At 49.8% G+C, this 288,358-nt stretch overlaps 1 protein-coding gene and 1 pseudogene across 1 annotated transcript; both read right to left on the bottom strand.

Moving 5' to 3' along the window:
* Nucleotides 1-86,943: 86,943 nt before the first annotated feature.
* On the bottom strand, nucleotides 86,944-212,614 carry LOC134430142 (olfactory receptor 14A16-like). Its single transcript, XM_063177707.1, has 3 exons — nucleotides 212,423-212,614; nucleotides 210,518-210,575; nucleotides 86,944-87,899 (listed from the first exon to the last, which is right to left on the bottom strand). Exons 1-3 carry the CDS (start codon nucleotides 212,612-212,614, stop codon nucleotides 86,944-86,946), a joined length of 1,206 nt encoding a protein of 401 aa, XP_063033777.1.
* Nucleotides 212,615-249,538: 36,924 nt separating this feature from the next.
* LOC134430141 (olfactory receptor 14C36-like) lies at nucleotides 249,539-250,413 on the bottom strand (annotated as a pseudogene).
* Between the last annotated feature and the right edge of the window lie 37,945 nt (nucleotides 250,414-288,358).

Raw genomic sequence — 288,358 nt, 5'->3', positions numbered from 1 at the left:
TCTGGAGCACAAGTTCGGTGAGGAGTGGCTGAGGGAGCTGGGGTTTATTAGCCTGGAGAAAAGGAGACTCAGTGGTGACCTTATCCCTCTACAACTCCCTGAATAGTGGTTGTAGCCTCGTGGCGGTCGGTCTCTTTCTCCAGGTAACAACTGACAGAACCAGAGGACAGAGTTTTATGTTGTGCCAAAGGAAATTTAGGTTGGATATTAGGAAAAAGTTTTCGACACAAAGGGTGATAAAGTATTAGATTGGTTTGCCTGGGGAGATGGTAGAGTCACCATTCCTGGATGTGTTGAAAAAAAGATTGGATGTGGCACTGGGTGCCATGGTCCAGTTGAGCTGGTGTTGGGGCTGGGTTGGACTCGATGATCATGAAGAATTCTTCCAACCCAGTAATTCTGTGATTCTATGACTCAATGATTGCAATGGGTCACTCCCAGCTCAGCCCCTCCTGAAATTCTCACCCTTTGGCTCAGCCTTTGTGTCCCCTTGAGGTACTGGCAGAGCTGTTGGGGACAGGGCAGGAGCAGGGCAGCCCCAGTGTTGCCCTTTGTGTGTGTGACACCCCAGCAGTGACAGCCCCATTGTTGCCCTGTGTGTGACACCCTAGCGGTGACAGCCCCAGCGTTGCCCTGTGTGTGACACCCCAGCGGTGACAGCCCCAGCGTTGCCCTGTGTGTGTATGACACCCCAGCGGTGACAGCCCCAGTGTTGCCCTGTGTGACAACCCAGTGGTGACAGGCCCAGCGTTGCCCTGTGTATGACACCCCAGCGGTGACAGCCCCAGTGTCCCCTGTGTGACAACCCAGTGATGACAGCCCCAGTGTTCCCTCCCTGCCGTGTCCAGTCCATGGAACTGAGCGGCCACTGCCCACCCCAGCCTGGGCTGATGTGGATTCTGTTATAAATGAGACTAGGCCAATATTCAAGCAGCAATCAATTTATTAATTAATATGGTAAAGTATGAGCAATACAGTGCTAGGTACAGTGAGGGGAAGTTTTCCCTCCAACTGCACACTGATAGTTGAGGCTTACAGGTATTTATAGGGGTACTCATCAGCTTTCTCAGAAGTTTCTATTCCAATTTTTTACTCATCAGCAGTTTCTATTCCCAATTTTGATGTCACAATTCTATACACTACTGTGATTTAGTTTTCTCAGGATTTATTCCAAAAGCAGTATCCCCAGATGCTGGTGGTTTGGTTACTGAAAGAAGGAACAAGTCTCCCAGATGGTGAAATCCAGCTCTCCAGATCTGGGTCCAACTATTGATTGCAAGGTCTAAAAATCTCATAACAGTGATGTCCAGCTTCCCTTGGTTGAAGCTATAAATCCTTGGGTTGATGTTCATCTTCCTTTCTCAAGCTGCTTTTCACTGTTTTGTTAAGGTGTGAGATAAGCATGTTTCCTTTATATATCTAAAGCTATAGTTTCAAAGGTCCTTACTACAAGCAATATCCTAAAATTATACTTCAAAAGGTTATTATTGCAAAACTCTTTAGGCTTAGCTACAAGCAGAAAGTTCCTGTCAAAAAGCAACATCCTTAATGCTTTAATTCAAATGCTCCTAAATCAACTTAAGACTCATAAAGGTTAATTACGAACAAAAGATAGGTTCAAAGGCCTTCTTCCATGCTTTACTTTCCTCAATAATTATTAGAATTTGTCTTTATAACTGTCCTATGGTCGGTTTCCACACATATTACAATCACAACAACAAACGTTGCCAGTATGTACCTGACACAAAACACAGCTTTGTATTTCACAGGGGGGCACAGAGATGGCTCCTGTGAGAAGCTGATGGAAGCTTCCACCGTGTCTGGCACAGCCAATTCCTGGTGGCTTCAAAGACGGACCTGCTGCTGGCAAAGGCTGGGCCAGTTACAAATGGTGGCAATGGCTCTGTGACAAATTGAAAAAGAAATCAAAAAAAGATTGTGGCGCAGTTTAAACTCCAGTCAGAGGAGAGCAGAGGGAGAACATGTGAGAAGAACAATTCTGCAGACATCAAGAAGGAGGGGTGTCGCAGACATTTCTTCACAGAAATCCTTTCTTTTGGATTTCTGCGTCTTCTGGAGGGCAGAGGTCTCCGAAGAGAAGGTAAACAATTATTATCAGCTGCTGTGGAATGCAACAGAGGTTTCTTGATTGGCTCATTTTCTATGTTTATAATTAAGGGCCAATCACCAGTGCAAGCTAGGGGACTGAGTCCCTGTAGATAACTTTGTTATAGATTCTTTCTTAGCTTAGATTATTCTTAGCTTAGCTTAGCAGCTCTGCAAACCTCTCTCTTTATTCTATTAGTATAGCTATAATGTATTATATATCTTATATCAATAAATAAGCATTCTGATCTAGAAACAAGATTCACCGTCTCACTCTCACCAGCAGCGACCCACTCAGGTGCTGTAATATCTGGTGACCCCTCGTGTCAGAGCAGAAATTAATTTCATAAGACCAGAGGAGCAAAATTGCTGCACTGGGTAAAAATCCTGTATGTGTAGCATTTCATGGTTGCTTTGAAGTGACCACAAAAGTGGATTCAAGCCAGGAGCTGAAGAACTGAAGATCCTGATTTGGACAGAGTTCACAGCCAAGGCTGACCACAAAGAGAACCTTCTTCTGGAAAACCATCAGGAAAGATGATGGAAAAGAGCAGCAGACCTGGGCAGCTGGCCAGAGCAAGCTGGACTCTTTCAAAAGGTACTGTGGGCTTTTCTATCCCTGATGAACCAGCCCTTCGTAGTCTGTGGCTGTTCGTATGGCAGACACATGCCTTGCCGGAAGAGATTCAGTTCTCCCCTTCAGAGGAGAACCTTATTGCCCTCTGGCAACATTGGTGCAGAGAAGATGGTTTTTTTCTGTCAGAAACAGATCTCTATGGGTTCTTTAGATGGGCAAAGCTTTTTGGGTTCTTTACCGATGTCCTATATGCTTTGGATGTTTTTGTCTGGGAGTGCATGGACTACATTTTCCAGTTTGTCTGGAGCCAGGGACGTGTCCTTCCTTCTATCTACCCAGCATTTATAAAGCTTTTCCCAGTTCTGAAACGCAGAGCAGCTGTCTTTCAATGGATCTCTAACTGTTATGGACAGGTCTTACTGCGCCTGAGTGGGTCGCAGCCGGTGAGAGAGAGACGGTGAATCTTGTTTCTTGAATCAGAAGGCTGTATTTATTATATATATTATATAGAATACATTATAACTATGCTAAATAGAATAAGGAGAGAGGTTTGCAGAGCAGCTAGGCTAGGCTAAGAACAGATAGAAAGAATCTATAACAAAGTTTTGTCCAAGGACTGAGTCCCTGGCTTACACTTTGTGATTGGCCCTTAATTATAAACATAGAAAATGAGCCAATCAAGGTGCGTCCCATTACATTCCACAGCAGCTGATAATAATTGTTTACCTTCCCTTCTGAGGCCTCTGGCCTCCAGAAGATGCAGAAATCCAAAAGAAAGGATTTCTGTGAAGAAATGTCTGCGACAGACAGGCCCCGTTTGCACCGTCCCTGGGAGAAGATGCGGTGGGGGAGGACATTCTGCTTCCCAGCCCCCCTTGCTTCGCGGCAGGGGGGGGGCTGAAACTTCGCGGTACGAAGAAGTTTTTTTTACTCTTTCTCCTGAGGAGCCTGTGCAGAAGGGATTTTCTCCTCCCCCCCCTTCTCTCTCTCCAGGGGGATGGGAGGCGGCACCGCTGAAGCCACAGCCGGCCTCGCAGACTCTGCCTCCTTCACACATGGGGGTGGCACCCGTCTCTGAGGCTTCCTCCACGCCCCTGCCAGAGCCGTCTCTCCAGGAGATCCCGTCTCCGCCTCTCCAGGCGGTCCCGCCCGTGGCTTCACCGGCCTCCCTGTCCCTGCCAGCGCCTGTGTCCGAGACTGAAGAAGAGACAGTACTTCTGGTCCCGCTTGAGCTGTTGCTAAGCAACAGCGATGCTCCGCTGCCGCTTCTCCCGGCTGGCTCCACTGTTGCCTGTGGCTGCTCCTTTATCCAGCGTGATTCCCTCCCCAGTTCCGGCTTCGCCCTCACTGCTCTGACTGGACGCTCCAGCGGCTCTGCCATTGTCGGAGGTTCTGCCCTCTGGGTCGGCGTCAGAGACTGCCATGGCACCGGCGGCTTGTTCGAACTCGGACCATCCCGGACCGGCTGCCCCAGCAGCGGCCCCAGCAGGGGGTCTCTCCTTCTGTGGAGCAAGGGGCCGCCCGCCAGCTGACGGTGGGGGCAGCCTGCCTGCCTGCGTTCAAGATCAGAATTCTCGGTGGATTGGGGAGTGTTTGGTCGGTTGCTGTCCCATGGGGGCTGCCATCTCTGCTGCCCCTCTTGTGCCCTAGTGGTGAGGGGCAGGTGGGTTCTGCCGAAAGTTCTGCCTTTGGTCCCCAGCCCAGTGGGGGTGGTGCCGTGAGGCAGATGGGAGACACACCTGATGCATTTGCATTGCAGAGGCAGGGGGCACAGCGGGAAGTGATCATGGCTTGCTTGCTGTGGGGAACAAACATTCCTAGATCCGAGATGAGGATTTTTGGGGCTGCTTCTATTTCCCTGCTGCTGGCATGCCTCAGTGGTTTTGGGAAAAGGAAGCATCTCACTACCCGGTTTGGCCTGGGCCGTTGGGCTCAGATAGTTCCTGGGCTGGGCCAAATGCGTGGCCTCCTGATGTTTTTGGGGATTCTGGTTTGTCCTACTGGACCTGGTCCCCCTTTGTGAGCCAGTTTTGGGGTTCCTGGTCCAGCATGGGCCAAGGCCCCCAGGGCCTTTCCTTCTCTGGCACTGCTCTGCTCGGCTGCTGCTCTTTTGCTTTTCGATCAAAAAAAAAAAAAATTTAAAATTAAGTAAAAAAGATTGAAAATAGCGGGCAGCAGCTCTGAAGCACTGAAGCATTGAAGGGCCAGAAAAAGACATTTCAAATTGTTTAAAATTGTGTTATGACTGTCAATGCTTTTTTGATATCTGTTGATGGAACTCCTTTGCAGAAGTCTGTTTCAGGACAAAAAAGACTCTCAGATATTCCAAGGGAAACAACTTCAATTCTTGGACTGTTCCTGAAACTCAGCTAAATGGCCTTCAATTTTCTTTGCATTGTTTTTTGCGTTTTCTTAGATTGTAGGATTGTATTAGTGATTTGCTAGTTATTGTATATTCTACAGGTAAAGAAATTTCCTGTTCATTCCAAATCAGCATTTTTCTTTTATTTTATACAATTTAGAAAGGTGAGATGTCGCAGACATTTCTTCACAGAAATCCTTTCTTTCGGATTTCTGCGTCTTCTGGGGGGCAGAGGCCTCCGAAGAGAAGGTAAACAATTATTATCAGCTGCTGTGGAATGCAACAGGGGTTTCTTGATTGGCTCATTTTCTATGTTTATAATTAAGGGCCAATCACCAGTGCAAGCGAGGGGACTGAGTCCCTGGAGATAACTTTGTTATAGATTCTTTCTATCTATTCTTAGATTAGCTTAGCAGCTCTGCAAACCTCTCTCTGTATTCCATTAGTATAGCGATAATGTATTATATATCTTATATCAATAAATAAGCCTTCTGATCTAGAAACAAGATTGACCGTCTCTCTCTCACCAGCAGCGACCCACTCAGGCGCTGTAATAGAGCGGCAGGAGGTGCTCCAGGCACTGGAGACCCAGGAACCCTGCAGCAGAGCCATGGAGAGAGGGGCCCTGCTCCCAGGCTGGAGCAGCCTGTCCCTGGAGGAATGCACCCCCTGGAAGAGTGACCCATGCTGCAGCAGTTTGGGATGGACTGGTGTCCCTGGCATGGACTCACACTGCAGCAATTTGCAGAGGGCTGCTGCCCCTGAAATGGACTCACATTGGAGAAGCTCCTGCAGAACTGTCTCCCTTGGGAGGGACCCACGGTGCAGCAGGGGAACCACTCCTCTCCCTGAGCAGGGGCAGAAGGCATGGGTGATGAACTGACCATAACCCCCATTCCCTGTCTCCCTGCACTGCTGGGGTGGGAGGTAGAGCTGGAAGGAGGGAGGGAAGGGGCTTATTTTATTTCCCCTTTTCCTGCTCTGACTTTGTTAGTGATAAATGAATTTCACATCTCTAAGCTAAGCCTGTATTTTCAGGACAGTATTTGTTGAGTGATCTTGCCCAGTCCTTATCTCAACCCATGAACCCTTTATTAAATTCTCTTTGTCCAGCTGCAGAGGGGAGTGAGTGAGCAGCCCACATGGATGCCTGGCATTTGGCCTGGGTCAGCCCGCGACGCCTTGGTACCACAGGGTCACAATGGACCCTTGATTCTATGGGGTCTCATTGGTTCCATCAGGCCCTGCAGGGCCACTTCATTCAACAAGGCCCCAAAGTTTCACAGTGGTCTCCAGGATTCCATGAGGCCCTGCAATGTCAAAATGGACCTTTGGATCCATGGGGGCCCACAGTGTCACAATGGGCTCTTTTGGTTCTACAGCTTCACAATGGCCCCTGGGTTCCATGTGTCCTGCACTGTTCCATGAATCCTTATTTCCATGGGGTCCTGTAGGGTCACAATGGTCTCCTTGGTTTCATGGTGCCACAGTTGCCATAATTTCCATGGTATCAGAACTGCCCTTGGATCCCAAGAGGCCCCAGAGTGTGACAATGGCCCCTTGCTTCCATGACACCCTGTAGTGTCACAATGGTGTCCATGATTCCATCAGGCCCTAGGGTGTCACCATCGGCAGTTGGTTCAATGACACTCCACAATGTCACCACGTCCCCTTGGTTCCACAGAGCCCCACTTTTTCACTGTGGTCTCTTTGGTTCCAAGGCTCAGAAGTGCCAGAATGACCCTTTGGTTCCATCAGGCCTTGAAGTTTCAAAATGGTCTCCACGGTTTCAGGAGTCTGCCCTGAGTCACAAGAGACTCTTGGTTCCATGAAGCCCTGCTGCGACACAATGCCCATGGTTCCATGAGTGTCCATGGTGTCACCACGGTCTCCTTAGATCCCCAGTATCACCATGGTCTCATTGGTACCATCCAGGCCTTGTAACGAGAGACAGTGAGCCATTTTGTGCATTAGATGAAAGGCTGCAGAACTCATGGTTTTGAGGCTGTGTCACTGACAAGAAACAAAAACCACCTGAATCTGAACGCCAAATATCATCTCAAGTACCTTCAATCCCAGCCTCGACAGAGGTAGAAAATACAAACAGAGATCCCCCAGTAAATCAAAAACCAGGGACCATATTTTGAATGCAGGCAAAATGCATTCAAGTGCATTCAAATGCACTCAATATGATGGGGAGGTGATGATCCCCTGTTCCAAGAGTGAACTTAAGAAGGGCTGACTATTGAAGGAACTACAGAGAACCACAATATAAGAAAGGCAGGTGGCACAGGTGATTCTGGGATAGGGAGACCAGAAAGCAACAGCAGATGAAGCAGTGCAGTCACCACCAAGAAGATCACATTCACATGCTGTGGGCAGCAACCCCATCAGGCCGTGTCACCATCCCCTGGTACAAGGGGGGGTCACGATGGTTCGTTTCACTGATCTCAGGGTGCAAAGACACACAGCAGGGGACTTTCAGTATTGACCAAAACAAATGCACCTTTTATTGAGTGCCCAAAGCAGATGCAACAGAAGGATTAGAAAGGAGATAAAGGATAGAGAGACAGAGAAAAGGAGGGGGGGAATAGCTGCCAACAGAGAGATGAAATCCTCCTTCTCTGGCCAATAGATCTGTCTGGTCACGTTGGGGAGAGTCTCAAAGCCTTTGGTTAACTCAGGGCTCTTTTATAACCTACCGCTGGGAGGGGAGCAGGACGGCACATGGAGGGAACAGTGGAGAATAAATCCATTGGGAACAGGTACAGACAGCCCAGTTCTGAACAGCACAAACCAGTGCCAGCAGTGAGTGGGGCCTGTTTTTTCAGGACTGATTCCTACAAGAAACATCCTGCTTCCTATGGCAGACATCCCGCTCCAGTCAGGCCAGCACCCCTGGGTTAGAATTTTAGGGGTCTCAGTCTCAGTCCTTGGGGAGGGCTTCAATCTCCGTCCTTGACGGCGGCTGTGAGGCAGATGAGGGATCTCTGGACCGTCTTTTACAGACTGACATCCCTAAACATAAAAATAAATGTGCATTTCCCTTTAAAATAAAATTTACAGAATTAGGAAAATTATAATTCTTTTTATTATATATGATAGTATTATTCTATATTTGTATTACAAAATTTTAATATTTGTATTTAAAAATCCATACCTTTTTAGCAAGCAAAAACTTTATTGGTCATTAGTTCTAAGTAACACAATTCCCAACATTAATTCATTGGCCAGTGTGGCTATTGATTTCTACTTCTTTAGGCTAATCCGTCCTATTTTAAATCCTTTTGTTATCTTTTTTATCATTTTCACAGACAGGATAAAAGGTCCCACTTTGCGGTCCGTGGAGACATTTCTGGGGCGCATTTGGGGCAGTTTTGGGTCTGGAGAGGGAATTCAGAGATAACTTGAGGGTCTGGAGGACACTTGCGGGAGCTGGGTGGGCACTTGGTGGGGCACTCAGGGATTCTGAGGGACAGATTGGGGTACCGGGCAGCACTTGGGGGTCCAGGGGGGCGCTTGGAGATCAGGGAGGAGAATCTGGGGCCCTTCGGGGTCCGGGCGGGCCCTTTGGGGTACTCTGACAGGGCTCTCTGTGGCGCGAGCGGTGATGGGAATTGTACGCGCCGGTCTAATGCAGTTTAACGGGTCCGCGGAGCATCATGGGAGTTGGAAGCGCAGCTGCAATAGTCGTCGGTGGAGGTGCGGGGCATGACGGGAGATGAAGTCCCGGCTGGAACAGCACTGGACATGCGCCGCGTAGCATGATGGAAGCCGTAGTCCCGGAAGTGGCTCCAATGCTTTGTTTGGGGGTCCGGGAAGGCTCTTGGCGGATACTTCTGCATCCGAGCCGCGACTTGAGGTCCTCAGGGGAACGTAAACGGTTCGAGAGAACTTGAGGGGAGCTCGGGGAGCTCTAACCGGGCTCTTTAGGGCGCGAGGCACGGCAGGAGTTTTAGGTGCCTGACTGTTCTGAGGGGCTCTGGGGCCGCGGGGCATGAGATGAGATGAATTCCCAGAAGTGGCTGTACCGGGCATCTGTGGGGTTGGGAGCACTCAGGGGGTCCGGGGACGCTTTTGGGGGGTCCAGAATGGGCACTGAGGGGGCACTGAGGGATCCTGGAGGGTCTGGGGGACACTTCAGGCACAGATGGGGGGGCGGATCCGGGGTTAGAGCGCGGGACATGACTGGGGTTGTAGTCCCGGCTCCAATGGGGCTCAATCCGGCCGCGGGGCATGACGGGAGTTGTGGCTACTGTAGGCACCGTCCCCTAGTCTCCGATCTCTGGCGCTGATTGGTTTCGCCCAATGGGCGGGAGTCTCGGCAAGTGGGATGCGGCAGAGGCGGGAACAGCCCATTCAACTTCTCCACTCCCTCCCAGTACAGCACAGTTCATCCCGAGTACAGCCCACGTTATCTCAAGTAGAACCCAGGACAACCCTAATGCCCCTCCAATCCCTCCCAGTACAGCCCAGACCCTCCCAATACACCTGAGTTTATACCCAGTCCCTCCAAGTTCCCTCCAGTGTAGTCCACAGGCTGCCCCAGTGTCCCCAGTCCTCCCTGCAACGGCCCCAGTGTCACTCTCAGTATGCCCCAGTGTCTCCCACAGCATTCCCAGTGTTCCCAGTATGTCCCAGTCCTCCCCAGTGTCACTCCCAGTATGTCCCAGTGTCTCCCACAGCGTTCCCAGTGTCCCCAGTATGTCCCAGTCCTCCCGAGTGTTTCCAAGGACATTTTCATTTCTCTCGGTAGCTGTGGCAGCCAAACCCAGCAGTGGGGTCAGTGCCGTGCCCATGGCCACAGCCCCTTGCAGGGGCCCAGTGCAGCTTGGGCTGATGATCCACCCTCACAGCTGGCCCAGGGCAGCTCTGCAGTGCCTTTGGTGGCACCTGGGGCTGGCACACACCTGGGCAGTGTGTCTGTTTGCAGTGGGGAAACTCAGCAGTTTGAGATGGCTGCAAAAAGTACAAAAAGGGAAAACCCCTCTGAGGCTGAGTGCAGCCAGCTCTGCAAGCACAGCAGGGCCCAGGGCAGTGAGGACAGACAGGATGGGGCTGGGCAATGTGGAGCAAGGTTGTCCACACTGGGTCAGAGCTCCAGGCACAGCTTCTGTGAGCAGGCCAGAGCTGCTGAGGAGAGACCCTGGGTCAATATCAATCACAGAATGCTGCAATCACCTCTTCTATAAAGAGAAATTTAATAAAAACACCCTCTAAAATAGGAATGTACATTTTTAATGCTCTTTGAAATCTTTCTCCATAACTGGACTAGGAAAACTTTAACGACCCTCTCAGGGCTTTGCTGTCGTTTACATCAGACTCAGTCCCTGAGAGTGTCTTGAAATAACTTCTCAAGAACTCAAAGTTAAATTTAAACTCCAAATTTTCTTGAAGTTTTAATGGCTCCCACTGAGGGACATGACTGGGAAAGTGTCCCCAGGTTCCAGTTAGAGCAAAACACTGGAGGCAGTGATGACAGCTGGGGACAAACAAGGCAAAGGTGTCTCTGGTGCTGAGCACACCTGGACGTGTTTGAGGAATGCAAAGGGCCAAGGCCTGAGCCCCAGCCCCTGGCCAGGCAGATCCTATCCCACCCTCCTTGCTCAGGGCTCTTCCCAGGATGGGCACTGGCATGTGGGGATGTCCAATGGCAAGGGCAGGAGCATGGGGCGGCCCCTGCCAGGCTGCTGAGCAGGGACAAGGAGGCAATGAGGCCCCAGCCCTGCAAGGGTCACTTGTCTCCTGCTCCTGCCTCAGGCCCAGGCCCAGCAGCCATGGCCAAAGTGCTGCCCAAGTTGGCTCTGGCAGGGCTGTCTTGCAGCTGCTGCCCATCCCTGTGCCCTGTGCAGCCCAGGCTGTCCCACGGTGTCCCTGCCCTGCGCCTCTGTTCCTGCAGGCTGTCGGCATCCCCCGGCTGCCCCACCTGGCTGGGACCTTCCTTTGCTGACAGCTCTGCCTCCTGCCTGCCTCTGCCAGCCCACACAGAGCCTGGGGCTGATACCAAAAGTGTTCATTCCATTTTTACCCTGCCTGTGAACTCTCAGCACAGGAGCAAGGCATGCAGGGGCTGCTTTCTCAGCAGGAATGGTTGGAAGAGAAGATGAAGACATCTGGCTCAAGGGTGCGGGCATTGAGAACACAAGGACTGAATCTGGGACCTTGAGGTGGGTTTTATGGAAATGGGTAAATTGTAATTCACATTTACTGACTGTATAGAAGCAACACGCTGGTAGAATTGCATGTCCATGTGAGGTTGGGAGCTATCCCTCACTAGAGCTCAGGCCTGAATAAATGACACCCTCTGAAACAGCAAATTCATGTACAGGGACAAAGCAGCTCTGTGCTCAGTGGAGACTGAGAACAGCAGAGGGGCCCTGGGAGGGGTGAAGGGAGGTTTCAGAGATGGTGGATCCTTTTGGCATAATAGAGAACAGCCAGAGGAAGAAAGAATTAATGCAAAGGGCAGATAGGGAGAGCCAGACAGGACCCAAACATAAAGGAATTTCCCTGCCAGGGCAGGACTGTGGTGCAGCATGTCCCCCAGCAGGAGCCTTTGTGTGGGCAGGCAGAGGCAGGCAGTTGTGTCTCTCAGTGGGAGCCATTAAAACTTCAAGAAAATTTGGAGTCTGAATTTAACTTTGAGTTCTTGAGAAGTTTTTTGAAGACACTCTCAAGGACTGAGTCTGATGTAAACAACAGCAAAGCCCTGAGAGGGAAATTAAAGTTTTCCTAGTCCAGTTATGGAGAAAGATTTCAAAGAGCAGTAATAAAATATACATTCCTATTTTAAAGGGTATCTTTCGTTGTATTTCTCTTTAGAGCAGAGGTGATTGCAGCATTCTGTGATTGATATGGACCCAGGGTCTCTCCTCAGCAGCTCTGGCCTGCTCACAGAAGCTGTGCCTGGAGCTCTGACCCAGTGTGGACAACCTTGCTCCACATTGCCCAGCCCCATCCTGTCTGTCCTCACTGCCCTGGGCCCTGCTGTGCTTGCAGAGCTGGCTGCACTCAGCCTCAGAGGGGTTTTCCCTTTTTGTACTTTTTGCAGCCATCTCAAACTGCTGAGTTTCCCCACTGCAAACAGACACACTGCCCAGGTGTGTGCCAGCCCCAGGTGCCACCAAAGGCACTGCAGAGCTGCCCTGGGCCAGCTGTGAGGGTGGATCATCAGCCCAAGCTGCACTGGGCCCCTGCAAGGGGCTGTGGCCATGGGCACGGCACTGCTGGGTTTGGCTGCCACGGCCACCGTGAGAAATGAAACTGTCCTTGGAAACAATGGGGAGGACTGGGACATACTGGGGACACTGGGAGCGCTGTGGGAGACACTGGGACATACTGGAAGTGACCCTGTGGGATACTGGGACATACTGGGGACAGTGAGGCCATTGCAGAGAAGACTAGGGAAACTGGGGCATCCTGTGGATGACACTGGAGGGAACTGGAAGGGACTGGGAATAAACTCAGGGTTATTGGGAGGGACGGGGCTGTACTGGGAGGGACTGGAGGGGCACTGGGGTTGCACGGGCTTCTACTTGGGATGAACTGAGTTGTACTGGGGTTGTATTGGTCTCTACTGGGGTTGTACTGGTCTGTACTCGGGATGAACTGGGCTGTAATGGGAGGGACTGGACAGGTTGAATGGGCTGTTCCAGCCTTTGCCACATCCCATTTGCCGAGACTCCCGCCCGTCATCACTCGAAGCCAATCAGCGCCAGAGATCGGAGACTCGGGGACGGTGCCTGCGGTAGCTACAACTCCCGTCATGCCCCGCGGCCGGATTGAGCTCCATTGGAGGCGGGACTACAACCCCAGTCATGCCCCGCGCTCCACAGGACATCCGGGATCCGCCCCCCCATCTGTGCCTGAAGTGTCCCCCTGACCCTCCAGGATCCCTCACTGCCCCCTCAGCGCCCATTCGGGAGCCCCTAATAGCGTCCCCGGATCCCCTGAGTGCTCCCGACCCCACAGATGCCCGGAACAGCCACTTGTGGGAATTCATCTCATCTCCTCCCCCGCGGCCCCAGAGCCCCTCAGAACACAGTCCTGCGCCTAAAACTCCTGCCGTGCCCCGCACCCTAAAGAGCCTTGTTAGAGGTCCTCGAACTCCCCACAAGTTCTCTCGAACCGCTTACGTTCCCCCGAGGATCTCATGTCGCGGCTCGGACGCAGGAGTCTCCACCAAGAGCCTTCCCGGACTCCCAAAGCGCTGCAGCCACTTCCGGGACTACGGCTTCCATCATGCTACGCGGCGCATGTCCAGTGCTGTTCCAGCCGGGACTTCATCTCCCGTCATGCCCCGCGCCCCACTGAGAGGCATTGCAGCTGCGTTTCGAACTCCCGTGATGCTCCGCGGCCCTGTTTAACCGTATTAGACTGTCGCCTACAACTCCCATCAACCCTCGCGCCCCAGAGAGTCCAGTCAGAGCCTCCCAAGGGCCCGCCCGGACCCCAAAGGGCCCCAAATTCTCCTCCCTGACCTCCAAGGGCCACCCTGGACCCCCAAGTGCTGCTCCGGACCCCGAACCGTCCCTTGGAATCCCTGAGTGCCCCTCCAAGCTCCCACCCGACTCCTGCAAGTGTCCTCCAGACCATCAAGTTCTCTCTGAATTCCCTCTCCAGACTCAAAACTGCCCCAAATGTGCCCCAGAAATGTCTCCATGGACCCCAAAGTGGCCTTTTTTACCCTGTCTTTGAAAATGATAAAAAAGATGACAAAAGGATTTAAAATGGGACTAATTAGCATAAAGGAGAAATCAAGAGCCACACTGGACAGTGAATTAATGAAGGGAACTATGTTACTTAGAACCAATGACCAATAAATTTTTTGCTTGCTAAAATGGTATGGGTTTTTTAATATAAACATTCAAATTTGGTAATACAAATATAGAATAATAATACTATAAATAAAAAAATAATTATAATTTTATTAATTCAGTTAATTTTATTTTAAGGGGAGATGAATAATTATTTTTATGTTTTGCGATGTCAGTCTGTAAGAGACGGTCCAAAGATCCCTCATCTGCCTCACAGCTGCCGTCAAGGACGGAGATAAAAGCCCTCCCCAAGGACTGAGACTGAGACCCTGCAAATTCTAACCCAGGGGTGCTGGCCTGACTGGAGCGGGATGTCTGCCATGGGAAGCAAGAGGTTTCCCATCAGAACAAGTCCTGAAACAATGGGCCCCGCTCACTGCTGGCACTGGTTTGTGCTGTTCAGTACTGGACTGTCTGTACCTGTTCCCAATGGATTTATTCTCCACTGTTCCTCCAGGAGCCGTCCTGCTCCCCTCCCGGCGATAGATTATAAAAGAGCCCTGAGTTAACCAAAGGCTTTGAGACTCTCCCCAACGTGACTAGATGGATGTATTGGCTGGACCACGAGGATTCCATCTCTCTGTTGGCAGCTATTCCCCCCCCTCCTTTTCTCTGTCTCTCTATCCTTTATCCCCATTCTAATACTGCTGCTGCATCTGCTTTGGGCACTCAATAAAAGGTGCATTTGTATTGGTTAATACTGAAAGTCCCCTGCTGTGTGTCTTTGCACCCTGAGATCAGTGAAACGAACCATCGTGACCCCCCCTTGTACCAGGGGATGGTGGCACGGCCTGATGGGGTTGCTGCCCACAGCGTGTGAACTTGATCTTCTTGTTGGAGACGGCTTCATCTGCTCTTGCTTTCTGGTCTCCTTATCCCAGAATTACCTGTGCCACCTGCTTTTCTTATATTGTGGTTCTCTGTAGTTCCTTCAATAGTCAGCCCTTCTTAAGTTCACTCTTGGAACAGGGGATCATCACCTCCCCATCATATTGAGTGCATTTGAATGCACTTGAACGCATTTTGCCTGCATTCAAAATATGATCCCTGTTTTTGACTTACTGTGGAATCTCTGTTTGTATTTTCTACCTCTGTCGAGGCTGGGATTGAAGGTACTTGAGATGATATTTGGCGTTCAGATTCAGGTGGTTTTTGTTTCTTGTCAGTGACACAGCCTCACAACCATGAGTTCTGCAGCCTTTCATCTAATGCACAAAATGGCTCACTGTCTCTTGTTACAAGGCCTGGATGGTACCAATGAGACCATGGTGATACTGGGGATCTAAGGAGACCGTGGTGACACCATGGACACTCATGGAACCATGGGCATTGTGACACAGCAGGGCTGCATGGAACCAGGGAGTCAATTGTGACTCTACCAAACCTCTTGGAACCAAGGGCCCATTGTGACACTGAAGAACTTCAGGGAACCAGGAGTCTCTTGTGACACAGGGGGGACTCATGAAGCCATGGAGACCATTTTGAAACTTCAAGGCCTGATGGAACCAAAGGGTCATTCTGGCACTTCTGAGCCTTGGAACCAAAGAGACCACAGTGACACAGTGGGGCTCTGTGGAACCAAGGGGACGTGGTGACATTGTGGAGTGTCATTGAACCACCTGTCCATGGTGACACTGCAGGACCTGATGGAATCATGGGCACCATTGTGACACTACAGGGTGTCATGGAAGCAAGGGGCCATTGTCACACTCTGGGGCCTCTTGGGATCCAAGGCAGTTCTGATACCATGGAAATTATGGCAACTGTGGCACCATGAAACCAAGGAGACCATTGTGACCCTACAGGACCCCATGGAAATAAGGATTCATGGAACAGTGCAGGACACATGGAACCCAGGGGCCATTGTGAAGCTGTAGAACCAAAAGAGCCCATTGTGACACTGTGGGCCCCCACGGATCCAAAGGTCCATTTTGACATTGCAGGGCCTCATGGAATCCTGGAGACCACTGTGAAACTTTGGGGCCTTGTTGAATGAAGTGGCCCTGCAGGGCCTGATGGAACCAATGAGACCCCAATGAGAACCAAGGGTCCATTGTGACCCTGTGGTACCAAGGTGTCGCGGGCTGACCCAGGCCAAATGCCAGGCACCCATGTGGGCTGCTCACTCACTCCCCTCTGCAGCTGAACAAAGAGAATTTAATAAAGGATTCATGGGTTGAGATAAGGTCTGGGTGAGATCACTCATCAAATACTGTCCTGGGAAAAAACGGGCTTAGCTTAGAGATGTGAAATTCATTTATTACTATCAAAGTCAGAGCAGGAAAAGGGGAAATAAAATAAGCCCCTTCCCTCCATCTTTCCAGCTCTACCTCCCACCCCAGCAGTGCAGGGAGACAGGGAATGGGGGTTATGGTCAGTTCATCACCCATGCCTTCTGCCCCTGCTCAGAGAGAGGAGTGGTTCCCTGCTGCACCGTGGGTCCCTCCCAAGGGAGACAGTTCTGCAGGAGCTTCTCCAATGTGAGTCCATTTCAGGGGCAGCAGCCCTCTGCAAATTGCTGCAGTGTGAGTCCATGCCAGGGACACCAGTCCATCCCAAACTGCTGCAGCATGGGTCACTCTTCCAGGGGGTGCATTCCTCCAGGGACAGCCTGGGAGCAGGGCCCCTCTCTCCATGGCTCTGCTGCAGGGTTCCTGGGTCTCCAGTGCCTGGAGCACCTCCTGCCCCTCCTTCTGCACCGACCTTGATGTGTGCAGAGTTGTTCTTCTCACATGTTCTCCCTCTGCTCTCCTCTGACTGGAGTTTAAACTGTGCCACAATCTCTATTTTGATTTCCTTTTCAATCTATTATCACAGAGGCATTGCCACCATTTGTAACTGGCCCAGCCTTTTCCAGCAGCAGGTCCGTCTTTGAAGCCACCAGGAATTGGCTGTGCCAGACATGATGGAGGCTTCCAGCAGCTTCTTACAGGAGCCATACCTGTGCCCCCTTGTGAAATCCAAAGCTGTGTTTCGTGTCAGGTACATACAGGCAACGTTTGTATTTGGGATTGTGGTATGTGTGGAAACTGACCATGGGACAGTTATAAAGATGAATTCTAATAATTACTCAGGAAAGTAAAGCATGGAAGAAGGCCTTTGAACCTATCTTTTGTTCGTAATTAACCTTTATGAGTCTTAAGTTGATTTAGGAGCATTTGAATTAAAGCTTTAAGGATCTTGCTTTTTGACAGGAACTTTCTGCTTGTAGCTAAGCCTTAAGGAGTTTGGCAATAATAACCTTTTGAAGTATAATTTTAGGATATTGCTTGTAGTAAGGATCTTTGAAATGATAGCTTTAGAATATATAAAAAGTAACATGCTTATCTCACACTTTAACAAAACAGTGAAAAGCAGCTTGAGAAAGGAAGATGAACATCAACTCAAGGATTAATAGTTTCAACCAAGGGAAGCTGGACATCACTGTTTTGAGATTTATAGTCTCTGCAATTAAAAGGTGGACCCACATCTGGAATCTGGACCACAGCATCTGGGAGATTTCTTCCTTCTTTCAGAAACCGAACCACCAGCATCTGGGGATACTCCTTTCTGGGATACATCCTGAGAAAAACTAAATCACAATAGGTATGGAATTAGGAATAGAAGACTTGAGAATAGAAACTTCTGAGAAAGCTGATGAGTACCCCTATAAATGCCTGTAAGCCTCAACTATCAGTGTGCAGTTGGAGGGAAAACTTCCCCCACTGTACCCATTGCTGTATTGCTCATACTTTACCATATTAATTAATGAATTGATTGCTGCTTGAATATTGGCCCAGTCAAGGTTCTCATGTATAACACCCCTGTGGTGGGAGCTGGGAGAGAAGAAGGGCACTCTGGCCTGTCCCTCAGGGGAGGCACGGCTCATTTGGTGACAGCTGGTGCCTCCCAGCTGAAAACTTTCAAACTCAGTGTTTTTCTGGGACACAACATTTTTCACAGGCTGATTCACGTTTGGTCAGGTGTTCTCGCTGGGATTTGGGGTGCCTGGCTCCCCTCACGTGCACCAGCGATGTGGGGGATTTGGTTCCCGGAGGTGCTGCCTCTGGCCACAAGCCCGGAGGGGATGGGGGTGATGTTGAGGAGCAGAAAACAGGAACACTGGAATTTGAATCGCGGGGTTGGTGGACAGCGAGCATCGCTCACTTTTTCTGGGGAAAGAAGACTCGCAGATCCGGGATGGAGATCCCTGGGGAAGCTTCTCCTTCCCAGCCACCAGCATGCACTGGTGGTTCTGGGGGAGAGGAACAAAGCGTTTGGTCGCTCCTGCTGCCCAGGCACTGGCAGCACGATGGGGGTGGGCTGTGAGAACAATGACCCTGCCCTGCAGGCCAGGTCTGGGCTGTTTGGCCTGCCCACCGCCGGGTTTGGGGGCTGTGATCCCACTACCCGGGCCCGGGGCACTGTTCTGTGGAAGGTGGACAGAGCTACCAGCTCAAAGTACTGGAAAGCCACGAGTCAGACTCAGCCCAAGTGATTCAATTAAGGACAGTGGCCAGAGCATTCCAGAAATTTTCTCAATATTGTTTGATAAATATCAAGGGATTTCTTTTAATAGTTATTAGTGATTTTTCTTCAGCAGTTCTTTGTTTCATGGTTCTGCAAGTCTGTTTCAGGACCAAAAGGGACCTTCAGGGATGTCAAAGATTAACATCTCCAATGACTGGGATTGTACTGGGACACTACAGGGATCATATGAGGAGTAGCTGGGCCCATGCTGGGGCAGACTGCAATCACACTGAGGGAGACTGGAACATACTGGGATCATACTGGGATGGAGTAGGAGCCTGCAGGTGGCAATTGAGACCATATTGGGGGAAAATGGGATATACTGGGAGTGACTGGGATCATTCTGAGGTGACCAGGAGCTGCTCTGAGAAACTGGGATCATGCAAGGAGCAACTGGGAGGAACTGGGAGTGACTGGGTGCATGATGGGCCTGATTGGAAGCCACTGGGCTTATACTGGGATGAATTGGGGTCATGCAGGAGGTGACTGGGATCATACTGGCAGTGAGTACCACTGCACTGAGGCTGACTGGGAGTGGTTGTGAGCAAATGGGATCGTGCTGGAAGGAACTGGGAGTGACTGGGAATATGCTGGTAGGAACTGGGGTACACTGGGAGTGACTGGGAGCGACAGGAACAAAAGTGAGGGTGAAAGGGACCAACTGGGACCATGTGGAGCACAACTGGTTCATACTGGCAGTGACTGGGAGCACACTGGGGTCATCTCTGGATCATACTGGGAGGGACTGGACTAATACTGGGAATATGTGAGAGCGACTGGGAACACACCCTGCACATCATCCTCCATACTGTGGGTGACTGGGAGCAACTGGGAGCACGCTGGGAGCAAATGGCATCATACTGGGACTGACTGGGTTGATCTAGCTGGAGGCAACTGGGGCCATACTGGGAGTGATTGGAAGTAACTGGTATTATACTGGGACCATACTGGGAGTGCTGGCATGTGACAAGGATCAGACTGGAACTTCCTAGCTCCTATTGGTGTTGAAAGGGAGCAACTGGGATCACACTTTGAGCTACTGGGAACAACTGAGAGAAACTGGGATCATGCTGCAAGCAAATGGCAGAACTGGGAATGACTGGATGCAGGCTGGAGGCAACTGGGGTATACTGGGCATGACTGAGAACATACTGGGATATAAATCAGCTTACTGGGATCACTGGGGTTCTGGGAATGACTTCAGGCATGCTGAGGGAAACTGGGATATACTGGGAGTGTCTGTAACCACACTGGGGATGACTGGGATCATATGGGGAGTGTGTGGGACTGTTCTGGGAGGAAATGGGATCACACTTGGAGCAACACGGAGCAACTGGAACCATCCTGGGGACAACTGGGTTCCTACTGAGATCACAGTGGAAGAGGCTGGGCCCATGCTGGGATTGACTGGGATCACACTGGGTCATTCTTGGAGCAACTGGGACAGCACTGAGGGTGACTGGGAGTGGCTGTGAGCAACTGGGATCAGGCTGGAAGCAACAGAGGGTTGACTGGGAGTGACTGGGAACATGCTGGGAGGAATTTGGACCACACTGGGAGCAGCTGGGACCATGCTGGGGGCAAGTGGGAGTGAGTGGGACTATGCTGAGAGGGACTGGGACTATTCTATGGACAAGTGGGATCATACTGGCAGGAACTGGGAACAACTGGGACTATTCTAGCAGCAACTGGGATCATACTGGGATCACAGTGGGAGCAGCTGGGTGCATGCTGGCTGAGACTGGGATCACACTGCAGGTGACTGGGATTATACTGGGATTGAGTGGGAGTGGCTGTGAACAACTGGAATAATGCTGAAAGGAACTGGGGGGAACTGGGTGTGACTGGGAGCATGCTGGGAGGAATTTGGACCACACTGGGAGCAGCTGGGACCATGCTGGGGGCAAGTGGGAGTGAGTGGGACTATGCTGAGAGGGACTGGGACTATTCTATGGACAAGTGGGATCATACTGGCAGGAACTGGGAACAACTGGGACTATTCTAGCAGCAACTGGGATCATACTGGGATCACAGTGGGAGCAGCTGGGTGCATGCTGGCTGAGACTGGGATCACACTGCAGGTGACTGGGATTATACTGGGATTGAGTGGGAGTGGCTGTGAACAACTGGAATAATGCTGAAAGGAACTGGGGGGAACTGGGTGTGACTGGGAGCATGCTGGGAGTTAGAGATATACTGGGAGAGACTGGGAGTCATGAGGCTCATACTGGAGGCTACTGGGGTCATGCTGGCATTGACAGGGAACAACTGGGATCATACTGGGATTATAGTGGGTGTCAATGGACCCTGACTGGGGGCTACTGGGAGCTACCAGGCCCATGTTGGGACCTCCCTGAACACACACTGGGAGGAACTGGGAGCAACTGGGAATGACAGGATGCATGCTGGTGACAACTGGGATGTCCTGGCAGTGACTGGGATAAAGCTGGGGCCAGCTGAACCACGCTGAGGTAACTGAGAGTGCCTGTCAATGACTACGAGAATGTTCAGGGCAACTGGGATATACTGAGAGTGCCTGAGACCATGCAGGTGGTGACTGGAACCACATTGGGAGCCACTGGGAATGTGCTGGGGGAAACTGGGACCACATGGGGGAACTGGGGGCAAGTGTGAGTGACTGGGGCCCTGCTGGGAGAGACTGGCATCATACTGGGATCATACTGGGATCATACTGGGAGTGAGTGGGAGCAGCGCAATGGCTCCAGTGCTGGGGCTGGGGGCGCTCCTGGGGGGGCCAGGGGGGAGTGGGAATCCTTGCACTGGGACCCTGAACCACCATTGCCGGCACCAGGACCCCCCTGCTCCCCTATTCTGGTCATCAGGGCTCCCTGCTCCCCTTTTCCCAGCCATCCCATGGCTCCCAGCCTCCAGACTTGCCATGGGCCTGACCCTGGGACACCCTGGAATACCTAGGACCCCCATTCCTGCCTTTTCCAGCCCCACCTTTGTGCAAAACCAGAGACCCCCTAAACTGCCTCTTCCTCAACATCCCAGGTGTCCCCACCCTGGTACCCCCTTTTTGGGAAACCCTGGACTCCCCTTTTGTGGGCTCAAGGACCCCCTGGAACTCCCTTCTACCTCTCCACATCCCTACCCCCACCTTTTCCGTGACCCTGAGGCTCCCCTGCACCCCCATTCCTGAGAACCAAGACGCCCTTTTACCCTTTTGCCCCACACTAAGACCCCCCTTGTACCTCAGCTATGCCATGTCCCTCAGGTGTGCCCTGTTCCTCAGCTGTGCCCTGTCCCTGTCCCATGTCCCTCGGCTGTCCCCTGTCCCTTGGCTCTGTGGGGCCAGGGGTGGCAGCAGGACCTGGGACAGCCCTGAGGGAGAACAACCCTGAGCCCCAGCTGGGCCAGTTCCCCCAGTTCCCCCCAGGTCACTCCCAGCATGTGCCCGGTGGCTCCCAGTCTCACCCAGGATGGTCCCAGTCACTTCCAGTTACACTCAGTGTGATCCCAGTATTATCCCAGTCACTCCCAGTATGATCCCAGTATCATCCCAGTCACTCTCAGTATGGTGCCATTTGCCCCCAGTATGGTCCCAATCACTCCAAGTCACCCAGTATGATTCCATTCACTCCCGGATACTCCCAGTGTTATTCCAGTAACTTCCTTGGTTCCTCTGTGATCCCAGTCACTCCTGGTCTCTCCCAGTATATCCCAGTTACCCACAGTGTGATTCCACTCACTCCCAGTTGCTCCCAGTAGCTTCCAGCATGATTCCATTTGCTCATCGCCACTCCCAGTCACCTTCAGCATTATTCCAGTCACTTCTGTATATCCCAATTGCCCCAACATGGTCCCAGTCACCCTCAGCCTGCTCCCAGTCACTTCCTGTACGAAGCCAGAATGACTCCAGTCACCCTCAGTGTGATGCCAGTTGTTCCCAGTATGATCCCATTTGTCCCAGCATGGTCCCATTTCCTCCCAGTGTGATCCCAGTTGCCCCTAGCACACACCCAGTCACTCCCAGTATGATCCTGCTCCAACGCCTTGATGGTCCCAGTGGCTCCCAGCATGGTTCCAGTTGCTCCCAGATGCCCCTAGCATGGACCCAGTCAATCCTAGTTGCCCCCAGTGTAGACTCAGTCACTGCCAGTTGCTCCAGGCGCCCATGGCCGAGATTGGAGTTCCACCTCCAAAATTCCCTATATCCAAAGACCGCTCCCGGACAAAATCTGCCATTCCTCACAAGTCTGGCTGGCCTTGGCCTAGTGAGGTTCTCACCTGCCTTCCAAACACAGGGGCTCTGTGTTATGGAAGAGAACTGCCCTTCTCACCCAGGTGGCCATGGTCAAATTTGGGTTCCACCTCCAACATTCCCTGTTGTGACAGAGTGAAAGAGATTGTTGGCTGAAAACATTTCATGTGTGGGGGAGGAAGGGGCAGGTCCAGCCTTGCCCCTGGAACCCCAGCCCTGCCCTGGAACCCCAATCCCTCCAGAGCCTCTATCCCAGCCCAGCAATGTCTGCCAGTCCCTGGCACAGCACAGGCAATGCTCCACAGCCACCTCTGCAGCCCCAGCCCAGCTCCTGAGGGACCAAATGAGCCCAAGTCCCGTCTGGGGTAACGGCCCAGGAGACCAAGGGGAATTGAAGGCTGACCACAAGGCAAGCACACATCTTGACCCTATCTCCTCTTGGAATTTCTATCTGAACACTTCTTAAACCCAGGAGTTGGTACCTGTGTGTGTGCTTCTCAATATCTTTTCTGTCTTTCTCTCTTTCTGTGTCTTCTTCTACTGTATATATCCCCTTGGAAATTTTGATTAACTTAAAATTCAGAAGGCTTAGAGTTGGCAAAGTTGAATGAGCCAAGTTAATGCTTTGAGAAGTGTTTTTTCTTGATTGAATATCATATTAAACCTTTTACCAAAGTTTCCCTGATTTTCTAAAGTTCCTAGCAAAGGCTGTTTTGTTCTTTTGAGCTCCTCAGAACCTCTTGTACTGGTATTTCTCTAGTGTGTCCAACTCAGAGTACACAAACAATTGTAATTCCTTTAAAATGTCTCTTTGAGTGTGCTTTTTGGGGGGAGTCAGGGCTTGTCTGTCCTGCTTGGCACAGCCCAGGCCAGGCTTTCCCAGCCACATTCCACACTCCATTTCCCAGCTGGAGCCGCTGGTGCCTCTGAGTTGTGCTGCCCCAGCCCCAGGGACGCTCTCCTTGTCTGCCCATTCCCCCACGGTCTCTGGGCAGGGATGGCCTCAGTGGGGGCTGCTGACATCCTCAGCAACTTGGAGGCTGCTGCTGAATTTTCCTGCTCCAGAGGCTTGTTCAGCCTTCAGCTCTTCAGTGCAGGAATTCAGTGTCCCAGGGCTCATTAACATTCAGAACACCTTAACAAGCCAAGCCCCTGGGGATAATGTGATGCAATTTCCAAATCATTTGTGGTTAGTTCAACACATTTCATATGTGTATTCAAAGTGAAGATATTATATTTGCAAAGATAGTGAGAAAAATTTTTTTTTAGGTCCTGTTTAGGTTTTTCTCCCCTGTTCATTCATTGACATGTACAATCTCCAATTGACACCGAATCCAAATATCAACTCATGCAGTTTGAATAGATATGAAAATCAAGACCCTTCATGGCTGACAATCAATCAGACTCTGTCCCTACCCCCACCCCACCATTTCCTGCATCCAAGTCCTGGCACTCAGAGCAGCCTTGTGCAAATCTGAGCTCCCTCCAGCCCAGGCTGCATCTGCAGCTTTCAGCTCCTTGGCTCCAACTCCCACCTGCTTGCCTTGGAGAAGGAGCTGCCTGAGACACAGAGGGATGTTCATTTCTTGTCAGCCAACAATGCCAAGGGAAGGCACAGCTCCATCAAATACAAAAGTCATTCCTCTGCTGTATATTAAATCCACTTTGCACAGCAGACATCTCAGAGCAATGGAAAACACCTTCTGTGCCCAGCACAGATCCCAAGGTCCCTCCAAACCCTCCCTGCCCCAATTCTGCCCAGATTTGCTCTTTTCATACACGAGTCACAGACTGAAGTCAGGAGCTCCCTCCATGCCCAAAGGGAGGAAAAGAGAGAAAGGGGATGAGGAGCTGTCCTGTGCAGAGCCAAGGTCCAAGTGCAGCCCCTGCAGTGGGTACCACAACTCAGCAGATTTGTGTCCTTTGGGGTCAGGGACTGGTGACACTCAGAGGCACAGAAAGGTTTCTTGCCAACAAACAGAAGTTGAACATTTGAACAGTTAAATAACCATCACAGCTCTTCCCTTAACTCTCTGTGATGTCCCAGTGCCATCTGACATGTCCCCATCCCCAGGGATTGTTGTATAGCAAGAGTTTTGGACAAAGACATAAGAAATCGTAATGCTGTGATAGATATAAACAATTAGAATGCCACCTAACGTGATATTTATTTGAACTTCAGAAAGATTTGACAACTCCCTGATATTCAAAGCATGAAACCAGTCATTTGAGAGGCACTTGAATGACCAGAGAGCAACTGGATGGGAAAATCTGAGAGCGATGGAAATGACATAGATGCAGCTGCTCTAAATGAAGAGATGTTCTTAGACAGGGCCATTTCAACAGGAGAGATGGAAACACCTGCAGGGAAGAAGTCATCAAATTTTAGAGTGAATGTTGGTGGCAAAGGCAGAGGGAAAGAGCAGTGTATCTTCTCCTGTCATCAGAAGAAGGATCCAGCACATCCAGCAAATTCCTGTTCCAGGAGAGGAAACCTTGCCATTTCTCAAAAGTTCTGAAATGACCGAGACATTTAAGATTTGCTTGTATATTATGAAACTAACAGGTATTAAAACCTGTGCCCCTTTCCAGGCAGATATCAGTTGTGTACCCATGAACAGGCAGTGCCATTTGTGCCCTGAGGGGCCAAACTGGGATTGGATCTCTCTGAGAGCACCTGAGGGAGAGCAGAGCACCTTGCAAGCTGCAGGTCCCTGACAGCCCCACAGGACTCCTTTCCCATCAACATCTGCTCTGCTCCAGTCTGAAACAGGGCCCAGCATGGTGCTGGGATCATCAGAGAGCTGAGATGTGTGCTGGAATTCAATGCCCTCCCCATCCCTCAGCAGCCCTGCATTTCCCTGCTGCAGCCTTGGTCTCCAGCACAGCCATGGAGGCTCCTTGGGCTCTGGACTGTTGCTGCAGCCCCCAAGGGCAGCTGAGCTCTGCCTTTGGCACAATCAAGCCTGGCCAGCGCAGGCCATGCTCAGCAATTGCTTGTGTGTGCCTGGCCTTGCTGTCAGCCCCGGCAGCGGCTGCGTGGCTTCTTTTGGCCCTGTGCTGGCCCAGCCATGGTGGCCCAGCCCCTGTGCAGGCCCCGCCCAAGCCAGGAGCATTGTGGAGCATTGTGGCTGGGAACGGCCCCTGTGCCATGGTACCCACAGCAGCCTTGGGGCTCTGTGCCCCACAGCCTCCCTGCTGGGCAGCCTCTGCCAGCTCCTGCAAAGCCCCTGGCACCTGTGGGGCTGCACAGACAGCCCTGCCCCAGGCTCCGCTGGCCTCTGGGCCAGCAGAGAGGCCAGCCAGGGCTGGCCATGGCCGGGAACAGGCCCTGAGCCCCGCAGGAGGATGGAGCTGGGCCACAGCCAGACTCAGCCCAGGCCAAAGCTAGGCTCAGCAGCCAGGGCTGCCAAGGGCTGGGCACAGAGGCTGGCACTGACAAATGTCCTGGGGCCCCTCCCTGCTCTGTCCATGCCACGAAGGGCACAGAGCAGCCTCCTCTCTGGACCACTTGCCTGTTTGCAATGCCTTGCACAGGTGCTGGCCCTGCCCACAAGGCCTGGCCTGAGTCCTGCCCCTGCACGCTCAGCCAGGCTGAGATGGACACTGATGGTTTCTGGGCCAGGCTCTCTGAGCCCAGCCCAGCTCCCTGCAAGCTCTGCCAGCTGCCCTGAGCTCTGGGCAGCACCAAGGGCCTCTCCCCAGCCCTGCCCAGCCGACTCTGGCCCCACAGCTCTGCTCAGGCCAGGCTGCTCTGGGCACTGCCCCACGGCCTCAGCCCCTGGCAAGGGCACAGCAGCAGCTGCAGCTGCCACAGGACTCAGCCCCAGCCATGGGGGAAGGGGCTTTGCCAAGGCCAAAGGAGGCTCCCTGGCTGCTCTGCTGTGCTCTTCCTGAGGTGCTGAGAGTTCTGCAGCCCCTGCTGCCATCCCATCTGCCCAGGGCAGCACAAGAGCCCCGGCCTTGGGGCACTCAAGAGCTGCTCCTGCTTCAGGCCCAGGGCCCATGCCAAAGCTGGGGCAATCACAAAGCTGTGCCCATTTCTGTTCATTGCTGCCCTGATGGGGATGGATCCTCAGCCACTTGGAGGTTGCTGATGATGAATTATACTACTCCAGAGGCCTTTTCTTTCCTGATCTCTTCACTTCAGGAATTCAGAAAGAAGAGTGCATAAACAGTCATTCAAAATACCTGAACAAGAAAAGTTCCTGGGAATCATTCAAGGTTTCAATTCTTAGTGTGGTTTATTAGACAGATTTCAGAAGTGTATTCAAGGTGAATATACTATAGTGAAAACATTGCAGAGAATACTATTTTTAAAGCTTTCTTTTCCTGTTTCTAGATTGATCTCAGCAATATCCAACTGATATTGACCCCCAGCACCTTCTAATGCAGTCTGAACAGATATGAAAATCAAGGCACTTCATGGCTGAAAACCTAGAACACTTTGTCCCTATCCTCTCCCCATCATTTCCCTCATTCAACCTGGCCCTCCAATGGATCAGGGATGGTGTGGCCAGGAGCACCAGGATTCTGTGATTTTGTGGTGGGGCATTGGAATGGGCTGCCCAGGGAGGTGGGTGAGTCACCATCCCTGGAAGTGTTTAAGGAAAGACTGGATGTGGCACTGAGTGCCATGGCCTGGGTGACAAGGTGGTGTTGGGTCCCAGGTTGGACTTGATGCTCTCCAAGGTCTTTTGCAGCCCGGTTGATTCTCTGATGATTGTGGCACTGCAGGACCCTGGGGAAGCAAGGGGCCATTGTGACACTGTGGGGCCTGGTGGCACTAAGAGGACCTGGTGACACTGTGTAGGACATGGCAGCACAGAGCCAAGGGGCCATTGTGACACTGTGGGGCTGAATGGAAGCAAGGAGTCCATTGTGACAGTCTGGGTCCTGGTGGAACCACAGAGGCCACTGTGACACTGCAGGGCCTTGTAGAACTGAGGGGCCCTTGTGCCACTGTGGAACCAAGGAGACCCTTGGGAGAGCTTGGGGACAATGGAATCAAGAGGCCATTGCTCCATTGCAAGAACTCTTGGAACTGAGGGAACAATTGTGACACTGTGGTGCCCCATGGAATCAAGGGTGCCTGGTGACAATGCAGAATCTTTTGTCACCAGGGCTCCATTGTGACACTGCAGCACCAAGGAATTCCTTGTGGCACTCTGAGGCCTCATGGAACCAAGAGGCCACTGTGACCTTGCAGGGCCTTGTGGAACCATGACGAGCACTGTGACAGAGCAGGACCTGGTGTCATGATGGGGCCATTGTGACACTGCAGGGCCCCATGGAACCAAGGGGCCACTGCTGCTCCTCAGGGACTCCAGGAATGAAGGAAACATGTTTGACACCTTGGCGGCCCTTGGGATGAAGAGGCTATTGTGACACTGTGGAACACCCAGCTGATGGGAACAAACTCTCTGGCTGAGTGCAGAGGCCAGGACAAAGCTGAGTGGTTTCCCTGGTGTCCCCCAGCCCTTGCTGGCCCCAGGGGCTGATGGCAGGGCCATGGCAGCAGCACTGGCAACACCAAGTGCTGCTGCTGCTGGGCACAGATGCTGGGCCAGCCCTGATCTGCCCCCAGCTCTGCACACAGACATTGCTGCACTGTGCAGAGAAGGCAACAAAGGGGATCTCCAGGGAAAATTTTTCTGGAGTGTGGCAGTGATGTGCTATGTTCTTGATAGCATCAAATGAAATAAATCGTTTATTTCATTTAAAGCTATCAAGAGCACAGCTCCTCACTGACACAGTCTGTGGGTCGCAGTGAAAGTGTGGAGAAACAAAATAAACTATGGCAAAATTGATGGCTTTCGTTAAGGGACAACATTAAAAAAAGGTAAACAACGAAAAAGAAGCTCCAAAATGAAACCAACAAGAATTATCAAAGACAACTTTTATTACAAGTTATTTTCAGAAACTGTCCATCAGTTTAATGTTTCTTACATTGTCTAGTCATCAGTCTCCAGACTGCAGCCTTGAGCTCCTGGTTCCTCAGGCTGTAGATGAGGGGGTTCAGGGTTGGAGGCACCACCGAGTACAGAACTGACAGGGCCAGATCCAGGGATGGGGAGGAGATGGAAGAGGGTTTCAGGTAGGCAAAAAAGCCAGTGCTGATGAACAGGGAGACCACGGCCAGGTGAGGGAGGCAGGTGGAAAAGGCTTTGTGCTGTCCCTGCTCAGAGGGGATCCTCAGCACGGCCCTGAAGATCAGCACATAGGAGAAAACCATGAACGCGAAACAACCAAAGGCTAAGGATGCACCAACCACAATGAGCCCGAGTTCCCTGAGGTAGGATTTGGAGCAGGAGAGCTTGAGGATCTGTGGGATTTCACAGAAGAATTGACCAGGGCATTGCCTTTACACAGGGGCTATGAAAATGTATTGGCTGTGTTCAGCAGAGCATTGAGAAAAGCACTGGCCCAGGCAGCTGCTGCCATGTGGCCACAAGCTGCCCAGGAGGGTCCCGTAGTGCAGGGGTTTGCAGATGGACACATAGTGATCGTAGCACATGACGGTCAGGAGGGAAACCTCTGCTGAGAAGAAAAACAAAACCAGAAACAGCTGTGCGGCACATCCTTTGTAGGAGACATTCCTGGTGTCCCAGAGGGAATTGTGCATGGCTTTCGGGACAGTGGTGCAGATGGAGCCCAGGACAGTGAGGGCCAGGTTGAGCAGGAAGAAGAACATGGGCATGTGCAGATGGTGACTGCAGGCTATGGTGCTGATGATGAGGCCGTTGCCCAGGAGGGCAGCCAGGGAGATGCCCAGCAAGAGGCAGAAGTGCAGGAGCTGCAGCTGCTGCGTGTCTGCCAATGGCAGCAGGAGGAAGTGCCTGATGGAGCTGCTGTTGGACATTTGCTATGTCTGCACGTTTTGACCTACAGAAAGAGAAAAGACAGGGACAACTGGGGGGAGATTTCTCACAGAAAAGGCAGAGCCCTTTCTCACAGACCCTTTGCTCCCACTAAACACCTGTCCCTTGTCAGAGTCAGGAGAGTGGGCTCATTGCCAGCCTGCCAGGCTGCCCTGCTCAGAGCTCTCCGGGCACAGGGAGCTGGGACACCCCATTGCTGTGCTCAGCCTGCACAGCAGGAGCCCAAGGGCTGGGCTTGGCCCTGCAGCTGGAGCTGCCATTGCAGAGAGTCCCTCAGCAATGCCAGCAACACCTGGGCAAGGCAAGGAGAGAGAGCCTGAGGAGAGGGCCTGAGGAAAAGCCTTTCCCTGGCCAGCCCTGCCCAGCCCCTGCCAGGCAGCAGCAGGGCAGGACATTGGCCGTCAGGCCCTGGTCAGCAGGGAATGGGCACATGGCCGCAGAGATGCCCTTCATCTCTGGGGCTGCTCTGCCGGCCCAGGAGGGACTGAGGGCCCCGAGCCCCCGGGCTGAGGGCTGTGCTGGCTGCGAGGGGACACAAGACCTGTGCTGCTCAGGGCAGTGTCTGCCCTGCAAGGCAGGCCTGGCATGTGCCACATCTGCCCTGCAGCAGGGCTTCCCTCAGCACTGCCTCCCTCCCTGCCTGCCCATGGCTCTGCTGCTGGAGCCCCAGCTGCTCCTGTGGCCCTGGGCTCCTTCCCTGCCAGAGCTGCCAGAGCCCAGCCCAGTCCCTGGGCCAGCCCTGCCCTGCAGCTGTTCGGCCCTGCAGGGATTAAAGAACAGCTCTCCCAGCCTGGGCACCATGGAAGGGTGATTCTGCATGGATCTGGAGGCTGGGCAGGTGCAGGCACTTCCTGAGGTGCCCAGGAATCCTCAGGGTGATGATTTAAGAGTCTCAGCCCCTGCTCTGCCCTGCACAGTTGAGTTTCCATTGCCACCAAGCTGAGCCAGGGAAAAGTGGGAGCACAGATTCAGGAAAGCAGAGACCCAAGCAGGAAACTCCTGCCCTGAATGAGCTCACGACAAGTTCCCTCAGAAGGGCTGCCCTGCTCTGGAGCACATCCTCCCCCTCCTCCTCTGCCACAGAGAACTCACCACGTAGAGGCCTGTGAAGATGTTTCCCCAGGTGAAGTCTCAGCTCAATGTCTTCCCAATCCTGACTGCCTTCAGCCTGTCTCTGCCAGGCTCCTGTCCCCTCAGTGCCTGCAGGCAGACCCCTCAGCCCTGCTGGCTGGGAGAGGAGCTGGTCCTGGGAAGAGCTGTTCCTTTAAAGCTCAGCAGCACAGACACAGACCAAGGACTTTAATGAGCCTCTTGGGGATTGGGTGTTGTTTATATATGACAGTCCCTGAGAGAGTGTTCAAAAAATTTCTTGGGAACTCAAACTTAAATTAAAACTCCAAAGTTTTATGAAGTTTAATGGGTCCCACTGAGGGACACGACTGGGAAAGTGTCCCCAGGTTCCAGTTGGAGCAAAACACTGGAGGCAGTGATGACAGCTGGGGACAAACAAGGCAAAGATGTCTCTGGTGCTGAGAAAGTTGGATGTGTTTGAGGAATGCAAAGGGCTAAGGCCTGAGCCCCAGCCCCTGGCCAGGCAGATCCTGTCCCTCTCTCCTTGCTCAGGGCTCTTCCCAGGATGGGCACTGGCATGTGGGGATGTGCAATGCCAAGGACAGGAGCATGGGGCAGCCCCTGCCAGGCTGCTGAGCAGGGACAAGGAGGCAATGAGGCCCCAGGCCTGCAAGGGTCACTTGTCTCCTGCTCCTGCCTCAGGCCCAGGGCCAGCAGCCATGGCCAAAGTGCTGCCCAAGTTGGCTCTGGCAGGGCTGTCTTGCAGCTGCTGCACATGCCTGTGCCCTGTGCAGCCCAGGCTGTCCCATGGTGTCCCTGCCCCTCTGTCCCTGCAGGCTCTGGGAACAGGTCTCCCTGTACCTTTTGGACACATACCTTGGCATATTGGAATGTTGTCCACATGGATGGCTACAGAACACCAAAACATAAATTCTCCTCCCTTTTTTTCTGAAAATATTGGATCATAAGTCTCTATACTATCCTTTTGTGGTTTTCATTCCAATAAAATGGACCTTTCTGAATAGAAGGGTGTCCTTCTTTGTGTGTAATATCTAATACAATGGTAAAAATAATTAGGAATCATTTTAGGCATAGGGATTCATGACCATAGCACTCCAGGAAGGGGCCAAGTTAGAATCCATGCATTTTTCAATACAACTATTTGGAAGCTTGAAACATAACTGAAGAGGACAGTTGGGAAGTGGTTTTGTCCTGCACCCTTATTGTGTTTCTTTTTTAAGAAATTAGTGTGTAAAGTTATAACTAACCTCATGTCACTTGTATTTTTAGAGGAAAAAAGGGGTGATTAAGGGTAACTAAGGCCTATCCATAAGACATTCTATAAATCTTTAGATTACTGAGCCCCAAAGGGTAAGTTATCATGGTATACCTTGATAAGGGGTACCTTTATCAACACCATATGGACCACCTGTAGCTGGCCTTTGGACACTCAACTTTTCAGCTACCTCATACAGACATGTTCATACACACAAGAGTGCAAAAATGTTTCTCATCTGACTCCACCAGATCCCACTGTCTCTGCAGAGCAGTCAGAAAATACACATAGAGTCTAATGAGGAAACGGTACTGTGGAACAATGCAGGGACCAAGTGCAAGGCAGGACCTTACAAGCCCACTGATCAGCATTTGTCAGCATCTGTCAGCATGACTGACCCCACTTATTGTATTATTAATTTATTTTCCTATGTCTATTTCTCTCCAAACCATCTTGATCCCTCCCTTTTCCTTCTTTGTTTCTTCCCCTAACATTCCATATTAAGTCTAGTGAAATTCAAAAATGCTGCTTCCTTGCAGCCCAGTATTAACCCTGTAACACTAGGCAGTAATACCAGCCATTCTGCAAAGCCATCTGGAGAGCCACTCTGCTGACTCATGGTGATAAGTTTTCTTCCCAGATCATGAGGCTGAGGCTCTCCTGGAACATCTGGGAATGTTTTTATTTATTTATTTATAAATGTATTTTTAAATTTAATGTATTTTATTTATTTATTTAGCATCTTTTACCATGGTCCACATGTTCCATATGGTTGTCATGGTTTGACGCTGGCAGAATGCCAGTGCCCCCATGAAAATACACTCTCCCTGGTGTCTGCTGTGAGATGTGACCAGAAATAAGCAAAGCAGGCCCCCACTTAGAAATAAAGAAAAAGAAAACTTTATTAACTAAACTACAACTACATGTAAAAAGAAACACAGGAAAAATGAAAACCTTCCAAAAACTTTTCCTCCTCCCTCCACCAAATTTCCAATACAACCATCCCTCAGATCACCAACTCTCAGTCTATCACCACCCTTTAGATAATCAATTCTCAGTTCATCAAGAGGAGAGGAGTGCTTCTTGTGCCATAGGCTTCCCCAAGAAACACCGTTGAAACCTCGTGTGTTTCCATGTCACTCGTGGCACCGCCCGGAGAACATCTGCCATCGTGACCTCTTCCTTCCATGTCTGGTGCTCTCACCACTGAACATGGACCAGAGCTACTTCTAGTGTTGTCCTTTAAAGGATGCTTTTTCCCGTTCCAAAAAGAGCACAGTCTCTCCTTTGGGACACATGTCCCCCGCAAATTTCACCCCCTGGGGCCGAGGGGTCTCAACACTGAACCCTCTTGGCTCTGAGCCATTGCCTGCCCCTGGATGCAGTCTCTGTGTCACAGGAAACATGGTCCTGTCCATGGCTATACAAGCAAAGTCCAGCTAAGGCAACTCCATCATCTCTTCCCACCTAAGATTCTTCTCCACTCTTCCAACACCTTTCACTTGCGTGAACTTAATTCACACTTGCCCATTTCCTCCTCCATTTCACCTCTATCTCTCTTCTAGGAAGGTTCATGTTCTGCAAAGTTTTCATTATCCAAAATAAGAGTTAAAATCTCGGGCTCTGCCCGCCCAGAACTCCCACAGCGGCCGGACACCTTCTCGCAGCACCCCCACCCCTTCTTCTCCTTCTCGGCTGTGCTGCTGGCACATGTTATCAAGTTTCAAAGTAGCATAGTCACAGACACAGGCTGGCTCTCTCTCTTGTGGAGGGTGGGCTGCCCGATTCCTCCTGGTTTTTCTCCAACCTTCCATCCTCGGGGCCAGGCCTACCTCACCTGGCTGCATGGCTTCCCCTCCCCCGCCCAGCAGCTTTTTTCCCCTGGAACCCAAGAGAGCTTCCCCTGGGAGTTCTCTGCTTTTAACCCCCTGTGTTCTCAGAGTCGTATCCGTGTCCCCAGTGGCCACACCAGGTGCCAATATCCAAATCTGAACACCCATTGGTTTGACCACACCATCCCAAAAAACTCACTTCCTCTCAAACCATGACCACGATGTATGACTTAAAGTTTGTAAAAACTATATTTTATCATTGATATATGATTCTTCTGAAAAGCTGTGTTCACACCCTTGGCTTAGAGAAGAGAAAGTTTAGTGGGACAAGAACTTACGTTTCACCTTCTTTTATCTGTTTACTTTTAGGCGACCCAAGCCTCCAGATACAAAATAAGCTCAAGTCAGAGGAAGCTGCCTCTTGTTGCTGCTGCAGTAGGAATCTGGATGCTCTTCCCTGAGCTGCATGCCTTCAGCTGGGTGCTTCCACAGACAAGCCATAACTTCTTGTCCATGGCCATGGCTGTCAGGCATTTGAAGGCATGTGTTTTTTCAACCTGCTGTCACATGGGGAGTCAGCATACCAGAGCATCCAGCTGCTAAAAGATCAAGGAAACAAGATCCAGAAGAAGGCAACAACGACTGGTTCAGTGGATTTTTCAAACACTGGGGGATGAAAGGCTGGCTTTCATCTCTAGTAAAGACTGTTTTGTGGACTTCGTATATTGTATTCATTGTGTTGGTTATTTTATCCTTTTTTTTGCTAAATTCCTGCAAACCTCTATGGCAGAAGCCTTCTTTATAGAAAACAAAAAGGAGGGAGTTGTGAAGGCCCAGAAGCCTACCATTGGAACTGTAATACCTCAGGGTAAAGTGACCAAGGTAAAAGAGAAGCATCGCTCTGAATGCAATGGTGACACCCATGGGCATTTGCAGGCTCATGGTAATGCAGCAGCAGTTGTTGTTGGCATCACCCAGTTCAACTGCTGTTTTTTCCTTGTATGTACTCCCTCTAGAATGTTCTCCCCTCTCTAGTCCCCTATTGGTCCTGGCTTACTGAAATGCTACCCTGCTTTCCCACCCCATATAAAACCCTGTGTCCCCAGCCCCATTTTGTCTCCCTCCCTGGACCCTCTTCAGCGAAAACCACAGTGTTTGGAATTCCACACAAAGATCCCTCTATCACCTTGTTGACCAACAGTTTAAGCAAGTGTGCTCCCAGCTCTGGGAGTGCAGGCCGCTCACAGAGGTTGGCTGGGGACAGGCTGCAACACCGGAACAGAGTATACCAGGGAACCTGGCCTCTAATAAAAGGCATGAATCCCAAAGCTCACCCAAACCAATGCCTTGCATGTCTCTACTTTTTCATCCTACTCTCACCTCTCATGCTGCTTTCCCCATTTTCTCTGACTGGGAACTTGACTTCTCTCTCTCCTGTCTGCAGGTTCAGCCACACATGGGACCCTGCAGGAACAGCCTGACCCACAGGAACATGGGAGAGGACTCTTTGTCAGGAACTGTAGTGACAGGACAAGGGGGAATGTGATCAAACTGCAAGAGGGGGAAGAGATTTGATGATGGGAAGAAGTTTTTTACTCTCAGGGTGCTTGTCCCTGACACAGGGACCAGTGCAGAGAGGCTGTGGATGCCACATCCCCAGCAACATCCAAGGCCAGGTGGGACAGGGGCCACAGCAACCTGGTGTGCTGGGATGTTGCTCAGCTTGAAACCTGATGATCTTTAGGGTCCCTTCCAAGCCAAACCATTCAAGGATTTGATCATTCTGCCATCCCCATCTCCCACTGCTCAGAAGCCCTGAAATTTCAGTGACATCACAGGTCCCAGAGGGTTCCAGGTGGATTGTCCAGGACCTGGAAATGAGCAGAGCAGACACTTCACAGGCTGCCAAGGGTCATTTGCCACTTGCTCTGCACTCTGCCCCTCAGTGCTGAGCTGTTACTGCTGCCTGGGCTTTTCCTGCCGCCTGCTCTGGAGCGCCAATCCCAGCAGGATGTGCTCTGCTGTGCCAATGGAGGTACAGTGCCATGCCAGGCAGGGGGCAGCTATGGGTAACAAATTATCCAAAGCTGAGAGGGCCATATATGTTCGAGTTAGGGAGGTTCTCCTTTCAGATGGGAAGACTTTTGCTAATGGAAGTTGGAAGCCTTTTGTTGATTGGCTCTTTAAGGAGTTCCCAGAAATTACTGTTGATTCAGTTCATCATGGAGCATTTTGGGACTCAGGGAAAGACTCTTTTGCAAAGAAAGGAAGTGGTAAGAGTCACAAAATTTTACCCAATTTTTCGCATGATATATAGAGTTCTCTCAAGGGTTCAAAGTTCTAATATTCAACCCAGATTTTGTGCTCTGCCTCCAGCATTCCTGAACCCACTGATACCAAGATTAGGATGAGAGACAGAAACTGCTGGAAAGCACAGACGAGCCACCTGCTGTCTGCCACCTCCCTGCCTTCTCTACCCCCTGCCCGGGTCTGTACTGATCACACAGGACTGGATTCTACCTTAACCCATTCTCCAGTATCTCTCCTCCCTGGATCCCCCTCAGATAGCTCACAAAATGGAGTCCCTCGTCTGGGGCGGTATGTCACACACGGGGAGATGAACAATCTTTGTAAGGCAGCGAAAGACCATGGGAGGGGCTCGCCGTATTTTAATAATTTGTTAAATGCCATCTTCGCTATAAATGAAATGGTGCCTCACGATCTGTGCCATTTTATGCACATCCTACTCTCTCCCACTGAATTTATTCTGTGGGAAGGAATGGGAGAAAAATTTAATACAACAACTATTAAAAGACTATGCTAGAGAAGACAGGCGGGCACACCTAACACCAGACCATCTAGCCAGGGAGGAAGATTTCACTAAAGCTGAGAATCAAGCAAGACGCCTTCCCTGAGCTTTGTTAGAAGAGATAAAAGACAATTCTCATGCAGACACCCAATGGAACAACACCTACTCTAGATTTCACAGACATTCCGCAGGGACCTAGGGAATCCATTCTAAAATTTATTGACCGCCTTTCACAGGCAATAGAGAAGCAAGTTGGACATCCAAAAATCAGGAAGGTACTGCTTCGGAAACTTGCTGAAAGAAATGCTAACAACAGCTGAAAAGACATTTTACCCTCTCTACCCCTCATCCCAAAACCTAACATTGCACAAATGGTCGAGGCATGCACCCTGAAGGCATCCTAACACCTTTATGCCAGCCTAGATAAGGCTTCAAATCGGGGTGTAGTAGAGGTGCTAGTAGCCTCCCAAGTTATTCCCTGACATACAAATGAAAAAGGACTTTGCTTTAAATGTGGGGAGATGAGACATTTTCAACAGAATTGTTGAAACAAAGACAAATACCAGGGACCATCTTGGTGTCACAACCACTGTCCTCACTGCCCCCTCTTCCACATGCTTTTCAACCCTAGCAAAACTGGTGGCCTTCAGGAAACCCCACAAAGACATGGAAAGGCCCGGCGCGATGACACCAAATGCAAGGCAATCCTGCCCTACTCTCCGCCCAACATTGTAGAGAACCAGCACAGTGACCTTCTCAGATCCATCAGGACAGCTAGATCGCTGCAGAAACTCAACAGAAGATCGCTCTGCCCTGGAACCCAAAGGCAGCTGGTAAGAGCCTTTAAAATTCCAATCCCTTATATTTATGTTCAACATATTCCAACAGGCAAATAAGGGCCTGAGGAATGGCCCAGAGACATTTTGATTTTAACCAACACCAGGGAAGAGATGGAGACACTCACTATACTATGTGATGTAGTTGCCTTGAAAACTTTGCAGGAGATAACTGTCCAAGCTCTATGCTTAGATCCTCCCCTTTTCATTCCAAAAGGAACAGTTATAGCCAGAAACTACCTCCTACTGGACATGATCACCACACCAGCTGATCCAATGGTGATGTGGTCACAGATTATGGGCCGAAATAGACCCATTCTAAAGTGTGCTTTGTCATTTAAAGGGAGAAAGAGATGTCTTTCAGGACTATTAGATACAGGAACTGATGTCACCATAATTTCCCGCTCTCATTGGCTAAAAGGATGGCCCCTGGTGCCAGTGGCTGGGGTAATTTTAGCCATTGGGAGAGCCATTACCAACTTCTGGAGTCAAGACACCATCTGCATGGAAGGTCCTGAGGGCACAGTTGTTACAGTAAGATCATACATCACCCAGGCACCAATAACACTTTGGGGAAGAGACCTCTTGTCCCAGCAAGGCTAGAGATCCTATCAACACCTCAGGATTTATAGACGGGGCCACTGAGCAGCGCGCCACCCTTCAGTTAACCAGGAAGACCAATGACCCCATATGGGTGGATCAGTGGCCCCTCCCAGGCAGAAAGTTAAAGGCCCTGCAGTCCCTTGTGCAGGAGCAGCTTTCTGTGGGCCACATTGTACCATCTACTAGCCCCTGGAATGCGCCTGTCCTTGTCATACAAAAGCCTGGCAAAGACAAGGGGCGGCTGCTGCTGCACCTCAGGAAAATCAACGAGGACATTGAGGACATGGGTCCCCTCCAGTCCGGCCTGCCCTCAGCCTTTCTGATACCCCAAGATCAGCAGATGGTTGTTATAGATCTAAATGACTGCTTTTTTGATGCCCCCTTGCATCCCAATGACAAATCTGGTTTGCCTTTTAGGTCCCTAAACCAACAAGCACCTTTACAGAGGTACCAGTGGACCGTATTGCCTCAAGGAATGAAGCAGAGCCAAGCTATTTGTCAATGGCTTGGAGCCCAAATTCCCTCGCCCATGCAGAAAAGACATCCTAATGCTATCATTTTTCATTACATGGACAAAACATTCGTTTGAGCAGAGGCTCAAAACATTTTGGATGTTGCAGTACAAGATGTCATCACGGTGGTACAGGAGAAAGGTTTTGAGATTGCAGCAGATAAATTCCAAAAGACAGCCCCCTGGAAGTACTTTGGTCTAAAAACCACAGAGAGACCCCTCTCCCCCCGAACACTGCACCTTAAGGACAGCCCAAAGACTTTGCGAGAACTCCACCAACTCTGTGGAAGCAGTTTTGGTGTCGTGGCATGGGAAGCCATGAAGGTGCCTCTGAATGTGCACTCAGTACACTTCCACTGCCATCCCAAAGGGAACACAAAGGACAGGCCTCTGCTTTCAGCACTGCTGAGCTCCTCAGCCAGCAATGAAATCTCAGGAAGAGGCAGGAATTTTGTGTACCAGGGAACCTGGCCTCTAATAAAAGGCATGAATCCCACAGCCCATATAACCCAATGCCTTGTATGTCTGTACCTTTTCCTTCTTCTCTTTTCTCTTGTGTCACTTTTCCCATTTTCTCTGTCTGGGACCTCGGCTTCTCTCTCTCCTGTCTGCAGGTTCAGCCGCATGTGTGACCCTGCAGGAACAGCCTGACCTGCAAGCAAAAGTTACGTTGTTTCAGAGCGCTGCACTGCTCCAGCTTGGGGAGGAACTGGGAGCTGGAGACACATGCTCCTCCTTGGGAGCAGCTCCTCCCCATCCCATACAGCGAGGAGTGGGATATCCACCACTGAGCCCCCTACCATCCAGCAGCACCCCTAAAGTGCTGCTTTTCCCTCCCAGAAATGCCACCCTGAGCTACCAAAGGTGTCCCTCTGCTGCCAGGCTGGCTCTGATCCACAGTGGAGGTGGAACCCTGAGCCCAGCAGACACTGACTGCTTCCTCCCTTCTCGCCCAGGTCGTAGCAGAGCACTAAAACTCCACACCAGGAGTGGATTTGGAGGCTATATAGATAAAGGGGAATTGCTGTTGATTGGGGCAGACAGAATAAAATGCACAGGTAGGTAGGTACACTGCACATAAAGGCTGTGCTGGTGTGGGAATATTGTATTAAAAGGAATTTATGATCACTACTATCTGCCAACAAAAATACATAGAATACATTAGGCTTTGGCTTTAAATGCAGAAAAGATAGGAAATTCAGAGTGGTTTTCATCAGTTCACCACAAACACATCTCAATGGCCAGCCCAGCACTGGGGTGAAGGGGAGGCAATATTTGGTTGCAACCTCTTGATGGCATTTCTTCTTCTCCTAATGCAGGAATTCTGCCTGCCCAAGACAGTGAATCTGCAGGTGAACAGCCACAGAGCTGCTCACAGATGGACAGACAGACCAAAGCTGCTCACCCTCCCCCCTTATGAGGAGGATTTCTTATCAGCCTTTTCTTTCTCTCTTCCTTTTACCTCAAAAGATACCTGGGATAGAGTAACAGCTTGCAGGAGACAGGGAGCATCTCCTACCAAAGGGAAGTGAAGGCAAGGGTAATTATTTTGTAGAGTAAATACATGTACTCACAGATAAAAACTCTGGTCTTGGGAACAAATGGATCGATCCCTCCCTGTTCAAGACCAAAGGGACATTTCCCTGATCAAAGGACCTGGTCCTTCCTGTGTAAGACTGGGATGTTTGTCACAATTCAGACAGAAACATTTCAAAGTCTGTAGTCATCCAATAGGTATAAATGCATTTAGAAAGTGCAGGAAAATCCATCTTGGAGGATTTCCTATTAAAACAAGGTTTGCATTTCTGGTAGACTCTCTTTCTCCCCATCAGTCCTGTCCATTGGAAGTTGCATTGGTTGGATATGTGAGAGGACAGGTGTGCTTATCTCCCCATTTTAGGGGAGAATAGGCTACACGTGCCTCCTACACTTGGAATGCTTTCCATGGACAGATCCCAACCTCCTACTGCTCCTTAAATTTGTGATACACAGGACCTTTAATCTCTGTCTATCTGAGGGAGCATCCTCCCCTGCTGAAAAGTCGGACTCTGCAGGAATTTGGTGCCATCACCAATCTGTGCCCCTTGCTGGTGGTGGAGTGCTGGTCAGAAAGGAGTTTGTAGGATCTCCGTGAAGAGGGCAGCATCACATCTCCTGTCCCTGGCTCGGGCAACACCAGGACAGGGCTCTGCCAGCAAGGAAAACACAGCCAATGCTAACCTGCTCTAGTGGGAGACGTCCCTGCCCACGGCAGGGAGGTGAAACAAGGTCAGCTGTGAGGTCCCTTCCAGGCCAGGCTCTGAAGGATGAAATGCCATCGCGGGCTGAACGGGAGGCGGGAGGACGATCCCCTCCTCCGCAGACACCACCAGGGCCCGGCTGGCTGCCTCCCCCCAAAGCCCAAAGCGTTCCTGACCGTGCCACCAGCACTGGGCAGGCCAGGTCACAGCCCCAGGAGTGGCTGTGGCAGCTCTGGGCTGTCACACAGCCGGGAATGGCTCCTGACAGGGAGCACAGCACAGCTCCAGCTGCATCCAGCCACAGCAGCCTGCCAGGGAGGGGAAAGAGGTGGATGGAATCCCATCGAGGGAATCACCCAAAGGGAAAGCACAGGAGAAGGCTCCAGAAGGGTGGGGGACTGGGGGGCCCAGCCCTCTATTCTCAGTGTGAGAAATGCTACTCACTTCCAAAAAATTTAAAAGGTTTATTAAAACCCTATCAAAAATAAAACAGAAGACTGAATATAGAAAATATGACAGTGCTGAGAGCAGAGGATTTTCCCTACCATGTGCTCACGCACACCGGGGAGGTTTCACCTTTTAACCCTTCAGCCCCCCCAAAGTTCTGTCCATCGACTCCTCCTTCCCTGCCCAGGGGTGGAAATCCCTTCCTGACACCTTGAGTGGGGCTCAGGTGCTGCCACAGGAACGAGTGACCCTCCCAAATGTCCCAAACCCAGGGCACCCCTGATAACAACACAAGGGGGTAAAATATAACTATAAAACTTCTCTGAACATTTTCCTTTTAATTGTGAGAGTCAACCATGGCATTACTCATCTGTCTCATCAGCATGCAGGAAACAAAACGAAATCCAGGCCTGATGCTCATGAGCTGCACCCCCAGCACAGCCAAATCCCCGAGGCTGCATCAGCCAAGGCACAAACCCTTCCTGCTCCTCCTTTGCACACTAAATGGGATTTACCCAGGAGCATTCGAACCCCAGTGCAAAACTCACAGCTCTTGGTGCTCCAGGGATTTCCCCTCCTCACCCAGCACAGTGACCCAGGTTCATGGCACAGCAGGGCAAATGTGCTGCTTTAATAAACCATGAAAAACATCTCTGTTTTCAACAAAAAGATTGTCATTGACATTGACACTTAAAAATGTTACAGCTGTTCAAGGAAGGTCTTCTGTCTTATTTAGTTTGGGGTATTTTGAAGTCAAAAGTGTGTTTGAGGGTGGGTTGGCTTGAATAATGTGATTAAAATTGCTGATTTAGATGAGTAAGTTGGAAATCTTGAATTTTAATCATGTTTCAGTATGTAGCTTCTAGACATTTCCCTTAAAAATAGTTGATTCTCTTTGATTCCTATAATTTGATACTATTCAACAACTGGGGGCACACACTGGAGCAATACATGTGTAAGCAATTACACAGCTTCACATGCTGCTAAAACAGAAACATTCTGTTAATAGCTTTTTCCCAAGAGAAATTAATTTCTTACTTATTGTTTGCATTAAGTTGCATTTGGGAAATGAAACTCAATTAAAAAAATACAAAACCACATTTTCATTTAAGGCATTTCGTAACATTTTTTCTCCTTGACACCTCAGACAAATAAAGTATGTGTATCCACAGGTAGGCACTGCATAGATGTGATACTGAATCGTCCCTCTTCCCTGAGAGCTGCAAATCCTACAGCTGCCAGACCTCCTCCCTTGCTCCTCATAAAGGGAAAGAAGAGTTTCCCTTCTAGTTAATTTCCCAGCTCTAAATCAACTACCCAGTGAGTAGAAATAGCTGTGAAATCCCCTCCACAAACCTGCCAGAAGGGTTCCAGCTGTGGAGAGGGAAGCAGCAAATTCCTGCTTCCACAATTGGTTTGGAACCCTTACCAATTAAAAAATATCCCACTCTTGGGATTTTTGAACCACAACTAAAATAAATCAAAATCAATTAAAAATAAGATCACAGAATCACAGAATGACTTGGGTAGAAAGGAACCTTAAAGCTAATCCAGTGCCACCCCCTGCCACGGCAGGGACACCTCCCACTGTCCCAATGTCCAGCCTGGCCTTGGGCACTGCCAGGGATCCAGGGGCAGCCACAGCTGCTCTGGGTACCCTGTGCCAGGGCCTGCCCACCCTCACAGGGAAGAATTCCTCCCCAATATCCAGTCTGAACCTGCTCTCAGTTGGAATAGGTGTTATTGCATTGCCTTGGGATGATGGATCAGGAGAAAGCCCCAGGGTGTGAGCAGAGCTCCCAATGCCGCTGTTGGGGACGTGCCTCCCACCTGCCCCTCAGTCACTCAGCTGCCTCACAGCCAAAAAGACAGTGTCCAACAGGAAAAGTACTCCCAAAGGATAAAACCCTTGTCACTGCACAAATGACAGGTCTTTTTCGGGAAAAAAAATGTCAAAGCAGAGTGACAGCATTTATTTTCCAAACAGGAGACACTGATCCTTTAGTGACGCTGCAGGGATGGTGTTATTCCTGTTCCTGATTTAATCCCTTTATCAGCTGCAGAAGCACCAGGACAGGCTTTGGTCTCCCATGCCAGCTCTGACTGACTGTCCCCACAAGCTGTCCCCACCCCTGGGTGCTGCCTCTGCAGCCCAAAGCACCTGGAGGTCCCTCTGAGCACTGGCACTCCTCCATTTGGATGCACTCTGTCCATAAAGATGCTTAAAGAGACGCCGAGGAAGACTTTAATTTATAGCCCCATTCTTTTAATCTTGGTCAGCCAGATTTTTTCAGACATCTCTTTATATCTCCTTATAATATATTGGCTGGAGCAGCAGCACACTGCAGCAGCTCCCTCGCTGGGGCTCTGCTGACATTTATAAACCAAAGCAATTTCTCTCGTGTGCTTTATGTTATCAGCTAAACCTGTCCACTTAAATTATTGCCTTGTAACCAAATCACAACTATCTGTTACTCTGCTCTGTGCACGTTTCCCAGGCACTATACCAATATCAAGCTTTGCAGAGGCTAAAAACAAGATGATAAATTAATAAACAAATGGAAAACAGGACATGCTTTCACCAGGCTCACAACTGAGGGAGGATCAGGCATGTTGTGCACCACATTAGTAAAAGCAGAGGGCTGCTGTGTGGAATATGCAGCACGCAGTGATAACCAAAGAACCCCATCTCTCTTCTTCTAGAGCAACCAAATGACCAGTTGTGTTCCCTCACTAAAGGAGCAAGATCTCATCCTGGGCTCCTTTCCAGCACATCATTCCACATTCCACAAGTGGGTTTGTGTTCAAGCATGGGGACAGGGCTGAGCCCCAGCTCACTGCACAGCTACAGGCTGGGAAGTTGTACATCACACACTCACCTGCAAACCTCTCACCAAGGTTGTGCAGTAACTGACTGCACTCCTGGCAGTGGCTTCCCCATCCCATCCCATCCCATCCCATCCCATCCCATCCCATCCCATCCCATCCCATCCCATCCCATCCCATCCCATCCCATCCCATCCCATCCCATCCCATCCCATCCCATCCCATCCCCACCCCTTGGACAAAGCTGCCAGCCACTGACTGCCCATCAAGAGGAGCCCAAGAGGGACAGGAGACTCTCCCCCTGCAGCACCACCCTGCCCCCTTGGCACAGGAATGTCCCCTGGGAAGGCTGGAGCAAGCAGAACAAAGGTGATCCAGCTCACTGAGGCAGATTCCTGGCTTGTCCCCAAGTGAGCATCCGTGTTTGCCATTGTAAGAGAATTCAAAAATCTATCAAGGGTTTGAAAACAAGCCCCAGTTATGAGTCAGTAAGTGGCTCTGCAACTCTCAAAAATTACCTCGGTGTGTGACCAAGCCTCAGATAACATCTACCTTCCTTTACTCTTTGTTTCTCACCACGCAGGGAGTGAGGGAAAAGGGACTTTCTTTCTAGTACAGGCAACAAAGGAATTTGGAATCAATATGTGAATGTTCCAGCAAAACACACCAGCAGTGCTGCAGTACTGAAATAATCACACTGCCAGAGCATCCATAATAAGTTCTCTGATGGCACCACACCTTCCCCCTTAATAAAATAATGATTAAAAACTACCAGGAAACAAATCCCAGCAAGCAGCAGAGCTCCCCAGCAAGCAGCTGAGCTCCCAGCAAGCAGCTGCGTCCCCAGCTCCAGGAGCCACCAGTGCCAGGGCTGGGGACCCGGCTGAGGCTGGGGCATCCTGTGCTGGTGACACATGGGGACACTGTGCCTGACTCCAGCTGTGCCTGGGTGGATGGGATGTCCCACACCAGCATGCTCAGAGGAAAACAGAGGAGCCAGACCCAGTCTGGGGGCTCAGCTCACACCCTGACCCCAGACTCTGGTTAGAGCTGCTGAGCAAGGAAGCAGCAAAGCCTGCCTCCGTTTTTCTTTCCTTTCTTTCCTACAAAGGCAAGTCTACCACTCTCCAGATTGTTTGTTACTTCAAAACAGAACATTTTTACACACAAAAGGAAGACATGTAACAGTCACAGGTAAGGATGAGATGGATTACTGGTGGGAAGAAGAGGCCCAGAACCTGAATCTCATTTTATTTCTTTCTGTCCCTTCTTCACTCAGCCTTTTGCATTAGTTCACAGTCTGACACTCACTGCTCCTCCCAATTAAGTGCCACTGGAAAATGTCAATAATATGCTCTATGTCACCTCCTCCTGATAGCTGGTGGGGAGGTTTCACAGCACCAGGCCTGGAAGCTCCCCCAGCAGCTGCCCCAGCACCCCCAGCATTCCCCACCTCAGGCAGGGAGGAAGTTCAGACACCTGTGTGCACATCCCAAGTACAAACTCCTGTGACAAACTCCTCTTCCTGGGGAAGAAATGCTTTACAAATGCAGTCCCTGGGCAGCTCTTCCTACCAGGGTACTGCTGGGGAGCCAGAGCTGCCTGCTGAGTGCAGCATCTCCTCAGAGCAGTACCAGCCTGGGCACTGCCTCTCCATTGCTCAGGTAACCAGGGACAGCAGGGGCTCTGCAGGGGATGGGATGCAGGACGAACCCCTGGGGTGATGCACCATGCCCAGTGCCATGGTGCCACCTCTCCCAGGCACTGCCCAGCTCGGGCTGGAGGAGCTGGGCTGCCTCTGCCTGCGAGTGACCAGCCCTGGTGCTGCCAGCCTGGTTTCATTGCTGTTCTGTCTGATCATTGCCCAGAGGGCTGACAAGGACAGAGATGTCCTTCTCTTCCTGGGGTTGCACAGGAAACCCTCAGAAAGGAGTTCTGTCCTTACAGCATGAGCAAACAATTGGCACTGCTGCTTCCTTCTGCCTCCCAGGCCACCCAGATGGAGCAACACAGGGGTTTAGATGGTGGGTGCTACTGCCTATTTCCCAATAAGCATCTCCTGTGGAAAAGCTGCTTGGGTAAACATTCAGGGAGAGCAGCCAAGTCCACACACCACACTCACCATGGCCAGTTCAGCCACGAGAGGCAGAAGGGCCTTTTGTATGACAAATTCCAGCAAAGGTTTATTCCAGCAGGCCAAAGGGGAATCAGAGACAAAAGAGCTGGCCATGTGGTGTGCACAGGGTTAATTAGGGGTCAGTGGCCAATGGTCCAAAGGCACTGGGGTGGCACAAAGGGCAGGGCAAAGGGCACTGCCCTACAGGGGAGACGCAGAGCCAGGCACCAGGGATACCACAACCAATGAGGGAACAGGGAAAGGAGAAACTGCCAGAATTTGAGACATATGGGGAAAGGAATTGGGGTGGTTCATAGTGTTGTGCAAGGCTCCATGGGGAAGTTTTCTCTTGCAGCCTAGGTGGAGACTCTATAGCATATTCTTCCAGGGCACAGCCCTGGGGATTGCCCTGAGGGATTCAAAGGATTCCACACCCAGACACACAGGGAGCAGGCAGGGCCTGATCCCCCAGCCACAGACCTTGCAGAGGTTGTTCCAGAAAGACCTGAATGGGATGAATTGTTGAGAGACTAAATGAAGAGTTCAAAGCACCTCAATAAAACCAAGGAAGTCTCATGTAAGAACTTCAGTTGGCTAGTTTATCTGACAAACCTTTCTGTGACATTCCAAGCTATGTTAATAAACATCCTGGAAGTCGACCTGTCAGAATGGTGATGTCTAAGTATGACATCTTCTCCAACATCTGATTTTGTTCTGTGCTGCACTGGAGCATGGACAGAAGCCATCTGAAATGCTTTCAAGCTTGCCAAGGGTGAATCTGTTCCCTGTTCAACATCCAGCACAGCTGCCGGCAACAAAGGCATTCCTGAGAAAGCCCCAAAGCCACCCTGTTCTGATACATCCCAACCGCAGGTGTGTTCCTGCCCAGGCTCCTCACAGGTCCCAAAGCAGCAGCACTGCTTTCTGCTTGAACTCCACTTAGACAGGGACAGGGAAAGAATTGTGGAACGGTTTGGTTGGAAGGGACCTTAAAGATCATCCAGTTCCAGCCCTCCTGCCACAGTGATGCCACCCCAAAAGGGCTGATCCCGTTGCAGTTTCTCATTTAGCAAGAGACAAGTGACCCACTGGTGCTTGCTGTGCTACTGCTCTCCCGTGGCTGATGCCACAGAGCTCACTGGGTGGACTCAGGCCGAGGGCTCCACGGGGCTTGGCCAGCACTGCCCGGGCCAGCCTAGAGGTGCTGCTCCCACCCCCTGGCTGCCAGACCAGCAGGATGCATGGGCAGAGTTGCCTGCCAGCCCTGCTGCCAAGGCAGAGTGAGAACAAATTTGGATAATAAAAGCTGGAATAAGGAGATGCCTTGGAGAGGGCACTGGAATAGCGCTTTGCGAAGCTTCAATTTAAAGCCTTGTTTCTACAGCTAATGCAGCCGTAAGGGACATTAGCCTAATTTCTGTCAAGAGAACTTGTCAACACTTCAGTATTTAAGATAGACACTAAAGATGTGTTTTATCTCACACATAGATCACTGGGGAAGGAAGGAGCTGTGTCACACTTGGTTCACAGGAAAATAAATTGACGTTCTCCCTGGGCCTAATTCGTGGATGCTTTTTTATAGCATCAGATGCATGAGCAGCCTCCCATTTTATCAGTGTGCAGCTGAGATTGGTGCCAAATCCACTAGATAGTGGGGTTAGATACAGGAACCCACAGGGACATGCTTCAAATGGGCAACCAAGGACACGGGGCCAGGCATTTTCCAGCCAGAGAGTATCTGAAACACTGGGCCATGTCCTGAAGGGTCAGGTCCTTCTACTGATGGTGCTCACCAGCTGAGCCACAGCTAGCGGGGTGGGATTTCAGGGTCAAGGGGAGAAAATTGGTGATAGAAGAAACCTGCAGCTTTAGGAGAGCATGCTCCTGCTCCCATCATACCCCACTTTAGGGAACTAAAATATTCCCAGGAGTCCGAGTATATTAAGGCTGGCATGGCTCCACATGTCCCACGTGCCAGCCTTGGAGCTGGGTTTGAGACATGCCCAAGAGAATGCTGGTGCCATGGCACAAAGGCTTCTCCCAGACTTGCAGCTTTTGCAGTGGAAAGTTGAAAATGCCCTTTTATTTGCAGTTGTTACACAGAAATAACAGCCATATAATCTTGTCTCAGCCTTGGAAAAGAAATCAGCTTGCAGAGGAAGCCTGAGGGAGCACGACCCTGAGCTGCAGGCTCGAGGGCAGGAGGGCGGCTCTGCTCTGCTGTGGATTCTGCACTTGCAGAAGAACTAAATCAGTACAGCAGTCAGAAATGTCCCTCGGGAAGGAAATCCTCTCAAAGACAAATCAATAACTCAGTGTAATTTTAGCATGCAGCCAGGAGAATTTACATTGCCACGAAGGCTGAGAGCTCTGCCACAGAGACAGAGGCACAGCATCATCCAACAGCCCTGCAGCAGACCCTGCACAGAGCACGGGCTCTGGATGTTCACTGCCAAGCCACGAGGCTGGGCTCTGCATTTTGGGACCCCACAGACCCAAATCACAGGGACAGCAGCAGGGATGTGGTCCAGCCAAACTCCCTTGGGACAAACCCACCTTTCTCTTTTCTCCTCTGTGGCAGCAAGGTTGCAATCATGGCAGTGTAGCAAACACTCCAGATCCTCCACTCCAGGGTGAGACACACAAAGCTCAGCTAAACCAGGCTCAGGAGCAGAGGGGGAGTGCTCCAGCCACAGCCTCCACCCCTGGCCAGGGGGTTCCCACCAGCCAAGCCACCCATGAAACAGCACATCAAGGATGTGCTGCAGCCCCCAGTGATTAATAAGACTGCAATTTACGTAATTATATTAATGCTAAGTACACTCGGAGCAGTAAGTTCAAGGGAACTGATGACACTGTAGAGGACAGTTCAAAACTGAGCAGTAACTCCAGCAAAAAGGGGGGAGAAAAAAAAGCCCCTAATTATTCAGTAGCTCTTCTCCCAGATTCTCAGGGTCAGCTTGGTGGAGAAGGTGGCCTAAATTATATTTTCATTTCCAGAATATCAACAGAATTGCTAAGTGAGTTCCAGCGGCAGTGTCAGAGCCTGCCCATTGTTATGCATGCCAGCCCTGTCCCCTCCCTGGCTCTGCAGGGCCAGGCAGGGCTGGGCTGCCGTGTCCCTGCCAGCACTGCCACCACCGAGCCCTGCTATCCCGGGGACACAGGACCAGCTCCTGTGCCAGTGCTTGTCCTGGTCCCCAGCACGGACAGACAAACTGCAACAACCAATTCCTCAGAAGCCAGGTGTAGCCTCCATGTCTGAAGGTGCAGGAGCCTGTCCAGGATAAGCCTGAGGAGCAAACAGCCCAGTCCAGCCAGCAGAGGTTTGTGCACAGCCAGCTCTCTCCCAAGTGCCTGTCGGCACAGCCACAGCCCCTGGCAGATGTGGAGCCTGTGCCAGGGCATGCAGAGCTGGGAAGGACTGTGCCCACACACAGAGCTCTTCCCCTGTACACCCACCTGGAGCTACGGAAGCATTTTGGAGCACCCATGCTGGCCACAGTCCTGTCACTCCTCACAGGTTCCTCTGGTGCCAACACGCTCTCACACAGATTGTGCCATCAGTGCTGATGTGCTCCAAGAGCGTCAGTCTGCAAATCCAGCTTTACAGCTGTTACCAATGCACACTGGGCTTCTGCATTGCTTCATTGAGACTTGGACTTTTACAGGGGCCTGGATTGCCAGGACACAGGGAATGGCTTCCACTGCCAGAGGGCAGGGATGGATGGGATATTGGGAATTAGGAATTGTTCCCTGGGAGGGTGGGCAGGCCCTGGCACAGGGTGCCCATGTTATGAACAAAAACTCGGTTAATATTTTTTTATGAGAAAAAGTTTCAAAAAGGCAGCCAGACCACTGGCCCTGCCCAAGTTCTGTGTGTTTTGTTATTGTAATCACGGGTCGTTGTCGTTAATGGTTGTTTTTGTATTAGTAAAAGCCCTGGCTGGGGCGAGGAAATGGTCCTTCTCCTGGGTGGGGACCTTGCCCGAAGCTAAGTTTTACCTTTCTCAGAATAGGGAAGACACCTGAGAAGGTGGGGGGGGGTTATGCAAAGTGACTCGCAAGACCAGAATGCTTTGTGGGACCCCCCCATCTCCAAACTCATGGAGAAACCCCAAAAACAACGAGCCACCTAAGAGTTGAGAGACTGGAGTGATGTCTGGACGTGAGGAACCGAGTGCTGAGCCTGCAGAGACGCGGAACACCTTCGGACCTTCTCGCCCTGACCATGGGAGGTGACCCCGGCGGTGAGACCAGGCCGACTGAGTGGGAGGGGCAACATCTGACGGCAACATCTTATGGGATCAAGCCCTGAAGGCTCCCAAGAGGATCTGATCCCCAGCTCTGCCCCTGGTGGACAAAGCTGTGCATATCCTCCTCCTCTGAGTCGCCCTGGGAGACGACGGACGCTGCAGACCCGTTGAGCCGCCCAATCCTGAGCTGATCACTTTTTAATAAAGGCATTACACAGGAGAAGAAGTCTCCTGGCCCTGTTTATTTCAGCTGGGGACTCGTCCGGGATAGCCACGCCGCAAGAGGACTCAGGACTGGCCATCTTGGATCTTCAGAGGACAGCTGGCTACCAGGACCAGAGGGACCGGCTCAGGACAGCGACGCAGAGGAGCACCGGAGCACCGGACTGGTGAGAAACTCGGTGACGGGAGTGGGAGACGTGCGCATGTGTATGTGAGTGAGACGAGGGCCGGCAGCCGGACCTTCGAAGCGAGAGTGGACCCCTCAGTACTGCGGTTCCAGCTTTTCGCGAGAAAAGCGGCCAGGAACAGGGGGAAGCACGTGGAATTAGTGTGAGTGAGTCGTCTCCCAAGGGGGAATAAAGGGCCCCCCCACTCCGGGTGTGCGGAGTGAATTACTGTGTATGAATGGCATGCACCCCAAAGTCCTGACAAAGGGAGGTCAGGCACTCTTGTAAGTCTCGAGAAGGATTCGAGTAAGATTTGTCAGTCCCGAGAAGGATTCGGGTGGTTCACAAGCCCTGCAGGCAAAGTAAGTCCTGACAAAGGAGTCAGGCACAAACCCCAGCGAAGGAGGCTGCGGTTTGCTTTTAAGTCCTGATACGGTGAAGCCTAAAAATTGGCAGGTTAGGCAAACTAAAAATCAGGCAGTTGTTTCTCCTGACTGAGGGTGTCAGGCACGACCCGGATTCTTGGCCGTGGCTTCGTGTGTTTAAGCCCCAATAGATGTAAGACCTGACGCTGGGAAGTTGGGCAATCAAGAGATTGGGCAGTTGTTTCAGTATAAAGTCCTGAGCATCAGGCAGTAAATTTGAAGTTCAGTGGAGGAGGCTGGAGCTCCTCAAGGAAGGTTTTTTTTGAAATTCCCGGTCAGTAGAGGCACCTTCGGGATTTTTTATTGAGACTTGAAAAATGGGATGTTGTAGTAGTAAAAAGACTGGCAAGAGACTGAGGGATATACCTCCTAGTAGTCCCTTAGGAGAACTGTTAGTAAAATGGGATTCTATAGAGGCCACGAAGGGATTAGATAAAGTGAAAATGATCCATTATTGTATGGAAGCGTGGCCAGAATTAGAGGTGCAAGGAGGATGGCCTTGGTGTGGGACAAAGGATAAGTGGATGTGCCAACAATTAAATAATTATCTGACAGCTCGAGGGGATACTGATCCTGAGCAATTATTGTATGTAGCTTGCTGGTTAAAGAGTGCTGTTGGGGATGAAGGGGTGCGAATTTGTAAGGTACAGAGTAAGAAAGAGGGGAATGAAGGAGGGGATGATAGAACTAGTAAAAGATGGGACCCCCTGGATTATTTGCCTCCTTCTGCCCCTCCACCTTATAATCCTCTTCTTCAAGCACCTCAAATGGCAGGTCCGGTTCCTCCCCCGGCTGCCATCTCATTACCACCTGCTCAAATTCCTCCTTCTACCTCTTCAGCTTCAGCTATGATAAACCCAGTATCTCCTCCAGTCCCTTCTGCATCACCACAAGGGCCTACTCCACCTGCTGTATTCTCCACCCCTTCTCCAGCTCCGCTTAATATCTACTCAGGTCCCTCTCCCCCTCCTATTGCTGTCCCTTTACCTCCTCCTAGTTGGGACACAAATGCCTCCCCGCCCAGTAAACAGCTCTCAGCAAATACACCTGCTGATGGGCAGAACATTCAGGGTAACCCAGAAAACCCACAAAGTAGTTTGGCATCTGAAGATGGGCCTTACTGTAGCACCAGATCCAAGACCTCCAAGGCAGAGAGACTCTTTCCCCTCAGAGAGGTTCCTATGGGAGGAGTGGCGGGAGGTGTTGGCTTTGTGAATGCTCCCCTAACTGCTTCTGAGGTGAGAGGATTCAAGAAAGAGTTGGGGCATTTAGTTGAGGACCCAGTGGGCATAGCCAACCAAGTGGATCAATTTCTAGGTCCAAATATCTACACTTGGGGGGAGATGAATTCCATCCTGAGTATATTATTTTCTCCAGAAGAGGTCCAGATGATAAGGGTGGCTGGCATAAAAATTTGGGAGAAAGATAACAGTCCAGGACCCCAGGTGCCAACAGGTGAACAGAAATTGCCACTAACAGAGCCCAACTGGAACCCTAATCAGGAGGAGGGGAGGAAGGCCATGAGGGAATATAGGTCTTTGATAATACGGGGGATCAAAGAGTCAGTTCCCAAAGGAACTAATACCCAATTGGCACTTGAGGGTACACAGGAGAAAGATGAAGCTCCTGCTGCCTGGCTTAATCGCCTAAGGCGGAACTTTCAGTTGTACTCCAGAATAGACCCAGACACCCCGGAAGGTCAAATGCTACTAAAAGTCCAATTTGTTACCAAATCTTGGCCTGATATATGGAGAAAACTGGAAAAGATGGAAGATTGGCAAGAGAAGGACATTAATGAGTTATTAAAAGAGGCACTGAAGGTGTATTTAAGGAGGGAGGAAGATAAAGCAAAGGCCAAGGCTAAGATCATGGTTGCTGTAGCTAGAGAAAGTGCAGGGTGGGCGGGTCCACCACCAGGAGGAGGCAAGGATAAGTCAGTACTGTCAGGTACAAGAGGGATGGAGACACCTCAAGGCCCTTTGAGAGAGCGACATTGCTCTTACTGTGGAAAGGCAGGACACGTCAGGAGGTTTTGTAAAAAGCTCAGTCTCGATGAGGCAATAGCCAAGGAACAGGACAATTTAGGAAGGATTCTTAAGGGGGAGGACTAGGGGTGTCAAGGGCTTTTTACTATAGGGGACCCGATGAAACATCTAGAAGAGCCCTTGGTAAACTTTGAAGTGGGTCCCCTAAATGAGGAATTTGAATTTTTGGTTGATACAGGGGCAGATAAGTCCTGTCTCAACAAAATACCACAAGGTATGGAAATTGGGAGACAATTTTGTGAAGTATTGGGTGCAGAGGGGAGACCATTTAGAGCATCAGTGATTGAAGAAGTGAAAATAATTGGAAACTCAAGGCAATATAAAGCTAATTTTCTTTATCTGCCTAACTTAGAAAAAAGTTTGTTAGGAAGGGATCTGCAAGTCCATTTGGGGGTTGGGATTGTTCCAAGGGAAGGGAGGATGGTAGTACAAGTGATGAAGCTGTCTCAAGGAGATGTTGCAGAAATAAATCCTGAGGTATGGGCTGAGGGGGGAAAGAGAGGCTTATTAGACATTCCACCGATAACAATAAAAATGCAGGATGATACCTCACCCATACGGGTTAAACAGTATCCGATTTCCCTAGAAGGAAAGAAGGGGCTTGCTATAGTTATCGAGCAACTGTTGCAGGAAGGAATTTTAGAACCCTGCATGTCACCACATAATACCCCTATACTGGCAGTTAAAAAGGCTGAAGGGAAATATAGGCTGGTACAAGATTTGAGGGAAGTCAACAAAAGAACCATTGCCAGACATCCAGTTGTGCCCAACCCATATAGTCTGCTAAGCAGAATTCCACGAGAACATGCTTGGTTCACTGTCATATATTTGAAGGATGCTTTCTGGGCATGTCCTCTGGCAGCAGAATGTAGGGATTGGTTTGCCTTTGAATGGGAGGACCCGAGTACAAAAAGGAGACAACAGCTAAGGTGGACCTGATTACCACAGGGGTTCACTGAATCCCCCAATCTCTTTGGACAAGCTTTAGAGAGTTTGTTGGAACAATTTGTCCCTGAACAAGAAGTGCAGATCTTGCAGTATGTTGATGACCTGATGGTATCAGGAAAGGAAAAAGATCAGGTCAGACAAACTAGTATTAAACTTTTGAATTTTCTGGGGGAGAAAGGACTAAAAGTTTCCCAAGGGAAACTACAATTTGTGCAATCAGAAGTAACATACTTGGGGCACATAATAGGGGGAGGGTATAAGAAACTAAGCCCTGACAGAATTTCAGGTATTTTAGCTCTCCCGGCCCCAAAAACGAAAAGAGATGTGAGAAAACTCCTGGGCTTGTTCGGGTATTGTAAGTTATGGTTGGATCAATATACACAGAGTGTGAAATTTCTGTATAATAAACTAGTAGACCCAGAACCCCTAATTTGGACAGCTGAAGATGATCAACAATTGGAAAACTTAAAAAACAAATTGTCTTCTGCCCCGGTCCTAAGCTTACCAGACCTCAGGAAGGGCTTTGATCTGTTTGTGAGTGCAGAAGGAGGTATAGCCTATGGAGTATTAACTCAAGAGTGGGGAGGGTGCAGGAAACCCGTGGCTTACATATCCAAATTGTTAGATCCAGTGGCTAGAGGCTGGCCAGTTTGTATACAGGCAGTAGCAGCAACTGCAATCCTGATAGAAGAGACTCAAAAATTGACCTTACAGGGAAAAATTAAAGTGCATACTCCTCATGATCTTAAGGCAGTACTGAGACAGAGAGCTCCGCAGTGGTTAACCGATGCTAGAATATTAAAATATGAGATAATACTAATGAATACAGAAGACTTAGAATTTATCACATCAAATGCCCTCAATCCAGCACAATTCCTAATGGGAGAGCCTATAGAGAATTTAGAACATGATTGTCTAGAATTGGTTTATCTCCAAACAAAAGTAAGAGAAGATTTGGAAGATCAGCCTCTAGCAACTGGAAGAAGCTTATTCATAGATGGCTCTTCGAGGGTAGTAAATGGAAAAAGAGCTTCAGGTTATGCCATTATAGATGGAGAAACATTACAAATTGCAGAAAAAGGGAAACTATCCCCAAGCTGGTCAGCCCAAAGTTGTGAAATATATGCCCTGAAAAGGGGACTGGACTTACTGGAGGGGGACCGGGGAACCATTTATACAGACTCCCAATATGCATATGGGACAGTTCATACATTTGGGAAAATATGGGAGGAACGTGGGTATTTAAGTTCAAAGGGAAAGAGCTTAGCCCATGAGAACCTAGTCCGATCAGTACTAGAGGCCCTACAAAAACCTATAGAAATAGCAGTGGTCCATATAAAGGGGCACCAAAGAGGAGACAGTTTAGAAGTTAAAGGAAACCGACTGGCTGATCAGATAGCCAAAGAAGCAGCTCTAGAACCAGGGGACCCAGTAAAAATTTTGAAGACAAAAACAACACCTGAAAAAGGGGAGGAACCTATATTTAGTAAAGAAGAATTAGAAGCAATAAAAGATTTAAAGTTACATCAAGGACAACAGGGAGAGTGGTTAACCTCAGATGGACGGGTGTTTTTGAATAAAGCACTGGCTCGGACAGTGCTAACAGAACTACATAAATTAACTCACTGGGGAGTCCAAGGACTATGTGATCATTTCCTAAGAAATAACCTATGCATCGGGGTATATAGCCTGGCTAAAGCTGTTACCAGAGGGTGTATCATTTGTCAAAAAGTGAACCAGAAAGTTATGAGAAAAGTAGCACCTGGAGGAAGGGAATTAGCCTTGAGACCCTTCCAAAGCATACAGATAGATTTCACTGAAATGCCCCCAGTGCAAGGATACAGATATTTACTGGTTATAGTTGATCATCTCACACACTGGGTAGAAGCCTTCCCGACCAGGAGGGAAACAGCTCAAGTCGTGGCAAAAGCAATCCTCGAGAATATTATCCCCAGATATGGTATTGTGAACACCATAGACTCAGACCGAGGTCCACATTTTGTGTCCCAAACATTACAAAATATAATTGAGGCTTTAGGAATGAAATGGAGGTTGCATACTCCGTGGCACCCCCAGAGTTCTGGGAGGGTGGAGCGAATGAACAAAACTCTCAAAAATGTATTAACTAAATTGATTGAGGAAACAAAGATGAATTGGCTGAAGTGTTTGCCCCTAGCGCTATTGCGCATCAGAACAAGACCTCGGGCTGACATAAGAATTTCACCTTATGAAATGATGTTTGGGCTGCCATTCTTGTTAACACCTTATAGCACAGGAGACTATCTGGAAGGGGAAGAAGCTACCAGAAAGTATTTAGAAATAATTGGAAGAACTCTGGAGGGACTTAGAAAGAAAGGATACCTTCCTCAAACTTCCCCTCTCGACACAAAAGTTCACAACATTAGTCCAGGAGATTGGGTTTTGATAAAATCATGGACTACGGGAACATTAATGCCTAAATTTGAAGGCCCCTACCAGGTGCTCCTGATCACAAATTCAGCTGTGCGGACCAAAGAAAAAGGTTGGACTCATATCACAAGAATAAAAGGGCCAGTCTCACCCCCAGGTACAGGACTGGATCCAACATCAGCTTCTCCCTCTGGCATTGGGCCAGAGTCTACACCACTCTCACCCCCCGGCGCTGGACGAGATTCATCTGCTTCACAAGCTAAATCACCTGAGTACACTGTGGTAAAAGGACCAAAGGATTTAAAGTTGACTCTCAGAAGGAAGAGTCAAAAAGACTGAACTGTGTGGGAAAAAAAAAAAAAAATTGGTATCAGAGTTCTAATATTGCTTAAAATGTTTTAAGACTGTTCTGTGTAAACTATGTTGGTAAAAAGTTTAAGACTGTAAATAAGTAATTCTGGTTAAGTTCCCCAATTTATTTCTAAAGACTCCAGGTTAATCCTCTACAGAACACTCCCCTGGGAGGGGAAACCAAAATTGGCAGGGAACAGACCAAGAGAGGTTTAACCAGAGAAACGGGTAGAAGGGACTCTAAAGAGCTTGGAAGCTTTTCCTCAGTAAAGTTCCCCAAGAGGCAAGGCCGGGTGGGCAGGCTGTGTGAGATGACCCATACCGGACTCTTGGGAAGGGTAGTGCTGATGGCTCTGATTGCTGGTGGTGCTCAGGGGAGCCCAGCTGAGCCGTGCAATGAATGCTACCAACCCCTCTGTGAGGAGGAAGTGAGCTCCTTGTCGAGAGTCCACATCAGTTCTAACCCTGATTGTGTTAACCTCTCCCAATTGGTCTTTTATCAAAAAAATAAGAGAGTGTATTGGATAGTATACAATACTGCCACTTTTAGGCAGCCACTCCTAGGAGAGTGCCCTATAGGGGAAGCCTGGTTGTGCTTTGAATGGGATGCTGCTGAAACAAGCTCAGCAGATCTAGTAAAAAGCAAAGAAATAGTGAAAATGGTAAGAAAAATTGTTTGTTACAAGTATCTATACGAGTATACTGGAAAAGAGATAAACTCCTTTTGGAACACATTTCAGGGGAGCCTTAAACCCCTAGATTTGACCTTGTCTGGCAGCTGCGCCGCTAGAGTGATAAAACCAATTTTCTTACTACCCAAAGAAATTGGATCAAGTTTGGGAGTTCCTATATATAATGATTTGGGAGAAATGAAACAGAACAAGCAAAGTGGAATAGAAATTGAGAAAATCCAAAATTGTAAAAGCCAAATTCGGATCCCAATATCTATGTTAAACAAAGTTATCCGGCTCCAGGCAGTATTAAAAATTAAGAATTCAATTATTAGGAACATTTCAAACGAAATAAAAAGGTTAGCATGTGTAAATAATGAAGATCAAACTCCTACACTTGATCCCAGTGGGTGGGAGAACCTGGAGATTTTCAAAAAGGATGTGTGGGAAAAGGTAGTTTTTCTCACTGTGTGTGCACTTGGAGGATTGCTATTTTTACTATGCTTATTTATCTGTTTCAGTAAAATAGTGTTTGCCGTGAAGACAAACCTGAAGAAACCAAGGAAAGTAACAAGGTTAAGTAACCATGACTACCAAAGTGCACAAGAGATTTATATTAGATTCAAAACAAAAATTAAGAGTTGATGCGAGCTTAGAGTTTAAGCTCGATCAAAGAAAAAGAGGGGGGACTGTTATGAACAAAAACTCGGTTAATATTTTTTTATGAGAAAAAGTTTCAAAAAGGCAGCCAGACCACTGGCCCTGCCCAAGTTCTGTGTGTTTTGTTATTGTAATCACGGGTCGTTGTCGTTAATGGTTGTTTTTGTATTAGTAAAAGCCCTGGCTGGGGCGAGGAAATGGCCCTTCTCCTGGGTGGGGACCTTGCCCGAAGCTAAGTTTTACCTTTCTCAGAATAGGGAAGACACCTGAGAAGGTGGGGGGGGTTATGCAAAGTGACTCGCAAGACCAGAATGCTTTGTGGGACCCCCCCATCTCCAAACTCATGGAGAAACCCCAAAAACAACGAGCTACCTAAGAGTTGAGAGACTGGAGTGATGTCTGGACGTGAGGAACCGAGTGCTGAGCCTGCAGAGACGCGGAACACCTTCGGACCTTCTCGCCCTGACCATGGGAGGTGACCCCGGCGGTGAGACCAGGCCGACTGAGTGGGAGGGGTAACATCTGACGGCAACATCTTATGGGATCAAGCCCTGAAGGCTCCCAAGAGGATCTGATCCCCAGCTCTGCCCCTGGTGGACAAAGCTGTGCATATCCTCCTCCTCTGAGTCGCCCTGGGAGACGACGGACGCTGCAGACCCGTTGAGCCGCCCAATCCTGAGCTGATCGCTTTTTAATAAAGGCATTACACAGGAGAAGAAGTCTCCTGGCCCTGTTTATTTCACCCAGAGCAGCTGGGGCTGCCCCTGGATCCCTGGCAGTGCCCAGGGCCAGGCTGGACACTGGGGCTTGGAGCAGCCTGGGACGGTGGGAGGTGTCCCTGCCATGGCAGGGGATTGGAATTGGATGAGCTTCAAGGTTCCCTTCCAACCCAAACCATTCTGGGATCCAATGACTCTGCACCTCTGAAATGCTGAGATCTGCCTGCAGAGCAGCCCCAAGGGCCAAGGTCAGTGCTGGAAGCTAAAGGTGCATTATGACCACCCCACACAAAGCCAGGACAATGACTTGTTTTGCTCCTACAACACACAACACGAAGCTGCCTGAAAAGCCAGGGCAGAAGAACTCTGCAAAGACTACACAAAAGAGGAGACCCCACAAGCCTCATGTGACCCCTGTGTCTGATTGAAAACCAAACCCAAATTAAATGAGGGGTCACAAGTTTGGTGTCTCAGGATTGCACTCAAAGATCTCCTGGTGCCTTCCAAGCTCAGCAGCTGCATCCAGCAACAGGGAACATGCAGAAAGCAACTCAGTGATTATTAGGAAGACACATATGAAGTTATCCATCGCAGAAAAACCTGTGTGCACCTACATGTCTTGCAGTACAATCAGAAATCAATAACAAGATGCAGAAACCCTCAACCACTCAGTAAAATTTGAAGAACAATTGTAATATTGATTTTAAAAGCACCTCTGTAAAGACAGTTGAGAAGAAGCCAGAGAAACCAAAGTAAAATGCCTGAATTGAAACCTTTTTTTTTTTTTCCCTCAGAAAGACATTAATAATGGATTTTCAGTGCAAGAAGAAAAACTGAAACCCACACCAGATTCTCCTGGTAATAACAGCTTTCTGCAAAGCCCAGCTATTAATGTAACAGGGACGTCCATCAATCAAGCACACAGAAAGTACTTTGAGAGCTAAAAAAAGAGCATGCAAACATCTGCTTTTGGCAACTTAAATTTTGCCCTTAAGCATAAGGAACATAATAAATTATCAGGAGGTTGGGCTTGAATTTGTTTTCCTCCATCCTGGACCTAAATGCTGAGGATAAGGATGAAGGTACACAAACATGCTGCTGCTGAGATTTGTCATGACAAAAAGTGGGTGAAAGGAGCACGATTTCATTTGCATTTTCATTTGAAAACACTGGCGCAAGAGGACACCAAGCAGGGGTGTAGCATCTCCCTGTGTGCAGTTCAGGGAGCTCCTGTGAACCCTTTTCTGCCTCCAGCATCCTCAGCACATCCAAGACTGCTGGGGTGGTCCCACAGTGGAGTGACAAATGTGCCAGTGTGCTCCAAGGTGCCCATGGCTCCCTCCTCGCCCAGCTCCTTCCCTGCTCCCTGTGGAGCTGTGGTGATTTTGGCAGCTCCTCAGTCCCTCAGTGTTCTCTTCAACCATCACATCACACTTGGGGTCCATCCACGCAGCCAAGCACTGCCTGGGGTGTCCCAGCAATCCCAGAAAAGCTGGATTGGCACCAGGGGAATGGCTGCAGAAAGTAGCTGGGGTGTCCTCACGCCTCCAGTGTCTCCCCCCTTGTAAAACACAGCAGGTCAGAGCAAGTGCTTGAGATAATGAACACAATTTATGGATTCCAGCACAGGAGGCTGCAGGCATGGCTGCAACCAAGTCTTAATAAATTCTGAAGAGTGACACCATAAAATGGCATTATGGAAGGCTGTATTTATTGTCTCCCCATGCTTCCCTCCCCAAGGTGCCACGTTACACTTAATAACAGTTTTCTCCCCAGCTGCCAGTGCTGCAAACCCTGACAGGCTAATGGTCAGGCCAGCCCTCCCCAAACACACACATCTCACCCAGTACACAGCTTCCATGGCAGGAACAGGCAAAAAGGATTAAACCAGTGCTGCCCAGCTTCTGCCCAGCCTGTCCCCTCCGTGCTGGCTCTGCAGGGCTCCCTGCCATGCAGCAGGACAGGAGTTCTGTCCCTGGAAGTGATGCAGAGGAGGAGCAGCTGCTGTGGGGTGGTACCTGCATGCCCAGTGTCCTGCTGGGACAGGAGCATCCCTGCCCTGCCCTGCTGGGAACACCAAGGCCCTGCCATCAGAGCAGCCCCACCTGAAACTGCTGCCTGCTGACACAGCAAGCTCCGGGCAAGGCACCAGCACAGCCCTGGGGGGAACCATGGGGAACCAGGGATCCTCATGGAGAACCAGAGATCCTCATGGAGGACCAGGGAGAACCAGAGATCCTCATGGAGAACCAGAGATCCTTATGGAGGACCATGGAGAACCAGAGATCCTCAAGAGGAACCATGGAGAACCAGAGGTCCTCATGGAGAACCAGAGATCCTCAAGGAGAACCATGAAGAACCAGAGGTCCTCATGGAGAACCATGGGGAACCAGAGATCCCCATGGAGAGCCAGAGGTCCTCATGGAAGACCATGGAGAACCAGAGGACCCCTGGTTCCTTTTGCCAAAAGGACAGGAAACCTCACCATTCAGCATGCCCAGCTCCACCACCACTGCAGTGCGCACTTCCATGGTTCCATATTTAGCTTTTGCACCATGGATACAGTTTTTCTGGAGCATAATCTCCACTGAGTTTCTTGTTCTCCCTGCTGGTGTAGTGTTCAAAGCCTGCAAGAAAATCACTTTGAGCTTCAGGCAGAGCCTTGGGTGTGGATGGAGACTTGACAAGTATAAAAATGCTGCTGTTCCATCCCTGCCTGCATCGCCTGCACTGCAGAAGGCACAAAAAAATCATGTGAACCATCTTTAGTTCTCTTCGGAATACAAAAAGGTAACAAAAATCCCCAAACTCACATATATCAGTTTATCAAGTACAGCAAACAGTACAAACAGGAGTGCAGGTGTGTTTGGCCTGAGAACACTCGCAGTGGATGGAGCTGAGTGTGAACATCTCCTCACCCAGTGTCCCCCCTCTGGCCTCCGTGTCCCTCCTCTCTTGCCAGCTGACAGCCACCAGCTCTCCTCAGCAGCCTGGCTCTGCTCCTCCTCCAGGACAAGTCCTTTCCCCTTCAAAAAGCAAACCAAAGATTTGGAGAGCATCTGAAGAGATCAGTGTGTGGAAGGATGATGAAACAGGAGTCAAGTGAAAGCCCCTTGGCTTCTCTTCCAGCAAAGGCTCTGTGCTCATGGACCCCCTTCCCTGCAGCCTCTGGCTCCTGGCTCCAGCCCTCTGGACCCACAGCTCCCCAGCAGCTCAGACATTTCCTGCTGCCTCTTTTCAGAGGAGCCCTTTCTGTGCTTGCCCTGCTCAGACTGCAGCTATGTTAGTGGGGGAGCAGTCAGCACCACCACCAGGGCTTGCAGCTCTCTGTGAAGCCACTGTGAGATTTTCTGTCTCAAAAAAGGCACTGCCAGAGAGTCCCTGATAGCTGAGCCTGGAAACACCTCTGGGATCAACCTCTGCTCCAGCAGTGTCCCCTCCAGCTCCAGGCCTGTGCTCAGGTGGGTCTGGGATGTCCCAGGACTCCAATACCTCTCTTGTGGAGCTGGCCTGCTCCAGTCACCCTGCAGTAATCAGATTTTTCTGTGTTTAAGCAGTGTTTTCTGTATGTTTTGCCGTGGAGGTGTCTTGGAATGGCAGCACAGCCAGTGGGACAGCAGCCACTCCTCCATCATTCCCTCAGACAGCCTATAAATACCTGCACTCCACCTGTAAAACCCATCACCATGTGCAACCCCCTTACAGCTCCACCTAATCCAGATACAGGCAGGGATAACAATTTTTTTGTGCATTATCTGGTGAAGAACAGACAGATAACTGTAATTAGTAGCATCCTGGTTAGATGAAATGATAGTGTAATTAATGAAGACCAGGTGGGCTTTGTTTCAGATAAGGAAAGCAGCAGATTCTATTAATGTATGGTATAAAATATTGTAAAATCCCAAAACTATGTGTCTGACCACCCCAGCCAGGAGCAGCTGTCTATTTAGATTCAGCAAGTTCCCTGACACAAGTTAAGATAACGATTGCCGCTTTAATGTAAGAATAGAACCTTCCAGGGCGATAATCACCGGTATCCCGAGTCATCGGGAGCCACCCAAGAGCGATTATTGCCTTGCCTATTGCATCTATCAAGATAGCCAGTGGCGCCAGACTGATACATCTGAATACACGGCTTCCCGGAGCCGATTGACACCAGTGGCACACCTGGACCCGGCTTTTGTCCACCTCTGCACATGGAAAGAAACAGCAATAATGTGAAGAGATACAAAGGAAATTTGGTCATCTTTGCCTCGGGCAGAATAAACTGTATAAAACGTGGCTGCAAGAAGCAACATGCGTGAACCGGGAAACTCTGACACTCGGGAGGTCAGATATCCAGGTTCACCCACCACCGAACACAGACTCGACGCTGTCGCTTTGGCTGTGGTGGTTTCAAAGACTGAAATTCGGTCACGCAGACAAATTAATAAATCTTTGCTAAATTTGCTGCGCCTGCTGCTGCCCTTGGCTTGCAGGTGCCATCAAAAGGGTGCCACGGAATCGCGTCCGGCACTGGAGCGAGCTGGTGAGTGAGCGGGGCAAGTGGCAGAAGCCGGAGCTGCCAGCCGGGGATGAGCCGAGGCCCGGCATGGTGGAAGCCGCCAGGACACCCCGAGGGAGAGCGGGCGTGGGGCCAGTGCAGGGCACAGAGCATCCCGGGCTGGCTGAGGGCTTCCCCAGGCCTGGCATGGCATCAGCCCCCACTGACGGCATCGTGCTCCTCCCACAGCCCGACGGCACCAGCGCACGCCTTGGTCACTCGTGCTGCTGGCCAAGGTGTCCACTGGCTTCCCTGTTGTGGTCCAGCTGCTGGAGTGGCTTGAGCTCCCCAACAACATCGTGATGGTGCTGGAGCACCCGGAGCGCTCTCAGGACCTGCAGCATTTCATTGGGCACGGTGGTTCCTGCCCGAGGAGGAGGCGCAGGAGCTGTTCCGCCAGGTGCTGGAGGCCGTGGGGCACTGCACCAGCTGCGGGGACCTGCACAGGGACATCAAAGCAGAGAACATCCTGGTTGACCTGGACACCGGACAGGCCAAACTGATTGACTTCGGCTGTGGCACCTACCTGCAAGAGACAGCCTATACTCACTTTGCAGGTGAGCCCATGCAGAGGTGTGCTCCCTGTCCCGGCATCTCATTACCCAACATCTCACAGCCCAAGCTGGGTGTGGCAGCAGGGATTCTCCCTTTTTTAAGTGCCCTTCATGGCACTGAGATTTCAGCTGAGTGCTTTTGAGCAGGGCTGAGTGCGGAGTCAGCTTCCAGCTGTGGTGGCAGCCTTTGGCCACCACTCTGCCCAGAACTGGGGCTGGGGCAGCCAGCTCAACACAAACACCCGTGGGTGGGGGTAGCAGAGAGGGGGGGCAGAATCTGTGCCCCAGCCAGTTTGGTTTGCAGGTGAGAAAGGGCTTGGACTGCTCTACTCGCCTGTCTTGGGTTTATAATGTTTTTTGGGGCAATGCAGGCAGGGAGGATGAAGGCATGGTTTTCCCAGCACTGAGTGGGTTCTTCCTTGTCATGGTCCGGCCTTGCCATGGTTTCCACTTCCCTCTTCCATCACTGGTGGCTTCTTTTCCAACCCCAAGCCTGTACACAAGTCCCAGGTGCTGGTGAGAGGGCAATGCTCACCCTGTGTGCCATTGGGGCAGCCCCCCATGCCCAGGGATGCTGGGACCAGGCTCTGGGAGCAGCAGCATCCCCCTGCTGAACTCCATCTGTATTCCATAGGAACACTGTCCTACAGCCCCCCAGAATGGACTCACTTTGGCTGGTACTATGGCAAGCCAGCTACCATCTGGTCCCTGGCCATCCTGTGCACCAGATGTTCTGCGGGGAGCACCCTTTCAGGAGGGGCCAGAACATCAGCTGGGACCATCAGCTCTCGCTGCCACAAAGGCTCTCTCAAGGTGGATCCTCATCTCTGGGCACGGGGGGAATCCCAGTGCTGGAAGACAGCAGTGGGCTCGTGAGCATCCTGCACTGGCAGCTGCTGAGGAGGTGACACATGTCCTGCTCTCCTCCAAAACAGGGAATTGATGGGAAAGTTCAGGCCCAGCTTTGAGCACATCCAGCAAGGCCTGGACATGGGAATAGTGGGACAAAGCCAACAGGAGCCTTCTCCAACTGCCCGGTGGTTTCTGGTTTCTCTGCCCAGAGTGTCAAGATCTGATCAGGCAGTGTTTATCCATGCTGGACTTGGAAAGGCCCTCATTAGAGGAGCTGTTCTGTCATCCTTGGATGCAGGATATTTATCTGCCGTAGAAGAAGGGAGAGAGCCAGAGGCACACTGTGATGCAGGGCCCTGGCAATTTACAGGTGCACACATGTCTTGGCGATAACGAGCAAAGGAAGCCAGACTTTTTTGTCCTGCCTGTGTAACTGCCCAGGGCTCATCAGATGGGAACACGCAGCCCTTGTGCTGGAGCTGAGCTGGTCTGCCCAGCACTGGTGGCTACCATCTGAGCTGGTTTTGCTTGTCCTGGTTCCCTGACAGCTGGGGCCCCTTGGCAGAGCCCTGAGAGCCTGGTCTCACCCCAGGGAAGGAGAAGCAGCCCTTGGACAAGCTGTACCAGGTGGGGCTGCTGCTGCTGGGGACAGTGAGGATGACATCAAGGATGACAACCTCTTCCTGGACCTGGCCACTGGCCAGCTGAAGATGATGGACTTTGATTCTGGCACCTTCTTCAAAGCCAGGCTCCACAGGGAATTTGTAGATGAGTCCACACACAGGGGGATGCTCCCAGATTTGGGCATTGCACAGCCCGGCTGGGAACCAAAGGTTCCCCCATTGCTGGGGCAGATGCAGCTGATCCTTCAGTCGGCTGCCCAGCTGCTTTTGGCAAGGCTGGGGCATGGCCTGGGGTGGGTACGAAATGGGAGTGGGCTCCTGGCCCTGCCAACAGCTCCCAGCACCCACCGTGCCCCGGGCTGGGGCTGGGGCTGGGAATGGGGCAGCGAGCCTGACACAAACAAACCCCCATGGTGGGAGCAAAGATGGGACTCCAGAACCTGTGCACAGCTGCTTTGCTGTGAAGGCAAGGAAGGGCTTGGGCTGCTCCACTGCCCGTGTTTGCTTTGGGATCACTGTTATTGTGGGGGGGGCAGTGCAGGGAGGAAGGGAGAAAGCCTGGGCTTCCCTTACCTGTGGGTGGGTTTTTCCCTGGCATGCAGGGGTTGGGCCTTCCTCAAGGCCCTGGAAGAGATAAGATTTTTTACCTTTCTTCTTGTTTCCCCTTTTTGTCTGTAATCTATTTTCAATAATTTGTTCATTTGTTTTTCTAGGGGAATCATTCTAAGTGGGCTCCAGCCTGGATCAGGAAGTGCTGGGGAGCAGCTGCAGCGTGGATGGGCTGTGCCCTTGGAGAAGGCTGAGGACATCGTTTGGGACCAGCTTTTCTTCCAGCGGGGGATGGCGTGAGGTGGGTCCCCGTCTGCTTGACATGGTGGGATCAGAGCTTTTGGGAGATGGCAGCGAGCACAGGAGCATCCTGCTCTGGGCAGCTGCTGAGGGCTGGATGTGCCATGGCTGGCTGCAGGCTGGGCACATGTCCTGCCCTCCTGGTCTGTGCCAAAGGCAGCAGGGATGGGTAGCTCTGGGCACCGCTCTGAGCACGGCCAGCACAGCCTGGGCACCGCGGGTGGCTGGGACAAGGGCACAGGAGCCTTCAGCTGACGGGCGGTTTTTGCTTTCTCTGCTTGCAGCCGGGCTCGGCAGGTGCTGAGGCTGCTCTGGGCTCTGCCAGGGCTCTGCTGGAGCTCAGCACCAGGCCAGCCAAAGAAGAAATGGTGTGACCTGCAGCACAGACTTGCTTGAGCATTTTGGCAGCACAGCTCAAGTTTGCAGAGTGTACACCTCCAAGGGAAAACATGACACCCCTCAAAAAATAAACTTGTTCAATAACTTCTGAAATGAATCTGGGATGACCCCAAATGACATTTTTCAGCTTGCTGAAGCTGTAGCTCAGCCCTTCTTTGAACAGTTCTCTACCCCCCAGCTGCCTTTTACTTCCCAACTGCTCCCTCTTTTCCCGCAGTGAGTTCCCAGCCCATTGCAGTCTCCATCACACTGTTGCCTTCCTTGATGCCCCTCACCCCAAGGAAGGCTGAGCCCCAGGCTTAGGGACTCATCCTGTCACTGGCTGAGGAGTAGCAATGTCTCAGAGGTCCAGTGGGATTTTAGTGTCATTCAGAGCCACTCTCCAGCCCTCAGCTCTCCTCACTGCTGAGCTCCCACTCCTTTTTCCTCATCCTTGCAGCAGGATGAGCTCTGTGAATCCCCTTGAGCCTCCCCACTCTTCCCAGCCCATGCACCCCCCTCAGTTAGGCTGAAGCTGAAGCTTCTCTGTCTCCTGTGGCACACCAGTCCAGTTCCCTGTGCGGGGAGCCCCAGCCCCAGAGCACAGCACACAACAGGAGCAGCTGCCCTGCAGCCCTGGCTTGGCTGTTTGCAGCAAGGGAATGCTCCCTGTTTCCAGCTGTCCCTGCAGGATGGCCCCAGGGCAGAGCCCAGACGGGGCTCCCACTGCAGCCCCTGGAGCTTGGGGCAGACAGTGCTCCCAGAGCTGAGGTTCCTGGGCAGCACCCGGAGCTGTGCCTTGCACTCTGTGGCCATGTGTCACAGGGCAGGCTGGCTCATGCTGTGTGAATGTACCAGCCCTGATTTGACTGCCAGGGGCCTCGCCCAGTCACATCTCTCCCAGGGCTGGAGCATTTTACTGGCCAGAATCTAACAAGGCATAGAGATCAGAGCAATGAAAATATCCAGACTGGGTTGTTCAAAGGCCCTTTAGAAGGAAGAGCTTGAGAATAAACGCTCTCTGTTTGCCACATAAACATAGGGGTGAGTGCTCTGTCCTTCTCCAACCCACTCCCCCCCAGCCAACATTACAGCCACCCACTCCCTCACACATTCCCCTCGTGCCTTCCCACTGCCGCGTCCTGTCAGGGTTTCCCAGCCCCTTGTCCCTTCCTGGCCCCGTCCCCTCAGGCTCTGTCCCAGCCTGGCCAAGCTGCCCGGCAGCAGCACCACAGCCCCACAGCAGCTGCAGAGAAGCCCCATCCAGAGGCACCTGGGAGCCCTCAGCAAGGCAGCCAGCAGCACACGGGCAGAAGGACACGGATGGCACTTCCTGCCTGGCACAGGGCTTGTGGCCATCTCCAGGCACCGCTCTGGCAGGGATCCCTGCCGCCCCAGCCCCTGCCTGCCCGCTCTGTCACCAGCACAAAGGCTTCAGCAGAATCACCAAAGGCCAAGGGGCTTCTGGCCATTTTCCTTGAAACACTGCACACCTGGGCAGCTTGCTGAGCACAAGCATCCTTTTCCCCCTTCAGGGCCTCATCACCCCTCAGCCTGCTGTGCTGCTGTGCACAAGGTTCCTTTTTCACCCTTTCCTGCGTCTTGCCCTGCAGACCCTGGGTAGCAAAGGAATGCTCCTGGCAGTGTATCATAACACATTCTAAAATTTATTTATTTATAATAGAGATAAAAAATGGAAAAGAAGAAAAGAAAAATCTTGAAGAAAAGGAAAACTCCCCCTTGCTCATGTGGTCCCAGCAAAGAGCGCCTCTCAGATCAGCTCTCTGCAGATCTCCTGCACAGCAGCCAACAAAGCCCTGACAGACAAGGCCGAGTCTCCCATTCCCTGCACAGCTGATCTTGCAGCCTCTGGAAGATGGAATATTGCCCACATGTTATTGGCCGGAGGACATGCAGTGTTCCAAATGCCAGCTATGACACGGCACTGCTGGTGTCCTCCCTCAGGCATTCCAGGGCTGCAAGAGAGAAGAACAGAGCCGCGGTCAGAAGCTGGAGCTGCGATGAGCTGAGGAGAGTCCCCCGCAAGGGCCATCCCAGCCAGCTCTTGCCATTGCCAGGAGGGAGCAGGGACCAAGGGGATCAGCCCTGCTATAAATGATCAATCAAAAGCCAGATTATCAAAAATGCAAAAATATTTTTTTTATCTTTATGTGACCAAAATACGATCCTCAAAACCATCACAGCCAAAGAGACAGCGTTGAGCCCGGGATCGGCGCTGGGTAAACCTCTGGATCCGACCTCTATCACATCAGATCCCCCCGTTCATGAGAGTCACTTCCAGCGATGAGATTTTACACAGTTTATTTGCCCGAGGCGAAGGAGTCCTAATTTCTTTTGCAACTCTTCACATTTATAGTTTGGGTCTTTCACTGTGCAGAGCTGGATAAAGGCCGTGTCCTGGTTGATCGCGTTTGGGGAAGTCATATATTCACATGTATGTTCTTGGCGTGGCTATCTTGATTGATGTTATCTGCAGGACAATGATCGCTCTTAGGCAGTTTCCGAGGACTCGAGATACCAGTGATCATCTCCTGGAAGCGTGTATTTTTACGCTAAAGTGTTGATCGTTTTCTTAGCCCTGTCCGGGAATCCTTAGAATCTGAATAGGCATCCTCTCTAAGGCTGTGTGTGGTCAGAGACACATTTGGATTTCACAATCTTTATAAAATACATTCTTTGATTCTCTACTTCTACCCTCCACCTTTAAGTGTCTCCTACAAAGAGAAAAACTTTGTTAGATCCTTATTCCATGTTCTCCTTGTGGGATTCCCTGATAATCAGTATTATTGTTCATACTAGTTTTGACCTGTTTTCAAATTTTGCCAAGACTTCGGCAGCGTTGCTTGCACCCCTTCTCTCTCCCAAGCTCATGATCTTGGATGTGTTGTTTCCAGAAGCCAACTCTGGGTCCATGGGTACTATTGCTATCTGCATACCCCGTACCACGGAATTAATCAGTCTAATAGAACAGAATCACAGAATTTCTAGGTTGGAAGAGACCTTTAAGATCATCGAGTCCAACCCATGTTCTAATACCTCAACTAGATCATGGCACCAAGTGCCACATCCAGTCTTTTTAAACGCATCGAGGGATGGTGACTCCACCACCTCCCTGGGTAGATGATTCCAGTATTTGACCACTCTTTCTGTAAAAAACTTCCTCCTTAATTCTAGCCTGTATCTCCCTTGGTGCAACTTGAGACTGTGTCCTCTTGTTCTGTCTGTTGTTTCCCGGAGAAAGAGAACGACCCGCAGCTCACCACAGCCACACTTCAGGAAGAGAGTGATAAGGTCACTTCTGAGTCTCCTTTTCTCCAGGCTGAACAACCCCAGCTCCCTCAGTCGCTATTCATATGGCTTGTGTTCCAAGCCCATCACCAGCCTCGTTGCTCTCCTTTGGACTTGCTCAAGCATCTCAACGTTCCTCCTAAGCTGAGGGGCCCAGAACTGGACGCGATACTCCAGGTGAGGCCTCACCAGTGCTGAGTACAGGGGAAGGATGACCTCCCTGTTCCTGCTGGCCACATCATTCCTGATACTGGCCAAGATGCCATTGGCCTTCTTGGCCACCTGGGCACACTGCTGGCTCATGTTTAGCCGACTGTCAACCAGCACCCCCAGGTCCCTTTCCACCTGAGCACTGTCCAGCCACACTGTCCCCAGCTTGGAACATTGTAGGGGGGTTATTGTGGCCAAAGTGCAGGACTCGGCACATGGACTTATTGAACTTCATCCCATTAGATTCTGCCCATCCATCCAACCGTTCCAAGTCCCTCTGCAAAGCCCTCCGTCCCTCTAATAGATCAACACACGTTCCCAGCTTAGTGTCATCTGCAAATTTGCTAATGAAAGACTCTAAAACCTCATCAATGTCATCAATAAAAATATTAAACAGAACAGGCCCCAGCACAGACCCCTGAGGGACACCACTGGTGACTGGTTGCCAGCTGGATGCAGCACCATTCACCATCACTCTCTGGGCCCGGCCATGCAGCTAGTTTCTAGCCCAGCAGAGTGTTCCTGTCCAAGCCACGGCCTGCCAGCTTGTCTAGGAGTATGCTGTGGGAGACAGTGTCAAAGGCCTTGCTGAAATCCAAATAAACAGCACCTACAGCGTTCCCTGCATCCACTAGGCGGGTTACCTGGTCATAAAAGGTGACGAGGTTGGTTAAACACGACCTACCCCACCTAAACCCGTGCTGACTGGGTCTGATACCCTGGCCATCCTGTAAATTCTATGTGATGGCACTTAATATAAACTGATCCATTATTTTGCCAGGTACTGAGGTCAGGCTGACTGGTCTATAATTACCAGGATCCTCTTTTGCACCCTTTTTGTGAATGGGTATCACATTGGCCAGCTTCCAGTCATCCAGAACCTCACCAGTGAGCCAGGATTGTTGGCAAATGATGGAGAGTGGCTATGCAAGCTCATTTGCCAGCTCTCTCATTACCCTGGGGTGGATCCCGTCTGGTCCCATACATTTATGAACATCCAACCATTTCAGTAGTTCCATGACAGCCTCCTCTTGGATAATGTGGGGACCATTCTGCTCCCTGACACCACCAACCAGCCCAGGCGGGCAGGTGTCTTGAGGGCAAGTCATCTTCCCACTAAAAACTGTGGCAAAGTAGGCATTCACAAGGCCCCACAGTGTCACAATCGTCCCTTGGTTCCATGGGCCCTGTGCTGCTGCATTCCCCCCTCCCCATCTCAGGCTGCCCTGCCAGCTGAGAACTGTTCCTTGGGCCTCGGCCTTGGCCAACAGCCCCTGGGCTCAGCTCGTCTGCAGCTCATCACAAACACTGTCTGCTCCAGACACTGCTGCTGCCCAAGCAGCTCCTGGCTTCTGTAGGACCAGCCCTGGGAACTGTTTTTGTTCCCTCAGTGGCACAACATCCCTGTTCTCACCCTGCCAAAGAAAGCTGTTGGTGCCAAGTGTGGCCAGGATGAGCCATTGCTGGGACTGAAGCCCCTCTCTTGGGGCCCTGCAAACAGTGCTCGAAAAGGAGCCCTTGGAGCTCACCTGGGCCAGCGACTCCCTCTGAGTGGGGCCTCTCCCAGCCGGGAACTCTCCCGTTTGCTGCACTCGGGGATCCTGAACAACCACAGAGCCTGGGCCGATCCCCCCACTCCACCAGGCTCAACCCTTTACCCGCCGGGGAGATGCCAAAGGATCCACAGGGAGCATTTCCTGCCCTCAGGGGAATTGCTCACAGGTGCCTTGCACTGACTCTATGTGTCTGTGTGCACACAGGAGTGCCTGTGCTGGGGAAATGTGGCAGAAATGCTGCTCTCTGAGGGGTTTGAGTGCCTTGGATTGCTGAGTCAATCATGCCTGTAAGTGAGGTTAAATCACAAGGTCTAAGTCAAATGCTTCTGAGAGTTGTTCTTTTTCTAAGTTGCTATCTTTAATATAAGTTATTACTAAGTGAAATATTAATAAATGTTATTCTTCTGTTAAATTGCAAAGTCCTATGTTATAACTTAGGGTAAGTACTGTTAAGTGCTGTTCTTCTGCTATATTGTGAAGTTTAAGGTATCAGTTAAAGTTAAGGTATAAGTTCAGTCCTATTAATTTGACCTCTGTTAAGCTTTTAGCTCGTGTTCCTTTTATCCTTGCCCTCACTGTCCTTGTGTCACACATACAGGGACAGTTCTTGGCTCACTTCTTGCTTGATTGCCTGGATTTGGTTTGGTTTTGTTGTTGCTTTGTTTCCGTGCTGTGCCTGAAGGGTCCAGTCAGGAACAGAGTGACTCTTGCAAAGGAACTTTGTGGTGCTGTCCCGTAATATTAAATCTGGTTTTATCTGATCTCTTGCTGCGGATTTTTTCAGCGCTCTCAAGGCCTCGTTGGTAGCAGGGTGAAGGAGCCCTGGCCCAGGCTCTGGCCCTGGGGACACGGGGACGCTGCCGGAGAGTGCCACCCCCAGGGCCCGGCCCCCCGTCCCTGTGTCAGCCTCTGGGGTCCATCTCATTGAACATCCTCTGGGGGAGGCTGCGGGGCCGGTGGCGGGGCGACGCGGGGGGACAGGGGACCCCGCTGTGCACGAGCAGAGTTGGACTTCTCTGGGGGGAACTGTGAGGGGGGCCGGGGCAGAGTGAACCTCCCCAGTGACCTCACACAGCCTCCTGTGATGTCACACACCCCTCTGTGATGTCACATAGCCTTCCTCTGGTGTCACACAGCCCCTGTAATGTCACACAGACTCTGCGATGTCACACAGCTATCTCTGTGATATCATACTACCCCTGTGACATCACAACGCCCGCCTTGATGTCACATGGACATCTCTGCGATGTCACACTGCCCCTGTGATGTCACAAAGCCTCCTGAGATGACGCAAAACACATGTGATATCACAGATCCAACTCTATGATGTCACCCTGTGATGTCATACAGCAGTGCTGCAATGTCATAGAAGACTGCTATGTCACAAAGTTACCCTGTGATGTCACAGTCTGTTCTGTGATGTCACAGCCTGTTCTATGATATTACACCGCCACCTGGTGATGTTACAGCCCACTCTTTGATGCCACAGAGCCACACTCTATGATGGCAGAGTCTGCTCTATGGCATTTCACCCTACTCTGTGACATCACAGCCAGCTCTGTGATCTCATAGAACACTCAAGAACTCAGTTACATTGAAACACTGAAGTTTCTTGGACTTTGAAGAGATCACTGTCAGGGACACAACTGAGAAAGTGTCCCCAGGTTCCAGTCAGAGCAGAACACTGCAGTCAGTGATGGAAGCTGGGGACAAGCAAGGCAAAGGTGTCTCTGATACTGAGCACACCTGGATGTGTTTCATGAATGCAAAGGGCCAAGGCCTGAGCCCAAGCCCCTGGCCTGGCAGATGCTGTTCCTCCCTCCTTGCTCAGGGCTCTTCCTGAGATGGGCACTGGCATGTGGGGATGTGCAATGCCAAGGGCAGGAGCATGGGGCGGCCCCTGCCAGGCTGCTGAGCAGGGACAAGGAGGCAATGAGGCCCCAGCCCTGCAAGGGTCACTTGTCCATTCGTGGCCTCAGGCCCAGGGCCAGCAGCCATGGCCAAAGTGTTGCCCAAAGTTGGCTCTGGCAGGGCTGTCTTGCAGCTGCTGCACATCCCTGTGCCCTGTGCAGCCCAGGCTGTCCCACGGTGTCCCTGCCCTGCGCCTCTGTCCCTGCAGGCTGCTGGCATCCCCCAGCTGCCCCATCTGGCTGGGCCCTTCCTTTGCTGACAGCTCTGCCTTCTTCCTGCCTCTGCCTGCCCACACAAAGCCTTAGGCTGCTCCAAGCTCCTTCTGGGGACCTGCTGCACCACAGCCCTGCCCTGGCAGGGAAATTCCTTTCTCCTAGTTTCAGTCTGGGCCTCCCCAACTTGGCAATAATTCTTCTTTTCTCCAGCTGTTCCCTACTATGTCAAAAGGATCCACCATCTCTGAAACCACTCTTCAGTCCCTCCCAGGGCTCTCCTCTGCTCTCTTCAGTCTCCACCCCACTGAGCACAGAGCTCCTGTGTTCCTATACAGTGGTCAAATGCCTGATGCCAAGAGCACCTGGAAAAGAGGGACAGTTCTTTTCTACAGGAAGGAAACCACAGAACTCCAGGATTTTGAAGGCAGATGAGAAGCAGTCACCAGAGGCCAAGGCCAGCCAGACCTGCCTGTCCTTGCAGCTTTTGTCTGAAAGCAACCTTTGGCTATATGGGGAGTTTTGAGGGTGGAATTCCATTTCAGCCATGGGTTCCTGGACTGGAATGAGAGTTCTCTATAGGAAGGAAAGGGTGGAGTCCCAGTGTTTCAAAGGCTGATTAGAGGCAGCCCCAAGGAGGCCAAGGCCAGCCAGATCTGCTGTCAGGGAAGAATCCTTGGAGAGATAGAAATTGTGAGCCCAAACCCCACTTTTGTCAATGGGCATCAGGGCGAGCAGGACAGTTCTTTTCCACAGGAAGGAAAGTACAGAGCCCCAGTGTTTCAAAGGCAGATGAGAGCTGGCCCTCAGGAAGTCAAAGGAACCTGGACAGCCCTGGCAGCTTTTGTCTGGGAGCTATCCTTGGATATAAGGAATTTTGAAGGTGGATTCTCAATTTTGGCCATGGATGCCTGGACTTTAAAGATGTTCTTTTCCATGGGAAGAAAAGCACAGGTTTCCAGTGTTTTGAAGGCAGATGAGAAGTGGCTCCCAAGAGGCCAAGGCCAGCCAGAGCTGTCTGTCCTGGCAGGTTTCATATGGGAACATAATCAAATTTGGAGGAGGAATCCCAATTTTGGCCATGAACCTCCTCCCATTTCAAAGGAGAAGGACAATTCTTTCCCACAGGAAGGAAAGCACAGAACTCCAGGGGGCAGATGAGAAGTGACCCTCAACATGCCAAGGTCATCTGGGCCAGTCAGGCAGCCCCCAGGAGGCCCAGCCAACCAGACCTGCTTCATGTTCTTGGATTCTTTGGGCCCTGCAGCATCACAATTGCCTCTTGATTCCATGAGGCCCTGTTGAATCACAACAGATCTTTGTTTCCATGAGGCCCAGTGATGTAACAATGGTCTCCTTGGCTCTGCAGTGGCACAATGACCCCTTGCTTCCATGAGGCCTTGCAGGGTCAAAATGGTTTCCTTGTTTCCATGGGACTGTGCAATGCCACAATGGCCCATTGGTTCCATGAGGCCTCAGAGTCTCAAATTGGCCCCTTGGTTCTACTGGCTTCCTCAGGGTCACAATGGCCCCTTCGGTCCACCAGGCCTGGATGTGTTACAATGGCCCCTTGCTTCCATGGGTACCCACAGTGTTACAATGGCCCCTTGCTTCCATGAGACCTTGCAGCGTCACAGCGGTTGCCTTGGTTGTATGAGACCTGTGGTGACACAATGACCCCTTGGTTCCAGTGGGTCCTGAAGTGTCATAATGGTCTCAATGGTTCAATGAGGCCTCACAATGTGACAATGGACTTTTGATTCCATGAGCTTTTATACTGCCAGCAACAGTCTCCTTGGTTCCATGGTGTCACACTGGACCCTTGGTTCCATGGGGACTCACAATGTCAGAAAGGTCTCCTTGGTTCCATGAGGCCCTGCAGAGCCTCTTGATTCCACGAGGCCTAAAAGTGTCAGAATGGCCTCCAGGATTCCATGAGGTCTCACAGTGTCACCATGGACATTTGGTTCCATGGGGTCCAGCGCTGTTCCATGAATCCTTAATTTCATGGGGCCCTGTAGTGTCACAATGGACTCCTTTGTTCCATGGTGCCACACAGTGTGACAACTGCCCATTGGCCTGCCAACACTCCATAGTGTCACAATGGTTCCTTGCTTCCATGAGGCCTTGTATGGTCACAATGCCCCCTTGTTTCAGTATTTTGGTGTCACAATGGTCTCCATGATTCCATAAGGCCTTGCAGTATCACAACAGAGCATTGGTTTCACTGAGCCCCACAGTGTCACTGTGGTCCCCTTGGCTCCACAAGGCCCTGAAGTGCAACGATGGCCATTTGGTTCTACAAGGCCTCAAGGTGTAAAAATGGCCTTCATGGTTCCATGAGGCCCTGCTGTGTCACAATGGACCTTTGGTTCCACTGGATGCTTCATTCCATGGAGGCCCACAGTGTTTACTGTAGTCCCCTTGGTTCCATGAGGCCCTCCCATGCTCTAATGGCCTCTTGGTTCCAGTGGGTCCCAAAGTGTCAGAATAGTCTCCATTGTTCCATGAGGCCACACAAAGTCACAGTGCTCCCCTTGGTTCCACAGGGCCCCACAGTGTGACAATGGACTCTTGGTTCCATGAGGTTCCTTGGTCTCAATGGTCTCCTTGGATCCACAGTGTCACAGTGGCCCCTTGGCTCCACGTGGCCATGCTGTGCCACAATGGCTCATGGTCCCATGAGGCCACACAGTTTAACAAGGGACCCTTGGTTCCATGAGGCCTTGCTGGTCAAAATGGTCACCAAGAGGTTTCTCAGTGTCACAATGTTCTCCTTGGATCTGCAATATCACAATGGACCATTGGTTCAATGTAGCTCCAATGTGCCAAAATGGATTTTGGTTCCATGGGGTTCCACTGTGTCACAATGGACCCTTTGTTCCATGAGTTTGCACAGTGTCACAGCTGACTCCTTGGTTCTGTGAGGCCTCGCCATCACCAAATATCCGAAATACCAGAATAAGTATTAACACTAATTTGCTATTTAAGTGGGTATCATTTATTCAGCCCTGAGGTCTAGTGAGGGATAACTCCTAACCTTATGTGGACATGTAATTCTACCAGCACCACTAAATGTGTATTACAATTTACCCATTACTATAAAACCCACCCCAAGTACCCAGGTTCAGTCCTTTTTTCTATCACTGCACTCTTGAGCCAGATGTCTTCTCTTCCAAACATCCCTGCTAGGAAAGTAGCTGCTGAATGCCTTGTTCCTGTGCTAAACGTTCACAGAGACAGTAAAAATTGAATTAACCCTTTCAGTATCAGCCCCAGGCTTTGTGTGGGCAGGCAGAGGCAGGCAGGAGGCAGAGCTGTCAGCAAAGGAAGGTCCCAGCCAGATGGGGCAGCCGGGGGATGCCAGCAGCCTGCAGGGACAGAGGCGCAGGGCAGGGACACCGTGGGACAGCCTGGGCTGCACAGGGCACAGGGATGTGCAGCAGCTGCAAGACAGCCCTGCCAGAGCCAACTTTGGGCAACACTTTGGCCATGGCTGCTGGCCCTGGGCCTGAGGCCACGAATGGACAAGTGACCCTTGCAGGGCTGGGGCCTCATTGCCTCCTTGTCCCTGCTCAGCAGCCTGGCAGGGGCCGCCCCATGCTCCTGCCCTTGGCATTGCACATCCCCACATGCCAGTGCCCATCTCAGGAAGAGTCCTGAGCAAGGAGGAAGGGACAGGATCTGCCAGGCCAGGGGCTGGGGTTTAGGCAGATCCTGTCCGTGAGCCCTGAGTGGTTCAGGAATGCCCTTTGCATTCCTGAACCACTTCCAGGTTTGTTCAGCACCAGAGACACCTTTGCCTTGCTTGTCCCCAGCTGTCATCACTGCCTCCAGTGTTCTGCTCTGACTGGAACCTGGGGACACTTTCTCAGTTGTGCCCCTGACAGGGATCTCTTTCAAACAAGACACTTCTCTGTTTCAGTGTAATTGAGTTCTTGAGGGTTTTTAAACATCACTGAGGGGGTTGTGACATCACAGAGCTGGCTGTAATGTCACAGAGGAGGGTGTGAGGCCATAGAGCAAACCCTGCCGTCATAGAGTGTGGATCTGTGGCACCAGAAAGTGGGTTGTGACATCACCAGGTGGCTGTGTAAAATCACAGAGCAGGCTGTGACATCACAGAACAGATTGTGACACCATAGGCTGACTTTGTGACATCACAGTCTTCTGTGACATCACAACACTGCTGTATGACATCACAGATGACATCATAGACTTGGCTCTGTGACATCACATCGGGGGGTGTGTGACATCACAGGGGGCTGTGTGACATCACAGAGCAGCTGTGTGAGGTCACTGATGAGGCCACTCTGCCCCGCCCCCCCTCACAGTTCCCCTCCCAGAGCAGTCCAACCCTGCTCATGCACAGTGGGGTCCCCTGTCCCCCCCGGTCCTCCCACCCCCAGCGCCGCAGCCTCCCCCAGAGGATAGTCCATGACATCGACACCAGAGCCTGACTTTTGGATGGGTCCAGGGCCCTGGGGGTGGCACAGAAGGACAGGGACCGCCAGGCAGCGTCCCCATGTCCCCCAGGGCCAGAGCCTGGGCCAGGGCTCCTTCACTCTGTTATGAATGAGGGCTTGTGAGCGCTGGAAACATCCCCAGTGAAGCATCAACAAAAACCAGATTTAATAGTAAGGGACAGCAGTACAAAGTTCCTTGGCAAGAGTCACTCTGCTCCTGACTGGACACTTCAGGCACACCAAGGAAAGAAAGCAACAACAAAACCAAATCAAACTTAGGCAATCAAACCAGAAATGAGCTGAGAACTGTCCCTGTGTGTGTGTGTGACACAAGGACATTGAGGGCAATGATAAAAGGAACATGAGCTAAAAGCTTAACAGAGCTCAAACTTAATGGGACTTAACTTATAACTTAACCTTAATTTCTACCTTCAACTTCTCAATTTAGCAAAAGAAAAACACTTAATAGTATTTAACCTAACTTATAACCTATGACTTTTCAATTTAACATAGGAATAACATTTAACAGCATCTAGCTCACCTTATAACTTTAATTAAACTTTGCAGCTTAGCAAAAGAACAACTGTCAGAAGCATTCAACTTAGCTTAGACCTTGTGACTTAACCTCACTTAACCTCAAACCTCACAAGGGACCATTGTGACACTGTGGGGCCCTGTGAGACCAAGGGACTATTGTGACACTGTGGGGCCTTGTGACACCAAGGGACCATTGTGACATTGTGGGGCCCTGTGAGACCAAGGGACCATTGTGTCACTGTGCGGCCCTGTGAGACCAATAGACGATTGTGACACTGTGGGGCCTCATGAAATCATGGAGAGCACTGTGACATGTCTGGACCTCATGGAACCAAGGGGACCGTACTGATGCTGTGTAGCTCCATGGAATGCAGGGATCATTGTGACACTGAGAGGCTGCATCAAACCAAGGGTCCATTGTGACACCACGGGGCCTCATGGAGCCAAAGATCTATTGTGACATTGCAAGGCCTCCTGGAGCCATAGACAGGCCATTAAGATACTTCATAGCCTCACAGAACAACCAAGAGGCCTTTGTGACACTGCAGGGCTGTGAGGAACCAAAGCTCCAGGGTGAAACAGAGGGGCCTTCTGTCATCAATGGTCCATTGTGACACTGTGGAGCCAATGGAGACCATTGGGACACTGCAAACCCCCAGGGTCCAAAGGTCCATTGTGACATTGCAGGGCTCATGGAACAGAGCAGTCACGTGACATCATGGGGCCTGGGGAACCATAGAGACCACTGTGCCACTGCAAGGCCTCATGGAATCATTTGAGACCATTGTGACACTTTGGGGCCCTATGGAACATAGGAGCTTTTGAGACACTCTGGGACCCCATTGAACCAAGGGTCCATTGTGACACTATGGGTCCCCATAAAACCAAGGGAACACAGAATAGGTCTGTCTGGTTTGGCCTCCCATGGACTGCCTGACTGGTCCAGCTTACCTTGGCATGTTAAGGGTCTCTTCTCATCTGCTCCTGAAACACTGAGGCTCCATGATTTCCCTCCTATGGAAATGAACTGTCCTTGTCCAGGTGCCCATGACCAGAACTGGGACTTCATCTCCAGCCTTCCCTATTGTGACAAACTGGAGGAGATTTTTGTCTGGAAACATTTAGTGTGTGGGGGAGGAAGGGGCAGGTCCAGCCTTGCCCTGCCCTGTAAGCCCAGCACTGCCCTGTCCTGGAGCCCCAATCCCACCAGAGCCTCTATCCCAGCCCAACAGTGTCTGCCAGTCCCTGGCATAGCACAGGCAATGCTCCACAGCCACCTCTGGAGCCCCCAGGCCAGCTCCTTAATGACCAAATGACCCACAGTCCCACATGGGGGAGGGATACAGGAAGACCAAGGGGTATTTAAAGCTGACGACAAGGCAAGCACACATCTTGACCCTACCTCCTCCTGGAATTTCCTTTTAAACACCACTGGAATCCGGGAGTTGATAGCTGTGTATGTGCTTCTCTGTATCTTTTTTGTCTTTCTCTCTTTCTGTGTCTTCTTATTCCTTCCTCTTCCAAATTTCGAGTAACTTAAATTTAAATGAGCTAAGAATTTTTGAAGTTGAATGGGCCAAGCTAATGTGAAATATATTTTTGACTGATTGAATGTTGCGTTAAACCATTAGCCAAGCTTCTCTAATTTTCTAAAATTGACAGTAAAGGCTGTTTGGTTGTTTTCAGCTCTTGAGAACCACTTGTTGGTATTTCTCCAGTGCATCCAACTCAAAGAACACAAACAATTGTATTTCTTTTTAAATGCCTCATTAAGAGAAATTTTTGGGAATGGGTGTCAGGGCTTATCTCTCCTGCCTGGCACAGCCCAGGCAGGGCTTTCCCAGACACATTCCACACTCCATTGCTCAGCTGGAGCCGCTGCTGCCTCTGAGTTGTGCTGCCCCAGCCCCAGGGACACTCTCCTTGTCTGCTCACTCCCCCACGGTCTCTGGGCAGGGATGGCCTCAGTGGGGGCTGCTGACATCCTCAGCAACTTGGAGGCTGCTGCTGAATTTTCCTGCTCCAGGGGCTTGTTCAGTCTTCAGCTCTTCAGTGCAGGAATTCAGTGTCCAGGGTTCATTAACATTCAGAACACCTTAACAAGCCAAGCTTCTGGGAATAATTTAAGTGTTCAAATATTTTGTGGTAATTAGACAGATTTCAAAACTGTATTCAAACTGAATATATTTTTTTTTTTAAAAGACAATGAGAAAAGATTTCTTAGGTCCTGTTTAGGGTTTTTTTTTCCCTGTTAAATTGATATGTGCAATCACCAATTGACACTGAATCCAAGTACCTCCTCATGCAGTTTGAATAGATATGAAAATCAAGACCCTTCATGGCTGACAATCAATCAGACTCTGTCCCTACCCCCATCCCACCATTTCCCCCATCCAAGCCCTGGCACTCAGAGCAGCCTTGTGCAAATCTGAGCTCCCTCCAGCCCAGGCTGCACCTGCAGCTTTCAGCTCCTTGGCTCCAACTCCCACCTGCTTTCCTTGGAGAAGGACCTGCCCGAGACACAGAGGGATGTTCATTTCTTAACAGCCACAAAGCCAAGGGGAGGCACAGCTCCATCAAATGCGAAAGTCATTCTTCTCCCTGGCTCTTCCCTGCCCCTGATCCCCACAGTCTGTCCTGTTTCCTTCATCCCTGCATTGCCAGGGACTTTCTGGGACAAGGGAGATCTGCTCTGGCTATGGAGGGAGGTCCAAGTGCAGCCCTGGAGTGGGAACCAGAACTCATCAGGTTTGTGTCTTTGGGAGTCAGGGACTGGTGAGACTCAGAGACACAGAAATGTTTCTCTTCATGGCACACATAAAAAATGTGAACATGATAAAATTTAAGAAACATCTAAATCCTTCCCTCTTCTCCTTGTGACATCCCAGGGACATCTGATATTTCCATTTTCCACAAGGGATTGCCATAGAGGAAAGATTTTAGACAAAGACATTTTAGATGTAGTTTTATGTCACTCATGCTCCAGTCTGAAACAGGGCCCAGCATGGTGCCAGGATCATCAGAGAGCTGAGGTGTGTGCTGGAATTCAATGCCCTCCCCATCCCTCAGCAGCCCTGCATTTCCCTGCTGCAGCCTTGGTTTCCAGCACAGCCATGGAGGCTCCTTGGGCTCTGGACTGTTGCTGCAGCCCCCAAGGGCAGCTGAGCTCTGCCTTTGGCACAGTCAGGCCTGGCCAGCGCAGGCCATGGTCAGCAATTGTTTGTGTGTGCCTGGCCTTGCTGTCTGCCCCGGCAGCGGCTGCGTGGCCCCTTTGTGGCCCTGTGCTGGCCCAGCCATGGTGGCCCAGCCCCTGTGCAGGCCCAGCCCAGGCCAGGAGCATTGCGGCTGGAAACGGCCCCTGTGCCATGGTACCCACAGCAGCCTTGGGGCTCTGTGCCCCACAGCCTCCCTGCTGGGCAGCCTCTACCAGCTCCTGCAGAGCCCCTGGCACCTGTGGGGCTGCACAGACAGCCCTGCCCCGGGCTCTGCCGGCCTCTGGGCCAGCAGAGAGGCAGCCAGGGCTGGCCATGGCCGGGAACAGGCCCTGAGCCCTGCAGGAGGATGGAGCTGGGCCACAGCCAAACTCAGCCCAGGCCAAAGCAGGGCTCAGCAGCCAGGGCTACCAAGGCATGGGAACAGAGGCTGGCACTGACAAATGTCCTGGGCCCCCTCCCTGCACTGTCCATGCCACGAAGGGCGCAGATCAGCCGCCTCTCTGAGCCACTTGCCTGTTTGCAATGCCTTGCACAGGCACTAGCCTTGCCCCACAAGGCCTGGCCTGAGTCCTGTCCCTGCACACTCAGCCAGGCTGAGATGGACACTGATGGTTTCTGGGCCAGGCTCTCGGAGCCCAGCCCAGCCCCCTGCAAACCTGTCAGCTGCCCTGAGCTCTGGGCAGAACCAAGAGCCTCTCCCCAGCCCAGCCCAGCTGGCTCTGCTCAGGCCAAGCTGCTCTGGGCACTGCCCCACGGCCTCAGCCCCTGGCAAGGGCACAGCAGCAGCTGCAGCTGCCACAGGACTCAGCCCCAGCCATGGGGGAAGGTGCTTGGCCAAGGCCAAAGGAAGCTCCCTGGCTGCCCTGCTCCCCTCGGGCTGAGGTGTTGAGAGCTCTGCAGCCCCTGCTGCCATCCCATCTGCCCAGGGCAGCACAAGAGCCTTGGCCTTGGGGCCGACAAGAGCTGCTCCTGCTCCAGGCCCAGGGCCCATGCCAAAGCTGGGGCAGTCACAAACCTGTGCCCATTGCTGTTCATTGCTGCTCTGATGGGGATGGATCCTCAGCCACTTGGAGGTTGCTCATGAATTTTATTCCTCGAGAAGCCTCATCTTTCATGAGCTCTTCAGTTCAGGAATTCAATGAGAAAAGCTCATAAATATTTGTTCAAAACACCCGAACAAAAAAAGCTTCTGGGAATCATTTAGATTCTCAATTCTTCTTTGATTAATTTGATTTCAGAAGTGTATTCAAAGTGAATATCCTATATTGAAAACAATGCAGGTAGAATTTGTCTCTCCTGTTAAGTTTTCATTTCTCGTTTATACTTTTGTATCAGCAATGTCCATTTGATCTTGCCCTCCAGCACCTTCTAATGCAGTCTGCATAGATATGAAAATCAAGACCCTTCATGGCTGACAATCAGGAACACTTTGCCTTCACCCCCTCCCCACCATTTCCCTCATCAGATACCTGGCACTCCTATGGATCAGGAATGGTGTGGCCAGCAGGACCAGGGCAGTGATTCTTCCCCTGTGCTCAGTGCTGGTTTGGTAGCACCTCGAGTGCTGTGTCTAGTTCTGGGTCTCCAAGTTTAAGAAAGGCATGGAGGGGCTGGAGGGTGTCCAGAGAAGGGCAACAAGGCTGATAAGGGGTGTGGAGCACAAGTCCAGTGAGAAGCGGCTGAGGGAGCTGGGGATGTTTATCCTGGAGAAGAGGAGGCTCAGGGGAGACCTCATCATTCTCTACAAGTCCCTGACAAGAGAGTGCAGCCAGGTCAGGGTTGGGCTTTTTTCCCAGAGAACAGGGACAGGACAAGAGGACACAGCCTTCAGCTGCCCCAGGGGATGTTTAGACTGGACATTAGGAAATATTCTTCACACAAAGGGTGATTGGGCATTGGAATGGGCTGGCCATAGAGGTGAGTGAGTCACTGTCCCTGGAAGTGTTTAAGGAAAGACTGGATGTGGCATTCAGTGCCATGGCCTGGGTGACAAGGTGGTGTTGGGTCCCTTGTTGGACTTGATGCTCTCCAAGGCCTTTTGCAGCCTGGTTTATTCTCCGATGATTGTGACAGTGCAGGACCCTGGGGAAGCAAGGGGCCATTGTGACACTGTGGGGCCTGGTGGCACTAAGAGGACCATGGTGACACTGTGTATGACATGGCAGCACAGAGCCAAGGGGCCATTGTGACACTGTGGGGCTGAATGGAAGCAAGGAGTCCATTGTGACAGTCTGGGTCCTGGTGCAACCACATAGGCCACTGTGACCCAGCAGGGCCCTGTGGAACCAAGGGGCCATTGTGCCACAGTGGAACCAAGGAGACCCTTGGGAGAGTGTGGGGAGAATGGAATCAAGAGGCCATTGCTCCATTGCAAGGACTCTGAGAACTGAGGGCACAATTGTGATACTGTGGTGCCCCATGGAATCAAGGGTGCCTGGTGACAATGCAGAATCTTTTGTCACCAGGGCTCCATTGTGACACTGCAGCACCAAGGAATTCCTTGTGGCACTCTGAGGCCTCATGGAACCAAGAGGCCACTGTGACCTTGCAGGGCCTTGTGGAACCATGACGAGCACTGTGACAGAGCAGGACCTGGTGTCATGATGGGGCCATTGTGACACTGCAGGGCCCCATGGAACCAAGGGGCCACTGCTGCTCCTCAGGGACTCCAGGAATGAAGGAAACATGTTTGACACCTTGGCGGCCCTTGGGATGAAGAGGCCATTGTGACACTGTGGAACCAAGGAGAGCATTGCTGCACGGTCAGACCACATGGATCCATTGTGACACTGCAGGGCCTGGGGGGACCATGAAACCATTGTGACACTGTGGGACACAAAGATACAAGGGGCTTTGTGACACCAAGGAGTCCCATGGAAGCAAAGGGACATTGTGACACTGGGAGGCCTCATGGAATAATGGAGATCATTGGGACACTCGGGGGCCTCATGGAACCCTGGTGACACTAAGTTGGCTGGGAATGTTGATCTGCTGGATGGTAGGAGGGCTCTGCACAGGGCCCTGGACAGGCTGGATCTAGGGCCCAAATCCAACAAGGTGAGGTTTAAAAAGTCCAACTGCCAGGTCCTGCACTGTGGTCACAACAACCCCTGCAGCTCCACAGGCTGGAGACAGAGGGGTGGGATACCAGCCTGGCAGAAAGGGATCTGCAGGGACTGATGGACAGCAGGCAGGACATGAGCCAGCAGTGTGCCCAGATGGGCAAGAGGGCCAATGGCTCCTGACCTGGATCAGGAATGGTGTAGCTAGCAGGAGCAGGGTACTGATTCTTCCCCTGTGCTGGGCACTGGTTGTGCAGCACCTCGAGTGCTGTGTCCAGTTCTGGGCCCCACAATTTGGGAAGGACATGGAGGGGGCTGGAGTGTGTCCAGAGAAGGGCAACAAAGCTGGGGAGGGGTCTGGAATAAAAGTCCTGTGATGAGTGTCTGAGGGAATTGGGGTTGTTTATCCTGGAGAAGAGGAGGCTCAGGGGAGACAAGACGGTGTCAGGGCACAGGTTGGACTTGATGATCTCCAAGGTCTTTTCCAACCTTGCTGATTCTGGGATTCTCTAAAACCACCCTTGGAGTGGTTGCAGGATGAGCCCTGGGCTTCCTCTTCAGAAGTTCCAGCAGCCCAGGTCCCTCAGCTTCTCCTGCCAGCCCCAAAGCCCATCCTGTCAGTCCTGCAGAGCCTCTGCAGCTCCTCCTCACTGCCCAGAACAGTGAGCCCCAGAGCCAGATACAGCAGCCCAGATGTGCCCCCCTGGCCTGTGGTGCCTCAGGAAGGAATCAGCACGAGGCACTGCAGGAACCATGCAGATAATTCCTGCAGCACTTGTAGGATGATCCTGCCCCAGGCGCTGAAGGCATTTGTGCTCCCTCAGGATCATGTCCCCACACAAACAGCATGGGGGTGCTCCCCCTGCTCTGTGCAATGCAAACAGGAGTTCCTGAGCCAGTGCTGCCGTGTCTGTGCCTGCAAGGATGGGGCACCTGTTTGAGCTGGTAGAGAGGCAGGGCTGCAGAGGGGGAATGTTGTTGGCAGCTCCATGAGGACGCTCTGGGACGCTGCCCTGGGCTGTCCAGCGCATTGGGGATGGATCAGCCCCTGCTCTGCTGCTCCTTCCCGTCTCCCCCAGGGCCCTTGCTGAGAACCAGACATGCTGTTTGCCCACAGCCTGCCCATGGCCAGCCTAGGGCAGCTCACAGGGCTTTTCTGCGCTGAGCATTGGCCTGGCAGTGTTCTTGAGAGAGCCTGCACAAGGAGCCTGGAGCCCCCAGGGCCTGGGCTGAGGTGTCAGTGGTGCCCCAGCAGTGCCCATGGCCTGTCCCTGCTGCAGCCCCGGCACTGCCACCCCAAGACTGTGCCTGGCCCTGAGAGCACTCAGGCCCTACAGCAACACCAGGGCCACCAGGGCAGCGGGGCAGGGCCATGGCAGCAGCACTGGCAACACCAAGTGCTGCTGCTGCTAGGCACAGCTGCTGGGCTAGCAATGATCTGCCCCCATCTCTGCACATAGACATTGCTGCTGCAGCTCCAGAGAAGGCAACAAAAGGGCATCTCTGCAGAAAACTCTGCTGGGAGATCCCTTAGTTCATTTAAAGCACAGAGGGTGCAGCCCCTCATTGACAAAGTCTGTGGCCACAGGGAATGTGGAGAGAAACAAAAGAAGAATCAGTGCAAACAGTGACAATTTTATAGACAATATTAATACTTAGAACGAAGGAAAAAATACCACCACAGCCAAACCAATCAGAAGTATTAAAGATGATTTTTATTTCAAATGATTTGCAGAAATTGGCCAGCAGTTTAATGTTTCTGAAAGTAACCAGTCATCATTCTCCAGACTGCAGTCTTGAGCTCCTGGTTCCTCAGGCTGTAGATGAGGATGTTCAGGGCTGGAGGCACCACCGAGTACAGAACTGACAGTGCCAGATCCAGGGATGGGGAGGACATGGAGGGGAGCTTCAAGTGAGCAATTGCTGCAGTGCTGACGAATAGGGAGACCACAGCCAGGTGAGGGAGGCAGGTGGAAAAGGCTTTGTGCCGTCCCTGCTCAGAGGGGATCCTCAGCACAGCCCTGAAAATCTGCACACAGGAGAAAACAATGAACAGAAAACAGCCCAATGCTAAACAGATGGATAAAACAAGTAGCCCAAATTCCCTGAGAATTGAGTTTGAACAGGTGAGCTTGAGGATCCGTGGGATTTCACAGAAGAACTGGTCCAGCACATTGCCATGGCACAGGGGCAGGGAAAATGTGTTGGCCGTGTGCAGGAAAGCATTGAGAAAGCCACTGGCCCAGGCAGCTGCTGCCATGTTGGCACAAGTTCTGCTGCCCAGGAGGGTACCGTAGTGCAGGGGTTTGCAGATGGAAACGTAGTGGTCGTAGCACATGATGGTCAGGAGATAAAAATCTGTTGCTGCACAGAAAACAAAAAAAAAGACCTGTGTAGCACATCCTGTGTAGGAGATTTTCCTGGTGTCCCAGAGGGAATTATGCATGGCTTTGGGGACAGTGGTGCAGATGGAGCCCAGGTCGCTGAGGGCCAGGTTGAGCAGGAAGAAGAACATGGGCGTGTGCAGGTGGTGGCTGCAGGCTACGGCGCTGATGATGAGGCCGTTGCCCAGGAGGGCAGCCAGGGAGATGCCCAGCAAGAGGCAGAAGTGCAGGAGCTGCAGCTGCCGCGTGTCTGCCAATGCCAGCAGGAGGAAGTGCCTGATGGAGCTGCTGTTGGACGTTTGCTCTGCTTTGGCATGGGGATCTATAAAAAAAGAAATCATAGAGAATTTGGGTTTCGAGAGGACTTTAAATATCCCAGCACAGCCTGGGGGCATGTTCCCCCCACTGCCTGCCCAGGGCCCTGGTGCCTGGAGCTGTATCTGCCAGCAGCTGCTTCCCTTTTCCCAGGGCTGGGCCCTGCCAGTGCTGCCAGAGCCCAGCCCAGCCCTGGGGGCTCAGCTCTGCCCTCCAGACCCCTCCCAGCTCAGGCCCTGCCCAGGGGCACCTCTGGCTCTGCAGGCTCTGATGGCAATGTCAGAGCAACCCTGAGGAGTCTGGAAAAATGATACTGATGCTGCCTATGAGGGAACCTGTCGTGATTTCTGTCACTACCTTGTTTTGTAAATCTCAGAAAAATTTTTTTTTTCTCATCCTGGACTGACACATGAATATCTATGTGTGATTTCCCATCCAGGAAACCCAGAGCAGGAAAATAAAAAGCAGGCTTTTCTCTTTTATGCAGCCCCTGCCTTGCTGTGCTCCCTGTATAATCTACTTAAAAATGTTTTGTTCTTAAATGTCATGCTGGGAGCAGTCCTGAATAATGCAGCACCCACATCATACAAGGAGAACACTTCCAAGCCTTACCAGCTGCCTCCTCCTACCCACATCTTTTCCCCCAGTGCTGGGAGCAGCTGCCAGGGCTGGCTGAGAGCTGTCCCTGGCAGGCAGCAGAGTCCCTGCCCCAGCACAGCGCCCTGGGCTGCAGAACCCTGCTCTGCAGGACAGCCCTGGGCACCCCTGGCTGCTCTGCATAAGAGAAAATCAGATAATGTACTCACAGAGTCTGTAGGCATTGGGATGTTCCAGCTTCAGGAGATAACTCCAGGAGCTGCAGCTGCATTGTCCTGCAGCCAGAGGTTCCTGTTCCAAGGACTGTCAGATTCTGCCCCAGGCATTTCTCAGCACCTTCCCAGCACTGACTCTGCCTCTGTGCCTCTGTGCTGTGCCCGGAGTGGCTGCAGGCAGTGCCCCAGCCCTGCTGGGCTGGCAGAAGAGCTGCTCATCAAGAGAAATGTGCTTTTGAAGGTCTTCTTGGTTTACCAGGAGCTGCCTTTGTGCCACGAGCCCAGCCCAGCTCAGCAGCACAGACACAGCACAAGGACTTTAATGAGCCTCTGGGACTTTGTGCTCAGGCCCTGAACATCAGTCCCTGAGAGGGAGCTGAAGAAACCTCTCCAGAACTCCAACTTAGAATCCAACTCCAAAGTTTCTTGGACTTTTAATGGGTCCCACTGAGGAACACGACTGAGAAAGTGTCCCCAGGCCCCAGGCAGAGCAGAGAACTGGAGGCAGTGATGACAGGTGGGGACAAAGAGAAGCCAAGTCTTAGTGACCTGGAGCACAGCAGCAGGGTCTGTGCCACCAAGGGCTGGGAGGAGACACCTTGTCCTGAGGCCCTGGGGCCTCCTGTCACAGCCCCAGCCAGGCTGGGCACTGTCAGCCCTGTGTCCTGCCCTCAGCATCCCTGCCTAGCCCACATCCCAGTGGCCTCAAGGATGTGCTGGAAGGAGTCCCTGAGGAGCCTTGGCCAGGAATGGCCCTGGGAGTTCCTTAATGCTCCCTGCAGGGGCTGCAGGTTTTTCAAAGGACTTTGGGTTTGGCTTTTGCCTTGGAGTCTCTGAGAGGTTTTTGCAATCATGGCCTCCAATTCTCTGCTGTAATTAGTCCCTGGAGAGGCTTTGTCAGTAACAACACTCAGTGGGGCTCATTAATACTTCAAGGTACTTCAATTATTTTAAGGTACTTGGTATTTCCCTTTTGATGCAGACTCTGTGAGAGGTTTGTGCATTCATGGCCCCAATTATCTTCTTTAATGTGTCCCTTGAGAGCTTTGTACTGACACTCCGTGGGGCTTATTAATGTTTTGAGATACTCAAGGTTTTAAGGTACTTTGTGGGTTTAAGTATACTTTTAGGTACTTTAAAGTTGTTTCTTACCCACACTGAGTCTCTGAGAGGTTTTTGTGCCATCCTGGCCTCCAGTTCTGTCCTCCAAGGAGTCCATGATGAGCCTCTGTTGGGTATCTTCCCCTTTTCTGTTTTACAACAAAGATGGAACTGAAAGAATTTTCTAAGACTTTCTAAGATCATTGAAACAAACATGGGACAATTAACTATACAACAACTAAGACCCTTTTTTTTGCTGGACATAATTCAACCCTTTAATCCCTAGGATTGGAAGTGTTTATTGAACCAGTCTTTGTTTTCCACGTGAAGCTTCTTGAAGCTTTCTTCCTTCAGTACCTGAGTGCTCTTGTGGATTGACTCTCTGCAGCTTGGAGAGGTTCATGCAACACTTGCCCTCAGAGTCTAAACAGCCATGCCTGTGTTCCCAGAGTAAAAACTGTATCGCTGTTCTGCAAGGTGGCAGGTCTGATGGTCTCTATGTCTCAGAGCAGGCCACTCAATGTGAGGGAGGTAGCATTGGTTTGCTTACTTAACAGGCACCCAAGATGGTCTAATTGTCCTAAAGCTTTAGCTGCAACCACCCAAGGTAATCCAAATTGAGGGTGCTATTATGCAATTCCTGGATTGAAGCTTTCAAAGCCATCTCTTTGATATCATCCAATACTTCTCTGAGGATACCTGCTGCTTGATCATCTGGTAGGCTGTGTTGTCCTTCTCCAGCTAGATGGTTGATTGTCAATTCTGCCCTTGCCTCAGTATTAGCATACTCTTCTATTAATTGATCTAGTAAACGCTTCCATCCCCCTTCCCACAGGGTGCATTCTGTAGGTGGCAACAGCATGGTCGTAATATATTTTAAATCATAGGCAGTTAAGACATGTGCTGTAAACATTGCCCTCAGTAGGCCATTAAAACTAGGTAAGTCTCTTCTATGGTCTTTAGCTGCCCTACACAGATCCTTTGATTTCCCTGTAAACCAATGGCTGATACCTGGGATTCTGCCCCGGGGGCAATGAGGAGTTTCGAGATTATATTCCAGTCTCCTTCCTTAACTGCTTCTTTCTGGATCCTTTCCCAGGGATCTTCTGTGGTTGAGGGGCGAGGTAGTTCTATGGAATCCAAACTGTCTTCTGAGGAGGAAGAATATCTTTGAGCAGAAACATTTGGGTTAGAAATAATGTGACCGTAGGGCTTAGTATCTGTGATCATGGGGTTATATTTTTGCTGGAAGGTGAGGCACAGGGCACTGCCATTTTGTCAGGTGTTGGGAAAGAATGGCCTTGATTTAGGATGGTGGACTTCTGGGCTGGATTTCTGGAGGCATGGCCCAGGATGAAGGTGGAATGATTGACAGTGAGGTGTGGCCTGCAGTTTTGGGGGTGGAGTCTGGAGGTTCGTTCAGGGTGAAAGAGAAGGTTGTGGTAGCAGGAAGTGGAGGAGGCAAGATGGAGGGCGGGTAGTCACGCTCCTGAGCCACATTCGGGCTCCTTCCATCTTAACTGTCCCAGGCATGATGCTCCAAGACAGCATGGCCATTGCCATCTTGGACTAATGCAGAAGATCTGAGAAAGGCAGGTTTGAGGGGAGGTCCCCAGTTAGGAGTGACCAATGGATTGAGTTTTTGACACGCTGCTTGCTGGTGAGGGGTCTCAAATATGGTGTGGAAGATGGGGAGCAGGGAGGGTGCAATGGGGTCCCTTTTGATCAAAAGGTTGTGCAACTTAACTCCCACTGACTCCCAAAATTCTGTGGCATGAATTTCGCCAGTAGAGACATCAGAAATATTTTTAATGATCCATCTCATTATTGATTTTATTTGGTTCTTTAAAAATATTTTGTCATGATCAGTGAGAATTAAAGCATCCATATATGCTCCTTTCTACTTTGGACATCTGGCTGCCCATTTTTGTCTTTCTCTGCCCTATGGGTAAGAGCCACTGTAGCACCCCAAAGCAATAATGGGACGTGGGTGCATATTGTAAAATCACAGTGGCAAAATGGGCAATTAATGTCTTGCATTTCCCCAAACCCATCTGCAATCCTATGCAGTTGAAACTGTCGTTTTCCCTGCAGATGCAGGGCAAGGTCCCTTGAAGCAATGATGAATCCGCCGGGCCTGGCACAATCCAAACTCCCGGGGAGCACTGGCCTATCCATCAGCTAACCCCAGTTTATGTGACTGACACAGGGAGCCCTGAATGTAATGGCCCCTCTTTGGGCACCAAATGTCACAATGAAGGTGGCTGCAACAAACCTCTCTGTTTCCCTGAATTCAGGGCGAGGGAGGCAAAAATGAAAAGGAGCGGATTTGATGGAGTTGTTAAAAAGGAACTTTAATAACAGGGTGAAAAACAATAAACAAATGGAGAAGTTGAGCACAGTACGAGGGACAGGATCCAAAGACCCGAGACAAAGGAGAAACAACAACTTGTACACTTGGGGTTAGAACACTCTAGAATAATAACGATATAGGAGAAACAAGTAACCAATCGTGGAGGAGAGCTTGGACAAGTTAGCAGAACAATGCTAAAGGCTTATGGGGAAACTCTCAAGCTCACCCTAAGTTAAACTAATTATTCCTAGGACTTGAAACTCACACCCAGTTTTCCCGGGGTAAAATCTGACTGACTCTGAGTTACAGCTGGGCTAACTCCCATACCGCTGCTATGCTCTGGTCCCTTGGGACCATGTGGCCCAACAGAGCCACAAAGCTGTCCTTGGTTCCAGGAGGCTCCACAGTGTCACGTTGGTACCTTGAAACTATGGTGCACTGCAGTGTCACAATGGCTACTTCATTTCACAAGGCTCCCAAGTGTCACATTGGTTTCCACAGGGAGGAAACCACAGAGCCCTGATACTTCAGGAGCTGATGAACAGCAACCACCAGAGGCCAAGGCAAGCCTGACCTGTCTGTCCTGTCAGGTTTGCTTGGAGCAGCCCTTAAATATTTGAAATTATGAATGCAGAGTCCTATTTTAAAGCATTTGTGCCTGGAGAAGAGGGATGTTACTTTTTCTTTCATAAAAAGAAAAGCACAGAGCCATTTCCACTGTTTGAAAAATAGGTAAATTCTGCCCCTCAGGAGTCAAAGATCAGCCAGACCAGTCTGTCGTGGCAACTTTTGTCTGGGAGCAATCCTTTAACACAGAAATTTGGAGGTGGAATCCTAATTTTGGACATGGATACCTGGAAAAAATGGACAGTTCTTTGTCATTAAAAGAAGAGCCCAGAGCCCCAGTGTTTCAGGGGCAGATGGGAGTGGCCTTCCACCTTCCAAGGTCAGCCAGACCTGTCAGATGACCCCTGGGAGGCCAAGGCAGCCACACCTATTTCATGTTCGCTTGATTACACAGGGCCGTGCAGTGTCACAATGGCTCCTTGCTTCCATGAGGCCTTGCAGTGCCACAATGGTTCTCTGACTTCCATGATGCCCTCAGGTTTCATAATGGCCCCTTGATTACACAAGTCCTTTTGGATCCTAATGGTCTCCATGGTTCCACAAGGCCCCGTAGTGCCATAATCGTCTATTGGTTCCATGAAGCCTCGCTGTGTCCAATGGGCCCCTTGGTTCCATTAGGGCCCAGAAGTGCAACATGATCCCCTTGGTTCCACAAGTTCCCATAGTGTCACAATGGCCCTCTTCCCTCCATGAGGCCCTGCAGGATCACAATGGCCCATTCGCTCCACGAGGCCCTGAAATGCAGCAATGGCCTCTTGGCTCCACAAAGCCCTGCTGCTTCACACTGGCCCCTTGGGACCATGCGGCCCAACAGACCCAGAAAGATATCCTTGGTTCCACGAGGCCCCACAGCGTCACAGTGGCCCCTTGGATCCATCGTACCCTGCAGTGTCACAGTATTCCCCTGGTTCCAAAAGTTCCTACAGTGTAACAGGTTCCACAAGGGCCTGCAGTGTCACCCTGGCCCATTGGTTCCACAATGCTCCGCAGTGTCACAATGGTCTCCATAGGAAGGAAACAAGTGAGCCCCAGTGGTGCAGGGGCAGATGAGAAGCAGCCATCAGAGGCCAAGTCTAGCCAGACTTGACTGTATGGGCAGATTTTGTCTGGGAGTAACCCTTGGATATAGAGAATTTTAGACACAGAATCCCAGTTTTGGCCATTCGCGACTAGACAAGATAGTTTTTTTCCATAGGAATAAAACACGGAGCTCCAGTGCCTCACGGTCAGATGGGAAGTGGCCCTTTACATGTCAAATTCAGCAGGACCTGTCAGACAGCCCACAGGAGTCCAAGGCAGGGAGACCTGTTCCATGTTCCCTTGACTTCATGGTTCCTAAGTCTCTCACAAGTTTCTCTTTGATTCCATGAGGTCTGGCAATGTCACAATGGCTTCTTGGTTTCATGAGCCCCAAATGAGTCACAAGGGTCCATTGGCCCCCTGCAGACCTGCTGTGAAACAATGGCTCCTTGTTTCTATTTAAATCAATCACAATCAAACCATAGTTTGATCATTGATCCTTGCTTCCATAGGGCCCATGATTTGCACAATGGTCTCTTTGATTCCATGATTCCTGGATTCCACGATTCCTGGATTCCACAGTCTCACCAGAGTTTCCTTGGATCTCCAATGTCACAACTGACCCATGGTTCCATGAGGTTCTATCGTGTCACCGTGGTCGCTGTCAGAGGCTGGATGAGATCGATGTCCCTTCCGAACATTGGGATGTTCGGAATTCCCGTGTGGGGCCAGGGCCAGGTCAGGCCTTGGTTTGTGGTGGGACACAGCCCCGCCCCCAGCCCCGGTCTGGCAGAGCTGTCAATCACACAGCAGGGGGTGATGTTAACCCAGCTCTGATTAGCCCAGCTGTTAATCAATCAATCATACACTAGCAGCTGGTGCTACCCTGACTCTGATTGGACAAACAACTGGCAGTCCCACCCCAGGGACGGGCCCATAAAGGCCCAGGGGGTTAAAGCCAGAGCACGAGGCCAGCCCAGGGACTGGATCCTGCCTTCTTCTGGGATTCCTCTGTTAGCGATTCTGGAACCCCAGCAGCTGGTACCTATGTGCGTTTCTTTCTATGCATCTTCTGTCTTTCTGTTGTTGTCTATTTCTTTTCCTTTGAGTCCTACTTACCTGGAACATGTTTTGGTGACTTCACACGTGAAGTGTTAAAGGATTTTAGGTTAAATGTATGGGAATCCAAGGCACAGGGAATATTTCTCTGTCTGCTCTGAGGGGTCCTGACCCCCAGAGAAACACTGCCTTTCACATTTGCCCACGGAGAGGACTTCCAATACTTTGAGTTAGATTACAATTTATCAAAGTGTGAAATAGATAATAAAGAATAGTATAATACTTCACTTGGGTGAGAAATTCAGGTTTTGGGATTTTTAGTATGGTGTAGATATGAAGCAAGATGGAGGAACTGCAGTGTAATCCCTGTCTTCTTCATCTACTCCATTTTCTACAGTGTTGTTGGCAGAGGGTGATTGGTCAAGGAAAGCACAGCGCAGACATTATGTGGAGAGTCAATGATGAATTATTGGTCAATAAGTAGAAATAACATAGGTTTTAAGAGTTAATTGGATGAAACAATTTTAAAAGATCTTGAAACTGTATGTTTTGGGGCCATTTTCCAGTGCTTTTCTGGCGTACTGAGCCTGGTGTGGACAGCAATGCAAAACTTTAGATCACATAACAATAAACAAGAAACTGAAGACTGAAGAAGTCCCATGCATCTCTTTTCACCTGGCACAGAACTGCTACAGGAGGGTTTCCCCCATCCAGGGAGCCCCCAGAAAGGCCCAACATGAAACAAACATCAATAAATGGTGTTATCCAAGTAGTTTTGTGAGGAAACACTTGGCTGACAATGTTTGTAATAAGTTGGCTTTTTTCCATAAAATTGTTTACTGAAGGGTGTTGTCTTAATTGGCCAATCATGTGAAATGTGTTGATTAAAGGACCAGTAAGGTCCACCTGTAGCAAACCAAGGTATAAAAGAAGAGGATTGAAAATACGGCCCTTTAGCTGTTTTTTAGCCCTTAGCCCTCTAATCTGAGTCCGTGTCATCTCTGATTCAACAGTGACATTTGGGATCTATGGGGTCTATTGGGAATCCTTTCTGCACCCTGTGACCCAACAGGAGTTTCTGTAATAGATTTTGCCTGAAGCTCCCACTGTGCCCATGACAGGAACCCCTGTGAGTGTCTGGGACATCCCAGCTCTTTGGCAGCCTGGGGACTCCTGGGATGTCACCGTGGAGCCCCTGTGAGTGCCTGTGACAGATCGGTGCCTTCGCAGTACAAGGTCTCCTGGAATGTCACCACGGAATGGCTGTGACTGCCTCTGACCACACGGCTCTTTACCATTCCCAGAAAGCCCTGGGAGGTCTCCATGGAGGCCCTGTCTCTGCCTGTGACATTCCAGCTCTTGAACAGCCTGGAGACTCTTGGAAAGTCCCCATGGAATCCCTCTGAGGGCCTGTGACAAATCTGATCCTTACCAGACAACCATCAACAGCCCCCTGTGGCTATAGTCAGTTTCCATGGCAATCATCACCAGCCCCCTGCTGCTATGCTCAGTCCCTTGGCAGCTCCATGGAGACCCGATGCCAGGGGTGGTTGCCATGGACACAAGCTCAGGCCTGCAGCCACAGCCCATTGCCATGGCAACCATTGGCAGCCCCATCCCCAGGCTCATGGGATCCCAGAACCACAGAATTGGCTGAGCTGGGAGGGACCCATCAGGATCCTCCAGTCCAACTGAAGGCCCTGCACAGGACACCCAAACAATGCCAGCCTGGGCCTGGCAGTGCTGTCCAAATGCTGCTGGAGCTCAGAGAGCCCTGGAGCTGGGACCCTTCCCTGGGGAGCCTGGGCAGGGCCCCAGCAGCCTCTGGGCAAAAACCTTTTCCTGACATCCAACCTGAGTCTGCCCCGACTCAGCTGCAGCTGTTCCCTCCTCTGCTGTCCCTGGGCACTAGAGGGAAGAGGTTCCCACAGCCCCAGCCAGGGACCCACTCCCAAGGCTGTTGCCATGGCCACCAGGGCTGGGACCAGCTGGGATGCTCGGTTTCCACGCGCTGGGGTTCAGGAATGGGATTCCCCAATTTCCTGCTCCTGCTAAAACTGTGCTGCCCTCGCTGCCCTCCTGCCTCCCATGGAAAGCACAAAAGGCAAAGATCCCCGGCTGGGATAAGAAAAATTTATTGGGAACAACAACGAGATAAGGAACAAACAAAAACAGAAATAATATTGATGACAGAAGGGATAAGAAAAACTGTTTACTGGGAAATACTACAACACAACTCACTGGGTCTGCCTGGCCACAATTTGCCCTGCCTGGAAAGGACACTCTTCTCCTCAGGGAGTGAGAGAGAGACTCCCTTTCCTGCCCCTGGCAATGACCTGAGGTGGGAGTGAATGTAATGACCTGGCCATGGCCAGACCCTCATGTTCTTCCATCCCACTAATTTCATTGGCAGGGACAGGAAAAGTACAGGTGTCTTCCCAGCATGGATCATGGGGAACATGGATCATCAGGGGTCTTCTCAACATGGATAATGCAATGATTGGAGTTGGGGCAGTGCACAAAATTCTCCTGCACTTCGGGCATTGGAGGCCTTTCCTTACTGGTTTCTCCCTTGGTGTCTGGTCAAGTGAGAGCTCTGGGTGAATCTCTTCTGACACTGGGGACACTCGTAGGGCCTCTCCCCGGTGTGGATGTGTTGGTGGGTGATGACGTTGGAGTTGCACTTGAAGCCTTTCCCACACTCAGGATAGTGGAAGGGCCTCTCCTCTGAGTGAATCCACTGGTGCTGGAGGAGATTGGACCTGGTCCGAAACCTCTTCTGACACTGGGGACACTTGTAGGGCCTTTCCTCAGTGTGGATCCTCTGGTGGCAGATCAAGAGGGACTTCTGTCTGAAGCTATTCCCACATTCCCCACATTTGTAGGGCCATGCCAGGGGTTCCTGTCATGGGCACAGTGGGAGCTTCAGGCAAAATTTATTACAGAATTTCCTGTTGGGTCACATAATACAGTAAGGATCCCCAGTAACTCCCATAGATCCCCAAATGTCACCACTGAGTCAGAGATGACACAGACTCATATCAGAAGGCTAAGGGCTAAAACTTTATTCAATCCTCTTCTTTTATGCTTTGGTTTGCTACAGATGGACCTCATTGGTCATCTAATCAACACATTCCACAAGATCGGCCAATTAACACAACACTCTTCAGTAAACAACTTATAGAAAAAAGCCAACTTATTTCAGACATTGTTGTGCCCCTGTTGTTGATATTTGTTTTATGTTGGGCCTTTCTGGGGGCTCCCTGGAGGGGGGAAACCCTCCTACAGCAGCTCTGTGCCAGATAAAAGAGATGCATGGGACTTTTTCAGTCTTCAGTTTCTTGTTTATTGTTATCTTATCTAAAGTTTTGCATGCTGTCCACACCAGGCTCAGCACGCCGGAAAAGCCCTGCAAAATGGCCCTGAAATGTATGGTTTCAAGGTCTTTCAAAGTTGTCTCATCCAATAAACTCTTAAAATGTACATTATTTCTACTTATTGACCAATAACTCATCCCTTGACTGTCCACATAACCTCTGCACTGTGCTTTCCTTGACCAATGCCCCTGTACCACCAACACTGTAGAAAATGGAGTGGATGAAGAAGAAAGTGACTACACCCCAAATCCTCCATCTGGCTTCCTATCTACACCACACTAAAAATTCCAAAACCTAAAAACTCCCCAAGGGACATACTATACCACCCTCTAATCTTTTTCACACTTTGGTAAATTGTAATCTGTCTCAAAGTATTGGAAGTCTTCTCCATGGGAAAGATGAAAGGCAGTGTTTCTCTGGGGGTCAGGACCCCTCAGAGCAGACAGAGAAATATTCTCTGTGCCTTGGATTCCCATACATTTAACCTAAAATCCGTTAACACTTCACATGTGAAGTCACCAAAACATGTTCCAGGTAAGTAGGACTCAAAGGAAAAGAAATAGACAACAACAGAAAGACAGAAGATGCATAGAAAGAAACGCACATAGGTACCAGCTGCTGGGGTTCCAGAATCGCTAACAGAGGAATCCCAGAAGAAGGCAGGATCCAGTCCCTGGGCTGGCCTCGTGCTCTGGCTTTAACCCCCTGGGCCTTTATGGGCCCGTCCCTGGGGTGGGACTGCCAGTTGTTTGTCCAATCAGAGTCAGGGTAGCACCAGCTGCTAGTGTATGATTGATTGATTAACAGCTGGGCTAATCAGAGCTGGGTTAACATCACCCCCTGCTGTGTGATTGACAGCTCTGCCAGACCGGGGCTGGGGGCGGGGCTGTGTCCCACCACAAACCAAGGCCTGACCTGGCCCTGGCCCCACATGGGAATTCCGAGCATCCCAAGGTGTCTCGGGACATCAATCTCATCCAGCCTCTGACAGCGACCATGGTGACACGATAGAACCTCATGGAACCATGGGTCAGTTGTGACAATGGAGATCCAAGGAAACTCTGGTGAGACTGTGGAATCCAGGAATCATGGAATCAAAGAGACCATTATGCAAATCATGGGCCCTATGGAAGCAAGGATCAATGATCAAACTATGGTTTGATTGTGATTGATTTAAATAGAAACAAGGAGCCATTGTTTCACAGCAGGTCTGCAGGGGGCCAATGGACCCTTGTGACTCATTTGGGGCTCATGAAACCAAGAAGCCATTGTGACATTGCCAGACCTCATGGAATCAAGGAGACCATTATGACAGTGTTAGGACCCATGAAATCAATGGAACATGGAACAGGTCTCCCTGGTTTGGCCTCCAGTGGGCTGTCTGACAGGTCCCACTTAATTTGACATGTAAAGGGCCACTTCCCATCTGACCGTGAGGCACTGGAGCTCCGTGTTTTATTCCTATGGAAAAAAACTGTCTTGTCTAGTCGCAAATGGCCAAAACTGGGATTCTGTGTCTAAAATTCTCTATATCCAAGGGTTACTCCCAGACAAAATCTGCCCATACAGTCAAGTCTGGCTAGACTTGGCCTCTGGTGGCTGCTTCTCATCTGCCCCTGCACCACTGGCGCTCACTTGTTTCCTTCCTATGGAGACCATTGTGACACTGCTGGGCCATGGTGACACTGCAGGCCCTTGTGGAACCTGTTACACTGTAGGAACTTTTGGAACCAGGGGAATACTGTGACACTGCAGGGTACGATGGATCCAAGGGGCCACTATGACACTGTGGGGCCTCGTGGAACCAAGAACATCTTTCTGTTCTCTTGGAACGAAGAACGTCTTTCTGACTCTGTTGGGCCGCATGGTCCCAAGGGGCCAGTGTGAAGCAGCAGGGCTTTGTGGAACAAAAGAGGCCATTGCTGCATATCAGGGCCTTGTGGAGCCAAAGGGCTGTTGTGATACTGCCGGTCACCGTGGATCCATGGAGAGTATTGTGGCATTGCAAGGCCCCATGGATTAATGTAGATCATTGTGACTCTGCAGGGCCTCATAGAGGGAAGGGGGACATTGTGACACTATAGCAACTTGTGGAACCAGGGAAATCATTGTTGCACTGCTAGGCCCCAATGGAACCAAGGTCTCATTGGACACAGCGAGGCTTCATGGAACCAATAGACGATTATGGCACTACGGGGCCTTGTGGAACCATGGAGACCATTAGGATCCAAAAGGACTTGTGTAATCAAGGGGCCATTATGAAACCTGAGGGCATCATGGAAGTCAGAGAACCATTGTGGCACTGCAAGGCCTCATGGAAGCAAGGAGCCATTGTGACACTGCACGGCCCTGTGTAATCAAGCGAACATGAAATAGGTGTGGCTGCCTTGGCCTCCCAGGGGTCATCTGACAGGTCTGGCTGACCTTGGAAGGTGGAAGGCCACTCCCATCTGCCCCTGAAACACTGGGGCTCTGGGCTCTTCTTTTAATGAAAAAGAACTGTCCATTTTTTCCAGGTATCCATGTCCAAAATTAGGATTCCACCTCCAAATTTCTGTGTTAAAGGATTGCTCCCAGACAAAAGTTGCCACGACAGACTGGTCTGGCTGATCTTTGACTCCTGAGGGGCAGAATTTACCTATTTTTCAAACAGTGGAAATGGCTCTGTGCTTTTCTTTTTATGAAAGAAAAAGTAACATCCCTCTTCTCCAGGCACAAATGCTTTAAAATAGGACTCTGCATTCATAATTTCAAATATTTAAGGGCTGCTCCAAGCAAACCTGACAGGACAGACAGGTCAGGCTTGCCTTGGCCTCTGGTGGTTGCTGTTCATCAGCTCCTGAAGTATCAGGGCTCTGTGGTTTCCTCCCTGTGGAAACCAATGTGACACTTGGGAGCCTTGTGAAATGAAGTAGCCATTGTGACACTGCAGTGCACCATGGATCTAAGAGACCATTGTGAAAATGTGGAGCCTTGTGGAACCAATGACATCATTGTGGCTCCGTTTGGCCACATGGTCCCAAGGGACCAGAGCAAAGCAGCGGTGTGGGAGTTAGCCCAGCTGTAACTCAGAGTCAGCCAGATTTTACCCCGGAAAAACTGGGTGTGAGTTTCAAGTCCTAGGAATCATTAGTTTAACTTAGGGTGAGAGGGTGAGCTTGAGAGTTCCCCCATAAGCCTTTAGCGTTGTTCTGCTAACTTGTCCAAGTTCTCCTCCCCTATTGGTTGCTTGTTTCCCCTATAGGGTTATTGTTCTAGAGTGTTCTACCCTCGAGGTAATATAGTGTTACTTCGCCTTTATCTCGGGTCTTTGAATCCCGCCCCTTGTACATGTTCGACTTCTCCATGTTTATTGTTACAAAAGTTCTTTTTGGGCAATGTTACCGGGCTTGCAAGGGTTTCAGGGGTGAAGAGAGAGGCGAGAATCTCGACCTCATGTTCAGAAGGCTGGATTTATTAATTTATGCTATACATTACATTATGACTGTGCTAATAGGAATAGAGAGAAAGTCTCAGAAGCTGCTAAGCTAAGAATAGAAAAAGAATGAATAAACAAAGGAGCTCTCTGATTCTGTCCCAGAGAGAGCTTGGCCTTTGATTCGCTCTTAATTGTAAACATGCAACATGGGCGAATCACAGGTGCCCCTGTTGCATTCCACAGCAGCAGACAACCATTGTTTACATTGTTTCTCCGGGGCCTCAGCTTCCCAGAGGAGGGAAAAATCCTAAAGAAATGATTTTTCACAAAAGACGTCTGTGACATTTCACCTTTCTAAATTCTAAAAAATTAAAAAGAAGAAATGCTTGTGTGGAATGGACAGGGAATCTCTTTGCCTGTAGAACATACAATTCTATCAAATCACTAAAACAATCCTACAACACAAGAAAATGCTAAAAACAATGCAAAGAAAAGTCAAGTCCAAGTAGCTGAGTTTCAGGAAAAGTCCATGGACTGAAGGTGTTCCTCTTGACATATCTGAAAGTCCTTTTTGATCCTGAAACAGGCTTGTGTCAGAAAAGTCCATCAATAGTTATCGAAAACCATTGACAGTCATCAAACAATTTCAAACAATTTTGAAAATTTCTGGAATGTCCTTTTCTGGCCCTTCAATGCTTCAGAGCTGCTGCCAGCTATTTCAATCTTTTTTTTTTTTTTGTGATCGAAAAGAGCAGCAGCAGCAGAGCAGCCAGAGAAAGGACCTGGGGGGCCCTGGCCCATGGAAGTACCAGGAACCCCAAAGCTGGCCCACAAAAGGCAGGCCAGGACCAGGGAAAACCACAACCCCCAAAGCCATCAAGAAGCCAGGCGGTGGGCCCAGCCCAGGGACCTACTGAGCCCCACAGCCCAGGCCAAACCCACCAGGCAGGCTCTGCATTCCCACAGGCCTGCACCCTGCTTCCAGTACAGTGGCAGCATGGTTGGTGATGCTGCCTTTCTCCAAAACCACTGAGGCATGCCAGCAGCAGGGAAATAGAAGCCTTCCCCAGAAATCCCGTCTCGGGTCTGGAGATGTTTGTTCCCCAGAGCAAACAAGCCATGATCTCTTCCAGCTATGCCCTCTGCCTCTGCAATGCAAATGCAACAGATGTCTCTCGATCTGCCTCACGGCACCACCCCCTCTGGGCTGGGGACCAAAGGCAGAACTCTCGGGATGCACCTGCCCCCTACCGCTAGGGCGCAAAAGGGGCAGCAGAGATGGCAACCTCCAACAGGCAGCAACTGACCAAACACCCCCCAACCCACCGAGAATGCTGATTTTGAACGCAGGCAGACGGGCTGCCCCCGCCCTATGCTGTCCGGCCACGCCGGCTCCGTGGAAGGAGTGACTGATGCCCTCTTCCCCTGTCCCAGCTCCCCCCACAGGGCCAGCCCCAGGACAACCCAAAAAACTCAAGGGGGAAAACACTCTGGGTGTAGGAGCGGCCACGGGCTGCTCCAAGGGTCCCGCAGGATTGGAGCCGTCTTCAGCACCATCCTGAACAGGGACTGTCTTGGTTTGAGGTGGTGGGGATGCACAGGAACACGCCGCTGCCGTCTCGCCTGGCTCTGGGTGCGGTAGCAGGCAGGGCACGGGGTTGGCAGTGTCTTCTGCTGCTGGCTCTGGGGTCAGCTGCGGAGATGCAGTCGCAGTCTCCAGCAGAGTGCGCACAGGGGTGGTGGATCAGCCGGGAGGGGCTGTGGAGGGGCCGCCACGGGAGAAGCCATGCAGGAAAGTGCCCGCACCTGAGGGGTGGGCTGAGGCGGCGCTCTCGGTGCTTGCGGGGCAGGCCGAAGAGCCAGAACAGCCGGGGGGGAGGCGCCGAGTCACTGTTGTTGCCAAGGGTGTCTCCTAGCAACACGGGCAGTGCAGGGAGCGGTGTTTCTGAGCTCGCAGGCGCAGGCGTGGAAGCCGAGGAAGGCGCAGGTGGGATTGCGTGGGGAGGCGGCTGCACCCGTGGGGCGGGTCTGGGAGGCGGCCACTGGGGCCTGGCAAGTGGGGGGCCTCAGGGGCCGGTACCACCCCCATCTCTGAGTGGGGCGGGGTCCAAGAGGCCAGCTGTGGAGGAGCCTGCCGGGCTTCCAGGGGCAGCATCCGCAGTGCTGGCTGGGGCGGTGCCGGCCACTCCCATCTCCCCAGAGAGACAGAAGTGGGGGGAAGAGGCCGATCCATCTGAGCATGCTCCAAAGACACAGTAAAAAAAACTTCTGCTCGTGGCGGAGTTTCACCCCCCCAGTGCGGTTCAGGGGGGCTGGGAGGCAGCAGATCATCCCCCAAAGGGTCTTGCCCCACTGGGACGAAGGGAAGGGAGCCTGTCCCTTGCAGTTAGCAATCCAGGGAAAAACAGCTGCTCTCCATTTCAAGACTGGAAGGAGCATTCTGAATGCTGGGTATATACCTGGGCAACCACACTCACAGTCCCAAACGAATCGGAAAATGGAGTCCATGCCCTCCCATATGAAAACGTCCAGTGCATATAGCACATTATTAAAGAAACCAAAAAGCTTTGCCCATTGAAAAAACTCATAGAAATCTGTCTCCGACAAGAGAATTCCATCCTCTTCAATCCATTTTTGCCAGCGGGCAATAAGTTTCTCCTCTGAAGGAAAAAAATGAACCTCATCCTCTATGGGAGTCGGTCCCCATATCAGCAGCCACAAACTACGAAAGGCTGCATCTTCAGGAAGGGAAAAGCCAACAGTAACTTTTGAAAGAGTCCAGCATGCTCTGGCCAGCTTCACAGTGCTGCTGCTATTTCCGAACATCTTCCCGGAGGTTTTCAGAAGGTTCTCTTTGTGGTCAGCCTTGGCTGTGAACTCTGTCCAAATCAGGATCTTTAGTTCTTCAGCTCCTGGCTAGAATCCACTTCTGTGGTCACTTGTGAAGCAACCATCAACGCCACACTATTCGGGGTTTACCCTGTGCAGCTCTTGCTCCTCTGGGGTCTAATCAAATTATGTTTTTTCTCCTGCTCAGTCGGGGTTCACCAGATGTTTCCGGGCTTGCAAGGGTTTGAGGGGTGAAGAGAGAGACGAGAATCTTGACCTCATGTTCAGAAGGCTGGATTTATTAATTTATGCTATACATTATATTATGACTGTGCTAATAGGAATAGAGAGAAAAGTCTCAGAAGCTGCTAAGCTAAGAATAGAAAAAGAATGAATAAACAAAGGAGCTCTCTCTGATTCTGTCCCAGAGAGAACTTGGCCTTTGATTGGCCCTTAATTGTAAACATGCAACATGGGCGAATCACAGGTGCCCCTGTTGCATTCCACAGCAGCAGATAACCATTGTTTACATTCCCTTTCTGGGGCCTCAGCTTCCCAGAAGGAAAAATCCTAAAGAAAGGATTTTGCACAAAAGACGTCTGTGACAGGGCAACTCCATTGATCCTGCTTGTAGGAGCATCGGGGCTTAGGATGGTTGGGATGGATAGAGACGAGACATCTCTGAAGCCAGGTCTTGGAACTTGTGGTTTATTGCAAAGGGTGTGGGTGCAGGAGCCTTGTTTGGAACTGCCAGCTACAGCTCAGAGCAGGTCCAGAAGAAGAGCTTGAAAGAGGTGCCCAAAATGCCTGAAAGAGGAGGATAGTTCCCATTACAATACAATAAATCTTCTTCTGTGCTGCATATTCTAGTATTCACTAACCAATCTAGTACAATATACAAATCTCATAGCATTTACATACAGCCTATAAGAATTATTACATTTCCATACTGTGTTACATTTTAAACCCTAAAAACTACTTTTGGACCCCTTCTGCCAATTTACTAGAGTCTGCTCTGATGCTTAGACCTGTCTGCAAGCAGAGGGTATTGTTTCATCAAAAGGGGATTACATTCAGCCAGATTTTTTCATTGTTTTCCAGTTGTTCAGTAACTAAGGTGTCTCAAAGATTGCTTTCATTTAAATCTCACTTATAGTTTCCATATTTTCAAAATTTTTTGCCAGGCAATCATATTTATAAGGCTTTCCTGTTTCATCTTCCCCAGCATCTTCTTCTTTCCATTTTTTGCCACCCTTGCCCTGAAGTTGGGGAACCCAAAAGGTTTGTCACAGCCACCCTCATTGCAATCTTTGGCGCCTGAACAGGGACCCTGATATTCAGTCATGTCAGCTGGGGTTAGCTGATGGATAGGCCAGCACTACACAGGATTTTGGATTGTGCTGTGCCGGCAGATGCATCATTGCTTTGAGGGACCTTGGCAAGGATTCGCAGAGACAATGACAGTTTCACCTGCGTAGGATTGCAGGTGGATTTGGGGAAACGCAGGACAATTATTGCCCATTTTGCTACTGTGTTTTTACAATACACATCCACATCTTATAACCCATTTGGGGTGTTCCTGTGGCGGTTCCACCTAAGGCAGAGAAAGAGAAAAATAAGCAGCAGGATGCCCAAAGTAGAAAGGCATGTATATGGATGCTTTAAGTTAATTCTCACTGATCATGACCAAGTATCTTGAAAGAACAAATTAAAATCAATAGTGAATTAAAAATTTTCCAGATGATCCAGAGCCTGAACGCCCTACCTCCATCTTGGTTTCTTCACTTCGTGCTGCCACAACCTTCTCTTCCACTCTGAACGAAACTCCAGACTCCACCCCAAAAACTGCAAGATATGCCCCCAATGTCAATCGTCCTCTCCACCCTGGGCCATGCCTCCAGTTAAGGGAGAACACTGGAAAATAGCCTTGAAACTCCTCGTTGCCCTCGTATGTTATGAAAGAAGGGGGAAGAATCCCAGGTATCAGCCATTGGTTTACGGGGAAATCAAGGAGCTGTGTAGGGCGGCTAAAGACCATAGGAAGGACTTACCTTGTTTTAATGGCCTAATGAGGGCCATGTTTACAGCACATGTCTTAACTGCCTATGATTTAAAATATATTATGAGCATGTTGTTGTCGCCTACAGAATGCACCCTGTGGGAAAGGGGATGGAAATGATAAATAAATCAATTAATAGCAGACAATGCTAAAAATGAGGCAAGGGCAGAATTGACAATCAACCATCTAGCTGGAGAAGGACAACACAGCCTACCAGATGTTCAAGCAGCAGGTATTCCCAGAGGAGTGTTGGATGATATCAAACAGATGACTTTAAAAGCTTTAATGCAGGTATCGGATGGTAGCACCCCCAATTTGGACTACCTTGCGTGGCTGCAGCTAAAGCTTTAGGACAATTAGACCATCTTGGGTGCTTGTTAAGTAAGCAAACCAATGCTACCTCCCTCACATTGAGTAGCCTGCTCTCAGACAGAGAGACCATCACACAGGCCACCTTGCAGAACAGTGAAAGAGTTTTTACTCTGGGCACATGGGCATGGCGGTGTGGACTCTGAGGGCAGGTGTTGCATGAACCTTTCCAGCTACAGAGAGTCAATCTACAAGAGCATTCAGGTACTGAAGGAAGGGTTCAAGAAGCTTCATGTGGAAAACAAAGAGTGGTTCAATAAACTCTTCCAATCCAAGGGACTAAAGTGTTGGATAAGGTCTAGCTGAAACAGGACTATTCATTCTCATAGTGATTGCTGAATTGTTAATTGTCCCATGTTTGCTTGGATGCTTTTAGAAAGTCTCACAAAATTCTTTCAGTTCCATCTTTGTTGTAAAACAGACGGGAGGAAGATACACAACAGAGGCTCATCATGGACTCCTTAGAGGACAGAACTGGAGGCCAGGATGGCACAAAAACCTCTCAGAGACTCAGTGTGGGAAGGAAACACCTTAAAAGTACCTAAAAGTGTTCTTAAATCCATAAAGTACCTTAAAAACCTTGAGTATCTCAAAACATTAATGAGCCCCACTGAGGGTCCGTACAAAGCTCTCAAGGGATACATTAAAGAAGATAATTGGGGCCATGAATGCACAAACCTCTCACAGAGTCTGCATCAAAAGGGAAATACCAAGTACCTTAAAATAATTGAAGTACCTTGAAGTATTAATGAGCCCCACTGAGTGTTGTTACTGACAAAGCCTCTCCAGGGACTAATTACAACAGAGAATTGGAGGCCATGATTGCACAAACCTCTCAAAGACTCCAAGGCAAAAGCCAAACCCAAAGTCCTTTGAAAAACCTGCAGCCCCTGCAGGGAGCATTAAGGAACTCCCAGGGCCATTCCTGGCCAAGGCTCCTCAGGGACTCCTTCCAGCACATCCTTGAGGCCACTGGGATGTGGGCTAGGCAGGGATGCTGAGGGCAGGACACGGGGCTGACAGTACCCAGCCTGGCTGGGGCTGTGCCAGGAGGCCCCAGGGCCTCAGGACAAGGTGTCTCCTCCCAGCCCTTGGTGGCACAGACCCTGCTGCTGTGCTCCAGGTCACCAAGACTTGGCTTCTCTTTGTCCCCACCTGTCATCACTGCCTCCAGTTCTCTGCTCTGCCTGGGGCCTGGGGACACTTTCTCAGTCGTGTTCCTCAGTGGGACCCATTAAAAGTCCAAGAAACTTTGGAGTTGGATTCTGAGTTGGAGTTCTGGAGAGGTTTCTTCAGCTCCCTCTCAGGGACTGATGTTCAGGGCCTGAGCACAAAGTCCCAGAGGCTCATTAAAGTCCTTGTGCTGTGTCTGTGCTGATGAGCTGGGCTGGGCTCCTGGCACAGAGGCAGCTCCTGGTAACCAAGAAGACCTTCAAAAGCACATTTCTCTTGATGAGCAGCTCTTCTGCCAGCCCAGCAGGGCTGGGGCACTGCCTGCAGCCACTCCGGGCACAGCACAGAGGCACAGAGAGCTTCAATCATTCAGGGCTGTGAAGGTGCTGAGAAATGCCTGGGGCAGAATCCCTGCCAGCCCTTGGCACAGGAACCTCTGGCTGCAGGACAATGCAGCTGCAGCTCCTGGAATGATCTCCTAAAACTCGAACATCCCAATGCCTACAGACTCTGTGAGTACAACTCTTGGTATTTTTGCTGCAGGGCAGGTGAAATGCTTATGAAGCTCTGACATGCTGAGGGGTTCTGATCAGTCATAGAATATTTCCAAGTCAAAGATTTTGATAAAAATGAGGAAATTTCCAAAGAGTTAAAATATTCAGTTTCCTTATATTAGAGAATGTAAGGAAGGGAATTTTTAATATTGAAGGTAGAATTAATTATTAGTTATTATTTTTTTAAGTGCCTGAGACATCTGAACTGTTACTTTTCGTGACCAATAGGTTCACTGGAGAACCCTGATGTGCTTTCAGCCACTCTGCCCATGGACAACACTACTATCGCCTTTGCTGGAGCCATAAGGCTCAGTCTGAGCTGTCCTTTCTCCAAGCTGCAAACAGAACCTGCCTCCTGCCAGTGCCCTGCAAACAGGCAGGGTTCTGTAGGGCCAAGGAGAGTGCACAGAGATTTGGGGTCTGTGAGTGCTGGCATGGAGAGATCAGGCACAGGGAAACACCTGCAGGAGGAAAATTTCCAGGAAGCAGAGAGAAGATCAGGGAATGAGAGAAAACAAAACCCAGAAATGCTGTGGCAGGGAGAGTTTATAAATGTCCATACAAGACCCTCCCTCTGAACAAGCCCCCTCCCTGCTGTGCCCCAGCCAAGCCTCTGCCCTCACGGCCGGGGCTCCAAGGCGTGCAGCTCGTCCTGTGCAGGCAGCTCTGCAGCAGAGCTGTGGGGCAGCTCTGCAGCCTGGGCCCAGTTTCCTCTGCAGAGCACAGCTGGCGCAGGGTGATGCTATCCCCAGTGCCTGGCTCTGGGCAGTGCTGTCAGTGCAGCCAGGGAAGGAGCGGCATCTCCCTTCATCCAATGCCATCATAAGGACACTTGGAAATCTCTCTGAGATTTCAGTCCAAGCTGGGAGCTTTAATCCAGGATGCAAACCTGTCTCCTAGAACAACTCTGAGTTATAAGATTGATGGGGAAAGGCAGTGGTGTTGTGATACTGAAGTGATGCTGGGTTGATGGAATGAGCAACGTGAGTCCTTGGCTACAAATGTGAAGCTGGGCTGTGGGGGATCCATCTGCTCTCACCTCTACCTGGAGGTTTGTGAGAAAAACTTGGGAGTGAGAATATTCTCCATTTCAGAAATTGAAAGCACAGAGAAACTCAAAACAGAATGAGGTGACAGATCATCTGCACCCTGTCTGCACTCACCATCTGGCTGCAGGGAACTCACTTTGTTCTACCAGAAGGCAGCAGAAATCCTGAGAGTATCTGATATTGAAGAATAACAGGACAGACATGGGGGGAGCTCAAAAAGAAAACCTCACAACTCTTCAACACAAAACAGCTTCTGTGTATGTTTCAGTGGTGGGTGTATAAGAAATGGCTTTGATTTTGGTTACAGGTATCTACTCTAATGCTTCACTGTCCTTTTATCCATCAACAGGTCCCCCTGGCAAGCCAGAGCAAATGTCCAACAGCAGCTCCATCAGGCACTTCCTCCTGCTGGCATTGGCAGACACGCAGCAGCTGCAGCTCCTGCACTTCTGCCTCTTGCTGGGCATCTCCCTGGATGCCCTCCTGGGCAACGGCCTCATCATCAGCGCTGTAGCCTGCGGCCACCACCTGCACACGCCCATGTTCTTCTTCCTGCTCAACCTGGCCCTCTCTGACCTGGGCTCCATCTGCACCACTGTCCCCAAAGCCATGCACAATTCCCTCTGGGACACCAGGAACATCTCCTACTCAGGATGTGCTGCCCAAGTATTTTTTTTTGTTTTCTGTGCTATAACGGAATATTTCCTTTTGACCGTCATGTGCTATGACCGCTACGTGTCCATCTGCAAACCTCTGCACTATGGGACCCTCCTGGCAGCAGAGCTTGTGCCAACATGGCAGCAGCTGCCTGGGCCAGTGCCTTTCTCAATGCTTTCATGCACACAGCCAATACATTTTCCCTGCCCCTGTGCCATGGCAATGCCCTGGCAGTTCTTCTGTGAAATCCCACGGATCCTCAAGCTCTCCTGCTCCAAATCATACCACAGAGAACTTGGGTTTCTTGCTGTTACTATGTGTGTACATTTCGGTTGTTTTGTGTTCATTGTTTTCTCCTATGTGCAGATTTTCAGGGCTGTGCTGAGGATCCCCTCTGAGCAGGGACGGCACAAAGCCTTTTCCACCTGCCTCCCTCACCTTGCTGTGCTCTCCCTGTTCCTCAGCACTGCATCGTTTGCCTACCTGAAGCCCCCCTCCATGTCCTCCCCATCCCTGGATCTGGCAGTGTCAGTTCTGTACTCGGTGGTGCCTCCAGCCCTGAATCCCCTCATCTACAGCCTGAGGAACCAGGAGCTCACGGCTGCAGTCTGGAGACTGATGACTGGATGATTTCAGAAACATTAAACTGCTGGCCAATTTCTGCAAATCACTTGTAATAAAAGTCATCTTTGATAATTTTTGTTGTTTTGACTGTGGGGTTTTCTCAATTTTTTTCATACTGTCAAAAAAGAAATGTAATTGTTTGTGCCATTTCTCATTTTGTTTCTCCCCCCTTCCCTCTGGCCACAGGCTGTGTCAGCGAGGGGCTGTGCTCTCAGTGCCTTTAAATGAACTAAAGGATCTCCCATCAAAGTTTTCTGCAGAGAAGCCCTCTTTTTGCCTTCTCTGGAGCTGCAGCAGCAATGTCTATGTGCAGAGCTGGGGGCAGATCATTGCTAGCCCAGCAGCTGTGCCTAGCAGCAGCAGCACTTGGTGTTGCCAGTGCTGCTGCCATGGCCCTGCCCCGCTGCCCTGGTGGCCCTGGTGTTGCTGTAGGGCCTGAGTGCTCTCAGGGCCGGGCACAGTCCTGGGGGTGGCAGTGCCGGGGCTGCAGCAGGGACAGGCCATGGGTGCTGCTGGGGCAGCGCTGACGCCTCAGGCCAGGGCCTGGAGGCTCCAGGCTCCTTGCCCAGGCTCTCTCAAGAACACTGCCAGACCAATGCTCAGCACAGAAAACCCCATGATCAGCCCCAGGCTGGCCGTGGGCAGGCTGGGGGCAAACAGCATGGCTGGGGCTCTGAAGGGGCCCTGGGGCAGACAGGAAGGAGCAGCAGAGCAGAGGCTGATCCATCCCCAATGCGCTGGACAGCCCAGGGCAGTGTCCCAGAGTGTCCTCATGGAGCTGCCAACAACATCCCCCCTCTACAGCCCCGGCCTCTCCCCCAGCTCACACAGGTGCCCCATCCTTGCAGGCATAGACACGGCAGCACTGGCTCAGCAGCCCCTGTTTGCATTGCACACAGCAGGCGGGAGCACCCTCATGCTGTTTGTGCGGGGACATGAACCTGAAGGAGCACAAATGCCATCAGCCCCTGGGGCCAGCAAGGGCTGGGGGACAGCAGAGAAACCACTCAGCTATGTCCTGGCCTCTGCAGTCAGCCAGAAAGTTTGTTCCCATCAGCTGGGTGTTTCCTATCCCACTGCAGACGCTGTTGCTCAGAGCCAGGGCTGCCTGACAGCCACCCTCAAACTGCCCTGAGCATTTCCTTGGCTTCACCTTTGCTTTCTTTACCCTTCCTGATACAAATTTCTTCCCATTGCCCACCCCTGTTCCCTCCCCTGCAAACACTCCATCCCCGTTTGCCCTTTCCTCTCTAGCCTCACTCCCCATTGCAGTTCCTGACTTAGCCCCATGGGAATGTCCCTTGGGGACCAGGATCATCCTACAAGTGCTGCAGGAATTGTCTGCAGGCTCCTGCAGTGCCTGGTGCTGCTCCCTTGCCAGAGGCTCCCCAGGCCAGCGGGGCACATCTGGGCTGCTGTGTCTGGCTCTGGGGCTCCCTGTTCTGGGCAGTGAGGAGGAGCTGCAGAGGCTCTGCAGGACTGACAGGATGGGCTTTGGGGCTGGCAGGAGAAGCTGAGGGACCTGGGCTGCTGGAGCTTCTGAAGAGGAGGCCCAGGACTCATCCTGTAACTGCTCCAAGGGTGGTTTCCAAGAATCCAGAATCAGCAAGGCTGGAAAAGACCTTGGAGATCATCAAGTCCAATCTGTGCCCTGACACCACCTTGTCTCCCTGAGCCTCCTCTTGTCCAGGATAAACAACCCCAGCTCCCTCAGCTGCTCCTCACAGGACATTTGCTCCAGACCTCTCTCCAGCCTTGTTGCCCTTCTCTGGACATGCTCCAGCCCCTCCATGTCATTTCTAAATATGGGGAACCCAGAACTGGACACAGCACTCGAGGTGCTGCCCAAGCAGTGCTGAGCACAGGGGAAGAATCACTGCCCTGCTCCTTCTGGTCACAGCATTCCTGATCCAGGCCAGGAGCCATTGGCCTTCTTGCCCATCTGGGCACACTGCTGGCTCATGTCCTGTCTGCTGGCCATCAGTCCCTGCCGATCCCTTTCTGCCTGGCTGCTCTCCAGCCACTCTGTCCCCAGCCTGTAGTGCTGCAGGGCTTGTTGTTGCCAAAGTGCAGAACCTGGCACTTGGACTTGTTAAACCTCACCTTGTTGGATCTGGGCCCTGCATCCATCCTGTCCAGGAGCCCTGCTCCCAGCATGAGCCCAGTGTCTGCCCCTGTGTGCTTCCAGTTTCCTTGTCACTCCCAGCATGATCCTGGTCAATTCCCCTCACTCCTGGCCGGATCCCTCTTCTTCCCAGTATGAGCCCAGGCACTCCCAGTCATTCCCCATTATGATGCAATTTGTCCCCAACATGGTCCCAGTTGCTCCCACTTTCATCCAGTGTTTTTCCAGTTCTACCATTTGCCCCTAGTATAGTCCCAGTATCTCCCAGTATGATCCCAGTATGATCCCAGTCTCTCCCAGCAGGGCCCCAGTCACTCACACCTGCCCCCAGTGGCTCCCAGTGTAGTTCCAGTCACTACCTGCATGGTCTCAGGCACTCCCAGTATATCTGAGACAGGGTAAAGATCCATTCTGAATTAGGTGAAGTGTCTAAGAAAGGTGAAAAGTCTGTGAGGCCAAAGCTGAAGGAAAAACTTGCATGCCGAGACAGCAAGGAGACAGAGAAAGAAAAACAGAAAAGACCACAAGGTCGATTTGCCCCCGACTTAGAAATTCTTTTGATAAAGAAGAACTGGTGCTAAATGTCACGCGGAATGAATATGTATGAACTTATTGTGGAACTGTATGCATATGCATTTGGAAGGGGGATAAAAGAAGACCCGAGGTCTTCAGAGGAATGCATGCCTTGTTGGGGGACTTGCGTCCACCGCGCGTCGTAATAAAAGCATACCGGGCTTTACAACTTTTACAAAGTTGTGAGGTTTCTTCTTTTCTCCGCAAAATATTATGGTGTACCAGCCAGGAGATCTCTGTGCCTGCAGGGGCAGGGGGATAGATGGACCTCCAAGGCGCGCCCTAGGATTTTTTTCCTGGTGGGGCTCCGCTCGTATCAACTTGCCACCTGCAAGGACAGACAAGGACCTGCTGGCCTGCGGAGGAAGATACAGTATGTACTGAGGACCCCTGGGGGAGGGAAAGGAGAGCAAGGGAGTAAACCACCCAGAGACATCTGGGTTCAGCTGATAGAGCAGCTGTATTAGAGATGGGGTTCATCGTTCTGATATAGCAGACCGCAAGCGGTTCTGAGGGTGAGCCGGGTGAACCCGTGTATGTGTGTATTGGGGGTTCATAGTTCTGATAGAGCAGAACTGCTGAGCCCGTGTGTGTTTTGTTTGTGTGTGTGTGAGATGTGCGGACACTGTGTTGCTGTATGGTCAATGCATTGTGTGGTCAGTGCACTCTGTTTCTAATCGTGTAAGTGTATAAGTGTATGGTATATAAAAGAGAGTGAATCTACAGTGCCCTGCAGTGTGGGGGGGTCAGTACTACCCGTGTTTGAAGCAGCTGAGTGAGAACTGAGGCACCGGCTGCAGTAGGCTGTGGGGGCAGGGAGAGAAGTGCCCCACGGAGAAGCGAGTGGAGGAATGTCAGTGATGGTATTTATCGTGTTTAAATGCAGTGATTTGTGTAGATTTGGTACATTTTAACCGTGAGTATGAGCTCAGAGAGTTCCTTTGCCTTGGATGTTTTGATTTGATCTCTAGACTGTGTGCTGTTATTCTGATTGTGTCCAGGAAAAATTGATATGAGTAAATGCCGAATTATGGTATGCTGTGTTGTGTTGAGAAAAGTGAGCACTTTGAGAGATATGCCCCTTCCCAGTGATTTTGTGTGGTGATTTTCTTCCGCTGCATTGTGGTAATTTGATTCTCAGATTGTATAGTAGTGTTTGTGGAGATTTTAAGATTTTGTTTGCAACAAGAGTAGTATTTTACATAGGAGAACTATAGTACGGTGATTTATGCTTAACTACGATAAAGCGATAAAGCGAGTTAAAGGAATTCCAAGAATTCCCCCCCTCACAGCAATTCAAGCCTTGGCTTTAGTGAATTTGAGATAAAGGGGGGGGGGGGTGTGCGGGTGCGTGTGTCTGTGGGCATATCAGAGTTTCAGCTGTGACTAGCACAGCCTTTTTGCAAAGCAGTAAAACAAGTGTAAGTAGACACAGTGCTTAATTAGATTGTGCAAGAAGAGAACTAGAAAAGACTGATATTTTGTAAAACAGAGTTTATATAAAAGAGATGAATGAGATGAACTAGTTAATGAGACTTATGAGATTTATGAGACTTCAGCTAGTACTGCAGTAAGTCTGGACTGGAAACAATCTGTAGGGATTTAAAGTTCTCTGTAACAAACAGAATAGCCTGCCTTTGCAGGCAATTTCGGGGAGCCTTTGGTGCATCGAGAGGCTGGAACGCTGCATGAGGTGACAGTGGCTGTCCCCTGGGCACAGGGACAGCTCTGGCTGCCCTGTCTCCCCAGGGAACACAGGAATGACCTGTGGGCAGGGAGAAAGAGGTAATGAGAACTGACCAGAGCAAAGAGGTTCCTAAATTAGCCCCTTTTTGGAGGGGCTCACTGGGAGAAGGCTGCCAGTCGGAGCAGCTCAGAAAATAAAAAGATTTATAGTACTTCATTGCTGTTAGTACTGTTTTAAAATAGGAAGATAAATGGGATAGAGTTTTTTGTATGCTGAAACGTCTTTTTGTTTTAAGAAATCACCCAGAATGGCAAAGAGACTGTAAGATCAGACTGCCCTCTGGTCTTGGCCCTTGAAAAAGGAAAACAAGGCAAAGAGAAAGCAAATCAAACATGTTGTTCACCATGCAGCATAAGATAGCAACGTATGAAATCAGGCAAAGATTATCATGCTGAAATGCAAAGCAATCACAGTTCGCAAAATGAGTACATATGATTTGCTAAAGGCTCCTCCCAAGGTAAGGGAGGAAGGGTAAAGATGACCTCCCCAAAAGGGAAGAATTTTTGTCAACACAAGGGTCATATATTCAGTTTTAAATAAAGCTTTAGTACCTGTGGAGAATGTTTATGTTGTAGTGTGGGGAATGAACAACTGGCCAGTCTGAGAAGGCATACTTGTGCAAACCTTTAAAGTAACATGTGTACTATGTGTACCTAAAATCTTTTGTACAATTCGCTCAATTTGCTAAACATTCTCAAATGAGAAAAGTTACTCTGGAGGCAAATGATATAAAGAGGTTAGGCTTAACATTAACAGACATTAGTAAGGAGATATTGGAATAAGTATATAAGTGTTTTCAAGGGTATGGGCCTCTGCTGTACCAGGGAGAGTGAAAGATGCTCCCCCATGAGCATCAAGCTGAAGGAAAGAACACAACTAGTGAGAACTGAGTAGTACCTTCAAAAGGAAGATAAGGAAGTAATCAGCCCAATAACTGATAGTACTGGATTAAGGGCTGTCAATAAGAATACTAATCAAAAGAGATGTACAACTGCAAGGGGTGGGCTACCATTGAAAGAGAGCTAGTAATCCCTTCCCATTTTCGTGGTTACTAGTGAAGGAAGGGCACTAGAAAGCACACTAGGGCCTAACTACTTAAAAGCCTTTTATAGGGTGTGGCTCCTTTTTCGAAATGACCAAGGCTGCGAGTGATACAGAGTGCATTGAAATGAAGTGTTGACTTTGAAGCAGTAATTTCCACAGGCTTTCTAGAACACACATCTGATTGAAAGAATTGTTGTATCGTTGTCAGGAATTTATATGCCACTATCACTCAGGTGAGCCGACAGTGTGATCCTTGCCTCCAGAATAACCCCAAAATACCCCCTGGCCAAAACTCGGTCAGACTTGGAGAGGCCATGGGCCTGTACAGCAGTGGCAAATTAACTTTTCAGAACTCCCAAGGAAAGGGGGGTATCAGTTTTTACTGGTATTAATAGATACATTTTCAGGGTGGCCAGAAATATTCCCCACCAGAACTGTCTAGAGGTGACCAGATTATTTTTACAAGAAATAATACCACGCTTCAGAGTTCCAGCCACAATATCCTCAGATAAAGAATCACATTTCATTTCCAAAATAGTGCAACAGATTAGTAGCCATCTGGGCATAGATTAGGAACTTCACACCCCATACCACCCCCAATCAAGCGGCCAGGTGGAGAGAATGAATCGTTTGATTAAGCAGCAAATCATAAGACTGGGGCAAGAAGTTAATCTACCCTAGCCCAAGCTCTTCCACTAGCACCATTACAAATTCAAACTAAACCTTGAGCTAAAGGAATGCTGAGTCCTTTTGTAATGCCTTATAGAAGACCATATAGAATACAAAGGGAATGTCCAGAATTTCGACCTACATGGTGGCATTAAGCAAACAGATCAGAGTAATTGAGAAACATGTGGCTGGAACTCGGAGCAGGGAGTTAGATTGCCTGGGGATGATGTGTATGTTAAGTCTCTTACAGAGAAGACTTCGGAACCACAGTGGGAGAGACCACTGCAAGTACTTCTCACCACCTTCACTGCAATCAAAATCAAGGAGCAGAATGCCTGAATTCATCACTCTTGGGTGAAGAAGGCCCAGAAACCCCTTAAGGAGTGATGCGAGGAGACAATGAACTGAGACTAAAACTTACTCGGGCAAAATGAGTACATTGTGGTTGGGAGTAGCTCATATTTTAGTTTGTAGAATTGTTTGTAGAATTGTTTTGTGTGTAATCATAACTGAAGTTTTAGAACTTGAGAGTACCTCTATTCAAAGTAATGCTGACTGGCCTTGGTCCCTGGCATTTAATCAGTATACTGGATCCATAGGAAAACCTTCTGAGATAAAAGATTTAAACATATCTACTGTAGTAATCCACGAGAATCAGGTATGTGAGGAGCAAGAATGGCAGGAACAGGAACTGTGGACTCTTCAAGGAATCAGAGGAGAAGAAATCAAAGTAGGGTGCCAGGTCATCAATAGGGTAGCTTATGAGAGACCAGATGTAATTAGTGTCTGAATCTCCCCTGGTATATAGGAACACCAGGAAGTCTGTGATAACCTAAGTGAATCAGACTGTTGGTGTAATTTCACCTTGATACAGCCTGTAGAAGTGACCTGCCTTTGAGCTCGAATTGCTATCAGACTTTCATTTGAATTCAAAGTGGACACTGCACTCTTTATCACAGCAGGGCCTTATACACCCCATACTAGTTCAGACTCTACCCAAACTCCAAACTTGAACCTAACATAGTAAAGAATGTGACTGAACAACAGCTATTATTCAATCCAGAATGGTCTCTCAAATGTGTGGAGTTGATAATGCAAATTAACATCTCAAAAATCCAACCAGCCTGCTCCTCCTTCCTAAAAACTTCCTTTGAGGGCTGGACAACATGGTTACAAAAACAGGCATATCTCAGGAGCAGAACAAGAAAGGAAGGAGCCAGCTCTCCTGGTGCCTAAAACCAGGAACACCAGGAAATCAGTTTCCTTAGGTCATTTTTTGTGGAGAGATTTATTAATAGTTGGTTAGCTGAGAAAGGCCATGCTGACATAATGCCACTGGTTAAGCTGAGAGAGGGAAGTCAGCAGTCAGTAAGCTGAAAGGAGAAGTCAGCAGTCGGTGACCAATGACAGGCAAGGCCAGAATGCCCTTGCCGCAACATGAGGATAGGGAAGAGAGATTCTTCCTGAGAATATGTAGAAAGTATCAAAAGTAGAACCATAAGAATGCAGAAGTAGACGTAGTTGCTGATATGTAACTAACCAATCCTGAGTTCAACTTTTGCAATATGTATGAAGCTCATTATGAACTGTATTTAACCTGCTGAACAGATCAATAAAATTGGGCCTGTGATGATCTAATTGATGTCCTGGTCTCCTTCCGTGGACAAATGGTGGAGAATGCAGGCAACGCTGAATCTCTGTCCTTTTTTCTCGGATTAAAAGAAAAAGGGGATTACGCCACGGTCAATGAAGTTGGGTTTGGGTCCTTGCAGCCGGGACGGTGCCGGAATTTGAAGCACCCTTGAGGATCACAACGGTGAATCAAGCCAATACGTGCCGCAGGAGCCTGGAGAGCTGCAACAGCGCGCGCTGACTAATAGGTATGGATAGGCAAGCAGCATACGATTTATTCGCCGCGTACTTAGAACGGCGAGGAAGAAAAGGGATAGATTTAAAAAAGGAGTTACCAGGGTTATTAGCCATGCTAAAGGTATCTTTGCTAACCCACATACAGTTCATGAGCTAGCAGAGTGGAAGAAGTTTGGGGAAATACTGTGGGATACAGTGTTAGACGATGATAAGTCAGCAAAGAAATTAGGGAAGTTATGGCGGGTGGTGTATAACACGTTACTTCAGCAAGTGTCTGAGAGAAAGGCAGCAGAAAGGGCTACAGAAGCTCATAAGAGGAATATAGGGTATAGTCGTGAGGATGATCCCTTAGCATCTTCTGTAACTAAGACACTTATGCCTAAGGGTCCCCAGCAAAGTGGTGTGGAGGATTTTCCTATAGGCACAGTGGAACCGTCTGCACCCTTTCTGTCAGAGGGGGAGGGCGAGTCAGATGGTGGAAGTAAGAGCAAACCAGCTTTGCCTCCGCCACCAACTTCAGGCGGGTCGGATTGTGGGGGTGGGAGCAAGCCAGCTTTGCCTCCACCGCCAGCTTTGCCTCCGTCGCTTCCCCCGAGTGAGCCGGCTCCGGTTACAGCTCCAGCGGGGGGGCCACTTTCCCCGTGTGAGCTGGCTCCGCTCGAGCCAGCTCCGGTTTCACTGTCAGCTCCAGCAGGGGGGCCGCTTCCCCCGCGGAGGCTGGCTTCTGCTCCACTGCCTTCCCCATGTGAAAACTCAGTGTCTGTACCGAAGTGCCAGCAGCATAGCACCCTTAAAGAGTCAGATCCCATCCCAGGGGCACACCGTGATCCATGGGGGGAGATGGCTAAACAGAGGAGCGAAGCTTGGGCTGCTTTGGCAAAAGAAGTAATGCAAATGGGGGATGGTGAGGCGGTGGAAATAGCTTCTAGTCTTGCATGTCCGGTCACATACACACCACAGTATGATGCACGGGGGAACCTTACGCATAATATAGCGGAATATACTCCCTTAGATTGGAAGCTATTAACTCAGCTACGTTCTACGGTTAGTCAGTTTGGAGTAAAAAGTGAACCTGTTAGGCAAATGCTAGATTATCTTTTTAATACTCAGGTTTTATGTCCTAATGATTTAAGAGGAATAGTTCAGTTGATATTCACTCAGCATCAGCAGTTATTGTTTAATGCACATTGGCAAGCTCTGGTTAATGAGTCAGTTGCTGTACAACGAGCCCAGGGAGACCCATTACATGGAGTAACAGTAGAGGAGCTGATGGGCTTAGGGGCATTTTTACGTACAGAGGCACAGATGATATTGGGAGCAGATAAACTTAGAGAGTCTATGCGGTTAGTGTGTGCTGCAATAGATACGGTTAAAGAGCCAGGAGGGTTACCGGCTTATATGGGTATTAAACAGGGTAGAGAAGAATCATTTGGAAATTTTAGCGATAGAACAGCTACTGCTATAGATCGGGCTGGTGTTGCAGGGCACTATTGAAGCAGTGTGCTTTGCAAAATAGCAATCCAGCAACACAAAAAAAGTGTTAGCTACTTTAGGGGCAAATTGGTCTATTGAGGAAGCATTAGAGCGAATGGCATTAATGCCAACAGCTTCACAGGCATTTATAGCAGAAATCTTAAAGGAATTAGGATTAGGGTTGCAAAAGCAAGCAGAGTTTACTCAGAATCAGGTGTTAGCTGCTCTTGCTCCTCTCCAAAGCGGCTCACTGGCATTCACGCAAGGAGGTTCGAAACCATTCATCAAGTGTTACCGATGCAGCAATGAAGGACACACACGCCGAACATGTCGAGCAACTGGCATATGGTGTCAACACTGCTGATCCAGCTCCCACAATTCTACGGCTTGTAGGCGCTGGTCAGGAAACCATCAGCGGAGCGCGCATCACGGGGGCCACGCCCAGACACAAGTTGCTGCCGTGACATCGGAGACACCAGCTGCTGCCGTGACATCGCTGCCACCTCCTGTCTGCAACCCGCAACAACAGGGAGCCTCGGCTTGGATTTATCAGCAGCAGTAGACATCACACTAATGACGAACCGGCCTGAGAGGATACCCACTGGAGTAAAGGGTCCTCTTATATTAAATGGTCAAACATGTGGAGCATTATTATTGGGACGTTCTTCTACAACTATGTTGGGATTATTTGTTTTGACTGGTGTTATTGATGCGGATTATACAGGGGAAATACAAATCATGGTTTAAACCCTTTATCCTCTGATTAAACTTACAAAAGGACAACGCATCGCACAATTGGTACCACTATCACAAATGACATCGGGAATACAATCATTTACTGGGCAAACACGGGATGTAAAAGGTTTTGGCTCTACTGGTGTTACACTTTTGACTGTGGATTTACAAAATAGACCAAAGCAGAAGGTTGAAATTACTTATGGGCATCAAAGCATAACCCTTTATGGATTATTGGATACAGGAGCAGATACCAGCATCATTTCTCCAGAAGCGTGGCCACAACATTGGCCCCTATTCCCATCATCAAACATGCTCACAGGAGTAGGAGGATTTACATTGGCAAGCAGATCGTCGCTTTTGTCTGTGTGCATTGAGAATCAACAAGTATTTGCTGTGTTTTCAATTGTTCAACTGCCTCCTACAGTTTCCTGCTTAATTGGAAGGGACATTTTAACACAATTGGGAGTGGTGTTAACTAATCAGCACCCTTTGGGGTAATTGCCATTGCTTGGACTTTCCCCATTCCACTCACCTGGAAAACGGATACACCAGTGATGGTTAAGCAATGGCCATTAAAAGGGGAGAGTCTTATGCATGCCCATGAATTGGTACAGGAACAATATACAAAGGGACACCTACGACTATCCACGAGCCCTTGGAATACACCTATTTTTGTAATCAAAAAGAAATCAGGGAAATATCATTTGATACATGATTTGAGGGCTGTAAATGACCAAATGGAACCAATGGGGGCCTTACAGCCTGGTCTTCTAAATACAGCTATGATTCCAGAACACTGGCCGCTTTTAATTATTGACCTAAAGGATTGTTTTTCACCATTGGGGTGCATCCTGATGATATGAAGAGATTTGCTTTTTACCAGCAATAAATCGTGGAGAACCGGATAAAAGATTTGAATGGACGTCTCTTCCGCAAGGCATGCGCAATTCCCCTACTTTATTGTCAGCTTTATGTTGATGCTGCATTACAGCCACTACGTCACAAATGGCCAGCAACTATAATATATCATTACATGGACAATATTTTGTTTGCACAGCAACAGCCATTCTCCTCTTTACAGATTAACACCATTAAAAATACTCTTGCTGCATATTCACTTGTTATTGCTACAGAGAAAATTCAGACTACAAGGCCCTGGAAATATTTGGGATGGACTTTGACGGATCAAATAGTAATACCACAAAAATTGGAATTACAATTGGACATTAAGACTCTACATGATGCACAGAAGTTGCTGGGAGACTTACAGTGGCTGAAGCCCATTGTGGGAATACCAAATCATTTATTAGAAACCCTACGGCCTTTGCTAAAGGGCGTGGACCCTACTACTCCTGTACACCTGACAAAGGAGCATCATCTTGCTTTGCAGCAAATTAGTAACTGTGTACAGCAAGGGTATGTGTCTCGTCGACAACTCGACCACCCCATTGACCTTACTATCTGGAATAGCCCTTGCCACTTGCTTGGTGCTCTCTCTCAACTACAAAAGAAAACGGGGGAGATACGGGTGTTGGAATGGTTGTCACCACCACTACAGCATAAGAAAACAATATCTTCAAAAATTGAACAATTGGCTGCATTAATCAAAAAGGAGCGTCTCAGAATTCTTGAAGTGGATGGTAGAGAACCTGCTACCATTAGATTGCCTATGGAAAAAGAAACCTTGGACTGGTACTTGATTAATTCGAAGGATTTACAGGAAGCATTATTGATGTCACCTGCTAAAGTAGAGACTAGCAAATTAGTGCCTAGAGTTTTGCAATGGATGACAGAATGGAACTGGATCACTCGACCTTTGAGGGAAGAATACCCCATAGAAGGAGCTATTACAGCTTTTACAGATGCAGGAAAGAAATCAAGGCGTGCTGCCGTTACCTGGCAAGGAAATGGATAATGGAAGCATCAGCTCCTCACAGCAGACCCTGCAGATAGCTTACAAACTCTGGAATTGTTAGCAGTAGTATGGACAGTGTCCAACTTACAGGAACCTTTAAATGTGGTCACAGACTCTATGTATGTCGCAGGAGTAGTCAGATGAATAGAGGAAGCAGCAATTAAGGAAGTGAATAATAAACGATTGTATGAGTTACTGATACAGTTAAGGAAGGCTTTACGAGAGAGAAATGCAGCGTATTCTGTGATTCATATTAGGAGTCATAAATGGTCTGAAGGTTTAGGAGAAGGGAATGAACGTGCAGATAAATTGGTTACCCTACCCATTGATAATTCTTGTCCTATTGATAAGCATACATTGGCCAGAGAAGCACATAGTAGATATCATCAAAATGCAAGAGGATTAGCAAGGCACTTTGAGCTGAGTTTGTCAGAAGCCAAGGCCATTGTTAGAGCATGTCCAACATGTAGTTATCATAATGGTGGAATAGGTCTAGGCATCGGGGTTAATCCTCAAGGTTTAGAAATAAATGAGAAATGGCAAATGGATGTTACACACATAGCTAGATTTGGTAAAGTCAAGCATGTGCACGTCACTATAGATACATATAGTCATTACATATGGGCTACGGCTCAGGCAGGAGAGAAAGCTATACACGTTATCCAACACCTGTTAAGTTGCTTTGCTGTCATGGGAGTTCCAAAGAGTATCAAAACGGATAATGGCCCAGCTTATGTAAGTGCTAGGGTCCAGAAATTTTTGAATCAGTGGTCTGTTAAGCATGTGACAGGTATTCCACACTCCCCTACTGGACAGGCAATAGTGGAAAGAGCAAACGGTACCCTTAAGCAGTATATTGAAAAACATCAAGATTTGGGAGATCCACAAGGATGTTTGGCTAAGGTTTTCTATGTGATTAACCATTTATTCATTTTTGGGGAAGACGATACCCCTCCTGCAATTAAACATCATCCGAGGTCAGGTCAGGAAAATACTAAGGAAACAGAGGTCTGGGTTAAGTATAAGAACCCGAGTACAGGATTATGGGAAAAACCTGCAAAAGTATTATATTGGGGTCGGGGGTATCTTTGTGTTTCCTCACTTACAGGGCCTTTGTGGGTGCCTGCTAAGTGGACTAAACCTGTTTTTGATGCAGCCTCTGGTGGATCGCCTTACAGAGGAGGACAAGGAGCGACTGGGGAAGAAACTGCTTCTAGTCCTACGACCACTACTGTTACAATTGAAGGGGTACTCGAAAGCGGTGGACAGAGCACTGACACATCACTACCGGACAGCCCAGGAGTTGATTGGTTTTATTGACTCATTATCAACTTTTCACTTAACAAATCCAGCGAAAGAACATTGCCTTGACTGTCACGATCCACATTGTGCTGCCTGGATAGCCCTACGTTGTGGGGGTTGTGATAGAACTTTTTGGATAGAACAATCATTATTACGGAATTTGTGGTGTCACACTTGTGAACACAAGCACAGGTGGAGTAAAAATTGGCAAGATGAATTAAGGAGACAAACAGGGCAAAATGCATATATAGCTTTAAATCTTTATGAGTCTCCTGAACAGAAAGTTCTTGCTTATTATCGATGGGAGGTACAATGTATTGTGAATAGAATTAAGGTTCAAAGTAAATCACGCATAGTTTCTATAAGGTGTAAGAAATTAGTACCTTTAACACAGCATTCTATTGTAGGACCCTTCAAGGGGAATCCTGATAGAGCACTAGATTGCTGCATTGAAAAGTTGCAAAAATTGAGTTTGCAAGTGGCAAGACCAGTAAGATTAGGAGCAGCAATATTGAAGACAGATAAGAAAAAGAAGGCAAAAAGGGAATGATCTCATTTGAGTAAGGATATCAGTGATTGCTAATTAATTTCCTATGATTAGGACAATTTTACAGTTGTGGGACCCTCGGGAGGATATAGTTGTTGAAGAAGATAATGAACAAGAACTACGATTATGAAATAAGATACACCTTGTATTAAAGAATGAGCTTGAACTATTAGCCTCATATAGTAAAAAAACTGAAGAGGCTTTGCAATCACCACCATTGAATTGGTTGCATTGGATTGAAGAAACAGACTTTCATACTGGTCCTTACTTACATTCACTTCCTTGTTATGTTTGTAAAAGAGATGTTGATAGGTGCTATGCATGGATAGCTTTGCATTGTGCAGATTGTAATAAGGTTTATTGGTATTCACAGAGGTCAATAGACTATTTATGGTGTGCACCTTGTTTTGGAAGGTGGATTCGAAATTTTATCTGGGTTAGAGCTCTTGAACAAAGTACTGGCCTGCCAGGACGGACAGGATTACAGCTTTTTGAGAGTGCAGAACAAGTGGTTATAGCATATCTTAGGTGGAAGTTGCAAAAAATACTTAGAATATTTGAAATTAATAAAGCCTCATGCATCATAGCAGCTCGCTGTAAAGCTGATTTGCCTTCAAACTTACCTCATGCTATACCTATAAGCAAGGATGCTGATTTAGAATTAGATCAGTATATTCAAAAATTGACTCAGCCTTACAATAGACAATCTAGCAAGCCAGGGAAAAGACAGGGAAGAAAGGAAAAACAAAGCAAGCAAAAAGAAAAATGAGGTTTGTTCTTATTATACTGCTCAATGCTGTAGCAAGTGAAGCAGTAGGAATAACAAACATTAGTCAACCAAGAGAAAATTTATGGGTGACACTTGCTAATCAAACTAACCAATCATTGCTTTGTCTTAGTCTTAGAGGAGTCACTAACCCATTTCGAACATGCCTGGTGGGACTTCCGGTGTGGTCTCCTGGAGAATTTTGCAGTTTGATAAATAATCAAACCTTATGTATATGTATGTCTAACATGTCAAACATCACATTGCCAGCACAACAAGGGTATACTGCAAGTCAGAGTGATGGCTATCGCCAATGTTTACTGATCCAATCACTCAACACCTCTTTGCATTCTCCTCCTGAGGAATTGGATCTTTTTGGAAGTACAAACACCAGTATGTCTAACACTACAGCTGGCAGATGGTTTAGCTTCAAATTTTCGGATGCTCAGAATTTAAACCAACCTAAAGAAACATGGGCCACCCTAGATTCATCCCTGAATGTGAGTAAATTCTCTCCGCAGCATTACAGTCAATGTAACGGCACAAATATCACAGCACCAATGAAATTACCCACAGGAATATTTTTGATTTGTGGAGACAGTGCGTGGAATGGTATACCAGCTAAACCACAGGGTGGACCCTGTTTTTTGGGAAAATTGTCATTGTTTCACCCTATTGTGTCCTTGCTAATGCAGCTGAGTCAAAATTCAAACAGGAAGAGATGTAGCGTACATGACTTAGACTGCAGCCAGATAGGAGATCCACAGTTTTGGGGCACATTCAAACAGGTGGTAGTTTCAACTATCTTGCCAGGAGGATCTGCCAATAAAGCCATGAATTTAGCAAAACAATTAGGATGCTGGGCAAAGGATGAACTGAACAAGACATCACAAATTCTAGATATGTTAACTGCAGATGTGCAGAGTGTTAACCATGCTGTTTTGCAAAATAGAGCTGCTGTAGAATTTTTGCTCTTAGCACAAGGGCATGGATGTGAAGAGTTCGAGGGAATGTGTTGCATGAATCTGTCTGATCATTTGGTGTCCATTCACACTAAGATAAAAGAACTGCAACAGGGACTTCACAAACTCAAGGAAGAAGAAGGTTTAGGAATTGACGAATGGCTTAAAGGCTTAGGACTTGGGCCATGGCTGAGGAACCTTGTGATCTATGCTATAGGGCTACTGGGTGTAATTTTACTGTTTTTGCTTATTTTGCCTTGTATTTTTAATTGTATTCAAAACATTGTCAGCCGTACAATAGCAAAAACTTGGCACACTAATCTCCTTGCTCAAGAAGAAAACGGGGGAAATGTGGAGAGATTTATTAATAGTTGATTAGCTGAGAAAGGCCATGCTGACATAATGCCACTGGTTAAGCTGAGAGAGGGAAGTCAGCAGTCAGTAAGCTGAAAGGAGAAGTCAGCAGTCGGTGACCAATGACAGGCAAGGCCAGAATGCCCTTGCCATAACATGAGGATAGGGAAGAGAGATTCTTCCTGAGAATATGTAGAAAGTATCAAAAGTAGAACCATAAGAATGCAGAAGTAGACGTAGTTGCTGATATGTAACTAACCAATCCTGAGTTCAACTTTTGCAATATGTATGAAGCTCATTATGAACTGTATTTAACCTGCTGAACCGATCAATAAAATTGGGCCTGTGATGATCTAATTGATGTCCTGGTCTCCTTCCGTGGACAATTTTCCAAGCTGGTTGGCTGAACACTCAGGCAATGGCTGGTAAAGAGTGCTGAACTGCAGGTGGTGAATTAACCCAAGCAAGGAAGGTGATTTTATTTATTAATAGCTATCCCTTTTCCTACTGAGATTTGGATCAGTGATTGTCCCAGTCTGAGGCGGTTGGATTCTGCTTAAAAGAGGTAGAGAGAGAGACCCCCCCTCAGAGCTCAGCAGCAGGCTGTAGGATTTTGAGCATCACTTTTGTGCTGAGTGTTTCAAGCAGCAGAAACCTGATCCCAGTTTCTTCTGAGGCACTGCAATGAATTTAGCCTCTTCTCTCAGATTTCCCCTTCATTATTTACTTGAGGCTTGGACCTGAAGCTAGGGGCAAGGTGGGTAAGGTTTTGTAGACCAGGGGAGACATTCCTGCTTGCCACACATCTGGGAAATCAGGTGCTTTGGAGGGGGGAGGAGAGGTTAGATTCCCCGAGGTCTCTACATTTCAGAACAAACATCTGCCTCAAGTATGGCCTAAACCTCTGTCAGATACACTTGTGAAGTGTGTCTGAATTTGCAGTGCAAGCCCAGCACATCCCTCTGGCAGGGAGGGATGGTCATGGACAGAAAGCAGTTCCTGTTCCCCATAACAAACATCTAACTGGCATATTAGGGACAAGATTAGGAGTTTTAAGTGGAATTGATTCAGAAATACTGATGAATAAACTGGCCACTGCAGCAGGTAGCCTAACAAAATTGAAGCAACCCTTACTGGCATCTCTGTTGGCATTAGGAACTAGCCAGTGGCAGATTTCAAAAGTACTGTCAAAGTGGGAAATGGCCGGGGACCAAGACCACAAGCTAATAGTAGAAGCACTTAGTACAGTTCCAGATAATGTGTCTTTAGCTTTCAGTTGTATACAAGCACAGTTATGGGTGCAGGCAACAGCAGCTCTGATCATACAGGAAGGGAGTGAAGGTAATTTTCCAGCTGAAATTCAGAAGATTGTGTGGGATAATGCAATTGATATTGAAAGGAAGTTTCAATCCTGGTGGACTATGGTGAATTTCACCTATGATCCTGTTTCTAATATGGCCACTGCCTTTGTGCTTACCATATGTAATGCCCAAGATGTGTGTTTGGACACTGAACAGAGTATTTGCCACTTTGAAATTCATCCAGTCACTGACCAGAAAACTGTGCTCGTATATACTGGAAAGGGATGTGTATGCTTGAGAACTGCTTGTGCTGCTGTACAAATTATAGCAATGATGTTATTCTGTCTAGTAGAAACCATTCCAATTTCTGTATTTGTAATTTTGTTAAGATTATTGGGTGTGATTTTTCATATTTGGTACCAGTAACATCCCACCAGCTGATTAAAGCCAATTACACAATGTATCACAGACTACCACCTACCCCTATTGGGATGAACCTTACATTAGTGAAACAATTAATTAAGCACCAAGACCTAATGGAAGTCTTGAAAGAAATCCAAGAAAGTGGAAAGAAAACCTTGATTACTGTCCAACATGATACAAAGGAGATAACCAGAGTTCTACAAAGAATAAAACAAAATATTTATCGTCACTGGTGAGATGTGATCTTTGGGTGGTCACTACCTGCGAATGGAATCTTTAATAAGTTGTGCCACCCCATTGTAGTTTTACTAATATTAGTTGGGATAAGTTTAGGATTATCTATTACATTGTTAATTTGGAACTGTAGAATGCTACAACGAATAGCTGTACTAACCTCTTTGTCAAACGTACATGGTGAAGCGTTAAAAGACACTTATTGTCGTGGAGGTTTTCCTTAAGTAAAAGAATTTACTTATTTCCTAGGAAAGGGGGGAATGAGACGGAGTGGGGATCCATTCTGAATTAGATGAAGTGTCTGGAAGAGGTGAGGGGTCTGTGGGGCCAAAGCTGAAGGAAAAGCCGCATTCCAGAGACAACAAGGAGACAGAGAAAGAAAAACAGAAATGACCACAAGGTCAATCTGCCCCGACCTAGAAATTCCTTTGATAAAGAAGAACTGGTGCTAAATGTCACGCGGAATGAATATGTATGAACTTATTGTGAAACTGTATGCATATGCATTTGGAAGGGGGATAAAAGAAGACCCGAGGTCTTCAGAGGTACGCATGCCCTTTTGGGGGGGGCTCTCGTCCGGCGTGCGTCGTAATAAAGGCATACCGGGCTTTACAACTTTTACAAAGTTGTGAGGTTTCTTCTTTTCTCCGCAAAACAGGAATGATCATCACACAACTCTCCACTTGTGGCTGCAGGCTCTGGAGATTCTTTCTCTGCATTCAGCTAGGCTTGTATTCCCTAACACTTCCTGGCACCACCTCCTGTTTTCTTAGCCTGGAAGAGTAACAATGAAAACCTCACCAATGTCACAACTCCCCAGTCCACCAGCAAAAGAAAGGACAAGTTGTCAAGTTCTCCAAACCTTTGTCCTGCTTTGCTGCAGGAGTCCTGCTGCACTCACAGTGTGGAAAGCCAAGAGAAGCTGCAGTTGGTGGCACATCTTGTGACAGGAGCTTGACCTCATTCTCCAGGAAATGTTTTTGAAAAGAGCAGACAGGATTACAAAGAAGATTCCTGGAAAACTGAACCAGCTTTCCAAAAGTGAAATGAAAATGGAAAGAAACAATTTGAAATGTTTTCCTCTATTTATTTCTAAGCTCCCCTTTTCCATCTTGCACTACTTCTCCATGCCATTAATTTCAAATGGATCTCACCTCTAATATCAATGACTTAGCGAGTTTTAGACACTCTAAAATACCATGATCTGCACACAGCTTGCCTTCCTCTGTTTTTGTTGGAAAGCAGTGCTGGAGCCATCAGTGCAGTGCTTGGGTCAGGCACGAATCCTGCAGGCAGGGAATGTGCCCCGGCAGTGTGTGACCCTCAGCAGGGACAATGCTCAGCAATCCTGCAGGCAGGGAATGTGCCCCGGCAGTGTGTGACCCTCAGCAGGGACGATGCTCAGCAGCGTTGCTGTGCTCGGTCTCCATGGAACCATGCCAGGAGCAGCTGCTGAGCTCAGAAGCCATCGCAGCCCCTGCCCTGCTCCAGAGCCCCTTGGCAGGGTGGGCTCCTGCCCTGGCTCCGTGTGCCAGGAGCCGGCAGCGCTGGGAGCAGGGAGCCCAGGGAGGGCACAGAAACGCTGGGTGAGAAATGCTGGGGCACAGCAAGATGGGTGAGTGGAGCCGGCCAGGGCAGAGGAGCAGCACGCACAGGGGGCACAGCCTGCAGGACACATGGCCAGAGGGAGAAAACAACAAACTTCTCAGGAGGGTGGAGAACAAACTTTTAGTTGCAAACTTCAGAGAATGAGGTATTTGGGAAATCTGAAACAGCATGGAATTACAGTAAATCACCTGACAAAGCACTGACTGAGCAAATTCTAATCTGTCCAACTTCAAGTTATGCAGATTTTGAGAAGAGGAAGTCAGGAGAAGAGAGAGAGGGAGACAGAGATCCACAATCAGTCTTGGATCTCAGCTGCTGTGAGCTCCCGGGCCGTGGGACGTGTCAGTGTCACACCCGTGTCAAAGCTTGACCTGCTCTGGTCCCTCTCAAGTTGGGGTTTTTGGGGTGCCAGGGCTTGGCAGCCACTTTGGGGCTGCACCAGAGGCTGCAGTGGCTGGGGTGGGACAGTGACCACCCCACCTATGCAGAACTCTCCCTGCCCCCAAACACACACTGGAGATGTCTGGGGCCGTTCATCATTTCTCTGCTCTCCAGCACCGAGGCAACGGACTCTGGCTACAGCTCTGAGCTCGTGCCCAAGACAACCACCCCTGGAAATGGGGCTCCATAGAGCCATTCCCAGGAAACCCCCAAGAGCTGGAGAGTGCCCCAAAACTGCCTCAGAAATGTAAGATACCTCAATATCTCTTCAGGAATGTGGAATACACAAACACTCACTCAATAATGGGCTCCCCCTCTCTTCATCATCCCCAAACTTTGACTGTCTCATTCCAGACCCCAGCCCACCTCCCCAGTCCTAATCTCAACCTCAACACATCTCACCCCTCCTGGACATCATGACCCCCTTCCCAAGCTGTACTTCCCCCATTTCCCACCTCCCAAACCCCATCTCACCCATCCTGCCCCACCCAATGCCCATCTCACCCCTCCTGATTTGCATCGCACTTCGCCAAATCTACTTTCAAACCCATCTCACCCTGAAGGTCTGTGGAATTGCATAATTTTGGGGTGGGATTGAGTAGTTTTCAGGGGGATTCAGCAGTTTTGAGTGAACAGATCAATCCCTCTCTTTTTTTTGGAGTGCCAAGAAAGAAAGACAACTAAACCGAATACCCCCCAACCCATCCCCATATCCTCCCAGATTTCTCCAGGAATCCAATATTTCCCTAAAACACAAGTAAAATGTGAGGCTTTAGATGCCTTTGATGAATTTGTTGATTTTTACCCCAATTTTCTGTGTTTTGAAAGAAGGAAGATAAATCAAAAGATAATGAGAGGCAAAATAAAAGGAACACCAGCCACTTCCACTGTGTATCAAAGGGAATGTGGGTCACCAGGGCTCTGACCAATGTGGGTCCTCTGATGGGGATGGAGATGGAGCAGTGCATGAAGCTCTTCCTGCAGTTGGGGCTCTCACAGGGCTTCCCTTAATGGTGCCTCCGTTGGTGTCGGGTAAAGAATGTCTGGTCTGAGAAGCTCTTCCCACACTGGGGACACTCGTAGTGCCTCTCCCCATTGTGGATGCGCCGGTGGGTGACGAGGTGCAAAATGACTCCAGGACCAGCATGCTGTGAGGGACTACTGCTCCAAAGGGACTGAGAAAACCCCAAAACAACGAGCCACCTAAGAGTTGAGAGATTGCAGTGATGTCTGGACGTGAGGAGCGGAGTGCTGAGCCTGCAGAGATACAGAACACCTTCCTAGTCCCTCTCACCCTGAGCACGGGAGTCATCCCTGGCACTGAGAGCTGGCCAAGAGAGCCAGCAGAGTAACATCGGAAGGGATCACCACGCCCTAAAGGATCCCGCGAGGCCCAGATCCCTAGCTCTGCCCCTAGTGGACAAAGCTGCGCATATCCTCCTCCTCCTCCTCATCGCCCTGGGAGACACAACGGGAGACTGCATCATGTCCGAGCTGCCCAATCCTCAGCTGATCACTTTTAATAAAGGCATTTAAAGGAGAAAAAGTCTCCTTGCCCTGTTTATTTCATTTTATGTACAACAAGTAAAAAGCTCACGTATATTCTGCAAGCTAAGCAGCCTATTGGTTATCCTACAATATCAGCTTCTTCATTCCAAAGGAGTTACATTTGCTTTTTCTCATGTCTCTAGTGTCTTATCTACAGCACTTTTTTATGGTAACACAGCTATGCTCAAGGACAGTGTCTTTGCAGGTGCAGGACTCAGACTAGCTGAGTTCGGTACTTTCCCAGCCTTTGGTCGGCTAACAAGCCAATGTCTATGTGACCTCTGTCATGTAGCCATTCCTCCACACTTCTCAAACCGGTTGGGGGAGAGGCCCTCTTTGGAGGTTTTCTCCCAGATTTGCCCTGACCAGGACAAATATTTACACCCAATGTAGGGGAGAAAGAGAGTGGAAAAATCCTAGTCTGACTGCATTTTGGTTGCCTATACTCTGTATTAATGTAAAGCAGTTAATAGCCATGCTTTTGAATTCATAATGTCTCTTGCAGTGAAGGCTTGCACGCATTTCTGGTCCCTAGGGTTTTTCTGAGATCTTAATACCTCTATGATCCCTAGGTTTATTTTCTTATCCAGAAATAGCTCTAGTATTGTCCCTAATATGTAGTTTTTACAGCAGAGAAGCAGTGATCAGAATAGCTATCCTGCTGGGCTTGGTGGTAATGATTTGTAAGAAGTTTATAAATGTGCTGGGGTCTGTTCCAGGTATAAATGGTTCATGGCTATGGTTATGCATCCAGTTTGTTAGAGGAGGAGCAGCAGGGGATCAGGCTTTTCAGCCTTTGCTTTCCTTCTTCTATGAATCAGTTGCATCACTATTGAAGGATGTTCAATTTCCCCTGAATGCTAAAGAAACCATCTTTCTGGTATTCAATCTCGTAACCTTCCTCTATACAGTCTGCAGCTTCTCTAGAATGACGGCTGAGATTTCTAGAAGGGCTGATGAGACCCCTGACCCAGGAATAGACCCAGGCATGGAAAATCCTGAGTGGTGTGGGAAATGGGAGGATATGGGCTAAATCCTGAAGGAATTCTCTGACCCTGTAGTCTGGGACTTTCCCCATGAAAAAATTCAGAACCCAGCTGAGGTGGGGAAATACCTGAAAGAGAAGTACATGTGACTCTAATGAGAAAAAGATCATTGCAGTGAGCTGGGCCTTGGCATATGCTTATCGCACACTGCTAGATACTGTAGGGCAGCAGACAGAGGCAGGGGGGCAGGGAGATAAATAGCAGCCATCCCAGACTCGAGGCTGATCACTGGGATTGTGGAGACGAAGCTATAGAGAGTCTGAGGCCAACTCTACTCCCACAGAGAAGGAAATTTTGGCAGCCTATGAAGGAGTCCAACCCACCTCAGAGGTGATTGGCACAGAAGAACAACTCCTCCTGGCACCTCGACTACCGGTGCTGGGGTGGATGTTCAAAGCAAAGGTTCAATTTATGCACCATGCCACCAGTGCTACATTGAGCAAATGGATTGCTCTTATCACTCAGCGCACCCATATTGGAAAACTGAATCGCCCTGTAATTCTGAAAATAATTTCAAACTGGCTGGAAGGTGAAAACTTTGGTCTCACTGATGAAGAGGAACAAGAAGTGACACGTGCTGAAGAAGCTCCACCATACAACCATCTGCCAGTGGAAGAAACATACTACGCTCTTTTCACTGACAGTTCCTGTTGCATTGTAGGGATGAACCGGAAGTGGAAAGCAGCCGTATGGAGTCCCACAGGACAGGCTGAAGAGTCTACCGAAGGAGAAGGTGGATCAAGCAAACTTGCAGAGCTCAAAGCTGTTCAACTAGCCCTGGACATTGCTGAGAGAGAGAAGTGGCCAAAGCTCTACCTCTGAATCATGGATGATAGCCAATGCTCTTTGGGGATGGCTGGAGAGGTGGAAAGAGGCTAACTGGCAGCATAGAGGAAAACCAATCTGGGCTGCTGCTGAATGGAAAGACATTATCATTCAGGTGGAGAAGCTACCTGTGAAGGTCTGCCATGTAGATGTCCATGTCCCCAAGAGTAAAACCAATAAGGAGCACAAAAACAATGAGCAGGTAGACCATGCTGCAAAGATAGGGGTGTCCAAGATAGACCTAGATTGGCGACATAAGGGAGATTTATTCCTAGCTCGATGGGCCCATGATGCCTCAGGCCCTCAGGGTAGAGATGCCATCTCAAAGTGGGCACGAGACCAAGGGCTGGATTTAACCATGGACAGTATTTCTCAGATTATCCACGACTGTGAGACGTGTGCTGCCATCAAGCAGGTCAAGTGAGTGAAGCCCCTGTGGTATGGTGGGCGGTGGTCCAAGTACAAGTATGGGGAGGCCTGGCAGATTGACTACATCCCACTGCCCCAGTTATGCCAAGGCAAGCTCTATGTGCTCACAGTGGTAGAAGCATCACTGGATGGTTGGAGACCTACCCGGTGTCTCATGCTACTGCCTGGAACAGCATCCTGGGCCTTGAAAAGCAAATCCTGTGGAGACGTGGTACCCCTGAAAGAACTGAGTCAGACAACAGGACCTATTTCAAGAACAGCTTTATCAACACCTGGGCTAGAGAACATGGTATTGAATGGATTTATCATATCCCCTATCATACACCAGCTGATGGGAAAGTTGAACAGTGCAATGGACTACTTAGGACTACCTTGAAGGCACTTGGCAAGGGAACTTTTAGAAACTGGGAAGTGAACTTAGCAAAAGCTACCTGGATAGTCAACACCCAAGGGTCCATCAGTCGAGCTGGTCCAGCCCAGTCTGAACCCTTGCACACAGCGGATGGAGACAAAGTCCCTGTGGTACATATGAAAGGTATTTTGGGAAAGATGGTTTGGGTTAATCCCACCTCAGGCAAAGACAAACCCATCAGTGGAAATGTGTTTGTTCAAGGACCTGGTTACACTTGGTGGGTAATGCAGAAAGTTGGAGAAAGCTGTTGTGTACCACAGGGAAACCCAGTCTTAAGTGAGAAATGTGTGTAATGTTTTATTGTGATGCAGATGGAAATAGGATAGGGGGTGGATAATGTCCTGGTTGGCAAGGCAATGTATGTGTTCTATTCCTATCTGTTAGAGGTGTGGCAGTTTTCTTCTGTTAATTGGGCAGTTTTCTTTATCTCTTCCCCAAAGCAATCCTCCCTCTGAGGAGACATCTGCTGTTAATGAGCTATTGAATATCACTGTATGACTGATGAAAATTACATTATCTCATTGTGAGATGCTCCACCCAGAGGGAGGAGCCAAGCATTCCATCCTGGATATAATGTGAGATTTTGGGACACAAGTACAGCCTTTCCACTGGACTCCCAGAGGAGCAGCCTTTTCCCCACTGGATTCCCAGAGGAAGACCAGGCCCATCTACACAACCACTGGGTCTTCCGAGTAAAACTCCACCCTTCTAGAGGATCCCTGCTTCAACAGGACCACATCTGTCACTGCAGGAGCATGGCAGCCACCATTCAGTGGGACTGCTCCCGACAGCCTGACTAACAGTTATTCTGACTCTGTCAGAATTTGGTTCTTTTTGTTTGTAATATTACATTTGTATTTTTAGTTTTCCTAGTAAAGAATTGTTATTCCTATTCCCATTTCGCTTTCCTGAGAGCCTCTTAATTTCAAAATTATAATAATTCAGAGGGAGGGTGTTTACATTTTTCATCTCAAGGGAGGCTCCTGACTTCCTTAGCAGACACCTGTCTTTTCAAACCAAAACATTACCCTTTATGGAAAAATTGAAAATATATACCCCCCACTCAGTTAGAAGTATCCTAAGCCAGAAGGCTGAGAAATGGCTCAAAGATCCCTGTATGTCAAATTATGAAGAGATCTTAATAGATAATGATTTAGAGCTAATTGTGAGTAACCACCTCAACCCTGCCCAGTTTTTGTATGGTGAACCAGGTGAGGAACTAATACATAATTGCCTAGAGGTTATAAACTATCAAACTAAAGGAAGAGAGGACCTAAGAGATCAACCACTCCACAGTGGAAGACAATTGTACATCGATGGATCTTCACAGGTAATAAAGGGGCACAGGGTATCGGGGTACTCTATAGTGCATGGAGGGTTGGTGGCCATAGAAAAGAGAAAGTTACCTTCCAACTGGTAAGGCCAAGCATGTGAGTTGTATGCCCTAAAAAAAGCTCTGGAAATATTGGCACAGAAAAGGGGAAAAATAGATACAGACTCAAAATACACTTTTGGCATAGTGAATACCATTGGAAAAATTTGGGAAGAGAGGGGCTATTAAATTCAAAGGGAAAGGGACTTATTCAAAAAAATTACTTTTAGAATATTTAGAAACCTTACAATTACCAGAGGAAGTAGTGGTGGTATGTGTTGAAGGACATAAGAAAAGGGTGACTCAGGAGGAGTGAGGGAAGAATTTAGTCAATTTAGAAGCTTAAAATGCAACTGAATCAGCAACAGAAAAACTAATAATAATATTTTTTAATAGTTAATAGTTAATTATAATAGTTAATAATAGTATTAATACCCATGAGATAAATGGAAAAAGTTCCTGTATTTAGAGGGAGAGACGAGGAAGAACTCCTTAAAATAGGAGTCAAGAAAGATAACAAAAGGAAGTGGAAATTAGCAGATGGGAGGAAAATGTTGAAAAAACACCTTGCCAAGAAAATGCTAGAAAACATACATGGAACAGCACATTGGGGTACACAAGTACTTAGTGATCAATTTCCAAGGGATTGGGCCTGCATAGGAATTTTCAGAATACCTAAGCAAATAACTGAACAGTGTGTGATATGTCAACAACTTAATAAGAAAATAATGAAAAAACACCCAGAGGAGGTTGAGAACTAGCCTTACAGTCCTTTCAAAACATCCAAGTAGACTTTACTGAGCTTCCCCAGGTATAACAGTGGAAGTTTTTGCTAGTGATAGTAGATCATGTGACCTCATTGAATAGAGGTGGTACACACTGTGAAAGCCAATGCCAGTGTTGTGATTAAAACACTTCTAGAATCAATCGTTCCATGATATGGGACGGCAAACAAGATTGATTCAGACCGGGGAGCTCATTTCACATTGAAGATATTGCAGAAAATTTTTCAGACCTTGGGAGTAAAATAGGAATTACACACTCCATGGCATTCACAAAGTTCTGGTTGGATTGAGAGAATGAATCAAACTCTTAAAAGAGCTCTAGTTAAGCTCATGATTGCAACCCAAATGTCATGGATAAAATGTCTCCCTTTGGTCTTATTAAGAATTAGAACCCAACCCCAGTCAGATCTGGGAGTGTCACTGTATGAAATGATGTTTGGGTTATCCTTCCTGACCTCACCCCAGCAGGTTGCCACCTATGAGGAAGGGGAAATCAATGCCAAGAAATAAGTTATGTCTATAGCACAAACCTTAGAAGATCTAAGACATAAAGGGGCAATTTCTCAAACTACCACCCTGGATTTCAGAATCCATAATATTAATCCTGTGAATTGCGTGTTTAAGTCATGGAGAGATGAGCCTCTAACTCCTAAGTGGGAAGGTCCTTTTCAGGTACTGCTCACCACAGAATCAGCCGTGTGAACTGCAGAGCAGGGATGCACTCATGGCAACAGAGTCAAAGGCCCAGTGGAAGAACCCAAAGAGTGGACTATAACATCCAGGCTAGGTGAAACAAGATTGACTCTCAAGCAGACACTGAAAGACAACCAGAAAGACACCAAGGTGCCCAAAAAGTAGAGTCAAGCTTCCACCAACCAGCTTGAGAACTGTCATTCTGTTTTCATGGGTGACAATTACCAGCATCTTTTAAGGGGTAGTACACAAAGGACTGTAAAAGGTAATGGGACAGCTTCTTTAAGAAAATAAGACAAAGGAATGAGGGCAAGACCGAGTTGGCCCCATTGTTTGCTACCAAGAAGGCTCCATAGCCCTGCTGTGGGTAGCAACCCCGTAGGCATGGTAAGGTAGGGACAAAAGGCCATACCAGACCTCTATCATTCCTCAGTTGTTTTATAATTCAACAGGGGCTGGAGGGCAGGACCGAGTTGGCCTCTGTGCTCACCCCTAAGATACACTGACTATGGGTAGCAGCCACATAGGCATGGTAGATGGGAGCCAAAGTCATACTGGACCTCTGTGATGCCCTTTTGTCCATTTCAAATAAGTGTGTCTAAGGAAAACCTGAGACTTTTTCTCCTGTTCCCACTGTTCTTGCCTATATTAATAGATGCTGGTATGACTCATTCAAGAGAGAGAGAGAATTTTTTACCTAATTGTTCGAGCAAAATGACTTTTAGAAAAAGAAAAGGGTTTTGTTATAGGTGAGTAATTCTATGGTTGACTATCACAATTAAGGGATGAATATTAAATATATGTTAAGAGAAGTTTTGTAGATGTATAGTTATCCTTTCCCTCCCCCTTGCATTGTTATCACAGGATGGCCTCAGTAGTCGGGGCATATGGGAGGGTTGGCTTGTTGCTATGGCAGCACCTGACCTCCAATCAAGGTGTAAGACAGTGATATCCACCACTGGACAGTGAAGGAGGAGTCGATTGACAAGACTTTGGGAGGGGCTAGAGGTGTAAAAGACAGAACATCCATTTTGTGGAAAACCGCATGACGACTGAATCCTTTGCTCCTGGTGCTGTATCCTTTTCTTTATTCAGTATTCTGCTGTATTTTGATAGTGTCTTAACAAAACATTTAAATTTTTGAAAGTAAAAATACTTTCTCACATGGGGTTGGGGAACGTGAGGCAAGGATGTTCACACTGGGTCAGCTCTCAAGGTAAAACTTCTCTGCCCTGGCCGGACCTCCTTAGGAGAGACCCTGGATCAATATAAATCACAGCATGCTGAAATCACTTCTTCTCTAAAGAGAACAGTAATAAAATACACTCTTCAAAATAGGATTACATATTTCTTAGAAGCTCTTTGAAAAATTTCTCCATAATTGTATAAGGAAAACTTCCTGCTGAACTGCACAAGAGCAGAGGAAAATCAAGGCAAAGCCATGGTTTGTCAGGATTTGCTTGATCCTAATGAGCTCCGTGGTGCATTTGGAGCTGAGCCCTAGAACCTCAGGGCCTGAGAGGAGATGCAAAAACCTTTCCGGGAGTCAGAGTCAGACAAAAACCCCAAAATGTCTCAAAGCATGAAAAGGTCCCACTGAGGTGCCATCCCCAACACAGGCTCCTCATGGACTCCTTGGAGGAGAGAATTGGAGGCCAGGATTGCACAAAAAACCTCTCAGATATTAAGTGTGGAAAAAAAAATCCAAAGTACCTTAAAAACCTTGAGTATCTCAAAGTATTAATGAGCCCCACTGAGTGTCAGTACAAAGCTCTCAAGGGATTTGTTAAAGCAGATAATTGGGGCCATGACTGCACAAACCTCTCAGAGAGTCTGTATCGAAAGGGTAGCACCAAATACCTTAAAATAACTGAAGTACCTTGAAGCATTAATGAACCCCACTAAGTGTTGTTACTTATAAAGGCTCTCAAGGGACTAATTACAGCAGATAATTCGAGGCTGTGATTGCACAATCGTTCTCATAGAGTCTGTATAAAACGGGAAACAACAAGTACCTTAAAAACTGAAGTACTCTGAAGTACTAATGAGCCCCACTGAGTGTTGTTACTGACAAAGCCTCTCCAGGGACTCATTAGGATAGATAATTGGAGGCCATGATTGCAGAAAACTCTCAGAGACTGCAAGGCAAAAGCAAAACCCAAAGTCCTTTAAAAAACCTGCAGTCTCTGGGAGCATTCAGGAGCCCCCAGGGCCATTCCTGGTCAAGGCTACCCAGGGACTCCTTCCAGCAGATCCTTGCGGCCCCTGGGCTGTGGGCTGGGGGGGATGCTGAGGACAGGACAAGGGGCTGACAGTGCCCAGCCTGGCTGGGGCTGTGCCAGGAGGCCCCAGGGCCTCAGGACAAGGTGTCTCCTCACAGCCCTTGGTGGCACAGACTCTGCGGTGCCCCAGTGCACCAAGACTTGGCTTCTCTTTGTCCTAACCTGCCATCACTTTCTCCAGTTCTCTGCTCTGCCTGGGGCCTGGGGACACTTTCTCGGTCATGTCCCTCTCTGGGACCCATTAAAAGTCCAAGAAACTTTGGAGTTGGATTCTGACTTGGAGCTCTGGAGAGATTTCTTCAGCTCCCTCTCAGGGACTGATGTTCAGGACCTGAGCACAAAGCCCCAGAGGCTCATTAAAGTCCTTGTGCTGTGTCTCTGCTGATGAGCTGGGCTGGGCTGCTGGCACAGAGGCAGCTCCTGGTAACCAAGAAAACCTTCAAAAGCACATTTCTCTTGATGAGCAGCTCTTCTGCCAGCCCAGCAGGGCTGGGGCACTGCCTGCAGCCATCCTGGGCACAGCACAGAGGCACAGAGAGCTTCAATCATTCAGGGCTGGGAATGTGCTGAGAAGTGCCTGGGGCAGAATCCCTGCCAGCCCTTGGCACAGGAACCTCTGGCTGCAGGACAATGCAGCTGCAGCTCCTGGAGCCATCTCCTGAAGCTGGAACATCCCAATGCCTACAGACCCTGTGAGTACATTCTCTGATTGTCTCTTGTGCAGAGCAGCCTGGGTGCCCAGGGCTGTCCTGCAGAGCAGGGTCCTGCAGCCCAGGGCACTGTGCTGGGGCAGGGACTCTGCTGCCTGCCAGGGACAGCTCTCAGCCAGCCCTGGGAGCTGCTGCCAGCACTGGGGGACAAGATCTGGGTGTGAGGAGACAGCAGGTAAGGCTTGGAAGTGGTGAGGATGCTTCATCATTCAGGACTGCTCCCAGCATGGCTTTTAACTGCAGAACATTTCCAAGTAGATTATTCAGGGAGAACATTGAGGAAGGAGTTGCACAAAATTGAAAGACGTGCTTTATTAATCTACTTCTCTAGGTTGCCTGGATGTGAAATAGCACATAGATATTCTTAATATCAGAATGATACTAAAAAAAACAAGACAAAGTCCCCCAGATCTGAATAAACCAGGCAGTGCAGAAATCAGCCAAGCACCATTTTTAGAGACAGCATCCGTGTTGTTTTTCTAGCCTCCTCAGGGTTGCTCTTATGTTGACATCAGAGCCTGCAGAGTCAGAGCTGCCCCTGGGCAGGGTCTGAGCTGGGAAGGGTCTGCAGAGCTGAGCTGAGACCCCAGGGCTGTGCTGGGCTCTGGCAGCACTGGCAGGGCCCAGCCCTGGGCACAGGGAAGCAGCTGCTGGCAGGGACAGCTCCAGCCAGCATAGCCCTGAGCAGGCAGTGGAGGGAAAGTGCCCCCAGGCTGTGCTGGGATATTTAAAGTCCTCTCCAAACCCAACTATTCCATGATTACTTTTTTTACAGATCCTGATGCCAAGGCACAGGAAATGTCCAACAGCAGCTCCATCAGCCACTTCCTCCTGCTGGCATTGGCAGACACATGGCAGCTGCAGCTCCTGCACTTCTGCCTCTTGCTGGGCATCTCCCTGGCTGCTCTTCTGGGCAATGGCCTCATCATCAGCACCATAGCCTGCAGCCACCACCTGCACATACCCATGTTCTTCTTCCTGCTCAACCTGGCCCTCAGCGACCTGGGCATGATCTGCACCACTGTCCCCAAAGCCATGCACAATTCCCTCTGGGACACCAGGAACATCTCTTACACAGGATGTGCTGCTCAGCTCTTTTTCTTTATGTTCTTCATCTCAGCAGAGTTTTATCTCCTGACCATCATGTGCTACGACCGCTACGTGTCCATCTGCAAACCTCTGCACTACGGTACCCTCCTGGGCAGCAGAGCTTGTGCCCACATGGCAGCAGCTGCCTGGGTCAGTGCCTTTTTCAATGCTCTCATGCACACAGCCAATACATTTTCACTTCCCCTGTGCCATGGCAATGCCCTGGGCCAGTTTTTCTGTGAAATCCCAGAGATTCTCAAGCTCTCCTGTTCACACTCAAACCTCAGGGAACATGGGCTAATTTCTATTAGTTCCTTTTCAGCATTAGGCTGTTTTGTGTTCATTGTTTTCTCCTATGTGCAGATCTTCAGGGCTGTGCTGAGGATCCCCTCTGAGCAGGGACGGCAAAAAGCTTTTTCCACCTGCCTCCCTCACCTTGCTGTGGTCTCCCTGTTCATCACCACTGTTATTTTTGCTCACATGAAGCACCACTCCCTGTCCTCCCAATCCCTGGATCTGACCCTGTCAGTTCTGTACTCGATGGTGCCTCCAGCCCTGAACCCCCTCATCTACAGCCTGAGGAACAAGGAGCTCAAGGCTATAGTATGGAGACTGATCACTGGATAGTTTCAAGAACATTAAACTGTGGCCAATTTCTGCAAATCACTTCTAATAAAGTAATTTTTGATACTTCTTGGTTTAATTTTGAAGGTTCTTTCCCTTTGTTTTACTTTTTTCCTATTGTCCACAAATAAATGTCATTGTTTGTACCATTTCTCATTTTATTTCTCTTCACCTTCTCTGTGGCCACAGACTGTGGCAATGAGGGGCTGCACTCTTGGTGTAGGTAAAGGAACTAAAGGATCTCCCACTAGAGTTTGCTGCAGAGATGCCCTTTTCTTGCCTTCTCTGGAGCTGCAGAAGCAATGTCTGTGTGCAGAGCTGGGGGCAGATCAGTGCTGACCCAGCAGCTGCGCCCAGCAGCAGCCACACTTGGTGTTGCCAGTGCTGCTGCCGTGGCCCTGCCCTGCTGCCCTGGTGGCCCTGGTGTTGCTGCAGGGCCTGAGTGCTCTTGGGGCCGGGCACAGCCCTGGGAGTGGAAGTGCCGGGGCTGCAGCAGGGACAGGCCATGGGCAATGCTGGGGCAGCATTTATGCCTCAGGTCAGGGCCTGGGGGGTTCAGGCTCCTTGCCCAGGCTCTCTCAAGAACACACCCAGGCCAATGCTCAGCATAGAAAAGCCCCGTGAGCAGCCCCAGGCTGGCCGTGGGCAGGCTACGGGAAAACAGCATGGCTGGGGCTCTGCAAGGGCCCTGGGGGGGATGGGAAGGAGGAGCAGAGCAGGGATTGATCCATCCCCAGTGCGCTGGACAGCCCAGGGCAGCGTGACAGAGTGTCCTGATGGAGCTGCCAACAACATCCCCCCTCTGCAGCCCTGGCCTCTCCCCAGGTGCCCCATCCTTGCAGGCACAGACATGGCAGCACTGGCTCAGCACCCTCTGTTTGCATTGCACACAGCAGGCGGGAGCACTCCCATGCTGTTTGTGTGGGGACATGAACCTGAGGGAGTGCAAATGCCATCAGCCCCTGGGGCCAGCAAGGGCTGGGGGACAGCAGAGAAACCACTCAGCTTTGTCCTGGCCTCTGCAGTCAGCCAGAAAATTTGTTCCCATCAGCTGGGAGTTTCCTGTCCCACTGCAGACGCTGTTGCTCAGAGCCAGGGCTGCCTGGCAGCCACCCTCAAAGTGCCCTGAGCATTTCCCTTGCTTCACCTGTGCTTTCTTTACCCTTCCTGATACAAATTTCTTCCCATTGCCCACCCCTGTTCCCTCCCCTGCAAACACTCCATCCCCGTTTGCCCTTTCCTCTCTGGCCTCACTCCTCATTGCAGTTCCTGACTTGGCTCCATGGGAATGTCCCTTGGGCAGCAGGATCATCCTACAAGTGCTGCAGGAATTGTCTGCAGGCTCCTGCAGTGCCTGGTGCTGCTCCCTTGCCAGAGGCTCCCCAGGCCAGCGGGGCACATCTGGGCTGCTGTGTCTGGCTCTGGGGCTCCCTGTTCTGGGCAGTGAGGAGGAGCTGCAGAGGCTCTGCAGGACTGACAGGATGGGCTTTGGGGCTGGCAGGAGAAGCTGAGGGACCTGGGCTGCTGGAACTTCTGAAGAGGAGGCCCAGGGCTCCTCCTGCAACTGCTCCAAGGGTGGTTTCAGAGAATCCCAGAATCAGCAAGGTTGGAAAAGGCCCTGGAGATCATCAAGTCCAACCTGTGCCCTGACACTGCCTTGTCTCCCCTGAGCCTCCTCTTCTCCAGGATAATCAACCACAGCCACTCCTCACAGGACTTGTGTTCCAGGCCCCTCCCCAGCCTTGTTGCCCTTTTCTGGACATGCTCCAGCCCCTCCATTTCCTTCCTAAATTGGGGGGCCCAGATCTGCAAACAGCACTTGAGGTGCTGCCCAAGCAGTGCTGAGCACAGGGGAAGATTGACGTCCCTACTCCTGCTGGCCACACCATTCCTGATGCATAGCAGTGCCAGGGTTGGATGAGTGAAATTGTGGGGAGGGGGTGGGGACACAGTGTTATTGATTTTAAGACGTGAAGGGTGTGGATTTTCATATCTGATCAGAGTGTATTAGAAGGCGCAGGGGGTCAATATCAATTGGACATTGCTGATACTAAACTATAAGGAGAAAAAGACAACAGGAAAAAAACAGTTATCTCTGCTTTTTATTTTTCAGTATAGCAGACTGACTTTGAATACACATCTTAAATTTTTCCAATTAATCATAGAACAATTGAAAACCTAAATTATTCCCAGGGGCTTTTCTGGTTCAGGTGTTTTGGACTAATGTTTATGAGTCTTTCTCACTGAATTCCTGAGCTGAAAAGCTCAGGAAAGAAGAGGCCTCTGGAGTAAGAAAATTCATCATCGCCCTTCATATGGCTGAGGAACCTGCAAGTGGCTGATCCCCATCAGAGCAGCAATGAACAGAAATGGGCACAGCTTTTGTGAAATACAAAGCTCTGTTTCTTGTCGGATACATACAGGCAAAGTGTGTATTAGTGATTGTATTATGTGTGGAAACCAAACTTGGGGCATTTATAAAGACAAATTCTAATAAATAACTGAGGAAATTAAAGTATTGCAGAAGGCCTTTGAATCTATCCTTATTTTGTAATTAACTTTTATATGTCTTAAGTAAATTTAGGAGCATTTGATTTAAAGTTTTAGATATTGCTTTTTGACAAGTGTTTTCTGCTTGTAGCTTAGCCTTAAAGAGTTTTGCAATAATAACTGTTTGAAGTATAATTGTAGAATATTTCTTGTAGTAAGGATCTTTGAAACTATAGCTTTAGAATATATAAAAGGAAACATGCTTATCTCACATCTTAACAAATCAGTGAAAAGCAGCTTGAGAAAGGAAGATGAACATCAACTCCAGGATTTATAGTTTCTACCAAGGGAAGCTGGACATCACTGTTATGAGATTTATAGTCCTTGCAATTAAAAGGTGGACCCACATCTGGAGAGCTGGACCTCACCAGATGGGATCCGTCTTTCTTCTTTCGGAAGCTGGACCCCACCATCTGGGGATACTCCTTTCTGGGATAAGTCCTAAGAAAAACTAAATCACAATAGTGTACAGAATTGTGACATAAAAATTGGGAATACAAACTGCTGAGAAAGCTGATGAATATCCCTATAAATACCTGTAAATTTTAACTATCAGTGTGCAGCTGGAGGGAAAACTTCCCCCACTGTACGTTGCGCTGTTTTGCTCATACTTTACCATATTAATAAATAAATTGTGTGCTGCTTGAATATTGGCCTAGTCAAGCTTCTCATTTATAACAGAGCACCACCATGCACCCCTGGTTCTGTGGGGCTGCACGGTGTCACCATGGTCCTCTCAGTTCCACAAGGCCCTGCAGTGTCAAAATGGCCCCAGAGTGTCCCAATCATTACAGAATGACAGAATCAAATAGGCTGGAACAGACCTTTGGGATCATCAAGTCCAACCACTGCCCTAATACTGCCTTGTCACCCAGACCATGCCACTAAGTGCAACAGGAGAGGGACAGTGACTCTGCCACCTCCCCCCTGGCCAGCCCATTCGAGTTCCCACTCACCCTTTCTGTGAAGAACCTCTTCCTATTGTCCAGCCTGAACCTCCCCTGGTGCAGCTTAGGGCTGTGTCTTCTTGTCCTGCCCTCCAGCAGAGCCACACTCACACCCAGCTTGGTGCTGTCTGAAATTTGTGAATGGTGGACTCGATCCCCTCACCCAGATCATTAGTGAAGATATTAAACAGGACTCGGCCCAGGACAGATCCCTGGGGGACACCACCATTGCCTGGACACCAGCTGGGTGCAGCACCATCCCCACCACTCTCTGGGCCAAGCCTCCAGCCAGCTCTTAAATCTCCCAGTGAGGAGAGAACATGCCCAAGCTGTGGGCTGCAGCTTTTCCAGGGAATGCTGTCAGAGATAGAGTCAAAGGCTCTGATGGAGTCCAGGTACACAACATCCACAGCATTTCCTGCATCCATAGGTGGGTCACCTGGTCATAAAAGGAGACCAGGTTGGTCAGGCAGGATCTGCCACCCCTAAATCCATGCTGGCTGGCTCTGATCCCTCAGCCATCCTGTGGGTGCCCTGTGATGGCATTCAAGGTAATCTGTTCCATAACCTTGCCAGGCATCCAGGTCAGGCTGACAGGCCTGGAGTTCCCCAGATCCTCCTTCCTGCCCTTCTTGGGAATGGGCTCACACTGGCACCTCCAGTCCTCTGGGACCTCCCTGCTGAGCCAGCACTGACGGTAAATGATGGAGAGCAGCTTGGGGAGCTCATCCACAGCTCCCTCATTGCCCTAGGATGGATCCCATCTGATCCCACACAGCTGTGAGCACCTGAGTGGCTCAGCAGGTCAGTAACTACTTCCTCCTGGATTACAGGGGGCCTGTTCTGGTCCCTGTGCCCATCTACCAGCTCAGGAGAACACTTGTCCTGAGGACAACCTCTCTTTATATTGAAAATCGAGACAAACAAGGTATTAAGTAGCTCAGCATTTTCCTTGTCTTTAGTTTCTATATTCTCCATTGCATCCAATAAAGAGTAGACATTCTCCTCCCTCCTTTTGCTATATACTTTTTTAAAAAACTTTTTTTTTTTTTTTTTGACAGAATGGGCTATTTTATGTTCTGATTGAGCTTACACCTTTCTAATTTTCTTTTGCATAACCTAAGGACATCCTTAAACACTTCTTGAGTTGCTGATCCTTTTTCCCCTGAGTTCCCACAAAATCTCCATGGGCAGCCAGGCCAGTCATTTTCCTCTATAGCTCATCTCTTGCCACACTGGGACAGGCTGCTCCTTTCTCCTTAAGATTACTTTCTTGAATCGTGTCCATCCTGCCTGGACTCCTTTGTTTTTAAGGGCTGTGTCTCTTAAAAAAATCAGGACCCAATTTTGTACTCCCCAAATCAGCATCCCGAATAGACCAGAGTCTGCCCTTCCTAATTCCAGTGTAGAAGTTTTGTTGCTGCCCTTCCTTCTTGACAACAGAACATTGAAAAGTTGATTATTTCATGGTCACTGTGCCCCAGGCAGCCTCAGAGCCCCACATCTGCCACCAGTCCTTCTCTTTTTGTGAACAGTAAGAGACAGAGCTTTCCTTGGCAGTGGGAGTGTTACCAAAAATTTGGTAAAACAGAAAACTCCTTAACACCAATGTAGCATAAAGAAGCAGCATTCTTTATTCAGCTGGATCATGGGGGAGAGCTCCTCCCAAAGCTGTGCAGGCTGAGTGCAGGAAAGTTTCTGTTAATTTTCTGTATTTCGCATACAAATTCATTGATTTTCCCAGACTAAACATAAATATGATAATAATTTCCCCATAATCATTAACATATTTTCCCTCCCTTTTTCCCATATGTTCTTCTGTCCTGGGGGTCTCTCTGGTGGTCCCTCGTGTTCATGGACCCCAATGTTCCAGTGGGCCTGGCTGAGCTGGCAGGACACTGAGGCTGCTGAACTTCCAGTTCCCCTTGTCACACAATGGGCATTGTGTGGTTTCCATAGGCCTGGGGTTTTGGAGAACAAGCTCCAGGTGCGAGCTCACATGGTGGAGACAATTGATCATCTGGTAACATGAAATCATAGAGTGGGCTATGACATCCCAGAGTGGAGGACTGGAGGTCATGGAGAAGCTACAGCATCATAGATTGCATTTATGACATCACAGAGCAAGCTGTGAGAGCACAGGGCAGCAGTCTGATATCACAGAGCAACTATGACATCATGGAGTTGGCTGTAACATCAGAGACCAGTAGTGTGACATTACAGAATAGGCTGCGATATCACAGAGCAGGCTGTGACATCCCAGAGGGGCTGTGTGACATCCCAGCAGGGCTCTGTCAGATCACTGGGTTGGTCACTCTGCCCCAGCTCCCCCTCATAGTTCCTCCCAACAAGTTCAATGCTGTTCATTCCCAGCAGGGTTCCTGTCCCCTGGAATCCCCCCGGCCCACCTGGAGCCACAGCCTCCACCAAAGGATGTTCCACAGGATCCACCCCAGAGCCTGACAGGGGACAAGGGGCCAGGGCTGTATGACCAGGACATCCAAGGACAGGGATTATCCAGGTCACTGTGGCCTTGTTTGGGTTCCCCAGGGCAGGAAAGATGTCTGATGGCTGGAGCAGGGTTAGGGAAGGGACTCCAAGGGGGGGCTGGAGCCGTTGTATTGTGAGCAGAGGCTGAGGGAGCTGGGCTTGTCCAGCCTGGAGCAGGGAAGGCTGAGGGGCTACTCATGCCAGCCTGGCAGTGCCAGCGAGGAGGGGATGGAGAACACAGAGCCAGACTCTTCACAGGGAGCTGGGGGGAGACAAAAGCCAATGGGTGGAACGGGAAACAGGGGGGATCAGCCAGGGTGTGAGGAGATGAAATGAGTCAGGCTGCTTTCAGCATTTCCTCAACACCAAGAGCAGCCTGACCTCTCTTCTCCATCCACCACTGACAGCTTTGCATATCAGGAATTGTTTGAGCTGTTTTGCCCCCACTCCAGGATGAGCATCCTGGTACAAGAACTTAATTGTATTTATATCTATCACAGAACCACGTTTGTCTGAAATTAATTTTAGTATGGAAATCACTTGTGGATGGTGGACTCATGAGATACTGCTTGGAAGTTGCACATAGGTTGGGGAAGAGCGTGATTGTTATTAAATTGTGCCTTGTCCAACTATGGTCTGTGGGCAGTGAAGAGAAACTTTCGGTGCCTCTGAGTCTCACCAGTTCCTGAAAGTCAAAGGACACAAACCTGATGAGCTGTGGTTCCCCCTCCAGTGGTGGCACTTGGACCTCCCTCCATACTCAGAGCAGAGCTCCCTTGTCCCAGAATGTTCCTGGTACTGGAGGGATGAAGGAAACAGGACAGGCTGTGGGGATCAGGGGCAGGGCAAAGCCAAGGGGAAGAATGACTTTTGCATTTGCTGGAGCTGTGCCTTCCCTTGGCTTTGCTGGCTGGCAATAAAAGAACATCCCTCTGTGTCTTCAGCAGCTCCTTCTCCAAGGAAAGCAGGTGGGAGTTGGAGCCAAGGAGCTGAAAGCTGCAGGTGCAGCCTGAGCTCAGGAGGGAGCTCAGATTTGCACAAGGCTGCTCTGAGTGCCAGGGCTTGGATGGAGGAAATGGTGGGGTGAGGGTAGAGACAGAGTCTGATTGATTGTCAGCCATGAAGGGTCTTGATTTTCATATCTATTCAAACTGCATGAGGAGGTACTTGGATTCAGTGTCAATTGGAGACTACACATATTGATTTATGAACAGGAAAAAAACCTAAGCAGGACCTAAAAAAAGTTTTCTCATTATCTTTGTAAATAGAATATATTCTGTTTGAACACACTACTGAAATGGGTCAAATTAATCACAGATGATTTGAAAACTGAAATCAAATTATCCCCAGAGGCTTGGCTTGTTAAGGTGTTCTGAATGTTAATGAGCCCTGGGACACTGAATTCCTGCACTGAAGAGCTGAAGGCAGAACAAGCCTCTGGAGCAGGAAAATTCAGCAGCAGCCTCCAAGTTGCTGAGGATGTCAGCAGCCCCCACTGAGGCCATCCCTGCCCAGAGACCGTGGGGGAATGGGCAGACAAGGAGAGCGTCCCTGGGGCTGGGGCAGCACAACTCAGAGGCAGCAGCGGCTCCAGCTGGGAAATGGAGTGTGGAATGTGGCTGGGAAAGCCCTGCCTGGGCTGGGCCAAGCAGGACAGACAAGTCCTGACTCTCATCCCCCAAAGAACTCTCTCAGTGAGACATTTTAAAGGAATTACAATTATTTGTGTCCTCTGAGTTGGATGTACTGGAGAAATACTGACAAGAGATTCTGAGGAGCTCAAAACAACCAAACAGCCTTTACTGGGAACTTTAGAAAATCAGGGAATCTTTGGCAAATGGTTTAAAATGGCAGTCAATCAACAAAGGACATATCTCAAAGCATTAACTTGGCCCTTTCAACTTCACAAACTTCAAGCCAATTATATTTTAAGTTAATCAAAATTTGCAGGAGCACAGAAACAGAAGACACAGAAAGAGAAAAACACAAAAAAGATACAGAGAAGCACCCACACCTGGATTCCAGTGTTGTTCAGATGGAAATTCCAGGAGGAGGTAGGGTCAAGATGTGTGCTTGCCTTGTGGTCAGCCTTCAATACCCCTTGGTCTTTCTGGGCCCTTCCCCCAGGTGGGCCTTGGGCTCATTTGGTCCCTCAGGAGCTGGGCTGGGGCTGCAGAGGTGGCTGTGGAGCATTGCCTGTGCTGTGCCAGGGACTGGCAGACACTGCTGGGCTGGGATGGAGGCTCTGGGGGGACTGAGGTCACAGGGCATGGCAGGGCTGGGGTTCCAGGGCAGGGCAAGACTGGATCTTCCCCTTCTTCCCCCACACAAAATATTTTGAGCCTACAATCTCCTCCAGTTTGTCACAATAAGCAATGTTTGAGGTGGAACCCAAATTTGGCCATGAACACCTGGAGAAGAAGGACAGTTCCTTTCCATAGGAAGGAAACCACAAAGCCTTTGCCAGGGTTTTGGAGACAGATGAGAGGTGACCCTTGTGAAACCACTGCCAGCCAGACTTGTACTGGCAATATTCCTATGGGAAAAATCCCTGTATATAAGGAAATTTGGTGGTGAAAGCACAATTCTGGCCGTGGGTGCCTGGAGGAGGAAGACAGTTCCTTTCCATAGGAAGGAAAGCACAGATCCTCAGTGTTTCATTGGTAGATGAGAAGCAACCCTCAAGATGACAAGGTCAGTTGGACCAGTGAGGCAGTCCATGGGAGGCCAAACCAGTCAGACGTGTCACAATGGTCACAAGGGTTGCAGAATGAAGAGAGAGACGAGAATGTTGACCTCATGTTCCGAAGACCTGATTTATTATATTATGATATATATTACATTATGACTATACTAAAAAGAAATAGAAAGAAAGTTCTCAGAAGGCTAGCTAAGCTAAGAATAGAAAAGGCATGAATAACAAAGGAGCTCCCTCTGACTCTGTCCCAGAGAGAGCTCGGTCCTTGATTGGCCATTAACTATACACATCCAACATGGGCCAATCACAGGTGCACCTTTTGCATTGTGCAATTTGCACCTTTTGCAATTGTGTGCCCAGAACTGGACACAGGACTCGAGGTGTGCCCTCACCAGTGCTGAGCACAGGGGAAGAATCACTGCCCTGCTCCTCCTGGCTGCACCATTCCTGTTCCAGGCAAAGAGCCATTGGCCTTCTTGCCCACCTGGGCACACTGCTGGCTCATGTCCAGCCCCCTGTCCGTCAGTGCCCCCAGGTCGCTTTCCGTCTGGCTGCTCTCCAGCCACTCTGTCCCCAGCCTGTAGCACTGCAGGGGTCGTTGTGGCCAAAGTGCCAGACCCGGCACTTGGTCTTGTTAAACTTCACCTTGTTGGATTTGGGCCCTGGATCCAGCCTATCCAGGTCCCTCTGCAGTGCCCTCCTACCCTCCAGTGCATCCAAACTCACACCCAGCTTGGTGTCATCTGTAAATTTTCTGATGCTGGACTCAATCCCCTCATGCAGATCATCAGTGCAGATGTTGAAATCCACGCTGGCTGGCTCTGATCCCTCAGCCATCCTGTGGGTGCCCTGGGATGGCACTCAAGGTGATCTGTTCCATAACCTTGTCGGTCACCCAGGTCAGGCTGACAGGCCTGGAATTCCCCAGATCCTCCTTCCAGCCTGTCCTGGTTTAGGACAAATTAGGGGAAATCTCCAAAAGGGAGTCCACCAAACAAAACAAACCTCCAACCACCCCTCCCCCAAGACCGGGTTCGGGAAGGAATTTCTTGGAGGAGCAAAGTGGAAAACAAAACCTATTTATTTACAAGTAACAAAAGAACACTCCCCAACACAAGAAAAGAAAAGAAAAGAAAACAGACTGTGTTGTGAGGGCGTCAAGCTTCTCTTGCAAGCTCCAGGTGTCCTGGACGTCTCAGGTCAGGTCCGGAGCCGGTCCAGTATCTTCAGGGGAGGGTAAGAAAGAGGGAGCAAAAGAAAAGGAAAAAAAAAAACAGCGCAAAAAGCAGAAAGCAAGCAAGCAAAGCGGCTAGCCAAGCCAAGCAGCCCAAAAGCCCAAAGCAAAAAAGACCTGGTCAAACACTCCCCCCCTCTCTTCCCTGCCCCGCTTCAGCAAGACGGCTGGGGGTGGGGGGAAGAGAGAAAAGGCACAGCTGCCAGACACAACATACGATATTGGGATAAAGGCTGTCAACCCACGACACTCCACCCCTTATCCCATATCGTGAATATACAATAAAAACTTTCATTTCACTTACTCACACCTTTGACACTTACACATTCCTCTCATCTTACTTGCTCAGACCTTTGACAGTTACAGTTTCCTTCTGTCTCACATTCAACAAACAATGACATTCATATATGAGTCTCATCCCACAATCAGGTCTCCCTGAGGCACACACCGTGTTGTTCCATCTTTCTGCATTATCCACCATGTATAACCTGGTCCTTGAGCAAAGACAATCCCACGGATGGGTTTGTCTGTACTCGAGGCAGAGTTGATCCATACTGTCTTTCCCAACAAACCTCTGACATGGGCCACTGGGGCTTTATCCCCATCTACTATATTAAGGAGCTCAGACTGAGCAGGACCCGCTCGGTTGGTGGAACCTCGAGTGTTAACTAACCAGGTAGCCTTTGCCAAATGCTGCTCCCAGTTTTTTAAAGACCCCCCACCCAATGCTTTTAAGGTGGTTTTTAACAATCCATTGTACCTTTCCACTTTCCCTGCAGCTGGTGCATGATAAAGGATATGGTATATCCACTCGATGCCATGTTCCCTAGCCCAAGTATTAATAAGATTGTTTTTAAAATGAGTCCCATTATCCGACTCAATTCTCTCGGGAGTACCGTGCCTCCAAAGGACCTGCTTTTCAAGGCCCAAGATAGTGTTATGGGCTGTGGCATGAGACACAGGGTAGGTTTCCAACCATCCCGTGGTGGCTTCTACCATGGTCAGTACATAGCGCTTGCCCTGGCGGGTTTGAGGCAGTGTGATGTAATCAATCTGCCAGGCCTCCCCGTATTTGTACTTAGACCACCGCCCCCCATACCAGAGGGGCTTCACCCGCTTGGCCTGCTTGATGGCAGCGCACGTCTCACAGTCACGAATAACCTGAGCGATACTGTCCATGGTTAGATCCACTCCTCGGTCTCGTGCCCACTTATAGGTGGCATCTCTACCCTGGTGGCCTGAGGCATCATGGGCCCATCGTGCTAAGAATAACTCTCCCTTATGCTCCCGAGATCTATCTATAGTCGAGATCTATCTTCAACTCCCCTATCTTTGCAGCCTGATGTACTTGCTGGTTGTTTTGCTGCTCTTCATTAGCTCTACTTCTGGGGACATGGGCATCTACATGGCGAACCTTCACAGGTAACTTCTCTAACCGAGTAGCGATATCTCTCCACTCTTCCGCAGCCCAAATTGGTTTTCCTCTTCACTGCCAGTTCGCCTCTTTCCATCTCTTCAGCCATGCCCATAGAGCGTTGGCTACCATCCAAGAATCGGTATACAAATAGAGCCTTGGCCACTTCTCTCTCTCTGCAATACCTAGGGCCAGTTGAATAGCTTTGATTTCAGCAAATTGACTGGATTCGCCTTCTCCTTCAGTAGCCTCTGCAACCCGTCGAGTGGGACTCCATACAGCTGCTTTCCACCTCCGTTTCATCCCTATGACGCGACAAGAACCATCGGTGAATAGAGCGTAACATGTTTCTTCTGCTGGTAACTGATTGTATGGCGGAGCTTCCTCAACCCGGGTCACTGGCTCTTGTTCCTCATCCGCGACACTAAAGCTTTCACCTTTGGGCCAATTTGTAATTATTTCCAGGATCCCAGGGCAATTTAACTTCCCAATTCGAGTGCGCTGCGTAAGGAGGGCAATCCACTTACTCCAAGTAGCATTGGTGGCATGTTGGGTAGAGGGAACCTTTCCTCTGAACATCCATCCCAGCACCGGTAGTCGGGGTGCCAGAAGAACTTGTGTCTCTGTACCAATCACTTCCGAGGCGGCTTGGACTCCTTCATAGGCGGCCAAGATTTCCTTTTCTGTTGGGGTATAGTTATCTTCAGACCCCCTGTAGCTCCGACTCCAAAATCCCAATGGTCGGCCTCGGGTCTCGCCAGGCACCTTCTGCCAAAGGCTCCAGGACAGACCATGGCTCCCAGCTGCAGAGTAGAGCACGTTCTTCACATCTGGTCCTGTCCTGACTGGACCAAGGGCTACAGCATGAGCGATCTCCTGCTTGATCTGGATGAAAGCTTCCTGCTGCTCAGGGCCCCAGTGGAAGTTGTTCTTCTTGCGGGTAACCAGATAAAGGGGTCTCACAATCTGACTATACTCAGGGATGTGCATCCTCCAGAAACCTATAGCACCTAAGAAAGCTTGTGTTTCCTTCTTATCAGTTGGTGGGGACATAGCAGTGATTTTGTTAATAACATCCGCAGGAATCTGACGCCGTCCATCTTGCCACTTCACCCCCAAGAACTGAATTTCTCGGGCAGGTCCCTTGACTTTGCTCTTAATGGCAAATCCGGCTTCCAAGAGAATATGAATTATCTTCTCTCCTTTCTCGAACACTTCTATTGCCGTGTTCCCCCAAACAATGATATCATCAATATATTGTAAATGTTCTGGAGCCTCACCCTCTTCTAGGTGCAGCCTGGATCAGTCCATGACAGATGGTAGGACTGTGTTTCCACCCCTGGGGCAGTCGGTTCCAGGTATACTGCACTCCCCTCCATGTGAAAGCAAACTGAGGCCTGCATTCTGCTGCCAGAGGGATGGAGAAAAACGCGTTAGCAATATCGATGGTCACGTACCACTTTGCTGCCTTGGACTCCAGCTCGTACTCCAGCAGTTCCAGTATGTCCGGTACAGCTGCACTCAGTGGTGGAGTCACTTCATTCAAGGCACGATAGTCCACAGTCAGTCTCCATTCTCCGTCAGATTTTCGCACAGGCCAGATAGGGCTGTTGAAGGGTGAGTGGGTTTTACTGACCACCCCTTGGCTCTCCAGCTCTCGGATCATTTTGTGGATGGGGATCACGGCATCTCGATTCGTCCGGTACTGCCTGCGGTGCACTGTTGAGGTGGCAATTGGAACTCGTTGCTCCTCTACCTTCAAGAGTCCTACTGCGGATGGGTTCTCTGATAGTCCAGACAAGGTATTCAATTGTTTAATACCCTCTATCTCCACTGCAGCTATTCCAAAAGCCCACCTGAATCCCTTAGGATCTTTGTAATAGCCATTCCGGAGGAAGTCTATGCCCAAAATACACGGAGCCTTTGGACCAGTCACAATCGGATGTTCCTGCAACTCCTTCCCAGTCAAGCTCACCTCAGCTTCCAACAAAGTCAACTGTTGTGATCCCCCCGTCACTCCAGCAATGGAAACAGGTTCTGTCCCCATGTGTTCCGATGGCATTAGGGTACACTGTGATCCAGTGTCAACCAATGCTTCATAGTCTTGTGGCTCTGATTTTGGTGAGGGTCCTTCTCCTGCATCATCATCATCATCATCATCCTCCACCTTTCAATTGGTCTTGCCTTTACACTTTCCACCTCTTGTATTAGCTGCAACAGCCATGGTTTGGGACCTATTGTCTGATTCAGCTGCTAGCCTGGAGCCTGGGATGTTAGCTGCAGCCTGGGTCACTGGGATAGTAACTAACTTATCTCCCTGTTCCCTTTCTGCTATCTGCTGCTCCACAGTATCTAGCAGAGTACGGTAAACAAAAGCCAAGGCCCAGCTCACTGCAGTAATCCTTTCTTCCTTAGTATTACCATGGCACTTCTCCCTCAAATACTTTGCCACCTCGACTGGATCCTGAATTTGATCAGATGGAAAGTCCCAGTCTATAGGATCAGAAAATTCCTTTAAAGTCTGGCCCATATCCTCCCATTTCCCACTCCAGTCAAGATTTTTCCTACTTTGTTTTACTCCTAAGTCAGGAGTGTCTCTAACCCCTCTAGAAATCTCAGTCTTCATTTTATACACACTCCAGACAGTATAGAAAAGGCTTAATAAATTAAATGCCAGAAAGATGGTTTCTTTCAAACTCAGGGGAAATTCAGTATTTTCTAATAGAGATGTCAACAATTTGGAGGAGAAGAAGGAAGACAAAGGCTGAAAAGCCCCTTCCCCTTCTTCTCCCCAAACAAACTGAGTACACAGCCATAACAACAATCCATACGTTCCTGAAACAAAGTCCATCATTTTTATCCGACACATCATCACACATAAGACCAGCACAATGACTATTCTGGTTAGTGCCCCCTGCTTACAAAAGCTACTTATTAGGGACAACATCAGAGCTATTTTTGGGTAAGGAAATAACCCCAGGGACCACAAAAGTATTAAAACTTCAAAAACCCCTAGGGACAAGAAATACCGGCAAGCTTCCACTCCAAATGGCATTATGAATCACCAATATGCCCACAAAATAACCAAAACCAAAATATTATTGTTATAGGTTTTTTTTCCACTGTTTTTTGGCCTCCGTTTCCCGGCCAACGCACCAAAAGATATACTGTCCTGGTTTAGGACAAATTAGGGGAAATCTCCAAAAGGGAGCCCACCAAACAAAACAAACCTCCAACCACCCCTCCCCCAACACCGGGTTCGGGAAGGAATTTCTCGGAGGAGCAAAGTGGAAAACAAAACCTATTTATTTACAAGTAACAAAAGAACACTCCCCAACACAAGAAAAGAAAAGAAAACAGACTGTGTTGTGAGGGCGTCAAGCTTCTCTTGCAAGCTCCAGGTGTCCTGGATGTCTCAGGTCAGGTCCGGAGCCAGTCCAGTATCTTCAGGGGAGGGTAAGAAAGAGGGAGCAAAAGAAAAGGAAAAAAAAACAGCGCAAAAAGCAGAAAGCAAGCAAGCAAAGCAGCTAGCCAAGCCAAGCAGCCCAAAAGCCCAAAGCAAAAAAGACCTGGTCAAACACTCCCCCCCTCTCTTCCCTGCCCTGCCACAGCAAGACGGCCGGGGTGGGGGGGAAGAGAGAAAAGGCACAGCTGCCAGACACAACACACGATATTGGGATAAAGGCTGTCAACCCACGACACAGCCCTTCTTGGGGATGGGCTCACACTGGCACCTCCAGTCCTCTGGGACCTCCCTGCTGAGCCAGCACTGATGGTAAATGATGGAGAGCAGCTTGGGGAGCTCATCCACAGCTCCCTCATCCCCCTGGGATGGATCCCATCTGATCCCACACATCTGTGAGCATCTGAATGGCTCAGCAGGTCCCCAGCTGTTTCCTCCTGGATTACAGGGGGCCTGTTCTGCTCCCTGTGCCCATCCACCAGCTCAGGAGAACACATGTCCTGAGGACAACTAGACTTATTCTTGAAAACTGATCTCAGAAGGGGTTAAGTACCTCAGCCTTTCCCTCATATCTGGTAACCCTATCTCTTGTAATAATGAATAGAGATTGTCATTGTACCTCCTTTGGCCATTAATGTATTTATAGAAATATTTCTATTATCCTTCACAGAAGTGGCCTGGGTAAATCATAAGCTTTCACCTCTCAAATTTTCTTTCTGCATGACCTAAAAACATCCTTAAACATTTCGTGAGTTACCTACCTCTCTGTCTAAAGGTGATGGAACTTCTTTTTTGCCCCAAGTTCCAGCAGAAGGCCCATCACATACAGAACGTCACCTGTTGGCTGAAGTACGCCTCAGAGGAGGAAATTACAAGAGTCTATAATTTAAAACAGGGAAAGCAAGCTAGTAAAATAAAAGAAGAGGCTGGGAAGGCTAAAAAAACTGGGACCTCCTTGACCACTCACTTCCTCCTACCCTTTGGCTCCCTGCAATCCTGGCCTCAAGGATCTGCTCTCACCAGGCCCTGGGAAGCCTTTGGCCATCCCTGCCCTCACTGGGGCACAGCCATGCTCCAAGGTACTTGGAGTTTTGCTGCTGACTCTTTGAGCAGCTTCTTCATCCTTCCCTCCATGCCTGAGGCTCCTGGAGCCGGGCCCAAATCCACTGTGGGGCTGATTAAAATACAGAAAGCCCTCAGGAGCCCTTTGTCTCCCTTCCACTGCCATTCACTCTCCAGGACTTGTGCAGTGATTGGAGTCAGTTTGGAGTTCTCTTCAGGAGGAAGATTGCAAAGCGCACATCATGATTTTTGGTTTTAATCAAGAAAATAATGTTTTCCTTTTCATTTCAGAGAAGAGGGGATAGAAGCACTCGCCAAGAGATCTTGATGCTGAATGTCTCCTTATGAGATCTGGGCAAGGAGAAGAATGACCCCCTTGCAGGCCGAGCCTCTTTGGACAAGCTGCTCCTCACCCCCAGCCTCACCATGTCTGACATCACCCACCTGGGACTGACATTCGAAAACATAAAAAAAAATTGAAGCATTTTTCTTATAAATAAAATTTATTGATAAATAAAATAATAAATACTTTTAAAATATATATTATACGTCATTATTTTCATTACATTATTTTTATACATTTCTTTAAAAATCTATACAATTTCAGCAACCAAAAATATGATTTGCCACTCATGCTAAGAAACAGAATTCATTACATCAATTAATTAATAGCTATTGGCTACCTATTTCTTCCTCTTCATGGAAATTTTTTTTGTCATCTTTTTATAATCTTTTTCTCAGACAGGGTCAAGAGAGGAAATTCGGGTTCCACAGAGAAATTTCTGGGGCACATTTGGGGCAGTTTTGCATCTGGGGAGGGAATTCAAAGAGAACTTGAGGGTCTGGAGGACACTTGGGGGAGCCAGGTGGGCACTTGGAGGGGCACTCAGGGATTCTGAGGGACAATTCCGGGGTCCGGGGCAGCATTTGGGGGTCCAGGGGGGTCTTGGAGGTCAGGGAGGGGAATTTGGGCCCCTTCGGGGTCTGGGCGGGCCCTTGGGGGACTCGAATGGGGCTCTCTGGGGTACAGGGGGTGATGGGAGTTGTAGGCGCGGGTATCACACGGATTAACAGGGCCGCGGAGCATCATGAGAGTTCTAGGTGCAGCTGCAATGGCTCTCGGTGGGGCCCGGGGCATGATGGGAGATAAAGTCCCAGCTGGAAATAGCGCTGGACGAGCGCCGCGGAGCATGATGGGAGCTGTCGTCCCGGAAATGGCTCGAACACGATGTTTGGTGGTACAGGAAGGCTCTTGGAAGACACTTTTGCGTACGAGCCGTGACTTCAAGTCCTTGGGGGAACTTAAAGAGTTCGGGAGTGCTTGGGGGGAGCTCGAGGAGCTCTAACCGGGCTCTTTAGGGCACAGGGCACGGCAGGAGTTTTAGGCGCGGGATGTGTTCTGAGGGGCTCTGGGGCCGCGGAGATGAGAGGAGATGAATTCCCAAAAGTGGTTGTGCCGGGCATCTGTGGGGTTGGGAGCACTCAGGGTGTCCGGGGACACTTTGGGTGGTCCTGAATGGGCGTTAAGGGGACACTGAAGGATCCTGGAGGGTCTGGGGGACACTTATGGGACAGATGGGGGCGGACCCCCGGGTTCTGTGGAGGACGGGGCATGACGGGAGATGTAATTCCGGCTCCAATGGGGCTCAATCGGGCCGTGGGGCGTGATGGGAGTTGTATGCAAAAAGAAAAGATGGCGCCAATCTAGGCACTGCCCGAGTCCCGGATCTCTGGTGCTGATTGGCTGCGAATGGTAATGGGCGGGAGCCTTGGCAAATGAGATGTGGTGGAGGCGGGAACAGCCGAATCACCCTCCTACAGTCCCTCAAGGACAGTCCAGTCCATTCCCAGTAAAGACCAGTATAACCTCAGTAAACCTAATTCATCCCAAGTAGAACCCAGTACAACCCCAGTGCCTCTCCGATCACTCCCAGTACAGCCCAGTCCCTCCCAATGCACCTGAGCTCATTCCCAGTCATTCCAATTCCTCCCAATGTCATCCACAGTATGTCCCAGTGTCCCCAGTTTTCTCTGCAATAACCCCAGTGTTCCCAGTCTGTCCCAGTACCCCCCAGTGTCACTCCCAGTATGTCCCAGTGACTCCCACAGTGTTCCCAGTGTTCCCCAGTATGTCCCAGGCCTCCCCAGTGTTTCCAAGGACAGTTTCATTTCTCACGGTGGCCGTGGCAGCCAAACGCAGCAGTGGGGTCAGTGCAGTGCCCATAGCCACAGCCCCTTGCAGGGGTCCAGTGCAGCTTGGGCTGATGATCCACCCTTACAGCTGGCCTGGGCAGCTCTGCAGTGGCTGTGGTGACACCTGGGGCTGGCACACACCTGACCAGTGTGTCTGTTTGCAATGGGGAAACTCAGGAGGATCATATTACTTCAATAAACCCCAAAAAGTGAAAACCCCTCTCAGGCTGGGTGCAGCCAGCTCTGCAAGCACAGCAGGTCCCAGGGGAATGAGGACAGACAGGATGGGGCTGGGCAATGTGGGACAAGATTGTCCACACTGGGTCAGAGCTCAAGGCACAGCTTCTGTGAGCAGGCCAGAGCTGCTGAGGAGAGACCCTGGGTCAATATCAATCACAGACTGCTGCAATCACCTCTGCTCCAAAGAGAAATAAAATAAAATACTTCATTTAAAATAAGAATGTGTATTTCTTTGAAATCTTTCTCCATAACAGGACTAGGAAAAGTTTAATGACCCTCTCAGGGCTTAGGTGTTGTTTACATCAGACGCAGTCCCTAAGACAGTGTTCAAAAAAAATCTCAAAAAATCAAAAGTAAATTCAAACTCAAAAGCTTCTTGAAGTTTTAATGGGTCACACTGAGGGACACGACTGAGAAAGTGTCCCCAGGATCCAGTTAGAGCAGAACACTGGAGGCAGTGATGGCAGCTGAGGACAAACAAGGCAAAGGTGTCTGTGGTGCTGAGCAAACCTGGATGTGTTTGAGGAATGCAAAGGGCCAAGGCCTGGGCCCCAGCCCCTGGCCAGGCAGATGCTGTCCCTCCCTCCTTGCTCAGGGCTCTTGCCGGGATGGGCACTGGCATGTGGGGATGTGTACTGGCAAGGGCAGGAGCATGGGGCAGCCCCTGCCAGGCTGCTGAGCAGGGACAAGGAGGCAATGAGGCCCCAGCCCTGCAAGGGTCACTTGTCTCCTGCTCCTGCCTCAGGCCCAGGGCCAGCAGCCATGGCCAAAGTGCTGCCCAAGTTGGCTCTGGCAGGGCTGTCTTGCAGCTGCTGCCCATCCCTGTGCCCTGTGCAGCCCAGGCTGTCCCACGGTGTCCCTGCCCTGCGCCTCTGTCCCTACAGGCTGTCGGCATCCCCCGGCTGCCCCACCTGGCTGGCCCTTTCCTTTGCTGACAGCTCTGCCTCCTGCCTGCCTCTGCCAGCCCACACAAAGCCTGCAGCTGATACCAAAAGGGTTCATTCCATTTTTACCCTACCTGTGAACTTTCAGCACAAGAACAAGGCATGCAGGGGCTGCTTTCCTAGCAAGGGTGGTTGGAAGAGAAGAAGAAGACACCTGGCTCAAGGGTGCAGGGATAGAGAAAACAAGGACTGAATCTAGGAACTTGGGGTGGGTTTTATGGAAATGGGTAAATTGTAATTCTCACTTAGCAACTGTATATAAGCAAGACACTGGTAGAATTACGTGTCCACATAACTTTGGGAGTTTTCCCATGTTGGACCTCAGGCCTGAATAAATGATACTCTCATAAACACCAAATGAGTGTTAAGGAGCCTTATTCTGATATTTTGGACATTTGGTGACAGCAGAGGGTGACAGACCCAAGGACTCAGCTGTGACACTGTGGAACCCCATGGAACAAAGGGTCCATTGTGATGCAGTGGAACCCCATGGAACCTGCAGCCCCTGATGCCATCCCATCTGCTCAGGCCAGCACAAGAGCCCCGGCCTTGCGGCCCTCAAGAGCTGCTCCTGCTCCAGGCCCAGGGCCCATGCCAAAGGTGGGGCAGCCACAAAGCTGTACCCATTTCTGTTCATTCCTGCTCTGATCAGGATGGATCCTCAGCACCTTGGAGGTTGGTGATGAATTTTACTTTTCCAGAGGCCTCTTCTTTGCTGAGCTCTTCAGTTCAGGAATTCAGTGACAAAGGCTCATACACATTTGTTCAAAACACCCAAACAAGACAAGCCCATGGGAATAATTCAAATCTTCAGTCCTTCTGTGGCTCATTAGACAGATTTCATAAGTGAAATCTACTACATTGAATCTACTACAGTGTAGTGTAGTAGATTCACTACAAAGTGAATCTACTACACTGAAAACAATGAAGAGAGAATTGTTTTGTCTAGTATTGTTTCCCTGTTTATAGATTGGTATCAGCAGTCCTGAGTTGATATTGATCCCCAGCACCTCCTCATGCAGTCTGAACAGATATGAAAATCAAGACACTTCATGGCTGACAATCAATCACACTTTGTCCCTACCCCCACCCCACCATTTCCCTCATCCAACCCCTGGCGTTCAGAGCAGATGAGGAATGGAGCCACATCCAGGGGTGTCCCCAGGGCTCAGAATTGGGGCCAGGTCAGTGAAATCTCTTTATTGCTGATCTGGACAAGGCCATCGAGGGCACCCTCAGTCAGTTCCCAGGTGAGCCCAAGCTGGGTGGCAGTGTGGCTGTGCTGGAGGGCAGGAAGCTCTGCAGAGGGATCTGGCCAGGCTGGAGCCATGGGCCCAAGACAACTGGATGAGGTTCACCAAGGCCAAGGGCTGTGTCCTGCCCTGGGCTTGCAACCACGCCAAATCCCTGGCTGTGCCCTGCCCCTGATCCCCACAGCCTGTCTTGTTTCCTTCATCCCTGCATTGCCAGGGACTCTCTGGGACAAGGGAGCTCTGCTCTGGGTATGGAGGGAGGTGCAGGTGCCACCACTGGAGTGGGAAACAGAACTCACCAGGTTTGTGTCCTTTGGGGATCAGGAACTGGTGAGACTCAGAGGCACAGAAAGTTTCTCTTCATGGCCAACAGACCATGGTTGAACAGGAAACAATTCAATAACAATCACACTCTTCCCTGAGCACTGTGCAATGTCCCAGCAGCATCTGACATGTCCACCATCCACAAGTGATTTCCATACTAAAATTAATTTTAGAAAAATATGGTTCTGTGATAGATATAAACACACTTAAATTCTTGTATCAGGATGCCCATCCTGGAGTGGGGGCAAAGCAGCCTGAACAATTCCCAATTTTTTAGGCTGTCAATGGTGGATGGAGACTGGGATCAGGCTGCTTTTGGTGTTGAGGAAATGCTGAAACCAGCCTGACTCATTTCATCTCTTCCTGTCCTGGCTGATCTCCCCTCTTTCCCCTTCCACCCACTGGCTTTTGTCTCCCCCCAGGTCCGCCAGTGAAGAGCCTGTCTTTGTGTTCTCCATCCCGTCCTCGCTGGCACTGCCAGGCTGGGATGAGTAGCCCCTCAGCCTTCCCTGCTCCAGGCTGGACAAGCCCAGCTCCCTCAGCCTCTGCTCACAGCCCAAGGGCTCCAGCCCCACCTTGGAGGCCCTTCCCAGACCCTGCTCCAGCTGCCAGATATCTTTCCTGCCCTGGGGACCCCAAACCATGCCACAGTGGCCTGGATAATCCATGTCCTTGAGGTCCTGGTCAAACAGCCCTGGCCCCTTGTCCCTGTGTCAGGTTTTTGGGGTTGATCTTGTGGAACATCCTTGGGGGAGACTGTGGCTCCAGGTGGGCCAGGGGGATCCCGGGGGACAGGAGACCCTGCTGGGCATGAACAGCTCTGGACTTCTGGGGAGAAACTATGAGGGGGGGCTGGGGCAGACTGACCAACCCAGTGACCTCACACAACCCTGCTGGAATGTCACAGCCTGCTCTGTGATGTCATAACTTATTCTCTGATGTCGCAAAGCTGGTCTTTGATGCCACAACCCACTCTGTGAAGTCACACACCCCTCCTGTGATGTCCCAGCCTTCTCTGTGATGTCACAACCCATTATCTAATGTCACACATCTGGTCTGTGAGTTTACAGCACATTCTCTGATATCATAGTCTTTTCTGTGATGTCAGACCTCTGCCCTGTGATGTCACACCTGGCTCTGTGATGTCACAGAGACAGTCTATGATGTTGCAGCTGCTCGATGACCTCACATAATCCACTCTGTGATGTCATAGCCCACTCTGTGACCTCATGTCACCAGATGATAAATTGTCTACACCAGGTGAGCACACACAATGCTGGTTCTCCAAAACGTCAGGCCTATGGAAACCACAAAATGCCCATTGTGTGAGAAGGGGAACTGAAATTCACCAGCCTCAGCGTCCTGCCAGCTCAGCCAGGCAAACTGGAACATTGGGGTCCACGAGCACCAGGGACCACCAGAGAGACCCCCAGGACAAGAGAATGCATGGGTAAAGGGGAGAGGAAATATGTTAATGATTTTGCGGAAATTATTATCTAGTCCAGGACAATCAATGAATATGTGTGCAAAATACAGAATATAAACAGAAACTTTCCTGTACTCAGCGTTCATGGCTTTGGGAGGAGCTATCCCCCCATGCATCTGTCCAAATAAAGAATGCTACTTTTTAATGCTACATTGGGGTTATGGAATTTTATTATTTTGTCAAATTTTTGGTATCACTCCCATTCTCAAGGGAAATCTCTGTCTCCTGCTGTTCACAAAAAGAGAAGGGCTGGTGGGACATGTGGTGGTTGGAGGCTGCTGTGGGCACAGTGACCATAAAATAATCAAGTTTCCAATATTCTGTGAAAGGAGGGGCAGAAACAAAACTTCATCACTGAAATTACGCAGGGCAGACCTTGGATTCAGGATGTGGATTTCGAGACTACTGAACCAGGTACTGATTTTTTAAGGGAAACACACTTAAAAACAAAAGTGTCCATGAAGGATGGACACACCTCAAGAAAGGAATCTTAAGGGGGAAGGAGCAGCCTGTCCCTCTGTGCCAAAGTTGAGCCTGAGAGAAAAATGACTGCCCTGGCTGGGCATGGTGCTTTTGTGGGAACTCAGGAAAACAGAGGGTGCATCACCATTGGACAGTAGGTCAGGCATCTTAGGAAGTGGTTAAGGATGTTGTTAGGTTGTGCAGAAGGAAAAGCAGAGTGGTGAAAGGTGAATTAGAGCTTATCCTGGCCACTTCGGTGAAAAATAATAAAAAATGTTTCAAAAAAATCCCTAAAAGCGAAAGGAGAGATAAGTAGAACACCTACTCTTTATTGGATGCAGTGACGAATAGAGTAACTGAGGATAAGGAAAAGCTGAGCTGCTTAACACCTTCTTCGCCCCAGTTTTCAACATTAGGACAGGTTGTCTCAGGACAAGTGTTCTCCTGAGCTGGTGGATGGGGACAGGGAGAAAAACAGCCCCCTGTAATCCAGAAGGAAGCAGCTGGGGACCTGCTGAGCCAGATGGGCAAGAAGGCCAATGGCTCCTGGCCTAGCTCAGGAATGGTGTGGCCAGCAGGAGCAGGGCAGGGATTCTTCCCCTGTGCTCAACACTGGTGAGGCTACACCTCGAGTGCTGTGTCCAGTTCTGGGCCCCAATATAGGAAGGCCACTGAAGGGCTGGAGCATGTCCAGAGAAGGGCAACAAGGCTGGGGAGAGGTCTGGAACACAAGTCCTGTGAGGAGAGGCTTGAGGGAGTTGGGGTTGTTTATTCTGGAGAAGAGGAGGCTCAGGGAGACAAGGAGGTATCAGGGCACAGGTTGGACTTGATGATCTCCAGGGCCTTTTCCAACCTTGCTGATTCTGGGATTCTCTGAAACCACTCTTGGAGCAGTTGCAGGAGGAGTCCTGAGTCTCATTTTCAGAAGCTCCAGTAGCCCAGGTCCCTCAGCTTCTCTTGCCAGCCCCAAAGCCCATCCTGTCAGTCCTGCAGAGCCTCTGCAGCTCCTCCTCACTGCCCAGAACAGGGAGCCCCAGAGCCAGACACAGCAGCCCAGATGTGCCTCCCTGGCCTGGGGAGCCTCTGGCAAGGGAGCAGCACCAGGCACTGCAGGAGCCTGCAGACAATTCCTGCAGCACTTGTAGGATGATCCTGCTGCCCAAGGGACTCTCCCATGGGGCCAAGTCAGGAACTGCAATGGGGAGTGGGGCCGGAGAGGAAAGAGCAAAGAGGGATGGGCTGTTTGCTGGGGAGGGGACTGCAATGGGCAATAGGAAGAAATCTGGATCAGGAAAGAGGAGAAACAACAAAGGTGAGGCCAAGGAAATGCTTGGAGCAGTTTAGGGGTGGCTGCCAGGCAGCCCTGGCTCTGAGCAACAGCATCTGCAGTGGGATAGGAAACTCCCAGCTGATGGGAACAAATTTTCTGGCTGACTGCAGAGGCCAGGACAAAGCTGAGTGGTTTCCCTGGTGTCCCCCAGCCCTTGCTGGCCCCAGGGGCTGATGGCATTTGTGCTCCCTCAGGTTCATGTCCCCACACCAACAGCATGGGGGTGGTCTCCCTGCTGTGTGCAATGCAAACAGGGGGGGCTGAGCCAGTGCTGCCGTGTCTGTGCCTGCAAGGATGGGGCACCTGTGTGAGCTGGGGGAGAGGCCAGGGCTGCAGAGGGGGGATGTTGTTGGCAGCTCCATGAGGATGCTCTGGGATGCTGCCCTGGGCTGTGCAGTGCACTGTGGATGGATCAGCCCCTGCTCTGCTGCTGCTTCCCATCTGCCCCAGGGCTCTTGCAGAGCCCCAGCCATGCTGTTTGCCCCCAGCCTGCCCATGGCCAGCCTAGGGCTGCTCACGGGGCTTTTCTGTGCTAAACGTTGGCCTGGGCATGTTCTTGAGAGAGCCTGGGCAAGAAGCCTGGAGCCCCCAGGCCCTGTGCTGAGACGTCAGCGCTGCTCCAGCAGTGCCCATGGCCTGTCCCTGCTGCAGCCCTGGCACTGCCACCCCCAGGGCTGTGCCTGGCTCTGAGAGCACTCAGGCCCTACAGCAACACCAGGGCTACCAGGGCAGAGGGGCAGGGCCATGGCAGCAGCACTGGCAAGACCAAATGCTGCTGCTGCTGGGCCCAGCTGCTGGGCCAGCCCTTATCTGCCCCCAGCTCTGCACACAGACATTGCTGCTTCAGCTCCAGAGAAGGCAACAAAAGGGCTTCTCTGGTGAAAACTCTGCTAGGAGATCCTTTCTTTCATTTAAAGCAACCAAGAGCACAGCTCTTCATTGACACAATCTGTGAGCTACAGCAAATTTGGAGGTAAACAAAATGTAATGAAGCACAAATTATGTCTTTTCTTTGTGGACAGTATTAAAAAACTCAAACAAAGGAAAGAAAAGAACAAAGAAACCACCAAATCAAGCATCAACTATCAAAGATAAGTTTTTTCACAAGTGATAGATAAGTTTTTTTACAAGTAATATGCAGAAACTAGCCAGCAGTTTAATGTTTCTGAAACCATCTACTAATCAGTCTCCACACTGCAACCTTGAGCTCCTGGTTCCTCAGGCTGTAGATAAGGGGGTTCAGGGCTGGAGGCACCACCGAGTACAGAACTGACACTGCCAGATCCAGGGATGGGGAGGAGATAGAAGGGGGCTTCAGGTAGGCAAAAAATGAGGTGCTGACCAACAGGGAGAGCACGGCCAGGTGAGGGAGGCAGGTGGAAAAGGCTTTGTGCCTTCCCTTCTCAGAGGGAATCCTCAGCACAGCCTTGAAGATCTGCACATAGGAGAAAACAATGAACACAAAACAACCAAAACTTAAGGATGCACCAACCACAAGGAGCCCAAGTTCTCCGAGTTTGGAGTGTGAGCAGGAGAGCTTGAGGATCTGGGGGATTTCACAAAGAACTGGCCCAGGGCATTGCCATGACACAGGGGCAGGGAAAATGTATTGACTGTGCGCATGAGAGCACAGAGAAAGGCACTGGCCCAGGCAGCTGCTGACATGTGGGCACAAGCTCTGCTGTCCATGAGGGTCCTGTAGTGCAGGGGTTTGCAGATGGACACATAGTGGTCATAGCACATGACGGTCAGGAGGGAAAATTCTGTTGCAATGAAGAAGATAAAGAAAAATACCTGTGCAGCACATCCTGAGTAGATGTCCTGGTGTCCCAGAGGGAATTGTGCATGGCTTTGGGGACAGTGGTGCAGATCATGCCCAGGTCGCTGAGGGCCAGGTTGAGCAGGAAGAAGAACATGGGCGTGTGCAGGTGGTGCCTGCAGGCTATGGCACTGATGATGAGGCCATTGCCCAGGAGGGCAGCCAGGGAGATGCCCAGCAAGAGGCAGAAGTGCAGGAGCTGCAGCTGCCATGTGTCTGCCAATGGCAGCAGGAGGAAGTGCCTGATGGAGCTGCTGTTGGACATTGCTTCACTCTGGCCGTAGTGGACTGTTGAAAGAATACATTGACAAGCTCTTTGACTCAATCTAATAGAGTTATTTTAGGAATTCCCTCAAAACTACTTCGCTACCTGTGGGGGAACTTCACTGAACAATTTCATTTTTGAGCTTGGGTTTGTGCTGCTGAATTCCTTCCTCATCTCAGCATTGCTCTCAGCTTGAACCCCGGGGAAGCCCAGAGGGAAAACAGGGCTCTGTGTGCCCCAGTGCAGTCAGGCCTGCTGGTCCCCACACAGGTGCCCTTTCCTATTACACTTCCCTCTAGTTCAGGGTGATCGAACATAAAACATGCTTGAAAAAAAAAAGTGTAATTTTTAAAGGCTCCAAGTTCAAATTTAGTTTCTTTAAGCCCTTCTCTCTGTCCCTGTGCAGCTAGACAGGGAGGGATACCATGTGTTGGTTGGGCTCTCTGCTGCCTGGAGTTATGCCTATTGGGAGTTGTTTCTCTGTATCCAAGCCTTCTCCCTGACAGTGCTGCCAGATCCCAGCCCAGCCCTGGGGGCTCAGCTCTGCCCTGCAGACCCCTCCCAGCACAGAGCACTGCCCAGGGGCATCTCCCTGGCAGCAGGGCCTTAAGGGCAGGGCACACAAACAGATGCTGCAAGCCAAGGTGCTGCTGCTGCTGCTGTCTGTAGGGAGAGGAGGCTGAGGAGGCACTTTCTGAGGGAGAGCTGAGGCACATCTGCTGATGCCCAGGGTGAGAGTGCATGAGTGTCAGTAACACAGCCAAAGCTGACAGCCCCTTTCCCTTCCCTTTAGGAGAAAGCGGAGAGCAGCCCTGGCCATGCAGCACCATCTCCACAGCAGGAGGAATCTGCCCTGATGGGGGGTGGCTCCTTCTGAGACAGAGTAATAAAAGCATACCAACCTTTACAACTTTTATAAAGTTGTGATTTCTTCTTTTCTCCGCAAAACACTTCAACCTCCAACTTCTCCTCTGCAGCGTTCATGGGGAGCTGCCAGGCAGGCTGAGAGCTGCCCCTGGCAGGTGGCACATGCCCTGGGCTGGCCAAGAGCCCTGAGGGCTGCAGGAGCTGCTCTGCAGGACAGCCCTGGGCAGCCCTGGCTGCAGCCCCAGCTTCACCCCCCGGAGCCGTCCCTGGCAGCAGGAGCTGTCCTGCCCTGTCCCTCTGATGGCGCCCAGGGCAACCCCGCTCTGCAGCACATCCTCCTCCTCCTGCTCCTGTGCCACAGAGAAACTGGGATAGTCCTCCTGACACATCCCCCACACTGTGGCATGTGCTGACTTCAGGAGATCCCTCCAGGAGCACAGGGGACATTGCCCTGCACCCACACACTCACCATGCAGAGGGCTGTGAAGATCTTTCCCCAAGTGAAGTCTCAGCTCAATGTCTTCCTATTCTTATTGCCTTCAGCCTGTCTCTGCCTGGCTCCTGTCCCCTCAGTGCCTGCAGCCGAGCCCTCAGCCGTGCTGGGCTGGGAGAGGAGCTGGTCCTGGGAAGAGCTGTTCCTTTAAAGCTCAGCAGCACAGACACAGCACAAAGACTTTAATGAGCCTCTTGGGGATTTGGTGTTGATTACATCCGACTCGGTCCCTAAGAGCATCTTCAAAAAACTTCTCAAGAACTCAAAGTCAAATTTAGACTCCAAAGTTTCTTGAAGTTTTAATGGGTCCCACTGAGGGACACGACTCGGAAAGTGTCCCCAGGTTCCAGTTAGAGCAGAACACTGGAGGCAGTGATCACAGCTGTGGAGAAAGAAGGCAAAGGTGTCTCTGTTGCTGAGCAAACCTGGATGTGTTTGAGGAATGCAAAGGGCCAAGGCCTGAGCCCCAGCCCCTGTCCAGGCAGATCCTGTCCCTCCCTCCTTGCTCAGGGCTCTTCCCGGGATGGGCACTGACATGTGGGGATGTGCAATGGCAAGGGCAGGAGCATGGGGCGGCCCCTGCCAGGCTGCTGAGCAGGGACAAGGAGGCAATGAGGCCCTAGGCCTGCAAGGGTCACTTGTCTCCTGCTCCTGCCTCAGTGCTTTCCTTTTTATTGATAAGAACCATCCCTCCTTCCCAGGTATCCATTGTGGGAAAACAGGACTCCCATACTACTAACCAGTATGATTAAGCAGAAACCATTTATTGTTTACGTTATGCACTTTTTTATACATTCTAACCCTACTGCATACACTGATCACGCTCTTCTTCATTGGTGCCTCTCTTGTCCTTGTGTTCTGCACACACTTCTCAGAGTATGTGATTGTTTCCAGTCCCGGTGGTTCTCAGCCCTCTGTTATTGAGTTCTTGCGGTCCTGGTATTTTGTTTCTCAGCCTTTTCTTTCTTCATTTAGCACAGTTTATGCCTTAGTAATCTTGGTGAATTCCAGAGGGCTCTGACAAGAATGACTACAAGCAACATGGCTTGTGCACATGGTTGCCCAAGTTGTTCAGATACATTGCTATAATTCCCCCTTCTTCTTCTTCTTGCACCAGCCAAACTCTTTTTACTGTATTTTCTACCAAGCAGGTCACCAATTTCACTATGCATGGAATAGCACAAAGCAATATAATAATAACTACTAGTAACAACAAAGCTCCCTTTAAGGTATCTTTCAATCATCCAGTTATTCCCCATCCCTCAAACCATTCATCCAAGCCCCAGTTATTCACAGTCAATTTCTTCATGTTGTCTTCTAGTTGTTTGAGTTTCCTGTGAATTGAAGAGAGGTTCATAAAACACATTCCTTCAAAATTCTCACACCTGTGCCCATGTGCTAACAGCAAAAAATCTATAGCAGCTCCATTTTGCAGTGTGCCATGTCTAATATTATCTAAATCAGCGCGCATTTGATTTAAAATAGCTGAACTTGTGTCCACTGTGAGAATCCACAAAATCAGAGGGTTTTGGGAAAGCTGCAAAAGGCAGGCCTCAGAGACAGCAGAACTGTGATTAGAGCTAAGCACCAGGCATGAGATAGATCACCAGAAAAATTATTTGAAAAGTAGAAAAGCATGGACAAATAGAACAATGGTGTGTGTATTAACGCTTGTCTAGAATAACTCCCTAAGATACAGAAAATTTTTTCTAGCAAGATATTAGGAAATTTGAAGCTTAATAATGGAGCTCTGTGCATTGTGTTTTAAGGCTTACAAGCAGGTATTGTATGCAAAATAAACAAGCATTGTTTTATCCAAAGGTACCTGTGCTTATAGTGGTTGGATAGAATTGTCAATATGCTTTTGCTTTGTGTGATTGGTCAAAAAACTTATAAAGTAAGTTGTAACATTAAGTTCTTGGTCTGCTGCTTGGGATGTGAGCTGATGGCATCTTCCCATTTTCATAACCATGAAATGAGACTGATGCTGAAAAATAAAACAGCTCAAGGCATGTTCCACAGCACTCCCGTCTAATTTGTGATTTGTACATAGCCCCCAGCTCCCTCCCTTCACAAGAGAGACTGTGTAAAGTACTTTATGTTATTTGAATTTCATGAATTCTAATATCATATCTATTTCATGAATTGCTTTCGAAAAGAACCAAACCCCTGTCTTAAGGCACTTTCATACCAACATGTACACACACCTCAAAGAAAGACCTCCAGTACTTCACCAGAATCATGAATGTAAAATTATTGAAGGGCCATACCCTCTCATTATGTGGGGGAGAGGATATACTTGTGTTTCTACTGATTCAGGACCCCAGTGGATTCCCAGAAGATTTATCAGTCCCTACATAGACCACAGATCCGAAGACAAGCCCTCAAATGAACACAAAGTCAGCTCCCTCTCCCACCGTGCCACAGAAGCAGCTTTCTCTTGGAGATGAAGAAAAAAGAAATTCATATATCCAAACATTGTGGCAAGGACACTCATCGCACATAGATATATCCCACTGATAACGTCCATGTCAATCTCAAATGCAGACACACCCCTCCCTTTTCCATTCCTCTACCAGTGACCCTTTATCCCTACCCCTCCCTCTTTCCCCTCTTGAAACTACTCCTTTTTCCCTGCCTCAAACTTCCCTTAAAAAAGAGAAGGGAGTGATTGGGAGGAGTTGGTAAGAACTATAGGGGGAACTTAAGAATATTTAAGGATGTCTTAAAATAAGTCAACTAATATGTGTTTTTGCCATACACAAGTGAAAACTACCCAGTGGGAAAGAAGAAGTATGATTCTTTCTGCGACATCCTCCAGGGCACCCTGCAGCAGTACCAGTGTCACCATTGCCATCGTCTTTATCAGCCCTCATCTGTATCCAAGTGACCACCAGCTGGATCATCCCTCAGCCAAAACAAAACATCTGGGTCACTTTGGCAAAGTCATTAAAGCCGGACAATCTTTGCATGGCCATGGGAAACGTAGACAATCTGTTCTTGACATGCCTGGTGGGAGCTCCCCTGTCACCAAATGACAATTGATACCCAGGTAAGAATCCCAACCCCGTGGAAACCTGGGACAAATGGACAACGATCCTCCCACACCATGTCTCCACAGGATTTGCTTTTCCAGGCCCAGGATGGTGTTCTGGACAGTGGCATGAGGCACAGGGTGGGTCTCCAGCCATCCAGTGGTGGCTTCCACCATGGTCATCACGTAGCGCTTGCCTTGGTGTGTCTGGGGCAGTGGGACGGAGTCAATCTGCCAGGCCTCCCCATACTTGTACTTGGACCACCGCCCACCGTATCAGAGGGGCTTCACTCGCTTGGCCTGCTTGATGGCAGCACACGTTTCACAGTCATGGATAACCTAAGAAATACTGTCCATGGTTAGACCCACCCCTCGGTCTCGTGCCCACTTATAGGTGGCATCCCTGCCCTGATGACTTGAGCTGGGAACAACTCCCCCTTATGTTGCCAATCTAAGTCTATCGTTGACATCTCTATCTTTGCAGCCTGACCTACCTGCTCATTGTTTTGGTGTTCCTCACTGGCCCAACACTTGGGGACATGGGCATCTACATGGTGGACATTCACAGATAGATTTTCTACCCAAGAGGCAATGTCTTTCCATCCATCAGCAGCCCAGATTGATTTTTCTCTACGCTGCTGCTTTGCCTTTTTCCACCTTTCCAGCCAACATGACAGAGCATTGGCTACCATCCATGAATCAGTGTAGAGGTTGAGCTTTGGCCACTTCTCTCTTTCAGCAATGTCCAGGGGCAGCTGAATGGCCTTGAGTTCCTCAAGTTGACTTGATCCACTTTCTCCTTCAGTAGCTTGTGCAAATGTTGTGTGGGGCTCCATACGGCTGCTTTTCACTTCTGGCTCATCCCTACGATGCGACAGGAACCATCAGTGAAAAGAGCATGGTGTGCTTCCTCTGCTGGTAGCTAATTGTATGGTGGAGCTTCTTTAGCCTTGTCACTTGTTTCTCTTCATCAGTGAGACCAAAGTTCTCACCTTCCAGACAGTATGTAATTGTCTCCAAAATCCCAGGGTGATTCAGGTTTCCAGTACGGGCGTGCTGTGTGATGATGGCAATTCATTTACTCCATGTGGCATCGGTGGCATGGTGGGTAGAGGGAACCTTTCCTTTAAACATTCACCTCAGCACTGGTATTCAGGGTGCCAGAAAGAGTTGTGCTTCCATGCAAATCACCTCTGAGGCAGCCTGGACTCCTTCACAGGCAGCCAAGATTTCCTTCTCTGTGGGAGTGTAGTTGGCTTCGGACCCTCTGTAGCTTCGGCTCCAGAATCCCAGTAGTTGGCCTTGAGTATCCCCATGCACCTTCTGCCAAAGGCTCCAGGACAAGCCACGGTTCCCTTCTGCAGAGTAGAGCACGTTCTTTACCTCTGATCCTGTCCTGACTGGGCCAAGGGCAACTGCATGAGCCATCTCCTGCTTGATCTGAGCAAAGGCTTGTTGCTATTCAGGCCTCCAGTGGAAATTGTTCTTCTTGTGGGTGACCAGGTATTGAGGGCTCACAGTCTGGATGTGCATTCTCCAAAAGCCTATGGCACCTTGGAATGCTTGTGTTTCCTTCTTGCTGGTTGATGGAGACATTGTTGGGATCTTACTGATGACCTCAGTGGGAATCTGACACTGTCCATCTTGCCACTTTACTCCCAGGAACTGGATCTCTCAGGCAGGTCCTTTGATTTTGCTCTTCTTGATGGCGAAGCCGGCTTCCAGCAGAATCTGGATGATCCTCTCCTTTCTGAAACACTTCCATGGCCATGTTCCCCCACACAATGATGTCATTGATGTACTGAAGATGTTCTGGAGCCTCACCCTTTTCCAGTGCAGCCTGGATCAGTCCATGGCAGATGGTGGGGCTGTGCTTCCACCCCTAGGGAAGTCAGTTCCAGGTGTACTGCACGCCCCTGCAGATGAAAGCAAACTGAGGCCTGCATTCTGCTGCCAGAGGAATGGAGAAAAATGTGTTAGCAATGTCTATAGTGGCAAAGCACTTTACTGCCTTGGACTCCAGCTTGTACTGGAGTTCCAACGTGTCTGGCACAGCAGCGCTCAGCAGTGGAGTCACTTCATTCAAGGCACAATAGTCCACAGTCAATCTCCATTCTCTGTCAGACTTGTGCACAGGCCAGATGGGACTGCTGAAGGGTAAGTGGGTCTTGCTGACAACCCCTTGGCTCTCCAGCTCATGGATCATTCTGTGGATGGGGATCACGGCATCTCAATTTGTTCAATATTGCTGGCAGTGCACCATCGAGGTGACAATTGGTACTTGTTGCTCTGCTGTTGGAAAAAGAAATGAAATTTAGCGAAATGTTTAATTACAGTTTAGTTATCAGTTGTGTGCGAATTGGTTTGTTAAAAACAGTTCTGTAGCCGTTGATAGTATGTGTTGGGTTTCATGTGTAACTTAGCAAGTAGTCTTAGGAACTTAATAAATATTTAAACTAGTGTAGGAAAGTAAGAATGCTAACCTGTCTGGAGGCAGCATACAATGTTCTTAGAATAAGATAAGCAGAAGATTTATGATTTTGTTTGTGAACTGAGGAATGTATCACAAGGGGTTTGTTGCTAGTCAAGGGGAACTGTTTCTTGGAGACCTTGTTATGAATCGTATGTATAAAAGGGAAGCACCTGTACATGAAGTTGGGGCTCTGGCTTGGGATGCTAGTCCACAGGCTCCCGGGCCCTTAATAAAGCACCGCACAAAACTTACCCAAGTTTTGTGTCCTTTATCTATTGGGCAACAGTTTTCTGGTGACGGCGGCAGGACACCGAGAGTTGCCAGGGCGATTCGTGTCTCGATCCATTCCAAGCTTGCACCGAGCACTTCTCGGGGAGTCATCGGTCGTGCCCGATCCCCGCACCTGTCGGACAACTACATAAGGTAAGCCTGAAAAAGGTGACAATTGGATTTGGATTTGGTGGTTGATGGAAAAGCCTAGGCTCTGGCCATAAGATGTCTAAGTACGCAGGACTGGAACTCACCTTCTGTTCTTTGGGAAGGACGGCGAGAATGTATATTGGTTTATTGGGACTAAAGGTGGAATTAAAGGCTGTAATATGATGTCTTTTAAAACTTTTAAAACCTTAGTGCAAGCCAATGGTAAAATACCTGGTAATACGCCATTAGGTTGTATTTTGAAACGATGGAAAAGTGAGGGGTACTATCAAGAATTGGATAAAAGTAAAATGATAGATTATTTTAATCATTGGTGGCCTGAATATGAGATTGGGGAAGCGGGATGGCCGGTGAATGGTACACTGGAATTGGGGATAATGGAATCTTTGATGCAATTTTTAAGGAGAAATGAGAAATGGGATGAAATACCATATTTAGATTTGTTTTTCGTTTTATACCGGAAAGAAGAATGGCAAAAGGAGTGAGATATCTTGGTTTTAGAAGTAAATGATGAGAGAGAGTGTGTTGGATGTAAAGAAAGAAAGGAGCATAATTTGTATCCTCCGATCGAGGAAGATTTGTCCTATTGTATAGCACCTCCAAGGGTTCCGGTTGCTCCTAATGTGCCCCCTGCTCCCCCTGCCAATATATCTATAAAAATGGGATCTAGTGAGAGTGATAGTGATGGTGATGGTGAAAAGAATGAGAGTGTGAAAAGAACTCCGTTAGTGGGGCGGACTCGCCAAGGAAGGAAGGGGCAGAAGGGGCCACAGTTAATTGCGCCGTTAAGGGAAGCTGTGGGACAACAGGGAGAAAGGTTACTTATAAAGGTGCCTTTCTCCCCCAGGGATTTGGTAATATGGAAGCAATCAGCGGGGAGTTACCAGGAGGATCCGGAAAGGGTAGCAAGGGTGGTTAAAATGGTAATAAACACTCAGAATCCGGACTGTAATGATTTACAGGTATTATTAGATACTATAATGGATTCCACAGAAAAGGAAATGGTTATTAGAGCCACTAGAGAAAAGGCTCGTGAGGACATTCGGTTGCGACAACTAAATGAAACAGTTGATGAGTTAGTGTCGAGTGAGGAACTCAGGTGGGATCCAAACTCTACGGGAGGAATAAGGGCTGTAAAACGATATCAGGAATTGTTGATGGAAGGAATTAGAACAGGAATACCTAAGACTATGAATTGGTCCAAGTTGTATTCGGTCAAGCAGGACAAGAATGAGTCTCCGTCTGCCTTTTTGGAACGATTAAAAGACATGGCTCGGAAGTTTACTAATTTAGATGTAGAGGATCAATCAGGAAAACTTCAATTGGCATTGTTGTTTATGGGGCAATCACAAGAGGATATTAGGAAAAAGTTACAAAAGCTGGAAGGGGAGGATACTCGGAGTTTGGATAAAATGTTGGAGGTAGCGTGGAAGGTATACAACAACAGGGAAAAAGAATCTGCAAAAAGACAACAAGCTAGTATTCTGGCTGCAATGCAACAGACAGGGGCAGGAGGAAGATCCATTAGGGGTCGAGGTCGGGGAGGAGCTAATCGCGGACAGAGGGGGATGGCGAGAGGTCGGGAAGGATTTGGGTTTGCACGTAACACAGGGAGGTTGGATCGAAACCACTGTGCGTTTTGCCGACAATTGGGACACAGGAAAAATGAATGCCCGGTTAGAAGAGGTATGGGCATGGGAAACATGGGATTAAGGACAGGTCCAATGGGGAATGCTCCTGTGGGAGGATTTATGGGAAGATCAGCAGAGGCCACTCAAGCACTTTGGGAAACTATCAGAATCAAAGCTAACTAGACCGGGATTTGAGGGTAGTTTTAGAGATAAATGGAAAGGATCAAGAATTTATGGTAGATACTGGAGCCATATTTTCTGTACTCAATAGACGATTGGGACCTTTGAGTAACACAACAGTACAGGTGGTGGGGGCAACAGGGAAGCCAGAGGAACAACAATTTTTACAACCTTTAAATCTTAGGTTTGGGGGGAAGGAATTAGATCACCCATTTTTGTATATGCCAAACTGCCCCACACCCCTTCTTGGCAGAGACCTGTTGTCCCGACTTAATGTGAAAATAATATTTGAGGGGGGAAGGGTGAAATTGGAAGTACCTGAGGAACAAATAGCGGGCATTTTTGTGATCAAGGAAGTGGATGCCTCTCCTATTCCAGAAGAAATTGAGCAGGCTGTAGTACCCTGGGTATGGGAGTCAGGGGTCCCCGGAAAATCTAAAGCTGCGTAGCCAGTAAAGGTGGAACTAAAGGAAGGGGCCCAACCAGTGAGGGTAAAGCAATACCCCTTGAAGCTTGAGGCAAGGAGGGGAGTAGCTCCGTTAATTAAACAATTTTTGGTTCAAGGAATATTACAGGAATGTGAATCGGAGTATAATACTCCAATTTTTCCAGTAAGGAAACCTAATGGTAAGTGCCGTTGGGTACAGGACTTGAGGGCTATTAATGAAATAGTGAAAGACATACATCCAGTTTTTGCTAATCCTTATACCTTGTTAACATCTGTATCGGAGGAGTTTAAATGGTTCTCAGTGATTGACCTTAAAGATGCCTTCTTCTGCATCCCACTGGCAGTAGAGAGTAGGAAATATTTTGCCTTTGAGTGGGAGAGTCCTGATTTTGGGAGAAAGAAGAAGCTCACATGGACAAGACTCCCACAGGGATTTAAAAACAGCCCTACTATTTTTGGAAACCAACTGGCCAAGGAGCTGGAGGAATGGAAGATAGCCCAGGTAACAATATCTCCATCCTTGTACGTAGTCCTGTAGTACGTGGACGACATTTTTCTGGCTACTAAGGAAAGGGAAATGTGTGTGGAATTAACAATTAAATTACTCAACATGCTTGGCCAAGCAGGGTATTGGGTTTCTAAGGAAAAAGCTCAATTGCTCAAAAATAGTGTTATTTATCTCGGTTGTGAGATCGCACAAGGGCAGAGACATTTGGTAGTAAACCGAATAGAGGCAATATGTGCTATTCCTTTGCCTCGTAACCATCAGGAATTGAGATCTTTTCTAGGAATGGTGGGATGGTGTCAACTGTGGATCATGAATTTCGGTCTCCTAGCCAAGCCACTGTATGAGGCCTTGAAGCAGCATCGGTTGGAGTGGACGACACAGCAAAAGAAGGCCTTCCAGGAATTGAAGCAGGCACTAAAAGAGGCCTCAGCCCTAGGACTCCCTGACGTGACCAAGGAATTCCAGTTGTATATGAATGAGAGGCAAAAACTGGCATTGGGGGTCCTCACCCAGAAGGTGGGATCATGGAAGAGGCCAGTGGGATACTTCTCTAAACAACTGGATTTGGTAAGTTCCGGGTGGCCCTTGTGTTTACGAGCCGTGGCGGCAACAATAATTCTTATTCCAGAGGCCTGGAAATTGACTTTGGGGACAAAAATGAAAGTGTTTGTTCCCCATATGGTCATGGCCGTTTTGGAGCAAAAGGGGGGGTCACTGGCTATCATCAAGTCGAATGTTGCAATACCAGGCTATCCTGAGAGAACAGGATGATATTGAAATAAAGACTACTAATCATGTTAATCCAGCAGAGTTTTTACACAGTGGCCAGGAGGCTGGGGGACTGGTGCATGATTGCGTAGAGGTAATTGAAGAAGTATATGCCAGCAGACCCGACCTAAAGGATGAACCATTGGAAGAACCTGAATGGGAACTATACACTGATGGATCCAGTTTTGTCGAGAATGGGACTCGCTATGCCGGGTATGCAGTAGTAACATTGGATCAGGTAATAGAAGCAAAGGCTTTGTTACCTGGAACTTCGGCCCAGAAGGCAGAGGTGATTTGACTCACCAGAGCCCTGTATTTGAGCAAGGACAAAAGGGTTAATATCTGGACAGATTCTAAATATGCCTTTGGTGTGGTCCATGTACATGGGGCGTTGTGGAAAGAAAGGGGGCTTTTGAATTCACAGGGAACCAACATCAAGCACTGGGAAGTAGTGCTACAGCTACTGGATGCAGTACATAGTCCCAAAGCAGTTGCAGTAATGCATGTTAATGGACATCAGACTGCGGAAGGAAAAGTTTACAGAGGAAATCGATTTGCTGATGTTACAGCACGGCAAGTGGCACAGGAAATATGGACTCAAATGGCATTGGTACCTGTAAGAACAAATCCGGCTACCCCATACCTGAATCAGGAGCCCAAATATTCAATAGAAGATGGAAAACTAATAAACTTGCTAGGGGCACAGAGGAATCAACTTGGGTGGTATGTTACACCAATGGGACAAATAGTGGTACCTACTCGCATAATGAAATTTATTTTGGAATCAGAACATAATAAATGTCATTGGGTGGCAGAGGTATTGGTAAAATTTTTGAAGAATGAGATAATCTCTAATCAGATGTTAACAATGGCAAAAAGAGTTAATGCAATGTGCCCGGTATGTTTGAAAAATAATCCAGTAGTTAGGAGACAAATACAAATGGGAAAGTTGCGAGTCGGGCCACAACTGGGAGATTACTGGCAAGTTGATTTTTCCGAATTGCCTAGGGCACAGGGATACAGATACTTGTTAGTGTACATATGTACGTTCTCAGGTTGGCCAGAAGCTTTTCCGTGTAGAACTAATCAGGCTAAGGAGGTGGTAAAAACCTTGTTAAAAAGAAATAATACCAAGACTTGGAGTACCTTTAGGATTGTCATCAGATAGGGGTCCGCATTTTATAGCCGGGGTAGTGCAGGAATTAGCACGACTGTTAGATATAACCTGGAATTTGCATACCCCCTGGAGACCTCAGTCTAGTGGGCAGGTGGAAAGGATGAATCAAACCCTGAAAGGACAAATCAAAAAGATTTGCCAGGAAGCTAAACTGCACTGGCCCCAAGCTTTGCCTTTTGCCCTACTCAGGATTTGAAATAAACCAAGGGAAAAGGTAGGCGTAAGTCCATATGAGATACTATATGGCAAACCATATCATGCAACTGTATTAAAAGGGGAGGTACATGTGAGTGGGGACCAGGCGATTGCAGAGTATGTTATGTCACTTAATAAGATCTTGAATTCTTTAAGAAATACGTTACAGTGGAATAAATCGCTCACGCTGGAGAATTCTGTCCACGACATCCAGCCTGGGGACCAGGTGTACATCAAGAATTGGATTACAGATCCGCTACGGGAATCATGGAGCGGACCCCACCAGGTGATGATGATGACCTACACGGCGGTGAAGGTCCAGGGGATGGATGCTTGGATCCATTACACCAGGGTAAAGAAGGCACCGTTCCAATGGGAAACCCAGATAGTGTCTCCAACCCGGATGATCTTCCGTGCAAAGCCGCCTTCTTAATTATACTACTGCTAGTGATCATGAAACTAGTACCCGTTCAAGGGTCTACTCTAGTACAGGTTGAAGAAACAAAAGTTACAGTCATGGAAGGGATGGATGTTCAATTAACTTGTGTTATATTTGACAGCCAGAAAGTTGAGGCCGATGAAGTTATTGCAATATGGCGACAGGGGGCTGAAAGAAGCCGAGGCAAGATAGGAGTTGGTTGGGATCAGGATAAACAGCAAGGAAACACGGTACTGAATCTTACCAAGGTAACCACAAACAATACAGGGGAATATACATGTTTGGTCAAAATACGGGATAGTTTTGATTACAAAAGAGTGAGTATGAGGGTTTTGCCATGGACAGGGGATCGTGCTGAAAACATAAAGGTTAATCCAGTATCAATGGCAGTGGACATGTGGGATGGGCCCCCCCCCCTCAGAATAAATTGTTCCTTCTTAGTAAGATCAAGGTATCAAAGGAACCTTCGGGTCAAATGGTGGAAGCAAAATAGGGAACTGACCTGGGACAGAATAGAGGACAGGACCAGTTGGTGAGAGAAGGAAGGCCAAGGTTGCGGGTGGTTGAATGTCACTAATCCTAGAATAGGAAAGGAAGAGGGAGTATACTTATGTATAGTGGAAAATGACCTTTTTGGGGCTTATGGGCTCAGGACGGTCTAAGCTAAAACTCGTCTGGGAAATGACATTAGGGCAGTTCATGGAATATATCAAGTGCCAATAGGGAAAATGGCTATCTTAATGTGTGAGGTAAAAGCGGCATCCCAGTTTGAGAAATTTGGATGGTGGTTCCGTAATAATTTGAAAAATCGATCCAGGAAATATTATATGGAATTAAAATTAGGAAATATGGTAACATTGGTCATACAAAATGTACAAGTTGAGGATGAAGGAGATTATTGGTGTTGGGTAGCTAAGGATGCATGGTGGAGGCATGACAGAATGACGTTATCCTTACAGAGACATGGTAGAAGGAGTAGACGGGAGGTTAATGATACAATAGAACGAAATGCTGAGCAGGAAAACTTAGTGGTAGGATTAATTAGAGATTTTGGGATCATGCAGAATGTGACTAAAATAACAGCTTGCCTGCCATTACCACAGGCTGCAGGTGAACCAATTCCCTGGGGAATAATACCGGTAACCAAAATGCCTGAATCATTCAAGAATGTTTCATGGTCCTGCCAGTCAGTTCCCAAACCAGTAGAGGTATGGAGGGATTTGTGTATGACCATTCGTGCTATGACTAAAGAGGAATGTGAAATGAAACCAAATCATTATGATTGGATTCAAAATACCAGGAAATGTTTGATTGCAACCCCAAGAAATGAGCCATGCAATACAGTACGAATAAAAACGAAATCCCACCGAAATGAGATGAGTTGTCAGCATGTCACACAGAATTTTGATACCTGGAAAAGTTGGTGGACATTATGGGGACCCAGTATTTTGGAACACTATAATTACCTTGGGGAAGTACAGTGGTGCATCCAATGGTCAGGAGTAAAGAATCAGTCACATTATAGGGCCATCATCACGTCTACATCTTCCCGAGAGTTCAGACCGCAGAAAGAGGATTGGAATTGTACTGAGGCATTTACATGTGATACACCAGAAGACCGAATTGGATTGGTACCGGTGAAAATGGCATTAAAGTGGGGATGCGAGTGTAGGGGGTATGATCACACGGTTAGCAGAGAGTCCATGGATGGACCTATAGATTGCAGATATACTACTGTGCACAGTCCTGGAAATCTAGTCTGGGTGTTGGGACACGGACAGTGGACCACACATTTACCTCTAGATGGATCAGTAACACAAATCACCCTACGGGTTCCCACATTGTGTCCATACTGGAAACAGAATGGATTGATCCAAAGGAAAGGACTCAGAAAGAGGGAAGAATCCCTAGAGGAGCAGTGGCATGAACCTGGCTCAGGAGTACAATTTGGATGGATATTGGAGTCATTATTTCCTCCAGTAGCGACATATCGAAACAGGGAAATGCTCAACAATTTGTTAGGACAGACAGAAAGGTTGGCAGCAGCTACTAAGAAGGGATTTAAAGATCTAAATTTGCAATTGCAAGCTACATCAAGAATGACCCTACAGAATAGAATGGCATTGGATTTGCTACTGTTAAAAGAGCATGGAGTTTGTGGTTACCTGAGTAGGAGAATAGATCATTGCTGTGTACACATTCCAAATGTTACACTTGAAGTTGAGAAAGATATTTCCCAACTGGCAGAAGTGGAAACAAAAACCAAGGAAATTGAAAAGGAAGCACAGCATAATTGGATAGGAGCAGTATTTGATTCTTTGGGGCTTCACCTGTCTGGCTGGATGACATCTGCTATACAGTATGTACTAATGTTTTTAGTATTTTTAGTGACTATATGGATTGTATATAGATGCCTCTTAGGTGTGATCGAAAAGGAAAAGAAGCGATCTCTCCGGTTGCTGAAGGCGATGACCCGCGGGCGGCAGAATGAAGAACACTCCCCACCTCGTTATGAACATGTTACTGTCAATACTGTTGATTGAGCATCCTTGCAGCAGGACTGAAGGATGCTCAAAAGGGGGGAAATGTTGGAAAAAGAAATGAAATTTAGCGAAATGTTTAATTACAGTTTAGTTATCAGTTGTGTGCGAATTGGTTTGTTAAAAACAGTTCTGTAGCCGTTGATAGTATGTGTTGGGTTTCATGTATAACTTAGCAAGTAGTCTTAGGAACTTAATAAATATTTAAACTAGTGCAGGAAAGTAAGAATGCTAACCTGTCTGGAGGCAGCATACAATGTTCTTAGAATAAGATAAGCAGAAGATTTATGATTTTGTTTGTGAACTGAGGAATGTATCACAAGGGGTTTGTTGCTAGTCAAGGGGAACTGTTTCTTGGAGACCTTGTTATGAATCGTATGTATAAAAGGGAAGCACCTGTACATGAAGTTGGGGCTCTGGCTTGGGATGCTAGTCCACAGGCTCCCGGGCCCTTAATAAAGCACCGCACAAAACTTACCCAAGTTTTGTGTCCTTTATCTATCGGGCAACACTGCCACCCTCAGGAGTCCTACTGCAGATGGGCTTTCTGATAGTCCAGGCAAGGTGGTTAATTGATTAATGTCTCTGCCTCTACAGCAGCTATTCCAAAGGCCCACCTGAGTCCCTTTGGGTCTTTGTAAAGCTGTTCCAGAGGAAGTCTATGCCCAGAATCCACGGGGCCTCTGGGCCAGTCACAATAGGATGTTTCTGCCACTCCTTCCAAGTCAGGCTCCCCTCAGCTCCCAACAGGGTCAATTGCTGTGATCCCCCCATCACCCCAGCAATGGAAAGAGGTTCTGCCCCCACATGTCCCGATGGTATCAAGGTACATTGCCATTGCACACCTGTATCAACAAAGGTGTTGCATTTTTGTTGTTCTGATGTGCCAGGCCATCGGATCCACACCATCAGGAAGATCCAGTTTTGCTGTACCTCTTCCTGGCTAGAGACGGGGCCCCCCTAGCTCTTGCTGTTATTTCTTTCCTGGGCATACATACTAGAGGTACTTTCAAGGGAATCTGAGAGATCACACCTGCTAGCTTGGTCATGGGAGGTTGAGGCTACCTTCACTGTAGTGAAACTCCCTCAGTTAGTGTTTCCCTCATTGAGTTGATGCATCTGTGCTGCCAGGAGAGAATTGGGCTTCCCATCCCACCTTCATATGTCTTCCCCATGGTCCACAGGAAGAACCACAGGTCAGCCCGTGGGATGTACCCTCTCTCTCTAGCTGGTGGATATTGGGCTCTGACTTTGGGGCCTGTGACTCACACTGGTGCCATATGGGAACTGTTTCTCTTTACTTCCTCCTTCATCTCCCTCCTCTCCTCTCTGATCAGGTCCTTGATCATACCAGAGACATGAGCCTGCATTCGGCCATTGATCACACTCTCACAATTTCTAAGCTTGTTGGTGACAGAACCCACTTTCTCTTGGTTGTTATCAGCATTAATTGTCGCAATGAAGGTGGTGTATTGAGATGGCCCCAGATTTGCCAGACTCCACAACATTTTCCCTGTGTACCTGACCTTGTCGGGGTCATTATCATGCTGTCCATCCCTCCCAAAGAGTACCTCCAATACTGCCACTTCTCTCAGCTGCTGGATCCCTTCCTTAAGGTCTTCCAGCACATTCTATGATGGTGCTCCTGCATTCTCTCCCTGGGGACAAACCTGTCTCTGACACTCATTAAAAGCTGCTCCCAGAGAGAACGGGACCCTGACTCCCTTACAAAAATCTGATTCCCACCTGAATCCTGGGTCAAGGACCCCAAATGCTTTTCCTCAACACCATCCTGGTGCACACCTGTACCCATAAGGTCCCAGACCCAGAGTAACCAGGTTGTAGAAGCCTCACATCCCCATCGTACAATGTTGTTGTGCAGATTACAGGGACTTTTGTACATCAGGGATTCGGTGATGATTTCAACCATCGGCTCCCCTGTGGGTTGTGAGGGCCCTCCATTCTTATCCTTATCTGGGTGCTCTGGTTTCATCTTAGACTTCCTCGTTTCCACAGGGGTGACTGCTGCTGGCTGTGACTGCCCTTGCAGTTCAGCTGGAACCTGGACAGTTGTAACATCTGTGGGTTCCACTGCTGCACCATCAGACTCTCTCTCTTTGAGGCAGGGGGAGGGTTTCTCACCAGCTGGGGAAATGTGCTCCTTCAGTATCTGGCCCATCTCCTTCACCAGAACCCCCACCCAGTCTGAGGTGGGCTGTAGGGCAGGGTCAGGCTCTGGGGCAGCAGCATCCCTGGTCTCTGGGGTAGGTGTCAGCGTGGATTTATCCAGGTCAATCTTCCCTTATCTCTGAATGCTAAATAGAACAGTTCTATCAGCAACACCAACCACTGTAGGATATCATTAGCATTTACAGTGGATCTGAAGCCTTTAAAAACTGGTGGGGCAGACCCAAAGAGCTGGGTGAAGGGTTGGGAGAAAAGTTCCCCAGTGTCATTTCCTCACAGCAAGTACCAATATTATAATAACACCAAAACCACACAGGTAGTGTGTAATAGCTCTGAATCCACGTGCCTGCCTTCCAGCGGAAGTTAAAGATCCATTAATTCCTCACCTTATTGTGATATATGTTATGGAATAATTTCTGCCTGTGTAAAATATACATTAAATAAGTTGTGCTTGTACAAAAAAATTCTTAAAGATTTAAAACCACAAGCTGCTGCCAGGGACAAGATTGCTTCACAAATTGAGAAATCACAGATGGCAGCGGAGAGAAAAAACTAATTACCAAACAAAAAGACATGGCTCTGTACAGAGATGGGCCCTTTCCCAGGACGGTCCAGAGACACCCAAGTGATGAATACTCAGTAAGTATCTATGATCAAGATAGTCAGAGTCTTTAAGGGTGTGAATCCCAATGCTAGGTTCCCATAACTCGACGATCAGCATTCATCACTTCCCAGAAACAGTTCAGCCCAGCACAGAGAAAAGAAAACTACATAAATATATGAAGCAACAAGAAGAATAGGAGAAACTCTGCCCCAGGTGGAAAAAGCTGTATAAAACCAACCCAAAGGAGACAACATTAGTGAGCAGAGAGGATCCAAAGCGATAGAGTCTAGATCAGTGCTCACCCAGCGCCGATCCTGGGCTCGAAGCTGTCCCTTTGATTGTGGCTATCAGAGACCGAATCTTGGTTGCGAAATAAAAAAAAAATATTTATTGATTATTGATTGGCTTTATAATTTATTACCTATAACATTATTAACTATAAAACAAATGGGATTGCTGGGGAAGATGGAACAGGAAAGCCTTATAAATATGATTGCCTTTCAAAAGATTTTGAGGATATAGAAAGTATAAACAAGATTGAAATGAAAGCAAGCTTTGAGATACCTCAGTTACTGAACAACTGGAAAACAATGGTATGGCCAACTGAAGGTAATCCCCTTTTGATAAAACAATTCCCTCTGCTTGCAAACAGCTCCAAGGGTCAGAGCAGACCCCACTAGCTTGGCAGAAGGGGTCCAACGAGGAGTTTTTGGGGTTTAAAATGTAACACAGTATGGTGATGTAATGATTCCTATAGGCTGTATGTAAATGCTATAGGATTTGTATCTTGTACTAGATTGGTTAGTGAGAATTAAAATATTCAACACAGAAGATGATTTATTATATTGTAACGAGAACCTTGCTCTCTCATCCTCTCTCTCTCTCTCTCTCATCTCTTTACCACACTCTTGCCTTCTCTCTTTACCACTCTCTTTACTTCTCTCAGGCCTGCTCGAGATGCGTCTGGCAACTCCGAACAGGGCCCGGCACCCACACCCTTTGCAATAAACTGCAAGTTCCACAGCCTGGCTTCAGAGATCTCTCCAGATCCCTTGGAAGGTGAGACCACCTGGAGACCAGAGATGATCAGCTGGATCTCCAGGAACAGCTGATGATTGGCACAGCTGAGTATGGGAAGCTCCCATAGCTCCTGCCTTCTCCTTCCCTGTTGACAGCTCTCTCCCTCCAGCCCTTGGACCCTACCTGTGGTAGTTGGTGTTCTAGAGGTGTTTTAATGTAAAAGTTAGATTTCCTGTGTTAGTCAGTTATAATGGTTTCTCCCGTGTACCCCAATTTTTTCTCCCATGTACCCCATTTTTTCCCCCTAACGGTTCAGTCCTAAATTGTTTACCACAAAGTTTTCCCACCACTTGTCTGCCCATCAGTGTGTCAGTCTCCCTGCTCCTCCCCTCATTCCCTTATAAGCCTTGTCAATCTCAGTTGTACTACCCCTACTCTTGTCAGTCTGTGTAGTCACTCCCCTTGTATTCTCAAATGTTCTGTGTCAGTCAGCTATGTCTCGATGGTTGATTGGTTTGTGAGGCTTCTTCCCTCCCCTGAATGCTCCTTTTTGGAATTGGTAAGTGATGTGTTCCTCCCCTAAGATCCCCTCATTGGGTGAGAGTTGTATCCACCCCTTGCACCATCCCCTCTTTAAAATTGCTAGTCAGACCCATTTTCTTTGTGACTTGCACCTGACCCCTTTCAGGAATAAAGCCTCCTTGGAAACTCAGACAAAGCCTCCTTGGAAACTCAGACAAGTGATCTTTCCTTGTTTCCTTTGCCTCTGATTTCTCGTGCCGTGCTCCTTCTGTGTCACCCACACCGTAGCAATTGCCGCCACCCTAGACGGTCTTGGCAGAGATCATGGCGCAGCCACTCTCGTGTGTGCCCTCAGCCACCAAGGGTGTGCCAGCCAGAGAAACTCCATCCCGTGGCTGCAGAGCACTTCCACACCTGCCCATCCCCTTTCTTCCCTTCCAGCTTATCCCTTTGCCCTGCCTTCCATTAATAAACAGTTTGGCTTTTTTGCTTTACCTGCATCTCTGTGGAGCTGGAGCGATGCAAATCCGGGGCCCAGGGACACTCAGGCCCCTTCTGCCATTCTCTTCCACACCATGTTTTGTGCACAGACACAGAGGAACGAGGGCAAATCAGGCTGGAAAGGTCCCTGTGCTGAAGGTCCAGTTCCACAACACTGTGGAGTTACAGATGGAGCCCCTGGACTTTGGAAGAGCCAACCTGAGGTTGCTCTGAACCCAACTGTGAGGGATTCCGTGGCAAGCATCCATGGAGGGCAAAGGAGCTTGGAATGCTGGAAGGTTTCAATAACAGCCTCCTGAAAGCACAGCAGTGCTCCATCCCTGCACAGGATCAGGAAGAGGGCAGAACCAGAGACCATCCGGGCTCGACAGAGAGCTCTGGGTGTGCCTAAGAGCAAATGAAGCAGCAGCACGGTGCCCGAGACTTGGACGCGTGACTGTGCCGGTGCCTGGAGTGCTGTCAGACAGTGCTGAGATCCCGGGTGTGCTTCCGGTCCCCACAAGCGAGGAATGGCACCCCCAAGCTCAGACCCAGCCAGAAAGCCAACCAAGTGAGACCAGAGGGAGGGCACCCTTCCAGTTTCTCCTGGGCATGGCCACAAAACAGCCCCTGCTGCTTCTTCCTCTGCCTGTGTTTGGGCTGTGCTGGTGGCCGAGCCAGCCAGGTTGGACTCTGCATTCCAAAGCCTGTTGGGAGTGGGCATGAAAGGCTCTGAGTGCACAGCAGAGAGTTCTGAAAGGCACTGGCAAGACAGTCCTGGCAAGAGGGGACAGGGCTCTGGGCTCTGTCTCGTAACAGCCTGGTTTTGGTGCTGTGAGCGCAGGCAGGAGTTGAAGCAGCTGAAGAGGCAGCAGGCAGCTTGTGTTTGTAGAGGGCCTGGGGCTGCACCTCTGAACCTCCACCTGGAAACACACTTGGGGGAATATGAGCTAGAGCTGGAGTGCGTGTCCTGAAAGGACCTGGAGTCATTCAGCCTTGCAGCTTTTCTTAAGAGTGTGTTGGTGTTCCCCAGGAAAGCTACACATTTGGGGAAATGCCTTTGGAGGAAAGGGGCTTGCTTCTCAAGGAAAGTGCTTCTCATGTAGCTCCCAGTGAGGTAGGTGCAAGTGTCCCCCTTTGGCTCTCTGTGCTCCTTTTAGTTCTTGAGGCTGGTTGCACTTGACAGAGGGGCAGGGCAAGGGAGAAGGCTGTGAAGAGCAGGTTTGGCATTTGCCTGGACCTGCAGAGACCAACCCAAGCACCTGCAGTAGAGTGGGTTCCCCCCTTTGGGCAGAGGTGTCAGCAGGAGCATCTGTGTCCAGCCACGAGCCCCAAAGGTCTTATTGAGAGCTGTGAATTAAAGGCCTTTATGCACACACCTTTCACATCTTTCCTGTCTGATGTGTTTCAGCTCTTGACAATATGCATCTTCCTGCTGCCTAGTTGAAGCTGCTGTGGCCCAGGGCCAGCACAGAGCTGGGCTGTGTGGGCCAGGCAGCGTGGAGAGCCTTGGCTGATCTTGGTGTGTCCCTGGCCTCAGAAAAGGCTTGGAAGGTTTGCCTCCCGAGGCATCCTGCTCATTGGCTCTCCCTGTGCATCTTGCAGAGAACAAGGTGGGCATTTCTGGCAGCTGGGCATCAGCAGGCCTTCAAACAGGGGCATGTTGTGGAGCAAGCCCAGCTGAGATACCCTGACAGAAACCCAGCGCTCCTTGCTCCCCTCTGCTGATACATGAGTGTTTGTCTAGTTTTGTGATGGCCCTGGCTGTGTCAGGGGTGCTACGTGGACACAAGACAGCCGGTCCTGTCCCACTGGGTCCCAGCAGTGCCTCGCAGCAGCCCTGCATCCATGTCAGGATGCTGGCCAAGAGAGGTCCTGGAAGCTGAGGCAGCTGATTTTAAGCTTGTGCAGGTGCCTACAGGTCAAGGCCAAGGGTGTTCCCTCTGGATATAGCAGTCCTGAGGGGTCTCCCTCATTCAGAGAAATCAGCAGACAAATGCATTGTCTGCCAGAAGCCCTTTTATTGACCTGGCAGGAGGGCAGGAGTCTGCACCCCACTAAAATATTTCTCCACCATGTATAAATTTCAGTGGGTTGATGTAGGAATTGTATCAAAAATACCATCCATCTTTACACTGCTGAGGTGATTCGATAGGCAGAGGGTTAGAAATACATTGTGTCAGATTCCTAGACTTGAAGCTGATGTCCAGGCACTGGCCCGGAGTGCTCTCCATTCCTAAAGCAGCACAAAGTCTTCCTCAGGGCTTCCCTGCACTGGGCTGATTCCCTGATTGCCCTTAGTTCTTCTGGCAGACTATGTCTAAAGCTTTTTGTCAAGTCACTCTCATGTCAAGTTAGGTCAGCCAGGTTTTTCTTATGCTAACTGGTGCTAAATACTTATGTATGTCTCCACTAAGCACTTGTTTACTAATGTGAATTGCTTGTGCTTACTTAGGTCAAACAAAGGCCTTGTTCCATTGCCAAAGGTGCCTGAGGCCCCCTGCTCCTTGTGGCACCAGTTGCTTTCCTGTGGGATGTTCTACCTGCCCGGAGAGTAACAAGGGAGCTGGAGAAAGAGCTGGCCAGGTTGCTCTGGATCCTTTACCAGCAGCCCTGGCTGAGTGGAGCAGTCTGAGCTGAGCACAGAGGTGCCAATGGAACAGCCATGCCCAGGAAGGCTCGGTGGGAAGGGTGATCCAGGAACCACAGGCCTGGCAGCCTGAGCTGCCCCCGGGGAAGGCCTTGGAGCAGATCCTCCTGAGTGCCATCCCACGGCATGTGCAGGGAACCAGGGCGTCTGCTGGGGGGCGGGGGGGAAAGCTCTGAGGAGGGACAGAGACAGCTGGGGGTCGTGGTGGGGTGTTGAGGGCTTCTATGTGGGAGTTTGGGGGCAGTTGTGTTGGTGGGGTGTTGGAGAAGGTGTTGTCTGGAAGGTGAGAGGTCTAGGCTGGAATTTGAGTCAGTTTGAAGGCAGCATCTGTGATTTGGCACAGCTTTGGTTACAGAGGGCAGAAAGAGTATCTGTGACTCTTCCTGTTCATGGTCCTGATTCTCCTGAAGGGAACAAGAGGGGAGAGCTGTACTTTATTGGCCACTTAAATGTCAGTACCGGGGGAGGATTAGCCTCTTCACCATCTACTAATTTGTTTGGGCTACTTTTGTAACACTGAGTGGACTTTCATTTCTTGAGAGCTTTTATTCCTTAAGAAAATTAGGACATTATCATCCTTTCACAGAAAACCATTTTCAAACCAAAGAATGGCCTTTTTTTTTTGCCTCTGTGCAGTGTTATGTTCTGTAAAGTGACTCTCAGTGGATGATTTTAAGGTAAATGAATTGCTGCTTTGAGAAGGGAAGCAAAATTCCAACTCTTCACCTTCTCAGACCATCCCAATGAACTTGGCAAGTTTGCAACTTTTTGGAACTACTTGAGTTGAGCAACAGGAAGTAAAACTTTCCTGAATTGAGGAGTCTTAAATGCCAGGTTTTCTGTGCCTTCACCACTAAGGTGTTTTTGTGCTGAAGGAAATTACTTCAATGAGAAAATAATTTCAGCATGAAGTAAGAGACCAAGTGTTGCCAGCAGTTGCTCCAGGTGCTGCTGCCAACAGCCCCTGCAGGATGGAGCACAGCCCCCAAAATACACGGGCTTTGGTTCCCTCTGGCACAGAAGCCCCCCAGGGGCACAGGTCTTCGGGGCAGGAGATGGGCACCAGCGCTGCCAGGGCTTGGGGGTGGCAGCTCTGCTTGGGCAGGGACTCTGCCACACCTGCTGATGTCAGCGCTCCCAAGGCCCCAAAGGGTCAGAGCAGCATTCGTGCCCTGGGCCACACGTTCCTTGTCTGTGTCACATCAATGGGTTTAGGATGGCCACCAGCTGGGACGTGTCCCAAGGAGGCCGTACCAGCTTCTGAGGCTGAGAAGGCTAGGAGAATGAATAGTTGGGCAAGGATTAGGTCCTGTGCCCTTCCCAGCGTGGCTGCGTCGGCAGCCATGGGACTCCTTCTGCAGCTCTGAGCCCACAGAGCAGGGCAGCGTTTGCTGATGGTTTCAGCCATTCCTAAAGATACTTTTGGGCTGTCTTAGACACTTGGGGTGAGAGATTCCTTCCAAGCTGGGCCACTTTGGGTGGGCTGGGGGCAGCCCCAGGGCAGGGGGGGGATGGTGCAGGGGCCCTTTGTGACATGGTGCAGCACGGTCACCCTGGCATGGAACAGGTGTCCAAGGGCCCTTTGTGACATGTGGTGGCATAGGAGCTGTGGTGACAAGACACCACAGTGCTCGGAGCACACGACGGGACAGGACGGGACAGAGCGGTGCCATGAGGAGCCCCCGCACAGTGCACTCATTCCTGTCTGACCTGGAGCCTTTCCGAGGCATTATTCCTGCAGCTGACCTTGAGGTCAGACCACAGGACTTGGTGGCCCAGAGGCATCTCCCATCCCTGCCACCAGTGCCCTCGAGGCCAGACCACAATCCTTGACAGGAGTCTCCTGTCCTTGTGGCAGGAGCCCTTGAGACCACAGTGCAGGACTTTGTCCTGTAGCCTTTCTGAGGCTTCTGTCTTGAAGGTGCCTTCCAGGCAGGACTGCATCTCTCCTGCAAGTAGCCACAAATCCAGTCACTGACATGGAGCAAGAGTGCCCAAGCTGGCCTGGCTGGAAGAGGATGAAGAAGGCCCTGGAGCTGCCCAAGCACAGAAGACAAAAGAGGCGGTGCCACTTGAGCTGCCACAGGAGGGTGAGTGCCAGAGCTGGGCCAAAGGGTTGCTGCCCGCAGCCAGCTTGGCGCCTTTGCATCCCATCCCATCCCATTGCATCCTATCCCATTCCATCCCATCCCATCCCATGCCCATGGACAGGACAGAAGAGGGGCCAGGCAGACACCCCGCAGGGGCCATGCTCCATCCCCTGGGGCATCCCGGGACTGTCCCTGCATGGGGAGCACAGGGCTGGGCTGTGTTCTCTGGCCTCTCCCGCAGCCCCTCAGCTCTGGCTGCACTCGCTCTTTGCCAGGTTCAGCCCTGCAGCGCACACAAGAGCAGGACCCTGTCCGGGGCCTCTTCCGCAGAGCAGCCCGGGTACCTGCAGCCATCCCCACCTGGGCCCGGCCTCCTAGCACCGTGCTTGGAGCATTCCCTGCATCATCCCTGGCTTCTTCCCTTCTCCTACAGCTGGTTTGCAAATTCATCAAGAAAATTCGGGCGGAAGAGACCAGGACCATGGGCACTGGGCTCAGAGCATATTCGCACATCTTCAAAACCAAGACCAGTGCTGCCTTGCTGGCTATGCTCGTAGAGGAGCGTGGAGAGCTTTGTGGAGACAGTTGGTTAGCTGAGAAAGGTCACATCGACATAATGCCGCTGGTTAAGCTTGAAGGGGACAAGCATAGAAGCCAGTAGTCAGTGTCCAATAACAGGCATGGACATTGTGCCCTTGGTGCAACAGTAGGATAGGGGAGAGCATCTTTGGCAGAAATAGGAAGAAAAGTTTCAATAAAATATCCACAAGAATGCAGAAGTAGGCGTAGTTGGCTGATAAGTAACTAGGCAATAGTCAGCTCGCCTTTGCAAATGTATGAGCCTAATTAACATCGACATAAAGATGTGTACCTATAAACAAAGATTTGAGATTTGCTGATCACTCATATTGCGTGCCGCATTTCTCCCGCCGGTCCCAACATGGTGGGCCCCGCGACGTGATATTGGTAACGGCGACCACAGGGGATCGGTGAAGGAATTCGGCTTCTGTCGCAGCAAGGACAGCGAAAAAGCACTGCTGAAAACGGGGGAGGTGCCGCGCCCTGGGTGACTTCAAAGGAAGGCCTGGCCGATACGTGCTGCCGCGACCTTGTGGGGCTGCAACAGCGCTGACGTTTTTAAAATGGAAAGGCAAGCAGCATATGATTTATTTACTTGCTTTTTTAAAAAGCGACAGATTAAGGGCATAGATTTGCAGAAAGAGCTTCATGGGTTATTAGCTTACGGGTATCCACAGGGATTTTTTCAAAATCCTCATACAGTTCATTAATTAAGTGAGTGGCTAAAGTTTGGAGATAAGCTGTGGGAGGCTGTTTTAGATGATGATAAAACTGCAAAGAAGTTAGGGAAGTTATGGCGAGTGGTGCATAATGAGTTAGTATATTATCAGGTAGAAAAAAGGCTGCACAGCAAGCTACTGTGGCTCATGGTAAGAATAAAAGTTATGGGGATTGGTCAGGCTGCCCATTATCCCCTGCCACATCGACAGTCATCTTGCCACCAACGTCAGCTCCTGATTCAAGCAGCAGCTCACCCCCCATAACAGCACCATCCTCACTGCCTGTGCCCTGGCCAGACCCTCCACTCCCTCTCCTAGCAATGAGCCGATCCCTGGGGCAGAGAGTGACCTAGCGGGGGCCATTGCACAAGAGCGGAGGAAGGCATGGACAGCGGTAGCAAAAGAGATCATGGATTTGGGCGATAGTGAGGCTATGGCAGCAGCTATGGAAGTGGCTTGCCCGGTGGTGTATACTCCTCTGGTCGGGGATGGATTACAGGCAGCAATTACTGCTCTAGATTGAAAACTGTTGTCGCAGTTACAGTCCACAGTTAGTCAGTTTGGGGTGACTGGTGAGCCCACAAAGCAAATGCTTGACTATATTTGGGGGACCCAGGTGTTATTGCCAGCTGATTGTAGAGGAATTGCGAAGCTTATTTTTACTCAACATCAGCAGCTTCTGTTTAATGCACATTGGCAAGCACTCTGCCAGGAGTGCATAGTAGTGGTACGACAACCAGGTGACCCTTTACATGGGGTAACCTTAGATGAATTATTGGGTATAGGGGCTTTTGCTTGAACTGAAGCGCAAGCGTTAATCAGTCCTGATAAATGTCGAGAGGCTATGCGACTGGTGAGGCTGGCTATAGACAGGATAAAAGAACCCGGTGGGGTTCCCTCATACATGGGCATAAAGCAAGGAAGGGATGAATCGTTTGGATCTTTTATAGATAAGGTGGCCGCTGCAATCGAGTGAGCGGCGTGGCAGATTTCAATAAAGGGGCCCTTCTGAAACAGTGTGCTATTCAAAATAGCAACCAGGCTATGAAAAATGTGTTAAATACCCTAGGAGCTAATTGCACTATAGAAGAAGCTTTAGAACACATGGAAAATGTGCCCGTAGGGAGTCAGGCAATGTTAGTAGAAGCTATTAAAGAGCTAGGGGCAGGATTGAAGGAGCAGGCAGCAGCATTGCAGAGCCAAGTCCTTGCCGCCCTTGCACCCCTACAAGCAGCAGCAACAAATACTCCACGATCTCCATCTGCTGGCCGATTTAAATGTTACCGGTGTGGAGGCATGGGACATACCCGGCAAGCCTGCCAAGCAGCTACCGTCTGGTGTCACAGTTGTCGCTCGGATACCCACAACACCGGAGCCTGCCGACACCGCTCGGGTAATGGGAGGCCCAGCGTGAACAGCCACCGAGCCCAAACACAAGTAGCAGCTGTCAACACCTCAGCCCAGCCCCCCTTCAACCAGCCACCACCGGGAGCCTCGGGCTGGACGTGGCAGTCTCAGTAGCGGTAACATTGATGACCACCCAAGTGGAAAAGGTCCCCACTGGAATAAAGGGACCAATCATGATTGATGGACAGCCTATGGGACCTTTGCTTCTGGGACGATCATCAGCCACCATGATGGGATTATTTGTTTTTACTGGGGTAATAGGCGCTGATTTTACTGGGGAAATTTGTGTTATGGTACATACTCCTTTTCCACTGATATGAATCGAGAAAGGACAGAGGATACCTCAATTAGTTCCTCCGAAGCCCAGAGAGAGAGGGAGCGGCTGCCCTCACCCTGTCCTTTACCGCATCCCCATTCTCATGGAATGTCCCCCCTCGGAGAGAAACTCCCAGAGAAGAGAAGTGCGACCACATCCCCTCCTCCCCTGAGCTTGATAACTTCTTTTGTTTCTTAAGGACCCAGTCCATGAGAGCAGTGGTATTGCACTGAGAGCTGGGACACCAGCAGGGGATCACCCCACACTGCCCAGTGTGCGCCAGGCTCAACAAGGTCTGCTTCCCCTCAATTTCAAGCCTCTTCCCTTGGCTGTGGTTTTGCTGGATAGTGGGTCAGGACAGTGAGAATCTCGTTCATCCATTCATTCACTGTTTAGGGTCCTGCAGACACTTCCTCAATTTCTCTCCAAGGTGACCTCAGAAAACCAAACAGAGCACAGCTCTTGTCCATCTGTTCAAGAATCCCCCAGGAGGACACTCTGGTGTCTCCTCCAACAGCACAAAGCAGAAAAACCCCTGAGGAAAATCTTCCTCCTTGGGTGAGTTCCACGGCAAACAGTCAAGGCAGTGGCCTGAAATGTTTTCTTAGCTGGGCCACAAGACATCTCTGATGGATCCACATTGTCCCTGGGCAAAGAGATGTGCAGAACCCTTCACTAATGCCCCAGAATGTCAAACAGGAATCACAGCTGTAGACAGCTCTCAGGAACCACTTCTCTGTGGAATTTTCTTCCTGAAAGCCCAGGATATCTGAATGTCCTCCTGGTGCCTCAGGGCCTGGGTAAACAGGGCTTGCCAGAGATGCTGGCAGGACACCAACACCCCCCCTCCTCACAGGGCACCTCTGTTACCCCAGTTAGCTCCGAGTGGCTGCCTGGGGACAGGTGCCCACTTCCCCATGTGCCTGGGATAGGCACATCCTGATCAGGGCCAGTGCTGCCCTGGTTCAGGCCCAGGGCACTGCAGAGACCCTGTGTGGGGAAAAGGGCCCTGGGGAGCTGCAGACGATGGCAGCCAAGGCCAGGGCAGGAGTTTGAGCCTTGCTGGGGATCGGGTCCCTGACACCCTGTGTGCGGCAACTGTGCAGAGGGGACATAGGTGCTCTGGGTGGGCACGGTGGCCATGGGTGGGACAGGGTGAGGGCAGGGTGGGGGACATTGCCCTCTGGACTCTGCTCTGGGGCTGCAGATGGGACTGGATTGGGGCCTGCAAGGAAAGGTAAATGGAGTGCTGTGGCTGTGGCAACAAGCACAGCTGAGGCATTGCCCAAGGCTCAGCCTTGTCTGCAAGGTGATCAACACTGCCCAGTGCTCCCAGTGAGTGCAGATCCCAATCACCTGCCTGCCCTTGACTCAAAGTCCTCCTACATTCCTGTTTTCCCTGAGTCTGGGGTCCTGATGCCCCAGGAAGAGGAGTCAGTGCCCACTGCTGTTTCCCTAAAGTGCCAGAGTGGGAACAGGGGCAATTCTGCTGGGACACAATGGATTTTGGGATGGGCTTAGCTCTGGGCTGTCCCACAGGGAAAGCTCAGGGAGGGGCGGGGCAGCAGAAGATGGGGGTACATGGCTCTGGGGGTGTTGGAGGGTGGATTGTGTTGGAGTCGGGGTTGTCCCCACCAGGGATCCATCTGCTCTCAGCTCCCCCATGCACAGACCAGCCTGCACCAGGCAGTCCCAGAAAGCCCAGGATGTCTGAATGTCCTCCTGGTACCTCAGGGCCTGGGTAAACAGGGCTTGTCAGAGATGCTGGCAGGGCACCAACACCCCTCCTCCTCACAGGGCACCTCTGTTACCCCAAATAGCTCCGAGTGGCTGCCTGGGGACAGGTGCCCACTTCCCCATGTGCCCTGGGATGGGCACATCCTGGTCAGGGCCAGTGCTGTCCTGGGCCCACAGCCAGGGCCATGACCCAGGTGCTCTGGGAGGGCTCTGTGGCTGCAAGTGTGACAGGATGAGGGGCAGGGCAGGGCATATTCCCCTCTGGACAGTGCTCTGGGCATGGAGCTTGGTCGGGTTTGGTGACTGCAGGGAAAGGGATATTGGGTTGTGTGGATGTGGGAATTGTCACTGCTGAGCCATTCCCCAGCCCTCAGCCTTGTCTGCAGGTGATCAGCACTGCCCAGTGCTCCCCAGTGTCTGCAGTGCCTGAGATGCCAATCAGCCACCTGATCACATATCCCTTGTTCCCTTTGTTCTCCCACATATTGGGTTTTAGGGCCGGGCTCAGCTTTGGGGTGTCCCCCAGGGAAAGCTCTGGGAGGGGAGGGTCAGCAGGAGATGGGGGATCTGGCACTGGGGGCTGTTGGAGGATGGATTGTGTTGGACTGGGGGTTGTCCCGACAGGGTCCCCAGGTGCCTTTGGCTCCCTGCCTGCCCCCCTTGGCCCCCCAGGTGCCTGGGCCCTTCCAGGGGCAGCTGCCCCGTGCAGGAAGCTGGAGGGATGCCGGGCGAGGGGGCTGGATCCGTGCCACAGGTGGGGTGGGATGGGCTCTGTGCCAGGGCTGGGCTTGTGGCCAGGGCTGGGGGCTGTGCCAAGCCGGGCTTTGGCCTGGGGGCTGGCAGGGAGGGTGCAGGGAGGAGTCCCGGCAGGGATAAAGGTGCTCCTCACCTGCTGCAGCCTCAGGCAGCGCTGCCCAGAGCCAGAGGAAGATGAAGGTGGCTGTGCTCAGCGTGGCCCTGCTCTTCTCCATCCTGCTGTGCCCCCCGGCACAGGCCAAGGTGAGGCACCAGCCAAACACTGTTCCCACATCCTGCCCTTTCTGGCCTCCCATCCCACCCTTTTGGTCCCTCCTCTGTGTCCAATTCAGGGTCCCCAGGTGCCCTCCCACTGACCATTCCTGAGGCCTTTCCTTCCATGTCCCCCCTCAATCCTTTGCCTTTCTTCCTGGCCACTGCAGAGGGGTCTCCCTGTACAATTCCCTGACTCACCCCCCACTCCCACACCATCTCCCAGTCCTGTTGCTTTTGTCCCCACCTGTCCTTGTTCTTCTGTCCCCACCAAGCCCCTCCCTTGCACTCCCATGTCCCTACACCTCAATTCCTTTCTCCTCCCCTGTACCTCACACCCTGCTCCTTCCACACCCCCAGCCCTGTCCCCTGGGCCCTCAATTGACCCCAGATCAGTGTTTTTGGGTCTCTCCTCACCTTAAACAGATCTCCTTGGAGGCCCTGAATTCCCATCCCTCTGCCTGTGCCCTGCTCCCTACCCCCGTGTCCCCTCAAAGCCCAAGGAGGTCCAATCCAGACCCTGCCTTTGTTCTCCTTTCCAGGCACTCCTGGAAGGAACCCGAGATGATCTCCAGGAGGTGAGTGCGCTGCTGGCATTGGAGGGCATCCCCTCAGGGAATTGTGGGGCAGTGGTGTCCCCCCATCTCTTGCTGGCACTGGGGACATCCCAGTGACCAGTGAGGTCTCCTGGTCTCTCTGCAGTTGGATTTAGACAATGTTGCAGTCCTGGAGACGCCTCTGATGGGTACCACAAGTTCTGCTGGTGTCAGACCCTCCCCTTGCGTGGCCACCACAGCCCAGGCCATCCCAGTCTGTCCCAGCACAGCCCAGTGCACCCCTCCTGACAGCCCAGACAATGCCCTGCCCCAGGGCTCCTCCCCAGGGAAGCCTTTGCCCAGGGCCCTGCTGCATTCCATCCCTGTCACCCCAGGACCCCCTGGATGAGCCAGGACGCAGCCCCTTCCCCAGCTGTGCCTCTTGGCCAGGAGCCCAGTGCTTCTGGGCAGCAGCACAGCAGCTCCTGCACCCCATTGCTGCCACAGCCCCTTCCCCAAGGCCCCCCCTGCTCTCCCCTGCCACCCAGTCCAGCCCAATGCCCTGAGTGTGTCTCTAACACTGTCTTTATTCCCAGTCCACTCTGCGTTAAGTATTGAAGCAGGTGTTTTCTTTTCTGGGGCAGCAGGACCCGCCTGACCCATGAGGAGGTGAGCTGTGCCTGCAGGGACAGGGGTGGGGATGAGGCCCCTCTCCCATCCCAGTGGAAACAGAGGGGTGACGTTTTGGGCTTTGTGTTTTAGGATTCTAAGTGGTGCTGACATCTGTGTCCTGTCCTCCTCCAGTGGCAAGAGGAGATGATCGATCTTGGAAAATCCCTCTGAGCCCAGGGCCATTTCCCCTGAATAATAAAAAACCCTGTCAGCAAAGCTGTGTTCTGTATTCATGTCTCTATGTCTCCCTCCATGCGTTTGTCCTTGTGTCTGGATTTCCGCTCTCCTGCTCTCTCCCGGTGTGCAGGGGAGCTCGGCCTAGGTTCTGGTCACTTCATGCCAGGCTCTGCTGCCCCTACACCATCCCCCCACCCAGGTTGTTTGCTGTGGGTTGTGTGGGGTCTGGTGGTGGCAGTTTGAGTGGGTGGGTGGGTGTGCAGGCAGAGCCAAGAGCAGATGCTGGCTGTGATCACCACTGTGGTGTTGTGGGTCCAATCCAAAAACAGTTTAAAAAATATATTTCCGAAGGAGTTTCTTTCTTCAATGTAGAAATGCATCTATTAAAAAAAACGGAAACAGTTTATTTTTGTCAAAAAATATATTTATTGATGTTGAAATTTGGGTCTGGGTTGGATGGGGCTGCTGGGTCTACCCAGTTCTGTGGTGGAATGGGACTCTGGGGTTTCCCCATGTCTGGGGTGGAAGAAGGATGCCAGGTCTACTTTATCTGGATGTTCCTTGGGGCCCAGGTGTGTCCAGCTCGGGAGGGTGGTACTGGCCGGCTGCAAGGTCTGCCTGGTCCCTGGGCCAGGTGCGGCTGCAGCCATACCCAGAGATGTGAGGGTGGCAACACTGCTCTGCCCAGCTCTGGTGGGACTAGGACCAGTTTCAGAGTGGGCGAAGAGACCGGCTGTCACCAATGCTAACCAAGGGCTTGCTGGTTTTCTCTGCCTCCAGTTACTCCATTGAGGGAGCCGCTGCCGCTGGCACCGCCCTGGGGAAGCCTCACAGCAGAACTGGCGCAGGGCATTGCCCTGGCAGAGGGGCAGGGAAAATGTCCTGGCTATGAGCAGCAGAGCAGAGAGAAACTCACTGGCCCAGGCAGCTGCTGCTGGGTGGGGCCAAGCTCTGCTGCCCAGGAGGGTACCAGAGTGACCACAAGGCTTTGCAGATGGAGACAGAGCAGACATAGGTCATGATGGGGAGAAGAGAATATTCTGCTCCAAGGCAGAGGAAGAGGAAAATTACCTGTGCAGCCCATTCCCCTCAGGAGATATCCCTGGTATCCTGGAGTGTCTTGGGCTGAAAAGCAAGATGTAACCAGAAGTATTTATTCTATCATCATCGGTTGAAATCAGGTGAGCCAGTGTTCTTTATCTCTTCCAGACCCATCTCTCATAACTCTGGAGGGGATATTCTCTGTTAATGGGCCACCTGCTAAAATCAGGTGAGGCAGTTTTCTTTATCTCTTCCCAACCCAATCCTCCCTCCAGGGAGGTATCTTCTGTTAATGGGCCACTGAGTCTACCTGCATGACTGATAAAAATTACATCATCCCATTGGGAGATGCTCTGCCCAGGAGGAGGAGCCAAGAATTCCTATCTGGATATAATCTGAAATTTGGAACATGACAGGCAGCCTTTTCCACTGGATTCCCAGAGGAAGACCAGGCCCATCTACACCACCACTGGATCTTCAGAGGAAAACTACACCCTTCTACAGGATCACTGCTCCAATAGAATCACATCTGTCACTTTAGGAGGACTTCAGCCACCATTTAATAGGACTGCTACCAACACCCTGACCCAAGAGGGTGTCAGGTCGTCTTCTGGCTCTGGCAGTGTTGTTTTGTATTACTGCATTTTTCTTTTTATTTTTCCTAATAAATAGCTGTTATTCCTATTGCCATATCTTTGCCTGAGAGCCCTTTATTTTCAAAACTATAATAATTCAGAGAGAGGGGGTTTGCATTTTCCATTTCAAGAGAGGCTCCTGCTTTCCTCAGCAGACACCTGTCTTTTCAAACTGAGACATTCCCACAGCATAGTCCTGGAAAAGCTGTTGCCCATGGCTTGGACAGGAGCACTCTGTGATGGGTTAAGAACTGGCTGGGTGGCCTAGCCCAGAGAGTGGTGGTGAATGGTGCAGCATCCAGCTGGCAGCCAGGCACCAGTGGTGTCCCTCAGGGGTCTGTACTGGGGCCAGTTCTGTTCAATATCTTTACTGATGACATGGATGAGGGTGTTAAGTCTACCATTAGCCAGTTAGTAGATGACACTAAGGCAGGAGTGTGTGTCAAGCTATTGGAGGTAGGAGGGCTGTGCAAAGAGACCTGGAATGGTTGGATGGATGGGCAGAGTCCAAGAAAGTGATGTTTAACCAGTCCAAGTGCCACGTCCTGCATTTTGGCCACAATAACCCCCCTACAACGTTCCAAGCTGGGGACAGTGTGGCTGGACAGTGCTCAGGCAGAAAGGGCCCTGGGGGTGCTGGTGACAGCTGGTTGAATATGAGCCAGCAGTGTGCTCTGGTGGCCAAGAAGGCCAATGGCATCCTGGTCTGGATCAGGAATGGTGTGGCCAGCAGGAGCAGGGAGCTCATTCTGCCCCTGTACTGGGCACTGCTGAGGCTGCACCTTGAGTGCTGTGTCCAGTTCTGGGCCCCCAGTTTAGGAAGGACGTTGAGATGCTTGAGCACATCCAGAGGAGGGCAACAAGGCTGGTGAGGGGTTTGCAACACAAGCCCTGTGAGGAAGGACTGAGGGAGATGGGGTTGTTTAGCCTGGAGAAAAAGAAGACTCAGAGGTGACCTTACCACTCTCACCAGGTACCTGACAAGGTGGTTGTAGTCATGTGGGAGTTGGTCTCTTTCTCCAAGCAACAGCTCAAGAGAATGGGAGGACACAGTCTCAAGGTGCACCAAGGGAAATTTAGGTTGGATGTTACAAAAAGTTTTCCTGAAAGAGTGATAAAGTACTGGAGTTGTCTGCCCAGGGAGGTGGTGGAGTCACCATCTCTGGATATGTTTAAAAATGACTGGATGTAGCACTCAGTGCCGTGGATTTAGTTGAGGTAGTGTTAGGGCACGGGTTGGACTTCATTATCCTAAAAGTCTCTTCCAACCTAGTGATTCTGTCTGTGAAAGTATTGTTGGAATCACCAGCCAATGATGTCCAGATATAAAGTGAAACAAATTTAAGGTAAGAGCTGCATAGCTTCTGTCCCAAAACCTGGCCCACGGGTTTGTACTGGGCAAAGATCATCAAGTGGTCAAGGGCTCCACTAGCAATCTAATACTTCCTCTCCTTAATTTGCGACAAACTAAAATTCTAGACCTATAAAATGGGGCCATTGGTACGCTTATTCCAGGTATCAACCTGCACCCAGGCCAGCATTTCTGACTGGGTAGACCTGGGATCCAGAAATTTGAAATTAGACCCCTTGTACACCCGTTGTCTGCAAATTTACCATCTGCCCCCTTAGATTTGGTGGAAAATGAAATCAAACTGGTGACATAGGAATTTTTTAACTAGGGAGTGTTTGAAATGAATGAATGTGTTCACTTGTCTACAAGTTGGGAGAATTTGACCAGGCTGCCAGAGGTGCATGAACATCTTACACATCATCGAAGTATGGGAAAAGACAGCTGTCTCCAGAGGACCAATGAGCTGTTGGTACTTAACCACAGGGAAAAAAGTGGTGAGCATGAGAGAGAAAGCACAATGGAAACATCACCTCCTCAGCTGGAGAACAACATGCTGGCAATATCCCCACCCACGCCAGGAACCATGTTAATCATATGCCTTAGGGCATTCCAACAGTGATGATTCCTGACAAAAATCCACCATGTCCAGGCTGTGGAACCTGTATGGACTGTGTGTTGGGCTTAACTGAACACCTGAAAAGAGCCTACAGCAAAAGGAGGGTTTGTTTTCAATCTGCTAAGTACAGGAGGAAAAACAGTAACTAACACAGTATTGCATGTCATCTTCTAAATGCAGGACAATGGCTGAAATAGCTGCAACTGGGTAGTGGATCTGTGAGCCATGGGGATGGTACTTCAAAACAAAAATCAGTCTGGAACAACACAAAAGATTGGTACATCCAATTGTCAGAAATTGGGAAAGGATTGTTGCTTCCCATGCAAAGGAGACCTCCACCCGCTTGAGGAGCTCACAAAAGGTGTTGGACCAAGAAGGAAGAACATCTACTGATCAGGTTAGAAGCTCTGTTTCAGGGAAACAAAAACATCAATAAACTCATAGCTGAACACATTCCATCCAAGACAGCAAAGCAAATTCCTGACAAAAGGAGACTGTTCCCCAGAGAACCAGCGGTGGGTATGAAAACAGAACCTGGCATGAGTCATTGTCCAGAAAATTAGGAGGAACAGCTGGGGAACATCAACTAGCAAAAGGAGGGGTAGCTCAGGCCCATTATCAGAGAACTCCTGGTGAATGGCTTTCAGCTGGGAAACTCAACCCCTTCCTGAGGGCATTAAAGCAGTTACTTAATGGCCAGGAGATGACATCACTGGTCAATGAGTCAGTGCAGGACTGCTTCTGATGGCTGCATATGGTAAGCCAGATAAGAACATCAACCACAGATAAGAACAAAATAGGGACCCAAGAAAGAAACTTGAGGTCGCCAGAAGTGGACCATGAAGAGAGCAATATCAAGAGAGGTAATTAGCTGTGCTTCTAGCACCTATTCCATCTAAATAGGGGGAAATTAGCCAGGATTATTCTGGATGATGTTGAATGTTTGTCCAGTGGCATTCCACCCAGCAAAGTTTATTCAGAAGTTAAACTCAAAGGGCAGTCGAACCGAACCCCCAAGATATACTGTTCTTGGTTGGGGGAAGGGCGGCTGAAATTAGGTTTCCATGGAGGGGAGAAGAATAGGAACAGGAGGAGGGGGTGAGACAGTTCCATTGTTTTCATGGCTGAATGCTCACAGGTATGTTAACTTTTTCCCCCTCCCTGAGTTGGGAGGGAGTACAGTCCCAGTCTCTGGAAGGAGGTTGCCAGGGGGGTGCCATGGGGGTGCCATGGGGGTGCCAATAGGGTGCCAGAGGGGTTCTTGGTTCCTTGATGAGGGGATTTGCATCTCTGTTGGTCCGTCACGGTGGTTGAAGACAGGCAAGAGGGGTCTTCTCATGGAGCAGGGGGGAAAGCCACCCTAGAGCTCAGTCCAGCCAGCTCAGGAGTTTGGAAGAAAGTCCAGTTCAATTGTCCAGAAAAGGGCAGCATGCCCCCTTTGAGTATAGCATGGCATGTTCTGCAAACACCACTTGTGAACACACTAGATAAGCATGAGACTTTCTTTCCCAACTGGTTCAACAGTTTTAACCCTTCGGTAGTCTTTTCTCATGACAATTGTGAGGCAAAAAATGAAGGATTTTCGGATGGACTTCTACATATCCCAAGGCTGTGCTATTACAGACTTTAAGAAGGGTAACATCAGCAATTTCTAGATCTCGAGATACAGAGGCACACCTCACAGAAAACTAGTAACAGCACTGCAGCTGTGGGCCAATGTCTACACAAGGGAATTCCTGGCAAGAGGAAGATAAGATCAATGCATCAAAAGCTGCAGACACTGCAAGCCTGAAAATGAAACATGCTCCCACATCATTAGAAACTGTCCAACAACACAAAAGGCTAGGATTAAAAGACACAACTACATCTGTGACATATTAATCAACAAAGCTAAAAAGGACACTGCTTCAAGAACCACATTGTGAGGGAACACAACAGTGAACTACATTGCAGATCTGATCTTTGCAAGAGAAAAACAGGCATTCTGGTGGCTGTGACAATTGGATATGAATGCACTGACACATTTTTACAGAAGCTGTAACCCAAAAGGTGAGTTTTGCACAGCCTGGTTTTTGGTAGCAGGGGGCCCACAAAGATGGCTCCTGTAGGAAGCTGCTGAAAGTGTCGACCATGTCCAGCAGAGATAATCCTTAATGGCTCGGAGGAGGGACATGCTGCTGGCCAAAACTGGGCCAATGAGAGAGGCTGGGAATGCCTCTGTGATGACATATTTAAGAGAGAAATCAAAACAAAGGTTTTTGCATCTAGTCACAGGTTTTTGCATCTAGTTAAAGAAGAGAAGGAGGTAAGAACGTGCGAGGGAAAACAAGGTCAGTGGAGAAGGAGGGGGAGGAGGTGCTCCAGGCTCCAGAGCCAAGACTCCTCTGTAGGCCTGCCAAAACCCCTGTCTGTGTGGATTCCATGGCCTGGCACATCAGATCCACAGAACTACAAAGCTTTAGTAGATACCATTGCACAGTGTACACTGACGCCACCAAGGCACAAGAGTGCAGAACCTATTGGATCTCCGGAGTGACAAGGGGATGCCAGGAGTTGTCTGTAATAGAGACTCAGGTGAGCTTAACAGGAGACAGATGGCAAAAGCACCCCACTGTGACTGGCCCAGAGGCCCTGTGTATCCTAGGTATCAACTACCTCAGGAAAAGGTACTTCAAGATTTGAAAGGTTATCAATGGGCTTTTGGTGTAGCTACATTGAATGCAGAGAAGATCAAACAGTTATCCACCCTGCTTGGCCTCTCAGAAGATCCCTTTATTGTAGGATTGCTGCAGGCGCAAGACCTGTAAGTACCAATTGCTACCAGGACAGTGCACTGGTGGCAGTATCACACAAACCAAGACTCTGTAACTCCTATCCAAGAACTAACTCGACAACTGGAGAGCCAAGGAGTAATCAGCAGAATCTGCTCACCCTTCAACAGCCCCATCATGGCCAGTGAGGTGTCACAGTACAAGCTGGCTTGTACTGGGCAATTCATTTGGCTATAAATAAGAAACTCAGCTTGGCTCCATAAACAAGTCCCTGGCTGAGCTATGATTCTCCACTGAGGAGGATCAAAACAATGGACTGATAGGTAAGGCCATCAAAATTGCAATAGCTCAGATGGACCTAGACTGGGAAAGAAAGGATGAGCAATTTACAGCCCAATGGGCCCATGAAACATCAGGGCATCTTGGAAGGGATGCAACACATAGATGGGGTCTTGATCAAGGGGTGGATCTGACCATGAAGTCCATCAGTGTGAAACAATGCACTGCCATCAAGCAAGCCACATGAGTGAAGCATCTTTGGAGTGGAGGGCAGCGGCTGGGTTTCCAGTATGGTGAAGCCTGGCAAACTGATTACATTGGGCCATTGCCACCAACATGCCAAGGCAAGAGTTATATCCTCATCAGGACAGAGACTACAACTGGCTGGCTGGAAACATACCCAGTAAACCATCCCACTGCCCAAAACAATTTCAGGTCTTGAAAGACGCATTTTGTGGTGACATGGAACCCCAGCTAGAATTGAGTCAGACAGTAGGACTCATTTTCACAATAATCTTACAAACTCCTGGGCAAAGATGCATAGCTCTAAGTGGATATATCACATTCCCTACCATCCACAGGACTCTGGGAAGATTAAAAGATAAAATGGGCTGCTAAAAAGTATGTTCAGGGTATTAGGTAATGAGACATGGAAGCACTGGGATGCAAACTTGGCAGAAGCCACTTGGCTTAGTCAATACAAGGGTATCTGCTTACTGCCCTGGTCCCACCTAAACCAAGCCCTTAGACACTGTGGAAGGAGACAAGGTTCCTGCATTACACATAGGGAAGTGGCTGGGGAAGTCAGTGTGGATTTCTTCCCCCATGGGAAAAGGCAAACCCATTTGTGGGATCGTCCTTGCCCGAGGACCTGGGTGTACTTGGTGGGTGATTCGGGAGGATGGGGAGACCTTGTGTGTACTTCAAGGAGATTTAACCTTGGGGTAAGAATAACCTACAGCATAAGTTGTATGTTACAGGAGGTAGAGTAGCAGGAGGGAAGAACGGACATGGAAGAATGAATTTTGGCAAGGAGCAAGAAAAAGATTATGATGAACAGAGATGATGCCAGTGCCCAATAGTACACCATCAGGTGTACTATTTCTCCTGTCCTGACCTCACTCTCTGGTGAAATGGAGATCATCTGGAATAATATGAAAGGACAGGTGATAGTAGCTAATAAAATGTATGTTTGGTATAGAGAAGGCTTAAGGATTCTAGCAATGAGAGTATATAGACTATATGGGATCCAAGCATGACACAAATTGTATGGAATTGGGGTGGAGATTGTACTGGGTCTGACCAAGGTCAAGATCACTGGCCTTACAGTGCTGTGCTTTGCACTGGTAGCTGGATGGGTGTTGATAACAGACCAGTGTTTTGGCTACTGCCGAGCAGCGCTGCCCCTCTGACATTCCTTCCCCCACCAAAGGGGATGGGAGTGGGCAAGATCGTGGGAGGGGACACAACCAGTCCAGCTGACCCAAATTAGCCAAAAGGATATTCCATACCACATGATATCAGCTCCGGAGAGAGAGATCCTAAGCTAAGGGAGAGAGAAGGAAGGGGCCTATTCTTGAGTTTTCAACATCTGCTGTCCAGAGGAACTCTTATGTGTGCTGAATGCCTGCTTCCCAGGAAGTGTCCAAACATCACTGCTGATGGGAAGTAGAGACTGACTTTTTATTCTCTTTAGCTGCTGCAAGCACAAATCTCTGCTTATTTCTTTCTTTTACTGTAATAAAACTGCCTTAATTCACCCTGCTGGTTTTGCTCCATCTTATTCTCTGCCCTGTCCCATTGGGAGAGGGAGTGACAGACCGACTGAGTGCACACTTGGCACCCAGCCAGGGTCAACCCAATACAGTCAGGAAATACCAACATCTCCCCAAACAAATACAGGACCTCACCAATGCAGGATGTATCAGGTTTGCAGACTTTCCCACTGGACTTTCCCAAGTGGTTCTATGGAAACAGTGAGCTCCTAAAGGACCTAGGTCTCTCCCAAAGAAGGCAGGGGAAGACTGCTGTGCTGCTGGTCTCCAGAATGCTCTTTACCTCAGTAGATATTGTTCAGATGTTTGGAAGCAAGGCTAGCTTGGCTGGGTAGAGTTATTATCGTTTATGCAAATTAAAAAAAAACACAAAAAGTTAAAAGCTGGATGGCACATAAGGACAGTGGGAATGACACAATTCTTCCAAGGATGCAGCATTGTGTTTCACCCACATCGGAGGCTAAATTCTACTGATTTGGACCAAGGTGGATGGGACACCCATACTTAACCAGAAAAAGAACATTTAAAAATAAATGCTCAATAAAAAGCCAAATGCCTCATCATCTAATTAGTGACGTGAATGAAAAAAATGAATGAACAAGATTCCCACAGTCCCTACAGTCCCTACCTACTATCCAGTGAAACCACAGCCAAGGGAACAGGTTTGGCAGAATCAGCAGGGGAAGAAGACCTTGTTGAGACTGGTGCACTCTCAACAGTGTGGGATGACCCCCCGCTGGCATCCCAGTTGCCAGTGAAATAGCACTACTGTGATCGTTTTGGTGAGCTGACCTGGTCTCCTGGGTAGAGGAGGGAAGGCCTCCCATGCTGGCAGCAGGCAAACCATGTCTGAGACCCCAGTGGGTAGACCTGGCCTTCTGTGCCCAGACTCAGCATGCTGGGGACACAGGGTACACCTGGTCCCCTGCTCCAGCGGGGTGACACGGCCTCCCATCCCAGCGGAGGGCAGACCTGCTCCCTGTGACAGGACTTGGCCAGTGGGGACACGAGTGTTTCCCAGGCCTGGGTTCGGGTGCTGATGACTCAGTGCCTGAGCAGTTCCCAGTGAGCCCTGCCACACGTTCTTCCCCCCACCCTCACCTCCCTGAACCACCACCACCGCTCTCCACTCCCTGGTGATATCAGAGTTGTCTCCAGCCTGCTTGGAAGGAGAGAGATCACAAACAGGCACAGGACATCCACGGTGACATCCCAGAGCTCTTTCATCTTCCAAAGACTTGCAAGGTCACAGGCAGTCACTGGTGTCCATGAGGACAGCAGAGGTGTCTTGACATGCTAAGGGGCCCATTTGGCACAGGCACTCACTGAGGTTCTGTGGTGACATCCCAGAGGTCTCCAAGCTCCTAAAGAACATTGAGGTCATGTCCAATCCCAAGGGCTCCATGAGGACATCCCAAGAGTCCCCTGTTTGCTAAACTGCACTGACCTCACACGCTGTCACAGAGTCTCAGTGGCAACATCCCAAGTGTCTCCAGGCTGCTAAGCAGCCGTGATGTCACAGGCACTCATAGGGATTCCATGGTATCATCCTAGAAGTCTCCATGCTGCTAAAGAGCTGTAATGTCACAAGCACTCACAGGCTCTGCAGTGACATTCCAATGTGTCCAAGGTTGCAAAAGAACCATAAGGTCACATGCTGTTAGAGGAACTCCACAGGGACATCCCAGGGGGCTCCAGGCTGCTAAAGAAGTGCTTTGTCACAGCCACTCAGAGGGGCTCCATCGTGACAAGCCAGTGGCCGCTGTGCTCCTAAAGAGACGTGAGGTCACAGGCAATGACAGCAGCTCTGTGCTGACATCCCCTGTGTTTCTGCACTGCTAAAGAACTCTGATGTCACCAGCACTGACAATGGTTCCACGGTGACATCCCAGGTTTCTCTAAACTGCTAAAGAGCACTCAGCTTGTGAGATGCAAAGCTGTGTTTCACGTCAGGTACAAACAGGAGACGTGTGTACTTGCGAATGCGAAATGTGTGGACATCGACAATGAGAGGGCTGTGAATTCTAATAATAATTGAGGAAAATAAAGCATGGAAAAAGGCCTTTGAACCTATCTTTTGTTTGCAATTAACCCTGGTTGATTTAGGAGCATTGGAATTAAGGTGTTAAGGATGTTGCTTTTTGCTTGCATTTAATCCATAAAAAGATCTGCAATAATAACCTTTTGAAGTATAATGTTAGAATATTACTTGTATCATTGAAACTATAGCTTTGGAATATATATAAAAGAAATATGCTTATCTCTCGCCTTATTGAAGCAGAGAAAAACAGCTTGAGAAAGGAAGATGAACATCACCTCAATGATTTAGGGTTTTGACCAAAGAGAAGCTGGACATCACTGTTATGAAATTTAAAGTCTCTGCAATTAAAAGGTGGACCCACATCTGAGGAGCTCAACCCCACCAGATGGGATTTGTCTTTCTTCTTTCGGAAACTGGACTGTCACCATCTGGGGATACTCCTTTGAGATACATCCTGAGAAATTAAAATCACAATAATGTATAGAATTGTGATGTAATATTTTGGAATAAAATTTGATGATGAGTAAAAAATTGGAAATAGAAATTGCTGAAATAAAACTGATAAGTACCCCTATAAATACCTTTAACCATCAACTATCGGTGTGCAGTTGGAGGGAAAACTTCCCCCACTGTACCCAGGGCTGTATTGCTCATACTTTACCATATTAAATAATAAATTGATTGCTGCTTGAATATTGGCCTAGTCAAACTTCTTATTCATAACAATGCTGAGCAACGACATCACAGACTTCTCTCTCCAGCTTATATGAAAGGGTTTCATGGGTGTTATGAGTAACACCCCTGAGCATACGGAAAGCCTGAGAACCCCCTGGCAAAGCCATCACACCTGCTGTGTCCCGGTCCTTGGGCCCCACAGGGACAAAAGGAGATGATTGACTTGGAGCCAGGTCAACACCACTCGCCCCTGCATCCCCTGCAGCACCAGCAGAGCCAGAGGAGCCCACTCTGTGATCCTGCACATGCCACAAGGACACAGGCTCATTCATCTCGTCGGTCTTAGTTTTGGCTTCTCGCCAGAAACGCACAGGGTTCCTCAGATGCACGCTCACCTGGCACGAGGGAAGCATCCACAAAATCGACGAGGAGGGGGCCACGGCCCCGAGCACCCACCGGCCTCCCGCCGGCCGTGTCGGCATTCGCACTAAAGGTAAGTACCTCAGCGCCTTGTCACGCTGCAGCCCTGGCAGGGGGCACCTTGGCAGGCACAGGTGCCAGCATGGCCTGCAAACCTAGCGTGGGCTGGGACGAGACCGGCGCGGGGCCCCCAGCCCTCAACATGGGGGAGGAGCGGGATGCCGAGAGAGGTGGGGCCCGCGGAGCCACATCACTGCAGGGCAGCACAAGGGAGCTCGGCACAGCCCCTGTGAGTGTCCATCCTGAGCCGCAAGACTCCACAGCGGGCACCACCCCGACCGAGAGGAGTGGGATGGCTTTCTGCCCAATGGAGCGGGGCCGGACGGAACACCGGCCACGGCACCACACTCGACAGCTTCCACCGACTGTGCATCCCCAGCAGACTGCACAGACTCAGAGATGGGTGAAGCAACGCCACCCACCAATGAGCCCAACTCGAAGGCGGTTGAACTTGCCCCTGCTGTGCTCAGGGGGAACGTCGTGGAAACACCGCAGTTCGGACACAGAGTCGTCACCGAATCAGACTCAATCTGAAGTGGAGGCTGATCCTCAAGTGCTAGGAAGACACAAAGAGAGGGCAGCACACCCCCTGCCCCGCTGCCCGCATGGGGCCGGGCAGGGCGAGGACAGCCCACTGAATCCACAGACCCCCCCAGAAGCCCATGGGGCTCCTCCCCCCCGACTCAGCACCAGCTGGCCAGGAGCCCAATCCATCCCGGGGGAACAATCGGCATCCCCCCATTTGGACTCGTATCCCAGCACACCACCCCAGGGCGGGGGAGAGAGCTCCACATCGCACAGAAACTCAAACTCCCCCTCGTCCACGTCTGAGACAGAAGGGCTCCTCTGGGAACTCCAAGAGGTACAAGAACCAGACCCTCACCAAAGCTCCTCACACTTTTTCCACTGCACCAGCAGCGATCCCACATCTACGGTGCAATCATCAAAGAGGGCCTCCATGAGGCAGACCCCCACGAGAGACCACTCCTCCCTGAAGAACACCTTCACAGGGTCCAAAAAGAGCTCTTGCTCTCGGGCCCACAGAAACAATCTCTCAAAATCATCCCAGGAAATAGAAACCTGTTTCCACTCCAGGACCCCCCCTCCAAAGATCCAAAATGAGGGAATCCTCCTTGAAACCCATAGAGGTACCATTACCCCAAGAACAGCAGGCAAAGCACTAAAGAGGGGGGACAATACAAACTCACCTGCAATCTGGACTCTGTGTCTCAGCCTAGGCTGCAGTACACTCCGGCAGTCATCAGATGTCACTAGAGGACAGGAAAGAACAGAAGCACACCCCGCTGTTCTCAAGGTGAAGGAAAAAAGAGAAATTTATTTTCTGACTCCAACATTTATAGTTTTCCAAAAGTGACAGCGGATTGGAGGGTGACCGTGCCACCTCTCCAATGATACTGGTCAAACCAACAGTCCATCAACTCTCTCCTCCTCCATAAAGGAATGCAAACCAATGAGTTATTTAGAGAAAGTGAGAAAGTTCACTATAAGAAGGTCAACATCAGAAGGCTTAGAAAATCTTAAAAAAACAGTGTGACAGAGGGTCAATTAAAACAGGGCAAGGGTTAATTAAATCAAGGGAGGATCTTTGGTGGTCACTGGGGCAATTAAATCAAAGGAGGGTACTGGTGGTCCCTGGGTTAAGGGAGACACTGAGAGAGAAACAGAGCAGGCAAAAAGAGGCAGGAGAGAAAGGGGGACACAAACACAATGAGCTGAGAAGGAGGCACTCTGCAAACAGGACTGCAATGAACTGAAAATGAACAGGAAAGAAATCAATAAGTCTGAGAGTTTTATTTGCTATCAAATACATCCCACACACCCTGACCCATAGAATCCCCATCCCACCAATCTAATTGAGATCCCACTACTCCAAATCACCTCCAAACCCCATCTCACCCTGGTGACTGTGGAATCGAGTAAGTTTCTGAAGAGGTAGAGTTTTTTTGAGGTGGGACAAAGCCCTTTTGATGTAGGCCTGAGTTCTCTTAGTGTAAGACTGAGCTGTTTTTAGTGGGATTTGAGGTGACAGATCCATCCGTCTCAGCTTTTAGACTGCAGAGAGGGGGAGAAGATAAAAAACTTAATGCAAAACGAAAAGGAGAAGCAGCCAGGTGTGTTCCCAACATGGATCACAGGGAATGTGAGTGACCAGAGCTGTGCCCAAAGTGCCTCCTCCAGCGGGGGATGGAGCTGGAGCAGTGCACGAAGCTCTTTCCACACTCGGGGCACTCACAGGGCTTCCCTTAGTGGTGCCTCCGTTGGTGTTGGGTCAAGTGAGAGCTGCTGGAGAAGCTCTTCCCACACTGGGGACACTCATAGGGCCTCTCCCCATTGTGGATGCGCTGGTGGGTGATGAGGATGGAATTGTACTTGAATCCTTTCCCGCAGTCTGAGCATTGGAAGGGCCTCTCCTCTGTGTGAATCTGATAGTGCAGGAAGAGACAGGAGCTGGTCTGAAACCTCTTTCTGCATTTATCACACTCGTAGGGCCTCTCCCCTGTGTGAATGCACCAACGCTTGACGAGGGTGGAATTGCGTTTGAATCCCTTCCCACACTCACGGCATTGGAAGGGCCCCTCCTCTGAGTGACTCTGATACTGCTGGAGGAGATGGGAGCTGGTCAGAAATCTCTTCCCACACTTGGAAGACTCATAGGCCCTCTCCCCAGTGTGGGTCCTCTGATGCTTGATAAGGGCAGAGCTTCTCCTGAAGCTCTTCCCACACTCCACGCATGTGTGGGGCTTCTCTCCATCATGGAGCTGCTCATGGCGCACCAGCTCCGAGCTCTGGCTCCGTCTCCGGCCGCCTTCCCGGCCCAGGTTGGCTCTTTCCCCCTCAGATCCCTGCCAGCTGCGTTTGCAGCCCCTCCTTGTGCGGCATCTCCAGGGCTTTTCCTCCCCGTTGGCTTCCTGCGCTGTGGAGCCGCTCAAAACGGCCTCTTCCACCAGGTTCTGCCGTGGGCATATGTCCTCCCTGCTCTCCATGCTCAGCTCCTGCTCTGGGGGAGGAAGGACAAGGACAGGATGGGATTTGCCTCCATGCCACAGGCAAGGGCAAGGAGATCCCCCCAGGGCTGAGCTGCAGCCGGGGCCATGATGGGCTGGGAGATGGAGCAGCACAGAGGGGAAAGGGGCACGGACTTCCTCCTCACCTGCCTCAGTGTCCTGGGGCATCTTCCTCTTCCTCACAGCCCCCCAGGGGTTGGGAATAGGAAATCCTGGTTTGGGGAAAACAGGGGATGAGCACGTTGAGTTTGAAGGTCCATCTGCCCGACTCCATCTCTACAAATCACTCCAGAAAACCTCCCAAACACCAAGATTCAGCCCTGAAAAAGCCTGCCAGGAGTTCCCGGTCCCTGGTCCCTCCCCTCTGGTGTTACAGTGTTCCCCCCTGTCCCAGCTGCTGGGGTCACACTTGGATTGGGGGTCCCCCTTGTGCTCGGTGCCTGCCCGAGCTTATACAGGGATCAACTGGGATCATACTGGCAGTGAGTGCCACTACACTGAGGCTGAGAGTGCTTAGGAGCAAATGCAATCATACTGGAAGGAACTGGGAGTCACTGGGAACATGCTGGAGGGAACTGGGCTACACTGGGAGATACTGGAAGTGACTGGAACAAAAGTGAGGGTGAAAGGGAGCAACTGGAACCATGTGGAGCACAACAGGTTCATACTGGCAGGGACTGGGAGCACACTGGGCTCATTTTTTGGATCATACTGGGAGGGACTGGACTAATACTGGGAGTGTCTGAGAGTGACTGGGAACACACCCTGCACATCATCCCCCGTACTGGGCCTGACTGGGAGCAACTGGGAGCACACAGGGAGCAAATGGCGTCAAACTGGGACTGACTGGGCTGATCTAGGAAGCAACTGGAACCATGCTGGAGGCAGCTGGGACCACACTGGGAGAGATTGGAAGCAACTGGGATTTTACTGGGACCACACTTGGAGGGCTGGCATGTGACTGGGATCAAACTGGAGCTTACTGGGATCATACTGGAGTTGAAAGGAAGTGACTGGGATGACATTTTGGGCTACTGGGAGCAACTGAGAGAAACTGGGACGATGCTGCAAGCAAACTGGAGGAACTGGGAGGGACTGGATGCATGCTGGAGGCAACTGGGATATACTGAGCATGATTGGGGGATCATACTGGGAGAACTGACACCTTACTGGGGCCACTGGCAGTGCCTGGAAATGACTACCGACATGCTGGGGGCAACTGGGATATACTGGGAGTGTCTGTAGCCATACTGGGGGGACTGGAACCACACTGGGAACAACTGGGACCATGCTGGGGAGAACTGGGACCACACTGGGGGCAACTGGGAGTGGGACCATGCTGGGAGGGACTGGGATCATATGGGGAGTGACTGGGACTAGAGCAGGGACTACTGGGTCCAACTGGGACCATACTGGGAGTGTCTGTAACCACAGAGGAGTGATGGAAGCACACTGGGAACAGCTGGGCCCATGCTGGGAGCAACTGGGATCACACTGGGGACACTGGCATCAGACTGGGAGTGACTGGGATTAGACTGCAAATGACTGGGATCATACTGGGAGTGGCTACACTCATACTGGGATTATACTGGGTGTGAATGGAACCTGACTGGGGGTTACTGGGAGCTACTGGGCCCATGTTGGGAGGAAAATGTGACACACTGGGAGCAACTGGGATCGGCTGGAAGGCACTGGAACCATGCTGAGAGGACTGAGACTACAACTGGGGCAACTGGGATCATACTGGGAGCAATTGGGACCACACTTTGAGCAACAGATATAAACTGGGATTATGCTAGAGGAAACTGGGAGTGACTGGGAAAGACTGGCATGGCATCATTCTGAGCTAACTAAAACATGTTAGTGTCTCTAACCATACTGGGGGTACTGGAACCACACTGGGAACAGCTGGACAACTGGGACAATGCTGGGGGAAACTGAATCTACCCTGGAGGCAACTGGGCACAACTGGGACCCTGCTGGGAGGGACTGGGACTATTCTTGGAGCAACTGGGATAATAATGGGAGGAACTGGGAATGACTGGAATTATGCTGGGAGCAACTGGGATCACAAGCGAGAGCAGCTGAATCCATACTGGGTTACACTGGGATCTCGTTGAGAGCGACTGGAATCATACTGGGATTGACTGGGAGTAGCTGGTTTTGTGGATTTTGGGGGGTTTGGATTTTGGGGGGTTTTATTGGCATTTTGAAGGGGAGTTTTTCTGGGGGTGTTTGGGGGTTTATTGAAAATTTTTGTGGCTCTTTTTCAATTTTGGGGGTTTTACTGTGATTTTCTCAGGAATTTTTGGGATTCTCAGAAATTCTTAGGTTTTATTGGGATTTTTAGGAGATTTTGGAGCATCTTATTAGAATTGTGGTGGCATTCAGTGGGATTCATTGGGGATTTGGGGGTTTGGGAATTTTGGTGGGATTTGTGGGGATTTATGGGGGTTTTTCGGTGTTGCGAGGATGTCTTTGGATCTTGGGAAGATTTTTTTGGGACTTTTTATGGTTTTGGGGGCATTTTTGGGGGATTTGTGGAGTTTAATCAGGATTTTTTGGGCTACTGGTATTATAAAGAATTTTGTGGGCTTTTATTGGGATTCCAGGGTGTTCTAATGGGAATTTGAGAGATGTAATTGGGATTTAGTGGGTTTTATTGGGACTTTTGGGGCTTTTAAGGAGATTTAGGTGCCTCTCAGCGTCTCCCCACACCCGGGAACAACTTCAAAGCACCCTCAGACCACCCAAGGTCCCCCAAAATCCCCTAAAAATTATAAAAGGATCCTCCAAAACCGCAGACAATCCCACAAAATCCCAATGGAATATAACAAAATTTAAAAATACTCCCAAAACTTTCAAGAAATCCTCCCTCCAAAAAAACCACAACCCCAATAAAATCCCCCAAAATCCAAAACAACCTAAAGTCCTGAAACCCCTCAAAACCCAATAATTCTCCCCTAAACTCCCAATAAAATCCCCCAAAGCCAAAAAATGCTCTCCAAAATGCCCCAAAACGCCTCCCAAAATGCCCTCAAAACCCACCCCAGACTCAGAGGGGCTGTCCTGGATCAGAGGGCACCGGCCGGTGGAACAGGAGCCACTTCAGGGGGCCCTCGGAGCTTTTTGGGGAGGGGGGCACCATGGGAGACCCCCTCAAAAACCGGGGAGGGGAACACCTGCTGTGCCCCCTCCCCCCGAAATCCCCAGACGCCGGTTCAGGGTGGGCCTGGGACCCCCCAGGACCCCTCCAGGAACCCCAAACCCCCCAGAGCTCCCCCAGTGTTGGCTCAGAACCACCTTGGAGCCCCAAAACCTCCCCAGGACTCTCACAACCCCCAAATTCCCCCCAAAATTCACCCCAGACCCACCTGAGACCCCCCCAAAATCCATCAGACTGCCCTACATCCCCCTGAGACCCTCCCAGTTCCCCTCAGATCCCCCTAAACCCACCTGAGAAGGCTCCAGACCCTCTCAAGCTCCCCCCAAAGCTCCCTAAAGCCCCGTCAGACCCACCAAAGCCCCCTCAGACCCCCTCATTCCCTCCAAACTCACCGCACACCCCCCTATTTCCCGTTGATGCCCCAAAAATCCCCAATTTCCCCTCAGACCCGCCCCAAACCCCCTCAGTTTTCCCCCGGGCCCCACCTCAGCTGCTCTCCCCTGACAAACGCCCACCTCCGCCACGTGCGCGGGCTGCCAACAATAGCGGCGCGCTCCGGCCAATCAACCAATCACCGCGCTGCACTCTACAAACCACCTAATCACGGCGTGGCTCCCCTCAGCAACGCCCGCCTCCGCCACACCACCCCAGTCAATCAGAGGCGAGCCGGAAGTGGCCCTCCCTCCCCTGCCGGTCCCGGCCCCCCCGGGCTCGGGCGGGTCCCCTGGGAGGCGCTGGGAGCGGCGGGAGCGGTCCGGGAGCTGCTGAGGCGGCCGGGACAGGAGCGGGAGGGGCCTTAGAGGGGATCGGGGGAGGGTCTGGGGGGCTCTCACGGGGTCCTGGGCCAACACTGGGGGTCTCTGGGGTGTTTAGCGTTCCTGGAGGGGTCCGGGGGAGATTTGGGGGGTCCCTGGGGGTACCAGGACCACCCTGAACCGGGGTCTGGGGGGAGGGGGCACAGCAGGGGTTCCCCCCCTCCGGTTTTTGGGGGTCTCCCATGGTGTTCCCCTCCCCAAAAAGCTCCGAGGGCCCCCTGAAGTGGCTCCTGTTCCACCGGCCGGTGCCCCCTGATCCAGGATGGCCCCACTGAGTCTGGGGTGGGTTCTGGGGGGATTTCTGGGGACTTTTTGGGTGGGATTTTGGGAGGGTTTTTGGGGATTTGGAGGTGGCTTTTTGGGCTTTGGGGGATTTTGTTGTTTAGGGGGGAGTTATTGGGTTTTTGGGGAGAACTATGTGTTTTTGGGGTGGGGAGTGGATTTGGAGGGTTTTGGATTTTGAGGGAGTTTATTGGTTTTGCAGGGGTTGATATTTTGGGGGGAATTTATTGAAAATATTGGGAATATTTTTTTATTTTGGTGAGTTTCACTGGGATTTTGTGGGATTCCCTGGGGTTTTGGAGAATCTTATAGTAATTTTTACTGGATTTTGGGGGGGTTTAGTGGAGTTTTGGGGGCCTTGGGAGGTCCGAGAAGGCTTTGAGCTTGTCTGTGTGTGTGGAGAAGGGCTGAGAGGCATGAAAATCTCCTCAAAACACCCAAAAGTCCCAATAAAACCCCTAAAGTCCCAACTAAACCTCACAGAATCCCATTAGAACACCCTAGAATCCAAATAAAACCCCACAAAATCTCTTGAAATCACAACAACCGCCCCCCCACCCCCCAAATCCCGATTAAACCCCAGAAATCCCCAAAACATGTCCCCAAAACCACATGAAACCCCACAACCCACCCCCACAAAAACTGAAAGAAATCCTGGGAACACCCAAGGTCCAAAGGTCTGTTGTGACATTCAGGGCTCATGGAACAGAAGAGTCATATGTTATTGTGGGGCCTGGGGAACCACAGAGACCATTGTGACACTGCAAGGCCTCATGGAATCATTGGGACCATTGTGACACTTGGAGCCTTCTGGAAACTGGGGGCCATTGTGACATTGTGCGACTCCACTGCAGCAAGGGTCCGTTATGACACTGCTGGACCCCATGGAATCAAGGCACCATTGTGACATTATGGGGCCTCTTAAAACCAAGGGGATACAGAACATATCTGACTGGTTTCGCCTCCCATCGACTGCCTGACTGGTCCAACTGACCTTGGCATGTTGAGGGTCGCTTCTCATCTGCTGCTGAAACACTGGGGTTCTGTGCTTTCCTTCCCAATGGGAAAGAACTGTCCTTCTCCTGCAGGCACCCATGGCCAGAATTGTGATTTCACCTCCAAGTTTCCTTATATCCAGGGATTGTTCCCATAGGAATATTTCCAGGTCAAGTCTGGCTGGCAGTGGTTTCACAAGGGTCACGTCTCTTCTATCCACAAAACACTGGGAAAGGCTCCATGCTCTCCTTCCTCTGGGAAAGAACTGTCCTGCTTCTCCAGGAACCCATGGCTGAGATTGGGGTTCCACCTCCAAAATTCCCTATATTCAAACACTGCTCCCAAACAAAATCTGCCATTACTGATAAGTCTGCCTGGCCTTGGCCCAGTGAGGCTCTCACCTGCCTTCCAAACACCGGGGCTCTGTGCTTTCCTTCCTATGGAAAAGAACTGTCCTTCTAGTCCAGGTGCACATGGCCAGAATTGGGGTTCCACCTCCAACATTCCCGATTGTGACAGACTGGAGGAGATTGTTGGCTCAAAACATTTCATGTGTGGGGGAGGAAGGGGCAGGTCCAGCCTTGCCCTGCCCTGGAACCCCAGCACTGCCCTGCCCTGGAACCCCAATCCTCCCAGAGCCTCTATCCCAGCCCAGCAGTGTCTGCCAGTCCCTGGCATAGCACAGGCAATGCTCCACAGCCACCTCTGGAGCCCCCAGCCCAGCTCCTGAGGGACCAAATGAGCCAAAGTCCCACCTGGGGGAAGGGCCCAGGGAGACCAAGGGGTATTGAAGGCTGACCACAAGGCAAGCACACATCTTGACCCTATCTCCTCTTGGAATTTCCATCTGAACAACACTGGAATCCAGGAGTTGGTAGCTCTGTCTGTGCTCCTCTGTACCTTTTATGTCTTTCTCTCTTTCTAATTCCCTCTTTTTGCAAATTTTGATTAACATTACATTGAACAGGCTTAGAGTTTGTGAAGTTGAACGGGCCAAGTTAATGCTTTGAGAAGTGTTTTCTGTTGATTGAATGTTGTATTCAACATTTTGCCAAAGTTTCTCTGCTTTTCTAAAGTTCCCAGTAAAGGCTGTTTGGTTGTTTTGAGCTCCTAAGAATCTCTTGTTGGTATTTCTCCAGTACATCCAATTCAGAGGACACAAATAATTGTAATTCCTTTTAAACGTCTCATTGAGGGAGTTTTTTAGGGAATGGCAGTCAGGCCTTGTGTGTCCTGCTGGGCACAGCGCAGGCAGGGCTTTCCCAGCCACATTCCACACTCCATTTCCCAGCTGGAGCCGCTGGTGCCTCTGAGTTGTGCTGCCCCAGCCCCAGGGACGCTCTCCTTGTCTGCCCATTCCCCCACGGTCTCTGGGCAGGGATGGCCTCAGTGGGGGCTGCTGACATCCTCAGCAACTTGGAGGCTGCTGCTGAATTTTCCTGCTCCACAGGCTTGTTCAGCCTTCAGCTCTTCAGTGCAGGAATTCAGTGTCCCAGGGCTCATTAACATTCAGAACACCCTAAGAAGCCAAGCCCCTGGGAATAATTTGATTTAAGGGTTCAGATCTTTTGTGGTTGATTAGTCAGATTTCAGAAGCCTATTCAATGTGAATACCCTGAGATTAAAAAAACAGCAAGAAAATATTTTTTTAGGTCTTGTAATTTTTTTTTCACTAGTAATTCATTGACATGTGCAATCTCCAATTGACATTGAATCCAAGTACCTCCTCATGCAGTTTGAATAGATATGAAAATCAAGACCCTTCATGGCTGACAATTAATCAGACTCTGTCCCTGCCCCCACCCCACCATTCCCCCCATCCAAGCCCTGTCACTTAGAGTAGCCTTATGCAAATCTGAGCTCCCTCCAGCCTACACTGGACCTACCCAACAGACCACAGTTGAACAGGATACAATTTAATAGCAATCACACAATTAAAATAACAATCACACAATTGCAAACTCTTCCCTGAGCCATGTGCAACATCCCAGCAGTGTCTGATGAGTCCATCATTCACAAGTGATTTCCATACTAAAATTTATTTCACACAAACATGGTTCTGTGATAGATATAAACACAATTCTTGTATCAGGATTCTCGTCCTGGAGTGAGGACAGAAAAGCTCGAACAATTCCTGATTTGCAAATCTGTCAGTGGTGGATGGAGAAGGGAGGTCAGGCTGCTTTTGGTCTTGAGGAAATGCTGAAACCAGCCTGACTCATTTCATCTCTTCCTGTCCTGGCTGATCTCCCCTCTTTCCCCTTCCACCCATTGGCTTTTGTCTCCCACCAGGCCCCCCAGAGAAGAGCCTGGCCCTGTGTTCTCCATCCCCTCCTCACTGGCACTGCCAGGCTGGGATGAGGAGCCCCTCAGCCTTCCCTGCTCCAGGCTGGACAAGCCCAGGTCCCTCAGCCTCTGCTCACATCTCCGGACAAAATTGTTTCTTCTCCAAAATTCTCTACATGCAAGGGTTTCTCCTGGACAAAAGCTGCAAGGACAGACAGGCCTGGCTCAATTTGGCCTCTGGTGGTCGCCTCTAATCTGCCCTGGAAACACTGGGGCTCTATCCTTTCCATCCTGAGGGAAAGAACTGGCCTTCTCATCCAGGTGCTCATGGGCTGAAATTGGGATTCTTCCCCCAAAATCCTGTATATCTGGGATACAGAATATTTATACCTGAGATACATGATATTTATTCTGTTGCTCCCAGAAGAAAGCTGCCAGGACAGACAGATCTGGCTGGTCTCGGCCTCTAGTGGCTGCTGTTTATCAGCTCCTGGAAGACTGGGACTCCATGCTTTCCTTCCTGCTTTCCTTCCTGTGAAATCATGATGACACTTCAGGGCCTCATGGATCCAAGGGACCATTGTGACACTGTGGGGCCTCGTGGAACCAAGGACATCACTGTGGCTCTATTGGGCTGCATGGTCCCAAGGGGCCAGTGTGCAGCAGCAGGGCATTGTGGAGCCAAGAGGCCATTGCTGCATTTCAGGGCCCCGTGGTGCCAAAGGGCTGCTGTGATCCATCAGGGCACTGTGGATCCATGGAGAGCATTGTGGAATTGCAAGGCCCCATGGAATCATGGAGACCATTGTGACACTGTGGGGCCCCACCGAATCAGAGGGCAACTGTGACCCTGCAGGGCCTCATGGAAGCATGGGGCGACTGTGACACTGCAGAAGCAAGGAGGATATTGTGACACTGCAGGGCCTCATGGAACCAAGGGAACATGGAACAGATCTGGCTAGCTTGGCCACCCAGGGCCCACTTGACAGGCCCAGCTGATCTTGGAATGTTGAGGGCTGCCTCTCATTAGGCCCTAGAGAACTGGTGCCCAGTGCTTTCCTTCCTATGGAAAAGAACCATTTGTCCTTCAAGGTGCCCACAGCCAAAATTGATACTTCCCTCAAAAATTCCCTGTATGCAAGGGTTCTCCCAGACAAAAGCTTCCAGGACAGAGAGCTCTGGCTGGCCTTGGCCTCTGGTGGTCACCTCTCATCTCAAGGAAGCCCTGAGGAAAGTATTTGAACAGGTTTGACTGCTGGGACATCAATGAGTCTCACGCTCTTAAAAACTCAGATGCTCTTCTGATTATGTGTCTTTTCTTTCTTATTGTGTATTATGTGTTAAGTGTTATTTTCAGCTAAAAATATTATTCTTATCACTTTACCCGAGTTATCTGAAACAAAACAGCTCATCTACATATGACTCCAGGTCACCTGTATAAGCAAACACAAGAAAAAATCCAGCAGAAATTATTTGTCCCTGCTCCCATCTATCACATCTCTGGAGCTGGAGGTGCAGCCCCAGCACTTGGCGGGGCTCAGGGGCTCACAAGCTCAGCTCCCATCCAGAGAACTTGCAGACTCTGGGCTGCTTTTCTTGGTCTCTGCACGCTCAGCCAGGCTGAGATGGACACTGATGGTTTCTGGGCCAGGCTCTCGGAGCCCAGCCCAGCTCCCTGCAAGCTCTGCCAGCTGCCCTGAGCTCTGGGTAGCACCAAGGGCCTCTCCCCAGCCCAGCCCAGCCGGCTCTGGCCCCACAGCTCTGCTCAGGCCAGGCTGCTCTGGCCACTGCCCCACGGCCTCAGCCCCTGGCAAGGGCACAGCAGCAGCTGCAGCTGCCACAGGACTCAGCCCCAGCCATGGGGGAAGGTGCTTGGCCAAGGCCAAAGGAGGCTCCCTGGCTGCCCTGCTCTGCTCTGCCTGAGGTGCTGAGAGCTCTGCAGCCCCTGCTGCCATCCCATCTGCCCAGGGCAGCACAAGAGCCCTGGCCTTGGGGCCCTCAAGAGCTGCCTCTGCTCCAGGCCCAGGGCCCATGCCAAAGGTGGGGCAGCCACAAAGCTGTGCCCATTTCTGTTCATTGCTGCTCTGATGGGGATGGATCCTCAGCCACTTGTAGGTTGCTGATGGGTTTTACTACTCCAGGGGCCGTTTCTTTCTGGAGCTCCTCAGTTCAGGAATTCAGTGAGCAAAGCTCATAAACATTTGTTGAAATACCCAAACAGGAAAAACCACCAGGAATAATCTATGTTTTCAGTTCTTCTGTGGTTAATTAGACAGATTTCAGAAGAGTATTCAAAGTGAATCTGCTGTATTGAAAACAATGCAAGTTTGGTTTTCATTTCCTGTTTATAGATTGATATCAGAAATGTCCAATTGATATTGACCCCCAGACTCTTCTAAAGCAGTCTGTGAAAATCAAGACCCTTCATGGCTGACAATCAATAACACTTTGTCCCCAACACCTCCCCACCTTTTCCCTCATACAACCCCTGGCACTCCTATGGATCAGGAATGGTGTGGCCAACAGGAGCAGGGCAGGGATTCTTCCCCTGTGCTCAGCACTGCTTGGGCAGCACCTCGAGTGCTGTGTCCAGTTCTGGGCACCCCCAATTTAGGAAGGACATGGAGGGGCTGGAGCGTGTCCAGAGAAGGGCAACAAGGCTGGGGAGGAGTCTGGAATGCGAGTCCTGTGAGGAGTGGCTGAGGGAGCTGGGGTTGTTTATCCTGGAGGAGAGGAGGCTCAGGGGAGACCTCATCACTCTCTACAACTCCCTGACAAGAGGGTGGACCCAGGTGAGGCTCTGGCTCTTTTCCCAGGGAACAGTGACAGGACAAGAGGACACAGCCTTCAGCTGCACCAGGAAACATTTAGGCTGGACATTAGGAAATATTCTCACACAATTGGGCATTGGAATGGGCTGCCGAAGGCCGTGGGTGAGTCACCATTCCTTGAATTGTTTAAGGAAAGACTGGATGTGGCACTGAGTGCCATGGCCTGGGTGACAAGGTGGTGTTGGGTCCCAGGTTGGACTTGATGCTCTCCAAGGTCTTTTGCAGCCTGGTTGATTCTCTGATGATTGTGACAGTGCAGGGCCCTGGCAAAGCAAGGGGCCATTGTGACACTGCGGGGCCTGGTGGTACTAAGAGGACCATGGTGACACTGTGTAGGACATGGCAGCACAGAGCCAAGGGGCCACTGTGACACTGTGAGGCTGAATGGAAGTGAGGGGTCCATTGTGACAGTCTGGGTCCTGGTGGAACCACAGAGGCCACTGTGACCCAGCAGGGCCCTGTGGAACCAAGGGGCCATTGTGCCACTGCGGAACCCAGGAGACCCTTGGGACAGCCTGGGGACAATGGAATCAAGGGGCCATTGCTCCATTGCAAGGACTCTGGGAACTGAGGGAACAACTGTGACTCTGTGGTGCCTGTTGCCTTCTGGAGCAAGGCAGGCGACCTGGTTCTGAGGATCAGAATGGTGGCCCACTCTTCAGGGCCGCTTGGGCCAATGACACACGCAGACATCAATATGATGGACGGTCAAAAGGCCTTTATTACTTCTTCTCGTGGGGTCTTATAGTCTAAGGGGTCTCTACATCAAAAGGGGGTTTGTCCTTCTTATCTATGGTTAGTAAGGAATGGAAAGTAACTGGCACTACTGTTAGTGGGGCCACATTCCTACTGTTAGTGGGGCCACATTCCTAGGGTAATCTCTTATCTTAGAGGAACAAAGGGTCCTGGCTTTCCGTGACATCGCGTGATCTTCCGCAGCGCCTTTTCCCTATCTACCACATCTCCCCCCCTTTTTCACAAATGAATGAGGTAGTCATATACATAGGTACTAAAATGAGGTATAAGGTTGTAACTTGACAAGGGGAAGGGGTTTTTGGAAAACCTGAGTAAGCTTTTGCCCGACAAGTTCGGAAAATCTTGTGACTGGCAGTGTTCCCTGGTTGAATTCACAGCAATTGTTGTCGGCCTAAGAACTGGATGTTGGTTCGTTCCAGGCGGCTCTGAACGAACGAGACCAGCTTGTTCGGCAGGCATGGTCCGAAGGTAACTGTTAGAAACATCATCGCCAATGGACCTATCAGGGCAGAAATCAGGGTAGTTAGCCAAGGTGATTGATTGAACCAGGACTCGTACCAGCCCTGTTGGGCTTCCCTGTCTTTCTGTCTCTGAGCCAGTCGGTTCCGGAGTTCTGCCATGGAGTCTCTCACTACTCCCGTGTGGTCTGCATAGAAACCACACTCCTCTTTCAAGGCGGCACACAGGCCCCCTTGCTGCATGAACAGGAGGTCCAGGCCTCGCCTGTTCTGCAGGACTACTTCTGAGAGTGAGGAGACTGACTTCTCTAGAAAGGAGATGGATTTCTCGATCCTCTGCAGGTCCTCATCAATGGTCTGTTGCAGCTGGGACAGTCCTTGGTGCTGGGTCGCTAGGGCTGAGACACCCGTGGCCGTTCCGGCTGCTCCCAGGCCGAGCAGCATTGCGATAGTTATACCTGTCATTATTTCTCTTTTGTGGATCCGGCTGGGTCCCTCAAGAAGATGGTACGCTTCTTCATCTGAGTGGTACAGGACCCTAGGAACAACCAGAACTTGGACACAGAAGTCGTTAGAGTCATTGAATTTGGCAAGGAACACACAAGGACTCACTCCAGATTGCTGGCAAACCCACATCCTAGTAGTAGTGGGGACTACCCACTTATTGTTTTTCCTGTTAGGCTTGACAATTTTGGTGCAGGCGTTGCCTTTCTGCCTAGCTAGGTTTGCATTGCCAAAGCATCTGCCTCGGCCTGTGACTTGTCTCAGGGTGATTCCTTTGCGAGGGGTATCCCATCTGCACTGGTGAGGGGCGTTGGCTGAGGAATAACTGAAGGGAGTGTTTAGAGCGACTCCTTCGTAAAAGGGGGGTTTGACATCGTAACAAAGCCAGCAGGATTCGGTTAGGTTAGGGTTGGATTCATTCAGGGATACAAAGGTAGCTTCTAACATACGAAGGATTGGGTCTGAGTCTGACTCGGTTAAGTGGCTCATCTGAAAGGTTTCCGCTTGACCGCTCGGGACATTGCTGACCCCTGTGGGTAAGGTTTTGGGGTAGGTTACGTTTCTCCCTTTCGGCACGCTTTTAATCGCTTTGTTGGGTCCGACCGCTCGGGGTGCCGACGGTTGGAGCCTGATAATTTGCAAGTTCACCCTCTCTTTTGACCCTTGAAGGACTACTGTCCACGTTTTGCCTGTGGCCCAGCAAGGGTGATCTGGCTGCAAGGCCGTCATGTTGTAATCAGTGCATGCCCGAAATCTAGGGATTTTATGTTGGTTTCGATGGAAGTTTCCATGAGAGAAGAAGGGTGTTTTGCAGCCGATGGGTGCCCAGGTGAACTGTAAGAATTTGTCTTGTGGATCCCACCCAGGTCCTGACGGTCTGGCATCTGTAACTATGGTTTCGCAGCCCCAGTGCCCACAATATCCCCACCCTGGGTGATTGCAGTAGCTTTTCCCAGGGTTTGAAGCTGGGCACCAGTAGGATAGGTACGAGTGTGTGACGTGTGGGGAATAGGGGTTTACATTTGGCTGTCCTGGAAACAGGTCGGTGATGCGGAACACGAAGGATGGGGTGTTTGGTGTGGTGATTTCTCTGAGTACTTTGCCACTACTAAGGTGTCGCATGACCCAACTGAAGGGCCGATGGGGGTAGTGGTCTGGGCTGGCTTGCCCTCTGGCGACAAGCCCCAACAGCAAAATCACACAGAAACACCCTTGGCGCTTCGGTCTCACCCGTGCGGGTCTCTCGGGTTCTGCCTGACAGCTTGGTGGTCTGTCACTTTCCTCTGGAATGGGGATGTACGCGTCACGAGGACGTCCCACAAGCAGGTCCTGTAAACTAAAACTCGCAATTCTTGTCAGTCTCATTCTGCTCGCTATGAAGGTCCGGTTTAATCGACTTAAGTGGACACCACCTGATTTTGCCGTCCTTTTTGACAGCTGCATACCCTCGCCCCGTGAGCATCAGCCTCCAACCCCGTTCCCACTCGCCTAACTCGTTTCTAATTACCACCTGCGGGCCCTCTTCTAGCGTTCGAGTGACCCAGTGTTTTTGGACGGGACTGTTTGTTTCATCTCCCCTAGGGAATTGATTCAGTGCCAGCAAAGCGGTTGCCAGCATACGTGCCTGATCTCCTGGGGGAATGGCATTGGCAAAGTCCTCTGCTTTTTTCAACACTTCTAGCTTGGTTTTCAGGGTCTGGTTTGCTCTCTCAACTATGGCCTGCCCGGTACTGTTATATGGGATGCCTTGCACTAACGTGATGCCCCATTTCGAGGCGAATTCCTGTACTTGTTTGGAGGTGAAATTGGAGCCATTGTCCGTTTTGATCTGCTTGGGGATACCAAGCCAAGCCATGGCTGTCAGCCAGTGCTGAATTGTGGCTTTGGAGTTAGTTTTGGGGTGCTGTGTGGCTATGATCGTTCCGCTATAAGTGTCCACTGTCACTGCAAGCCATGCTCGGGGCTTCAGCAGTTGACATAAGGTGAAGTCCGACTGCCAGATTTCTGAGGGCTTGAGACCTCTCGGGTTGACCCCACAGGTCCATAGGGGTGACTTCTGGCAATCAGGGCAGGTGGCTACCACATGTTTTGCGTCCGCCATCGAGATTTCGCATCTCTTCGCCAGTGCTTTGACTCTGATGTGGAGCGACTCGTGCAGTTGACGAGCTCTTTGTAAGGTCCAAACGCCTTTTGCTGCGGCGTCCGCTTTGTCGTTGCCGATCTGGAAGTAACCTTTGACTGGGTCATGGCTGTTGATGTGGATGACTGACACGGTGCCCTGTCGCGAGGAAAGTGCTTCTTCCAGCATTAGGGCTGCTGCTGATGTTGACACTCCTGGTCCTGCTATGGCTAGGCAGAGCCTTGCCACGAATATAGAGTCCGTTACGATGTTGAGGTGTTCGTCTTGGAAGAGTCCGCACGCCAAAACCACTGCTGCTGCCTCCAGTTGTTGCACTGACAGTGTGGGGTCACACGCTTTGACGCAGTGCCATTGCTCTCCTACCTGCCACACTGCTGCTGTGGTTGAAGTCGTGGAGGAAGCGTCTGTGAAGACCGTTGGTCCCGGCTGCGGTCTGTCCTTGACGTTCGGTGGCATGTCCATGTCGACTATGGTCAGCAGCTGAGTCCAGGGTGGTCTGGAGGAGTAGGAGATTTCTCCTCCGAAGCCGCAGAGAGCAAGGGCCAGGTACTCCGATATTGTGGCTGACTCCGTGGTCGGCTGCTTGCGAAACGGAAGGTGGATGCTTGTCGGCTCGGTCCCTAGGTGTTTCAAGGCGAGTCTCCTGCCTTTCATGATGAGGCTGGCGATGCATTCGATTCCTGGGGAAAATGCACGAGCGGGTCTTCCGAGGACCACCCATTGGATCGGTCGGGCCTTTTCAGAAGGTCCTTGGGCCAGTGCTCCCACTCCCCCCTTCGGTGTAAAGTGGAGATAGAGGTCCAGTGGCATGGCTGGGTTCCACCTGGCAAGTGTGCCAGTGGACATCTGGTTTTCGATGAAGTCGAGAGAGCTTGTTGTGTGCGGTGTCAGCTCCTTGGGTTCCCAGGGGTTCTTTCCTTTCAGGAGGTCGTACTGAGGGTCCATGACCTCCGGAGGAATCAGGACGATGTTGCGAAGCCACTGCAGCGATCCCACCAGGTGTTGCACGTCGTGGAGTGTCTTGACGTCTCGGTTGACCTTCATCTCGGGGGGTGTCATGTAGGAGCTTGTAATTCCTACTCCTAGGAAGGTCACGTAGGGTCCTCTCTTGATCTTTGCGCTCGCGATCTCGAAGCCGTTGGCCTGAAGGGTCTCCGTGATTGTGGACACCAGGTGATCTACTTGGCTTGTCGATGGTGCTGCGACCAGGATGTCGTCCATGTACTGGATGATGGTTGCAGTGGGGTAGGAGTGTCGGACTGGCATTAGCGCATTGTCCACGGTGATTTGGCATATGGTCGGGCTGTTGACCAGGCCTTGTGGAAGCACTCTCCATTGGAAGCGAAGGTTGGGCCGCTCGCCGTTTCGAAACGCCACGGAAAAGGCGAATCGTTCTCTGTCCTCAGGGTGCAGGGATATTGAAAAGAAACAGTCCTTGATATCCAGTACTGCGCACGGCTGCCCTGCAGAAATTGCTGAGTTTGTGGGTAGCAGTGTCTGGACTGGACCCATCGGTTGGATCGTCCTGTTCACTTCTCTCAGGTCGTGGACGAGACGATAGCCTTCTCCGGACCTTTTGGGGATCACAAATGCAGGGGTGTTCCATGGGCTGGTGGAGGGTTCTACGTGACCCTTTTGCAGTTTGCGGTCGACCAGTTCCAGCAAAGCTGCCGCTCGAGGCTCTGTCAGGGGCCACTGCTCAACCCATACAGGGTCTGATGATTTCCAAGTCAATTTGATTGGCAGCAGAGGGTGTACGGCAGTGGTCCTCATGAAAGATTTGTAATCCGAAATCCGAGCATGGAAAGGACGTCCCGTTTCCCTGGGGCCGGGATGCTTGGAGTGAGGGTGCTGCCAGGGAAAGCTGTGCCGGCTGGGGACAGCTCGCTGAGTTGCTGCCCTTCCCCGGAAGCCTGGGCTAACGCGGTCGTCCTGCCATTCCTGCTTAAATACAATCCACCCCGCCCCATCAAAAAGCATGTGGCTTATTTGCGTAATATCAAAAGTGAGCAGATCGTTATTGCTAGAAAGGTCATCCTCAAGAGTGGGTACTACAGCTGAGTTGATCCCTATTTCTGAAATCGCTTTGGCTTCTTTTGGGTTAACTGGGGTATATGCCCTTTGTTGGTTCCCTCGCGCTCTGGCAACCCCCCCCGGGAAAGCGTGCATGGAGGCTGCCGGTGCCCAGTCCCCACAGGCTGCTTTTATCTTTCCCCAGTCGGTGAGTTTGTGTTGCGATTGTTTCCCGATGTTGTTTAAAGCTTTATTCGGTTTCGCTCGAAACCGCATTAATTCCGCTCTCTCGGTTTCCAAGTCCCAGCCGGACTCGGTCGGCTCTTCCGAGCTGTCTGAGCAGCTGTTACTTGACTCTGAGCCGGAAGCTGACTGCCGGTACACTTCCGGCGCTCCGTGCCATTTTGTTCGGCTTCGACCTCGCTCCTCCCTTTGGGGGTGGTGCCGCTCCCTCCCCCTGGGGTCCCCCTGCCTCCTGCCGGGGGAGGTCCTTACCTTATAAGGACCTAATTTGAATAGAGCACTCTGATTGGTTTTGCACTCTACTGCGGGGACCGCCCCCCTTCCCCGCTTGCCCGCGCATGCGATGTTAAGCAGGCTGACTCCGTTTCCGCCCCCCGCCTCCTCCCTTCTGCCCTCGCCATGTGGTTCGGCGCCATTTTTAAATGCACATGGCGGGGGCGAGTTTTTACCGATCCCGGCGGGGTCCAACAATCCGGCCTCGTTCCGCACCTCCTCCGCGAGTCCCTGCCAGAAGCATCGCGCGCGCTGCTCTGCTTCTTGCGCCGGACCAGCGACCGGCGGGGGAGAGACGGATAGAGAAACCGCGGATTTTTCGGATGGTTCCATGGGGGGGCTAGGACCCGGCGGGCTCCGTGGGAAGGTCGGGGGGTCCCCTGGGGGTTCCGGGGGGTCTCTTGGGGGCTCCGGGGGTCTGGGCTTGGGCTCGGGAAGGAGTGGAATGCGCCCGGCCCCCGCATATTCCTGCCCTCAATCCGATCGCTCTCAGAGGCGGTCTGCGACGCGGCCCCCACCCTCGACTTTGGTGTAGCTAATAAACGTGTACACGCGGCTTCCCGCGTCTCCTGTTCTTCTAACGTCTTGCGTAGGGCCTCTTCTACTTTCCCCCACGCTTTGAGGTTTATACCACTGCCTGTGGACTTAGAGTCCTCTGCTGAGGCGGCAGTGCACTTCTCTCGCACTTCCGAATATAATATATTTACCGGACGTTCGATCGTCCCCAGCTCTAGGAGCCTTGCAATAGCAAGATTAGAGTTCCTGAGCTCACCTTTAATTCCCCATTGCTCATGAGCCTGACTTACGACCTTCGCTGTGGATTCCATGGTCCACGCTGGTCCGGAGGCGTCCCTCCCGCTGTGGTCAGGCCTGCTGCCACAGCCGCTGTCCTCTGTCCAGGAGAATCCCCGTTCCCCGGGCGCAGATCGCTTCCCGGGTTCCCGGCACCAAATGTTGCCTTCTGGAGCAAGGCAGGCGACCTGGTTCTGAGGATCAGCACGGCGGCCCACTCTCCAGGGCCACTCGGGCCAATGACACACACAGACATCAATATGATGGACAGTCAAAAGGCCTTTATTACTTCTTCTCATGGGGTCTTATAGTCTAAGGGGTCTCTACGTCAAAAGGGGGTTTGTCCTTCTTATCTATGGTTAGTAAGGAATGGAAAAGTACTGGGTAAGGAATGGAAAGTAACTGGCACTACTGTTAGTGGGGCCACATTCCTACTGTTAGTGGGGCCACATTCCTAGGGTAATCTCTTATCTTAGAGGAACAAAGGGTCCTGGCTTTCCGTGACATCGCGTGATCTTCCGCAGCGCCTTTTCCCTATCTACCACAGGTGCCCCATGAAACCAAGGGTCCTGACGACACTGCAGGATCTTGTGTCAACAGGGATCCATTGTGACACTGCAGCACCAAGGAATTCATTGTGGCACTCTGAGGCCTCCTGGAACCACAGAGGCCACTGTGACCCTGCAGGGCCTTGTGGAACCATGCAAGGCATTGTGACAGAGCAGGACCTGGTGTCATGATGGGGCCATTGTGACACTGCAGGGCCCCATAGAACCTAGGGGCCAGGGCTGCTCCTCAGGGACGTGTGGAATGAAGGAAACATGTTTGACACTAGTGGCCCTTGGGACCAAGAGGCCATTGTTACATGGTGGAACAAAGGAGAGCATTGCTGCACTGCCAGACCTCATGGAACAAAAGATCCATTGTGACACTGTGGGGCCTTGTGGGCCCAAGGATCCAAGGGACTTTGTGACATCAAGGAGTCCCATGGAACCAAAGGGACAGTGTAACACTGAGAGGCCTCATAGGATCATGGAGACCATTGGGACACTTGGGGACCTCATGGAACCCTGGTGACACCAAGTTGGCTGGGAGTGTTGATCTGCTGGAGGGTAGGAGGGATCTGCACAGGTCGCTGGACAGGCTGGATCCAGGGCCCAAATCCAACAAGGTGAGGTTTAACAAGTCCAAGTACTGGGTCCTGCACTTTGCCACAACAACCCCTGCAGCACTACAGGCTGGGGACAGAGGGGCTGGACAGCAGCCAGGCAGAAAGGAACCTGCAGGGACTGATGGACAGCAGGCTGGACATGACCAGGCAGTGTGCCCAGGTGGGCAAGAAGACCAATGGCTCCTGGCCTGGATCAGGAATGGTGTGGCCAGCAGGAGCAGGGTAGGGATTGTTCCACTGTGCTCAGCACTGCTTGGGCAGCTCCTCAAGTGCTGTTTGCAGTTCTGGGGCCCCCAATTTAGGAAGGACATGGAGGGGCTGGAGTGAGTCCAGAGAAGGTCAACAAGGCTGGGGAGGGACCACAAGAGCTTTGAGGAGCAGCTGAGGGAGCTGGGGTTGTTTATCCTGGAGGAAGCTCAGGGAAGACCAGGTGGTGTCAGGGCACAGGGTGGACTTGATGATCTCCATGGCCTTTTCCACCCTTGCTGATTCTGGGATTCTCTTAAAGAACCCTTGGAGCAGTTGCAGGAGGAGCCCTGGGCCTCTTCTTCAGAAGCAGCAGCCCAGGTCCCTCAGCTTCTCCTGCCAGCCCCAAAGCCCATCCTGTCAGTCCTGCAGGGCCTCTGCAGCTCCTCCTCATTGCCCAGAACAGGGAGCACCAGAGCCAGACACAGCAGCCCATATGTGCCCCCCTGGCCTGGGGTGTCTCTGGCAAGGGAGCAGCACCAAGCACTGCAGGAGCCTGCAGACAATTCCTGCAGCACTTGTAGGATGATCCTACTGCCCAAAAGGACATTCCCATCTATAGTATAGGTGGCTGTCGGTTTCTCGGCTGTTTAGGTGGCCTGGAAAGGCCCAGGGTGGCCTTGGACAGCCCGGCGCTTCAAAGGACGAGGAGAGACTTCTGATCTTTTCTCGGTCTCGGTGTTTATTAATTGTTTATCTAGAAGATTTTCTTTCAGCCCAACAGAGGTCTGCACAGCAAGCCAGCCATGAGCACACTGCGAGCCCCCGGGGCGGTCACTTATCTTTATACCCGCAGTTACGTATACAATATTTATAATTTTTCCCCAATACCTTCTACCCTTATTAACCGGTGCACTTCTAGTAATGACCAATCCCAAAGTGCCACCATCACCACAGAAGATGGAGGCGAAGAAGAAGAAGAAGAAGGACAGGACACGCCCCAATTCCTCCATCTTACTTCTTTAGACCCCCCTGTACAGAAATCCTAAACCCTGTGTTCTACACTCTAATTAACTTATCCCTTCACCATTCACCCCAGTGAAATCCCCCCATCCTCATACAGGTGTCGTTTCCTGTGTAGGGTCAAAGTCCTGCCACCAGACACTTCTGGCAACATTCCAGGACTCCCGAGCCCCCCAAGGGTGTTCTCGGCCACTCTGCACCTCCATCCTGAGGTGCTGAGATCCCACATCTACCCCTTCTGTTTGCACCAGGAAGACCTATTTTGCTATCCGATTCATAGCGTGTTTTAAACATGCAAATATGCATGGGACGACAAGTATGAGGACTAGGAGAACTATTAAAACATAGAATCCTACCCTTAAAATTCCTCTCCAAATGGGAGAGATGTCAAAGAAGTCTACCAGCTGATCGATCCATGATCCTGTGATCTCGCCAAGCTTATTTATGCTGTCCTTTATATTTTTGATACTTTCATGAATTGACCTTGAATGATCTGAGAGATTCATGCAGCACATCCCTTCAAACTCTTCACACCCATGTCCATGAGCGAGCAATAGATAATCGATCACCGCTCTGTTTTGAAGAGTCGCCTGTCTTACACCACTGATGTCTTTTAACATGTCATCCAATGCGACAGACACAGACCGTGCATGTTTGCTCAACCAACAACCCATGCGGTCGACTTGAGTCAAGGCTACCCCTGATGCTGCTTGAGGTGAGAAGATTGCTGTAGCAATACTCGCTTTCTTGTCCCAAGAAAATATTTTATCATTGCAATCTGCCGCATATTGTTCTATTGTTCTTTTTTCTCTGCGTTTTTTCTCCCTTAACATGTTCAAATCAGGTGATAGCATTGAAATTTCCCCAATGCTGCATGGACCTCCTATGGCATTAGCAGGAATGCCGTGCCAAATTCTGTCCCCGCAAATTAAGAACAAACCCCGTGGCAATTGCACTGGGACTTGGACTGATCGTCTGGTAGTTTTCTCTGTATATTTACACCATGCTGACGCATTCTTATAAAATTCATGAAGGGGAGTCAAATCGACAGTTTTCGCCTTTGTGACATTCGGAGCCTCAAACTGCATGCAGAGTTCCATTATCATGGACCCAAAAATCTCCAATTCCTGAGGTTCTGTAGAAGCCACAGGAAGTAGATGTGTCAAAGCACACCACTCTTTCACAGGATCTTTAATGACCTGTGAAATGTTAACTGCGGAGTGCCCTGGAACTGGCCATTCGTTCACTGGCAATCCAACCATGCATGCTGAAAATGGTTTTCCTGGCCTCGAATGTGTCAGGCAGATACTATCTAAATTTGCTGCCTGAGCTAAAGTCTCCCATACATTTTGCCTTGGCTGACTAATAGGTAAATTACCCCCATTGCTTACTGCAATGAATGAAAGAATGATGCACATAAGCATCATAAAACTCATGGCTTCGCTTCTACGTGAAATCATTGTTCATTTTTTCATTCAGGACCTTAACAGAAAATTCCCCAAAGTCCTTAGTTTCTTTTTATTTCTCTTCCAAGTCGTCTTGTGCAATCTGAGTCCCGACTCCTGTCTGAGTACTCGTCTCTTTGTTTCTTGGATCTTTGTTTCTCGGATCCGTGTTTTCATGTTCTCGCACTCGAAATGGTTTCACGTGTCGTGCCGACACCCACGTCACACCTCGATCTGTGGAAACACAAGCGAAAGCCTTGCCCCCCACTAGGGAGCGCTGTCACTGGCCTCCCCAGCTCGGATGATGGAATGAGCTCGACTGCCCCTCATCCTGTCGACTGCCGTGTTCGTGATCTCGTTTGAGACCGTGTCTGTCTGGCTTTTAATTCAGCTGGAAATGGAGCTTGAACACCAGAACCTCTCCCTTGAAGGGAAGGGATTGGGACTCCGAGGGTTACAACCAGAGGTACCAAGTCTGAAGAGGGTGTGGAGCCCCGGGATATAGGATCCCAAGCATGGCCCCTCCTCGCCCGAGACGTCACAGGGGATTGGGCCCGCCCCCGCCCATGCTCTGCTCTCTGCACATGGGTGCTCTCCGAGCTGCTCCCTGTCTCTCCCGAGCTGACGTCACTCTCTCCCCCTTGTTCCACCTCCGAGGTCTCCTCCCTCGGTCTGTCCCTGACTCTGACGCTGTGTCCGCTCCTCCCACCGGTGTGTACAGCCCGTCCCCCGCCGGCACCCGGGCCCACCCCGCAATTCGAGCCCACTCTGCCCGCGGGTTCTTGCGAGTTTCGCCCGCCGCACGCGTCTCCGCTATTCTGCCGGCCGGGGCGCCTGCCACCCCCGGCGCTGCGCTGACAAAAGCCGCACCGGAACATGTCTCTCCCAGTATCTCTTCACCCGCGCTCCCCGCCTGCTCCGCCGCTGCCGCGCCACGTCCCCCGTGAGGAAGCGCCCCCCCCCGATCCCTTCTCTGCCCCCTGCAACCCCCTTCCGATCCTGACTCCCCTGTACTCTCCGGAGTTTCAGGACGCTTTAGGAGCTTTCTGGGGTTTCTGGGTTTTGGGACCGGGGGCTTTAATATTATTTCCTGCTTTCTTTTCTCGAGAGCCCTTTCCCCCTGGCTTCTTGAGGCCAGAGCTAATTTTTTCCGGGAGCTTTGCTCCCCTCCTCCTTCTGAGGGTGCCGCAACTTTTCGTTGCTCTTCCAGTCTTTTTGACTCTACCGAAATCCCTTCCAGCATTACCCTTGCCGGCGAGAGCAGCTTTAACGCTGTCTCATCTTTTTTTGTCGCTAAGAAATATAAATGCCTATTGATTTCCTGCCAAAACCCCACTTCGAATAGCAGGCATGTTTCGGCCAGTGGGTAATTAAGCCTTGCCCACAACAATAGCTGTTTTAATTCTTTCTTTGGGATCCCTTCTGTGTGTGCTTGAGCCACGCCTTGTAAGGCGGACAAAATTTCCCTTTGTTCCTGGGAGAGTGTAGCCCCCATGTTCTTATTTTTTGACCTTCTCACCGAATCTGTCGTCAGAGCTGTCCGAAGGCTCCCGGTCTCTGTCCAGCAGGTCACAGGAGAAGGATCCAGAGGCGCCTTCCGGTTCCGATCCGGGCTGCTCTGCTGCGAACTGTCTTCGGCAGAAGCTGAGAGATGTAATTCTCAGTGACTGCTGTTTTTTGCAGACTCTTCTGGCCGTTTTTTTTTTTTTCTCTTCTTTTTTCCTCAGGCTTCTCTCCTCAGGAGCTATCAGTGCTCTCCTGGGAACTCGTCCTAGATTGGAGCTGCCCTCTTGGCTCTTCAGCTCTTCAGCTCTTCAGCTCTTCAGCTCTTCAGGGCTGATCCCCCCCCGAAAGGGTTGGTGGGGAGTAGCCCACACAGCGAACGCCACTTGTCGGTTTCTCGGCTGTTTAGGTGGCCTGGAAAGGCCCAGGGTGGCCTTGGACAGCCCGGCGCTTCAAAGGACGAGGAGAGACTTCTGATCTTTTCTCGGTCTCGGTGTTTATTAATTGTTTATCTAGAAGATTTTCTTTCAGCCCAACAGAGGTCTGCACAGCAAGCCAGCCATGAGCACACTGCGAGCCCCCGGGGCGGTCACTTATCTTTATACCCGCAGTTACGTATACAATATTTATAATTTTTCCCCAATACCTTCTACCCTTATTAACCGGTGCACTTCTAGTAATGACCAATCCCAAAGTGCCACCATCACCACAGAAGATGGAGGCGAAGAAGAAGAAGAAGAAGGACAGGACACGCCCCAATTCCTCCATCTTACTTCTTTAGACCCCCCTGTACAGAAATCCTAAACCCTGTGTTCTACACTCTAATTAACTTATCCCTTCACCATTCACCCCAGTGAAATCCCCCCATCCTCATAGAGGTGTCGTCTCCTGTGTAGGGTCAAAGTCCTGCCACCAGGCACTTCTGGCAACATTCCAGGACTCCCGAGCCCCCCAAGGGTGTTCTCGGCCACTCTGCACCTCCATCCTGAGGTGCTGAGATCCCACAGGTGGCCTTTGAGTCCTAGTCAGATATCTGTATTGTACTTGAATATCTGTATAAAGCCTTGCCCAGGTAAGTCCCAGTTGTTCTTGACGGCCTGCAGCTGCGATGTCCTGCATTGGGCTGCAGCTGCGGCTAGGAAAGATAATTGGGATAAAAGGGGGTGGGTTGGCAAGTCAGGGAGAGCCTTGTGGATGCTCTGACTAAGAAGGAAAAACATGCAGAAGAAGGAGTCTGTGCTGTGAAGGTCTTTAGGTATAAGAAAACACCGAGGACATGAGGTATGGGACTTTAGAAATATAACAACAACAGTATGGGACTTTAGAAATATAATAATAACACCCATGGGGCCAAGTCAGGAACTGCAATAGAGAGTGGGGCCAGAGAGGAAAGGGCAAACAGGGATGGGCTGTTTGCAGGGGAGGGAACAGGGGTGGGCAATGGCAAGACATTTGTATCAGGAAGAGGAAAGTAAGCAAAGGTGAAGCCCAGAAAATGCTCAGGACAGTTTGGGGGTGGCTGCCAGGCAGCCCTGGCTGTGAGCAACAGCATCTGCAGTGGGACAGGAAACTCCCAGCTGATGGGAACAAACTTTCTGGCTGACTGCAGAGGCCAGGACAAAGCTGAGTGGTTTCCCTGGTGTCCCCCAGCCCTTGCTGGCCCCAGGGACTGATGGCATTTGTGCTCCCTCAGGTTCACATCCCCTCAGCAACAGCATGGGGGTGCTCCCGCCTGCTGTGTGCAATGCAAACAGGGGCTCCTGAGCCAGTTCTGCCGTGTCTGTGCCTGCAAGGATGGGGCACCTGTGTGAGCTGGGGGAGAGGCCAGGGCTGCAGAGGGGGGATGTTGTTAGGAGCTCCATCAGGACGCTCTGGGACGCTGTCCTGGGCTGTGCAGTGCACTGTGGATGGATCAGCCCCTGCTCTGCTGCTGCTTCCCATCTTCCCCATGGCCCTTGCAGAGCCCCAGCCATGCTGCCCTCAGCTGCCATGGCAACCCTGGGACAAAGTGGTGCCAGGGCTGTTTCAGGTACAATTGCAGTGACACTCGTTGGTGCCACCAGGTGCCATGGCAATGGCCACGGGGACCAATTCCTTGGTTTGGTACCATGGCAACCAATGCCCCGAGCCCTTGTGGTGGTTGGTGGCCATGGAAAGCTGCCCTGGCCCCTTGCTCAGGGCTGGTGTCAGTGCCCAGAGCCAGAGGGGAACCCTGGCTGGGGGCTGTGCCATGGCCACCTGCCCTGTGCAGGGATGTTTGAGAGCAGTGGAAGCGATTGCGGCTGATGGGCTCCCTGAGAATCCCTCAGTGCTGGCTGGAGCGTGATCGAGTCGCGAACTCGTTCAGCAGCACTCACAAGGGTCCCATCCGGGTTTGCCAAAATGTTAGCGTTCAAAAACACATAATCACGGGGGCTATATGCAGTGCTTTTTATTAAGAGCTCTGGGAATCGGGGTATATTCAACCCAAATCTGATTCCGACCATACATCCAAAATGATCGTGTTTTTATACTCTATTGTTATACAACTTACATGTTAATTATTAAACTTATATTGTTCTATTTTATACATAAATTTAGCCTTTCTGAATTTCCAACATAGTTTCTCACTATTCTTCTTATGGTTATATAATAATTACATTTATTTACTAAACAATCATCACATCTAACAATTATATAATTTATCATCCTGCTTACGCAGGTGCAGTGGATTTGGGAAAGCACAAAGCCTTAGATTTTAGATTCTATCTTTAACTTTTTCCAGGGCTCCACTATCAATTCCTTCCGGAGACCTCGACCAGGGGGTCAGACCACCGCCCCACTGCGTAGCCGCTGCAGACGTCTCAGATGCCAACCCAGTGGATGCGGACATTGACTCTCCAGACTATCGGCCCAGACCCAACTCCCCCAGGACAGTTCACAAGGGGAACTCCCCTTGCCACCTGTGTGGCAAAGTAGGGCATTGGATGCCCGATTGCCCATTTATGTGGGAATTCTGGGACTTTGAAAAGGCAAAGGGACTTCAGGGGAACTCCGCCCCGCAAAAAATCTAGGACACTAACACCACTGCCGCACCGCTGCAGATGACAAAATTAAGAACCACCAAAAAAAGGTTTTTCCTCATGTAAAAATCTCTATAACCTTAAGAACAAAAGCTGCTCTCCCTATGTAAACTTAAAGAATATTAGAAGTAGTAAACTAACTAAAAATTTTAAGTTTACTTTCTTTACATTATCAGTAAAAAAAAGTTTTTAAGAGAAAATGTGTTCTAAAGAATTTATTTTAATTCTTACTTCCTTTTTTCTTTTATTTACTTTTAATAAAGTTTTCTTTATACCCTTTTAAAATTTAAGGCCTACTTTAACTTTCTTGCAATCCTATCTCACAACAAAATACATACATAAATAATTAACCAACACTAAAACCCGCCACACTCATCAATTCATTAATTAAGAAATCTCAAAATTAGACAAATCTTAAATTAATAAAACAAAACCAATACAATGTCATAATAAAACTTTTGCCAAAGTTTCTCTGATTTTCTAAAATTACCAGTAAATGCTGTTTGGTTGTTTTGAGATCCTGAGACTCTCTTCTAGGTATTTCTTCAATGAATTAAACTCAGAGTACACAAGTAATTGTAATTCCTTTTAAATGTCTTCTTGAGAGATAGTCTGGGGGATGGGAGTCGGGGCTTGTCTGTCCTGCTCGGCACAGCCCAGGCAGGGCTTTCTCAGCCACATTCCACACTCCATTTCCCAGCTGGAGCCGCTCTGAGTTGTGCTGCCCCAGCCCCAGGGATGCTCTCCTTGTCTGCCCATTCCCCCATGGTGTCTGGGCAGGGATGGCCTCAGTGGGGGCTGCTGACATCCTCAGCACCTTGGAGGCTGCTGCTGAATTTCACTGCTCCAGAGGCTTGTTCAGCCTTCAGCTCTTCAGTGCAGGAATTCAGTGTCCAAGGGCTCATTAACATTCTGAACACCTTAACAAGCCAAGCCTCTGGGGGTAATTTGATTTTAATTTTCAAATCGTTTGTGGTTAGGTAGATCTCAGTAGTGATTCAAAGTGAATACATGATATTTAAAAAGACAGTGAGAAAAGATTTTTTTAGATCCTGTTTAGTTTTGTTTTCCTGTTAATTTATTGATTTGTGCAATCTCCAGCTGACATTGAATCCAAGTACCTCCTCATGCAGTTTGAATAGATATGAAAATCAAGACCCTTTATGGCTAACAATCAATCAGACTCTGTCCCTACCCCCACCCCACCATTTCCCCCAATCCAAGCCCTGGCACTCAGAGCAGCCTTGCGCAAATCTGAGCTCCCTCCAGCCAAGGCTGCACCTGCAGCTTTCAGCTCCTTGGCTCCAACTCCCACCTGCTTTCCTTGCAGAAGGAGCTGCCCGAGACACAGAGGGATGTTCATTTATTGTCAGCCAACAAAGCCAAGGGAAGGCACAGCTCCATCAAATGCAAAAGTCATTCCTCTGCTGGTATTAAATCCACTTTCCACAGCAGAGACTCTCAGAGCAACGGAAAACACCTTCTGTGCCCAGCACAGATTCCAAGGTCCCCCCAAACCCTCCCTCCCCTGATTCTGCCCAGATTTGCTCTTTGCACACATGAGTCATACACTGAAGTCAGGAGCTCCCTCCATGCCAGAGGGAGAAAAACAGAGAAAGAGGATGAAGAGCTCTCTTTCTCAGAGCCAAGGTCCAAGTGTCCTTGCAGTGGGAGCCACAACTCATCAGGTTTGTGTCCTTTGGGCTCAGGGCCTGGTGACACAGTTATAGAAAGGTATCTTGCCAACAAACACAAGCTGAACATTTGAACAGTTTAAAACCAATCACAGCTCTTCCCTCACCTCTCTGGGATGTCCCAGCATCATCTGACATATCCTCCATCTCCAGAGGATTTCCAGACAGGAACAAGTTTTAGACAAGAACATAAGAAAACACAATTCTGTGATAGATATTAACACAATTAGGATGTTGATTATTGAGATATTTATTTGCACTTTCGAAAGATTGGGCAACTCCTTGAAGCTCAAGGAGTCGTGAAAGCAGTCAGCTGAGAGGCACATGAATGACCACAGAGTATCTGGAGGAGAAAATCTGGAAGCAATGGGGAGAATAAAGTTCCAGCTGGTCTGCTGAGGAGATGTCCTTAGACATGGGCATTTAAACCGGAGAGCTTGAAACACTTGAAAAAGGGGGTCATTAAATATTAGACTGAATGTTGGTGGCAAAGGAAGAGGGAGAGATCAGTATTTCTTCTCTGCCATCAGTAGAAGAATCCAGGAAATTCCTGTTCCTAATGGGAAAATTTTGCCATTTCTTAAAATTATTTAAATGACCAAGATAATAAAGATTTGCTTGTATATTATGAAAAGAACAGGTATTAAACCTGTGCCCCTTTCCAGGCAGAATCAGCTGTGTGCCCATGAACAGGCAGTGCCACTTGTGCCCTGAGGTGCCCAGCTGGGATTGGATCTCTCCGAGAGCACCTGAGGGAGAGTAGAGCACCTTGCAAGCTGCAGGTCACTAAAAGCCCCAAAGGGCTCCTGTCCCCTCAACATCTGCTCTGCTTCAGTCCGAAACAGGGCCCAGCATGGTGCCGGGATCATCAGAGAGCTGAGGTGTGTGCTGGAATTGAATGCCTACCCCATCCCTCAGCAGCCCTGCATTTCCCTGCTGCAGCCTTGGTCTCCAGCACAGCCATGGAGGCTCTTTGGGTTCTGGACTGTTGCTGCAGCCCCCAAGGGCAGCTGAGCTCTGACTTTGGCACAGTCAGGCCTGGCCAGCGCAGGCCAAGCTCAGCAATTGATTGTGTGTGCCTGGCCTTGCTGTGAGCCCTGGCAGCGGCTGCAGGGCCCCTTTGTGGCCCTGTGCTGGCCCAGCCATGGTGGCCCAGCCCCTGTGCAGGCCCCGCCCAAGCCAGGAGTATTGTGGAGCATTGTGGCTGGGAACGGCCCCTGTGCCGTGGTGCCCACAGCAGCCTTGGGGCTCTGTGCCCCATGGCCTCCCTGCTGGGCAGCCTCTGCCAGCTCCTGCAAAGCCCCGGCACCTGTGGGGTTGCGCAGACAGCCCTGCCCCAGGCTCCGCTGGCCTCTGGGCCAGCAGAGAGGCCAGCCAGGGCTGGCCATGGCCAGAAACAGGCCCTGAGCCCCGCAGGAGGATGGAGCTGGGCCACAGCCAAACTCAGCCCAGGCCAAAGCAGGGCTCAGCAGCCAGGGCTGCCAAGGCCTGGGCACAGAGGCTGGTGCTGACAAATGTCCTGGGCCCCCTCCCTGCTCTGTCCATGCCATGAAGGGCACAGAGCAGCCTCTTCTCTGGGCCACTTGCCTGTTTGCAATGCCTTGCACAGCGCTGGCCCTGCCCCACAAGGCCTGGCCTGAGTCCTGCCCCTGCTCGCTCAGCCAGGCTGAGATGGACACTGATGGTTTCTGGGCCAGGCTCTCGGAGCCCAGCCCAGCTCCCTGCAAGCTCTGCCAGCTGCCCTGAGCTCTGGGCAGCACCAAGGGCCTCTCCCCAGCCCAGCCCAGCCGGCTCTGGCCCCACAGCTCTGCTCAGGCCAGGCTGCTCTGGCCACTGCCCCACGGCCTCAGCCCCTGGCAAGGGCACAGCAGCAGCTGCAGCTGCCACAGGACTCAGCCCCAGCCATGGGGGAAGGTGCTTGGCCAAGGCCAAAGGAGGCTCCCTGGCTGCCCTGCTCTGCTCTGCCTGAGGTGCTGAGAGCTCTGCAGCCCCTGCTGCCATCCCATCTGCCCAGGGCAGCACAAGAGCCCTGGCCTTGGGGCCCTCAAGAGCTGCCTCTGCTCCAGGCCCAGGGCCCATGCCAAAGGTGGGGCAGCCACAAAGCTGTGCCCATTTCTGTTCACTGCTGCTCTGATGGGGATGGATCCTCAGCCACTTGGAGGTTGCTGATAAATTTTCCTTCTCCTGAGGCCTCCTCCTTTGTGAGCTCTTCAGTTCAGGAAATCAGGGAAAAAGACTCATAAAAGTTTGTTCAAAACACCTGAACAAGAAAAGCCCCGAGCAATAAATTGTTTTCTATTGTCTTATGGTTAATTTGGAACATTTCAGAAGTATATTGAAAGTCAATATAGGGTATTGAAAGCAATGCAGAAAAAATAATTTTGTTCCGTTTTCTATTCCTGTTTAGAGATAGATTATCAGCAATGTCCAATTGATTTCGACCCCCAGCACTTTCTAATGCACCCAGAACAGATATGAAAATAAGGACCCTTCATGACTGACAATAACACTTTGTCCCCACACCCTCCCCACCATTTCTCTCGTCCAACTCCTGGCACTTGAAGCAAAGTAAATATTTTCTCGGATAGAAATCCATTTTAATTTAGGTGAAATGTACATTTTTGTGTTGAGTTCTGGTTAGAAACCATAGTTATTTAGCCAGACTGCAAGGCCTAAGCTCAGTGAAGTTACTTCAGCGAAGGACAGAGATAAAGGGGAGGAGACAGAAGATGATAGAGAGAGACAGGGACTGCTGTAAGGGCAAGTCAGCCTGACCTCGGAATTCTTTCTGATGAAAAGGAACTAGTGGTAAAAGTCACATGAAACCCATAAAAATGAATATGTATGAATCTATTGTGAAACTGCATGCATATGTATTTGAGAGGGGGATAAAAGGAGATCTGAAGTTCTCAGGGGTACGCATGCCTTTTGAGGAGAGTTTTCTCCACATGTGTCCGGTGCCGTGAATAAACATACCGAGCTTTACAACTTTTATAAAGTTGTGAGGTTTCTTCTTTTCTCCGCAAAACACACTCCTACAGTTTAGAAATGGTGTACCCAGCAGGAGCCCGGCAGTGATTCTTCCCCGGTCCTCAGCACTGGTTGGGCAGCACCTCCAGTGCTGTGTCCGGTTCTGGGCCCCCCAGTTTAGGAAGGACATGGAGGGGCTGGAGTATGTCCAGAGAAGAGCAAAAAGGCTGCGGAGGGGTCTGGAACACAAGTCCTGTGAGCAGCAGCTGAGGGAGCTGGGGTCGTTTATCCTGGAGAAGAGGAGGCTCAGGGGAAACAAGGTAGTGTCAGGGCACAGGTTGGACTTGATGACCTCCAAGGTCTTTTCCAAACTTACTGATTCTGGGATTCTCTGGAACCAGCCTTGGAGTAGTTGCAGGATAAGTCCTGGGCTTCCTCTTCAGAAGCTCCAGCAGCCCAGGTCCCTCAGCTTCTCCTGGCAGCCCCAAAGCCCATTCTGTCAGTCCTGCAGGGCCTCTGCTGCTCCTCCTCACTGTGCAGAACAGGGAGCCCCAGAGCCAGACAGAGCAGCCCAGATGTGCCCCCCTGGCCTGGGGTTCCTCTGGCAAGGGAGCAGCACGAGGCACTGCAGGAGCCTGCAGACAATTCCTGCACCACTTGTAGGATGATCCTGCTGCCCAAGGGACGTTCCCATGGTGCCAAGTCAGGACTTGCACTGGGGAGTGGGGCCAGAGAGGGAAGGGCAAACAGGGATGGGCTGTTTGCAGGGGAGGGAATAGGGCTGGGCAACAGGAAGAAATTTGCAGCAGGAAGAGTAAAGAAAGCTGTGGTGGTTTGACCGGGAAGAAGTGGGAATTCTGGGATGTTGTGGTCAAACCAATGGGTGCTTGGATTTTGATATTGGCACCTGGTGTAGCCAGTGGGATTTTGGACACACCTCCGAGAACAGGCAGGGGTTAAAAGCAGAGCTTCAGCCCTGGGAGGCTCTCTTGGGACTTCGAGGGACGGAGGTCGGATCTCCCTTCCCCCGTCCAGCCGCTGCTGCTGGGCGGGGGAGGGGCAGCCATGTGGTAGGCCTGGGCCTGGACAGAGATGGGAGGTGAGGAGGCCTTGGAAGATGGAGGGGTGGAGGAGCCCCAAGAGACATCGGGCAGCCACCCCCCCCTTGGAGACAGAGAGAGAGAGAGAGAGAGAGAGAGAGAGTGCAGCTTGTGCCTGTGTCATTACCTTGAAATTCAGTAAACATGTGCTGGCAGCAGGCAGCCCGGCTGAGGAGATGGGGGTGGGGGCTACAGCCAGGAGTCCAGCCGCCTGGAGGAGTTTTTAACCCTTTTTTGGACAATGAAAACCTTACAGAACATTGACCCTTCCTAGATGAGTGATGAAGGTCTGGACCAGAGAGAGAGAGAGTGAGAGATGTTGGAAAGATGGAGAAGATGGAGTGGCATTTTATGCTGGACTCTTTTGTGTAGCCATGGACAGAGCCATGTTTCCGTGTGATACAGAGACTGAGTCCAGGGGGAGAAATGTCCCAGAGCCAAAGAAGATTCAGTGTGGGTATCCCTCGGCCCCAGGGGGTATATAAAATATGGGGGGGACGGATGTCCCAAAGGTGAGAAGGTGAGATACTGTGCTTTTCTGGAACTGGACAAAGCATCCTTAAAAAGACAACCCTGGAAGCAGTCATTATCCCTGTTCGGTGGTGAGAGCACCGGAACAAGGACAGAAAAGGCCACCACGACACAGGGAAGGACTCCCTCTCCTCTTGAGGAACTGAAAGTTTGAGCATTCTAAAGGGTGGTGCTGGACCCAGAACTGGTGATGTTGGAAGACGTATTGTATTGGGAATTTAGGGGGGAGGAGGAGGAGAGTGTTTTTGTGAGGTTTTCATTTTCCTTGTGTTTTCTTTTCTTTTTCTTTTGTGTGTAGTTTAGTAATTGTTTTGTGTAGTTTAGTTAATAAACTTTTCTTTATGTTTTAAGTTGGAGCCTGCTTTGCTTATTCCTGGTCACATCTCACAGCAGACACCAGGGAGAAAGTATACTCATGGGGGCTCTGGCTTTGCTAGGCCCAAACCATGAAAAAAGCAAAGGTGAAGAAAAGAAAATGCTCAGGGCAGTTTGGGAACGGCTACCAGACAGCTCTGGCTCTGAGCAACAGTGTCTGCAGTGGCACAGGAAACTCCCAGCTGATGGGAACAAACTATCTGGCTGACTGAATAGGCCAGGACAAAGCTAAGTGGGTTCCCTGGTGTCCCCCAGCCCTTGCTGGCCCCAGAGGCTGATAGCATTTTTGCTCCCTCAGGTTCATTTCCCCACAGCAACAGCATGGGGGTGCTCCCCCTGCTCTGTGCAATGCAAACAGGGGCTCCTGAGCCAGTGCTGCCATGTCTGTGTCTGCAAGGATGGGGCACCTGCGTGAGCTGGGGGAGAGGCCAGGGCTGAAGAGGGGAGATGTTGTTAGGAGCTCCATGAGGACACTCTGGGATGCTGCCCTGGGCTGTGCAGTGCACTGGGGATGGATCAGCCACTGCTCTGCTGCTCCTTCCCATCTTCCCCAGGGCCTTTGCAGACCACCAGCCATGCTGTTTGCCCCCAGCATGCCCACAGCCAGCCTGGGTCTGCTCAGGGGGGTTTTCTGTGCTGAGCATTGGCCTGGGTGTGTTCTTGAGAGAGCCTGCACAAGGAGCCTGGAGCCCCCAGGCCCTGGCCTGAGGCGTCAGCATTGCCCCAGCAGTGCCCATGGCCTGTCTCTGCTGCAGCCCCGGCTATGCCACCCCCAGGGCTGTGCTGGGCCCCGAGAGCACTCAGGCCCTACAGCAACACCAGGGCTACCAGGGCAGCGGGGCAGGACCATAGCAGCAGCACTGGCAACACCAAGTGCTGCTGCTGCTGGGCACAGCTGCTGTGCCAGCCCTGATCTGCCCCCAGGTCTGCACACAGACATTGCTGCTGCAGCTCCAGAGAAGGCAACAAAAGGGCATCTCTGCAGAAAACTCTGCTGGGAGATCCTTTAGTTCATTTAAAGCCACTGAGAGCGCAGCTCCTCATTGACACAGTCTGTGGCCACAGGGAAGGTGGAGAGAAACAAAATGAGAAATGGCACAAACAATGATATTTTTTGTTGACAATATTTAAAAATTAAAACAGAGGAAAAAAATTCCAAAATAAAAGAAACCAGAAGTTTCAAAGATTACTGTTATTAGAAGTGATTTGCAGAAACTGGCCAGCATTTTAATGTTTCTGAAAGCATCCAGTCATCCGTCTCCTCACTGCAGCCTTGAGCTCCTTGTTCCTCAGGCTGTAGATGAGGGGATTCAGGGCTGGAGCCACCACCGAGTACAGAATTGACAGGGCCAGATCCAGAGATGGGGAGGAGATGGAGGAAGGTTTCAGGTGAGCAATTGCTGCAGTGCTGAAGAACAGGGAGAGAACGGCCAGGTGAGGGAGGCAGGTGGAAAAGGCTTTTTGCCGTCCCTGCTCAGAGGGGATCCTCAGCACAGCCCTGAAGATCTGCATATAGGAGAAAACAATGAACACAAAGCAACCACATGATAAACAGGCACTAAAAACAATGAGCCCAAATTCCCTGAAATAGGTTTTGGAGCAGGAGAGCTTGAGGATCTGGGGGATTTCACAGAAGAACTGGCCCAGGGCATTGCCATGGCACAGGGGTAGGGAAAATGTGTTGGCTGTATGCAGCAGAGCATGGAGAAAGCCTCTGGCCCAGGCAGCTGCTGCCATGTGGGCACAAGTTCTGCTGCCCAGGAGGATCCTATAGTGCAGGGGTTTGCAGATGGACACATAGCGGTCATAGCACATAATGGTCAGGAGATAAAACTCTGCTGAGATGAAGAACATAAAGAAAAAGAGCTGAGCAGCACATCCTGAGTAGGAGATGGTGCTGGTGTCCCAGAGGGAATTGTGCATGGCTTTGGGGACAGTGGTGCAGATGGAGCCCAGGTCGCTGAGGGCCAGGTTGAGCAGGAAGAAGAACATGGGCGTGTGCAGGTGGTGGCCGCAGGCTATGGCACTGATGATGAGGCCATTGCCCAGGAGGGCAGCCAGGGAGATGCCCAGCAAGAGGCAGAAGTGCAGGAGCTGCAGCTGCCGCGTGTCTGCCAATGCCAGCAGGAGGAAGTGCCTGATGCAGCTGCTGTTGGACATTTCTTCTGTCTTGGCATGGGGACCTGCAGAAAAAGTAATGATGGAATAGTTGGGTTTGGAAAGGACTTTAAATATCCCACCACAGCCTGGGGGCACTTTCCCCCCACTGCCTGCCCAGGGCTCTGCTGCCTGGAGCTGTCCCTGCCAGCAGCTGCTTCCCTGTGCCCAGGGCTGGGCCCTGCCAGTGCTGCCAGAGCCCAGCCCAGCCCTGGGGTCTCAGCTCTGCCCTGCAGACCCCTTCCAGCTCTGGCACTGCCCAGGAGCAGCTCTGGCTCTGCAGGCTCTGATAGGAATGTCAGAGGAATGCTGAGGAGGCTGGAAAAGCGACAGTGATGCTGCCTTTGAGGGGCCTGGTGGTGATTTCTGTCACTGCCTGATTTGTTTAGATCAGAGATATTTTTTTTATTTGCCTCAAGCTGAACTTAAATGAATATTTATGGTCAATATCCCAATCACGTAACCCAAAACAATAGATTAAAAAAGCAGGACTTCCCCTTTCCTGCAGCCCCTGCCTTGCTCTGCTCCCTCTATTAATCTACTTGGAAATGTTCTGCAGTTAAATGCCATGCTGTGAGCAGTCCTGAGCAATGCAGGATCCTCACCACACAGGGAGAACACTTCCAAGCCTTACCAGCTGTCTCCTCCCACCCAGATCTTGTCCCCCAGTGCTGGCAGCAGCTCCCAGGGCTGGCTGAGAGCTGTCCCTGGCAGGCAGCAGAGTCCCTGCCCCAGCACAGTGCCCTGGGCTGCAGGACCCTGCTCTGCACGACAGCCCTGGGCACCCCTGGCGGCTCTGCACAAGAGACAATCAGAGAATATACTCACAGGGTCTATAGGCATTGGGATGTTCCAGCTTTAGGGGATGGCTCGAGGAGCTGCAGCTGCATTCTCCTGCAGCCAGAGGTTCCTGTGCCAAGGGCTGGCAGTGATTCTGCCCCAGGCACTTCTCAGCACCTTCCCAGCCCTGACTGATTGAAGCTCTCTGTGCCTCTGTGCTGTGCCAGGGGTGGCTGCAGGCAGTCCTCCAGCCCTGCTGGGCTGGCAGAAGAGCTGCTCATCAAGGGAAATGTGCTTTTGAAGCTCTTCTTGGTTTACCAGGAGCTGCCTCTGTGCCAGCAGCCCAGCCCAGCTCAGAGAGCATAGACACAGCACAAGGACTTTAATGAGCCTCTGGGGCTTTGTGCTCAGGCCCTGCACATCAGTCCCCGAGAGGGAGCTGAAGAAACCTCTCCAGAACTACAAGCCAGAATCCAGCTCCAAAGTTTCTTGGACTTTTAATGGGTCCCACTGAGGGACACAACTGAGAAAGTGTCCCCAGGCCCCAGGCAGAGCAGAGAACTGGAGAGAGTGATGGCAGGTAGGGACAAAGAGAAGCCAAGTCTTGGTGCCCTGGGCCACAGCAGGGTCTGTGCCACCAAGGGCTGTGAGGAGACACCTTGTCCTGAGGCCCTGGGGCCTCCTGTCACAGCCCCAGCCAGGCTGGGCACTGTCAGCCCCTTGTCCTGCCCTCAGCATCCCCCTCCTAGCCCACATCCCAGTGGCCTCAATGATCTGCTGAAGGAGTCCCTCGGGAGCCTTGGTCAGAAATGGCCCTAGGGTCTCCTTAATTCTCCCTGCAGGGACTGCAGTTTTTTCAAAGGACTTTGGGTTTGGCTTTTTCTTTGGAGTCTCTGAGAGGTTTGTGCAATCACGGCCTCCAATTATCTGCTGTTATTAGTCCCTGGAGAGCCTTTGTCAATAATAACACAGTGGGACTCATTAATGTTTCAAGGTACTTTAGTTATTTTAAGGTACTTGGTGTTTCCATTCTGATCGAGACTCTGTGAGAGGTTTGTGCAATCATGGCCCCAATAACCTGCTATAACGAGTCCCTGGAGAGCTTTGTACTGAAACTCAGTGGGGCTCATTAATACTTTGAGATACTCAGAGTTTTTAAGGTACTTTATGGATTTAAGAATACTTTTAGGTACTTTTAAGGATTTTCCTTTCCACACTAAGTCTCTGAGAGGTTTTTTTGCCATCCTGGCCTCCAATTCTCTCTTCCAAGGAGTCCATGAGGATCCTGTGTTGAGTATCTTCCCCCTTTCTGTTTTACAACAAAGATAGAACTGAAAGATTTTTTTAAGACTTTCTAAAAGCATTCAAAAAAACATGGGACAATTAACAATACAACAACAACCACTAAGAGAATTAATAGTCCTCTTTCAGCTAGACATCATCCAACTCTTCAATTCCTTGGATTGGAAGAGTATTGAACCAGCCATTTTTTTGCACTTGAAGCTTCTTGAACCTTTCCTTGAGTACCTGAATGCTCTTGTGGATTGTCTCCCTGTGGCTGGAGAGGTTCATGCAACACATGCCCTCAGAGTCTACACAGTCATGCCCATGTGCCCAGAGTAAAAACTCTATTGCTGTTCTGCAAGGTGGCCTATCTGATGGTCTCTATGTCTGAGAGCAGGCCACTCAATGTGAGGGAGGAAGTATTGGTTTGCTTGCTTAACAGGCACCCAAGATGGTCTAATTGTCCTAAAGCTTTAGCTGCAGCCACCCAAGGTAGTCCAAACTGGCGGTGCTACCATCCAATACCTGGATTAAAGCTTGCAAAGGCATCTCTTTGATATCATCCAATACTTCTCTGGAGATACCTGCTGCTTAATCAGCTGGTAGGCTGTGTTGTCCTTCTCCAGCTAGATGGTTGATTGTCAATTCCGCCCTTGCCATATTATTAGCATAGTCTGCTATTGATTGATTTAGTAAAATACTTCCCACAGGGTATATTCTGTAGGTGACAACAACACGGTGGTAATATATTTTAAATCATAGGGAGTTAAGACATACTGTAAACATGGCCCTCATTAGGCCATTAAAATAAGGTGAGTCCTTTCCATGGTCTTTATCTGCCCTACACAGATCCTTGATTTCCCCCTAAACCAATGGCTGATACCTGGGATTCTGCCCCCTTCTTTCATATGGGGGCAACAAGGAGTTTCGAGGTTATTTGCCAGTCTCCTTCCTTAACTGGAGGCATGGCCCAGAGTGGAGAGGATGTTTGACAGTTGGGGCATGACCCGCAGTTTTTTGGGTGGAGTCTGGAGGTTTGTTCAGGGCAGAAGAGAAGATTGTGGTAGCAGAAGTGGAGGAACCAAGACGGAGGGAGGATGCTCAGGCTCCTGAGTCACATTCGGGCTCCTTCCATCTTGACTCTCCAAGGAATGATGCTCTAAGACAGCCTGGCCATCATCATCTTGGACCATTGTGGAAGGTCTGAGAAAGGCAGGTTAGAAGGGAGGTCCCCAGTTAGGAGTGACCAACAGATTGAGTTTTCAACACACTGCTTGCTGGTGAAGGGTCTCAAGAATGGTATGGAAGATGGGAAGCATGCGGGGTGCAGTGGGGTCCCTTTTGATCAAAAGGTTGTACAATTTAACTCCCACTGAGTCCCAAAATTCAGTGGTATGGATTTCGTCAGCAGAGGCATCTGGAAAATTTTTAATGATCCATCCCATGATTGATTTTAATTCATTCTTTTAAAATATTATATTATGATCAGTGAGAATTAAAGCATCCATATATGCTCCTTTCTACTTTGGACATCTGGCTGCCCATTTTTCTGTCTCTGCCTGTTGTGGTGTGCTGTATTGTCCCATTTTGGCCTTCCAGGTCACTTTCCCAGGTGTGCCTATGTCTCTCTCCCTTCCCCCTTACCCCCATGCTGAGTGAGTCCTGTCACTCAGACCTAACGTTCCAGCAAGGCGTCGTGTGGTTGGTCAAGTTTAAAGGATGCCCCTATGCCCAGAGGTCATTGGCCTGTCTGGGTGTCATCTTCCCCTGAGACCCTGCCCCTCTCACCTGGTTGGTGGCTCACCTGTACCTCCCCTCCCCCTGTCCCTGAGCTTAAAAAGGTGATCAGACCATGCGGTCTCCGTTCTGTTGGAGCAGGTCCTCACGTTCAGACCTCTGTAACCATGGAATAAACCTCTGGACATTAAACCCTCCAGCAGAATCCTCTCCTTTTTCTCTTCACCATCGCCTGAAGCTATCCTCCTGAGGTAACGGGGTCCCTTACAAGCCTGGACTTGTTCAGTGCCCAGCTGCAACCACCAGCAAGCTAAGGTATCTCTGGGGTGACACGCCGCAGTTGCTGCCTTTGGCCCAGCAGCGAGGGTCAGACTGGCCCAGGCACAATCTAACTGGTAATATTGGGAGCTTTTTTTCCAATATCTGCCTTATGTGGAAGAGCCACCAGAACCCCCCAAATCAATAATGGGATTTGGGTCCATATTGTGAAAACACAGTAGCAAAATGGTCAATAAATGTCTTGCATTTCCCCAAACCCACCTGAAATCCTATGCAGGTGAAACCATTGTTGTCACTGCAGATTCTGGCCAAGGTCCCTTGAAACAATGATGAATCTGCCGGGCAGCACAATCCAAACTTCTGGGAGGCACTGGCCTATCCATCACCTAACCCCAGCTGATGTGACTGACACAGGGAGCCCTGAATGTCAGGGTCCCTTTTCGGGTGCCAAATGTCACAATGAGGGTAGCTGCAAAAAACCTCTCTGGTTCCTTGAGTTCAGGGTGAGGGTGGTGAAAATGAAAAGGATTGGATTCAATAGAGTTGGCCAAAAAGAACTTTAATAACAGGGTGAAAAACAATAAACATGGAGAAGTCGAACACAGTACGAGGGGCAGGATCTTAAGACCTGAGACAAAGGGGAAGCAACAACATAGACACCTGGGACTAGAAAACTAGAACAATAACCATATGGAAGAAATGAGTAACCAATAAACCAATAGGGGAGTAGAACTAGGACAAGTTAACATAACAACACTAAAGGCTTATGGGGGATTTCTCAAGCTCACCCTAAATTAAACGAATGATTCTTAGGTAGAACCTCACTTCCAGTACTTCTGGGGTAAAATCTGACTGACTCTGAGTTACAGCCAGGCAAACTTCCACATTGCTGATTTGCACTGGCCCCTTGGGACCATGAAGCCCAGCAGAGCCACAGTGATGTCCTTGGTTCCATGAAGCTCTACAGTGTCACAATGGTCCCTTGGATCCATGGTGCTCTGCAATGCCACAATGGCCCCTCCATTTCACAAGGCTCCCAAATGTCACATTGGTCTCCATAGGAAGGAAACCATGGAGCCCCATGTTTCAGGAGCTGATGAACGGCGGCGACCTATAGGTGGCCATTGAATCTTAGTATGCATTGTATAGGTGGCCTTTGAGCCATAGTAAAATATATCTATTGTATAAGTGGCCTTGCTGTGATCCTAGTTGTTCTAAATGGGCTTCAGTTGTGATGTCCTTAATTGGGCGGCAGCTATGGCTAATGAAGATAACTGGGATAAAAGGGGGTGGGTTGGCCGATCAGGGAGAGTTTTGGGGGAGCTCTGATGAAGAAGCTGGAACAACACTGCTGTGAAGAGCTGCTTATGAGAGAACCACCCAGAAGGTGTGGCACTCCAGAAATATGATATCAACAATATGATAACAACAGCCACCAGAGGTCAAGGCAAGCCTGACCTGTCTGTCCTGGCAGGTTTGCCAGGAGTAACCCTTGGATATTCAAAACTATGAATGTGGAATACTAATTTCAGACATATGTGCCTGGAGAAGGATTTTTTTTACATATGAAGAAAAGAGCCCTTCTCAGTGTTTGGAAAACATGTGAGTTCAGCCACTCAGGAATTAAAGACCAGCCAGACCTGTCGGTCCTGGAAGCTTTTGTCTGGCAGCAATCCTTGGATACACAGAAATTTGGAGGTGGAATCCAAATTTTGGCCATGGATGCCTGGAAAAGATGGACAGTTCTTTTCTATACAAAGGAAAGCTCGGAGTACCAGTATTTCAGGGACAGATGGGAGTGGCTTTCCACATTCCACGGTCAGCCAGACCTGTCAGGTGACCCCTGGGAGACCAAGGCAGTCAAACCTATTTCATGTTCCCTTGGTTCCACAGGGCCCTGCAGTGTCACAATGGCTCCTTTCTTCCATGATGCCCTCAGGTGTCATAATGACCCCTTGGTTACACAAGTCCTTAAGGATCTTAATGGTCTCCATGGTTCCCCAAGGCCCTACAGTGTCTTAATGGTCTTTGGGTTCCATGAAGCCTCTCAGTGTCCAAAGGCCCCTTGGTTCCATTGGGGCCCAGTAGTGCAACAATGATTCCCTTGTTTCGACAGCTTCCCATAGTGTCACAATGACCCCTTCCTTCCATGAGACCCTGCAGGGTCACAATGGCCCTGTGGTTCTGTGGGGCCCCACAGTGTCACAATGGTCTCCATGATTCCATGGGGCCTTGCAATGCCAAAATGCTCTCCATGGATCCACAGGGCCTCGCAGGATCACAACGGCCCTTTGACTCCACGGGGCCCTGAAATGCAGCAATGGCTTCTTGGCTCCACAAAGCCCTGCTGCTTCACACTGGTCCTTTGGGACCATGTGGCCCAACAGAGCCACATAGATCTGCTTGGTTCCATGAGGCCCCAAAGTGTCACAATGATCTTTTGGATCCATGGTACTCTGCAGTGTCACAATGTCCCCAGCATTTCACACGTCCCAAAAGTGTCACAATAATCCCCTTGGTTTCACAAGTTCCTACAGTGTAACAATGCCCTTTGGCTCCAAAACGCCCTGCAGTATCAAAGTGGTCTCCATAGGAAGGAAACAGCCGAGCCCCAGTGGTGCAGGGGCAGTTGAGAGGCAGTCACCAGAGGCCAAGGCTAGCCAGATTTAACTGTATTGGCAGATTTTATCCTGGAGCAACCCTTGGATATAGAGAATTTTAGAGGTGGAATCCTAATTTCAGCCATGGGTTCTAGACAGGAAAGACAGTTCTTTTCCATAGGAATAAAAGTACAGAGCCTCAGTCCTTCATGGTCAGATGGGAAGTGGCCCTTGGCATGCCAAATTCAGTGAGACCTGTCAAACAGCCCCCAGATGGCCAAACCAGGCAGACTTGTTCCATGTTCTCCTGATTTCATGGAGTCCCATACTGTCACAATGGTCCCCTTGATTCCATCAAGTCTTGCAATGTCACAATGGATTCTTGGCTTAATGAGTTCCAACAGAGTCACAGGGTTACCTTGGCTCCATGTGGCCCCACTGTGTCACAATGGCTCCTTGTTTCTATGGGCCCCACAGTTTGATCATTGACCCTTGCTTCCACAGGAACCCTGAGTTGCACAATGGTCTCCCTGATTCCATAAGGTTCTCACCATTGTGGCCTTGGACCTGCATTGTCACAACTGACCTATGGCTCCATGAGGTTCCTTAGTGTCACTGTGGTTGCTGTCAGAGGCTGGATGAGATTGATGTCCCAAGACACCTTGGGATGCTCGGAATGCCCGTGTGGGGCCAGGGCCAGGTCAGGCCTTGGTTTGGGGTGGGACAGAGCCCCGCCCCCAGCCCTGGCCTGGCAGAGCTGTCAATCACATAGCAAACGCTGCTGGGCTGAGCTGTCAATCAATCACACACTAGCAGCTGGCGCTACCCTGACTCATATTGGACAAGCAATTGGCAGTCCCACCCCAGGGGCGGGCCCATGAAGGCCCAGGGGGTTAATAGCCGGATCATGAGGACAGCCCATGGTCTGGATCCTGCCTTCTCCTGGGGTTGCTCTGTTAGCGATGCTGGAACCCGAGCAGTTGGTACCTATTTGTGTGTGTTTCTCTGGATCTTCTGTCTTTCTGTTGTTGTCTATTCCTTCTCCTTCTAATCCTACTTACCTGGAACATTTTTGGTAACTTCGCATGTTAAGGGTTAAAGGTTTTTAGGTTAAATGTGTGGGAATCCAGGGCATAGGGAGTATTTCTCTGTCTGCTCTGAGGGGTCCTGACCCCCAGAGAAACCCTGCCTTTAACCTTCGCCCACAGAGAGGACTTCCAGGACTTTGAGACAGATTACAATTTACCAAAGTCTGAAATAGATTAGAGGGTAGTATAGCATGCCCCTTGGGTGAGAAATTTAGGTTTTGGGATTTTTAATATGATGTAGATAGGAAGCAAGATGGAGGAAGTTGGATGTAGTCCCTGTCTTCTTCTTCATCTACTCCATTTTCTGCAGTGTTGCTGGCACAGGGTGATTGGTCAAGGAAAGCATAGTGCAGAGGTTACATGGACAGTCAAGGGATGAGTTATTGGTCGATAAGTAGAAAAAATATATGTTTTAAGAGTTAATTGCGTGAGACAACTTTAAAAGACCTTGAAACCGTACATTTTGGAGCCATTTTGAGGTGTTTGCCCAGTGTGCTGAGCCTGGTATGCACAGCGTGCAAAACTTTGGAGAAGATAAGAATAAACAAGAAGCTGAAGACCAAAAAAGTCCTGTGCATCTCCTTTTACCTGGCACAGAACTGCTACAGGAGGTTTTCCCACATCCAGAGAGCAGAGAGCCCCCAGAAAGTTCCAGCATAAAACAAACATCAATAACTGGCACCATGACAATATTTATAATAGGTTGTTTTTTCCATAAAGTTGTTTACTGAAGTGTGTTGTCTTAATTAGGCAATCATGTGAAATGTGTTGATTAAATGACCAATGAGGTCCACCTCTAGGAAACTAAGGTATAAAAGAAGAGGATTGAAAAAAGGGTGGCTTTGAGCCCTTAGACTTGTGATCGGAGTCTGTGTTATCTCTGATTGAATGGTGACATTCTGGGATCTGTGGGGGCTGTTGGGGATCCTTTCTGAACCTCAAGACCCAACAGGAGCTTCTCTAATAAACTCTGCCTGAAGCTCCCACTGTGCCCATGACAGGAACCCCTGTGAGTGTCTGGGACATCCTGGCTCTTTGGCAGCCTGGGGATTCCTGGGATGACACCATGGAGCCCCCATGAGTGCCTGTGACAGATCGGTGCCATTGCAGCCCAAGGTCCCCTGGGATGTCACCATGGACTGGCTGTGACTGCCTCTGACCACAGGGCTCTTTACCATCTCCAGAAAGCCCTGGGAGGTGTCCATGGAGCCCCTTTCTCTCCCTGTGACATTCCAGCTCTGGAACAGCCTGGAGACTCTTGGAAAGTCCCCCTGGAACCCCTCAGAGGGCCTGTGACAAATCTGATCCTTAGCAGGGAACCATCACCAGGACCCTGTTGCTATGGTCAGTTTCCATGCAACCATCATCTGACCACTGTTGCTATGGTCAGTTTCCATGGCAACCATCACCAGCCCCCTGTCCTAGCAGAGGAATTCCTTTCTCTTTGGGTCCTGTCTGTCTCTCCCTATCTGCCCTTTGCATTAATTCTTTCTTTCTCTGGCTGTTCTCCATTATGCCAAAAGGATCCACCATCTCTGAAACCTCCCTTCAGTCCCTCCCAGGTCTCCTCTGCTGTTCTCAGTCTCCACTCCACTGAGCACAGAGCTGCTTTGTCCCTGTACATGAATTTGCTATTTCAGAGGGTATCATTTATTCAGGCCAGAGGGCTAGTGAAGGATAACTCCCAACCTCACATGGACATGTAATTCTACCAGCGTGTTGCTTATATACAGTCACTAAATGTGAATTACAATTTACCCATTTCCATAAAACCCACCTCAAGTTTCCAGTTTCAGTCCTTGTTTTCTCTATCCCTGCACCCTTGAGCCAGATGTCTTCGTCTTCTCTTCCAACAATACTTGCTGGGAACGCAGCCCCTGCATGCCTTGTTCCTGTGCTGAAAGTTCACAGGCACAGTAACAATTAAATTAACCCTTTTGGTATCAGCTTAAGGCTCTGTGTGGGCAGGCAGAGGCAGGCAGGAGGCAGAGCTGTCAGCAAAGGAAGGGCCCAGCCAGGTGGGGCAGCCGGGGGATGCCGACAGCCTGCAGGGACAGAGGCACAGGGCAGGGACACCGTAGCACAGCCTGGGCTGCACAGGGCACAGGGATGGGCAGCAGCTGCAAGACAGCCCTGCCAGAGCCAACTTGAGCAGCACTTTGGCCATGGCTGCTGGCCCTGGGCCTGAGGCCACGAGGGGACAAGTGACCCTTGCAGGCCTGGGGCCTCATTGCCTCCTTGTCCCTGCTCAGCAGCCTGGCAGGGGCCGCCCCATGCTCCTGCCCTTGGCATTGCCCATCCCCACATGCCAGTGCCCATCCTGGGAAGAGCCCTGAGCAAGGAGGGAGGGACAGGATCTGCCTGGCCAGGGGCTGGGGCTCAGGCCTTAGCCCTTGGCATTCCTGAAACACATCCAGCTTTTCTCAGCACCAGAGACAATTTTGCCTTGCTTGTCCCCAGCTGTCATCGTCTCCAGTGTTCTGCTCTACCTGGAACCTGGGGACACTTTCTCAGTTGTGTCCCTGACAGCCATCTCTTCAAAGTACAACAAACTTCAGTGTTTCAATGTAACTGAGTTCTTGAGGGTTTTGTGACATCACTGAGGGATTTGTGACATCCCACAACTGACTGTTACATCCCAAAGTAGGATGTGAGGCCATAGAGCAGACTCTGCAGTCATAGAGGTTGGCTCTGTGGCATCAGAGAGTGGGTTGTGACATCACTGGGTGGCTGTGTAACATCATAGAGAAGGCTGTGACATCACAGAGCAGACAGTGACATTACATGGTGACTTTGTGACATCACAATCTTCTGAGGCATCACAGCACTGCTGTATGACATTACAGGGTGACATAACAGAGTTAGCTCTGTGATATCACAGGATCTGTGTGACATCTTGTGGTTGTGTGACATCACAGGGGGCAGTGTGACATCACAGGGGCTGTATGACCATCAAAGGGACTGTGTGAGGTCACGGAAGAGGTCAACCCACCCTGGCCTCCCCTCACAGTTTACCCCAGAGAAGTCCAACGCTGCTTGTGCACAGTGGGGTCCCCTGTCCTGTTACTGAGCTTGCAAGGGTCTTCAGGGTGAAGAGAGAGGCGAGAATCTTAACCTCATGTTCAGAAGGCTTGATTTATTATTTTATGATATATATATATATTACATTAAAACTATACTAAAAAGAATAGAAGGAAAGTTCTCAGAAGCTAGCTAAGCTAAGAATAGAAAAGGAATTAGTAAAAAAGGAGCTCTCTCTGATTCTGTCCCAGAGAGAGCTTGGTCTTTGATTGGCCCTTAATTGTACACATCCAACATGGGCCAATCACAGGTACACCTGTTGCATTCCACAGCAGCAGATAACCATTGTTTACATTTTGTTGCTGAGGCTACAGCTTCCCAGAAGGAAAAATCCTAAAGAGAGGATTTTTATGAAAATATGTCGGTGACATTTCACCTTTTAAATTCTAATAAATTGAAAAGAATAGTGTTTGTAATTTTCTGTGCTGTGCACATGCAGAGGAAAGAACAAACACTTGACAGGTTATCTGTTGCCAATCCAAATCTCAATCATGTGCTGGTGTGGAATGAACAGGGAATTTCTTCACCTGTAGAACATACAGTACTAACAAATCACCAAAACAATCTTACTATATAAGAAAATACAAAAACAATGCAAAGAAAATTCAAATTCAAGCAGCTGAGTTTCAGGAACAGTCCATGGGCTGAAGATCTTCCTCTTTGACCTATCTGAAAGTCCCTTTTGGTCCTGAAAAAGGCTTGCTGCAGAAAAGTCCATCAATAGTTATCAAAAGCCATTGAAAGTCATCAAACAATTTCAAACAATTTGAGACTGCTGGGATTCATAAAGTTAGAGGGTTTTGAGGAAATGGTTAAAAAGAGTAGGCCTCAGGCAGAAGTTTTGTTAACATTGCAAATACAGCAAAAAAGTTTTCTAAGCAGTAGGGCATATGTGACAAATAACAATAGACCGCTGTAGAACTGGCTTATGGATTGCAACAAGGTTATTTAATGTATATCTTTAGAAGGTTAGTATGAATGGATCTCTCTTCTTTGTCTCTTATGAACAAGTCTTTGTTTTACCTACCATTACATGTGTTTCATATGATTGGATAGAATTCTTGTCAATATGTGTTGCTCTGTCTGTGATTGGCTGAAATCTAGGCCGAGATGGTTTTAAGTTATGCTGTAATGTCACACCTCCTTGGCATTTCCTGTGGATCAGTGAGCTGTTAACATCCTGTCTCCATTGTCCTAACAATGTGCTGAGACTGATGTGCTGAATAAATGGCTCATGTCACTGGTCCAGATGTCCTGTCCTGTTTGATTGTATATAGCTTGCCGGTGGCATAGTGGGCCCCTCGTGTAAGGGCGTAGTTTAGGAGAAAAAAGAAAATTGTGGAAATCCCGGTCGCTGGAGACCCGGGTGTTAATCAGGAGGACATTACCATCCCTCTCGCCTGTAGCTGACATGTTTGTAAGTAATTTTTCTCGAAGGGGCACTTGGGTAATGAAAATGGGAACAAATTTATCTAAAACAGAATGGGATGCATTTCACCAATTGGACACAGTGTTACAAGAGAAAGGTTGTTCCAAGATCTCAAAAACTGAGCTTCAAAATTTACTCATCTGGGTTAAAGCGAATACTCAAGATTTAAACTTACAGTCTGCTTTTACTTTTCATTTTTAGGATCAGATAAACTGGAGAATCTATAATTTCGTCTCTCTTAAAAAAGATGAAAGCCTGAAAGTACTTATACCAGCCTCTAGGGCTTTGATGGAGTGTTTTAAACAAACTGATACTAATAAGGACAACTCTGACTCACAAAACAAAATATCTTGCTCTGAGTCTTTAAATCCAAGTAAAATGGAGTCTGCATGTGTATCGGGGCATGTATCAAGTGTATCTTCAGGCTCTGGGAACAGTGTTTCGTCTTCTGGTTCTCTCGGGCTTCATAATGTCCCTGCATCCGAAAAAAGTCTTTCGTCTCTCCCTCTGGGAAAAAATGAAAACTGTTCCGACTTTTTGCGATGATCTGTGAATGTGAAAATATGTGAAACTTGTATGGGGGGGGGGGGGGTAAGATGTGTAGAAAAAGGAAATGACATGGGGTTTTGTGATAAAGAGACTGTGTGTTCTAAAGTTGCACATGCAAGGTCAGTGAAAACTGATTTAGACTCTGCTACCCCTGAGGTGGGGGCTGGAGCTGAAGGGGTTGTTCCCATTCGGGAAATTGCTGCTCCGGGTTCAATTCAAATGTGTCGGGTGCTTGGGGACTCGTGGAGTTCTTTTTTGGTAAAGCAAAGACCTGAACTTTCTGCTGTTTGTCAATCTATGGATTCAGAGAAAGAAAAGTTTGCTTTGAGCAAGAGGGTAGAGTCAAGGATTGGAAGTGGTAGCCAGGAATTGATTCAAGTTAGAGGGAGAAAAGAGGTGGATGAAAAGGCAGAACATTTTCAAAAGTCTTCTGGAAAAACACAGGGTGAATTTTTAAAATCCCATGATTTCATTCCTTTTACTTTAGAGCAATGAGATGTAAGTTTAAATTCTGGTTTTGATGTTGGCAGCTCTCCAGCAGAGTTTTCGTTGGCAGGGAGACACTGTGAAACATGTAATAATGTTTTTAATGTAACAAACTCAAGGTAAAGGCTGAGGCCAATGTTGGCTTCGTTCCTGGCTCAGAGGAACACGCCTCTTTCCCGGCCCCTTTGGGCATGGCTTCGGAGAAGGCATGTTGTTTGATGGAGCCCGCCCCTGTCTTTCATGGCAGGGCTCCAAGGGGTTTGTGTTTTTTGGAGGTATCTGCCAAGAAATTGGAGGTGTGTCCTCATGTTCATATTGGCAGAGTTTCCGGGCTTGGCCAGGCTTGTGGACTTGGCCAGGTTTCCGGACTTGGCCAAATTCCCAGGCCTGGAAGAGTTCCCGGAAAAGTTTACAATGTCCCTGCCAAGAATTTGGACATGGGCAGAATGCCTGGATAGCACTGGTAGTTGGACTCTGACAAAAGGCCTCATTGCTTTGTCTGTTGTAAACCTGGTTGATAGTGGAACCCTGGAAAAAGTTAAAGATAGAATCTAAAATGTTAGGCTTTGTGCTTTCCCAGATCAACTGCACCTGCGTAAGCAGTATGATAAATTATATAATTGTTAGATGTGATGATTGTTTAGTAATTAAATGTAATTATTATATAACCATAAGAAGAATAGTGAGAAACTATGTTGGAAATTCAGAGAGGGGCTAAATTTATGTATACAATAGAACAATATAAGTTTAATAATTTACATGAAAGTTATGTAACGATAGAGTATAAAACATGATCATTTCAGATGTATGGTCGGAGTCAGATTTGGGTTGAATATACCCCGATTCCCAGAGCTCTTAATAAAAAGCACCGCATATAATCGCTCCGTGATTATGTGTTTTTGAACGCTAACATGGTCATGTCATAAAAGGATTGTCATGTGTAAAGATTCCAGCCAAAATGACTTTTTACCTGTCATAAGATGTGATTGTCATGATATATATGATCTGTTAATGTCTTGTTGTACAAGTTTTTTCCTCAGTTCACAGAAATTTCCAGGATTCAAGATTTTACACTACATGGACGATTTGCTCATCGCAGCTTCAACGCAGACAGAGATGCAGCAAACCTGTGCTAGTGTTGGGACTGAAATCCAAAGTGCTGGACTTGACATTTCTACGACCAAACTCCAAGGATACAAAAGTCCAAGACTGTGACATCAACTCTCCAAAGAAGAGAATCTCATCGCTGCATTCCAGCTGTGGTTCGAACTTTTCAGCTTTTCCCTCAACCTTTTAATTTAATCACAGATTCTGCTTATGTTGCTGATGTAGTTAAGAGAATAGAAGGGTCAATTTTAAAGGATGTTAGGAATGAAATTTTATATTGTTGGCTTTCATGTCTTTTTACAACTTTGCAATATTGAACTAATCCATATTTTGTTTCTCACATTAGGGCTCACTCTTTGCTTCCTGGATTTTTAGTGGAAGGAAATGCGAGAGCGAACAAACTGACAATGGTTATTTCTAACACTTTGCCAAACATTTTTGAACAAGCAAAATTGAGTCATGCCTTTTTTCACCAAAATGCACAAGCACTCATGCGAATGTTTCAAATCTCTAAAAGTCAAGCTAAAGCTATCATCAGTACTTGCCCTGATTGTCAGCTTGTGCAACCTCCTGCTTCTACAGGAGCAGTCAACCTCCGAGGTTTGCAAAGCCTGCAGTTGTGGCAAACAGACATCACTAAATACCCTTCCTTTGGTAAATTCAAAAATATTCATGTTTCCGTGGACACGTTCTCTGGTGCAATTTTTGCTTCCCTTCACACAGGTGAAACCGGCAGTCATGCCTGTCATCATTTCCTGCAAGCTTTTGCTTCATTGGGTGAACCCCAAGAAGTAAAAACTGACAATGGTCCCGCATACATATCTCAAAAATTGGCCACATTTTTAAATGAATGGGGTGTTCGGTACATCTTTGGTATTCCCCACTCTCCCACAAGCCAAGCAATTCTTGAAAGGGCACATCAAACCCTAAAATGCATTTTAGATCAACAGAGAGGGGGAATGGAGATCACCCCACAGATGAGGCTGAACAAGGCTCTGTATATTTTTAATATTCTAAACAGTTTGAGTACAGAACCTGATCCACTAATTTTAGGCACTTTTCAAATAACACACAGGCAAAACTGAAGGAAAATCCTCCTGTTCTAATTAGAAACCCTGAATCTGGACAAATGGAAGGTCCATTTCGATTAATAACGTGGGGCAAAGGGTATGCTTCTGTCTCCACAGGTGCTGGAAATAAGTGGGTCCCTGCCAAAAACATCAAACCATGTCGCACCTCGGAACCTGTTGATGAGCCCAGAACTGAGGAAGCAAGTACGCAGATGTGAGCCGAATCGAAGGATCCCGGGTCTTGCTTGACGTTCCTTGTACCTGACATTCTTTGAGCATCGGTGGAACCTACTAATTCTGACTTTGTGTTAATGTTATTTATGAGTATGCCAATTAAATGCTGAATGTTTGTTTAACAGAGCTAATTTTTGGCAAAAGTTTAAGTTATTGTTTTTGTGGAGAAAGGATTCTGCCAAAACCTAGCTCATGAAAAAGATGGAGCAAATTCAAGTTCTATGTTTGTATTGGTGGATTTTAATTTTTTTGTCGTGCAGATTTGGCTGTGGAACAACCGAAAACAAATGTTTGGGTGACCTTAACCAAGGCTGCCGGCTCGGATACTACATGTTTGTCTAATTCGGAACCAGAAAAGCCTTTTTCAACCTGTCTGGTTGATGTGCCAGTGAAAGAGTTGCCTTTGACCAAAAAACAATCCAATGGTAGGCCAGGTGGAATTTACAATGGAAACAATCCCTCATTGAATTGGAACGTTTGGTCCAAAAAACTTCTCAGGGCAGCATCTGAACCTCAAGAATTAGAAATCCTTGGTTCTTTGACCATGGATTTTTGTTTTACTTTCATGACTCGTGCCTGGCATAAAGGTGCTCCCCCAAAGTTCAGTGTTACTCTTTATTATTTTGCATATAAGAATTTGAGGTTTTGGTGTAATGTTTCAAATAGTTGGGATGTGCTTCCTGAGACTGATCAATATCCACAGCAATTGCCAATGGGGTATTGGTTCATTTGCGGAGACAGAGCTTGGCAAGGCATTCCAGCTCACCTTGAAGGTGGCCCTTGTAGCATTGGTATGCTCACCATAATTGCCCCCACTGCCAAAGCAGTGATGAAAAAGAAACAAAGGAGAACGATATCTGTTCCTCATTATGGGGAGAACTGTCAGAGTGATTTCATGCCTTGGAATGCTGCCCGAAGGGTTTCAGCAGGTATATTTTTACCCCAATTGGCTTCAGCAGTAGCACTGAAACAATTAGATCAAGTTGGATGCTGGCTGAGCAAACAAGCTAATGCCACATCCTCTGCAATCAGTGATATGTTGACCGATGTTGATAGTGTTAGACATGCTACTCTTCAAAACAGAGCAGCCATTGATTTTCTTTTACTGGCACAAGGGCATGGTTGTGAGGAATTTGAAGGATTGTGTTGTATGAATATGTCTGATCATTCTGAATCCATTCACGGAAGCATACAAAAATTGAAGGATCTGACAGCTCAAATTAAAGAAGATGGAGGTTCCTGGCTGGATGATTTGTTTCAAAACTGGAGTTTTGCACCTCGGCTAAGGCAATTTTGCAAGACAGGTCTTTATGTATTAGGTGTTCTGGTATTGATACTGATAGTGATACCCTGTATACTTTGTTGTGTATGGCGAATGATGAACAAAACGGTCCGAGAAGTTTTTGTCATACAAGCAGGAGAATTAGGAAGTAGAAGCACAGAGAGTGTTCGAAATCTCACGAAGGTAGTAGACGAAGGTATAGACATGGAAGAAGGTTTTGAATTAAGACCCTGGAATCGACCAGAGTTCTTTGAACAATGACTTGTGACTATTGTCAAACGTGATTCATATCTCTTTCAAGGACTGGGCCTTCACAGCATTAAGTTGCTGTTCTATAATATAGCAATGCTTAGGATCATGTGAATAGGTCTCCAGCAGATAATAAGCAAAAATTTTACAATAGAGCTATGAAATGCAAGTAGTAGGCGACAAGAAAATGAAAGTTTCTGAGTCAACAGAGAGGGGGAATTGCTGGGATTCATAAAGTTAGAGGGTTTTGACGAAATGGTTTAAAAGGGTAGGCCTAAGGCAGAAGGTTTGTTAGCATTGCAAATACAGCAAAAAAGTTTTCTAAGCAGTAGAGCATATGTGACAAATAACAATAGACCTCTATAGAACTGGCTTATGGATTGCAACAAGGTTATTTAATGTATATCTTTAGAAGGTTAGTATGAATGGATCTCTCTTCTTTGTCTCTTATGAACAAGTCTTTGTTTTACCTACCATTACGTGTGTTTCATATGATTGGATAGAATTCTTGTCAATATGTGTTGCTCTGTGTGTGATTGGCTGAAATCTAGGCCGAGATGGTTTTAAGCTATGCTGTAATGTCACACCTCCTTGGCATTTCCTGTGGATCAGTGAGCTGTTAACATCCTGTCTCCATTGTGCTAACAATGTGCTGAGACTGATGTGCTGAATAAATTGCTCATGTCACTGGTCCGGATGTCCCATCCTGTTCGATTGTGAATAGGTGCCGTGGCAGAGACAACTTCTGGAGTGTCCTGGCCACAGCTCTTTATTGAACACTTTTGGCTGAAGCTAATTTTTGGCCCATCAATTCTTCAGAGCTGCTGCCAGCTATTCAACTGTCTTTATTTAATTTTTTTTTTTTTTTTTTTTTTTTTTTAGTGATCGAAAAGAGCAGCAGCAGCAGAGCAGCCAGAGAAAGGCCCTGGGGGGCCTTGGCCCATGGACAGACCAAGACCCCAAGATCTGGCCCACAAAAAGGTGGGCCAGGACCGGTAGGGGGAAGCAAAACCCCCAAACCCATCAGGAGGCTGGGTGGTGGTCCTGGCCCAGGGATCTCAGCTCAACAGCCCAGGCCCAGCCCATGAGGCAGGCTCTGCCTTGCCACAGGCCTGCACTCTGCTGCCAGTACAATGGCAGAATGGGTGGTAAGACGCTTCCTTTCCCCAAAATCACCGAGTCATGCCAGCAGCAGTCAAATAGACAAAGCCCCAAGAATCCTCATCTTGGGTCTAGGAATGTTTGCTCCCCACAGCAAACAAGCCATGATCACTTCCTGCTGTGCCCTCTGCCTCTGCAATGCAAATGCAACAGCTGTGTCTCCCATCTGCCTCACAGCACCACCCACTCTGGGCTGGGGACCAAAGGCAGAACTTCGGGGACCCACCTGCCCCTCGCCGCTGGGGTGCGCAAGGGGCGCAAGAGATGGCAACCTCCAAGGGGCAGCAACTGACCAAACACCCCCCAACCCACCAAGAATGCTGACTTTGAATGCAGGCAGATGGGCTGCACCGACAGCCAGCTGGAGCCCCACCTCCATGGAAGGGGAGGGCGGCCACTGGGGCTGCTGCTGCAAGGGCAACCGGCCCGGGACGGTCCAAGCTCGAATCTGCCACCGGTTTCAGGACAGCTTCTGACACAGACATGGAGGACAAAATCCCCAACGGCGGCAGAGCTGCCGGGGTGACCGGTGGAGGTGGCGGAGGTGCATGGGAACATGCTGCTACTGTGTCGTTTGGCTCCGGGAGCGGCAGCAGGCACGGTACGGGGTTGGCAGCGTCTTCTGCCACTGGCTCTGGGGTCAGCTGCGGAGATGCAGTTGCAGAAGCCGGTGGAGTGCGCGTGGGCAGTGGCGGGGCTGGCACGGGCAGCAGCAGAACAGCCAGGAGGGGCAGCAGCGGAGGATTGCTGTTGCTTAGCAACACCGGCGCAGCCACAGGGAGCGGTGTTTCTGAGCTCTCAGGTGAAGGCGGGGAAGCCGGCGGAGGCGCGAGCGGGACTGTCTGGGGAGGCGGCCACGGGGCAGGTCCGGAGGCGGCCGTGCTGGCCTGGCAAGGGGGTCCTCGGAGACCGGTGCCGCCCCCATCTCTGAGTGGGGTGGGGTCCAAGAGGCCAGCTGTGGTGAGGCCTGCAGGGCTGCAAGGGGCAGTGCTTGCGGGGCTGCCTGGGGCAGTGCCACCCACTCCCATCCCTCCGGAGAGAGAGAAGGCAGGGGGAAGGGATGGCTAAATCTGAGCATGCTCCAAAGATGCAGAGAAAAAAAATTCTTCGGCTCCAGGCAAAACTTCGCCCCCACACCGGGATGCAGGGGGGCTGGGAAGCAGTGGATCATCTCCCTCCAAAGGGTCTTCTCCCACTGAAGTCAGGGGAAATGGAGCTTGCCCCCTGCAGTTAGCAATCCAAGGAAAAACATCTGCTCTCTGTTTCAAAACTGGAAGGAGCATTCTGAATGCTGGATATATCCCAGGGTAACCAAACCCACGGTCCAAAACTAATTGGAAAATGGAGATCATGCACTCTCATATGAATACATCAAGGGCATATACACATTTGTAAAGAACCCAAAAAGCTTTGCCCATCAAAAAAACTCATAGAAATCTGTCTCCAAAAGGACAATTCCGTCCTCTTCATCCCATTTTTGCCAGAGGGCAGTAAGTCTCTCCTCTAAAGGAGAGAAAGGAACCTCATCCTCCATGGGAGAAATCCTCAACATCAGCAGCCACAAACTACAAAAGGCCGCATTTTCAGGAAGCAAAAAGCCAACAGTACCTTGAGAAAGAGTCCAGCATGCTCTGGCCAGCTCCAAGGTGCTGCTGCTCTGTCCGAACATCTTCCTGGAGGCTTTTCAGAAGGTTCACTTTGTGGTCAGCCTTGGCTGTGAACTCTGTCCAAATCAGGATCTTTCAGTTCTTCAGCTCCCGGCTAGAATCCACTTCTGTGGTCACTTGTGAAGCAACCATCAATGCCACACATTCGGGGTTTACCCAGTGCAGCACTTGCTCCTCTGGGGTCTCATCAAGTGATGATTCTTCAGACGAAGAATTGATGGTTTGTCCTCCTTAGTCGGGGTTCACCAATTGTTACAGAGCTTGCAAGGGTCTTCAGGGTGAAGAGAGAGGCGAGAATCTTGACCTCGTTCAGAACGCTTGATTTATTATTTTATGATATATATTACATTATGACTATACTACAAAGAAATAGAAGGAAAGTTCTCAGAAGCTAGCTAAGCTAAGAATAGAAAAGGAATGAATAACAAAGTTCTGTGTACTGGCAGAAATCAAGAACAGCTGTGCCGTGAGTGGTCAGTAAATCCAAACATCCACAGAAGACCAATCACGGATCGACCTGTTGCATTCCACAGCATTAGATAACCATTGTTTACATTTTGTTGCTGAGCCCACAGCTTCTCAGAAGGGGGAAAAATCCTAAAGAAAGGATTTTTCAGAAAAGATGTTGGTGACAGTTGGTCAATTACACAATGCCTCCAGGCCCGCCAGCAGACTATCAGTAAACCGCAAGGCAGAACTATTGCAGAAGTAAGCAGAAGCATGAACAGCTGGCTTGCACCAATCATAGCATTAGTAAAACCACATGAACAGATATTTGTAACGAATAAAATGTAAGCTAAAGACACATGAACAACTAACAATAGTATAAAAGAACACATCAAGCAGTAGTAAATCGAACAAGATGCATACCTCATATTGAGTTGCTTCTTGATTCCAGACCCCTTCTAAACCCCTTATCTCTACACTCTGTCCCATCCCACGGGCAGGCACTGGTCCATGCCAGTGTCCCCTGTGTGCCACAAAGCTCTGGGGACATTCAGAGCATCAACTCCATAATGCAGAACATCAAGGCTTCCCCACATACAAGTGCACAGCTGCAGCCTCTCCTGGTACACCACAACAAGGTAGGTGTGATGAAGGTGGGGACACAGAATGGTGACTGAGGCTTGATGGCATTGCTGACTATCCGGGGGAATCTGTGCCTTCAGTGCCCAGGGAGACATGGGTTATGAGGATCATTGGGGGGTGCTGGATTGGGCCCTGCATTGCAGCCAGCTGCCCTCTCCTCCTCAGCCCAGTGTGACCCTGCTGCACGGTGATGGACACATCTCCAGGGGCCTTAATGACCAGCATCGTACAGCGATCAGGACACAGGATGCATCAGGTATGGCCCTGTCAGGGCAAGGGGGTCAGTGAGGACAGGGGGCTGATTATCTGCAGGGTGCTAGCTGGGGGATGAGTAGGGCTCTGTGTACAGAGATGGGTAATGTGGCATGGGTATTTTGTGTCTGGGGCAAGAAGGAAGGGGCAGAATGGAGCAGGAGGACTGGCACATGGGGCAACTGAGCTTGGAGCTGGAGTAACATGGGAGAATGGCCATGCCCAGTGTGGGACAAGAGCTTGAGTCCTGGTGCACTGGGGCCAGCACCTGTGGCGGCTCACCCTTGTCCTTCACCACCCAGGCCCTGCCGCCTCAGGAGAGCACCGGCCAGGCACAGCTCCTCGACAGGTCTCATGTGCCCCAGGGCTCGAGCAGCCTCTCCAGCCCCACCACACATCAACAGCCCCCAGCCAGCTGGAAAGGACTCAGCGCCCAATGCTTGACCCGGGACATCTTGTCCGAAGCGAGAAACGTCTGTGACAACTGTCATAAGAAACTTGGCTTTTTACTTGTATAGAGTTATTAAGTTAGTTGTATATAGTTATTAGGTCAATAAAAACTGTTAAAATTATAGGCAGAGCCTTGTCTCACAGCCTGTCTCTCTCCCTGGTGCTCCTTCAGCTCCTTCCCCCTTACTGTGGCTCTGCCCCCGGGCTGAGCAGATCGAGCCCCAGGCCAGGCCCTGAGGCTGCTGCTGCTCCTGGGGCAGCCCTGAGGCTCTGGGCCGGCTGTGGGAGCAGGAGCAGCGCTGCAGAGCCCACGGCCCTCACAGGCTAAGAAGGCATGGGCAGATGGCCATGGGGCCCAGCTGGCACTGCCGGCGCTGCTGCTCTCGGCTGCCGCCTGCAATCCTTACAGGCAGCCCTCATGCCGGCTCAGGAGCCACTCGGAGCTGTGCCTGAGGGCTGGCCCCGACCCCCGGCCCCCAACAGCACTTGTCCCTTCATCTCTGCACTGCCACATTCCGAGCTCATTTGTCAGCTTCCTCCTCCCTTTCCTTTCTGCCGGGCAGCATTAAGGGCCGGCCCAGCGGCTTTCCTCCCACACGGCCGGCAGCCCCTTGCCCACAGCTTCCTGGCAGGAGCCAGATCTGCTTTCCAGCCGGGCAGCCCCGCCGTGTCCCGCAGCCCGGGCCGGCTCCTGCCCGCTGCTGGTGAGGCCCGGCAGCTGGGCCTGGCCATCCCGGGCCTAATCAGCTCCTTGGCCGGGGGAACACAGCCGGACACGGGGGGACACACGGCAACACATGGGGGACACACTGTGGGCACCGCTACCCTGTGTTCCCACTGCCGCAGAGCAGCGCCGTGTGCGGGGCTGGCACAGACCTGGGCACAAAGGAATGTCTGTGCTGTCACCGGAGAAAGGACACGGCAGGGATGCTGCTCACAAATGGGGGTGCTCAGGGCTGGGGGGGTTCTCCGACCTTCTCACACCTGTGGAGGCCGGGAGTGTTGAGATTCATAAAATTAGAGGGTTTCGAGAAAGTGGTAAAAAAGACAGGCCTCAGACAGCAGATTTGTGAACATTGCTAATACAGCAAAAAGTTTTCTAAGCAGTAGAGCAGACGTGAGAAATAGAACAATAAGCCCCTGTGATTTGCCCTTATAGGTTGCAACAAGTTTATTTAATTTATATCTTTAGAAGGTTAGTATGAATGAGCCTCTGTGCCTTGTCTCTCATAAACGAGCCATTGTGTTAGAAAATAAGCCCCTATTGTGTTAATTACTGTTACGTGTGTTTCATATGATTGGATAAAATTATTGTCAATATGGTTTGCTATGTGTGTGACTGGCTGAAACTTAGGCTGAGATGGTTTTATGCTACCCTGTAATGTGATGTTTCCTTGGCATTCCATTTGAATCAGCGAGCTGTAAACATATCCTCTCTCCATTGTCCTAACAATGTACTGAGACTGATGTTTGAAATACACAGCTCACGACACTCATTTGGAGTGTCCCGTTCCTGTTTGTGGCTGTATATAGTGTGCTGACGGCAAAAGGGGGGGTCTCTGTCCCTTTCAGCCCTGGTGTGACCCCACCCAAACATCATCATGGTCAGAGGGACAGAGACACACCCAAACCCCCAGAAGGGCTGAACCTGGGATTTAGTTTGGGGCTGAGGATTTAGGAAGGGGCTGGAATTGCGGCTGGCCTTGGAGTTGGGGCTGAGATTTGGATTAGAGCTGGGATTGGGGTTAAGGCTCGACACGGGATTGGCATTAGGGCTGGGGTTGGGATTGGGTCTGGGGCTAGACGAGTCAGGCACTGGGATGAGATTAAATACAGAACTGTGAGTGTGTCTAAACATGGAGTGAGATTGAGACCAGGGTCAGACTGAGCTCACCCAGAGCTCAGTGGGGATGTCACTGCAGGATGTCCCTGGCATCGTTACAGCCCTCCTCAGGCACCTCCAAACATGGGGGGCAGCTGGGTGCTCCAAGATCCAGGTGCTCCCATGCTGCCCCTCAATACCAGGTGAGCATTCCCTGAGGGCAGCCCTGACTGTGACCCTTGGGGCTCTGGGATCAGCCCTCCCATCCCTGTGGGAGCAGCTGCAGACAGGATGAGAGATTCCCCCCCTAATTCCTGTGGAAGGGTGAAGCTCAGGTGCCCTTTTCTTCTGGTGCATCCTCCTCTCCTCAGCTGAGGATGTCAAACTCCCCAGGAGCAGGAAAATCCTCATTCCCTGTTTCCTTGTGGCTGCAGCCTGGAACATCCATGCAGAATGAAGGACTTTCTGAAAGCCCTGCTGAATGACACCAGCAAGAGGTTTGCGAGAAGGGGAAGAAAATGTATTTTGATAGTAAATACAAGGTGCAAAATTATTTCTTTCTGTCATATATATTTTCAGTCAGTTCCAGGTCTGTTTTCAGTGTGCCACCTTCTCAGCTGATTGTGTTTGTGCTCTCCTTTCTCCCCTCCCTTTCTTTGTCTGTTCTGCTTCTCTCTCTGTGTCTCCCTTGACGGATTCTTAGGTCGAGGTTTCGTGTGTTCAAGTCCTGATAGATGTAAGACCTGACATGAGGAAATTTGGGCAATCAAGAGATTGGGCAGTTGTTTCAGTATAAAGACCTGAGCATCAGGCAGAAATTTGAAGTTCGGTGGAGGAGGCTGAAGCTCCTCAAACAAGAAATTTTTTTTAAATTACCTGTCAGTAGAGGCACCTTTGGGATTTTTTTACTGTTGAGACCTGAAAAATGGGAGGGTGTAATAGTAAAAAGACTGGCAAGAGACTGAGGAATATACCTCCCAATAGTCCCTTAGAAGAACTGTTAGAGAAATGGGATTCTATAGAGGCCACAAAGGGATTAGATAAAGTGAAAATGATCCACTATTGTGTAGAAGTCTGGCTGGAATTAGAGGTGCAAGGAGGATGGCCTTGGTGTGGGACAAAGGATAAGTGGATGTGCCAACAACTGAGTCATTATCTGACAGCTCGAGGAGATACTGATCCTGAGCAATTACTGTATGTGTCTTGCTGGTTAAAGAGCGCTATTGGGGATGAAGGGGTGCGAATTTGTAAGGTACAGAAGGAGAGGAATGAAGGAGGGGATGATAGGACTAGTAAAAGATGGGACCCCCTGGATTATTTGCCTCCTTCTGCCCCTCCACCTTATAATCCTCTTCTTCAAGCACCTCAAATGGCAGGTCCGGTTCTTCCCCCGGCTGCCATCTCATTACCACCTGCTCAAATTCCTCCTTCTACCTCTTCAGCTTCCCCTATGATAAACCCAGTATCTCCCCGAGTAACCACTCCCTCACCACCCCTTTCAGCTCCTCCAGGTCCTTCTGCATCACCACAAGTGCCTACTCCACCCGGTGCATTCTCCACCCCTTCTCCAGCTCCACTTAATATCCACTCAGGCTCTTCTCGCCCTCCTATTGCTGTCTCTTTACCTCCTCCTAGTTGGGACACAAATATCTCCATGCCCAGTAAACAGCTATCAGCAAATACACCTACTGATGGGCAGGAAGTTCAGGGTAACCCAGATATCCCTCAAACTAGTTTTGCATCTGAAGATGGGCCGTACTGTAGCACCAGATCCAAGACCTCCAAGGCAGAGAAACCCTTTCCTTTCAGAGAGGTTCCTATGGGAGGAGTAGTGGGAGGTGTTGGCTTTGTGAATGCTTCCCTAACTGCTTCTGAGGTGAGAGGATTCAAGAAAGAGTTGGGCATTTAGTTGAGGACCCAGTGGGCACAGCCAACCAAGTGGATCAATTTTTAAGTCCAAATATCTACATTTGGGGGGAGATGAATTCCATCCTCAATATATTATTTTCCCCAGAAGAGGTCTGGATGATTAGGGCGGCTGGCATAAGAATATGGGAGAAAGATAACCATCCAGGACCTCAGGTGCCATCCGGTGAACAGAAATTGCCACGAACGGATCCCAGCTGGAACCCTAACCAGGAGGAAGGGAGGAAGGCCATGATGGAATATAGATCTTTCATAATACAGGGAATTAAAGAGTCAGTTCCCAAAGGAACTAATACCCAGTTGGCATTTGAGCGTGCACAAGAGAAGGATGAAGCTCCTGCTGCTTGGCTTAACCGCCTAAAGTGGAACTTCCAGTTGTATTCTAGAATAGACCCAGACACCCCAGAAGGTCAAGTGCTACTAAAAGTCCAATTTGTTACCAAATCTTGGCCAGATGTATGGAGAAAGCTGGAAAAGATTGAAGATTGGCAAGAGAAGGATATCAATGAGTTATTGAGAGAAACATTGAAGGTGCATTTAAGGAGGGACAAAGAGAAAGCAAAGGCCAAGGCTAGGATCATGGTTTCAGTAGCTAGAGAAAGTGTGGGGTGGGCAGGTCCACCACCAGGAGGAGGCAAAGATAGGCCAGTACTGTCAGGTACAAGAGGGATGGAGAGACCTCAAGTCCCTTTGAGAGAATGACATTGCGATTACTGTAGAGAGGCAGGACATGTTAGGAGGGTTTGTGGAAAGCTCAGTCTCTATGCGGCCATAGCCAGGGAACAAGATAATTCAGGAAAGATCCTTAGAGGTGATGATTAGAGGGTCAGGGGCTTTACACTTTAGGGGACCCAATGCAACATCCAGAAGAGCCCTTGGCAAATTTGAGGTGGGACCCCTAAATGAAGAATTAGAATTTTTGAGTAGATACAGGAGCAGATAAGTCCTGTCTCAAAAAAGCACTAAAAAGTATAGTATAGTGAAAAAACATCTGAAGTTAGACAAAAAACAGCTAGGTAGAAAGGATATCCAATAGCACCAAAACTGGCCAGTAACACTAAACTTGTAATAAGTGATGTGAAAGTAAAAGGTACCTTATTGTTGTCTTGTTGTGTGTGTAAGAGCGAGTCACAAGCAAAGTCAGCCTCAATTTCCCAGGCAGGTGGGAAGGGGGCAGTGGAAGTGTGTGTGTGACCTGCAAACCAGAGTAGTGCTCCCCAGATGTGTGAGGGTGCCGTAGCTGTAAGAGCGTCAGTGACACGCAGACAGCCTCACAGGTGAATGTGCACCAGAGGCAACCAGAGTCAGGGCCCTTCCAAGAGGCCCAGAGATACTGAGACCTGTGGGCCAACCCCAAGGTGAGGGGGGCTACAGGGACCCGTGATTTTTTAGCAATAATGATCCAGTTTGTGTCTTGAGGGTCTGAAGGAATGTGTGAAATTGAATGAGAAATAAAAGAGAGTGAATATAGACGAATTAGAATAGAGGTAATGTAGATTGTGCATTATAAGTTTTACCACATCTCCTTAGAGGGAAGTGTATTGTGTAGAAGAATCATGTAAGAAAAAAAAAATAAGTGTAAGGGGTTGAAAGAAAAGTAGTATTTAAGCTGTAAGTGAAAGTAAGAAACAGAAGCAAGAGATAAATAGATAAGATCTTGAAAAATAGAACAGAAAACCAGGGAATTAAATACACAGGAAAATAGGAGAATAAAAGCACTTTGGGAGCTAAGTTAGCTAACAGAAATATAACTCCTTGCAAAATACAGAGTATGCAGAAGTTGATGAGAGAAACATGCAAGCTATGGAAAAAGAGAAGTTAACCAATAACATTAAACAGAGAAACTGAGTTTTGATAGAATCATAAAATAGCAGACCATTAATGCCTATATTTGAAAGCCTGTTTCAGGTACTCTTCATTACTAATTTGACTGTGCAGACCAAAAGAAAAAGGTTGGACTGACATCACTCTCACCCCCTGGCATTGGACCAGGATTCAACATCAGTTTTTTTCCCTCTGGCATTCTGGCATTGGACCAGACTCCACCTCTTTCTCCCTCTGGCATTGGACCAGACTGCACCCCATTCTCCTTCTGGCATTGGGCCAGACTCCGAGTTTTTCCTCTGGCATTGGGCCAGAGTCCACACCACTCTCACCTCCGGGCACTGGATAAGGATTCAACCACATCACAAGTTAATTCACCTGATTATACTGTGATATAAAGTTGACTCTCAGAAGGAAGAGTCAAAAAGACTGAACTGTATGGGAAAATAATTGGTATCAGAGCTCTAACGTTGCTTAAAATGTTTCAAGATGGTTCTATGTAAACTATGTTGGTAAAAAGTTTAGAACTGTAAATAAGTAATTCTGATTAAGTTCCCCAGTTTAGTTCTAAAGACTCCAGGTTAATCCTCTACAGAGCACTCCCCTAGGAGAAACCAAAATTGGTAGGGAACTGACCAAGAGAAGTTTAACCAGAGAAGCGGGTAGAAGAGACTCTAAAGAGCTGGGAAGCTGTTTCTCAGTAAAATTTCCCAAGAGGCAAGGCCGGGTGGGCATGCTGTGCAAGATGACCCATACTGGACTCTTGCAAAGGGTAGTAATGATGGCTCTGATTGCTGGTGGTGCTCTGGGGAGCCCAGGAGAGCCGTGCAGTGAGTGCTACCAACCCCACTATGAGGAGGACGAAGTGAGCTCCTTGTCTAGAGTCCACATCAACTCTAACCCTAACTGTGTTAACCTCTCCCAATTGGTCTTTTATCAGCAAAATAAGAGAATGTATTGGATAGCACACAATACTGCCACTTTTAGGCAGCCACTCCTGGGAGAGTGCCCTATAGGAGAAGCCTGGTTGTGCTTTGAATGTGATGCTGCTGAAACAAGCTCAGTAGATCTAGTAAAAAGAGAAGAAATGGTAAAAATGGTAAGAAAAATGGTTTGTAACAAGTATTTAGAAGTGAAGTATTCAACCACCCAGTGGATCCCAAGAGATCCAAACAAATTAGAGTCTGTTGAAAAAAAAGAAAGAGACAAGTGTACTCACCATGAAGTTTATGAATGTTATGAGTGTACTGAAAAAGAGATAAACGCCTTTTGGAAAATAAAAGAACTGTGTAAATGTTGGTAATGCCCAAGAGAAGCTGAAAACACAGTTCAGGGGAGCTCTAAACCCCTAGGTTTGATCTCTGATACCACACACCAAATTGTCAGGAGACTGGTCTGGCAGCTGCACCCCTAGAATGATAAAACCAATTTTCTTCTTATTACCCAAAGAAACTGGATCAAGTTTAGGAGTTCCTATATACAATGATTTGGGAGAAACTAAACCGAACAAGCAAAGTGCAATAGCAATTGAGAAAATCCAAAATTGTAAAAGCAAAGTTCAGATCCCAATATCTATGTTAAACAGAATCATCAGGCTTCAGGCAGTATTAAAAATAAAGAATGCAATTATTAGAAACATTTCAAAGGAAATAAAAAAATTAACATGTGTAAATAATCAAGAACAAACTCCTACACTTGATTCCAGTTGGTGGGAGAACCTGGAGATTTTCAAAAAGGATGTATGGGAAAAAGTAGATTTTCTCACTGTGTGTATACTCGGAGGATTGCTCTTTTTACTATGCTTATTTATCTGCTTCATTAAAATAGTAATTGCCATGCTGACCAACCTAAAGAAGCCAAAGAAACTAACAAAGTTAAGCAACCGTGATTACCAAAGTGCTCAAGAAATTTATAGTCAATACAAAAAAATTAAATATAAAGCTCATGAGTCAAAAATTGTAAGTTGATGCGAGATTAAAATTTAAGCTCGATCAAAGCAAAAGAGGGGGGACTCTTATGAACAAAAATTCTGCCAATTTTTTTTTTGTAAGAAAAAGGTTACCATGGTTGCTGCTGGGGTGCTGCTTGTGTTATAGTAATTATGGGTCATTGTTGTTAATAGTTGTTTTTGTATCAGTAAAAGCCCTAGCTGGGGCCGAGTTAATGGCCCTTCTCTGAGACAGTGAAGGGTGGGGACCTCCCCAAGCAGTGAGGACAAGAGACTTGGAGGGGGGGATATTCAAAATAACTCCAAGGACCAGCATGCCATGAGAAGCTACTGCTTCTAGCTTGCTAAAAAAGACCCCAAAACAACGAGCCAACTAAGAGTTGAGAGATTGGAGTGATGTCTGGACGTCAGGAACAAAGTACTGAGTCTGCAGAGATGCAGAACACCTTCGTAATCCCTCTCACCCTGAGCACGAGAGTCATCCCAACGACTGGGAGCGGGCAAAGAGAGGCGACAGGAGTAACATCGGAAGGGGTCACCATGCCCTAAAGGCTCTCACGACAACTGGACCCCCAGCTCTGCCACTAGTGGACAAAGCTGCGCATATCCTCCTCCTCTGAGTTGCCTTGAGAGAAACAACAGGAAGCTGCAGACCCGTCCGTGCTCCCCAACCCTGAGCTGATCACTTTTAATAGAAGCATTAAAAGGAGAAAAAGTCTCCTGCCCTGTTTATTTCAACACCACAGTGTCCCCTGTGTATCCGACAATGCTGAGCACAGTGTCTTTGACATGGTCCCTGCTCTGGGATCAGGGAGCCTTCATGCTTCAGGCTGGCCCCTATCAAAATGGCAGGAAACTGGTCCCTAAACATGACAGACCAAAGCCCATTGTCCAGCTGTCACAGGCTGGGGGCAATCACTAGGTCCTGCCAGGATTCCAGCACTCAGCATCCTCAGTCAGCAACAGTAAAGTGTTGGCTGGTCAGAAACTTGCAGCTCTGCCCTGCACTAAAGACAGCAGTGTCGCCGACCGACACGAAAGGACACAAGTACACACCGCTTTCAGGTGAAAGGAAAAAAGGGAAGTTTTATTCTCTGACTCCACTATTTATAGTTTTACAAGGGTGACAGTGGATTGGAAGGTGATAGTGACACCTCTGCAATGCCACAGGTCAAACCGACAGTCCATCAAATCTCTCCTCTTCCAAAAGGAATGAAAAACAATGAGTTGTTTACAGAAAATGTGTGTGGGAAAGTTCACTACAAGAATGTCAACATCAGAAGTCTTAGAAAATCCTAGAAAACCAGGGCGACATCTCACACTTTTCCGTTTAGAAAAGAAAAAAGGAAAAAATTAACAATGTGAAAAGGAAAAATATGAACAACGTTCAGTGTCCACTTGCAGAGGAATCATCAGTGATCACTCTCAGCGTCTACATCCGAATCATCACTCAATGATTGCCCCTCTTGATGCCTTTCATGTTGGTCACGGGTTCCATCTTGCTCATCAGCTGGATTCTGTCTCTGCGGTCGCAGATCAGGGCGAACACATTTGGAAGGTACCCAGCGTACCCCACAGTATCTGTGGACACGCAAGCATACCCGCGCCCCAAAGCGATAAGGTCATAGGGGCCTTCCCACTGTTTGGTGACTAAATTCCGCACCCGAACCTTCGCTCGAGGCTGATGTGCCTCGTCTGCTGCCTGCAATGAGAGATGGTGATTCAAAATGATAGGGTTATTTGAGTTCTGTGGCACAGTGAGATGATTGATTGTACACAAAGCTTTTGCCAACTGACTGTGCGGGGTTTCACCCTGCATTCCCCGTTTTTGTTTTTGAAGAACCTGCTTCAGAGTACCATGAGCGCGTTCTACAATAGCTTGACCAGTCAGAGAATGAGGGATACCGAACTTGTGCGAGACACCCCACAACTGCAGGAACTGCTGCACCTTTTGCGATGCGTAAGCAGGACCATTGTCGGTTTTCACAGCAGAAGGTATGCCCAGAACGGCAAAAGCCTGCCTCCAGTGGGCAAGGACATCACGGGCCTTCTCCCCCGTGTGAGCAGAAGCCCACATCGCAGAGGAGAACGTGTCCACAGTGACATGCACATACTTGAGCTGGCCAAACTTGGCAACCTGGGTGACATCGGTCTGCCAAAGCTCCAAGGCCCTAACGCCTCTGGGATTTACCCCTGCTGGCAGAGGCGGAGCAAGTGCATGGCAGTCATCACATGACTTGACAATGTCATGAGCCTCAGTTGGCATCAGCTGAAACTGCTTCTGCAGGGTATGTGCATTTTGGTGGAAAAACCCATGCGATGCCTTGGCTTGTGCGAGTGTATCAGGCTGAGGCGCTACCCACGCTGGGTTAGCCAACTTGTCAGCCCTCGCGTTACCTTCCGCTATAAAACCTGGCAAATCGGTGTGACTCCTCACATGCAGAACATAGAATGGATGAACTCAGGCCTGAATGGCGCACCACAAGGTCTTCAGTAAATGAAACAAGACAGGATTACTGACCTCCTTCAAAACCGAATGACCCAACCACTGTGCGATATCAGCCACATAGGTGGAATCCGTGACCAAGTTGAAAGGTTCCTGGGAAAATTTTGCAAATGCCATGACAGCAGCCCGCAGTTCAACCAACTGGGCTGACCCATTCTCATGGCCTTCCAGGACCTGCCACTCAGATCCATCCCTCCAGGTAACAATGGCCTTTCCTGTTCTCCCTGAACCATCAGTGAAGACGGTGGGTCCTAGCACAGGTTCCTGACTATTCTTGGGCCGCAAAGAAATTTGTGTGGATTTCGCCATATGCAACAGCCTATGGCTGGGCAGATGATAAATGATCTGCCCTGAAAAATTTTCCAGAGCACTCTGCAGGGACACACTGTTTGCAAAGCTCTAGTCAAAATCCTCCCGTTGCACCGGGAGTATGATCTTTACAGGATCTGCACCCATCAATTCCAAACACCATTGTCGGCATTTGATTAACAAGCGAGCAATTAGCTCAAACAATGTAGTTGCCGTCTTCTGTGGCTGATGGGGCAGGAAAACCCATTCCAGAACGTGCAAGGAATCAGACCATTTGTCACTCCATTGACCAATGATACCTGTGGGATGCGAATCTGGAGTGGTGATGAACACAGTGACATCAACAGAGGGATCAATGCGATAAACCTGACAAGCCGAAACAGCTTGCTGAACCACCTCCAATGCCTTATGTGCCTCAGGGGTCAGTGTGTGAGGTGACTTTAGATCAGAGTCTCCTTTGAACAAATCATACAGAGGAGACAGCTGTGCATTGGTTAATCCCAAATACGGACGTAACCAAGTGATGACTCCTACCAATTTCTGAGCATCATTCAGTGTCGTTACAGAATGCACAAATTGCACCTCCTGGTGACAGATTGTCCGTTCCAGAATTTTGACCCCTAAGTACTTTCAAGGTGGTTTTTGTTGAACCTTTTCTGGAGCCACCTGCAGTCCATGAGCATGCAAAGCATCGAGCAACCGAGGCTGAATCCTCAGCAGCTCATCCTGGGTGGACGCGGCCACCAAAATGTCGTCCATATAATGATACAGACGCGCATCAGGAAACTGCTTGTGAACTCCAGACAAGGCACGGGCCACATACCACTAGCATATGGCAGGAGAATTACGCATGCCTTGAGGCAATGTCCTCCATTGATATCTCTGTGCAGGCTCAGCCTCGTTAATTGCTGGCACCAAGAAGGCAAATTTCAGTCTGTCATCGGGATGCAAAGGAATCGAAAAAAACAATCCTTCAGATCCACAATGAGGACCGGCCAGCCTGCAGGAAGCATGGTAGGCGATGGCATGCCCGCCTGCAATGGTCCCATGCTTTCCATCACAGCATTGACCTTTCGAAGGTGTTGCAACAACCTCCATTTCCCAGATTTCTTTTTGATGCAGAAGACAGGAGTGTTCCAAGGACTGTTAGAAGGCTCCAGATGACCCTGGTCCAACTGCTCCTGCACCAAATTCCGAAGGGCGACTAATTTATCATCAGGGAGGGGCCACTGCTTCTCCCAAACGGGTTTGTCCACCAGCCACCGTATAGGAGGCGTAGGACACTCTGTGCCCTTCACTGCAGTGGCCCCCATCAAAAATCCATCCCAATACGCACCCCCCAGGCAGACAGAACATGCCTCCCCCAGAGGTTGGCAGGAGTAAAAGTAACATGAGGCCTAACCCAGGCCATCTGTCCCTCTGGGTTCGTGACCAGCACAGGCTGCTGGGCCACGTAACATTGCGCCGTCCCTCCCAGGCCCGCGACAGACATCCCCACTGGATCCAGGGGCCACTCCGAGGGCCAGGCGGCAAGGGAGAGAACAGTGATGTCAGCACTGCTGTCGAGAAGCCCACGGAGGTGGATTTCTGATGGTGTTGCACCAGGAACGGACAGGGTACACAGCATCTCGGGACGGTCCTTGGTCAGGACAGCAGTCCAGTGAACCTGAGGCGGCCCAGTGGATCCAAAACCACCAGCTCCACGTGACCGGTCAGCTGTCCTGCGAACAGAAGACTTAAAAGGCACAAGTTGAGCAAGCCGTGTCCCTTTTGGAATTGTGACAGGGGGAGTGGGTGTGGAAACCATGGCACAAATCTGCCCTGTAAAATCTGCATCAATGAGCCCCAGGTGCACAATGATGTCCTGAAGGGTGGCACTGGACCTCCCCATAAGGAGAGCACTCATGCCCCCACCCAAGGGACCAAAGGCATCCAGGGGAACCTTGAGTATCTGAGACGAGTGTAAGACAACTGTTGCTGCGGTGCAGACATCCACGCCTGCTGATCCGCGGGTGCTGGCTGCAAGCCGGCAAAGGAGACCTCCATCGGCACCTGGGTCTGGAGAGAAGCATGTGTCTGAGCGCACCCCTCCCGCGCGCTCCCCCTCACGTTTCCCGAACCCAGTAACGCCTGGCCATTAGCATGAACAGTTGCCTTACAAACGTTAGACGTGATTCGGCCTACCGCACTGACCGCACAAGAACATGAGGAATTTAACCTTCTGCATCTTCTTCCCCCGTTTCCTGCTAGTCTGCGCATTTCCCTGCTGCAGCCCCCCACCCTGTGGTGCTGCCCAGACGCGCTGCACAGCGGCAGCCACAGCGGCCAACTTCTGACGTGAGGGAATGATGTTCGCACAGGCTTCTGCCATCTCCCAGATACTAGGATCACCAGGCATAGCCGCTATAACCTTATTACAAGCTTCATTACAATTGCACTTGACAAGGTTTGTAATCGTGACGTCCCTTGCCACAGGATCAGGCACCTGCCTCTCCACGGACGCAATCAACCTTGCCACAAATACCATAAAAGGCTCATCATCCCCCTGGACAACGGTTGAGAACGGCTGCTTCGGAGCAGCCATTTTGTGGGATGTGCACAATCGCTCACATGCCCAGCGTTTTGCATTGCTGAAGCACAAGGGGATCGTATCCAACCTGCCCGTGAACACTCTCATAACGCTCTGTCCCCATTAGCATGTCAAGAACAACTCCACGCCTGGGGTCCTCTGGCGCCAGTGTAGCATTCCGCCTCACCGCTTGGGCCGCCAGACGAGCCCACTTGGTCTCACAAACACCAAATTGCACAGGGTCAAAAAGAGAATGTGCCACACAACGGACATCGTGAGGTGTCAGCGTGTCCTTAGCAAGTCTCCAAAGAATGTGCATAACCTCAGCAGACCCCAAACCATGCTGAGCAACGGCTTCACGGAGTTCCTTCTCCAGCTTATATGCAAAGGGTTCATAAAAGTGTTATGAGTGATGCCCCTGAGCACAGGGAAAGCCTGGGGAACCCCTGGTAAAGCCACTGCACCTGCTGTGTCCCGATCCTTGGGCCCCCCAGAGACAAGAGGGAGTGATTGACCGGAAGCCGGGGTAACACCACTCGTCCCTGAGCCCTCTGCAGCACCGGCAAAGCCAAAGGAATCCACCCGCCAACCCTGCAGATGCCGGGAGGAGACAAGTTCATTCATCTCGTCAGTCTTGGTTTTTGCCTCTGGCCAGAAACGTTCAGGGTACCTCGCACGTACGGTCACCTGGCACGCAGGAAGCGTCCAAAGACCTGACGAGAGAGCACCATGGCCCCGGGCACCCACCGGCCTCCCGCCGGCCGTGTCAGCAGTTGCACTAAAGGTAAACATCCCAGTCCTCTGCTGCGCTGCAGCTCCGGCAGAGGCCACCTCGGCGGCCGCAGCTGCCGGCATGGCCCGCAAGTCTGGCACGGCGCCGGATGAGACCGGCGCATGGCCCCCCTCCCCCGATACGGGGGCTGGGTGGAACGCCGAGGGAGGCGCGGCCCGCGGAGCCGCGTCACTGCGGGGCGGCACAAAGGAGCCGGGCAAGCCCTCTATGAGAGCCCGCCCCAAGCCGCAAGGTCCCACAGCGGGCACCACCCCCACCGAGCAGAGAGGGATGGGCTGCCCGCCCACCGGAGCGGGGCCGGGCGGAGCACCGATCGACACCCCGCCCCCGGCTGCCTTCACCGGCTGCGCATGCCCAGCAGGCTGCGCAGACCCAGAGGCGGGCAACGTCCCGCCCCCGACTGTCTCCACCGACTGCGCATGCCCAGCAGGCTGCTCAGACCCGGAAGAAGGTGAAATCGCCCCCCCCGCTGAGGAACCCGACTCGGGGGCGGGGGAACCCACCCCCACCTCATTCAGGGGGAACGTGGTGGACACACCGCAGTTCGGACAACAGGTAGTCACCGCAGCAGCCTCAAGTCAGGGCGGAGGCTGACCATTAAAGGCCGGGAAGGCACACAGAGAGGGCAACCCGTCCCCCGCCCCGCCACCCGCACAGGGCGAGGCAGAGCGAGGACGGCCCGCCGAATCCAGAGAGCCCCCCGGACCCAGGACCAGCTGGCTGTGAGCCCAATCCACCCGGGGCAGATAATGGCCACTCCCCAGCACACCATTGTGGGGCGGGGAAGGGAACTCCATATCACCCAGGAGCTCAATCTCCTCCTCATCCACATCTGAGGTAGAAGGGCTTCCCTGGGAACTCCGAGGGGTACAAGAACCAGACCCCCGCCAAAGCTCCTCACATTTCTTCCACTGCACCAGCAGTGGTCCCACATCTACCGTGCAATCATCAAAGAGGGCCTCCATGAGGTGGATCCCCAGGAGAGACCACTCCTGCTTATTAAAACCCTTTACAGGATCCGAAAAAAAACCTCTCTCTCGGGCCCACAGAATCAATCTCTCAAAACCATCCCAGGACAGAAACACCTGTTTCAACTGCAGGACCTCCCTCCAGAGATCCAAAATGAGGGAATCATCCTGGGAAAACAGAGGTTTCCATTGCCCCAAGAACAACAGGCAAAGCACCAAAAGGAGGGAGGGCAATTCTCACCGCAATTCGCTGTTCTTATCTCAGCCTAGGCTGCAATACACTTCGGCGGTCACCAGATGTCGCCGACCGACACGAAAGGATACAGGCACACACCGCTTTCAGGTGAAAGGAAAAAAGGGAAGTTTTATTCTCTGACTCCACTATTTATAGTTTTACAAGGGTGACAGTGGTTTGGAAGGTGACAGTAACACCTCTGCAATGCCACAGGTCAAACCGACAGTCCATCAAATCTCTCCTCCTCCAAAAGGAATGAAAAACAATGAGTTGTTTACAGAAAATGTGTGTGGGAAAGTTCACTACAAGAATGTCAACATCAGAAGGCTTAGAAAATCCTAGAAAACCAGGGTGACACAGCAGCACACAGAGCTGGCACTTACTGGCTCAGAATGTTCAGGCTGTGGTGTGAGCACAGCTGGAGGCTGGCGCTCATCCACCTCATTTGCCTCCTCTTTGGCCTCCTCTCCATGAGCAGAGGGAGCCAGAGGAGAGACTGCTGTTGGTTCTGTGATCTGTGAATAGAGAGCAGTGTGAGGGACAGAAAGTCAGAAAGTTACCTGTAATTTATAACCTTGTTTCTATTCAGCACTTTATTCCATTCAGCCCTATTTCTACTACCAGCTCTGCGTAGGACAAATCAGAAACTTGGATAACAATGGGATTCTAAGTCACTGCGACGAAATTTAAATGGGCTAATTCAACAGAATTGCTAATAGTTCTAAATTAGACGTTACTCCCTGGCTACTATCAAGAAGTAACATTCTCTCTGCAACAAGAGCTTTTCATTCCTTGAAAGTTCTGAAATGGAAGATTAGGAAATAGCCAGAGATGCCTTTGTAATTGCTGCTGCAGACATGGAAATGGATTTTCTTTCAGCTTACCCAGCTGGCCCTCTACACTCTGCTGCTGCAGGCCAAGCTCACAGCTTGCTCTACAATTCTTAAGCATCAGGAACATGAAATGTTCCTTTCTCACTCACCTCAGGATCAGCAACTCTGAATACACGCTTCAGGTGACCTGTAGTGGGCAAGGGAAGATGAACAAGTGCTGTGAGAAAACTGCCTGGGCTGCTGACTCCCACAGAAGAGAAGAAGTCAAGCCAAACAGAGAGTATTTTTCTTTATCAACATCACTCCATGTGACATAGTTCTTTCACACAGCCAGCAAGAGA

Source organism: Melospiza melodia, chromosome 27, assembly GCF_035770615.1.
Source record: "Melospiza melodia melodia isolate bMelMel2 chromosome 27, bMelMel2.pri, whole genome shotgun sequence".
Taxonomy (NCBI): domain Eukaryota; kingdom Metazoa; phylum Chordata; class Aves; order Passeriformes; family Passerellidae; genus Melospiza; species Melospiza melodia.
Note: the sequence above shows the minus strand (reverse complement) of the source record. Positions and strands in the feature narration are given on the sequence as shown.

Excerpts from the sequence above, each read along its gene's own strand:
- LOC134430142 (XM_063177707.1), bottom strand. The coding sequence starts at position 212,614 with ATGCCGACACGGCCGGCGGGAGGCCGGTGGGTGCTCGGGGCCGTGGCC. Across the intron at positions 210,576-212,422 it reads GGCATGTGCAGGATCACAGA|GCTGGAGACAACTCTGATAT; the intron begins GTGGGCTCCTCT and ends CCTTCCAAGCAG. Across the intron at positions 87,900-210,517 it reads GGTGGTGGTGGTTCAGGGAG|ATCCCCATGCCAAAGCAGAG; the intron begins GTGAGGGTGGGG and ends CTTTTTTTATAG.